This window comes from Hemiscyllium ocellatum, chromosome 16, assembly GCF_020745735.1.
Source record: "Hemiscyllium ocellatum isolate sHemOce1 chromosome 16, sHemOce1.pat.X.cur, whole genome shotgun sequence".
Lineage (NCBI taxonomy): Eukaryota > Metazoa > Chordata > Chondrichthyes > Orectolobiformes > Hemiscylliidae > Hemiscyllium > Hemiscyllium ocellatum.
This window is the reverse complement of record NC_083416.1, coordinates 45,182,464-45,439,539: the sequence shown is the minus strand read 5'-3', so window position 1 is coordinate 45,439,539 and position 257,076 is coordinate 45,182,464. Positions and strand designations below refer to the sequence as shown.

Genomic DNA, 257,076 nt, shown 5'->3' with positions numbered 1-257,076 from the left:
AAACTCCACACAGACTGTTGCCCAAGGCTGGAATCGAACCTGAGTCCCTGGCGCTATGAAGAAGCCATGCTAATCACTGAGTCACCATACCCGCATGTCTTTCCTTAGACAAGTGGACAAAACTATTCACTGTTTACTCTTATCTTTTATAGTTTTAGAAATACCTCCCTAATTTTATAATCCATTTCCTTTGAAATAAAGGCCAACTTTTCATTCACCTTCCCTATTACCCATTGAACCTGTAGGCTAGTTTTTTGATTCATGCACATCAACCAACAAGTCTCTCTGTGCTACAGCTTTCTACAGTCTGTCTCCATTTAAATAAAGTTCAGCTCTTCTATTCACCCTGCAAAAATATATAAATTCACACACTGCTCAATTATCTTCCACTCACCAAATTTTTACCCACTCCGTCAACTGTCTATATCTCTGTGTAGACTCCTTGTGTCATCCTCGCTACTTGTCTTCCATCTATTATTGTGGTGTCATCTGTGAATTTGGTAATAATTTCGCTTCTCTCATCCAAAGCATTAATGTATATTGTAAAAGATTGTGAACCCAACACTAATTCCTGTGGCACTCCAAGAGTTACAGGCTGCCATCTTAGGAATGCCCCCACTTCTCTTAACTCTCTGTCTACAATTAGTTATTCTGATGAAGGGCTTATGCCTGAAATGTTGGCTGTCCTGTTCCTTGGATGCTGCCTGACCTGCTGTGCTTTTCCAGTGCCACACTTTTCAACTCCCACATCTTTAGTTAGTCAGCTAGTCTTTTATCCATGGTAATATATTACTCCCAACACCATGCTCTGTTATCTTATTACATAGCCTTGTATATGGTACCTTAAAAAACAACTTCTAGAAATCCAAAAGAATTACAATCACAGATTCCTCTTGATTTAACCTGCTGGTTACTCTTCAAAGAACTCTGATAACATTATCTGTCATGATTTCCCCTTCTTGAAGCCATGCTGACTGTGCAGGGATATATTATAAGAAAATAAAACAGAAGTAAACCATTCAGCCTGTCAAGTATATTCTGCCATTCAGCTACGCCATGACTGATTCATGACCTAACTTCATATATCTGCCTTTGGCCCTATCCCTTAATAGCCTTGCTTAACAAAAATGTATCTAGTTCAGATTTAAAACTAACAACTGATCCAGCATTCAATTCCGATTGCGAGTGCATCTACCATTCTTTGTGTAGAGATGTTCTTCCTAATACCTTAGAAGGAGAGGCTGGATAGGCTGGAACAGTTTTCACTGGAATGTAGAAGGTTGAGTGATGACCTTATTGAGGTTTACAAAACCTGGAGAATTATGGATAAGGAAAATGGCAGATGTCTTTTCCCTAGGGTGGAGGATTTCAAGTCTTGGAAGATTATGATCAGCACATCCACTATCGACAGAGCTCCTTTCAAATTTGTGTTTGTAACGCCAGGGGACTTATCAGCCTTTACCTCCATTAGTTCCCCTAGGAACCTAGAACAGAAGCGAGTCAAACAGTCAGGACAGGCAGGGACAAGGTAGGACTAATAAATTAAACTGCATTTATTTCAATGCAAGAGGCCTAACAGGGAAGGCAGATGAACTCAGGGCATGGTTAGGAACATGGGACTGGGATATCCTGGCAATTACAGAAACATGGTGCAGTGATGATCACCTTATTGGGATTGTATTATAGACCCCTAATAGTCAGAGGGAAATTGAGAAACAAATTTGTAAGGAGATCTCAGCTAACTGTAAGAATAATAGGGTGGTTATGGTAGGGGATTTTAACTTTCCAAACATAGACTGGGACGGCCATAGTGTTCAGGGTTTAGATGGAGAGGAATTTGTTAAGTGTGTACCAGGCAATTTTCTGATTCAGTATGTGGATGTACCTACTAGTGAAGGTGCAAAACCTGACCTACTCTTGGGACATAAGGCAGGGCATGTGACTGAGGTGTCAGTGGGGGAGTATGGTGCCAGCAATCATAATTCTATTAGTTTTAAAATAGTGATGGAAAAGGATGGACCAGATCTAAAAGCTGAAGTTCTAAATTGGAGAAAGGCCAATTTTGACGGTATTAGGCAAGAACTTACAAAAGCTGATTGGGGGCAGATGTTTGCAGGTAAAGGGACGGCTGGAAAATGGGAAGTCTTCAGAAATGAGATAACAAGAATCCAGAGAAAGTTTATTCCTGTTAGGATGAAAGGAAAGGCTGATAGGTATAGGGAATGCTGGATGACGAAAGAAATTGAGGATTTGGTTAAGAAAAAAGAAGAAAGCATATGTCAGGTATAGACAGGATAGATCGGGTGAATCCTTAGAAGAGTATAAAGGCAGTAGGAGTATACTTAAGAGAGAAATCAGGAGGGCAAAAAGGGGACATGAGATAGCTTTGGCAAATAGAATTAAGGAGAATCCAAAGGGTTTTTACAAATACATTAAGGGGAAAAGGCTAACTAGGGAATGACAGCAAGGCAGTCTTTGTGTGGAGCCACAGAAAATGGGGGAGATACTAAACGGGTATTTTGCATCAGTATTTACTATGAAAAAGGAGATGGAGGATATAGAATGTAGGGAAATAGATGGTGACATCTTGAAAAATGTCCAGATTACAGAGGAGGAAGGGCTGGATGTCTTGAAAACACATAAAAGTCGATAAATCCCCAGGACCTGATTAGGTGTACCCTAGAACTCTGTGAGAAACTAGAGAAGTGATTGCTGGGCCTCTTGCTGAGATATTTGTATCATCAATAGTCACAGGTGAGGTGCGGGAAGACTGGAGCTTGGCTAACATGGTGCCGCTCTTTAAGAAGGATGGTAAGGACAAGCCAGGGAACTATAGAGCAGTGAGCCTGACGTCGGGTGTGGCCAAGACTTATACACTTAATGGTATGGTCCTCGGGAGTGTTGCTGAACAAAGAGACCTTGGAGTGCAGGTTCATAGCTCCTTGAAAGTGGAGTCACAGGTTATAGGGTAGTGAAGAAGATGTTTGGAATGCTTTTCTTTATTGGTCAGAGTATTGAGTACAGGAGTTAGGAGGTCATGTTGTGGCTGTACAGGACATTGGTTAGGCCACTGCTGGAATATCGCATGCAATTCTGTTCTTCCTATCGGAAAGATGTTGTGAAACTTGAAAGAGTTCAGAAAAGATTTACAAGGAAGTTGCCAGGGTTGGAGGATTTGAGTTATAGGGAAAGGCTGGACAGGCTGGGGCTGTTTTCCCTGAAGCGTCGGAGGCTGTGAGGTGACCTTATAGAGGTTTATAAAATTATGAGGGGCATGGATAGGGTAAATAGACAAAGTCTTTTCCCTTGGGGTGGGGGAGTCCAGAACTAGAGGGCATAGGTTTAGGGTGAGAAGGGAAAGATATAAAAGAGACCTATTTTCATGCAGAGGGTGGTACATGCATGGAATAAGCTGCCAAAGGAAGTGGTGGAGGCGACTACAATTGCAACATTTAAAAGGCATTTGGATGGGTATATAAATAGGAAGGGTTTGGAGGGATATGGGCTGGGTGCTGGCAGGTGGGACTACATTGGGTTAGGATATCTGGTCGTTACAGACGGGTTGGACCACAGGGTCTGTTTCCGTGCTGTACATCTCTATGACTCTATGACTGTCTGATAGTTATTATATGTATTTCCTCCACCTCTTTAACCTTTCATTTATTTAATTTTCTTTGAAATGCTATGTATACAGAACACATACACAAAAAAAAGATTTTTTTTCATAAAACAATTTACTTATTTCAGCCTCAGAATAATTTAGATGAGTAAAATTTCTTACTTAGGGCTTGTGATTCTTTGGTCGTCTTGAACCTGGAGAGCCTTGCATTCTCAGCTCTTGAAGATTTTTAATACAGAGATTGACTGATGTTTGGATACTCAAGGGAATCAAGAGATGTGGGGACAATGCAGAAAAGTGGAGTAGGTGTAGAATATTAGTCATGATCTGATTGAATGGCAGAGTCAGATTCAAAGAGCCAAATGGTCTACCTCTTGTTTTGAACACTTATGTTCCTATGTAGCAATACTACCACTTGTCTGCAGAGGGCATTGACTTCACAGGGAATCCAGCAACTTCAAATATTGCTGCAGTTTATAATTTACTTACAACACAGTCATTTGCCAAATGTTGTAAACGTTGAGCCACTGTGTAGGGAGAAACCCAGTTGGGCACTTTTAGGAAAGTAAACTACTGCTTGTTGATTCACTGCATTCTGGGCTTGAAACCACATCGCAAGATGTGTACAACCTTCATTTAACTTTGCAGCCAGGGAGTAAACATTGATATTTTCATTTCAACATGTTAAATATTCTAAGCTTTCCCTCCCTGTTTTGTCCTTCTCCAATGTCCAGATGATTTACTGGTTTCCTTCAATACTGTTGCTGCAATTGTCTATTATATGGGACGGTCCATATGATTGATGTAATCTTGAATATTTGAATCAGCAATCAGGGGAACAGTGTTACCTCGAGCAGTGTGCTGGTAAATCTTTCTTTTATGAGACGATGGAACAGAATTGTTCATCGTCAGTGGCAGTGAAACTGGCCTCCAGAGTGCCAGCATCAGCATTATTACAGAGCCATTGCTGAAATAAAGTGAGCTGGAACATTTCCAGGCATTTCTGGAGTAGCCTGCATGCTGCATACTACACCCATCTGTCAGGCTGTTACCATGGAGAGTGGGCAGCTCATGACATCAAATTAATGCTGATTTCATGCCTGGGCTATAATTTTGGACTATGCAGGTCCAGTTAACGCCCTCTCATAATCACTTCCAGCTCCACCATGTCCCCTCCAATATGGCTAATTAAAAGGCTAATCTTCCAACATTCAGCTGAGTTACTTTTGAGTTGCTTCTGCAATTGCAAAGTCAGTAGAAATGTGCATAATATATTGCAAATGTTTTGCTGACTTTTTTGCCAACTTATCAAGAGAGCAATGCTGGATTGTGATGAGAGGTCAGGAGGTGTGAAAGATTTTGGAAGAGATAGTGCACTTCACCAAGGGATCCTATTTAGATGCAGTGCCTCTTGGACTGCAACAGGCAATGGAAATGTAGCACAGGCAGGAATGACAGGGGGCGCTGTGAGCTGAGGAAGGAGCATGGCCCCAATGGAAGGTCTCAACCCTATGACTTTCTTTGGATGTAAATTGTACTGCTATACTTCCCGCTTTGCGTAGGGCAGTCACTGCAAGCAGCCATCTTACAAACAGATCCACTAAAGACAGGAGAAGATATTTTGTATGCTCTGAGGTCGGGGTGGAGTTAGGATTGAAAGTTGAAGAGCTGTAACAGAAGCACAGCTACTTGAAGAGGAATGCAGAAACATTCAGAACTGCTAAAAGCCATTAACAGGTCAAATAACCAAACAATGAGACTCTGGCTGCATTATAGGGCGAGTCGTACAATGGTTATAAACTTTTCTCTCTGACTCCAGTCATAATGAAAGGCAATATGAAACAGAAACGGTAGATTTTCCAATTGTAACAGCAAAACTATATGATTCAATTAACAAGCCACATGAGCTATCAATGCCTACATTTACATCAATAATGGGAAGAGACTGTTACAAAAGTGCATTACATGACAATTCTCTCCAGAGAACTGAAAACAAAACAAAGTGCAGATATTTTGAAAGCATGCTTTGAATCCCGGAATGAAACTTCTGAATGGTGCATATTGATTATTAGGATTCAGGATGAAATAAAAGAATCCATTGATCAACCTATAACGACATTAACATCGCTCACAGAATTCTGTGAATTCAGGCACCTGAAGGATAATCTTATCAACGTTAGTAAGATCTCTTATATCTAAACTAATCTTTAGATATGATCATGCAACTCCTTTATGGGACAAATCTGACAGTCAGACAACTCATAATCATTGGCCAAAGCTCTGAACTTATAAATCAACCACTTACAGCACATAGAACTTAGAATTTATTTATTGTCATATCTATTTTTTACAAAACAATACAATGAAAAGTTGCCTAACCACGGTGCCTATATTTATGACAGAAGTCAAAATACAATCATAAGCTACAAAAAGTTAATATAAAATAAAGTTCATCAAGATCCATTTAAAGGCTCCTGGTCTTGAAGAAATCTGACCAAGAGATGATTGAACAACATCCACAACGAGAATGACACAACATGACAAAAACCGAAATGCTGGGACACCACTCCATTGGACCAAAAGCCTCTGAAGAAAAGTCGTTGTCAGGGACGCCATCTTAAGAAACACTGGGCTGTCGAATCACTGGACGGGCCAAAACCATCACCCATGATGAAATCGACACACTAAGATGGCAGAACACCGAGCCAAAGATTAAAATTGAGCCAGACCATTTTAATCCCCCACCATCGAGATCACAAACTGGGAGAAGCTGCTCCATTAGAGACCAGTCCGCAGGCCGAGACCAACACACTGGTAAACATTGCCACTTGGGGCCACCAGAAGCAATTGCAACTTAGGAGAAGCTCATAGCTGAAGCTTTAAAATGAGGTACAATGAATTGAATGTTGTCTATACTAATTATACTAATTAAAAATGTTAAAAACAGAAAAAGAAAAATAGCAAAGGCATACAGAGTAGATAAACAACAACCTTTTGGGCCGAGGAGCCCACATGACATGCTATGCTGCTCCACTGCCCTCACCTTGGAGAACAGGCAAGGCTATTGACGATGTTGAGAAACAGCCTGGACCCGTGCATGATTTTGGTAGACAGCTCAGTCCTATCCACTGTCAAAAACCAGTTGAGACCTTTCATATGTAACAATGAAATGAAAAACAACAAGTATCCACTGATAGGCCAACAGAAAGATCAATGCCAAAGGGCAAGTTATAAAACAAAAGAAAGCATGACCAACATGGGAAATACAGGGTTTTAATTCCAAGGAGGTAAAGCACTTTGAATGCAAATGTTTATCTAGGAAGAAGACAACATGTTTATAAAATGGATAGAAATGATTGTTGCTATAGAGATATTGGACTATAATCCTGGCAAATCAAGTGTCAGTAGTAGAAATATGTGGGATATTTCAATCTATACCTTAGACATTGACAATGTCTAAAGAAGGAAAATGGTTTGTAACTATTGCAGAGTAATGGGATCAAATGAAGTGTCAGATTACATTGGTGCTTCCTGCAACATCATGAGGTTGACATACCTGTGCAAAGTTATACCAGACAGTGATCCAATAGTGCAACTCTTGAAGGTAAACAGGACAAGTTACTCTGGGAGCAAAATGCAAAAGCAAGATCGAACATCTGGAAATTCTAGACATTAAATACAATGCTAAAGCCATTCAGTTCTGCAGTAAAATTTCAAAAGCTTAGACTAGTAATCCTATACATGCTGGAATAGATTTATAGCGCTCAATCTTATGGTTGTCTTATGGTTAAAAAAACATAAAGAACTGTGGATGCTGGAAACCAAAACAAAACAGAAATTGCTGGAAAAACTCAGCAAGTCTGGCAATGTCTATGGATAGATTAGATTAGATTACTTACAGTGTGGAAACAGGCCCTTCGACCCAACAAGTCCACACCGACCCGCCGAAGCGCAACCCACCCATACACCTACATTTACCCCTTACCTAACACTACGGGCAATTTAGCTTGGCCAATTCACCTGACCCGCACGTCTTTGGACTGTGGGAGGAAACCGGAGCACCCGGAGGAAACCCACGCAGACACGGGGAGAACATGCAAACTCCACACAGTCAGTCGCCTGAGTCGGGAATTGAACCCAGGTCTCAGGCGCTGTGAGACAGCAGTGCCACCGTGCCGCCCACTAGAAAACAGAGTCAAAGCTTCAGGTCTGCAGAATGGAAGGTAGCTAGGAAAATGGAGTATATATCCTGAAGACAGGGTGTATACATACTGAAGGAGGTTATATATGTTGAAGACAGAGTGTACACATGCTGAAAGATATATATATATATGCTCAAGGTAGAGCGTATGCGTGCTGACGGGGGTATATATGCTGAAGCGGGTTATACATGCTGAAGACAGACATATCTTTCAGGTGAAGCAGTGATTTACCTGCTCTTCACTCTATCTAGTCTCACAATATGGTCTCCTCTACATTAGGGAGATGAAGCACAGATTGGGAGACTGCTTTATGGAACACCTAAGTTCTGTCCTCAGTGATGACGCTAAGCCTCCAGTTGCCTGCTGCTTCAACACATATCGACATCTCTATCTCAGACTTGCTGCAGTTCTCCAACGAGGCTCAGCTCAACGAGAAGAAAAACAGGGCGAAAGTGAGAACTGCAGATGCTGGAGATCAGAGTCAAGATTAGAGTGGTTCTAGAAAAGCACAGTAGGTCAGGCAGCATCCGAGGAGCAGGAAAATTGGTGTTTCAGGCAAAAGCCCTTCATCAGGAATGCCCAAATAATCAATTTTCCTGCTCCTCGGATGCTGCTTGACCGGCTGTGCTTTTCCAGCACCACTCTAATCTTGACTTTGGAAGAAAAATACCTCATTTTCCACTTGGGAACCCTGAAGCCTTCAGGACTCAATATTGAGTACAATAATATCATGATCTAAACACTTTCTTCCATGCCACTTACCCATCCCCACACCCCTGGCTCTGTCTTCACATAGGCTGCTTTCATCACAGCCAACCCATTTTCACCTACTCACGGTCCCTATTACCAGCTTTTCTTTCTCCCCAGCTCACCATTATCCATCCCTTTGTCTGCCCCACTGCTGTTCTCTCGTTCTGGGCTCCATCTCCACCTCCCACAAACTCCTTTCTGCCACCCGCACCAAACCCTTCCCACCTTCAGCATACATACCACCTTTCATCAGTTCTGAAGAAGGGTCACCACATCTGAGACCTTAACTCTACTTTCTCTCAGCAGATGCTGCCAGACTTTCTGAGTTTCTCTAGCCATTTCTGTTTTTGAATCTCATGGGGTTTTTGGCTAACTCTGAGTGGTACTGAGTTTTTTGAAGAGTTTTTCAATGTGAGTCCTAGTGCATTTTCTCACCCTGCTTTACTAAACACACCTCATTTATTATCTTGCCCCATGGAGTCTCAGATGTCTGATTTCCACCCAGCTTACCACACGCTATTCCCACAACTGACCAGTGTGGTTCTGCTTTAACAACTCTTTGATGAGCGTGTACTGCAGCTCCGTCCCCGACAGGTCAGGTCAGGTCATTTCACCAACCCACTTTTGAGCTCAAGCCTGATGAAAGGAGACAGTGAAATTGAATTTGCCATTTAAATGGGAGACTTTAGACAGTTCCAATCAAATGAGGTAAAATATTTACTCACAAAGAGTTCAATGATTAAATATATAATTAACCTCTGAGTAGCTATTAACCAGACTCCACAGTTACAATTAGGAATTTCTTGTAAACTGTATGGACAACAATAACGTGAGCAGGAGTGGATGATCAAACTGACAGCAGCACGTTTGTACAGGGAGCCATTCAAGTCGGGACAGAAAATAAGAATATAGTCGGAGTGGAGGACAGTATAATTAAGGACACAATTAAAGGCTGTTCTCTGCAACCAAAAATGAGTCAGGCCCAGAAGTTGTATTGTTCACCCAGTGCCAGGGTTAAGGACGTCTCCTTGGGACTGAAGAAGAACTTGGAGAAGTAGGGGAGGGATCCAGTAGTTGTCATCCAGGTTGAGACCAATGACATTGGTAGGAATAGCAAAGAGACCCTGCTGAAACATTTTGAACAGTTAGGAGCGAAACTGAAAAGCAGAACCTCCAAGATTCCCAGAATCTCAGGATCATTACCTGAGCTACTGGCAAACTGGCAAAGCTAAATAAAGGCAAGGAATTATACGGCTCAAAGAACAGTGTGGGTGGAATGGGTTTCAGTTCAGGGAGCACTGACACTGGCCTACAAGGTAGCTGTTGAGAATGGCTTCACCTGATGTGGTGGGGCCAGTGTCCTAAGTAGACAAGCAGGAGGCTGGAAGAACACAGCAAGCCAAGCAGCATCAGGAGGCATAGAAGTTGACATATTGGGTGTAACCCTTCCTCAGCACTGGGGCGGCTGTAGTGAAAGCTGTAGATAAAGGGGGTGGTGGGGGCAGGGTGGTGAAGTGGGGATGGGTGAAGATAGGTAGAGGGTACGACCTGTTTGGTCAATGGGAGGAAAGAATCCGGTAGATGGCTGGGAGGGGTGGAAGAGAGGCGGAGGGGCTGGGAAGGGAGTTGGGGGAAGAGAAGGGAGGTTATTTGAAATTGGAGAAATGAATGTTGAGTCCTCTGGGCTATAGGCTGACCAGGTGGAAGATGAGGTGTTGTTCCTCCAATTTGTGGTTTGATTCATTGTGGAAATGGAGGAGGCCAAGGATGGCCATGTCCGAAAGGGAGTGGGAAGGGCAATTGAAATAGGCAGTGACTGGGAGGTCTAGTTGGCCCCTGTAGGCCTGGCTGAGATGTTTAGCAAACCATTCCATAAGTTTACGTTCAGTTTTCCCAATGCAGAGAAGACCACGTCGGGAGCACCTGATGCAGCAAACTAGGTTGGAGGAGATGCAGGTGAATCTCTGTCTCACCTGGAAGGACAGTTTGGGACCCTGGATGGAGGTGAAAGGGGTAGTATACCGGCAGGTTTTGCATCTTTTCCAGTTGCAGGGGAAGGTACCTTGGTTTCAGGGGCGTTGATGAGGGGAGTGGCACAAACTAAGGACTGTCGATGGGAATGGTCCTTGTGGATGGCAGCAAAGGCTGGGGAGGGGAAGATGTTCTTGGTGGTGGGGTCTAGTTGGAGTAGGCAGAAGTGTGTAAGGATGATGCTTTGGATGTGGAGGCTGGTGGGGTAGTAGGTGAGGACAAAGGGGACTCTGTCTTTATTGTACTTGGAGGGATGGGGTTTAGAGCAGTGGAACAGGAAATGGAGGTATTGAGGTGGAAGGCTGGCTGGATGACAGAAGGGGGAAAAGCACTTTGTTCAAAATAGGTGGACATCTAGGAAGCTTGGGAGTGGAATGTCTCCTCATCTAAGCAGATGCAGTGGAGGCTGGAATTGGGAGAACAGGATGGTGTTCTTACAGGATACTGGGTGGGAGGAGGTATGGTCCAGGTAGTTATGGGAGTCTGCAGGTTTGTGGTAAATGTCCATCTGGAGACTGTCACTGAAGGTGGAAATAGAAAGGTCAAGAAAAGGGATGGTGGTGTCCAAGATGGACCAAGTGAATTTGAGGGCAGGGTGGAAGTTGCAAGTGAAGTCAATGAACTGCTCCAGTTCAACCTGGGTTCAGGATGCTGCACCGATGCAGTCATTGATGTAATAGCGGAAGAATTGGGGCACAGTGTCTGCTTAGATACTGTTCGATGTAGCCGACAAAGAGGCAGGGGTAGCTGGGACCCATCCAGGTGCCCAGGGCCACCCACTGGATTTGGAGGAAATGGAAGAAGTTAAAGGAGAAGCTATTCAGGGTGATGACCAGTTCAGCGAGGCAGAGGAGGGTATTGGGGGAGGGGAAATGGATGGGTCTGTTGGACAGGAAGAAATTGAGGACCTGGAGGCCATCCTTTATAAGGACTGCATTTCCATAGTGAAGATAAAGCGCTGAGGGCTAGGGAACTGGAAGTTACTGAAGAGATGGAGAGTGTGGTTGGTGTCATGGATGTAGGTGGAAAGTGCCTGAACTGAGGGAGAGAGAATAAAGTCGCGATAGAACAAGATGAGTTCAGTGGGTCAGAAGCATGTCGAGACAATGGGTCGGCCGGGGTAGCTGAGCTTGAGGATCTTGGGTGACAAACAGGAGGCTGGAAAAACACAGCAAGCCAGGCAGCATCAGGATGTTGGGGAAGTTGACATTTCGGGTGTAACCCTTCTTCAGGATGCCCTGGACCAGTGTCCTGGCAAAACCAAATAACCAGGGCTGCAGAACAGACTTTAAACTAAGTAAGTGAGTGGAAATCTCTGGGGAGTGCATGTGTAGGCTTATAAAACAAAAGAATCAGGCAGTATTACAGAGTAGTTATTTAGATCATAATACCAAAAGTTCCTCCTATGCTCCTTGCAGATCTTGAGGACCTCCTGGTTTCCTACAGAAATCTCCCCCCCCCTCCCTGAACCCCTGCATCACATCAGAAAGCTCTGGCTTATTGCTCAAATTTTTGTTTTCCCTTTCAACCAGCACACAATCAGGCAGCTTCTGTAACAAAACTACTGTTCCTTGCTTAGGGCTGCGAGCTTACTCTATGTTGTGCAAGCTTTTAAAAGTAAACAGTTACGTATAATAATCTGTCACTGTATGTGAAGGGTCAGCCTTCCTCAAGTTCTTTCATGTGAAACCAGGAGGTACAATGAAATCTCACTCTATGGGTTTGGATTGTAGAATCCCAATTTGAATTATCTCAAGATCTCATCAAATCTGATAAATACAATATTACCGTAAGCAGGCCTGAGATTGCCTAAAGAGAAAAGCAACTATATATATAAATCCAATCACAATCATACACGCTATGCACAGGCTGACTGAAATTCCCAAAACAATCTGTAGCATGAGAGGACAACTGAAAGAACATAAACCCAACAAAAGCCGTAATTTATATTTAGCTGTTAATTAAAATGTACAATATTTAGTATTACCAAAGAAACACACATTTCAGGAAGAGTATGGATTCATCTTCAATTACTATTTGTTTCAGGTGGAGATTTCCCATCAGAATCACTCTAAGCTGAACAAAAGAAGTTTCTCTTTCTTCAAGTTGCCAGGAGAAAGTCGAATGCTGAATAACAATCAAGACAGGAGCCAATCTGTTACAATAACAGACTGGAAAGAAAAGAAAGCTGTAATTACGACCTTACTCAAGCATGTCATTATCGAGCAACTGAATTATACACACAAATTAACAGTCAGGTGACATTCATGTCAGGCACTGCAGAAAAACGCCAAGTCTGTCAAAAATTTATTGTAACAGAAGCTCTATTGAACAGTGAACAAATGTTCAATGCTATTCAACCAGAAGGAAAATAAACAGCTTTTTGAAATATATTTTCTTTTGTATAAAGAGAATGCATGTTAGCTTTCACCACCATTCTGACCTCCAGGGTCTACTCAAGAAATGCCTTGTTCATGAGAGCTTCGAAAATCAGGCTCCAGGCTGGCTGGTACCTTTCAGTTCCAGCTGGAGTCTGTACCATTATCACTTCCAACTGGCATATGTCTCACAGGGAGTGCTGTATTCTTCTGAATGACAGTAAGCCACATGTTACTCCCTAATAGGTACACCTATGCAAGTACAAAAGTGCATTTAACTTATGATCTTTATGGTCTCAGATGGTTGAACGCAATATTGGGATGAGAATGTATTCAGAGTCAAGTTTAGAGTGGTGCTGGAAAAGCGCAGCAGGTCAGACAGCATCTGAAGAGTAGGAAAATCCCGAAACGTCAATTTACCTGCTCCTCGGATACTGCCTGCCCTGCTGTGCTTTTCCAGCACCACACTAATCTTGACTCTGATCTCCAGCATCTGTAGTCCTCACTTTCCCAAGAATGTATTCAGTCTACTTTCTAATCATACAAGATTTTCCCAAATTTCTTTGTGAGATTGTTTGAGAAGAGCAGGGTTAGTGGGATGCTTGATTTTGTTAAATGCTGGTAGCGTTAAGGGGTACAAAATATATCAGGATGTCCAGTACTGCATACATGATACCAGTTACATCTCCTTTGGTTATCCGTCTGAAGGCAAGTCCAACCTCTAGAGCCACCGGATCTACCATAGGTAGGACAAGGAGTCAGGCCGCAATTCCACAGCAACGGGAATGGGAACAGAATCCTGTGCTGTTAGCATCAATCTGAGCCATAAGAGCCAATCAACCAACTGAGCCAACTGTCTGTCCAAGGGTCTGTGTTGTTGTGACAACATGTTGTAGCCTGGAGCTGTGAGTGGCAATGTTCAATACTCGTGTTGTATACAAGATCACTAGTGAGATCCTTGTTTCACCGTTAAAACCTTTCATCCTGACATCAAGAATCTAATTTTTCCAATCTCGCCATATTTTCCCAATTCGCTCACCATTACCCATATTGTTCAGGAGCTGGGAAAATTCAGTCCAAAATGTTTACATTTCTGTTACTTTCTCATTCTTCACTTTATAATGAAGAGACACAAGTGCAAATGTCACCACAGCAGCTGGGGGATTTAAAATGAGTCATTTTAATAGATATGAAATAAAAAGTTAGTACAACCCTCCTAAGTCACTGTTCTCCAGAGGAAATGATCTTGTCATCCTCACCTGGTTAGTATGGGAGACAATCCAGTTCTACAGCATTGTGGTTGACTCTTAAATGCCTTTGAAATGGCTTAGCATGTTACTCATTTGTCAAGAAGGCAGCTCACCATCATCTACTCAAGATCAGTGATGCCTATATCTTGTGAATTAATAGAAAATGCATATCTTCTGCTTCTCAATTATGAGTTCCATCTGTGTTAGAAGTCAGTGGTATGTTTGCCTGTGTATGTATTGTACTGCATCAGTGGTCAGTCATTACAAATAGTAATTGTTTTGAGAGCAATTGATTTCTGATCCTGAATACGTTCTCATACATGTCTACTTATTCTACTGCGACAGTTAATGCTTGTGGCTGATACTACACCCTGAAGGATATCTTCATCGCTAACATCCCCAGCTACTTCTGTATTGAAGGGCGTTATTTCACTGTGGCTAGAGATGTGTGTTGAAGCAAATTATTGGGAGCAATGAGATTATTTGAGCCCTGCATTAGCTGGCTCCCTAACAAAGACTGGTATGTCTTGGTGCTCAACATTTCTGGAACGTGACCAAATCAATACAATAGGCTAATTTTGAGCTTTGGAGTTTGGCCAGGATCCTGCAATGACCCAACTCTTTATAGTCACGAGTAGCTTGGTCTGATGACCAAGTAACACCACTCAGGAACAAATTGTAGATTCCAGAGAGACTGGAGACTGGGACTGGATCCTTTAGGACTATATTCACTGGAGTTTAGAAAAATGGGAGGCTTATAGGTCTCATAAAACCTTTAAATTTCTAACTGGACTAGTCATGATATATGCAAAAAGGGCATTCCCAATGATTGGAGGATCACAACTCGGGGCCGCAGTGTAAGGATATGGAGTAAGCCATGTAGGACAGATACATGGGGGCATTTCTTCATCCAGAGAGCCTTGGAATTCTTTGCCATAGAAAGCAGTTGAGATCAAGTGATTGCATGTTTTCATAAAGGACTTAGATAATAATTCTTAGAGCCAAAGGGATCAGAGAGTATGCAGAGAAAGCAGGAGCACAGGACTGAGTTGGATGATCAGCCGTGATCATATTCAGTGTCAGAACAGGCTCAAAGGGCCAAATGGTCTACTCCTGCTCCTATTTTCCATGTCTACTTTAAATTTCTACTCTCAGGCCAAATCTACTTGGGCTTGATCGGAGTTTGGCTTGAAAATGTCCCTAATTTGTGGTAAACTGACAGCATCATTCAAGGCCTGAGAATCAGTGGAGATCAATCCTCTGGCCTTATCTGCTTACTTGCCAAAAACTGCCACTCCTGGTTCCCTCTCTATAGGCAGCTTGTGCTGGTGGCAATGTCAATGCCTTGGCATCAACAAAGTCCTCGAGGCTTGGGGTTAGAGTTGGTTACAGAGAAGGAGGTCAAGAGGAGACAGTCAGCTCCACAGGTCCAGCTTAATAACAACTGATTGATTACCTTTCATTGATGGTAGTTGAAGCCACAGGCAATTCTGCAAGTCCCAGTGCAGTCTTAGCGCACCCTGTGTCAGCAGAGAATTATTAAACATGGTGCCAATTTATTTACGTTAATCTCCATCAGCTCTGTCCATTGCAAACACAACAAAAGAAAAACTGTCAGTACAACAAATTTATACATATTGTCCACATTAATAAATTTCCATCATGAACTATAGAGTAACTATCAATTTGGTGGTGAAATGTTCTTGCATTTGTCTTGTTATTCTAAATCTAACCAGCAGAGGGCAAAAGCATTCAAGTTTGAAATAATTTAAAAACCAAGAATTTCTGCCAAGTCGACAATAATCCACTGACTCGTCATTGAGATGAAGAGCATGGAAACAGACCAGTTGATCCAACTCATCCATGCTGACCAGATATCCTAAATTAATTTAGTCCCATTTGCCAACATTTGCCCAAATCCTTTTAAATCCTTCCTATTCATATACCCATCCAAATGCCCTTTGAATGTTGTAATTGTACCATCCTCCACAAGTTCCCCAGAAGCTCATTCCATACACACACCACATTCTGCATGAACACGTTATCCTTTAGGTCCCTTTTAAATCTTGCCTTTCCTTAAACTTGTGTCCTCTAATTTTAGACTCCCCCATCCTGGGAAAAAGACCATGGCTATTCACCTTATCCATGCCCCTCATGATTTTACAAACCTCTACAAGGTCACCCCTCGGCCTTTGACACTTTAGGGAAAATAGCTCCAGCCTATTTAGCCTCTTCCTATAGCTCAAACCCTCCAACTCTGGCATTATCCCTGCAAATCTTTTCTGAATCCTTTCAAGGAACGATGAATTTGCACTCCAAGGTCTTTGTTCAGCAACACTACCCAGGACCTTACCGTTACATGTATTGGTCCTGCCCTGATTTGCTTTACCAAAATGCAACATTCCACATTTATCTAAATTAAACTCCATTGGCCACTCCTTGGCCCATCAGCCCACCTGATCAAGATCCCGTTGTACTCTTCACTATCCGTCCCCTTAAAGATCAACATGGCTGTGCATGTGGGGAACCACAGGAGATGGATGAGACACTGATTGAGTATCTTGCATCAATATTTACTGTAGAGAGGATATGAAGAACTTGGAGAAATAAATAGTGATATATTTTAAATTGTCCACATTACAGAGGAGGAGGTACTGGACTTCTTAAAATGCATAAAGTGGATAAATCGCTGAGACCTGATCATGTGATTCCTGAACTTTGTGGGAAGCTGGGGGAATGATTCATGGGCCCCTTGCTGAGATATTGTGTCATTGATGGCCACAGCTGAGGTGCTGGAAGACTGGATGGTGGCTAATATGGCGCCATTATTTAAGAAATGTGGTAAAGAAAGGCCAGGTGAGCCTGACATCAGTGGTGGGCAAGTTGTTAGAGGGAATCCTGAAGGGACAGGATTTATATGTATTTGGAAAGGCAAGGTTTGATTGGGGATAGTCAACATGGCTCTGTGTGTGAGAAATTGTGTCTCACTAACTTGATTAAATTTTTTGATGTGTCAAAGAGGATTGATGAGGCCAGAATGGTGGATGTGATCTACATGGACTTCAGTAAGGCATTCTCCAAGGTTCCACACTAAAGACTGATTAGCAAGGTTAGATCACATGGAATACAGGGAGAGCTATCCTTTTGGATACAAAATTGGCTTGAAGGTAGGAGACAGAGGGTAGTGGTCGAGGATTGTTTTTGGACTGAAGGCCTATGACCAGCAGTGTGCCGCAAGGATCGGTCATGGGTCCACTGCTTTTTGTGATTGATATAAATATTCAGATGTGAGCATAGAAGATATGGTTAATGGGTTTGCTGATGACACCAAGATAACTTTAAAAGGTTTCAGCCCACCATTTCTGCCACACCCATAATACCCTGCACTTCTTCTGAGACCATCCACTCTCCGCAGGAGCTGTCTGCTCTCTCATACAGAACCTCACAGAGTCATTACTCCTAATATCTGAATTACATGTGAGCTATTCAACCCTGAATGATATCACAGCCCAGCCTGATCATGTTCTTACTGGGTTTTAATTTTATTAGCTTATGTAGCTAAGATAGGATGTAGCTAAGATAGCTCACGATGCCTGGGCCCATTACAATATTGTCAACCACGGAACTAGCTGAAGATAGCATAGCCCAATAATTAAACATATTAAAAATGTATTTTTTCACAGTTCGTGGTGTTGCTAGCTAGACCCAGTATTGTTTGACCATCTCAAATTGACCTTAAGAAAGTAGTAGTGTTTTACCTTACAGATCACACTTCCATAGTGCTGTTTGTGTTGCATAAGGAATGGTTCTGAAAGGGTTAATCTGGCAGGCTGCATTAAGTTCCACACGATCTGAAGTTGCCATACAGGCTTGGGTGAAGAATCAGGAATGTAGTGTGGAACCTGATGGAGTTTGATATGTCATTGCTGGTTCCTGATAATCTTAGCTATTATTTTTAATTCACCAGTGTCACTTGTACCTATTGCTTTCTTGCAACCAACTACCTCATGAATATTTCTGGAAATAAAGATCCATTTTGTCAAAGTTTTGCATCTTGTGCTCATCGGGTTAATTCACAAAAATAATCAAAGACGAAAAGCAAGGAAACAGGAGAATAGCTGACACCAGTTTTGGCTCATGCAGGAGGAAGAGGAAATCTCGTGTCTGCACCAACTTGTCCAGTAGGAACTCCAGGTCACAGCAAATGTCTGGGACAGTGCAGGGCAGCTGCAGACTGACACATCACGTCCAGGGACACAGTGGGCTTTATAAAACGAAATGAGGAGTGCAAGTGATGTTGGTCTTCCAGCAGACAGTGCAACAGTGTCAAGTCAGTCTGGGCACGGTACACGGTACGCTGAGGTTTGTATCAAAGGAAATGGACATCAGTGGGCCGGTTAGGAAATTGGAGTCTGGCAAGATAAAGCAAAAAATCATATTAGGTCTCATAGCAAGAACCTCCATTAGAACTCACTTAGCCAAAAATATAAGATTTAGCCAATTGTTACAATACCTTTAATATTGATGCATTTAATTTTAATAACAAATCTAATATGTTACTTTGTCAAATACCTTTTCAAAATACAGATACATAACATCAACTACATCAGCCTCGTCAATTTCACCTCAAAAAACTTGGATTGAATCAAACAAAATTGGGCTTTCTTAAGCTGTTGATGGCTTTCAATTTTTAGCTCATCAATATCAAAATACCAATATATTTTGTACTTAATTTGCAGAAAATTCCCAACTTCCAAGATTAGGTCTCTCTTTGGTAGCAGGTAAGAGAAAGTGAGGACTGCAGATGCTGGAGATCAGTCAAGAATGTGGTGCTGGAAAAACACAGCAAGTCAAGCAGCATCTGAGAAGCAGGAGAATCAGCGTTTCAGGCAAACGTCCTTCAGCAGGAATCAGGTAGCAGATAATGCTGTCAGCCAATGTTGGCCAAATTTAACTCAAGCTGTTCTACACGGTCCAGTGTTTGAGAGCCATGAATCAGTTCAGTGTCAGATCTTAAGGTTAGAACAAAATCCTGGTATGCCTGAGAGTTTGGCCATTGTTTCAGTCCCTAATGTCTGAAAGCCGAAAAACAGTTTTTTTTAATATAACTTATCCTTCAGCCATAAATATTTTTACACTTCTAAATATCTGAGGAGGAAGAATGTGCAAGAATGTGAGGAGAGGGCTGGGGGGAGGGGGCAGTATGTGAATTGCTCTTTACAAGGGCTAACAGGACCACATTGGGTTGAATGGCCTTTTTCTATGCTGTAATCACAGGATTCTATTCTGTGACCTGAGTAAATGTGTGCATATATCATTGAAGGTGGAAAGCCAGGTTAAGAGAACAATTAACAAGAGAATAATTAATAGCATCCTAGACTTTATCAACAGGGTCATACAGCACAATAGCAAAAAGGTTAGATTGAGTTTGTATAAAACTCTATTTGACATCAGCTGGAGTCTGGTGTCCAATTCTGAACATAATGCTTTCAGAAAGAGGCAAAGGTTTTAGTGCAGAAAAGATTTGTGAGAATTAATCCAGGGATGAGCAACTTTAGTGACATGGAATGTTGAGAGAAATTAATGATGCTTGCCCTTCAGAAGGGAAGGCTGAGAGGAGATTTATTAAAGGTGTTCAAAACTATAAGAAATTTGAAAAGAATGGGTAGGGAGAAGCTATGGAAGGATTGAGAATATGACCCGCACAGATTTAAAGTAAGCGGTAAAAGATGCATTGGAGACATGAGGAGAAATATTTTCATGCTCTGAGTCATTGGGAATCTGAAATATACAACTTGGACTCAGGTTCAATCCAGACATTGAAAAGGAAATTGGATTATTATCTAAAATGGAAAAAACATTGATTATTTGCAGAGCTCATGTAGACATGAGGGGCTGAATATTCATCTTCTGTACTCTAACCATTCCACGATCCCTGGGATTTCAAAACATTGTGCAGAAAGCATCTTAACCATTTCAGAGTTCAGGGATTCCATGGTTTTCCAGTGAGAAATGAAAAATACTGCGGATGCTGGAATCCAAGTTAGACAAGCAGCAAGCCAGGCAGCATCGAGAGGTGGAGGAGTCAATGGTTCACGTGTAATCCTTCTTCAGGACAGGAGAGTGGGTGTAAGAGGAGCTGCAGATAAAGGGGGTGGCAGGGTGGGGTGGTGAGGTGGGGATAGGTGAAGACAGGTAGAGGGTACAAAACTTGGTTGGTCAATGGGAGGGATGAATCCAGTTTGTAGCTAGAATGAAGGGTTGATGAGAGGTATGGAAGACAGGGGGAGGGGCTGGGGAGGGAGTCAGGGGTTGGGAAGGACGTTATTTGAAATTGGAGAACTCAATTCGCGTTTACAGAGAGAAAAGCAGGAATATTTATGCTTAAAACTTACCAATAGCTAACAATAACTATCATTAGAGGTTAGTCATCCATTAGACTGGTACATTGAACTATGATCTGTATTAATATATCAGAGGTTTATCATATTGACCTTCCAAAACCTGGTACCACATACATCATCTCATAGTCTTGCCCTTGTTGGGGACTCAAATGATTTTGTGGAATGTCTTTGTTTGGACTTAGTATCCCCGAATTTATGTGGAACCAGCTTGATCAAGCTCTGCCAAGGTCTACCAAGATTAAAGACTTTATGTGGACTCAGCCTACATCAAATCCTGCTGAAGTCAGCAATGCTTTGACCTTTGTTATAGTCTTTTTCTTATGATGTGTCAGACAGCTCTGGCGTCATACAAGGACAGTCAAAGTGTATGTTACAACCAAGCCCATCATGCAACTATCCGTTTCACACAATTCCACAGCCTAGCTTGCTGTGTTACTCCAACTTCCTGTTTGTCTCCCGTGGTTTTCCACTGAAGCAGTAAGACAGTCCATTGATATCTGGAGTGAGGAGAAATCTTATAATGGAATTGCAAATGAGCACTGTCACAACAGTTGGTTGACACCTCGTTTAGATTCTTCTCACATCTGACATTTATCTGTGTTGTTTGTCAAGCAGTCCGATTCTCAAGCAGCAACATGTACGGGGAAGAGTTAGAGCACTTGTGAATCATAGTGGTGTGTGACTAAACCCCTACCTACAAATGGCAGTCTTTTATTTTCATTAAAATCCTTAATTTTATTTCAACTACGTGAAGAGTCACAAAGTAGTGTTCCACTGAAATTTCTGCCCTCTTTGGCTACTTTTGGCTACTCTTTGACTGCTTTTGAAGTTTAAACCATTTGGGAACTGTGTCAGCTGCTGCAAGATCTGCAGCTTAAGGCACTTGCTTTCTGAATGCTCGAAAACTGAGCAATGTTTGAGCCACCAAATGCAACTAATTCTGTGCAGATTCAGACCTGGATTTAGTAATCTCAAGTTGTCATCCAGTCTAGGGAAAGGACTTCTAACATATTTCTGATCCTCCTGTAAATAAGTCTGGGATGTATGGTCATAGTTTATTGTAATAAGTTTAGATCAGTGAAGAATTAATCAGGCTACATCTTCTATTCCATTATGGGTATGTTTTTGCAGCATGGTTCTAGCTTTTACTGCAAAACCTTTGCAAATTCTCAAGTCTTCTGTTGTTAGTAGCAGCTTAGCTATTATAAGTACTTCTGTACAATTTTTTCATATTGAACTTCTGTTAACTGTTAGACAATTATAAGCACTTTACACATTTTAACAATATGTATATTTCATGTATGGGATATAGTCACAAGACTTCATCTGTGCTGACATTGTTGAGTGTACTATCTTAAGCATTCTCGTGAAATTTTTGAAGCCAGAATCAATGTGCTTATCATGGTCCCTTGTGCTAGCTGCATTAAAACTGTAAATAATGTTCCCATCATTAATTTACTACATTGCAAATTTTAAGGATGATCATACGCCATACCAACATTAATGTCAACACAGCAGCAGCTTGCATTTTCAGTGTCTTTAATGTAGAAAAGATTAGCTGCAAAGCTAATAGGTGTAATCAGGCATCAATGTTTGGGTTTACTTAGCAAAATAGAACCTCAGTTCTTAAATCCAGTGATGCTATTTAGCTCAACAAATTAGTTACCAAACTGTTTTTGCAGCATGCACATAAGGATAATGTTTTCAAGGCTTGAAGCACAAATGCAGATATTTTCTTTACTCTATAATGGCATGTAATTTGGAGCCCTGTCAGTCCTTGCTCTGACCATCTTCGGGAGAATTCCTCAAACATGTTCATATATAATTAGAAGAGAATGATGTAATTATAACAGGTAACAATTGTACAAGTCTGCAACTCTATTAAAGCTTTGCCATCTATTTCTATCTCTCCACAGAAAGGTCTAGGGTTCATCTTTTTAAACTAAAGTTTCCCTTCTCTTCAGCTGAAACTCTACTTTCACCATTACCTTTCTTTTCTGCTTACTGGTGTCTTGTGGTTTCAGAATTTGAAATGACTACACTTTCAGATGAAAATACTGGAGCTTCATCTACTACACATCTTGCAGCTGATCGATTAATTTAAGTGGTACCCTGAGTGTATCTGTGAGTGACATCCTCGATTTGTTTGTGTATATGCATGTCCACAACAATATTGTTCTTAATTCTATTCCAATGATGTAACAATATAACATCCCTACTTCTGGAAAAATAAAATAATGCCTTTATATATCAATATAACCCAATATGCCTCAACCATTTCTATGTTTGTATTATGCCTGAATCAAAGATTAACAAACATTTTTTTTATAATTGAACTGAATACCTTATTGCATGTTTTCTTTTCTCAATACATTATTATGGCAATGCTGAGGTGGTAGGATGTTGCACTTTCAGGTTGTGGATTTGGTAATCATCACTCCCAATGATGAGCTGGCCATCTGCACTAGTGCTGTGGTACACGCTGCTCCTGGTGCTGTCAGAGTTGTGTTTGCTATTGCTGCTTATTGTTGTTGTATCACTTGCTAGTGATTCCATTGATGTTGTCTCACTTAATAATGATGCCGATGACCTATCTGCTTTTCCAGGTCAGGTGCAGGTTAAATATGGATTCTGCTCCTTTTCTTCTGCTTATCCATTCCAGTCTCAGTGATGTTTGAGCTTGGAGTATCAGTTTCACCAACATTGTTTGCTGGATTCTTGACTTTCAAAGTTAGGTTTAGTAGACAGACAGTTTGCCCTTTCAACCACTCAGCCAAGATTTTGGAATGTTTGATGGAGCATAGACTTCCTTCTACCTGTGCATATGGGTTGCAAGTTTTACTTCCTTCAAGAATCTTGGGCTGTTATTGTAAAGTAAACTAACTTTGGAGAGTGTATCTAGCTTGTCAGAGTTGATTTTTACCTTCTTCTATTGATAACCATGTCAGGATCAAGATGTGTAGCCCAGAGGGACAAACAGGTAAGATCCTTCCATTGCCTCTTCATATTTCTCTGGACAATTCTTTCTAGAATAGATGATATGATGATGATGTTTCACTGTCATGATGATAGATCAGAATCCCAAAATATTTATGCAGAATTTTTAATTACAACAAGTGTATTTTCTTTCACAAAAAGAGATAACAATCAAATGATGACTACCATCAGTGGCTTGCTGGAGAGGAATCCTGAGAAGATTGCTGTAGCTTTCAAATCTCTTAATTTCCTCATAAAATAGAACATTGAGTAGTAGTCAGCCCTCTGAAACACTAATCTTAATTTTGTGTGAATAAAAGTCTGGGCGGATTTCACTAGTTAGCATCACATTTGGCTGTGTGCTTATATGCTTCTAGCATATACTGAATAAATATACCATTATTTTGATATCTTTGGTCCAGCTGTTACACTTCTCCATTGCAATGTGGCCTTTATGTATCTTCTGAAGATGTTCTCTCTGCATTGTTTTGGCTTCAATTATTCTGGATCCAGCCAGTGAAATACAATCTTCTATAAGACCTTAACACACAGGAGCAGAAATTAGGCCATTCAGCCCATCAAGTCTACTCCACCATTCAATCATGGCTGATAAGTTTCTCAACCCCATTCTCCCATCAGCTCCCTGTAACGCTTGATATCCTTGACAATCAAGAACCTATCTATTTCGGTCTTAAATATACTCAATGACCTGGCCTCCAAGCCTTCTGTGGCAGTGAATTCCGTAGATTCACCACTCTCTGGATGAAGAAGTTTCTCCTTATCTTCATTCTAAAAGATCTTTCCTTTACTCTAAGGCTGTGCCCTTGAGTCCTAGTCTCTCCTACCAATGGAAACATCTTCCCAAGTCTACTCTGTCCAGGCCACTCAGTATTCTGTAAGTTTCAATTAGATCCCCTCTCATCTTTCTAAACTCCACTGAGCATAATCCCAGAGTCCTCAAACATTCTTCATAAGTTAAGCTTTTCATTCCTGGGACCATTCTTATGAACCTCCTCTGAACATCGTCCAGGGCCAGTAAATCCTTCCTGAGATATGGGGTTAAAACTGCACACAGTACTCCAAATGTGATCTGACCAGGCCCATATAGAGTCTCAGAGGTACATCCCTGCTTTTATATTCAAATCCTCACAAAATAAATGCCACTATTGCATTTGTCTTCCTAACTACTGACTAAACCTGCAGGTTTACCTTGAGAGGATCCTGGACTAGAACTTCCAAGAAAATAGTGTAACCTCTGCAGTCTTGTTGGACATCATCACAAATTTCTCTTGGCGATCTGCATGAATACTCAATATTGCTCTCTCTCCACTATTAACTTTCTGTCATAACGATATGTATGTGTGATATAAACCATGTGATTTATGTATCCACATATACTTTAATGTCATTTATTTTAAGTTTGGAATTTAGATTTTGAATTAGTTAATTTGGGTTTTCTGCATATCTGAATTAACGTGCGAATATTTCTATAGCCATGGTAATTTCTTTTACAAACATTCGTGAAAATTTCTTTGATATTATCAATAGGCTTTTGCTTGTCCTAGAATGCTTTATGACTTAGCAAGATAAACCATTGTGCTTTAATGTCAGTTAAAAATTTTGAAAATGAGATTTTATTTAGTCATAGGGCAAACAGCATTACCTTAGAGACAGAAATGGTTTTCAGTTGTACTTTGTTTTAGGTAGTTCAGTGAAGTCCTTGGATGGAAATGGTTGTATGAAGCAGTTTTCCTGAGAAGGAGAGAATATTACTTAGAGTAACGAATTAATGGTCCCTAACTAGAAGTTTGCGATAAAACCCTGAAGAGATTACTTGATGCTGAGTATATTTAAGATTAGATACATGAAAGCTCCAGGAAGATGCTATCAGTGTTTCTAGTCGAGGAATTAATGTCACAGTTGTCTTAAATCTATTGAGGTATTAGGAAAAGAATTTTTTTTTCTCTTGTATGAATGTTGTACAAGGAGATATGTAGTTAAATGCAGTTTTTGAATTTGTAAGGGAGCGCTGTGGGATTAATGTGATTATACTTTTACTGTGCTTTAAAAATGGAATTTGTGCTATAAGTAAATAATTTGGTTTATTCCATTTTATTTTCATTTTCTTTAATTAATATTTGCATTACTGTTAAACAAAACCTGCAACATTGTGTACACATGTTTCTGTGGGAGACCACCTATTATACTAATACAAGACAAGATAATGATTTATCAAGCCAGATTTTAGTCTGAGACCTAAAGTGCCTAGTAGTAACATCAGCTGGAATAATAACACATGGATCTGCTCACATCCATATATGACTGCTAAAGTTCTTTCTATCTTGGCATACCTAGTCTCAGCTGATGTTTGAACCTTGATTCTGAATGATATTGGTTTTTCCATTTTGTACTAGAGATCATCCTATGCCTTTCGTAAAATCATCTAACTGCAGAGTGACAAATTTCTCTCTGTCATAGAATAATAGCTTTATCGCCTTGCATTCACTTCCTTGAATTTGTAGAAACTCTTCTCACGTGACTTTGAGCATGGATAGTCAACATCTTCTTGCATTAGTTCTCACAATTCTGAAGAAGGTTAATGGACCCAAAACATTGACTTTGCTTTCTTTCCACAGATGCTGCCAGACTTGCTGAGTTTCTCCAGCTATTTCTATTTTTGTTCCAGGCTTCCAGTCCTTTATTTTTTGATGAGCTCTCATAGGTTTGCTGGATAATCTGAGATTAGGTGTGGACAGCTAATAAGGTCAAGAAGACTTCTCCACACATTTGTATCTGTTTGAGCTTCCATCCTGGAGATGGTAGTGTCTATTTCAGCCCTCAGCTTGACTGATTGTGTACAACTTTCTAAAAACACAGCAATCAATCACCCTTGCAATGCATTTGTTAGTGGTTAATTTCATAGTCATAGAGCCACAGCGTTGTGCAGCACGGAAACAGCCTTTGGTCCAACCAGTCCATGCTGAACATAATCCCAAATTAAACTACTTCCACTTGCCTGCTCATCTCAGCTTTCATGAGTTTACTTTTAACTTCATTATAGTTTTGGATGTTATAATTATGTTCGCTGATCTTTGCATCCCTTGTGTGACATGTCTAACTTCTGCTGGAATATATCTTGGCTCACTTTCAGGTCAGAGGATGAACACAGGAATTTGTACAGTCAAAGACCATGTGGAAAAGTGAAGATTACTCATCAAGCTACACATCACAGTACTCATTTCGGTCCTTGAGTTTGCTGTAAACATTGCATCTGCCTATGCCAGTGTGATCTCTTCCAAAGTGGAATAGGACAGTAATTCCACTTTATTGCTTGACTAAGATCTTTAGGATCCAGGCAAATTCATAACCAGCCATTTTCTTCTCCCCTACAATGTTGGAATTTACCCAATCTGTTAGCTCAGTGACTCCTGCAATCAATTCAACACTTGAAGCTCATTTTAAAGTTTTCCCTTTCTACAAATACTTTAAATGAAGGTAAATCACTTTTATTTTCTGGATCAGTGTTGAGTTACTCAACTTCTCAAAGCATCTATTTAATCAAAACAATTTGGTGATACTTGGACTGGATTGGAAGGTACTTTTCAATGAATATATACCTTTGAACCCTCAGTACTGCCTCCTTTATCACGTGATTGACTGAGATTAGCTGCAGCTCTTTGCAATTGTTCAAGTTCAGGACAGGAGGCCCACGTACTTGTTGCTCAGGTTTGGATCATCCTTCGCTGCCAAATGTCAGACCCATTGTAACTCAACATTGTGATGTTTCTTGGTTTTAAAGCATCTTTCTTTGAGTAATCATTTTCTTTCAACTTTTCAAGGCAGATTTCCTTACACAATCTGATCAGGACCATGTTGCTCTGTATTTTGATATTAAGTTTCTGGTTTAAATTTATGTGTTATAGACCTATCTCTCACCTTCTTTCTAATCTGAATGCTTGTGTGAATTTCCTTTCTTTGGGAATTGTTGCATTCAGCCTCTTCATGTAGTTGGAGACTTTCTACATCTTTTCTGTCCATTATGACTCTTCCAGAATTGTTATTGGCCATTTGGAGCAGACATGCTGACCTTTCATTTAAAATATTGAGTTTTTTTCTCACATGCTGCCACAATGTTTTCACTTGTGGTTGCCAGAAGTTTAAAATTATCACACGTTGCCAAAACGACTGGGTTTCATCAACTGTATTTCTTACAATGCTTTATGTCTTTGGTAAACTGATACATTATTGTTTGGTACCCGGTCTGTAGTGTAGTTAACTGTAGTGGCTCCTCCATTCATAAACATCCAACTTAGGATCACTTTTAAAAGTACAGGTGTTCATATGTAGAGATGCAATGTTAAAAATATGGCATATGAATGTTTACTGTACTTATGAATGACTATTTTATATTGCCGTGATTGTGTTCTAACTTGCGTTCAAATCATTTTGTAAATCAACTCAAGAATAGAACTCATTCACAACCCGGGGACTGCCTGTTCTGCTTAACGTGGTTCACTGGATATGTACATATACATGAGCATAACGTTTCTAACTTTTCGTGAACAATATAACAATTATTTACTCAACATGGGCCTACTTGAAAAACTTATTTTTCACAAATTTTTACTCAAACTACATTAAAATTGTTTAAATCAATTTTATTTCGTAGGGACAAAAGACCATAGAATCCATAGGCTTGACAATCCCAACCGTTCTTTCAGATTCAGTCATTTTATTTGATAGCTTCTGTGTTAAGCTTGCACTGTATAGACAGTGACATTGGAGCTGAAAATAATGAAGTTATGATACTTGATGAGCACAATCAAAATCCAGAGTTATCTGAGAACTTTCGGCTCCTACTTTAGCCAACTATTAATGAACCTTCTCCCCCATGACTGAGTGAAAGCATGGGGTCACATTTTCCAGGGAGTGGCAATCTTACACAATTCTTTTTTATAAAAACAAAGGGAACTTCATATTTCCGAGTGGAGGTTCTGCTCAGGGCTCATTCAGAAATGTGGAACTGTACTTTCATTCTGACTGTCCTTCCATAGTGCAAAAGGGTCAGTGGATGACAAGGCACACACACATTTAACAGCAGTCAGCTGCCTTATTCTGATATTAAAAGGTCCCTATAGCCATTTGACAGAACAAGTGTGATGTTAACATGCTAGGAAGTTTGGGCCAGCTGGTAGGCAGGATTGGACAGGGAGTTGGGGGGAATGTGTGGGGGATCTAATCCGATGCCAGTGGTTGGTCCAGCAGTGGAAGCCCTGTTATATCTAAGGGCGAGGGGTGTCAGGTCCCAGGAGGGTGGAGCTGTTTCCCATGGCAGGGATATCAGATCCTAGGGGCAGTCAGCTTAGGATCAGGGACTCAAGGTGTCAGGGGATGGTCTAGCTGTAGTGGTGCAAGGAAAGTAAGGGATCAGTTTAATAGTTACTCAGGTATGTATTTCTGAATAACTATTTTATTTAGTTTCATCAGAACCCATCAAAGTCTGATTTTTATGGAGACTTTCAGAAGGTTCCAAGTGTAAAGGAATTGTTCAGCACAATGTTTAGGTTTCTGGACAATCCCTTCAGAGACTGCCAGAATGGAGTTTCTGTGGGGTTCATCCCCCACGCACAACTCCAATCTATGTCGAAATAACAATTGCCTGGCCAATAGAAAAATCTACTCCGTGGAGTGGAAGATAGCAGATCCTTCAGAAACTGGAAGGATAAAACAATGAATGAAAGGATACAATTTGTGTAAAATAATTTTGCAAGTTTCCTCAATGAACTTGATGGGTGGCACAGTGGTCAGCACTACAGCCTCACAGCACCAGGGACCTGGGTTCGATCCCTAGCCTCAAGTGACTGTCTGAGTGAAGTTTGCAAATTCTTTCAATTCCTGCTTGGTGCTCTGGTTTCCTCCCACTGTCCATGCATTGGCCATGGTAAATTATGCCTTAGTGTTTGGGATGTGCAGGGTGCGTGAGATACCGAATGGAAATGAGGGGTTACGGGGCAGTGGGGTCTAGATGAGATACTCTTCGGAGGTTAGTGCAGACTTGATCATCTGAAAGGCTCTAACTGCATGGTAAGGATTCCAGCATCGTCATAATGAAGCCTCTGAGAATTCGTAATACTTAATGAATCTGTAGTGACTGAAGGTAATGTTCTAAACTGTGCTACTTTGGAATTTGCAGAGTTTCTAGCACGTCCTATTTCCCCTTGGCAAAACACAGTGGTATCAGTTATACAAATAATATGGGTTCTGGAAAATTATCCATATATCACATTTCCCACCCTTTCCTTACATTAATCCGACTCAGGCATTCACTTTTACAAAGAACTCCATCAGTATTAAACTTACTAAACTTAAATTGCAAAAATTATTTATAGCTAGGGGTATGTATATGAGGTTGATACCAGTAAATATGCCAAATTTGTGGCTCTCAGACATTGCCTTCTGAACATCTGGTTTAGTTGTGCCTCCTGGTGCTGATGCTATATATTTACATATTCTGCTTCTGGTTTGGAATTGTGTTACAAACCTCTCCCAAACACCTTACAACAGGATTTCCATTCTCTTCTCGTCAAACTAATAACCATTTTACAGAAAATGCACAAATGAAATATCTACACCAGATCTCACTTTACATAACGATAAAATTAAAAATTAGGTTTTGATTTTCTCTTTGCTGCAACATTGAGATCAGTCTCTCAATATCAACTGAAATTTACAAACTAGTGAGTGAAAGTCCAAGTAATCAGTAAATAGGGTTTATTTATTACATTATCCCCAACCTGAGGTGGCTTTAACAAACCACATCAATGTTTTGTATGTTCCATATTTTTGGTGCTGCAATGTCAATAACAATATGGATACCAAACATTTTTCCCCTAAAGGTCTTTTTGTATTGATTATGATCCATGTTTCATTACCTGAGAATTTTCTTTATCTGTTTTCCGTGGCTCTATCAGCTAGATGGCTGGTTTTCAATGCAGAGTGATGCCATCAGCGTGGGTATAATTCCTGCACGGGCTGAGGTTAATACAAAGGACCCTCCTTCTCAACCTCTCACATCCCCTCAGACATGGTGGCCCTCAGCTTAGACCAGCACCAGTCATTTCTATCTAACGAGAGAGTAGCCCTATGCTTAGTGGGACTATTGCAACTTTACTTTTGCCAATATGCTGATTGTTAATCAAATATCCTTGAATTTCCGGTCTCTGTATGGGTGTTTGTATTCACACTGGTTGACAGTGCAGATCTTTCCAAATTTCCCTTTCCATCATTTGCTGTGTTATCTTCTTTTTAAAATCATTCATTCTCAGGAATGTGAACATTTCTGGCAAAGTTAGCAATCATTGTCCATTCCAGTTGCAATGTTGGTGAAGTTCCAATATATTTCCAAACAATAATGCTGAAGGGCTTGAAGGGAACTCGAAGGTATCTGTTGTCCTCATTCTGCTCGGTATTGGAAATACTGCCAAAGAAACTGTGCGCTGTGGATGTTACACACACAAACTACAATACAGTAGTGATGTAGTGAATGGATGTGTAGTCTAGTAGATGAGGCATCCATCTTTTAGACACGTTTCCTACATGGTGTCAAACTTAGAGCATTGTTGTAAATGCATTCATCCAGGTTAAGTGAAAGGCATTTCATGAAACACTCCTGTTTAGCACTGTAATGTGACAAACATTTGGAGTCAGGCAGTTATTATCTACAGATTACCTAATATCTGAACTGTTTTTAAAGGGTCTAATCCAATTTAAGGTTAATAGTGACCCCAGCATATTAATTTCTTCATTCTCCCAGCATTGAAGCTGAATTTGTCCCTCTGTAACAGAGGAAACTGTCTGGAGGCACATAGAGATTAACCAAGAAAAATAAGGAGATATTAGGATAGATGGCCAAATCCTTAGTCAGAGAGTTGGATTTTAGGAAGGGACTTAAAGCAGGTGAGAAAGGCAGAGTTATTGAGGGAGGGAATTTAGAGCTTTTGGTCTTGGCAGCTGGAGGGATGCCACACCCTCCAATCAAATCTGGGATGCAAATCAGGCCAAAATTGAGGAATGCAGGAATGTCTTGCATAAGTCTCAATGATGAGGTTACAGAGATAGGCTAAATGCCTCCAAATGTCTAGTGGAAATGATTACATTTTCTCTGTTGGAGTTAGTCATCTAGTTCCTCAGAATATTAGTATTCGTATATACAAATCTGTATCCCATTCCATCACACCAAAATAATTTAGCATCCAATCCTCACTGATGTTGGATGAATCATAGAATCGCTACAGTGCAGAAGAGGCCTTTCAGCCCATCGAGTCTGCACTAACCCTCTGAAGAGCGTCCCACGCAGATCCCATTATCCCACATTTCCCATGGTTAATTCACCTAACCTACACATCCCCTGGACACTATGAACAATTTAGCATGGCTCATCTACCTAACCTGCATATCTCTGGACTATGGGAGGAAGCTGGACCACGTGGAGGAAACCCATGCAGACACCGAAGAATGTGCAAACTCCACATATACAGTTGACCAAGGTTGAGATTGAAACTGGGTCCATGGTGCTGTGAGACAGCAGCGCTAACTACTGAGCCACCATGCTGCCCTTATGATGATTCAAGATGTAATAAACGTGTCAGGCATTTTATATAAAAGTTCAGGGAAACGTCTTCAGGGACAAACAATTACATTTACTGGATATCCAGATCAAAGCAACAGCTCAAAAAATCTACCTCTGACCACTCAAAAGCAAGTGAAATACAATGGATGACATCATCTGAGCGTAGTACTGGTTAGAGTGCTTGGTTACATTTCATTAGAAGATGGATTTTAAAAACGTCAATTATCAGTAACTGCCATGAAATTATAAATAACTGGTATTTATAAATCTGTTTACCGCATGATGAGAAACTCCCAGCTGTGCAAGTCTCAGCTGATTTGTTTCTAATATTGAAGAGTATACACATTACTGTCTGGTATGCAAACTGTGGCTTTGAAAGCAGATGGTCACTATAGTCTGGACAGATGACATAATTGCAGAGTTCTCATAGCTGACAGACTTACTTTACACTGTAAACTTGAAGGAGATAGAGCCTCCTAAGTTGCAGACTGTAATCACATCAGCAGACTATGACATTGAGTTTGGTTTTATCCTGGAAGTTAATGACCGATATCAGACAGGTTTCTGAGGAGACGGGCAGTGCTGTAACAATCAGCTGATGGATGGCTCTGCCACTGGGAATTGCTAATTCTATGAAGAAATGCCACTGACCTCCTCTGGTTCTTCCATTCCATTCATGCCACCATCGGCAGCTCATATGAAACTGGATTCAGAGAAACTCTGTGGTGATTAGATGTAACCTCATGCTCAATTAATAGATAGAATTGGTGTCAGTCTGGACGTAACATAATTGTAAAGTTAATGAGGACTTGCAATTCTCACTATTTCTGTAAACAGAAAAGTGACGTCATACATTTCATGATCAAGTGAAATCTGTTGCATTGATTTTTCTGCTGTTGCCTACTCTATGAATCTGACTTGTAGCTTACAGTTTAAATTTCAGCATCTGATACTACCCTGTGCTTATTTATACCTGAAGACCAGGAAAGCATTAGAAAAATCAGTGAACCATTTACAATGACAGGTATTTCTCCGCAGGTTTCACACCTCAGTGATGCATATTTACTAATACCATGCATATCACATCATGCTCCAATTCATGGGGATTGAGGGATCACTGACAGAACAACTAGACAGCATAATCTTTCAAATACACCAATATAATAGGACATTTATTTTTAAATGTTGTGTGACTGCACTTCAAATGTACCCTATCCTCTATGTTCCAAGATTAAGACATGCAAGCAGTGTACAGACAGCCACATGTCCTTTTAAATCAGAGGTGTTCAGCTTAATCCTTCACTATTTTATCTTACAGTGTACACTGCTCATTTTCCAAGGTAGGTGTTAGTTATTTAATTAGCTGTATATCAACCACAATTCCATTAATGAGTCTCACTACTGTCATTTGCCTCCTAAAAACCATGTTTCTTTGTTTAATTTTTGTTTAATCACAAAGAAATATTTGCTATTATATAATGCATTTGGAACTGATATCGAAGTAGCCAGGCCAGAATTTTGATAAGTCAGTTTGATTCTGTCCCGGCCCGGGAAAGGGAAAGAGGGAAGGAAAGGAGCATGAATCCAGAATTCAGCAGGGCGGTTGAACCTTAGAACATCTGTTATGTCAAGAATAGCTTAGATAATAAGACGTCTCTGGACTCAGAAGTCTTGACATAAATGGGTAGGACTGATATCAGCATTATCAATAAAAAAAACTTTATCATTGTGTCAAAAATGCTTTCAAGTTATGCTTCGTTGGTTTCCTGCAGATATAGTAATTACAAAAGCCCAAACACACTACTTTCATTGTCACACCCTGCTGCCATTTGATAGCCTGGCTAAGAATTCTTTGATTACAAAACTCAATACACCTATTTCATTGAGGCTACAACTGCTATTTTATTTTCAGTGACAGCATGTGCACATACATCTGGTTTGGGACATGCCAGATGCCAATTTGGTGAGGGCATGAGTGCACATACAGGGTGCATTCATAGGTATGAATGGTCAATTGTGACAACCACCATTGCCAGTTTGAAGCTCAATGCTCCAGCGAACACCATCTATGAAGGCTACATTTTCTGCCACTGAAACTGCAGCAGGGGGGTGCTTAGTGAATATGCCAGTGCCTATAAACTAGATGTCAATATTGCAATAAATAACAAATGACACCGTTTTGGAAGCTTACTGCTTCTGGCTGCAGCCCCTACAGCCCCGTTCACCAACACCCCCATCCCCACACTTGCTGCTTTTTTTAGGTTGATCCACTTGCTGCCCCACTCCTCATCATTAAACCCCTGCTGCCTCATTTGCCCCGGGTTCCACGTGTAAGGCAACAAAGGGGCAGGGAGCGAAGCAATGAGCGAGTGGCCACAGAGCTGGGGAAATGGAGCACCAAGGGAGTTAGTGAGTGAGAGGTACCTTGGATGGGGGGGGAAGGGGGAGGGGGTGCTGAGTGAAATGGTAAACACGACAGTCAGTGAGAGGCAGCAAGAAAGGTAGGATGTCAGCAAAACCTGTTCCACAACCATGGCACACAGCAACAATGCCAGTAGCACTGGGCTCCCACTCCTGTGCAGTGACAGAGGCTATGGTCTTTTTAACAGCTGGTCAAGCATTCAACTGCTGGAAAGCTACTTTCTAGTAACTTTCAAAGGTATCACCAATTACTTGCAGTTTAGTTGCTGACTGATTCCTTTGATTATTGTAATGAACGTAGCAGCATTTCATGGTTTATACTCAAATGTTGCTGAAGGGTACAGCAAGTGCTGGAGGGTTTTCTCCAGATACCAAGGACTGCATGAAGCTGGATGAACTAAAGTAGCAAGGGGAGAATCAGCAGAGGTGACACAAGCTGCTGAAACTGTGAGGAGAACTCTTAAAGGAAATAGAGTCCTCCACTGATGTTTAGTAATTCTCTCATCTGAACATCAGTGTTAAAACTGCCCAATGCTGCAAGCCACAACTGAAACCTCAGAGCATTACCAATGCCAACTGCCAGTGACTGTGAACAATGATTGCATTTGGCTTAAGACTGAAGCACACAGTATTTCCAGTATCTCTCAGTTTTTTACTCACTGAGACTCCATACTCTAAGACACCTCAATACATTTAGCTCCCTTTTGTCAGAGAGAAAAAGTTAAAAGCCAATCCACAGCTTTGAGAGGCCTGCAGGCTTCCCCATGTGCCACTGACCACATGCATGGTATTTTTCAGGCACTGCACACAGACTCTGAAATCTGGTTGAAGATTTGTAGATCGGGTGTCCGTTGTTGTGGTTCTGTTCGCCGAGCTGGAAGTTTTTGCTGCAAACGTTTCGCTCCCTGGCTAGGGAACATCCTCAGTGCTATTGGAGCCTCCTGTGAAGCGCTGCTTTGATGTTTCTTCCGGTATTATAGTGGTTTGTTCTTGCCGCTTCCGGGTGTCAGTTTCAGCTGTAGTAGTTTGTATGTGGGGTCCAGGTCGATGTGTCTGTTGATGGATGTTCTTGCCGCTTCTGGGTGTCAGTTTCAGCTGTAGTGGTTTGTATATGGGGTCCAGGTCCATGTATCTGTTAATGGAGTTTGTGGATGAATGCCATGCCTCTAGGAATTCCCTGGCTGTTCTCTGTCTGGCTTGTCCTATGATGGTAGTGTTTTCCCAGTCAAATTCATGTTCCTGGTTGTCTGAGTGTATGGCTACTAGGGATAGCTGGTCGTGTCGTTTTGTGGCTAGCTGATGTTCATGGATGCGGATTGTTAGCTGTCTTCCTGTTTGTCCTATATGGATCTGGATCAGATACGTCGATGACACCTTTGTAATCATCAAAAACACAGAAATAGAAAAAACACACCGAATCATCAACGCCACACTCACAGGAATACGATTCACGAGAGAAGAGGAAAAGGATAGCCAACTCCCATTCCTAGACGTGTTAGTAGAGAGAACACCCAATGGAGAATTCACCACAAGGGTACACAGGAAACCAACACACAGAGACCAAGTCCTTAACTATGAAAGTAACCACCCCAACACACACAAACGAAGCTGCATCAGGACACTATTCAAAAGAGCCACAACACACTGTAGTACACCAGAACTGTGAAAAGAGGAAGAGGAACACCTATACAAGGTATTCGCCAAAAACGGATACCCGCGCAATTTTATCACCAGATGCCTAAGAGATAGACCACGGAACGAGAACATGCCACAACCAAAAGGACTAGCCACACTACCATACGTCAGGAGCATCTCAGAACTGACAGCCAGACTACTGCGACCCTTAGGACTCATAACAGCACACAAGCCAACTTCCACACTCAGACAACAACTCACTAGAACAAAGGACCCAATAGCCAGCACGAGCCAAACTAACGTAGTTTACAAAATACCATGCAAGGACTGCACTAAACACAATATAGGACAAACAGGAAGACAGCTAACAATCCGCATCCATGAACATCAGCTAGCCACAAAACGACACGACCAGCTATCCCTAGTAGCCATACACTCAGACAACCAGGAACATGAATTTGACTGGGAAAACACTACCATCATAGGACAAGCCAGACAGAGAACAGCCAGGGAATTCCTAGAGGCATGGCATTCATCCACAAACTCCATTAACAGATACATGGACCTGGACCCCATATACAAACCACTACAGCTGAAACTGACACCCAGAAGCGGCAAGAACATCCATCAACAGACACATCGACCTGGACCCCACATACAAACTACTACAGCTGAAACTGACACCCGGAAGCGGCAAGAACAAACCACTATAAATACCGGAAGAAACATCAAAGCAGCGCTTCACAGGAGGCTCCAATAGCACTGAGGATGTTCCCTAGCCAGGGAACGAAACGTTTGCAGCAAAAACTTCCAGCTTGGCGAACAGAACCACAACAGACTCTGAAATGTATCACATCCAAAGGCATCTCAATCCCCCTCATATGCTGCTCATCAGTGACCACAATGTTCAATATCCTAACAACAGTCATGCTTTCACTCTGTGGTAACCCACTGCCCCATACGCATCTGAGCCACCTCAACTAATCATACGGTAACTACTTGTTGATGAAGGACTATCTAATAATGACAACATTCCTGACTCTGCAAACCATGCTGCCTTGTGCCTTAGGTCTGCCACATTCTGCCCTCACAAGAATACAGCCTTCACCGGGAAGCAGTGGGAGGAGTAGGGATCGTATTTTTTTGACTGATCTGTTTGTGACCAATTCATCGGACTGCAATGGCACGACATCAAGTACAACTCCAATTCCCCATTAACCCACTGATCTCTCCTCTTAACGGCTATTTCGTTCTGACAATCACAGAATCCAATTAAAAATAAAAGCCACCACAAAATAAACATGTTGAAACAAATTGCATGCAAAAGTCAAGTATCACTCTTCTACATTCCCCTAATGCCTGTCCTATGTGTGACTGTGCTGCCCTTGAGCTCATAACACAACAGCTGCAACATGGCTGATACAATGCCCCTGACCAGTGGGAGAGTCTATAAATAGCTTTGGGAGACATCCATGAGCAGCAATGGTCCAGGAGGAACAACCTCAGAATAACCAGTCTTGGCATGGATGGTGGCAATCCGGGACGGCAAGGACACTTACAGAGCGAGAGAGATGGGAGCATGAAGGCTGTCATGCAGACAGGGTACAGTAGCTACATCCTCGACAGCATCAGTTCCACTCTCCCAGTGAGGCACCTCTACAGTTCTAGTAGTGCGTTGGTGGGCAGATTACTGTCCGACTAAAAAACTCCAACAAGCCCCACTGAACACTGGTATCTGCCACTGCAGCAATAGCAGGGTGAGCTTGTAGGAGAGCAATCTGATCTCGTGTGGCTTCAGTTTATCTTGCAATGAAAGCTGAGACATCAGTCATCAGATGCTGCATCATGGTTGCGTGCAATGCACCAATGGTGTTAGCTACCACTTCCACACAAGGCAGAATGAGTTGTGTTCTGAACTTCAGTATGCTCCTTAGCATTGACTACAGGTTTTCTAGTAGGCCTGCTAATGCAGCAAATATTTCACAGTGCATTTTGTTAGCCCACTTCTCTATTCTGAATCATTGAAGACCTCGTCTCAGTTCTCTGCAGCAACACCACCATACAGCACATGGGCAACCCTGCTTCAAGATACTCATGCCCAGGTCTGACCACATAACAGATTCGCCACTAAAATAACAGTACAGTCTAAGCTAGTGGCTGCAAGTGTGAGAATAAATAATAGTGAGGTGTTTTCATTTCCATCTCTCTGATACTGTTTTGCCAGGAAAGGGTGGGGTAGGGGATGTGCATGGAGAGTGAGCAAGAGATGGATGTTTACACCATCTGTAACTGGTAAATTGAAATTGTGGAGCAAGAGGGACATGAGTGGTGAACAGGAGGGATTAATATGTGCAAGTTGTCACCTTCTACAGTTTCAGCCCCATCGCTGTCCACGGTCTCCATCAGGCCTGCACTAATGATGCTAAGAACAAAATGCTCCATTGGAGGGAGGGCATGCAGCTAGTTCAGTGCTGCTCCCTTCCTTCTGCAACATCTGCTCTTCCAAGAGTAGGTGATGTGACTGTTGTGATTGAATTGTTGTGACTGATGAGAGATGTGGGCATGACGCTTCAACACTTATAACAGTGTGAGGTGACATGATGAACATTAGATATATTACATGATAGCTAGAGATTGCAATATAGTGATAAGACTGTCATGATTCGAACAGGGGTCTGCAGTGATTTAAACAGGGGACTGTGGTGATAGGGGTAGGGACTGTGTTAAATTGAACAGTAGCTGTGGTGATTTGATGAGGAATTTGTTCAGTCGATGGGATATGGCAATTGTCCATACATTAACCATGCCTACTCACCTGGCACTGTTAAACCTCACTGCATTACATCATGACCTTGGGCTGGTCTCCTAGAACTGCCAGAGTTATATGATCCTGCTGCCAACATATGCTTGTCAGCCGGGCATTCTGTTGATAGGTCTCCCGGTCTCTCCACATCCTGCACCAAGCCCTCACCATACAGTATTAGAAAACACCCAACCCCACTCTGTAAAGTTGTCCCATTCTTGCATCTTTCCCAGGTCAACTCACTTTTACAAAATTTCAAGCACTTCTTCCAGTCAAAATGCTCCTACCTTTAGAGGTGCAGGAATGTTTGAACTCATGTCAGCCTCTCAGAATTTTACATGCCTGCCCAGGCAAGCAGCCAGTTAATCCTGTGGTTGGCATCAGCTGCGCGCTGCAATGTATTCCATTAGCAGCCTGAACAAAGTTTACCTGCTTCCTGTTTCAGAAAGAACTTGCTCTTGTTCATTACATATTATGATCCCAGGCTCAATTTCAGGGTTAATCAGATTTCACATTTTCTAGTTGTACTCGAGTCCAGATGAGTTTGAAACTTGAAGGCTTGGATTCAAATGGTCAATTCTTTCATCTGAGCTTCCTGGAACAAATTGTAAAAACAACAGATGGAGTTCGACAGACGAGTTTGTAAAGATGAAAGCTTTGGATCTTGGAAGTGCTTATATAACAGGAGCACTTTTATAACCTGTACGTAGTTCAGATTGCAACCATAAGATGAGTAAACAAACTGTGAAAAAGAACCAAAAGAAGCAATACCACTTACGGAAGCTTACTCAAAATACCTCAGAATAACTTGACGTTTTATGTTGTCAAATAGAAAGCAAATTATTTTCTCCAGTGCAGGAACACAAATTTGTCACATTGAGATGTGAAAGTAGATTTGATTAGATTCCCTACAGCGTGGAAACAGGCCCTTCGGCCCAACAAGTCCACATCGACCCGCCAAAGTGTAACCCACCCAGACCCATTCCCCTACATTTACCCCTTCACCTAACACTACGGGCAATTTAGCATATTCAATTCATCTAACCTGCACATTTTTTGGGTTGTGGGAGGAAACCCACGCAGACATGGGGAGAATGTGCAAACTCCACACAGTCAGTCGCCTAAGGCGGGAATTGAACCTGGGTCGCTGGCACTGAGAGGACGTGTAGGTGAGTATGTTTACCCCTGACTAATGCACGAGTAATAGGGTAAGGTAAGAGGTCTGGGTGAGTTACTCTTCAGAGGGTCGGTATGGACTTGTTGGGCCAAATGGCCTGTTTCCGCACATAGGGATTCTATGATTCTAAGTGCATTAGTCAATTTTAGCATTCCTGCAGTTAACTCTCTAGTCATGCCAATAGGCAAACTTTAAACTGAATGAAAGAATTTAATTGACAAAAAAGAGGATCTTGTTTGATGTAATCCAGAGGTTTACAGTATCTCCCAGAAATATCAGCAACTGTTACACAAGTTTTTTTTTGGAAACAGCTGAACATTCAAGCTAAAACATGCCTAGCTTCTTATGCAGTGCATTGCAATCCATGCCGCAAACATCCCGTGGACTTAGTGAATATCTTTCTCAGATAAATCTAAAATAGATGGAATGCCATTTTCTGGTATTGATAAAGGTTTAGTGTATTGTGAAAACACCTCAATTTTCAAATTCTGTCAGGGCCACATGTAATCACAGTTTGAAGATTACATTGATTTAAATAGGAGACAAATACAGTAATCTTTGTTTTTTGACAGGCTTATTTCCTTGTCTAACTAGCCACTACCAGCATTGAACCTGACCCATTAACTGGGCAATGTTGCTCACTAGAGGCATTGGCATGGCATATACCAATGCATGGATGCTGCAGAATCACAAAACAAAGAGCAACTTATGGAGTGATTAATACGATTCATTATGTTGCTGTACAGTTTTCTAGAACTTGGGGTTTCCTTGCTAAACATACTTGGATCATAATTAGCCTTTCCCCCACTAAATCAATGACGACTGCAATTCTCCTGCATACTCTACTCTCAAATAGACTGAAAGGTGATGACGCCAGTGGCCTGGCTGTGGCATTATTTATTGATTTTCATTGCTTGCTTATAAATGATGTACTAAATACATTTCTTGATTGGGTTATATTACTACTGGCCAGTTACTTAACATACTTACAAATCCTATTCAACTTAACATCTGCCTTCCTTAAACATCCAAAGCTTTGATAGCTCAGTTGATTGGACAGCTGGTTTGCAATGCAGAGACACCCCAACAGGGCTGCCTCAATTCCACCCAAGGTCAGCCCACAGGTCCTATCTTGGCAACCTTGCCCCTTCCTGAGATGTGGTGACCCTCAAGTAAATCCACTGCTCGTTGTTTCTCTAATGAGAGTAGCAGCCCTCTCGGACTATGATGACTTTCACCTAGTTCATAGTTGTTTATTTGTGATTAGAATTGTAATAAATCATAATCCTTGTTAAGAGAAAACAACTACCGTTTTCTGTTACCTTGGCTCCATCAGAGGGCAAATTTGTATACTTTGTTTTAAATCATCGATTCTTTTCTTGACCGGAGTAGTGGGACGTAAGGGTCAGGTTTATGAAGAGTCCAGGAAGAGGCTTGTAGATTCTTCAGACAGGGAATGAAAGTTAAATTACACTGATGGAGAGTAATTTAACTTGGAACATTAACGGTGTTTCTATCTCCATTGATGCTATGAAACCTGATCACTAGCATTTTATGTTTGCATCACAAAAACACAGTATCACATTGTGTGTAAATTGGCTGCCATGTTCTCTGCAGCACTAAAATGAATATGCTTCAAACCCTCTTCAATGGACTGAAAAATGGCTGATGAAGTTCATGCCTGGATAAATGCGAGGTATTTTGGTACAACAAACAAGGGTAGCGCTTACACCATTAATAGTAGAGCCTTGGGTAGTTTCGTAGAAGAGGGACTGAGGGGAGTAGTTACATAATTCTTTGAAATTTGTATCACATGTAGACAAGGTGGCTAAAAAAGTATTTGGCATGCTTGCATTCATTGTTCAGTCTCTTGACTAAAGGAGTTAGGAAGTCATGTTGAGGTTATACAGAACACTGGTGAGACCTCTTCTGGAATACTATGTCCAGTTGTGGTCACCCAGTTATAGGAAGATTATCATCAAGCTGGAAAGAGTTCAGGTTTACCAGGATGTTGCCACGTATGGAAGGTTTGAGTTATAAAGACAGGCTGGTTGGCTGGGACTTTTTTTCATTGGAACATAGGAGATTGAGAGGCAATCTGATAGAAGATTATAAAATAATGAGAGGCATAGATTGAGTTAATGGTAGTGACTTTTCCTAAAATGGGAGATTCCAAGATAGGGGGCATACTTTTAAAAGGTGAGAAGAGAGAGATTTAAAGACATGAAGCAAATTTTTGACAAAGCGGGTGGACTTCCCATGTGGAACTCCCGAGAAAGTGGTGGATGTGGGTACAATTACAACATTTCAAGGACATTTAGATAAACACATGAATAGGAAAGTTTTGGAGGGATATGAGCCAGGAGTAGGCAAGTAGGACTAGTTTGGGATTATGTTCAACATGGACCTGTTGGACCGAAGGTTCTGTTTCCGTGTTGTATGACTATGACTATGACCTATAAAAATGCAAGTTTTTCTTTTGCTTTCAAACATTAGTTTTGCAATATGAAAAAAAATAGAAGTGCGTGTGCTTTCCAATGCTGCTACTTAATACTGAGATTCAATTTTAATTCTTTGAGTGGCATTAGGTCAGGCTGACAAATTTTTTTTTTTAAAAAAACTTTACCAATCCAATTTAACAGGATGCAGATAATAGGATTAAAATCTGAATTCTATGTGTTGGCGTCAAGCACATCTGTGTGTTTGATCAAGGAACCCCATCAATGAGACGGAATGAGCAACTGAACCATTAACTGTCAAGAATCGATTTTCCAAGCCATGAAGATGATAGCATCAAAAGAAACAGCAGTGAGTTTATGACAAACAACTTGTCTTTGTAATAATAGTGACCATTTTCCCAAAGGAACTTCACTGATTGTAAAGCACTCTAGTATATTCTATAGTTATTAAAGATGTTAAGTAAATGTAAGTTTGTTTTTCTTTATTTACAGTTTGTGCATAAATGTAGTTTACATAATATCAGTTACAAGGAGATAATAATGTAGCATCCTTATTGAGGTCAGCACTCCAATTACTATCATAAAGAAACTTCCAGAATTAACAGGAGAATCAATACATCACCCATTGCCCCTGCTGTTGCTGATTCACAGCAAAGCCCACTGCAGCATATTATAGATAGAACTGCTAGAGAAGATAGGGTGGTTTTCAAGTGATTAAATCAACACACCAGATACAGCTATTCATCAATCTTATTGCTGCATGATGATAACGGGCTCCTGGATTCTTTACAGTCAGATAAAAACTTATAAAGTCAGTAAAACGGAATTAAAGACCAAGTCAACCACTTTATCTGGAAACCATTAATTCAAACTTTTAACCAAAGACAAATTTACAAGATCTCCTGCAGAAAAGCAGCATGAAATAACAAGCACCAATTCAGTCATCCCTTCCCCAACTGTAAATCAGTGAATGTACAAAGTATTACACTTTCATTGCTGAAGACATCAGCTTCACAAATTTTCACAATAATTTCTCCTCAATAAACGAAAATGTTTCTGTCAAGAGAACAGTCCTCTTCATCCAGGAGAGAGCTTAAATGTCCATTTCAAATTGAGCATCATCAGCTAGAAATTGAAAACAAGAGAAGATTAGTCCTTTGCTCTCGGTCTGAAGTCAGCCCTCAAGTCTTTAGCATCATCTGAATGGTTCAAAGACTTAACAATGACAATTTCAAATGACAAAATAGGGGGCTGAATGAAATTGCTCAACTAAATGTTTTTTTTCCCCAAAGGAAAGCTTCATTCACTTTGCTTAATCTTCCAAACATCATATTTGGGGAGCACAGACTTCCCAAACTCCATTTTCAGCTCAAAATTTTCACTGGTTCAGGTCAGATCATGTCTCCATCTCTGTAAATGGATAAATTTAACCTCAGAAATTCAAATACTGAATCTTGATTTTATTTTTATAGAATATCTTGTTTGACCAAAACCCTAAATGCTGGACATTGGATAGCACATTCTATTCCAAGCTATGCTCAAGCAAATGATTTCAGCTCTGCTTAAATGAAACCTCTACAGCACATGAAACAACATGTTTTCTTTGGTCGATAAAGATAAGTAGTAGCATCATGTCCTCAGTTAAAATAGCAACTGTCAACAGCTTATATTTCATCAGCAGATTATTGGAAACCAAAATGAAAAACACTCAGCACATGCAAAAGCTTTGGGAACATCTGAAAGTGTACAAAGAGAAAACAACTGCTTAGCACATAATGCAATTAAGATAAACCTAACATAAGCAAATGAAAATCACTGGCTGCAAATGATCAGCTTTTGATTAGTTGGCAGGTTAAGAATTAAATGCATCACAGCAGCATTTAAGCCTGCATTGGTTGTGGTCACCCCTGTTCCAAGTCCCAATACATTAGCGGTGTTTTCTTTAGAAAACAATGTTTTACATGCATGTGCATCAATTCTCTTTCATCCCCTCCCTTCCCCATTCTGTTGGGTTTAAGTGCACTGGAATTAATCATCCTCTGGTATCTCCTCCCACAAGTTGTTCTTCATACTGAAACTTAACATTAAAGGCAGGAGATTTTCAAGGCCCTTGCACCTCTTATGGATGATCACTACATCACCATTAGTAAACCAGCCTAATTTCCGACCTACCTTTCTGATCATCATTCCAACCACACTGCAGTTTTTTTGAACCCGAGTGTTTTCCTCTATGACTAATTAGGAAACTATCCTGGAAGCGTTCTAGCTTCACTGAATACCGTTCTGGGTTGCAGGTATTTTTCACTAATCTGTTCAGGTAGGACTTGAATCTGAAACTTACTACTCTGGGTAGGGGGCAATCCAAGAGACTTTCATTCCAGATTGCACACTTGTCTTTTGAACCAGAGCACAAATTACAGCAATGATAAAATAATTACATTGGTACTTTTACTTTTATAATGACTTGGACACATTTAGTATGAGTAGATTTAAAAAAAAGTTCTTTTGCATCACAAATTGTTGAGACCTGTACTTTCTAGAAAGAAATTCCTGTCATACAGTCATAGAGATGTATAGCAAGGAAACAGACCTTTCAGTCCAACCCGTCCATGCCAACCAGATATCCCAAACCAACCTAGTCCCACCTGCCAGCACCCGACCCATATCCCTCCAAACCCTTCCTATTCATATACCCATTCAAATGCCTTTTAAAATGTTGCAATTGTACCAGCCTCCACCACATCCTCTGGCAGCCTATTTCACCAACCTCTGCCTGAAAAAATTGCTCCTTGGGTCCCTTTTACATCTTTCCCCCTCACCCTAAACCTACGCCCCCTAGTTCTGAACTCCCCCACCCCAGGGAAATGACTTTGCCTATTTATCCTATCCATGCCCCTCATAATTTTGTAAACCTCTATAAGGTCAGCCCTCAGCCTCCGACGCTCCAGGTAAAACAGCCCCAGCCTGTTCAGCCTCTCTCTATAGCACAAATCCTCCAACTCTGGCAACATCCTTGTAAATCTTTTCTGAATCCTTTCAAGTTTCACATCTTTCCGATAGGAGACCAGAATTGCACGCAAAATTCCAACAATGGCCTAACCAATGTCCTGCACAGCCGCAACATGACCTCCCAATGCCTGTACTCAATACTTTGACCGATAAAGGAAAGCATACCAAATGCCTTCTTTACTAGCCTATATATCTGTGACTCCACTTTCAAGGAGCTATGAATCTGTAATCCAAAGTCTCTTTTTCTAGCAACACTCCCGAGGACCTTACCATTAAGTGTATAACTCCTGCTCAGATTTGCTAAATGGGAGAAAGTGTAATAAAGGACATAAATTTAATTTCTAGAGACATATGATGCTTACAAAAATCTGAACATATTCTGTAATTTACTGAACAAAACAGCAACCGTTTTAGATGATGACTAGGAACACTATAGTCAGATACCAACAGGTGCTGATTAAAGCAATTCTGTTGTCTTCCTGACCATGCTCATCCTTCTTGGAACTTTATGTCTGAATCCTTCATTTAGGCTTTTGCTCATCACAACACTGAGAATGTTCTGAACAAAGCCACATAAACTTGAGTAAAAGAGTACCTCTTCAACCTTCTGGACTGTCTGCAGCTTTTAATAGTGCTGACCACTCCATTCCATTCGAATGCCTGTCCACTGACTTCCAACTATGTGGGATAGCACTTATCTATTCTATTCTTATCTGTCTTGTAACAGGGAACTGGCTGCAAAGGCTTCTCTTCCCATGTCTGCAGCATTACCTCTGGTGACCCTGAGGATGTGTCTTTGGAAACTCCCTATTTTTGATCCACATAATGCCCCTCAGTAATATCATTCTAAAACATAGCAGCAGTTTCCACATGACCACTGACAACACCATGTTTCACCTTAAATCCACCTCTCTGGACCCTTTCACTGTCTTTAAACTGTCACGCTGACGGTCCAACATCCAGTACTGGATAAATTGAAACTTCTGCAAAGGCACTCCTGGCTGCTTTTCCAAGATCTGTCTCCATAAACTCAAGGTCATCCAAAACTGCAGTCATCCTGCAGGACTTTTTACCCATAACCCCCAAGTTTGCTGACCTACATTGATTAAGTAACATGTCAATTTTTAAATTTACTTATAAATCCTTGCATGGTTTTGTCACTCCCTATTGCTGGAGTGTCCATCAGCCTGACAACCTGTCAAGATATTTCTGCAAAACCAAAAGTACTGTGGTTGCCGAAAATCAGAAACAAAAGCAGAAGTTGCTGGATAAGCTCAGCAGGTCTGGCAGCATCTGTGAAAAGAAATCAGAGTTAAAGTTTCGGATGCAGTGACCGTTCCTTAGAACAGATATTTCTGCAATTCTGGTTTCTTAAGTGTTACTGATTTTCATCATTCCATCAGTGGCTGTATCTTCAGCTACCAAGGGCCAAAAATGCTGTAAGTTCCTCCAGTCCAAACCCTACGAATTTGCTGCACTCCTCGACTTCGGACTTCTTGGGCATCCTGATTTTAATCAGATCATCATTTGTGGCTTGTCTTCAGTTGCAAAAGACTTGTGCTTATCAATCTTCTCCATCTCTCTTTCCTTATTTAAGATGCTACTTTAAACCTAATTCTTTGACCAAATCTTTGGCCAACTGCACCAATATTTTCCTTAATAGAATCGCATCAAACTTTATTTTATAATGCTCCTGTGAAGTGCTTTGGGACATTTTACAATGCTAAGGTGATATACAAATACAAGTTGTTGTTGCTGTTCTTCTTGCATCAACATCCCATTTGAAGCAAAATGACCAGCTATAGAGTCAAAGTAGCAATATTAAAACCTTGATTGACTGTAATAAACCTGTTAAATTTTAACTGTAGTTGAGGTACAACGATCAGTTCTGAAATGTTTACTGCACAAGCCACAGCTCACACGCCCACTATAAATATCAACTTGCAGACTTTAACCTTTCCCCATGACTCTGTTAATCAAGCACTTCAAAACAAGGTTCCAGGTCATATGAAATCATTTGATACATGTGACTATCATGAGTGTAAAAACTACAAACAACCAAAGATATGAATGAAATATGCCAGAGAGTATTAAAAAATTATCAATCTTACAAACATACTTTAAGTTTTAAGAACTTTCTGCACAAAACAGAATAGTGCAAAGGAAAACTTTTCTTGTACAGCATTTCACTATCACTGGACTGAATTACTCCAAGTCAGGCTGATCTCATAGCTCTGAACTCTCATTATTTTTTAAGTTTGTCTCCCACAGCCCACACCCCATACCAAGTCTTCATGAAGTTAATTTTTTCTATTAAATTGTGTTTCCTCAACCATTTTCCCACTAATCTGCTGGTCACATAGTTTTTTGTTATGCATGTTAGCTGATATTGTTAATGATTCTCTCCCCTCAGGTACTGTAGTCATCTCCTATAAACCTTCTATCAGCTCTCCATTCTTCAAAAACGCAAACCCTCAACTCCTTCGTTTTTGTACATTACTGCTCTATCCCAGCCTCCCTCTCTTTTCTAAAGTCCACGATAGATGGATTATGGGGATAGAGTGAGGGATGTGGCTCTGGGTGGGATACTCTTTGGAGGGTTCGTGCAGACTTCATGGGCCAAATGGCCTCTACCTACATGTTGTAGCCTCATAAATCCTTTGCCATCTTTCCTGGGTCTTATCTAAATTCCTTCATTCAGATTTCCATCCTGTCACAGAGGAAAATGCAGGTCTTGACAAAGCACTAACGACAGCCCCAACAGGATTCAGACAAAGATGAAGTCTCTCTCTCCTTACTGTTCACAATGGCCTTTGACCATGCTTCACCAATACCCCTTGACTTGCTGTCTTGCTGGCTGAGACTCCTCTAACCAGCATTACGAATAATATCCACCATTACCTCAGAGGACCCCCAAGGATTTGGTGGCACAGTAGCACAGAGTTTAGCACCGCTATCTCACAGCGCCAGGGACCCAGGTTCAAAGGCTGAATCTGACTATAACCATATTTGATTCAGAGATGAGCTTCTGACCACGATCCATACCAAAATAATTGTTTTCTCATTCCTCAATTGCCTCCCCCCTCCCGAAGTCGTATTCTCTGCAAGCCCCTGAACCGTCTCACGTATCTGCCCTCTAATTTTGGCCTTTCAACATTCCAATTTTAATCACTGCACCATATCAAGTGCTTAAGGTTTGGAATTCCCTCCCTAAATCTCTCCACTTCTCTTCCTCTACAACAGTCCTTCAAATTTACTTCCCTTTCAAATTATGATCAGTGTTAAATTTAGTTTTACAATGCTCCTGTGAAGCACCTTCGAATATTTTATTACACTTAAGGTGCTGCATAAATCAGTTTGGTTATTATTGAATGGATTGAAATCTATTTGGGATCAGAGGCTTAGTTTACATTTACATTCCCCACATCCTTAAGATTCTAAATCTGCATCATAGTGCAGCCAAATTCTCAACATGTGACAACTTTAAACCATGCAGAGGTTTGTTTGTTCTGGCAAAAGTCCATCCCACTAATATTTTTTTATGTACTCCCATTCAGATTTTAAGTGGGCTGGGGGTGTGGGGTCAGCTATGCCAAGACTAGTTGGAGCTATGCTCAGAGCAAGTTTTGGTATGGATTTTTTTTTTTCAGATATATATTTTCATCCTCAAACCGTTCCTCTTCTCACCATCCTCTGGCTCTTCACAGAACAATCAAGCAAGCAACAGGATCTTTGGAGCAATTGGAGAATCAAGGATCACTACACTGCGAATCTTTTTGGAGAGGTATGGCTGTAATTGTAAACTATATTTCCATCTTTATGTCTCAGGTATAACTTTATGCACATAAATCATTCAAAACTAAATCACTGTCTTGCTTAGGTGATTCAGTTATTTACATGCAGACCCCTCAGATATTAATCATATGATGTAAGATTACAAGGAGGTATTGATTTTAGCTCTTATTAATAGAGGGATCAAGTTCCGGAACCATGAAGTTATGCTGGAGCTGTACAAAACTCTAGTGCGGCCGCACTTGGAGTATTGTGTACAGTTCTGGTCACTGCATTATAAGGAGGATGTGGAAGCTTTGGAAAGGGTGCAGAGGAGATTTACTAGGATGTTGCCTGGTATGGAGGGAAGGTCTTACGAGGAAAGGCTGAGGGACTTGAGGTGGTTTTCGTTAGAGAGTAGGAGGTTGAGAGGTGACTTAATAGAGACATATAAGATAATCAGAGGGTTACATAGGGTGTACACGGAGAGCCTTTTTCCAAGATTGGTGATGGCGAGCACGAGGGGGCATAGCTTTAAATTGAAGGGTGATAGATATTGGACAGATGTCGGAGGTAGTTTCTTTACTCAGAGTAGTAAGGATATGGAATGCTTTCCCTGCAACGGTAGTAGATTCGCCAACTTTAAAGTACATTTAAGTTGTCATTGGACAAGCATATGGACGTACATGGAATAGTGTATGTTAGATGGGCTTCAAATTGGTATGACAGTTTGGTGCAACATCGAGGGCCGAAGGGCCTGTACTGTGCTGTACTGTTCTTTGTTCTATGATTGAGTGGGCCAATAGGCTGAGGAGTGGCGGATGGAGTTTAATTTGGATAAATGTGAGCAAGTATTACATTTTGGTAAAACAAACGGGGAAAGGACTCATACAATTAAAATATGGACTTGGGTATGTTGTAGAACAGAGAGACTTTGGAGTTCAGGTACATAATACTTTGAAGTTTGCGTCACATATAGACAAGCTGAATAAGGTGGTGTTTGGCATGCTTGCTTTCATTGCTCACACCTTATCAAGCTGGAGAGGGGTCAGAAAAGCTTTAACAGGATGTTGCTGGGAATGGAAGGTTTGAGTTATAGGGAGAGGCTCTAATGCTGGGACTTTTTCACTGGTAGGTAGGAGTGTGAAAGGTGACCTTATAGAGGCTTTTAAAGTCATGAGGGGTATAGATAAGGTGAATGACGGGAGTCTTTTCCCTATGGTCGGGGAATTCAAGACTAGGGGGCATATTTTTAAGGTGAGGGCAGAAAGATTTAAAAAAGGAAGGAAGGGCAACTTTTTAAATACAGAAAGTGGTTCATGGTAGAATGAACTTTCAGAGGAAGTGGTAGATGCAGGTACAATTACAACTTTTAAAAGGTATTTGCATAAGTACATGAATGAGAGATTTGGAAGGGTATGGGACAAGTTTAGTTTGGGATTATGGTCAGCATGGACTGGTTTGACCAAAGAGTCTGTTTCCATGTCATATGACTAGTATTAAAGGTTTAGAGGGAAAGGAAACCTTTCTGATTCAGTATGTGGATATAGCTATGAGAGAAGGTGAGAAACTTGACCTACTCTTGGGAAATAAGGCAGGGCAAGTGGTTGAAGTGTCAGCTGGGAAGCACTTTGGGACCAGTGACCATAATTCTATTAGTTTTAAAATAGTGATGAAAAAGGATAGACAGGATCTGAAAGTTAAAGTTCTACATTGGAGGGAGGCCAATTTTGATGGTATTAGGCAAGAATTTTGAAAAGTTGATTGGGTGCAGATGTTTATGGGTAAAAGGACGCTTGGAAAAAGGGAAGTCTTCAAAAATGAGATAATGAGAGTCCAGAGACAGTATGTTCCTGTTGGGGCGAAAGGCAAGGCTGGTAGGGAATGCTGGATGACTAGAGAAATTGAGGTTTTGGTCAAGAAAAAGGAGGAAGCATATGTCAGGTATAAACAGCAGAGATCAAGGGGATCCTTAGGAGAATGTAAAGGCAGTAAGAGTATACTTCAGAGGGATATCAGGAGGGCAAAAGGGGACATGATACAGCTTTGATAAATAGGGTTAGAGTGAATCCAAAGGGACTTTATTAATACATTAAGGACAAAAGGATAACTAGAGAGGTAATTAGATCCCTCAAGGATCAGCAATACAGCTTACGTGTGGAACCACAGGAGATGGGAGAGATACTAAACGAGTATTTTTCAGCAGTGTTTACTGTGGAGAAGGACATGGAAGATATAGAATGCGGGGAAATACAATGCAACATTGGTTATCCGAACACCAATTATCCAAATTTTGGATTATCCAAAAAAGATCTCAATGTCCCGATGTTTGGGTAAACTAAGCAAGGGAACTACAGACCGGTGAGCCTGACACCACTGATGGACAAGTTGCTGAAGGGAATCCTGAGGGACAGGATTTACATGTATCTGGATAGGCAAGGCAAGACTGATTAGGGATAGTCAACATGGCTTTCATGCATGGGAAATTATGTCTCACAAACTTGATTGAGTTTTTGAAGAAATAACCAAGAGGATTGATGAGGCAGAGCAGTGGATGTGATCTATATGAACTTCAGTAAGGCATTCAACAAGGTTCCTCATGGAATACTGATTAGCAAGGTTAGATCATGTCAAATACAAGGAGAACTAGCTATTCAAATAGAGAACTGACTCGAAGATAGAAGACAGAGAGTAGTAGTGGAGGGCGGGTTTTCAGACTAGAGGCCTGTGACCAGTGGTGTGGCCACAAGGTGCTGGGTCCACAGTATTTCATCATTTATATACAATGACATGGATGTGAACATAGGAGGTTATAGTTAGTAAGTCTGCAGATGACACCAAAATTGGAGGTGTAGTGGACAGTAAAGAAGGTTACCTCAGTACAATGGGATCTTGATCAGTTGGGTCAATGGGCTGAGATGTGGCAAGTTAGAAAAGATGCGAGGTGCTGCATTTTGGAAAAGCAAATCAGAGCAGGACTTATACACTTAATGCTAAAGGTCCTGGGTAGTGTTGCTGAACAGAGACCTTGGAGTGCAGATTCACAGTTCTTTCAAAGTATCATGTAGACAGGACAGTGAAGAAGGCATTTAGTATGCTTTCCTTTATTAGTCAGAGCATTGAGTATAGGAATTGGGAGGTCATGTTTCAGCTGTACAGGACATTGGTTAGGGCATTTTTAGAATAGTGCGCGCAATACCTGTCTATCTTCTCTAGGAAGGATATTGTGAAACTTGAAAGCATCCAGAAAAGATTTACAAGGATGTTGCCAGGGATGGAGGGTTTGAGTTTATCGGGAGAGGTTAAAAGTGTCAGAGGCTGAGGGATGACCTTATAGAGGTTTATAAAATCATGAGTGGCATGGACAGGGTAAATAGACACTGTCTTCTCCCTGGGTTGGAGGGAGTCCAGAACTTGACAGCATAGGTTTAGGGTGAGGGGACAAAGATTTAAAAAGCTCCGAGGGGGCAACTTTTTCACATAAGGCAGTATATGTATGGAATTAGTAGTAACAACAGGCTCTGAAATGTGATTAATTTGGAGCTATTTTTGGATGATAGTCAGTGGCTTACTCTTCTAAAGGAATTGGAATGCAATTTGAAGTTTAGAGTCACATCTACTGAGTGGGCAGCCCAGTAAAAATACCATCCAACTTCTTAGAATACCAATTTAATTGATAACTCATACATGTTTAGTATTTGTCTGACAATTCACATTTAGGTTAAACTGGTTTTTAAAAGTTTGATTTTGTTTTCTCCACAGGGATCCTAAGAGTGGAGAAAACAGCAAGGAGACAGGTCACAAAAATGAACTTCAGGGAAACATAAGCTGGGATATTTCATACTCACGAAGAAAAGACTCAGAAAGAATCTTAAGGTAGATACTTAACAGGATCAAAACAGAAACTCAGCATAGACTTCCAAATTTGCTGAGATGTCAAGACATGACGACGTAAATTCTTGGTTGTGAAGTGCACAATTAAGACAAATCACAGGAAGCATTTGTTACAGACTAATTAGTAGCCACGAAGATTGCCAGGAAGACCTTCTCGAGATGATAACATTAGATTTAAATCAAAACTTAGCTAGATACTACGTAGATAATAAGGCTGATGTCCAACTAGACTGAAGTCAAATTGAGTGAAGAATGGTCATTTATCTTGTAAAGGAAGAATCCAGTTATAGATTGCCTGGATGTGTAGATGACATTAGATTTTACCATTTGTTGTTTTGTACCATTCATCACTTCGTTTTTCTTTTGATAACCTTCAATAAGATTTATGATTTATTCAATTATAATGAAAAAGGTTAAATATTCTGTCAAGTTAATTGTGGCAGGAGTTTCAAAAAATATTCTCCTGTTTACCTCTAAACTCAAAGTTGATTTTAAGTTTTCTAAAGCCTTTTAAGAGATTCATTCTCACCTGGAGTTTCTTTCTCTGTCTCTGTTTCAAGTTCTTGGAGTTCTTCAACTTTGGCTAGAGTTGAGTGTTGTGGCATAGTTACACCTGGGATCTGAGGAAGATAGGATGGTGGTGTCCGAGCAAGTGGAGAATTTCTGCATTCCATCAAGAATTTGCGACCATAGATAATCCGTGTACCTGGCATTAAACAGTGAAAATACTTAGCTTATTTTTTCTTTCATATTTGCTCACTTATTGAGATATTCTTCATGACATGGACAATGATACACTTTGAGAGATATACTTATTACCACAACTTTCCTGACTATGTATTCAATGGCAAAGGAGTCATTTCTTGAAAATCTGTAAACCTTGATTATGTGAAGCAACTCCTACAGATTATTTCATTCTTGCATCATTCAAAGACACTGACACTAATAGCAAAGAGATGACTTTCAATGATGTCACAGCTTTCACAATGTCAAATTGGCCTAATGCCATTAAATTACTTCTTTAATTGCAGTATGTTATAGTAGCCTGCAAAATAGGAGGGGAGAAATAAACAACTACTTAGTCTGTTTCTGGTGTTGGCTGAGGGATGGATGTTCACTGGACAGGGGAAAGACTCGACTCTCCTGAACAATGATGCCAAAAATCTGGGGTCTTTGTTTAGTAGCTCAATAAAAAAAAGCAACAAATCCAAAAATATAGCCGTTCCTATGTACCGTACTGAAAAATCAATTTAGATTATTGGTTTCAGCGCCAGAGACACGTAGACCCACATCTTTCTGATTCTGAGACTAATACCGAGCCGTATTGATTCAAATAACGAAATAGTAGTCTCGATTTAGGTTTGAAATACAGAACAAGTATTGACCCTGAAACTTTCCAAGTCTACACATTCATGTCATAACTATTTATTAAATTGAGAGACTGACTGGGATTGCAAATATTGCAAGAAGAAATCTTACAGGATATAGTAGCTGTACATAACGTATCAAGTTTTCTGTGTTCTTATTCAGAATTGAGAAGAAAGGTTTAATTCTGTCGTTTTTGGCTGACATGCTGAAAGATAGTCCTTTTTCTTATTGCATACAATCGCAGTAGTTGTAGCTGAAAGACATGACAATGCACTGTATGCAAAAGCAATTATCCATAACTATATAGAATTGAAAAATATATCAAAAGGACCAGCAGTTGGGTGATTATATCTAACAAAATGAAATGCCAATTAGCTCAAGTATTGAGTATGGGTTCTAGCATATTTAGATAGTCCTGACCCTGCACATGGTTGAACTTATACAATAGTTATAGCACAGAAGAGGGGTATTTGATCTATTGAGCCATGTCAGTTCTCTGGAGAGACAGCATAGCTGCCCCATTTCTGGTAGCTCTGAATTTGTTTTCCTTATCCAATTTCCTTTTGAAAGGCTAGGACTGAATCTACCTTCAACATCCTCAAGTATTCCAACTCAACATGATTTGGTGCTTTTCAATCTTGTAAAATCACCTCAATTATGTCCTTTGGTTTTCAACACTTCTAATGGCAATAAACTGCCTTTCTGCTCCGTCTAAATCCCTAATGGTTATAAACACCTTTATCAAATCTCTTCTCAAACATCTTGTTTCCAAATGAAACAAACCCAGTTCATCCAGTCAATTTACATAAATTATTAAACAATCACAAGCTGTACAAATGTGCATTAAAAACTAAAGTTAGTGTTCCTTTTCTGTCTTCACTTTTAAGTTGTAATCAATATTAAAAGCTGCATATTAGAAAATGGGAGCATTGAACTGGAATACTTACATAGCACTACAAAATGACATAAGTTCAGCATACTGTCTGAAAGTGATGCAGAATAGAATATCAAAACTTTATCTCGTGACATTTAAAAAGATTCCTTTAGGTGGTTCTGAGTGACATTTTAATTTAAATTACTTTTTAAAATAATTGGACTTATTGTATTATAATGCATGGTTATGGTGGGAGCAAAATGGGAGAGAAGTAATAAGAGACTACTTAGCGTGGTTCTGGTGTTGGTTGAGGGATGAACAGGAGGAAGATTTGAATTTCCTTAAAAAGGACGCCAAGGATTTGCAGTTTTGTTTTGTAGGTCAATCAATAAAACAGCATATCCAAAAATGTACAACTGCACAAAAAGGAATTTTATCAGAATTTCTTTCCCATTTCAGAACCAAAGGAACTGTACACAACTTTGTCAATCACAAGTCACAATTATACTTTGATGCTGGTCTAAAACATTGGACCTTATACTTGGGAAAACTGTACATTTTATATAGAGGTTACCAGAAAATAATGCTGTTTAAATTTCACTGAGAAGCTTTTGTTTCTTGAAGATCACAAAATCTAAAATGCAATTGTGGGCCAACATCTGAAATGACTGAACTATCAAAAGGCATGAAAACATTTATTGCTCTGTATTATTTCCTACCACATGACAACTTGCTTTTAAAGAAAGCTACTTTAGGTTACTAACTATTAAGTGAATGCATGCATATTCACTCACAAAAAGATGGAAAGAACAATCTCTTTCGTAAAAGTTTTTAAAAGATCCAATTTAATTTGATTAACTTCAAAGAATATTATGACATAAAACATGTTACAAATGCCTTGCTTGACGATGAGCCACCCTGTTAACTGTCAGAAACAAGTAATGCAATTTATTTTCACTACATTTAATAGGAAGGAAAAGCAACGAAAAATGCTTGCATCATCCACATAGCTCATGAGATAAGCCTTATCAGCGCACATAAGAAAGACAAAGCCATGCATTTTAAATAGGGTGTTCCTACAGTCACATATATAATTCATGCCCTGAGTAAAAGAATGAACAACAAAGGAGGATTAACAACCCAACATGGAACTGAACATTGCTCAAAACTGTCTGGCATTGTATGTTAAGTAGTCTGACCTCTCATATCACCATCTATCTTATCATATACTGTACAGTTTTTGCACAGAGTAATTATGCAATGCCAGTGAGAGAACAAAGTAAAAGTTCTTGTTATTTTCACAGGCACTGCAGTGCCCTGACAGTCATGAACAGCAGAGTACACTGTAACCACAAGCTTGCAATTCCCAATAGCTGATAAATAAGTTGTTACACTTGCACATGAACAATTGTTTCAGTTAACCCCAATTAATAAACTGAAAGTTAGGGAATATTAAATTCTAGGAGTTAGAGCCATAAAACTTTAGCAGGTAACATGCCTTACATCAGAATACAATAATTGTCCTGACTTAATAGCATCAGTCACTACGAGACAAGAAAAAGAGAAAACTGCTTAATAACACCTAACACTTACAATTATAGCCACTTGATAATTTTACACTATCAATCTTTACAATAGACTTCCAAATACCACTGACAACTGACAATTTTCAAATATTTCAAAAGTAAAATAAACCATTTGTGCTGTCATAAAACCAGCAACCAGTAAGTACATTGAGCAGAACATCTGTTATTTAGTCTACCAAGAAAACTTAAAAAAACTGCATTGGAAAATCAGATGTGAACAACTTCCAAGAAACTGGGCACGGATACTTCTTATAAAAACTTAAAGTTTTAAAAACGAGTGATCAAAAAAAAGTAACCTTTACATTGTACGTTTTATATAAATTTGATATTGGCGTAGTTTCAGAACCCTCTTTGCACATGTATTTAGAAAACTAAATAACCTTGTCATAATTTCAATGTTTAGCAGGCTTGTGCTTTGTGCATTATTGATTAAAACATGGCACACATTGGAAAAAACATTGAACTAGCTACCGAACTACTCCAATACAGACAACATTTTTTTAAAAAAATCAATTCTTTATCCTGCTGTAAGATGGGGTGGTAGTTGAAATAATGCTCAATTTGAGGTTTGATCTATATTCACTTAATGATAATTACAAGTTACAATTTTCTGAGGTTATGAATTTCTATCTTTAATTGTGGTTTGTGTCTGTTTTCTGTTTTTTTTTGCTTTAGGTTGAAGCAGTTAATCTTGTATTTCAATAATACTTAAAAGTCTGAGAAAGTTAGTTTCTTCCTGCTTCACCTACCTAAAAGTCAGAACAATTCCTATTTCTTACTGCTGTGAAATAATAGGTCTCAAACTCAGACCAAGCAGAAATGTGGCCTGTAACTACAAACAGAATGCAATCCAAATTTTTATGTACAACAAAGATTGCATGGAGACAAAGTTACAGGGTACCGCACTGTAAAGAATTGTGGGTAACTTAAAATGTTTTGAAGTCAACTGCAAAATTGTACATTAAAATGCATTACCTGCTATAGCATATTATTCAGGCTCAATTACCATCAAGCAAATTCACATTGTGAAGAGAAAAATATTAACATCAACCTGAAACAACTATGTTGTGTCCACTGTCATTTTTCCTATGTTACACCATAGACTAGAATTCAAGAGCAATTCATCGTAGTTAATGAGCCTTTGGGGCATCCTAAAGACGTGCATGGTGCTAAATACACGCAAGGTTTTTTGTGCTATTATTCCTCACCTACATGTAACAGTTGTAAAAAAAGAGAAGTTGCAACTTACATTATATTAACACAGAAACAAATAGAAACAGCTGAAAGTTATGACATCGAATAAGATCATTTGCCAATCAGGTGGGCTGCTTTGTTCTGGATGGTGTCAAGCTTCTCGAGTGTTGTTGGAGCTGCATTCATCCAGGCAACTGGGGAGTATTCCATCACACTCCTGACTTGTGCCTGGTGGTTGGCTGTCAGGTTTTGGGGAACCAGGAGGCGAGTTACTGCAGAATTCCTACCCTCTGACTTGCTCTTGTAGCCACAGTATTTGTTTTGTCTCGTCCAGTTCAGGTTCTGGTCAATGGTATTCCCCAGGACATTGATTTTTTTTTGGGTGGGTGGGGAGGGAGGGGGGTTAGCTTCAGTGATAGTAATACAGATTTTCTCTTGTTGGAGATGAAGATTTGTACATGTAAATATTTATCCCCTTAATCTGTAATCTATCTTGATCAAATGAAAATAGTTGAACAATTTTGTATTTTATGTATGTAAATCTGCATCTGAGCCTCTCAAAACCTCAATAGCCTTCTTATAGTATATTAACATAACATATTTTGCCCCAGTATGTGTGTGCACTAACTTCAAACCCAATAAACAGGAACACATCATGTTATTTCCTGTTCATTTCACTTTCCTTTGGTTCCTATTTGGACAAGTGGGTTGTTCACAAGAATCTAACAAATCCAAAAATAATATAAACCTGAATGGCCTGTTTCAAATTATTCAAAATTCAATAGTTAAATTACGAGTGACATTTAATATTGTAACCTAATTCTCATTATCTATGTTCCCAGGGGACATGAAGATGATATTGTGCTTTGTCCCAGACATTTTCCTGCATGACTTTAACTTGCACCATCAAGCAGTTTTTACAACGTATCGATCCAAAACAACTCCATTTGTAAAGTTTGCACAAGTTACAAGGTTTTCAAATACTCCTGAATTCACTCTGAATAAGACAGTATAAACAAACTAGGAATAGCAGTACAGTGATATCACTATACTGTAATTCTACTTATCGTGCATGAGAGATCCAGTAACATAAATTTTGTCCGGGATCTTGCCAAGCTTCTTGAGTATTGGTGGAGCTGCACTCATCCAGGGAAGTGGGGAATATTCCATCATATTGGTGACTTGCGCCTTATGGATGGGGAGCCAGGTGAGTTACTCACTGCAGCGTTCCTAGTTTTTGGCCTGCTCTTGTAGCCACAGTACATGTATGTATAGTCCAGGTCAGCTTCTGGTCAATGATAAACTCCAGATGTTGATAGTGGGGACTCAGTGAAGTGGTAATGCCATTGAAAATCAAGGGGTAATGGTTAGATTCCCTCGGAAAAAATACATGTAAAAATGCAACCATTTGTATCACCTTAATCTGCCTTCATTAAGTTCAACGGTAATTGTTTTGAAATAATGCCCACATTAAAATTGTCCTCTGCGCTTCCAGCCTGTTTAGCATAAAGCCTGTTGATCAAAGTTCGATCCGATCTCCTGAACTAACTTCACGCCAGCACTGAACATAATAATTACTATTCTAATTTTATTTAGATGCTTACACACGACCACCAGAATATCACTCGTTCTAATACTGCAGCTCCAAAAACTAGCTGATTGGAAGTGTACAAAAAGTGAATCGACTTCCCTTCCAATGTTCACTAATTTTTTCCAGAATTTTTCCTAGCTTCGAATAATTCAGTATTCAGGTCCGGGATAGTAGCACTGAAAGAAAAAGACATTTATTTTCATCTTTACCGAAGAAGATGCTCCTTATCGTGTTTGAATGCAATGAGAAGAGGCTTTTCAGTTAGAGTTACAGACCTACTCTCAAATAAACAAAGTTTGCATCATGCTTGAAAATGTTTACGCGCTGACTGATCTGACATGTGATACGGCGCGACGCATGGCAAAGGGCGAGGAGAGCTCGAACTTACCAACACTGCACAAGTCACACAAATCCTGAATTTAACTAATTAAATTTAGCTAAACTGCACAGATTTAAGCTACACCAGAAACGCGGCGAGTGCAAAATCGATTGAACTTTTATTTCGTCCTTTCATCGCACCAGATTAGAGTAAGGATGGCAAGATTAAATAGAAACTCACGTCTTAAACACTAGTGAACATTTACTCAATCGGCAACAACAGATAATAAATGCTCGTCCAGCAGCAGACTGTCCGTGCCACTGCCGTATCACTTTGCTACATTACCTCCGGGGGTGGTGGAGAACAAGGTGCCGCCCGGTGTAGTGCTGTACAAGTCAGGCAGCTGGGACAAATCCTTAACCAGAACTTTGGTGGGGATCGGGCAGCTTTTGCTTGCACGGCAATTTGTAGACATGGCAACCTTTTTTTGGGTTCTTTTCCCCTGGGGAAAATAAAAGTCACAAAAAATAAAAATAACACTGCCAAAAGTTAGGAGAGACGCACAGCTAAAGACGTGCACTACAGCATAACCTACACAATTCTAGTTCCGTCTGCTGCGATCAAACCACGTGTGGCTCGGTTCAGTGTCGATAAACGACGGACATGACGCCAATTGACAGACAGCAGCTTACAGCGTGTACAAAAACAGTTCTGAGAAAGGCCTTCGACTGCTCACATGATGTGCCGAGCTTCTCCCATATTAAATGCATAAATATTTACCAAAACACTTCTGTGCGAACTTGCGATTCAACACCAATGGCACATTACAGCAAGGTGTCCTTTAAAAGCGCTTATATTAAATCAGTATTAGTATAATTTGCAAATTGAAGGAATGCAGACGTGCACTCATTTGGGATCGCAGGGTTATTTGAAATTCTATTCCTGTCCTGAGTTGTCACAGCAAAGGATGCCACGCTCAGTTTTACAAGCCGTGGATAAAGTCGACAAACAAACAAGAAAAAAAAATCTTTTGGCCAGAGTACTGGTGCTTGCTTCTATCAAATGAGGAAGGCAGAAAGGAAACAATCACATATACTCTTAATTATATTGTTTTTCCTCTTGAAAACTGAAATTGAGCGGTTTCTTAGGAACAAAAGACGACCTCCTTCACGCTCAGACTGCCTCCAACTTCAAACTACTGTCACCTGCGTTATGAAGGGGAGTTTTATAAAGATTTGAATCTCTAAAATAACATTCTCATCATGTGTTGGAGGGATTGGCAAAATCAGCATTGGTTGCTCATCTCTAGTTAATCTAGAAAAGATTGATGTCCTGCCACCTTAAATTATTGCATTCGATGCGGCAGGATATAGCGTGTGGTTTGAAGCGGATTTGCAAACAGTGGCACTTCGATGCATCTGCTGTGCTGCTCTTCCACGTGGTACAGGTTGTTGGAGCTGCATTTATACAGGGAGCTGGAGATACTTCATCACATGCCTGCTCTTGAAGAGTCAGGTTGCAAGTTACGGCAGAATACCCAGCCTCCGACCTGCTCGTGCAGCCACGATATTTACAGAACGGTTCCAATTCAGTTTCTGGTGAAGGGTACACCGGAGGTCGTTAATAGCTGGAGATTTGGTAATGAACAAATCAAGAGGTAGCCACTGCCTGGCACGAGTAGCAAGAAAGGTTCATGCTATACATTAGAATGGACATGGACTGCTTCAGCATTTAAAGGATCAGTAATGGCACTGAACATCCTGAGCGCTGACTGTATGAGGTTTCATTGATGAAACGACCTTACAACTTTGGATCAAGGATACTACGCTGAAGAACTGGAAATCATAGTAGTGACACTGCCCCTACTTCGGAGCCAGAAAGCCTGGGCTAAAGTCGCACCTGCTTCATGTGTACATTAATCAACCTGTTCAGATAAGTTAAAATATTCATCCTGAAGAATGCAAGTGTTCAAATGACTGACCTTCAGAACCAGGGGCAGCATGGTGGCTCAGTGGTTAGCACTGCTGCCTCACAGCACCTGGGTCCCAGGTTCGATTCCAACCTTGGGTGACTGTGGAGTTTGCACGTTCTCCCAGTATCTGCGTGGGTTTCCTCTAGGTGCTCTGGTTTCCTCCCACAGTCCAAAGATGTGCAGGCCAGGTGAACTGTCCATGTTAAATTTCACATAGTGATAGGTATATTAGTCAGAGGGAAGTGAGTCTGGACTTGTTACTCTTCAGAGGGCTGGTGGGCTGAAGGGCCTGTTTCCACGCTATAGGGAATCTAATCTAACCAGAAACCATTTTCCCTCGCACAAGGTATGATTTCAATCACTTCACCAGCTGCATCGACTGCTTCTGGATGCTCCGTTTGGGCAAATATTGCCTTTATATGAAGGGCAGCTACACCCTCCTAGTGCTTGGAGGGCATCACTTAGTACACTTGAACTAAAATTGCAACATCAAGAACTAAGTAATCCTTGTAGAACCCAGATTCAGTAGATAGATCAGTCAAAAATATTTTCCATTTTACTGATATCTGTGTTTTGACTCAATGTTAATGAACCAGACAGGACTTGACCTGCCTTTGGGAGATCTTACATACGCTGGAAGTTTTACATATGAGGTGGACGCTAGTATAGCTGTACTGTGACAGCTTGTTCAGAATGCGGTGATTCTGGAGCACAAGTCTTTCATACACCTGTCGATGTGTTATCCGTTCTATGGATTTTGCAGTCTCATTGATTGCCTTCAGCTATTTTTCTGACTTACTTTAATCCATTTTTAAAATACGGTGTGGGTATTACCTGGTCAGCATTTATTGTCGGATGCTAGTTGCCCTTGAGGTGATAAGCTGCCTTCTTGAACTGCTGCAGTACACCTATGGGTTGACCCACAATGCTAATAGGGAGAGAATTCCAGGATTTTGTTCCAATGAGTGAAGGAACAGTGATACATTTTCAAGTCAGGCTGGTGAGTGGCTTGGAGGGGAACTTGAAGGTGATGATGCTCCCATATATCTGCTGCCCTTGTCCTTCTAGATGGAAGCAGGCATGGGTTTGGAAAGTGCTGCTTGAGGATCTTTGGTGAACTGCTGCAGTGCATCTTGTAAATACTACACCATGTTGCTACCGAGCATTGCTGGTGGAGAGAGTAGATGCTTGTGATGTAGTGCCAATCAAGCAGGCTACTTTGACCTAGATGGTGTCAAGCTTCTTCAGTGTTGTTGCAACCATCCAAGCAAGTAAGAAATATTTCATCACATGCCTGACTTGTACCTTGCAGAGTTTAAAAACGTATTGCTGGAAAAGCACAGCAGGTCAGGCAGCATCAAAGGAGCAGGAGAATCGGCATTTCGGGGATAAGCCCTTCTTCAGGAATGTACCTTGCAGATAATGGATTGGCTTTTGGGAGTCGGGTGGTGAGCTACTTGCCACAATATTCATAGCCTCTGACCTGCTCTTGTAGCCAGTCTATGTGGTGAGTCCAGTTAAATTTCTGATCAATGGTAACTCCCAGCATGTTAATAGTGGCAGATTCAGTGATGGTAATAGCATTGAATGTCACATGGCAGTGGTTAGATTGCCTCTTGGTGGTGGTCATAGCAAGTGTTACTTGCCACTTGTCAGCCCAGTGTCCAAGTCATCACGAATGTTGCTGAACATTGTACAATCATTGGCAAACACCCCACTCTGACTTTATGATGGAGGGAAGATTATTGATGAAACAGCAAAAGATGGTTGGACTAGGACACTACCCGGAGGAATTCCTGCAGAGATGTCCTGGAGCTGAAATGACTGACCAACAACCATGACCATCTTTCTATGTGCCAGGTATGACTAACTACTGGAGAGTTTGCCAATACGGATTCCAGTTTTGCCTGGGCTCCTTAATGCCACAGTCAAATGCAGTCTTGATGTCGAGTGCTGTCAGCCTCATCTCACCTCTGAAATTCAGCTCTTTTGTCCATTTTTGAACCAAGGCTGTAAGGAGGTCAAGAGTTGAGTGGCCCTGGCAGAAGTCAAACTGGGCATCACTGACTAGGTTATTCTTAATAGCACTGATGATGATACCTTACATTATTTTGGATTGGATTTGTTCTGCTTTTTAATGTTTAGGACATATTTGGGTGATTTTCCACATTGTTGGGTAGATGCCAGTTTTGGAATTCCACTGGAACCATTTGGCTAGGGGAGTGGCAAATTCTGGAGCACAAGTCTTCAGTACTATTGCTGGAATGTTGTCAGGGTCTGTAGCATTTGTAGTAGCCAGTGCCTCCAACTGTTTCTTGATATTACATGGAGTGAATCGAATTGGATGAAAACTTGTATCTGTAATGTTAGGGACTACTAGAGTAGGCAGAGATGTATCATTCACTCAGCACTACTAGCTGAAGATTGCTGCAAAAGCTTCAGCCTTATTTTTTGCACTGGTGTGCTGGGGTCTTCCAAGTTTGGGGATGGGGATACTTGTGGAGGTACCCCCTTCGGTAAGTTGTTTAATCATCCATCACCATTCATGACTGTAGTAGGACTGCAGAGCAGAGATGTTTTCCATTTGTTGTGGAATTGCTTAGCTGTCTTTCATTTGCTACTTATGCTGTTTGGCACGCAAGTAGTCCCCCCATTTGGGACTACTTCAAGGGTGACACCTCATCTTCAGGTATGCCTGGTGCTGCTCCTGGCATGCCCTCCTGCACTCTGCATTGAACCAGGGTTGACCTCCTGGCTTGGTGGTAATGGTTGAGTAGCAGATAAGCTGGGCCAGATTGTGCTGGAGTACAATTCTGCTGTTGATGGCCTACAGTGACTCATAGATATCCAGTCAGGAGTTGGATAGAATTGAATCAACTATAGACTAGAATCGAAGGTCAAAGAGGTTGAAATAGATCAATTTTTCATCGCTGGCTGAAGGTATAGGTACATAACTTCAGTCTCGTATTTTGCACAGATGTACTGAGATTCTTTAGCTTTTTTTTCCGGCAGGGGAGTGGAGGAGGAGACGGAGACGGAGACGGAGGAGAGACAGACCAGAAACAGTTTCTGTGGGGAGAAGAGGTGAGCTGCTGTTATCAGCATTTTTCACGCACTTCTGGCAGATTTGGAGCTAGGTGAGCACTTGGGTGATCACAATTTGATTATGTTGACTCTAGCGATGGAAAAGGATAGGTATATACCACAGGGCAAAAGTTATAGCTGGGGGAAAGGCAATTACGATGCAATTAGGCAAGATTTAGAATGCAAAAGGATGGGAAAGAAACTGCAGGGAATGGGCACAATTGAAATGTGGAGCTTATTCAAGGAACAGCTACTGTGGGTCTTTGATAAGTACGTAAAATGTCAGGCAGGCAGGAAGTTGTCGAGCATGGAAGCTGTGGTTTACTAAGGAGGTTGAATCTTTTGTCAAGACGAAGGCAGCGGCTTATGTTAGGATGAGATGTGAAGGCTCAATTAGGGCACTTGAGTGTTACAGGTTCGCCAGGAAAGAGCTAAAGAAAGAGTTAAGTGCAGCGAGGAGGGGACATGAGAAGTCATTGGCAGAAAGGAAAACCCTAAAGCTTTCCATAGATATATTAGGAATAAAAAGAATGACTAGAGTAAGAATAGGGCCAATCAAAGATAGTAGTGGGAAGTTGTGTGTTGAGTCAGAAGAGATAGGGGAAGTGCTAAGTGAATATTGTGTCAGTATTCACATTAGAAAAACACAATGTTGCTGAGGAGAATACTGAGATACAGGCTACTAGATTAGATCAGACTGAGGTTCACAAGGTGGCAGTGTTAGGAATTCTGGAAAGTGTAAAATAGGTAAGTCCCCTGGGCTGGATGGGATTTATCCTCAGATGCTCTGGGATACCAGGGAGGAGATTGCTGAGCCTTTGGCTTTGATCTTTATGTTGTCATTGACTACATTACAGTGCCAAAAAACTGGAGGATAGCAAACGTTGTTCCTTTGTGCAAGAAGGGGAGTAGACCCTGGTAATTATAGACCAGTGAGCCTTACTTCAATTGTAGGTAAAGTGTTGGAAAAGGTTATAAGAGATAGGATTTATCATCACCTAGAAAGGAATAAGTTGATTAGGGATAGTCAACATGGTTGCGTGAAAGGTATGTAATGCCTCACAAACCTTACTGAATTCTTTGAGAAAGTGACCAAACAGATGCGTGAGGGTAAAGTAGTTGCCACTCAGTAGGCTACTACAGAAAATATGGAGATATGGAATTGAGGGTGATATAGCAGTTTGGATCAGAAATTGGCTAGCTGAAAGACAGGGCTGTGGTTGATGGGAAATATTCATCCTGGAGTTCAATTACCAGTAGTGTACTGCAAGGATCTGTTTTGTGTCCACTGCTGTTTGTAAATGACCTGGAATGAGGACATAGAAGGATGGTTAAAATTTGCAGATCACACGAAGGTTGGTAAAAGTTGTGGGTAGTGCAGAAGGATGTTGTACGTTACAGAGGGACATGGATAAGCTGCAGAGCTGGTTCTGAGAGGGGGCAAATGGAGTTTAATGCGGAAGTGTGAGGTAGTTCACTTTGGAAGGAGCAACAGGAATGCAGAGTACTGTGCTAATGGTAAGGTTCTTGGTAGTAAAGATGAGCAGGGGGATCTCTGTGTCCATGTTCATAGATCCCCGAAAGCTGCCATCTAGGTTGATAGGATTGTTAAGGCGGCATATGGTGTGTGAGCTTTTATTAGTAGAAGGATTGAAACCACGAGGTTATGCTGCAGCTGTACAAAACTCTGGTGCGGCCACATTTGGATTATTGTATACAGATCTGGTCACCGCATTATAGGAAGGATGTGGAAGCTTTGGAGATTTACTAGGATGTTGCCTGGTATGGAGGGAAGGTCTTACTAGGAAAGACTGAGGTACTTGAGGCTGTTTTCAGAAGGCAGGAGGTTGAGAGGTAACTTAATTGATACATAAGATAATCACAGGGTCAGATAGGGTGGACAGTGAGAGCCTTTTTTCTTTTGATGGCGATGGCTAGCACGAGGGGGCATAACTTTAAATCGAGGGGTGACGCATGGAACACATTGCCTGCAACAGTAGACTCACCAACTTTAAGGACAGTTTAAATGGTCATTGGATAGACATACGGAAGAAAATGGAATACTGTAGGATAGATGAGCTTCAGATTGGTTTCACAGGTCGGCATAACATCAAGGGCCGAAGGGCCTGTATTGCGCTGTAATGTTGTATGTACTGTTGGGAAATTGCCCTGAGTGGAGAAGCAAGCTCCAGTGTGGGAGATGTCAGAAAGGAAAACCTCCTATAAAAGGTTGAAAACATGACTTTAGGGAACACGCATTATGCAAAAATAGTGAGCTGAGTTTGCTGCATATTTTAAGGGTCTTCGGAAACAACATGTACAGACATGCACAATCTCCACAGGATTGCAGCCTTCATAGTAAATTGTCACAGCCACTCCTGCCTTCCAATTCATCCACATCTCCTGCTTGAGAGCTGTAACATCAACTGAGTGCTGAAAGGTGAATCCCTTCAGTTTTTGGAGGATTTCAAAACCGATTATACCAGCATTAAGGCCGACTCCAGCAATTTCTTTTAGTTCCAACAGGGTAAGTCATTCAGAAGCTTTTGACTGTCACAGAATGTCTCTTTGATCTGGGACTGCCCCTCTCTATTAGCCGACTTACAACTTTCCCCACTCCTCTGACCAAAGCAGCTGTACCCTTTTGTCTCAGACTCATTTCTTTCATTCAGTCCAAACAAAATCAAACGACTGTCCCTGTTTCTGCTGGTTTCCAGGTGCAAACACCTTCCATGTTCCCCCCGAGTTAGGCTCAACCCGTGCCATTCTCCAGCAGTAAACAAGCACACTCCCACCAGGCCTGCTATCTGGCAGAATTTAAAAATCACATTAACTCCTTAATTCTTCCATTCATCCATTCAAACTTGAATTCAAGGTGCCAAAATAATCATCTTGGAAAGCCTTGCATTCACAATGCTGCATTTTCAATATGCTCCAGCAGTCAGCTTTGATTTAGTAACAGGGGTTCAAGAGCTACTTGAGATTTCAACACAACTCAATAATAAGGGAATGCTGCATTGTCAATGGCGCCATGAAGTGTTTAATCACTTAAGTTGAGGCAAAAGATCCCAAGTTACTATTTGATATATAAAGGAAGGTTTTTAGTATCCTTGCGAAAATTTATCTCAAATTATCTGTAAAAACAAACAGTTGGCTATTTATTTCATTACTGCTTGTGGGATGTTAATGCATGCAAACTCTATACCTCCTTTCCTATAAGTAACCCTGCATCTGAAAAATATTTCTTTGGCTTCAAAATATTTTTGTATATCCTGAGGTCTTGGAAGGAACGCCATCAATGACAGCTTTTTTTCTTTTACATGATAAACGTAGTTCCTTGAAAGTGGAGTTGCAGGTAGATCGGATAGTGAAGGCAGTGTTTGGTATGCTTTTCTTTATTGGACAGAGTATTGAGTACAGGAATTGGGAGGTCATGTGTTGCAGAACATTGGGTTAGGCCACTTTTGGAATATTGCATACAATTCTGGTCTTTCTCCTATTGGAAGGATGTTGCAAAATTTGAAAGGGTTCAGAAAAGATTTAAGGATGTTACCAGAGTTGGAGGATTTGAGCTACAGGGAGAGGCTGTTTTCCCTGCAGCATCGGAGGCTGAGGGGTGACCTTATAGAGGTTTATAAAATCATGAGGGGCATGGATAGGGTAAATAGACAAGGTTTTTTTTCCCCTGGGATCGGGAGAGTCTAGAGCTAGAGGGCACAGGTTTAGGATGAGAAGGGAAGTTTTTAAAAGAGACCGAAGGAGCAAAATTTTCTCGCAGACAGTGATGTATGTATGGAATGAGCTGCTTGAGGAAGTGGTGGAGGCTGGTACCATTACAATATTTAAAAGGCATCCAGATGGGTATATAAATAGAAAGGGTTGAGGGGGATATGGGCCAATTGCTGGCACATGGGACTGGACTAATTTAGGATATCTGGTTGGCATGGATGAGTTGCACTGAAGGGTCTGTTTCCATGCTATACATCTTTATGACTCTATATGTTTTGAAAATCTAAAAACAGCCTGATTCTAGAGTCAGAATTTGGTTTAATATTTCAGGGAAGTGAGCACCCTGAAAGATTTCATAAGGAATTGAGAAACTTAAGTTTTAGTTAGACCGAAAAACTGACCTACACATTATCAATAAAGCATTGGTGCTAAATTTGGAATGGAAATTTACCTTTCAGAAGTTTACAAAGGCTACAAAAACATTCAAAATTCAATATTTCAAAAAGCAGAAAATAAGCTCAGCATTTTCCTGTACCTATATCGACAGCGATATAGAATCCCTACAGAGTGGAAACAGGCCCGTTGGTCCAACAGGCCCATAGCAACCCTCTGGAGGGTATCCACCCACACACATTCCCCTATCCTACTACTCAACATTTATCCCTTACCCCTAATGCACCTAACGTACACACCTCTGAACACTATGGGCAATTTAGTATTGTCAATTCACATGTAAATACACATCTTTGGACTGTGGGGGGAACCGGAGCACCCGGAGGAAACCCATGCAGACATGGGGAGAATGTGCACACTCCACACACAGAGTTGCCAGAGGTTGGAATCGAACCTGGATCCCTGGCACTGAGTCACCGTGCTGCCTTCTTAATAAATTGTGGACCACCCCTCCACCCCATATATGGCCTACTCCTTTTCCTACATATTACAAATACCTTCTACCCAAGTTTCTGAACTTAATGAATTTAATCGCTTCCAGATCTTCCCAAACGTTATGAAGGATTGAAAGCTATATTTTGCAAGTTTTAGAGATTCAAACAATAAAGAATGTAGTCTGAACAAAGTTATTTTACATACCTTCTAAAATTGGACTGGAAGACGTGCAAATTCTTCAGATGGAGTCGGTACATCATACTGTTCACTCTACTACTGAGGATCTAGGAAACTATGGTAAGAAATATAAATCATGGTCTACTTCAATGATCAACTCCATTAATGATTATCTCAATCTCAAAATTATCTTGTGATTTTTTAATTTAAAATTCCAGTTTCACTCTGAGATTGCATACTCCAGTCACCAAGGAGGCAACAGGTATGTTAAAATTGCTAAACGTTTTTTTAAAAAAGTCTCCCACCCCATTTAAAAGTATCCATAAACATGATGTCTGGTGTAATCCTGCTCAAGCCTAAAGATGATAACCAAGAAATTGAAGAACATTTCCCACTTTTTACTTGAACTGGGTGTGCATATTTAGTCAAAGTCTACGTGGGTGTCAATTCAAACAGATAAAAACAGAAACATTTTCCTGATTTCTTTCCCCTTGCTACAAATAACCAATTGTAACAATTATATGTTCACAGAAGACCAAATCTGCCATTCTGAACTTGCTTTCTTTTAAGCTTTTATGAATCTTGGAAGCACAAATAGTGGACATGGTTCTAACTGTTACAGAAAGTGAATTGTTAAAGAACATAAACATTCCTCAGGTCTTAAGCACAGGGTTTTTAAAATCCAGTAATCCAATCACAAGGGCACTCTAAAAATCAAGCTTACTGGATGAAAAACTGACTTCCGACATTAAGAGAACACTGATGCTAGTTTCCAAAATCTGGCTACTTAAAGAAATGCAAGTGGATGAAAGACTGCAGCATTGTTCCACAATAACTTTTTTTAAAAAAGTGAGCAAAGTCTAGATGTCACATATTTATCCAGCTCAGCATACTGTATCATGAAGTAGAACACCACAGTATTTCTTGCTTCTACTGTGTAAAGATGTGAAAGGAAAATTAGCTACTTGCTCTCATGATCTATACTGGTCTTATCCTCACTGAAATCTGGCATGGAACTGTTAGACAAGTCGGGTTTCAACTGTAGCCATGGCTACAATCATTAACTAATGCTTTAACTTTACCATTTTAATGCAAGTCAGACAGTCAATGGTGTTTTCAGAAATACTGCTGATTACTAGTAATTCTTTATGGAATATGAAAATAGTTGAAACAAAATCTCATGCCCACAAGCCATAATCTAAAAAACTAATTTGAAATTATTTTCTGAACCGTCAAGTCATAGCTTATACCAGAAGGAAAACACCTAAGAATTGAAGTACTACCTAAACATACTTAATCAGAATGTTTTGTATATTTCTACCATAAGTAAAACGTTAGAAACATGCAATCAAAAACATCAAGTTGCATTTATAATTTTAATCCCAAATATATTGCAAGCAATAATTTGAAGAGCCCAAATAATTAATCACCAGCAATAATGACAAAAAATGAGGTACTGTTCATTTTTATTGAATATTAAGGTAAATATTTCACATTAATACAGGCTACATAAAGTAGAGCCACTATACGACATGAAATTTACTCTCGTTTTAACCCTTTTTAGTATGTAAACAATTATACATGTATTTACCACTCTAAAACATCTGGATTAATTCACATAATTATCTAGTCCTCGGCTGCATACAAGCAGTTTACAGTACTGTTTAGCCAGCAGCACAAGAATAGTTTGTCCCAAGTCTTAAGTCAAAATGGCTAAACTAACCAGAGAACCAAACCTGCTATGCAGGTGATCACTTTGTTCATAGACAGTGGTAAATCAATTAAGTTCATGCGTAACAGCCCACACAGAATTTCAGTTAGGCACATCAGAAAAGTTTTGTCCTGTTAATTTCTTCCCAGATCAATCTTGTTTCAATCTCAGAAAGACATGTCAGGAATTTGTGGGCATGCTTGCATCCTCTAGTTGACATGGTTCAGGTGCACGTTACCAATATGTGGCGCCCAGGTTCCAGGCCACACCTGCAGAAGTTCATTAAAATGACATGTTTATTTATGACATATGTATCCTTATTGGGGAAATGTACAAATAAATGCTATATAACACAAATATTAAAGCATATTACTGCAAAGTTTGAAATGTGCAATCCCCACAAGCTTCTGGAAATATTCATGCTGGTTTTGGATGTTGTTGCCACACATGGACCTCTACGTTCCACGCACTGAGAAAATAAATTAGAGGGAGCACTGCCTGTCAGGATTTGCAGAGAAAAATACACCTAACGTTTCAGGTTGATGACTTGAACTAGAAAACATGAGACATTTTGAAGCAAATACAGAGACAGAAATCTTAGTCGAGTAGAGGGAAAAGAAAAAGTCTGCAATTGAGGGGAATTCAGCAGAAACTGAAATAGAAAGTTGCAATGGGACATGTAATTAGACAAGAAAACAAAAAGATATGCATGATGATGGTGCAAGTGGGAAATTGCAAGCCTGCTAACAGCTGCCATTCAAAAACAAAAAGGGTCAGAGACATTTATCTGGAAGTATTGGACTTATGTTGAGTCCAGAAGGCTATAAAGTACCAAATCAAAACATGAGATGCTCTTCCATGAGCTTCTGTTGAATTTCACTAGCAAGTCTAGGTTGCAGAGGTCAGAGTGTGGGGTGGATAATTTAAATGGCAGAACTTGAAATTCAGGGTCACATTTGTAAACTGAAGTGGAAACAGCCTGAGGAGTAGTCACCCACACTGCGTTTAGTCCCCCTTATTTAGCAATCATCTACTTGCAACATCCAACTTGCTAAAGATGTTGCCACATATACAAAACATTTCAGGCATTTTCCTTTGTATTCTATTAATCCATATAAGCACATTCCAATATTAAGATTTGAAGGCTCTAACTTAGGAAAGAGGAATTAAAGAAATCATACTGATCATATACAAAGACGTTTGTGTGCTTAATTTATAATCTGAAGCTTTTGTCAAGTCAGTTAAACATTGGTGTTCTTTGTTCCTTTTTGAATTTTTGTTCTAACTTTCAAAGCAAACCAATATAACAACTACATAAATATTCTCTGCTGCATACATTATTCAGAGCAATGGCTAAATGATGTAATCAAATGGTAACGTTGCAATAAAGTTTATAAAGACAAAAATAATCTTAACCTCATCTCATAATTACCAACAAATGTAAGATATCCAAGGTGTAAAGATATTCCATCACATACATGGTGCAAACAAGGCTTTTGATGAAAGTGTGCTATTTCAATACAGGTCATTCTGCTAGAATGAGCATTCTGTTAATGCAAATTCATTATAACACGATTGACAAATTGGGGATACTTTCTAAAGCGTGTATAGGTTATAATGCAATTCTGACCCATTAGTTTAAATGCTATTACGCGATTTTCTTATAACACAAGAACAGAACTACCATATTATAGTAGATCTGACTGCAGTTGCTAAGGAAAATGTTAATTCACCCATGACGAGATATTTATCAGGTAAACAATTTTTAAAATATTGGTGGAACATAAAAAATATAATAGTGTCATCAACGTGTGTGTGAAAGTTGATTCCGTGATGGCAGCTGTCGAGGTACTGTATGTAGAACATATCAGTGAGATTGTAGGATGGAATTTAGGAAAAGGTATCTGTGAGCCATAGGAAGGAAAACATTTGGGATGCAGAAACCAATTGGAGCTACAAGTGTGCAGTGAAACTATCAAGAAAAATGTAAATTGAGTGGTGCTCAAAGTGGACAAGAGCAAATTCCAGCCTGTCAAAGCTGGATTCTAAAATCTGGTGAAAATTCAGACTGGAGGATAGGACACGTGGGAGACAAGTAGTAACAATTTGACATGACTCAGAACAGAAATGTGTTGCACAATGTCTTTTTTTTAAAAGACAGACTTCATTTTACTTGCAAAGCTCTGATTCTATCAACATATCACTCCCACCCCATGTTAAAAGAGCTCACCAAGTTCTTGTTAATTTCTCACCTGTTGGGGGTCAGCATTCTCAGACGAATTTGTGACAACCTTGATCATAGGATTCCAGGCAGGATCTGTAGCATGAAGTCCATTAAAAAGAGGAGCACCTGGACCATCAGCCAACTGTGGATGTGGAGGAATCATAGCATTCCCATACATGGAAAGTGGCAAGCCCTGCTAAGAGGAAAATAGTTCCAGGTTTCATGAAACATCAAGTTTATTTTCTGATTTTGACAACAGACATTAGGGTTACTCATTTCTGGGAAGCATTCCAATAATTGTTTTCCTAGTTGGTAACAGTTTACTTCTTCATGCATAGAAGTTGGATAAACAGAATAGATCATTGGTGCATCACAACTAAACCATTGTGCTGTAAGCCAACTGATATGTTCTTTAGTATGCCTAAAGCTGGTAATTACCCATCAGTTTATGTTAAATATTGTAATTTTTTTTCCTAACTGGAAGGTCAGCATTTAATATCAAGAGTATAAATGTGGAGCCTGCTTTGCTTTTGTCAACATGGAATGCAATCAAAGCAAATAAATGAACAGACTTTAAACAATATACTCGACTGTGGTGCCTCAAAGTTAGTAAATGTGAACATTAGTTACAAGCAAAAGCAGACTATTTGCCCCTTGAGCTTGTTCTGCCAGTAGATGGTCACCTTGGGAAGTTAATCACCCAAGTAAAAATTAACCGTTTCTAAGCATAAGTACACAATGATTTTGAAAGAAGAAAAAACTTTACTGAGTCCTTATTATTTTCCAATGGAAACAAGGCTAAACTTGCTATTTAAAAGCTCATGTTAATCAATACACTGAAAGGAACAAAACACATTTACAGCAATAGATTCAGATATCCCATCTACTGCATTAAATAGAAGTAATCCAGATTAAACAATAGTCTATGAAAGGTTTTATATTGTGTGGTTAAAAATTGATCATGCAAACATGTTTAGAACCAACAATGCAAGAAAGGTAGACTTTGTTCAAACAATTATTCTAACTGAATTAAAAATCACAGTTTTGTTGCGATGCTTAAAACCTGCCAATTTGGAACAGAGTCATTCTTGCAGTGCTAAGGTGTTAGTTTTTTTCTTTGCCAGCACAAACTTCAGTCCTAGAGTTGAAAGATGGCTATCAACGTACTGAAAATATTTCAGAAATTTTAAAACTTGCATTTTTGTGCTGAAATTTTCACTGAACTATGGATAGCAATTCATGAAGTTTGGAAAAAATACAAATTGCAAATACCAAGATTAAAACCAAAAATGAAATGTTAAAACATAGGGTAGTCAGCATCAGCAGAGAAAGAGCCCTGATGAAAGGTTGCATGATTATATCATGAATTCTCCAGTGGTCAGTATTGAAATCCTTGTTTTTCCAGATATACAAACACCTGGATATTGATGTGCATGGGGCAATTTCAAAGTTTACAGATGACACAAAATTTGAAAGCATTACAAACTGTGACAACAGTGTAAAACCTCTCAAGGATATCGGTAAGTTGGGAGAGTGGGCAGGTAGGTAACTGATAAGGTCTAATGTAGAAAAATAGAAGGTGGTGATGCACTTTGGTGGGAAGAACCTTTAAAGACAGTATAAAATAGGGAGTACAATTCTAAAAAGGGGATGCAAGACCAGAGTGATCTTAGTGTTTGTGCATGGATCACTCAAGATGTCAGAACAAGTGGAGACTTCAATTAATAAAGCTTAGTGTGTGTGGCTTTATTAATAGAGTACAAGAGCAAGGAGGTGACATTGAACTTGTATAAGACACATGTTAGAACTTAGCAGAGTATTATGCAGTCAAAGGCATCACATTATAGGAAAGATGTGAATACACTGGAGAGACAATGGTTCTAGGGAGGAGAAACTCCAGTTATAAGAACAGATTGAATGTGTTGGGACCATTGTTCATCGTACAGACTGCAGCTAGGATTGAGGTTTTCAAAATCGTGTGTAGGCTGGACAAGAGTAGTTGAGAACAAGAGGGCACAAAATTGATATACAAAAGAAACAAGGGTGATGTGAGAAAACACACATTCACACAGTGAATGGTTAGGGCATGGAATGCACTGTCTGGAAGTGTGGTGGAGACAGGTCCAATTGAGGCATTTAAGTAGATATTGGATAAGTAGTTGGATAGCAATAGTGAGCAAGGGTATGGGGCAAAAAAAAGCAGGAGACTGGTACAAGGTTATGATTCTTCTTTGAACGCCATGTGCACCATATGAGAAATAAGGTGATATGGTTGGAAATATGAACAAACAAAAAGAATCACATTGCTGTGAGAATATTGTAAACACTTATAACAATGCAACAACAATAGAAGAGCAATGGGAATGCATAGGAGATCCACAATGTTGTCAGAAAAGGAGAATGTTAGCCACAAAAGAAAACTTTGATAGGTTGGATTTATTTTATTTGGGACAGAGGCGGCCAAGAGGTTTGCAGATGGTGGACAACGCTGACCTAATTCCAAAGATGTCAATAACAATAGAACACAAATCCAAATTAATTGGTGTATGTTGGTGGGGATGTAGAGTGACGTCTTCACCCCAAGTATGCCCACATCCCATGAATAAAAACTTTCAACTCCTAGCTGAATTCATCTATGCTCTCACCAATATTCAAAAGACCCCAAAGTTTTCAAACTCTTCAAATCTACCTCTTAAAACCCCACCAGGAGGTACAGCAGGTGTTAATCCCTTTAAATTTTCCTACACACCAATTAAGTCATTCTGAATCATCCAAACTCTAACTTGGAGTTGGGAACTTTCTCAGAGGGTTTCAGATGCTAGGTAACTGTGCATCCAAAGTTGCAATTTCCAAGGCAATTCCCAGAGTCAACCACACTGTGACTTCTGCATGGTTCCAACATGCAACATCTGTCTATACTGTGATGACGACCATCTTTCTTTTGGACAACCTGGGTCAACGTTTTACATCAGTGACCTTTCATCTTATCAACAGGAAATGTTTCTCTCGCCAGAGAAACTGTCTGACTTGCCGAATATTCCCAGCTATTTGGTTTCCTTTTTCACTAATTGTATGCCATTGTTTCAGCTTTTAAATTATAATACAGCTTCATCAAAAAGCATACATAGGTGCATTATAGCAACATGCCCTACCAAAACTGGCCAAAGATTAATTCAGCCTCCAAAAGAAACATTCATTCACTGTTGCAGATTTGACTACTTTATAAACTACTGTTATCAGATATCAGTTGCTCTGTTGAAATAAAAGCAAAATAATCTTCGCTAACCTTGTTATAATCCATGAAGTTGCTTGGCACTGGCTGATGGAACGTGTTTGAAGGTGCCACTATTCCAGTATCATCTCTTTCTAATGTCTGGTGTTGTGAAAATGAAGCTGGGTCTGACATTGATTGATGCATTAAGTGGCCACCCATCACACCTTGGGACCAGCCAGATATGCCATCTGAAATAAAAATGGCAACAATTTGCAGCTTTGACACATAACTCTGACAAATACACTCCTTATAAAGCTGATCAACACTACATTTTTAACACCTCACCTGAATTATTGCTGACACCAAAAGACCAGATTCCTCCTTGTCCGACAGGAGTTGTCAGATTACTACCCACCATGGTGGAAAGTGGAGTCATTGACCCAGTCTGCCGAATGCGAGCTGATCTCTCTGTTCCAATAGGTGGTGGTACCTTACGATCCTGGTTTGCATTGCTTGATTTTGATTGGCCCAAAGATGGAGGGGCAGAAGCAGCAGATAAAGGTGAAGAAGCTCCGGAAGAGACTGATGGAGGGGATTCACCTGCAGGGAAATTAAAATTCACATTACATCCAGTAGTTTGTAGAAACAGATTATGTGTCCACAATATATTCTGAACCACAAAAAAGTCTCACACGAAGTGCAAGTTAAACTCAAATGTCGATGAGGCTTCCTTTTCAAATATTACACTGAAGGTCAGCAGCATATGCAAACTACTGATTTTGATTCTTATTCTCCAATTTAAAAATCAGAGAAAGTTCAGCTCTTTAGGCAATTAACATGTCAACCAATGAAGTCCTTCTGCCAAACTTCTCTTGCAAGTGTCATTTAGACATTCTGCAATTCATTTAAGCAGCAGATAAAATGTGAAAAAAAAATTTGCTATGCAGAACCAATGTTAAATGAATGAAATGCTGAAAATATGTTCGTGCAAGTATCGTCTAGCTTTATTTCGTGATTCAATGCTGCTTGCTTCAACACTGCCTCAGTGTGTCATGCAGTAAAAAAAAACTTAGTTTTTAATAACGTGTTGAACTTGTTCAACACCAACTTAACTATCACAAAGCACTCTGCAATTCTTTGAAACACATTTATGCATTTGGTTAAGAATGGAAGTGAATGCTTATGGATACAAAGACAGGACAGGAAATCTTTTAATTTGCTTAATATCCATGGGAATCAAACAGCTGAGGAATGATCAAATCAACTTGAGCAAGGGATGGTGTTCAAGCATCATTTTTTTCATACTTCTTAGTATAAACATTTTTTTTGAAAAAGGATCCCAGAAAAAACATCAGCAACCCCCAAGATCAAAAACTCTGCTTTGAGCTTTACCAAATACATTGCTTCTGACATTTGTATGCATCAGGCACAGGAGCAGCAAAGTTCCAAAATACAACACTTAAAAATGTGTTTCACTTCCATCTTCATCATCAAATTTATCAAAGTTTCGCTCAAAGTTCCTGCAAAGCAGGACCTGCTTACTACATTAGCAGCACTATATATAATTGCAAGTTATTGCTTAATAGCTCACTGCTTTGAGGCTGGCACACTAGTGCTCCTATTGGCTAGAATGAATGTTAAGCACAGCATGTCATTCATCTCCGCATCTTAAATTCATTTTTAACTTTTGTCAGAGGTTAAGTACATAACTGCACAAGAATAGCTACCACTTAATATTTTCCTCCAAGATGATGATGCACAAACGGTGCACAAAGACAGCATCACCTGTGTGCAATGCGACATACACTTACGATAGTCTAGAAAATAACCCATGGCATTATACATTTGCATAAAGTGTAATACAATGTAATCTGCAGGATAAGTATTCGGCATTCGTACAAGAAATTATTGAAGATTGCAAAAATTTAATTTCCACATAAATAAGATGTAAAGTCAGAATCAAGATTAATTTTCCCTGACTGACATTTATTCATACCATAAAAGTGGCATCAGAACATTTAAAATTATTCATTTATTTTGCCATTTTCAGAAGAGATTAATCTGGATTTAACTGGCCTTGCATTCAAACAAAACAATTTTAAAGCTATACTGCTTCAGGGACCATGGACTCAGGGCTAATAATATTTTCTGGTTAAGCATTTATTCAACATTTTGTTTTTCAATCTTTGCACCATAATTTTCTACCTAAATTTGGAAGATTAGACCTACTGGAAGTTGTAAAAATGGTACTTTTAATGCATGAAATGAGTGCTGGATCCTACATTAAGGAGCATAACTTCCCACCCCCAAAATCGCAACTAAAATATAGAAAGGATTGGCTTGTACATACATGTAGCTGGAGCAGTTGTTGAACTCCAAGGGTGTGGGGAAAAATGTTGTCTGCTGAAGCTAGGAGCAGGCATTCCTACAGGGGCTGGTCCTTGTACATACACCTGAGTTCCAGCCATACTTGGAGCAAAACTCGTCAATGGGGTGGAAGAGGAAGAAATGGCATTGCCTGATGGGTCCATAGCAGACATTCCTTCAAAAACATTTTTAAAAAAAATCACATGAAATGGAATATTTGAGAAATGCACATTGTAAAAAGTGACTTATCTATAACTTGTACATTTCTCTTTAATAAAGGGGTAATAATCTAAACTGGGAGTAGTGCTCACCAAGGTGTCTCTATTTTAAAAAAAGGTAGAGCAAAGTATTTGTACTCTTCCAAAAAAACTGAAATGCAAGCACAGACATGCACATCATTTCAAACTAAAAAGGAACTAATTTAAAAAAGTAACTTTATCCTAATCTCTTGTGCTATTACTGGCATGCCATAAACATACCATGTTAGCAAGCTTCTGTTACTCCAAGAAAAATGTCTTAGACACTGCCTAAGAAACAGGAGTAGACGATTCAGCCCCTCTGGCATATTGTATTATTTCATTAGATCATTGCTGATCTGTACTTATGCTATATTTGCCTCCATAATAATTTGCTAGTTTTCCCATACAAGCAATTTTTAGATCTTAATCTTCAAACTTTCAATTGACTTGATGTTCACAGCACCACATCTCCAACACACCGAGGAAGTGCTTCCCAATTGCTCTCCTTGCTGATTTAACTTTAGGATGATGCCCACTTGTTCTTGGAAACGGAGCAGAAGAAACACAAATCATTCTTCTGTACCTCATGCATTTTAAAGATTTTAATTAGATCACCCCATGACTGTCTAAAATCAAGGTTGCTCAATCTGTCTCCAATTTAACACCCTTGGAAACTATGAGGTCTTAAGATTTTACTCCTTCAATACCTGCTTGAATGTCTGAAGTCCAACTTATTGAAGTCACAAGCCATTTTTAAAAAAAGTGCATTATTGTGTGTGTTAGTTTAGCTTTAAGAATCAGAGGCCTTTTTAGATCCTTGCACCTAATTTATGAAGTCACCTATTTATTCTTTTAAACACAAGCTATAAATCATGGATAATGTTAAGAGTGCCCATTTTCAAAAAAAAAACTTGAGCATGACGAACAAACAACTTGAAACTATTTTAAGATCTATCAATTACTGAAGTGATATCAAGTTTAGATAACAATTGTACGGTTCCCACCATCCCCAAACCCAATATCTTTGTCCAGTAGAATGAAAAGAAAAACAGTTGAATAAACAATTCTATATTTCTACAGATCTTGCAATTTAATGGTCTAATTTTGTTAGTTAATAAAAAGGCCACAAAACTACAAATAACTTACCAATTGTTACCTAAACATTATAAACATCATGAATAATCTCACAGATTAAATTTAGCAATTATAGCAATCAGGTTTTAAGCAGTACATTAACTTGAGGTTGAGGGTGATGGGTGATTAGATGAAGGGGAGAAACAAATTTGTTCCTCCAGTCTCAAAGTCCCGCCTTGATGGTTTAACAAGTAAAGAGAGAATCCATTAAAACAAAGGTAGTGAAAGACAAAGAAAAAATAAATAAGAACATGGATAAAAGTGAGAAATACTTAGCAAGCAATTTGAAGTTTGGAATTTTTATTTGGTGCTACTACACAATACTATGAATAATGGTTTAAATTAGAATCTTTAAAAATTAACCAAATATATTCATAAAATCCAGTCAATCTCACCTGTGGGGCTTGATGTCACTCTCTGCGAAGGTGGCCTGAAACCAGGAGCCTTGGAATTATCGTGAGGAAGTACTGCGTCCAATTGTCCAAGTACAGAATTGCCCATATAGTTAGAATGTCCACTAAACGTTGGATCTTGCGTTGGGCGTGAAGGCAGTGGGCAGCTTCCCCACACGTGATTTGCGGACACTTGGGTATTGTCGAAGAAACTGTTGAAAGGACTGAAGAGGGCTGCAGAGCCAAAATTTGGAGGCAAGGATTTACTTCCTTGGTTTGCGTGAATCTGTGAAACATTCAGCATGCCGAGTGCAGATGAAAGCTGCATCGGAGAAGGTACACCATGCTGCTTCATAGGATCTTGGGTAGATACCATTGGAACTGGGTTTGGGACAAAAACTGATTGTGGTTCTTGCTGAACTAGGGGATAGAAAGGAGCACCAGGCTGTATTCTGTGAGATACTTGAGGAGAGGCAGCAGCTAACTGAGGTAAAGTGTTGTTGGTCTGAACATTAGGGCAAGCTGACATGGTGACGGGGCGAGTAGAAGCTAGACTGCTTGGGGCCACTAATCCATGATCTGGATTTGAAATATAAGGCTTCGGCAAAGTAGGTCGAATATCAGAGGAACTACGGCATGGAATTTGTGGTAGAATGCTGGGCAGTGACGAGGTTGGTTGTATTCCTATAGCCCCAGAGCTACTGTTGACTGAAGAGTTGCTGCAGACATTTGAATGTGCACACTGGCTTCCTGCTGGCTGTTCTGTGGTGGCCACTTCTTCCTTCACAATTGAGGTGGTGAATGGTTCATTCTTACTCAGTGACATGGATTGTTGAGAAGGCTGTGCAACAAGTGGAGGAGGGGGTGGAGGTGTAGGTGGCTGCCCATTGCTCACTGATACAGTTGAACTTGTAGGCAATGAGCAAGAATTGCTAGTCACAGCTGAAGTCACTGATATCATGGTATTAGGTTTATTGACCGAGGTGAAGAGTTGCTTTCTAACTGATGAAGGAGTTGGGCTGCTTGTGACACATAGAGACTGTGTAGTGAAAGTTGGAGAACTCACAGCCACAGAAGGTGAATTGATAGCTGAGCTACCACTGTTGGGATGAATAATAGTACTACCCTGGTTATTGAGACGCGTTGTGTTATGTTTCGGTGAACTGTTGGCACTTCCAGGACTTACAGGTCTTACTGGGAAAGGACCCCAAGTGTTTGGTGATGGAGAGAAGGTTCCTCCAAAGTGTGCCATGGGTAACCGAGGGTGTCGAATCTGCTGGATAGTTTGAGCAGCCAGTAGAGCATGTGCTAACTGTGGATGTGAATAAGCCAAAGGAAGCGAGACTGAAAATGTAGGACGCATATTGCTTGACACAACGTTTTTACCAGATTTGTTAATGGATTGTAATGATGTGGATGATGTTGACAGGGAAGCTGTTGCAGAGGAAGACATCATTGAAACAGTTATTCGGTGACCTGCAGTTGTGGTGCTAGCTGTAGTCGTGGCAGCTGTGGACCCCATTCGCGTGTTGGCTATTACACTTTTAATATGATTCCGAGGAATCAAATCCTCCAGTTCTTTTGCAGGATCCTGAATCAGTGCATTAATGAGCTGCACTGCATGTCTCGTTGATTCCGTGCCTCCTCTGAAATGAGTACAAAGTTTCACTGAGACATTTTTTTAAAAAAAGTCTTATTGATTTATGCTTGCAACTAAATGAAAAGATTCTGAATATTTATTCAATCCTAAAGTACAATTAACTTGCCACCAAATTACAGTACAGACCATTTTGAATGCTATTCCACAGCAGGAAAGATCAAACTCTCAAGCAAGTTTTGAGGTAGATTAATAGTTCCAGCACTTAGATTGACCCAGTAATCCTCAGCAAGTTTTAGGCAGCGTTACTAAGAAATCCACACATCATTACTGATACTTTAGTAATTAATACATTTTGAACATTATTAATGTAAATTTTAATTTGGATTGAATAAATATTCAAGTTAGAGATTGAACTAATTCAAGTTTTTGATTAAATACTGCAAAATATTAACATATTTTAGTCTGCACAGGATAATTTTTTTTACCGGTTTGCCAACACAAGCATTTTAGGAAGCAAATGATATAATAATATTAAAAATAATCAAATGATAACAATCTTTCAAAAGTGTAAGTTTGTAATTTTAAGGCTCTGATTAAATTACAAAACTTCTGTCAGAATCTTTTTTAAAAAAAATTCCTAAGAATAAAAGGCATATCAAGCAAATATTTAAGTCTAAATCAAATTTCATGGCGTTAACCCAATAAAATTAAGTACCTGTCAGAAAGATGAAATGCACGTGGAACAATTGCGCACTGAAAACAATCATTCGATCCTAGAGAACACTTAGAGCTAATGAATTATATACTAAATTATCTTAAAACCTGCACCTAATCAGATGTGAACATCATTGACGATACATTTGTACTTACTATTAGTTCTATCTTTGTGCTGAATTTTTGTTTTACTCCTTGGAAATTGGAAAGAACAGTTACTCTGTTGGGAATAACTGGTATTCAGATAATTATTTTTCAGGAGAGACTGAGAAAAATCAGTGCTTGCTTATAATTGTAGTGCACACCTGATAAGTCAAGATGTGCTTGAATAAGGTTCCAAATGACACACAAGACAAGGAATAACCAGTCCAAAAACTGAAAATTTGCCAGATTTTTAAAAAATCTATTTTGTGAAGAGAATGAAGATAATTGTGATCAGTGCATTAATGTAGTATTTCCAGCCACAGTTTCTTCATCTTTTTTCAGGACAAGGAAACAGTTAGGTGGTGTAGCACACAAGAAAATATTAATTCCCAAACAAAATAGAAAAGATATTGGAAATAATAACAAAACAGCTAAAACACCAAGAACAAATCAATTGGGATCTCAAAAAAATAGGCTTCTTAAAGAAGAGGAAAAAATTCAAACAACTAAGTAGCACACAATTGATTAATTAAGTGACTCACCAAGAATAAATCTGAAATCTATCCTTCTCACATTTATTGTAAGTACTCAACATTTTTGGAGGTAATGAATACGAAGTTCACTTAATTTTGAAGTCAGTTCTTTTATTTTGGCAAGATTTTTCTTTGTCCCCATCGGTAGAGGAATATCTACCGAATACCACCAAGCTGTGGGATAACCTTTGGTTTAACAAAGAGGCATGCCAAGAGCAGTACAAGGCACATACCTGAAAATGTCACTCTTGTTCAGCTAAAAAACATGACCACCTACATGCCAAACAGCATTAGCAGCAATTGAGAAAGCTAAGCGACCCCACAAGTAAAGTATCAAATCCAAGCTTTGATGTTCTGCCACACCATGTCATGAATGGTATTAGACAATTAAAACAACTCACTGAAGGAGGTGGAAGCCCACAAACATCCCCATCCTCAATTATGGTGGAGGCCACCACATCAGTGCAAAAGACAAGGCTGTAGCATTTGCAACTGTCTTCTGCCAGAAATATCACATTGATTCAACTTGGCTTCCTCCAAAGCTTTCCAGCTTCACAGATGCCAGTCTTCAGTCAATTCAATTCTTGTAATATCAAGAAACAAGTGAAGGCACTAGATAAGGCTATGGCGTTGACAACATTCTGGCAATAATAGTGAAGCCTTGCTCTCTACAGCCCTTCACCAAGCTGTTCCAGTACAGTTACCATACTGGCATCCATCTGACAATGTGCAAATTTTCCCAAGTAAGCCAAAAGTTGGACAAGTCCAACACAACTAATAACCACCTTAGCAGTCTAGACTTGATCAGTCAAGTTACAGAAAAGGTCATGAACACTTGCTTACTGACATTCAGTTAGGTTGCTCTGGGGTCAGTTAGTTCCCCATTTCATTACAGTCTTTGTTCAAACATGGACAAGAGAGCTGAGTTCGAGCAGTGAGGTGAGATTGATCAATCTTAACATCAAAGGCCACATTTGACAGAATGCAGTAGCAAGAAGTCAGAATAAAACAAAGAATCATTGGGAATGTGGTGGGGGCTCTCTGCTCATTGAAGTCATACCTGGCACAGGCGAAGATGGTCACAGATTTTTGGAGGACAGTCATCTCACCTGCAGGGTATCTCTGCAGCAGCTCCTCAGGATCGAATCCAACCTCTTCAGTCGCTACATCATGCAGCAGGTAACTCCTGATAGCCCAGAAAAACTGCCCACTATCCACAAGGCACAAGTGGGGTATGGGATGAAAAACTCCCTGCTTGCTTGAATGAACGCAGTTCCAACACAAAGCTTGACATCATCCAGGATAAAGCAATCCGCTTCATTAGTGCCACATTCACATACATTCATTCACCCTACTATCAACAGAGTACACACTACTTCTGCTATCTACAAGATCCTGTGTAGCAGGTCACCAAGACTCCTCAAACCACAATTTGCAAATCCATTACCACTACCATCTAGAAGGACAAGGTCAGCAGATTCATGGGAACACCATCTGCCAATTCCCAATGCATGTCTATTTCCAAGTCTTTCTCACAGATGTATAGGAAATAAGAGCAGGATTAGGCCATTCAACACTAGTAGAACGGCCTACTCTGCCATTCAAAATGACCATGACTAATCATTATGCTCAAACCTTAATACCACGCTCCCCCCATATCCCTAGATTCCTTTAGTCACAAGAGTATATCTATTTACTTCTTGGAAACACAATATTTTACACTCAACCATTTTTTGTGGAAGTGATTACCAGAGGCTCACCACTCTCTGGGTGAAGAAATTTCTCCTCAGTCCTACAAGGTTTATCCCACATCCTTAAACTATGACCCGGTTTCTGGACTTCCCATCAGGAACATCCTTCCTGCATCTAACCTGTCTAGTCCTGTTGGAATTTTACAGGTTTCCATGACATTCCCCCTCATTTTCTAGACTCCAGTAACTACAATCCGAACCAATTCAATCTCTCCTCACACGTCAGTCCTGTCATTCCAAGAATCAATTTGTGTAAACCTCTGCTGTGCTCAAAATCCTGGAACTTCCTCCCTAAAGGCAGTATGCATATACCAAATGGACTGCAGTAATTCAAGGTGGTGGCTTACCACATCCTTCTCAAGAGAAAATAGTTAAAGGCAATGAATTCCAGTCCAAACAAGCAAAGCCTACTTCTCGTTAACAAAATAAAAATTACTAGTTGCCCTGAGAAAGTGACGATGAGGTCAGAACTGCTTTAACAAAGCCTTTCTGGGCTACTTTGGAGCATTAAGAGACAAGTATGTATGACTGGAATTGTCTGTGAGCTATGGCATTTTCGGACACAGGTTGCATTCCCTGAAACATTAAGGTTTGTCCAACAATCCCACGACCTTCACATTCCATTTTCCAGTGTCAGACAGCAAAACAATCACAGTTATTGTGTTTAGTTGCACAACTTGCTTTTTTTTAAAAAAACTCACACCTGGGCTGCTCAGCCAATACCGTAACAAATATGCTCACACTCATCCGTTTTTTGTCAATTGTGCATTAAGACTCCCAGCTAAAAATGAGCTGTAATCACTTGAATGAGAACAAGAATAAGTATAATCAAAATATAATAAAAATGAATTAGTTATACCATATAAGATCTCCTTCAGTTCGAAGATTTGAATTTGAAGTTGCTCAAGTAAACAGCTTAACAGCTGGAACAACTTGAATGATTTGTCCTTTTACTACTGTTAACTGAAAGTCACATTACCTTATAGTGATCATTCTTTCTCCATTCTTGTCTTTTTGCTTGTCAACATCAATATGTGCACCAGTAACATCTTGGATTGCAGTTATATTGCATCCCCCTCTTCCCATTATTCTTGATACAACCGACGCTGGTACAGATAATTTCTTTGACCTGGTTAAAGCAACTCTATATAAAAATCATAAAATTCTCAATATATATTATTTCAATTTTTGCATTTTCCACATACAAATCATTTCTATCCCCCCTCCCCCACCTCCACCACCACCACCACCACCACCACCCCCCAACAAAAAATATCAAAGATAGCAACAATTATTGGGAGTGATTTGGGAAAACATGCTTCACATGTAATCCTAAATCACAAACACCAACTTATTCAAATCTAGAGCATATTATAAATACTATACTATAACTTTCACAATGAGCACACAAATATTTTTCAGTCAGGACACTAAATAATGACCGAGTGGAAATTCTGGGCACTTAATTTCAAATCAGGGAAATTCAAGTCAATTTATGACACCTTTACTGCTGCCAAGATGCAAAAGTTCAATGAGTGGAGCTGAACCATATTAGTTTCCATGTCAATGTAATTCATAATTGTGTTTAAGAGAAGATAAAACAAACATCCATAGCACAGCTTTCTAAATATACAATCTTGAAATTTTAACTCAAGATAACAGTTTATCCCCTGTTGAGATCATCTTTTTACTATTTCTAGTTTGGAGCTGTGAACAATGCGCGGAGAGCTGAAAGTGACCATTGAGCTGTGAGCAGCAACTTGTTTAAAAAAACTAAAACTGATATTTGTTTGAGGCTAGACCTGGAAATTCACTGCAAGTTGATTCTTGGTCAAAGTACTCTGACAGACCATTTCAACTCGTGAAAGGCAGTATATGCTCAAACAGATGGCAGATGTTTGCATGTTAACAGGGTCCTCATGAGAAGATTTGTGCCAAGAGAAAGTTGTAAAAAAGAGAAACCAAAGTTGGCATTGGTTTTGACTTGTCTGTATTTGTCAGAAGATCTGTAGCTGCCAAAGATACAGGAAGGAGGTCTAACTGAATAAATTGAGAACAAGGTAAACTAGAAAGCAAACTTCAGAGAACAGAATCTCAGAATATTCCTCAGAGCCTACTGGAAATTATTGGCATCGACTGGCACCTTCAGAAACCAAGCAAGATACAATTCCATGTGTCTGTGATATCACAGATCATAGAGACTATTTCAGTGAACTGGCCAGTTACATTTTTTTGTTGTGATTTATCCTTAATGTCTGGTTAAGAACTATTAGGGCAATTTTGAGGATCACTGAGTATTTTAATTTTACTATATTGTAAATATAGGGGATGGGAAGCTGATTTTACTTAGCAGTCTGTATCTTGTGTAGAAACACAACTGACCTATCAATCAATCTGTCTTAAATGAAAGCAATGTCTATTTCAATAACATGGCATTGATCATTCATATACTAGATAAAACTATTTTTCTACCAAGTATGCAAGCCAAAATAAGCTAAAAGCTTTCCTTGTTTGAATAAGAGTTTTTTTTTAAACATGCTACAAAATTCTAGTCAATTATTTTATTACTAAATTTTAGCTCCTTTGATACTGAAGATTGGGTTAGCAACAAACTGATCTTTTAAGCAAGTCAAAGTATCTTGTAGCAAGATTTTGGGGTTGAGCCATCTTAGACTGGGACAAAAAGGGTTTTTACAAATAGCAATTTAACTGAGTGAATACCTTGTACAAGTTCTTTGCAATACTACTACATTTTATCTGGTATCATGAATATCAAAATTTCAATAGCTTTTTGCTAATGTAAAATCAACTTAATGATCATAATCTTGGAAACAACAGCTTGTAGACCCAACCAACTCCTCAGGGGCTTAAAAAAAACTTGCATCCCTGGATCCTGCAAAGTAAACAGTTCCTCAAAGACAGGGAAAATTAAAAAGTTCAGTGAGATTTCTCAGGCCAAAATATGTGAAAGTGTCTATTACACCAAATCAGTAGAGCAACAACTATTGTATACTAAGGGCCTAGAATCAATGCTGATGCAGTCACTTCACAGCTTCTAAAACTGATCGACACCAAAAAACAGACAAGTTCACAGATAGTGAAAAACAACCCTGTCTTTCAAGTCAGACTTCTAAAGCCTGAACAAATTAAATTGGACTGCACCCTGACTACTGCAACTAAGTCAGGCAAAACAGCGAGAGCCGACAGAGGTTACTGAGAATTGAAGAACATTACATTATCAGTAAAGTAGTAAATAGCAAAATAGTTCATCAATATCCACAATATGGATATCATTCAAATATCCAACACCAATCTGAGTGCGCGACCACTGCTCCTCTCCACCCCTCCAAAAGCCTGGGGAAGCAACTGTTGGCCCACACCATTATCACCCTATCAGTACGTGCTCAATAGGTACTCGACATGTAATATCCTGAAAATTCTCCTACTAAAATGGAGTTCCAAACTTAAACTGCTGCTTAAAAACATTCCATTTGAAAAATCTGGGGAAGAACATATCTAGTTCTGCGCTGACCAAGGCACTTTGACTGAACATTCATAAGGACAACTAGGAATCTCGTACAGAAACTGGTTGGTACTGATTTGGGTAGCAGAGCCAATACATGACAACCTGCTTCATTTGTACTTAGCTGCTGCTCAATCTGGCTCAGGAACTACCATGAAAATATGGCAGTAATTAGATTATATCTGGAACATTGAGACCAATTCCGTTCAAATTGCTTCCTGTTTTAAACATACACTTAGCCCCTGCACGGAAAAACACAATGCACGAAGAACAGCTGACAGCAAACAAAACATACCCATTGACGCACGATCTCAAAAAGAACATAAACATACAATCACCTGAAATTCTATAAGCCCCCAATGAAACATATTCAATAGCCAGCAACTCTAGCTCTTATAGTGTATCCCCTGTTAGCTGCAAGTATTACCAACTTCAACAAAGTAACTGACTTAAATAATTAAATTCCAGGTTTCCAATTTCCATAGAAAATGTAGAGAATGCTCAAACTGCTTGAGGACAGTCAGGGAAGATGTAGTCATTTTGGAAGATAAGGAACACCTCAAATTTGATTTTTGCCATGCAAATCAGACCATAGACTAAATTCCTACCCTGAAAGATGCATCCTTGGTAACATCACAACTTCACACCATCAGATTAAGCCACTGGATGAACTGTTAACTTTAAGACTTAACATTCAATATTCCCCTAGCCATATGAGTGTTTCCCCACTACCTACCTAGCCAGCACATTTTGACCTGTATATTAGATGAAAGGGGAATATTTAGCATGCCCAAAGGAATAGACATAAAACAACGTAAGCATTGAAATTTTGATATAAATATTGAACAGAATTATCTGCATCCTAAAACCAATGTTGTTTTACCAGGTGATCTCTGGATTGGAATTTTCCATTGCACAGCATATTGCTGAAAAGCTTTATAGATTCTAGTAAGACTGCATAAAATTTACATTTCAATAGAAATGCTTTTTTAAAAAAAAAGTAGTGGTCTTTCAGATAGCTTGGCAGCACTGTAACAGGATGACAATGGAGGCTCAGCAGTTAGCACTGCTGCCTCACAGGACAGAGACCGGGGTTCAATTCCACCTTCTCAACTATCTATGTGGAGTTTGCATATTCTCCCTGTGTCTGCATGGGTTTCCTCAGACTCCAGTTTCCTCCCGCAGTCAAAAGATGAGCAGATTCGGTGGATTGGCCATGCTAAATTGTCCATTGTGTTCAGGGATGTTCAGGCTAAGTGGGTTAGAGATGGGATGAGATTGGGAGCTGGGTCTGAGTGGAATGCTCCTCGGATGGGTAGTGTAGACTTGATGTGCCAAATGGTCTGCTTCCAAATAGTAGGGATTCTATAATATCCCATTTATAAATGCAAGCATTTTGTTCAAATTAATGAAGGAGAATCGTTACTGTATTTAATAAATTAAAATCAACATCCCTGGAGTTTAAAATAAATACTTCCTTACTCAGTATATAGCATAGCAATTCACCAGAGTGTAGTAAAAATTAAGTACATTAAATACTCAAATAAGATTGATTTCTGACTTGAAGCTCAGGCCATTCATTCTCAGTTGCACAAAGGTATACCAAAGTCTTCAAGAACCATTACCTATCTCCAACCCCAATATTACCAAAGAGGTTGCTTAGTCATTGAGAACGGTGAAATAATAAACTTCTAGGCAGGTTTTAAACCCTTCCAAAGCTCTCATCAAAAGAATGTTATGGATGAAAATATATATTTATACAGAAAACTAGCAGAAGGAGTTATGTAGCATAAAGCTAGATAAATGCAGGGCCTAAGATTGGAAAAACATTCCCCACAAGATCAGATTTCTATTCACTTTGGGCCAAAAATAATTTAATCATAGCCTAGTCCAAAATTCACTGCACATTGAAAACCTTCTTCCCCATGGCTTGACAATTTCAATTGTTCTTTTAATTTTTTGCTTTGGTTGACTTCCACAACGTTGCTGTCCACAAAAATAATGAATGCCAAAGTTAATCTGTTTCCCTTTGGGAAATTAGGGCAGTGCATCCAAGTGGAAAAAACTGGAATATTATCACATCCTCATCAAATAGACTGTTATATTCGTTCCATGGAACAAAATTCTTTTGAAATTTATCATTAAGATCTTGCACTTGGAGGAAGAACCAAAAATAATTCAATGGCTTTGAAGGGGCATGAGTTTTTTTTTGCACATGTAATGATTCAATTACACTTCTATCAAAAACACAAAAATTTTTTAATTACCTTCGCACAACTTCTTTCCAACCATCTTCCCTCTTCTGACCCCGTTTAGGACTAGTTAGATTCATCTTTCCATTTGGGGATGACAACGGCAGTGAAGTAGTCTTATGAGTTGTAGATAGTGAGCTTGAATTTGTTTCATTAATGCCATCATGTAGCCTACGACAGAAGCACGTATCATAAATAAGAAAGAATGCCAACAGAAACAAAATTACTACTGAATGACAATTAATGCCAGCACATGATTAATATTACCTTGGGTGATTTGGAGTCTCTGATATGGAAGTATTAGATTTTTCATTTCTTGGAGGGTACAATTTCTGGTCACCAAAGTTGTGGAAGTCAGCAATTGCATTGAGATCCTGGCTTTTACCGCCACTGCTGCACTCACTATTGCAATCTGTACTGTCAACATTATCAGAATCACTGTTCCCTCCTACTCCACCACCTCGCGGTTCCCCATTTATTTTATTTTTATCTGCCTTCTGTTGCGCTATACACATATGCTGATCTTCTAGAATTATTTGAACACTCTGAGAAGAATCCTTAGTTTTGTTTTTCTTGTTTTTCCTGTTCGTACTTGGTGTGGTTACAACATTGGCTCTCTTTTTCCCATAAGCATTAGTAAAAGTGGCTGAAGTTGCAGAAATACCAATAGTGGTAGTCGTCGTTGCACTGGGAGGTTCTATAGGTACAACTTCCTCATCTGTGGTAGAACAGAAAATATGAACTCAATTCTTTAAAAAAGAAACAATTTATGCTTTATTTACAGTAGACAATTTAAATTCAAAACAACTTGCCTTCAAACCTATCCTTTTCGGGAGTTTGCAGTTTCTCTGAATTCTCTTTAACTCTGGCTTCTTCCTCCTCCTGTTTCCGTTTCTGTTCTTCCTTTTTCTTCTTCCTTTTTTCCTTCCTTTTCTCTCTCTTTGCTGCAAGTGCTAGTTTTCGGCTTTCTTCCCTTGACTACAACAAATAATCAATTTATGCAAAGAACAAATCTTTCAAATTTAAACAAAACTGTTAATATAACATAGTACCAATATTTCAGGATACTCACATTAAAGTCAAACTTCTATTTATAACAATAAATATAACTAACTTTCATAATTACATTAAGTAGAAATGAAATAAGCATAACAATTCACATTTGGAAAAAGGAGAACAAATTGCACAAATGACAGAGCAATCCAAAAGATGGATTCTGATTAGCGCAAGGTAGTAATTTGAAATACCAATCACTGAACATTCAGAATGAACTCTCACCTTCTCCAAGTCTAGTTCTTTGAGAAGGATGCTTGCATTCTTGTTTGCTTCAGCAGCTTGCTGGTCCTTCGCTTTAACTATCGTTTCCATGCACTGGTGACATTTCTTAAGCAGCTCCTAGAACAACAGAAAGTTAAAAAAAAATGTTTTTAAAGTCATTTAAGGATGGTGGAATACAGAACCATGAAGTGGGTGAAAAGGATACATCTTGGAATAAAAAAAGTCTGTTGTTATCAGTTGACAATGTTGCAAACTAATCATGTCTTAAATTAGGAAAAACAAATGCTGATGTAAAACTATTAGTTTTTACAGAAACAAAACTGTTAACTAAGTTTCACTTGGTCAAATCAGCCCAAGTTGAGTTCAACCTCAAAAGTTTGGGAGAAGATTTGTAGCTCGGGTGCTCATTGTTGTGGTTCTGTTCGCCGAGCTTGACATTTGTGTTGCAGACGTTTCGTCCCCTGTCTACATGACATCCTCAGTGCTTGGGAGCCTCCAATGAAGCGCTTCTATGATCTTTCCTCCGGCATTTATAGTGATTTGTATCTGCCGCTTCCGGTTGTCAGTTACCCAGCTGTCCGCTGCAGTGGCCGGTATATTGGGTTCAGGTCGATGTGCTTATTGATTGAATCTGTGGATGAGTGCCATGTCTCTAGGAATTCCTTGGCTGTTCTGTTTGGCTTGTCCTATAGTAGTAGTGTTGTCCCAGTCGAACTTATGTTGCTTGTCATCTGCGTGTGTGGCAACTAAGGACACTGTAGCAGAAAGCTGGGGAACTGACAACCGGAAGCGGCAGATACAAACCACTACAAATGCCAGAGGAAAGATCACAGAAGCACTTCACAGGAGGCTCCCAAGCACTGAGGATGTCATCTAGACAGGGGACGAAACATCTGTAACACAAATCCCAACTCGGCGAACAGAACCACACCGAGTTCAACTTCCACATAAAAAGAGTTCAATATATCCACATATCTATATTATCCACTCTCAGGGTTTCTACAGCAAGTAGAATGAAGTAGACACGTTACATGACTGAGTGGAATTTCGACTTTTTCATGGAAGACATTGGCTCAGAAGCTCAGTTTAGGATTACATAGTACACCAAGGTTGAAAACAGTATAGTTCATTCTGGCTAAGAGGAGATGGTCCTCACAATGCTCCTTTGAAGCACCTGGGGATGTTTTGTTACAAGGGACTAAATAGACAGTCATGGTTTGTAGCTCAGGTCGAGGTTCTAGATCTAGGTTTGCTCGCTGAGCTGGAAGGTTCATTTTCAGACATTTCACCACCATACTAGGTAACATTTTCTGTGAACCTCCAAACGAAGCACTGCTGGGTGTTTCCTGCTTTCTACGTATGGGTTTCCTTGAGTTGGTCACGTCATTTCCTGTGGTGACACTATTTCCCGTTTTGTTTCCTCAGGGGGTGGTAAATGACATCCAAGTCAATGTGTTTGTTGACAGAGTTGGAGTGCAATGTTTCTAGGAATTCTCATGTTTCTCTGTTTGGCTTGTCCTAGGATGGATAGGCTGTCCCAGTCGAAGTGGTGTCCTTCCTTGTCTGTAAGTAAGGATACTAGTGAGAGAGGGGCATGTCATTTTGTGGCTAGTTGATGTTCATGTATCCTGGTAGCTAGTTTGTTTTGACTTGGACCCCACTTACCACCCCTTCAGAAAAAGAACAGGAAATGAAGTCACCATACAAAATAACATCACCAACCCAAGGAAACTCAAACATACAAATACCAGCAGTGCTTCGTCCAGAGGCTCATAGAAGAGGTTACCCGATATGGTGTTGCAACGTCTGAAAATGAACCTTTCAGCTCAGTGAGCAAACCTATATCCAGAACACGCAACAAGAATGGACCAAGGATAATTTCTTGGGAGACTGGAGAGATATTTGTGCAGGAACTAGAAGACAATTCTGATGACATTGTTAAAAAAAAATTGAACCAAGAAAACAGTCCCCACTGAGCTCAGCAGCAGACAGGCATTGCAGAACAATAATGTTGTTGACCATATTAAAAGACTGCAAGGAGGGTAGAGGGCTAAAAGGTACCAGGACCATAGAAAATTTCATCTTCAACCTCACATTTGACCATCTGGATTGTACAAAGTAACACAGACCCCATTTCACGGGCAACGTTGTAACCCAGTCACAGTTTAGTAATTTCTTTACCATACATAAAATGTTCCCTATTTCAGAATTCTACTTTTGTCAGATGGCTATCCAATGCAAGCAATAAGACATAAACAAACAATTATGCCGCATCATGTATCAGCATTTGGAAATTTATCCTGCAAATTCCTGGCTAAACACTACGTTTTCATAGAAACTCCATGAGGCAGTGAAAAAAAACCCAGTAGATCTGAAAAATAACAAACCTACCTGGAGATAATGGCTGATTCTATACTGTGTCCTGTTTAGCCAGACATTATTTAAAAACTCTTAAAAGTGCACTAACCCTCAAGAATACTATAATAATTTGCCATTAAGAGATCGGATATTATTCTGTGCTGAAGATTTGAATTTTCTGAACACATGTATTAGATACAGAAAACAAAGCTGTCACTTACACAGCTTTACATAAGTGTAAAGCTAATTACACATGCATAAATTCAAGATTTGCTACAACATTGATAAACTATTGTTTGCACTCAGGTCACATCTATTTGCAATTCATAAAGGTTGCTGCTGTTTGCCTCCCACTTTATTTTCTCTTTTGCTTCTCACTCATTCCATACCTGCTCTAAATTGCATCGATGAATATCCACTAGTTCCTGCTTTCAGAAAATCTCCAACTTCTTCAAAACCCTAAACTCACCGGTTCATGCTACAACTCACTGGAATTGATTAAGCTCCTTTCTTCTTTTCAAGAAGTGCAACTCTAAATAACCACAAATTCCATTATTGAAAACTTTGCTTAAAAACATGTTGGAAGTACAGAACAAAGCCAAATGACTATACACAAAAGAGGTGAAAACTAATGGTTGAGAACAAATGGATCTCACATAATATATTAATGTACTCACTTTGTCAGTAATGGTTGCTATGTACCTCATACATTCAATATCAGATGGAAACTGGTTCACTTCCTTGACCAAGTACTGTACAACTTTCACATGACCCTGAAAAAGTACAATTCAACATTAAATTTGCAAACGGTTATATAAAATTTCTTTTAAACTGAGTCTTTCAAGTATCCTGTTGTTATGAAACAGCTCAACAACTCTGTTTTAAAAGTATAACTTCAATATTGATGTAGCTAGATATTAATTTCAATGAGTTCTTATTTGAACTCACGGGTGCTACTTAACACTTATATTAAGGTTAGATTTGAATGTTTGAGGAGAAAAATAAATGAGCAAGCAAAGCAACCAGGAGATAACAAAAACATCTCCCCCTAAAACACAAAGTTATTTCTACTTCAAGACCCAAATGACTGCCATTCATTCTTAATGCACAAGAGCTTTATTATACTGGTGATCTTGAGAGAGATGGGCTGCCGTGAAAACTACCACAACATTAAAATATTAAGCATGTGTAATGGGTTCAATTCCTGTACTGGTTTGAGGTTACATGAAGGTCCTACCTTCTCAAACTCTCTCTTCAGAGGTGTGGTGATCCTGATGTTAAACCACCAGCAGCCATCACTGTCTAATGAGACAGCAGGCCCTTGGTCTGGTAGAACTATGGCGACTTTATCATTATCTAGTCAATGATATCCTTGAGAGCAGCCAGAAACAAAACAAAACCCAACATGATGGGTTGTGAAGTAGCAAAGAAAATGACCAGCTACACTCATTCCTGCCATTGCAAATACAGCAACCTGACTGGCTGTTCAAAATTGAAGAGGCATTCTGAACAACTTAAGGTGCTCTTAGTGGACATATTTCTTGTTTAGCAAAACAGCAAAAAAAAGGATATTGAACATACTAAGAATTTACCTTGCGGAAAGCTGCCATAAGAGGTGTGATTTTCCTGTTGTCTGCTGCATCCACATCAGCACCAGCCTGCACCAATAACTGGACCACATCAAAATGCCCACCATTTGCTGCCAGCCACAGAGGCGTGTTACCTTTCTTGTTGCGAACATCAATATGAGCTCCTCTGTAGAATTCATAAAAATCAAAATTTAAAATTGCAATGATTCTGATTATACTTTGAGGATCTTCACTAAATCCAACTTTTTGGGTTAATTTTGTGCATATTATATTCAAATTATTAAATACCTGTTTATCAGCAGTTCGCAAAATTTATAGTGACCTTTATCAGCTGCAATGGTTAAAGCTGTATCACGTGAAGAAGGCACTGGTGGTGCATTGACATCAGCACCTTTGTCAAGCAATACTCTTCCCACCTCAGCATATCCTCCAGAGGCAGCTTCCATTAAGGGAGTTAGACCAGTCTAAATAGAAACAGATCAACTCACTCATTTACAAATTACATTAAATTTTATTATTAAGGTTTTGGAATCCTAAAATATTTAGTATGCATTTTCTTTAGTGAAGCAACGGATCAACGTATTACCCTAGAATTCTTAAAAACATCCATTTATAGACATGAAAAACAACTTGAAAATGCTCCAACATTTGACATTTGCACTGAAACTTTAGCAGGCATTGTGCAATAGCAACAATCCACATACTGTGAGATGAATGACCTATTTAGTTATGTAGTATGATTTGAGAAAGGAATTTTAGACCAAAGTATTGGAACATCTTAATCATCTAATCAAAAGGTGAGCATTCACTGCAAAAGGGAGGCAGAAGTCTGTTTACCATCGCAGGTAAAGATTAGTATTTAAAAAGGAGCAAATTAAAATCAGATGCTGGAATCTGTACTGAAAAACAACAAATCCCAGAAGTCACAGCACGTCAGGTGGCATCCATAGAGAGACAGCAAGATAATGTTCAAATGTAGATGACTTCATCAGAGCTGAAGCGTGCAGGAGACAGCATTTATGCTACAACTTTTTGAGTGAGAGTGGGGGGGGTGGTGGTAATGGGTATATTGTGCTGGCACCTTCTCTACACCAGCACCCTAAACCCACTACCCCCACAACTGTACCAGTGCATAATATCAATTATAAGCGAATTCAACTGTCAGGGAAGTAATGTGATCAAATAGTTTAAAATTAATGTTACAGGAATGGTCACACTGACAGGGAAGTCATGATTTGGAGGTGCCGGTTTTGGACTAGGGTGTACAACATTGAAAATCACAACTTCTGGTTATAGTCCAAAAGGTTTATTTGGAAGCACTAGCCTTCCGGAAGTGCACACTTATCCAAAATTAATAGTAACCTAAAAAGTGCTAATACAACCAAATTAATAGGTTTATCTACAAGGGGATGACCGCTTGGGGGGTCCTGAACTAGTTATCCATAGACCCTGGATGTAGGTTTGCTTGCTGAGCTGGAAGATTCGTTTTCAGAAGTTTCCTAACCATACTAGATAACATCTTCAGTGAGCCTCCGGATGAAGTACTGGTGGTGTAGCCCACTTTCTATTTATGTGTTTGGGTTGGTGGTGTCATTTCCTGTTCTTTTTCTCAGGGGGTGGTAAATGGGATCCAAGTCAAACGTGTCTGTTGGTAGAGTTCTGGTTGGAATGCCATACTTCTAGGAATTCTCATGCATGTCTCTGTTTGACTTGTCCTGGGATGCATGTATTGCCCCAGTCGAAGTAGTGCCCTTTCTCATCCGTATGCGATGATACTAATGAGAATGGGTCATGTCGCTTTGTGGCTAGTTTTCTGCCGGTTTGTCCGATGTAGTATTTATTACAGTTCTTGCAAGTCTTTTTCCTAGCAAGAACTGTAATAAACACTACATTGGACAAACACGCAGAAAACTAGCCACCAGGATACATGAACATCAACTAGTTGCAAAAAGACATGATCCACTCTCACTCGTATCCTTACATACGGATGAGGAAGGACACCACTTTGACTGGGACAACACCTGCATCCTAAGACAAGCTAAAGAGATACATGCACGAGAATTCCTCAAAGCATGGCATTCCAACCAGAACTCTATCAGCAAACAGAGTTAGACTCCATCTACCAGCACTTGAGAAAAAGAGCAGGGAATGCTGTCACCGCATGAAATGACATCACCAGCCCAAGGAAATTCAAACTAATAGAAATTGGGCTACACACCAGTGCTTCATCTGGAGGCTCACTGAAGATGCTACCTAGTATGGTGATGAAACGTCTGAAAACTAACCTTCCTGCTCAGCAGGCAGACCAACAACCAGAACCTCAACCAGAGCTACAAATCTTCTCAGAGCTCGCTAATCCATAGACCCAAATGAATATTCAGTGAACATCAGCTCAAATTCTCCTACTGCAAGTGGTGGAATTTAAGTGCAATCAATAAATCTGCATAAGACAACTGCTGTCTTAGTAATTCTCATGGTCGCCATTACTATCATTATTAAACATCTACTAGGCTATTAATGGCCTAAAAAGGAGGAAATTGCCCCATCCATCACTGATCTGGTCTAAATGTGATTCCAGACCCACAGCAAAATGGTTGACCCAACTTCCTTCCGAAATAACAAGCTACACACTGGGAAACAAATTATGGCCTTGTTCACAGCCAATGAATTTTTTTCTGGGTTAAAGCTCAAGCTACACATAGTTCACATAAAACTAGTGAGGGCAGTACTGAAGTCAAATATTCTTGAGAAAAGATTGATCTTTTGGTAAAAAGCATTAAGCCCGAGGAGCTGCTCTTTATAAATGTGTGTTTTAATAGTCAATTAAACAGAATTACCTTTGCTCTGTGCTCAACATTGGCCTTTCTATCCAACAGTAGACTCACTACTTCTGCTCGACCTTGGAAACAGGCCAGAGTAAGGGCAGTGTTTCTATTGGTCTCAATCTGAGCATTAATGTCAGAGCCCATATCAAGCAACAGTTTCACTGATGCCACATGGCCATTCATTGCAGCTAACATCAAAGGGGAAATTCCCAGCTTGCTTCCTGTCCTGCAAGACAATAAATATGATCAAACTTGTATTACAATAATTCAACATTTTATTGAAATTTGCCATGTGATAAGTACAATGTAGCAAAATTAGCACATGGAAACAACCTTCAGACATGCCGAAATGGTGAGAAAATCTCCAGTCAACAGTTTCTGTGGTGTAGAGGCTATTAGGTTTACCTCACACGCAAAAGGCACCTAACCCTTTCCCTACCACCTCCCCAACCCCCCAACATTGTGGTACGAGCAAAGACTCCATACAGGCAGATAGTAATTTTAGTTCATTCCTCCTGGTCATCAATTGCTATTAGTTCTATTTCTAGTTTTGTTTTCCATTTTAACTCTTTTTGCATTTGATTTGATATGCATTCACACACCCCAAACAGTACTCTTCTTTCATCCTTTCATTTTTTATTTCCCAATCTTTATATCTCATTGGTTAGAAACATTAAATAGGAGTAGGCCTTAGGGCCCTTCGAAACTGGTCTTCCATTCAGTAAGCATAATTATGCCTGATCATCCAACTCTGGATTTCCCTTTCCCTGCTTTGTCCTATAACTTTCAATGATTTTGGCCCCAGTGCTATATTTAATTCCTTCTTGACACCATAGTGCCTTGGCTTTGCCTACTTTCTGTGGTGGCAAATCCAACAGGGTCACCACACTGGTTAAGAAATTGCTCCTCACCTTGTGCCAAAAATTGTTTACCCGGTTTTGTGACCCCCATTTTGGACTTGCCCACCGTGAGGAGCATCCTTCCTGCATCTGTCTGACCTAGTCCTCGTGTCAGTCCTGCTAACCCAGGAATCAGTCTGACAAACTTTCGCTGCACTCCATCTACAGGAACAGCATCCTTCCTCAGAAAAGGAGACCAAGCTTACATACAACACTCCCTTACAAAGTCCCATATAATTGCAGCAAGATTGCCCCGCTCCGATATTCAAGTGTTCGATGAATGCCAACATACCATTTGCCTTCCTTATTGCCGGCTGCACCTGCGACTATCTTCAGCAACTGGTGTACAAGGGCACACATGATTCATTGCACATTCCCATTTATAGCCAGATAAATTTGGTTCTATTTTTGCGACCAAAATGGATAACCTCACATTTATTCACTGCTGCTGTATCTGGCAAAAACGGGCATACTCACTCAGCTTGTCCAAATCACACTGAAGCATTTACATGTTCCTCATAGCTCACTCTCCCACCCAGTCTTGTCACATCAGCAGATTTGGAGATAAAACATTTAATTCCCTCATCTAAATCATGAAAATGTTGTGAGTAGCAAGGAGCCGAGCACTGGTCTCTGTAATGCCCCAGTGGTGACACTACCTACGTTTTGGAAAAAGACACTTCTTGTCTGTCCACCAAATTTTCTACCCATCTCAAAGTACTACCTCTAAACTCATACAGGTGAATTTTACACACTTATCTTCTGTGAGACTTTGTCTAAAGCCTTCTGAAAGACCAAACTGACCACATCCACTGGCTCCCTTCATCAATCTACTAGTCAAATGCGTGATAAATTCCAGTAGATTTGGCAAACATGATTTCCCTTTCATAAATCCATGCTGACGTTGTCCAATTCAACCACTGCTTTCCAAATACTATGCTGTTAAATGTCTTATAATGGACTCTAGCAGTTTCCCCATTACTAACCTCAGACTGAGTGATCTGTAATTCCCAGTTATCTCTGCCTCCTTTTTAAATAGAGGCGTTATATTAGTTAACTCTCAAATGTTAGGAACTGTTCCAGAGTCTACATAATCTCGTAAGATGACCACTGATGCTTCCACTGTTTAAAAGGGCATTTTATTAACACAATTGCCGAAGTGGGGACACTGTTTCTAAAGCGTGAACTTTTAAAATGTCTTGGCTATAATGTGACTACATCGCCAACAATTTAAGTGCCGTTTCCAAAGCAGTTTTTTTTACAATGCAGGGTTGCACATGAACACACCCATCATGTTACAGAAGAACTACCTGTACGTCACTCTCCATCTTGATAAGGAATTCTATCAAAATTATGGTTGATCATTCCCAAATGGCCTCTCAAAAATGATGCTTTTCTCATTATATAATAGCCAGTCTAGGATGGCCTTTTTCTCTCTTCATTTTTGGTTGCATCAGTCACCAAGATCCCAGGAACATCCCTGTACCATAACCAGCTTGCACTTGCAGTATAAAATAATTTTTGAGTTGAAGCGCTTAGCAAAGAGTCAAACTAACCATGTACATTCGAGTAAAATCAGATCCATCATGAGAATAGATGGAGTTAGGCCAATACCATTAACACCTCAGCTTTAGATAAGACACCAACATTGAAATATGGTCTAATAACAGAGACAGGAATGATTTCAGTTGACAACCAGATATTCTTACAGGAGGACAACATGGACTATTTCTGGGTATGCTCCCTATATCTTTAGCAAGTTATTTATTTGGCTGTAATACCTGGAATTAATTTCTGCTCCAGCATTCAGAAGGATCTTTATGATGTTAACATAGCCCCCAGAAGCAGCGAGACTGAGGGGTGTATAGTCTGAAACATTGCGATGTTCTTTGTTTGCACCACGAGCCAACAGCAGCTCCACCACCTTAATCAAGAAAATGTTAAAAGATTCAGGTGAGAATTTGAAGAAGTGAGAAATCAAACTCTTATCTTTCATCAATTAGGATGCCATGTTTGATAGAATGTTAATTATAAACTGAAATGCCAAATTTAAGTAATCCTATGGCTTTACTCGGAAATTTAAAGTATCAACATTTTGTAATCAATGCCATGACACACATTAATTTCAATGACTGATTTTATCATGGACCATTATTACAACTGTTTGATGAAACTATATAGAGTGTACTCAAGTCAAAGAAAACAAGGAACATTTAAGCCTGTCAAGCCTATTCAGCCCCTTGATGAGATTATGGTTGATGGGAGTTAACTCCACCTGCAATTTTATTATTCAAAGATTTAAAGAGATATCAAATTAAAAATTTATAATTAATATAGCATCAATAGCCACCTCTGAAAATAATCAAAACTGGCAATGTCATGTGTATGCAGAAGTGCTTTCTAATTTCACGATTGCAAGAGCTGGTTCTAATTCTGAGATTATGCTTAATCTTCGATATCCCAATCGGGGAAATAGATTTTAAACATCAACTCAACCTGTTACACTTAATATCCTGAAAGCTTAAATCACATGATCTCAACATTGCTTTAATTTCACTCGCAGGATGTGTTGCTGGCTATTTACTGCTTGTCCCCAGTTGCCCTTGAGGGACTACTGGTGAGCTGCCTCATTGAACTGTGGCAATCTAATTTCCAAAAGAAAATACCAACTCTAGTTTCTATAACTTCTCCCAGAGGTTTAATCCTTGGAGTGCAGGTATCCTTCTTGGAAACAAACTAAATTCCATCAATAGTTCATATTAGCCTTCAAACAGTACGGTGTCTAAAACTCCTTCGACAACTTTAGGTATGGTCCAACCTAGACTTTGTACAACTGAAGCATGACTTTTATCTCCTTGCTATCTAGTCCTAGGGATATAAAAGCCAGCATTCTATTAGCCTTTTGTCATCTATGTTAGACAACATCATTCTTTTTCATTTTTCACCATTCAGATATGGAAGGGATGGGAATGAGAGTACTGATTGAGGTGAAGATAGAAGTTAAGTAAGGCTAATAGGAAGAACAGAAAGGGTCAGATTAATGAACAGAAATTAATGGCAGAAATGGTGGTCTGAAACATTATGCATGGAGTGTAGATAGCAGTTAAGGTAGATGAGCTTAGAGAGCATGGAATCATGGCATTCTCGACAAAGTAGAAACTTGATTGAGAGAAAGGCAGGTCTGGTAGCTTAATGTTCCAGGTTTAAATATTTCGGGCATGATAGAGGGATATAAAATGGGGAGGGGATTTGCATTACTGATGAAGGAAAATGTCAGAGCTGCACTAACGACATCAAGCATGATCATATGGTAGAATTCAGGAATAAGAAAGGTGCAATCACTATGATGGGTTTACACTGCAGGCCTCCCAGTAGCCAGCAGGAGATAGTGGAACAGATATGCAAGCAAACCATAGAAAGAAGCAAAGCCAACAGGCAACTTTCACTTCCCCAATATTGACTCGGATTCCTTTACTGCCAGAGAGTTTGTTGGGGCTGAATTTGTTAGGTGCATCAGGAGGGTTTCTCATAATATGCAGATAGTCAACTAGGGAAGAGAATGTACAGCAAACTTTTTATTAACATGCACCTACGGAACCAGGACTGTCCTGAGGAATTAGCTTGGCCAGATGATTGACAATTAGGTAAGGGGGCATTTTGAGGCACAGATCACCAATTCTATAAAATGTTGGAAGGATAAGATTAGTCCTCAGGTAAAAATGCTAAAATTTGAGGAAGGCTAATTACACCACCATCAGATAGGAAATGGAAAAATTAGATTGGGGCAGCTGTTTCAGGGTAAATCCACACCTGATATGATGGACTCTTTTAAAGGTCAGCTGATCAGAATTCAGGACCAACATGTTCTTGCGAGGGTGAAAGATCAGGATGGCAAGATTCAGGAAACCTGGGTGGCAGGAGATACTGAACATTTAGTCTAAAAATGCCAAAAGCATATACAAGGTTTAGGAAACTGAAATCAGGCAAGGCACTTGAAGAATATAAAAGCAGAAAAGAACATATGAACAATACAGTGCAGAACAGGCCCTTCGGCTCTTTATGTTGCGCCGATCTGTGAACTAATCTAAGCCCATCCCCTACACTATCCCATCATCATCCATATGCTTATCCATGGACTGTTTAAACGCCCCTAAAGTGGCTGAGTTAACTACATTGGCAGGCAGGGCATTCCATGCCCTTACCATGCTGAAGAAAGAACCTGCCTCTGACATCTGTCTTAAATCGATCACCCCTCAATTTGCAGCTATGCCCCCCCCCCCCCCGTACAGGCCGATGTCATCATCCAAGGAAAAAGACTCCCAATATCCACCCTATAATCCTCTTATCATCTTGTATGTATCTATTAAATCCCCTCTTAACCTACTTCTCTCCAACCAGAATAGACCCAAATCCCTCAGCCTTTCCTCCTAAGACAGTCACTCCAGACCAGGCAACATCCTGGTAAATCTCCTCTGCACCTTTTCCAATGCTTCTACATCCTTCCTGTCATGGAGCGACAAGAACCCTACACAATATTCCAAGTGAGGCCGCACTAGCTTTTTGTACAGTTACAGCATGACATCACGGCTCCAGAACTTAATCCCCCTACCAATAAAACCTAACACATCGTATGCTTTCTTAACACTATCAACCTGGGTGGCAACTTTCAGGAATTTATGTACACTGTCACCAAGATCCCTCGGCACATCCACACCACCAAGAATTTTTCCATTGACCCAGTATTCTGCCTTCCTGTTATTCTTCCTAAAGGTATCACCTCACATTTAGCTGCATTGAACTCTACTTGCCACTTCTCAGTCCAATCCTGCAGTTTATCAAGTCCCCCTACAACATTCTTCCATACTGTCCACCACTCTAATGACTTCAGTGTCATTTGCAAACTTGCTAACCCATCCACCTATGCCTGCGTCCAAGTCATTTATAAAAATGACAAACATCAGCGGTCCCAAAACAGATCCTTGCGGCACACCACTAATAACCAGGCTGAATATTTTCCATCAACCACCACTTGCTGCCTTGTTCCAGAAAGCCAGTTTCTAATCCAAACTGCTAAATCACCCTCAAACCCATGCCTCCACATTTTCTCCAAAAGCCTACCATGTGGAACCTTCTCAAAAGACTTCACTGCGCTTTACACCAACCGCCCTACTCTCATCCACATGCTTGGTCACGTTCTCAAAAAACTCGATGAGGTTTGAGAGACATGACCTCCCCTTGACAAAACCATGTTGACTATCTCCAATCAAATTGTTGCTTGCCAGACAATTCTAAATCCTATCTCTTATAATCTTTCCCAAAAACTTTTCCTACAACAGACGTAAGGCTCACTGGTCTATAATTACCTGGATCACCTCTACTGACCTTCTTGAACAAGGGCACAACATTTGCAATCCTCCTGTCCTAAACCTATAGACAATAACAATTCAAATATCATAGCCAAAGGCTCTACCATCTCCTCCCTAGCTTCCGAGATATTGGGAAAATCCCATCCAGCTCCAGGGACTTATCTACTTTCACACCTTCTAGAACTGATAACACTACCTCCTTACTAACCTCAATCCTTTCCAGTCTAATATCTCTTAGCCGATTCTTCTCCTCTCCAATATTCTCCTTTTCCAGAGTGAAAGACCAATGAGAAATATTCGTTTAGCTCCTCTCTGATCTCCACAGGGTCCACATACAACTTCCCAATTACGTCTTTGACTCGCCCTATTCCTACCCTAGTCTTCCTTGTATTCCTCACATACCAATAGAAAGCTTGAGGGTTCTGCTTTATTCTACCTGCTAAAGACTGCTCATGTCCCCTCCTTGCTCTTCTTAATTCTGTCTCTAAATCCTTCCTAGCTAATCTGTAACTCTCCATCTCCTCATCTGAACTATCTTTTCTCGGCATCGCATAAGCCTCCCTCTTCCGCTTAACAAGAGATACAATTGCTTTAGCAAACCACGGTTCCCTTACCTGATCACTTCCTCCCTCCCTGACAGGGACATAACTTTCAAGGACATGCAATATCTGTTCCTTAAACCAGCTCTACATCCCCATTCCCTGCATTTTGCTACCCTATTCTATGTCTCTTAAAACATTATAATTGCTCTTGCCCTGTAGCACGTACTTATCCCTTTACATTGCTAAACTAAACGTAACCGAATTATGGTTACTCTCTCCAAAGTGCTCACCCCAATAAAATCAAACTTAAACAAGAAATTTGGAAGGCTAAAAAGGGGCCATGAAATTCCTATGGCAAATAGGATTAAGGAGAATCCCATGGCATTTCAGACACACATTAGGAGCAAAAGGTTAACGAGAGAAAGAGTAGAGAAGGGCTGATGAAGGGCTTTTGCCCGAAACATTGATTTTCCTGCTTCTCGGATGCTTCCTGACCTGTTGCGCTTTTCCAGCGCCACTCTAATCTATACTCTAGTTTCCAGCATCTGCAGTCCTTGTTTTTACTGAGACAGTAGGTCCACTCAAGGATCATGAAGAGAATTTATGCCTTGAACGACAGGAAGTCAGTGAAGCCCTTAATACATTTTAAAAGTCAGTATTCACCAAGAGGGACATGGGTGATGCTAAGATTTTTAGGTGGTCTCTGTGCATGAGTGTGTGCGTTAAAGTTTGCTTTTCACGCCATAATTGATATTAAAGTCATATTATTGGTTGTCTTGAAAACAATTATGGCTGATAAGTACCCAGGTCCCGATGGGACCTACCTTAAGATGCTGACGGAGACAAGGTAAGAGATTGCTTCGACCTTGACAGAGATCTTTGTATCCTCTTTCACCACAAGCAAGGTCCGAGAAGACTGGAGAATAGCCAATGTTGTTCCTTCATTTATGAAGGGCAACAGGGATAAGCTGGGAAATTATAGACTCATCAGCCTTACATCAGGGATGGGGAAATTGGAGAAATAGGCTGGTCCAGAAGATTAAGTCATATGGAATCCAAAATGAGTTGGAAAACGGAATAAAAAACTGGCTTGATCAAAGAACTCAGAGGGGAGTTGTGCATGGTGTTTTTTTCTGATGGAGATGTGATACCCAACATTCTGCAAGGATCAGTGCTAGGACCTCTTGTTTGTAATATACATAAATAATTTAGATAAAAACATAAGTGGTCTGGTTAGTACTTTTGCAGATGATATTCAAATTGGAGTTGCGAATAATGCAGAAGGTTGTCAAAGGATGCAGCAAGATATAGGTAAGTTGGACAGAGAAATTGTAAATGGAGTTTAATCCATTAAAGAGAGCGAGGGGATGTATTTTATGGTGTCAAATGCAAAAGGAAAGTATCTAGTAAATGGTAAGCCCCTTAAGAGCATGGACGTACAGAGGGATCTTGGGGTACACATCCATAGTTCCCTGAAAGCAGCAACACAAGTAGTTAAGGTGGTAAAGGCAGCATACCGCATGCTTGCAACTGCACAAAGACTTTAGTTCGGCCACATTTGGAGTACTAGTGAGACATTCTGGTCATCATACTATAGGATTATGGAGGCTTTGGAAAGGCACAAAAGAGATGTTGCCTGGATTGGAACGTATTAGTTAAGGAGAGATTGAACTAACACTACAGCATCAGAGGCTGAGGGACAACTTATGGAAGCATATAAAATTATGAGTGGCATGGCTAGAGTCCCTTTCCAGGGTGTGGATTGGGGGTGGTGAAGAATTTAAAAAGAGATGCTCAAGGCAAACTTTGTTTTTTTTTTAAAAAACAGAGGGTGGTAGCTGGCCTGTAACATGCTGTAGGTGGTAGAAGTAGATCCAATAGCAACATTTGAAGCATTGAGACAGACATGAATTGGCAGGAAACACAATGATATGAACCATGCCCAGGCAGATAGTATTAGCTTTCAATGGCATTATGGTTGACACAGACAGTGGGCCAAAAGACCTGTTCCTGTGCTGTACTGTATATCCTCTACTTTCCTTTGCAGATCCAAAATTCATTTGCCTACACTGAAATTCACTCATCAGATTTAGCCATTTAATCTAGGAGTCTTCCCAGTTTTAAGCTTCCAACCATACTTCTTAAAATGCTGCCTATTTGCGTAAATTTGGATACAAGGCTCTCCATACCATCATTCAAATGCCCAAATCAAGCGAGGAGTGAGGGTAAAAAAGATCCTTGTATATCTCTAATCCCTTCTTACAAATACATAGAATATGTTCCCATAATCTTCACCCTCGGTCTCCTGCTACTCAACCAATTTTTTAAAATCCGATCAGTAATCCTCCAACATTCCAAGGGGTTTCAAGCTTACTCAAGTATATCAAGAACATTATTTAATTCTGAAATTCCATAAATAAAACTTGTATTTCCCAGTCAACTATTTAGTGGCTTACCAAATCAGATTTAAGCATAACCTGCCATTCACAAATCTATGCTGTAAATGTTTTTCACTAAAAACTTTCAAAATCTTAGCGAACACCTTAAAAAAAAAATTATACACTGATAAAAGATAATAAAAGACTGTCATGTTACTCTAGTATTTAGCCATTCAAGATCATTCAAGAACTATCAACCACAAGGCGGCCTCTCACCTCTTGCCTGCCTCCGGAACAAGCCAGTGACAATGGTGTATCCTTGGTGCGTTCAGATTGCGCTTCAATATCTGCTCCTTTGTCCAACAGAATTTCTACAACGCCAACGTGACCAGCAGTAGCAGCCAAAATAAGTGGAGTAAAACCTAACCAGATGAAAAAGAGAGAACCATTTTAACTGACAAAATAGTTAACTGTTTTTACGTGACTAGTCTAGTTAATAAAATAGGATTTCCACTCTGCATTCTCGAGTTCAACCATTCTGTGGTGGAAGACATCAAATGACTCTAAATAGGGAGTTTTTGTTGGGTTACTGTACAGCACATAATTACACTGATGAGCCCCCTGTGACTTTTCCAATAGTGAAACACTTCTGGATGTCATTAGATGATTTCTGTCACTAAGAGTACTGCAAAACCCAATATCATATTTTGCTAACTATTATGAGCTAAGGGCAGGGTAACAAACAACAATCTTCCAAACAAAATTTCAAAAATATTCCCGTATTTGGATGAATACATGAAACTTCGGGTATTTTAAATTCCAATCTGAATTTGAAAACATCCCACAATCCATTGTATCAATCAAACAGCAGCGAGGTTTATGCTCACTCATTTCGTAAGGTTCCATATATAGCTAGGAGGTGAAATTTCAACTCCTTGCTAAATAGTTATATTAAACTTTAGACTTCTCAAAACAGAATGTCAAGATTTGCTTACCAATTCAATAATCAAAATGACTTTCTAACTCCAAAAGATCAGGTGGGGTGCAAAGTAAATATCAATATAACAGTTTAATCAAAGAACAATCTCTATATGGATGAGTCACCAATACGGTTTTAAAAAATGGTGGAATCTGCACACCCTTCTAGAGACAATGGCCACTGACAACACATGCCAAACATCTGAACTGGTCATGTTTACTAGCCCTGGTTGGAGAGTTAAGAGCTTTGCACAGTCCAGTAAAGCAGCTCTGCTTGGAGAAAGGAGTTGGAGTGTCTGTTAAAATAATGAGATGAAATAATGTGGAATGAAAATCTGGCGGAAGCTGAACACTAGTATGAACGCATTTGGTCAGTGGCCTGCTTCCATGCTTTAAAGCACACAAAGATATTGTACATAAGTAGCCTAACTGCTTTCTAATCCTCCCTGTGTCCTAACACAAAAGGTACAAAGGTCAGATTTACAGCTGTAAAAAAAAGAGTCTTCATATTTCAACCACCAATAAACACCCCGATTACTCAAAAGCAGTTTCAAGTCACAAAGAGTAGCATAATGGTAATATTACTGGACAAGTGTTCCAGATGCCACAACTAATGTTCAGGGGAAAGTACAAATCCCACCAAGACAGCGGAGAGAAATTAAATCCAAATAATTAATATAAGTGGAATAAAACAGTCTTATTTTTTAAAAAATCATCTGTTGTACATGTCACTGGCTGGACATTTATTGCCCAAACCTACTTGTCTTTGACAAGGGGTGGTGAGCTGCCTTCTTGAACCACTTCACTTTATTTTTGTTGGTAGACTCATCGTGCTGTAAAGGGGAATTTTCAGGATTTTGACACAAATACTGAAGGAGCAAGGATGTTTTCCAAGTCAGTCCTGGAGGGGAAATTACAGGTGGTGTTGCTCCAGGTATCTGCTGTCCTTATCCTTCTACAGTTGTAGTGTGGGTTTTGAAGATGCTGTTTAAGTAGCCTTGTTGAATTTCTGCAGTGCATCTTGTAGTACACAGGACGATCACTAAACATCAACCACAGAGGCACAGAATGTTTATGGCTATAATGCTAATCAAGCAAACTGTTTTGTTCTGGTTGGGTTTTTATAACAACCGGCAATAGTTTCAGTCATTGTTGAACTTTTAAATCCAGATTTTTGCTGAAGTTAAATTCCACTATTTGCCAAGGCGGGACTTGAACTGGTATCCATAAAACCACAAGATGGAGGAACAGAAGTAGAATATTCAGCCCATTGTGTCTCAGTGAGGTCATGGCTGGACTAATAATCCACAACTCTGCTCTGCTGCCTTTCTTCCAAACCACTGATTCAATATCTTCCATCTCAGCCTTTAATATACTTAATGACTGAACCTCAACAGCCTGAAGGTAAAGAATTCCACAGATCTACGACCGTCAGAAGAAATTGCTCCTCATCCCTGTAGTAAGTGTGAGACCCCTTATAAGGTTATGCCCTCTGTTCTACCAACTCCTCCAAGAATTCTGCATCTTTCATTAAGGCTGGCTTTCATTTTTCTATATTCCAACAAGTACAGACAAGTACAATTTACTCAATCTCTTCTCACACTACAATCACTATACCTAGTATCTGCCATTCAAACCTTCCATGCCCCAAGAATACTATCTGGCTTCCTAGATAACTAAAATCAGGTGATAATACAACAATGCCACTACCATGATGATTAAATTAATGAATAGTCAAAACTTCTGCTTTATTTAATGACCCTGAAAGACATCTACCTCCTTACCCAATCTGCCTTACATGCATATTCCTTCCAAAAAGTCAAGCAGATTTATGCTTATAAAAGTAATAAATAATTCTCTCTCAAACTATGAATATGATTTTTCACTAAAGTGGACTGCATGCAAACTCTCACCTGAACTCAGTAGCTTCAAAATCTTGTTTTATGAATTTCATTAAACAAAAGATTATCCAAGTGTGAAACTAGTCCATACCTTTTTTATCTCTATGTTCGATATTAGCACCACGAGCTATTAAAACTGAAACAAGTTCTTCATGTCCCCCAGCACAAGCCAACGTTAATGCTGTATCGTGGTTACTCTCCGTCTAAGTAGAAAGACAGCACATTCAACAATGTAGGTACAATTAAGTGCATAATACAGATTCAATTATTCAAAGCAAGGAATAATATTTATACCTGTCATGAAGACATAAGAACACAGGAAAAACAAATAAAAAGCCTTTGCATCCTGCAAGACTGCTGTGTTTATTAAGAGCTTGGTTCTTCATCTACTTAAGTAACACATTGCAGCATTTCCCCAATATCCCCAGATTCCTTTAGTACCCAAGTACTTGTTGATGTTTTAACATCTTATGCATCATTGCACTAGTTATGTTCACTAACACAGTCCAATCTCGAAGTCTTTTTCGGTTTCTGCTGGAAGCATGAATTGACAAATTCCCAAGACCTGCTGGATTTCAGCCAGCAAAATAGTTAATGCATTAGTTTTAATTCACCAAACCTGACTGGAAATTATCTAATCCAATCATTTATTCAAACAGGGAGGTGGGCAGTTTCCTGTTTAACAGCTGTCAGAGAGAAAATGTTAAAAGCTTAATATCTATTAAAAAAGTATTGCAAAGCACTTGGATAAGTTCAAGAAATTGGACAGGGCCAACATGGTTTTGTTAAAGGAAAATCATTTAGCTTCGTTATTGGAATTCTTTGATGTAGTAACTTGTGCTGGAGGTAAGGAGGAACCAGTGCATGTATAGTATTTTAATTTCCAGAAGGCATTTGATAAAAGTGCCACAGTAGAAGGTGATTGCAGAAAATAAATGCTTATGTCATATGCTCACAATAAGTCTCAAGTGGTATGGCACCAGCATCAGTGCTGGGGTCTCAATTCTTTGTATTTTATATAAACGACTTGGATGAAGGAGCTGATTTTATCATGAGTAAATCTAGCTGAGATATGAAGGGGACATAAGGTGTCTATAAAAGGAATACAGAAGTTTACAAGAATAGGCAAACACCTGGCAAATGGAGTACAATGTGGAAATGTGTGAACTTATCTATTTTGGCAGAAAGAACAAAAGATGCAGAGATTGGGTGTCCTAGTGCATGAATCACAGAAACTTAAAAATGTGTTACTGAAAAAGCGCAGCAGGTCAGGCAGCATCAAAGGAACAGGAGATTCGACGATTCGGGTGTAAGCCCTTCTTCAGGAATCTGGTTTATGCCCAAAACGTAGATTCTCCTGTTCCTTCTGATGCTGCCTGACCTGCTGCGTTTTTCCAACAACACTTTTAAACTCTGACCTCCAGCATCTGCAGTCCTCACTTTCTCCATAAATCACAGAAAGTTAGGAAGCAAGTATAACAAGTAACCAGGAAAGCTAATAGAATATTATGGTTTATGGAGAGGGGAATTGACTGCAAGAGTAGGGAGGTGATGGTTTAGTTTGATACTAGCGACACAGCATCTGGAGTACAGCACTGATCACCATACTCCAGGAAGGATTTAATTCCTTGGAAGCACTCAAAGTTTACTAGACTAATAAGTTGAATGAATGGACTGCCTTCTGAGAAAAGGCTTGGCCTATATACACTGGAAATTATGAAGTTAAAGGTGTGATATTCAAAACTTTGCAAGATCTTGAGGGGATTTGTTAGGTGGACGTCGAAAAGATACTTCCTCTTGTGAAAGAATGTAGAATGAATGGTCATAAAGAGGGAGTTTTTAAATTAAAATTTCACTGTTGAATTCCTTTGAAATTCCCTTCCTCAAAAGGAAGCAAATGCAGAATCTTTAAACAATTTTAAGGCAGAGGTTAGATTAGACTCTTGATTATCAAGGGGATGAAAGATTATCAAAGATATGCAGCAATGTACATGTTAAAATCAGATCAGCCATGATGTTATTAAATAGTGGAGCAGGTTCAAAGTGGACTTCTCATTCCTGAAGGGCTTATGCCCGAAACATCGATTCTCCTGCTCCTCAGATGCTGCCCGGCCTGCTGTGTTTTTCCAACACCACATTCTTCAACTCTGGTATTCCAGCATCTGCAGTCCTCACTTTCTCCTACTCTTCTTCCTCGTTTGTTTGCTCATTTGTCGAAAATGCCTTTCTATTTGCATGGCATGCATAAGCTTTGTGATTCATATATAAGGATACCCAGACCCCTTTGAAAGCCAACATTCATTACTAAGTTTCATTATTTCAAAAAAGTCTGCCTTTGTAATATCACTATGAGAAAATTTGGATGCATTATGTTCAGTCCCCCATCAGGATACTTTTAAACAATCTGTATAGATATGTTATTACATCTCAAGTAGGCAGGACTTCAACCCAAACCTCCTGGCTCAATTGTAGGGATAATATCATTGCAACACAAGAGCCCTCCAGTCCCCTCATCTAAATCACTGAGATATAGATTTTAAGTAGCTAAGACTCCAGCACTGATCCCTGCAGTGCTAAGAATTACTGATTCCTAATCCAAAAAAGACACACTCTCATTCAGGTATGCTGTTAACTAGTCTACTATTCATTCTAACATCTTAGCTCTAGCTCTGTGCACAAACTTTACTATGACAGCTTACTGAATTGTAAACCAAAATACACTATATGCACTGCTTCCCCTTACCCACTGTACTAGTTACTTCCCTGAACAAACCAGGTCTTGTCAAGCAATATTGCCCTACAAGAAATTCACAGAGCATATAACATGAATAGGCAGACTCCAAGTGTTTGATATCAAAACCTGAACAGTCTACAGTACTTCCCCAATGCCACCAGGCTAATTAGCCACAAATCACGAAACATGAAGACAAACCATTTAAATTGTTATATCACAAGCTTCAACCGTTTATCTTGAACTGTATAAATTTATAAAAATGTTCCGTAATTTGCTATTTGACAAACCATTTCCTGCTCAATTACACGCTTTTAGAATATTTACCTGTGCATCAATTTCAACTGAAGGATAGAGAGGCAGCATTGATGAAGGAGAAACAACTGGACTGGGTGTTTGAGTCCGAGGCTGAGGAGTAGGGGGTGTTGTAGTGTGGGAAGAAGCATTCGGTCCAGAAGGCATTCTACTACTCACTGCTGCAAAACAAAATCAGTTGTCATTTCTTCAAAATGAGAAAGAACTACAGAGTTTGTTAGGTTGGTACAAGCCTCCATATAGATCAAGCACATTTTACAAAGGGAGATTATGTAACAGTACCACTTGCAATATTCTGGAAATGTAACCTAGATGAAAATAATTAAATAAAACGCAAATATCATTTTGTTTAAGATGTAATAAAGACAAATTTAACATCGCCAACAGTACCTCAAAGCTGTTCCATTATTATGCCAGTATTTTACAGAGATATTACATCATGCCTAAATAAGAAAGTGAAATATTTGGCAAAGAAAATTGAAAAATGCTCACTTAAGTCGTTAATAATTTTGAACTGCAGTCCAAGTTGTTTCAAAGATGCCAACCTGTTAGCTTTGGCCCTCAAAAAACCCCACTGAGTTTATCAAATGAAAAACTGTTTCAAGATTCAAGTTATGAAAATAAAAATGTTGACCATATAAACAGTACAAAACAGAATGATATTCTACGAGTGAAGATTTAAGTTGTAGAATTGTTCAGTTCCAGACTCTTTCTTCGCTTTAATGAGGTTTCAATTCGTCTGGATAAGCAAAATCAAATTAAAACAAAAAATTAACTACTTCAAAGATTGGAAGGCTAAAAGGCCTTGAATATTTCATAGACATTCTAATCAGGTACTAGAAGTGATTTTTGGTGGTTTAACGTGGAGTATTCCCAAACAAATCCATATTAGGCAATTTATCTAATTATCCATCCCTGTCAAATGCCGATATGTAGCTAAGTCACTGTTAGTTAAACATAGTTTTAACAAGGCTCTACAAGAATTTTCAGTAAATTGGTTCCATGAAACTCCTATCTCCTTCAAATGAACTTAATTTCTTCTTGACTGAGTAGGAGCAATTAGTGCCCAACTCCAAATGTTCGAGGAAATAGGATGAAAACTAGATAAAATCTGATAGAATGGGAGTCTCTACTCCACATAAGGGAACGGTGTTGAATATTTAAGATTGTGACTGAGTCCAGGTTTGCTATGTAATTCTACTTCAATTTCACTTCAGTTTGCATTTCAAATTCCGATGACATCAGAGTAAAGGGCTCTTTCACTTCATGACTGAATAAACTCGATCTTGGGAAAAAACATGCTCACAAATCTGGACGAGTGGAAGGACAAAAAGGTGCTCAGAAATAGTGCTTAATTCTGCCTGTTAATCAAACTTTGTTCATAGAGGGTGATCTACAGGATGGTGAGCTTATATATTGTAGGTTTCCAGTTTAGTTTTATTTATACTATTTTGCAACAATATATTTGCTTTTATAATTACAGCAATGAAAAATTTCCCAAGGAAGTTCTTCCATGTAAAGGTTTTCTTCTCAGGTGGAAATATTGTTTGGATGAAATAGTTTCTCTCAATTCCCCCACCTATGTAGATGGAAATAGTCCAACTAAAGTAGTTGGCCAGGAGTAACCCAATGAGAAACACTTGCTGACATTTCCAGTTGCTATCCTGGCGTTATGCATTATTCCTGAAGGTCATGTGGTTAAGCCAATGCAAAACCCTTGAAACCATTTCTATAATTATGCAAAGGTTAAGTGCAAAACTATTGTGACTCAGTCATTATTTGTATAGAAACAGACCTCCCACAAATCATTCAACAACATTTAGCTGTACAATTTACAAATGGAAAAAATGGGATCCCAATGATTCAGTAGACTGATGTACAATTTCGTGGACTATAAAGACCAAAATGGCACTAATTTTCACTGTAGTCTTTACAAAGTTCAGATACATATTTGCTGGCAGCACTACAATTATACCTTAATGCTTCAACATATTGGGGCAGGGCAATAGATAATAAACAGCTTAACTTCAAGTAAAGCTAAAACAACTATCATTTCTATTTTTGATTATCTGGCAATAAAATATACATTATAGATAGTGGATTCAGGATTTTGTTGCTGCCTGTGGTCAAACATCATGCCAATATTCATCACCAGACAAGAAGAATGGTCACTTAAGGCATCAAGATTTCAGCAACTTGGAGCAATATTGCCCCAGGAAAATATGTTTCCAGAAACAATAAGCCTGGACTTTTTGTTTTGGGAGGGGAGAGCATTTAAATTATGGAAATGAACTTGGCTTTTTCCTTTTATTTCCCTAATTTTCTCCCCTTAATTTTTAAGGCAGTCACACAAAATCGTATATGGGTAGTTTCAATTCAGCTCAGTTAATAATACACTTGATGCAAGGTAATGGGTTTATATACTCCAGGATTTAAGCAGATAATCTAGGTACCAAGTCACCCAGGCACTAAAGAGCTAGAGGAGTTAGAAATGCAACCTTTTAAATGAGATGCTAAACTTACCCAACTTCCTGTCCACATAGGAAACAGCATTACTTGCTTGCAAAATTGCCTTTAAACTAAAAGCAACTGGCATTTCACTTTTATTTATGGTAGGAGAGTTTTTTTGTTCTGTAAATTGGCTGCTGTTTTTGAATTAGTGTATTAACATGTAGAAAATGTCCATCAAGGCTCTCCCCCCCCAAAAGTGTTCCACACTTTGAAGTCCTTTGCTTCAACAGGACATTGCCAAGTCTTTTTGTCATGTTATCCAGAATAACATGCTCCATCATGACTAGTTGATCATGCAGAGCTTTACAGGTGAGTCCCAACATATCTAATTCTACATGGTCAAGTGTGCATTTCCACAACAAAAGGTACCAAGAGCTAAGAATTAGTATTCTTGTGGATTCATGCCTCATTATGCAAATTATTCACAGTTGCTAATCTCAGCAAATTTAGCATAAAGCAAGAGGTTTTTCAGGATACAAACTTGCCCAGCCAACTATGAGGAAGGTGAAATGAAAAAACATAAAGTTTCTGGACTTCAAAAGGTCTCCAATAAAGGACCACGTAAGAGACACTTGTACAAATTAAGCCACTGAATAGATTACAAGTTATGAGCGAGCTGAAGTGCTCATAAAAGGGAACTAGATCACAAGATTGAGTAGGGAAATACAGTACACCACAGCTGGGAGCAGGATCCCTCCTGTTTCCTGTACTGGTGACTAATTACAACAGTAGTTAAACATGCAGATTACACCAAGCAAGAAAGCAGCAGAGATGTTAGAAAGAATTCAACGCCACAGAGAATCAAGACCAGAGAAGCTCAATAGAGACGAGTGCAAGGTAATGTATAACTGAAGGGAAGATGGGGCAGAATATACTATTCGAGGAGGTCAATGAGTTGAAAGAAATGTAGAGATGATTGTTAATTCAACACTTGTTCAAGTAATGCCAACGCTAATAATGCAGACTGACAGTGGGATAATGCTGCTGTATCAGGTGAATTCAAATCTCCAGAAATTCAAGCTGAAATTGTATAATTCTCCCATTTATACTACACATGTGCTCATTGTCATGCAAGGCTAGTAATCCATAACCCTTGGAGAATGTGTAATGTGTTGAGGTTGATTCCAATCAATGATGGTGGAGGGGAAAATACTATAAGAAATGGCTTCCTAAACTCAGCTTCCTTGGCCAAAAAAATCTTGTAAATGAAAATTTTAATATGCTCTTTGCCCTGCTGGCCTGGTGCAAACATCTTCACACTAGGTGATTAACAAGTGGTCACAAAAGTGGTCAAAAAACCAAGATTTATTTATTTAAAAAAAATATGGTGCAATTGGAAATAATTGAGCTGGGCATTCACAGACCCAGGACAAAGTACAGTTACAATAAAGGCTCCAAAAACATTTTGCAATGCTTTTCAGAATTAAATGCTTCAAATCTCACATACGTACATGTTGTTCTGTTGTGTTCTCAGCATAAGTAGTCTGTGAAAATATTTGTTTTAACAGTTGCTGCTGATAGCAGATTTGTGTGTCAAGTGCATATTACTACAAACTGAAAAAATCTTAATCACCTTTTTCCAAAAAGTCTGTTGATGGCAAGAATCTCATTAATAAAATATTAGACATGTGAAGCTTAAAAGTTAAAAAGAAAGCTCATTTGCAAGTTAAGAGAACTACATGACCGTCTCAGCTTTCCATGAAAGATCATAAACATTAGATATAAATGTTGAAAGCACACTTATTTTTGAAGCTTAGTTACTGTTATAAAATGCTACACAACAGCCAATTTACACAAATTCTCCTACAAACAAGTAACGACAGATTGTTTTGGTGTCATTGGAGATAAATGCAAAGGAACCTCAATTATCCAGCTTTACATTATCTGAATATCCAATTATCTGGCAAGATCGCAAGGTTCTGATGCTTGGTTAACTGGCATTTGATTAGCCAGACAAAATACTCCCTGCCTGTGCCCTTTGGATAATCTAAGCTCCTTTGTATTGACCAGGACAGAAAAAAAAATAGCAACTGAACAAAAAAGCTTAATACTCCAGCTAGGTGACAGGAAGATGGTGTTCAAGTTGGGACCCACAGGCCCTAGGCCTTCTGGAACTGCAGGGTTAGAAACTGATTTAGAGCCTGTTTGCCTGGTCCCTTTCAAACATCATTTCATTAGCATTCTATTTCCATCAGAGTGCACTAAAATTATTTAAGATAATTTCCTTTGGAGGACCGATATTACCTTTTCTGATTTAGGAGAGTACATGACTGCCAAAGTTACCACCTTGCACAACAAAAAGTCTATTGACCTAAAAGGGTCCACACTCAATTGCTGCATATTAAAACAGTTAAATTTTATTTTTGTTCTTTTGCAACAAAAGAACAAAAATAATACTTAACTGTTTTAATATGCAGCAATTAAATGGGGACCCTTTTAGATCAACAGACTTTTTGGATGTCATCTACCAGTTCATTTACTTTAAATATTCTGAATTTTCAGTCAAGTGACCATTCTTCATACACAAGACCAAATGGATTACACAAATGACATGGGGATAATCAAACCAGGACATCAAGTTCTCAGATAATACTCAAACATGCATTTTCTAGCAAAACACACAACAGCAACCAAGTGACAGAATACTGGCAAATTTAATTTCAGTTTCCACGCAAAAACTGCTGCAAAAACAACAGTTCATTTTAGAAGAACGTGCAACTTGAGAGATTCAGAGACAGACAAAAAAAAGGGGTGTTAAAATGCATCACAAAGATTTGAAAACCATAAGTAATAGTTCAGCATAGCACCAGGTTCTTGTAATATTTGCACAATTGGGCCCCAGTTTTACTCCTTGAATAGTAATGATATGGACAAATACGAGAACAGCAGAGTTATTAAAATCTTAACTTTCAACTTTTAGAATGGGACCAGCTGAAGACTGATAGGTGGAAAAGCTCTTTTGACAGTTCACATTAATAGTGCTGAGTGAAATTAACCTGACTCTATTCTGCTCAAACTGAGTCAGCATGAAGCACAGCATAAAACTATACCTAAATTCAGCAATCTCATTGCAAAATGTATGAATGAGTAGCACTGGAAGTATCACTGGCCAAGTAGTGAGAGCTCTTCCAATGTCAAGGCTAAGGAACAGAACTATTGGAGAATGGAGAGTGGCTTTGCAGAAACTTTTCAATGCAAACTGCTGATTTCTAGGAGGAGATAAGTTCAGCTAAGTAATCAAAACAATTAAAAAGAAAAACACATTTGTACAACATTCTACCTTAACACAAGGCAGAGTCCTTAAGGTAACTTTTCACTGCTGGTTTCAATTCTGTTAGCTATATGAGGTAATCAAGAGGACAAATACTTTCAAGTGAGAATCCCTCCACCTACAGGGGCAAGAAGTTAATTGTTAAAATTCAACTGCTATTCATTCCAAGATTTGTATACAGCATAATTCAGTTTTAAGTCAAAAAATTTGAATATTTAAAAACTGATAACCCACTAAGTGACAACTTCAAAGTCCAAATTAATGGATTCACAATGTATTTAGCACACAAAACAAGTTACTTAAAATTACAACAGAAAAAAAGCCAAAGTGTTGCTCTCAAGGTGTCAGGCTGTTTTAAGATTTAATTACGAAAGGGATTTTGCTTGCAGCAGATTTCCAATATAACACTAAAGTATCATAACACCACCACTAGATGCCACTATTGCAGTATACCACTGCAGCAACAGCGTAGTTTTAAAATGCAAACATCTACCAACATCTAGTTAACAGCTAAGAAATTCAATAAGATCAAATCTCAATTATACACTCTATGAAGTGAAAATCCAACTGAATATGAAAATCAAATCAGTTATGAAAACTATACTAGTTTTTTAAAAATGTCAATTGATCATATTTGAAATTGCAAGTCAAATTTTACACCTCAGGCTAATTTAAATAGATCACTAAATATCAAATAAAATCAGAGAACCACAATTTTGAAATTGCAAAATAAAGTGCACCACTGTGACTACCCATTTCCATTATATTTGTTGAACCACTTCAAATTAACAAAATACTTGAAAGATGGGATCTATGATTGTAATTAATATCACCTTTAACTTGGTTCATTTCAATCCTCTTTTTGGTGCAAAATTTCATAAATAAGATTTATCATGATATATACAAACCATCACTAAGACCATACGCTAGCCTTTGACACCTCCAATAAATAAATTCAACACCTTAAATACTGCAATTATTCACCACAGTCAACAAAATAGCTGTATTATCATTTTCAAAAAAGATATTCTATCAGATGACAAATTTAAATTCCCAAGTCTAAAGATGAGGCTGATTCACGATTAAACATTTAAAGTGATGCCCATTTTAGAAAAGTAAACAGTTTTCTATCATACACAGAGATACTTGTGAAGTAGAGTTCAAATCACTTTGGTTCATATTCTAAAGGATAAAGTATTTTGATTGGAGAATGGCAACATGTTACAAAAACCTTTGAAACACAGCTAGAATGTGAAATAGGAAGGTCAGTACTGGTTTGTTAATGTCTATCATGTTTGATTTTGAACTCTTACTGGAAGCACTGCAATTATGCTAAACTGCTGTCTTATGGCAGTGTCCACACAAAGTAAAAGAACTTCACTGTTCGCTTTTGGTAAAGGAAAGGACAACTATTTGTAACAGCTACTTCATGTAAATGTAAACAAGATTGGTAGGCTGAAATTGTTTGGAAGTTATTACTTTTATTATCTATTATTGTTATTTTTTGTACTGTGGCAATCAGATTGCAAGTGGAGCAAAGCCACAGGTATAAAATAATCATTTAGAAGTAGTTGCTTAACTATAGGTGGATCTGGACTTCAGATTTTTCACATCAAAGTGGTACTGGCTTTGCAGTGATAAAACCAAGATAAAACTACCCAAGTTATTTGTTTTAGCTTGATGGGATTTAAACTACCGTATGATAAAGGTCAATAACATTTGACAGACTAGCTATTAATCATTTACAAAAAGAGGTTAAGGGCAGAACAAATGTCAAAATTGAGATTCTGACCCATGCATCAACACATCTGATTGACAAAACAGGCCAACTTTGAACAATAAAAGTTCTGATTATGTCTTAAAGCTAATGTATAATGTTTGAACTTAATTTCAAATGTGTTTATCCCTTATCTGCAAGCCCATTTTATTTTCATTTGAAGAGGCGAAGCATTAATAAAATTACAGCTTATGAAAACTGGAAATCTGAAGTTAAAAAATCTGCTAAAAATGCATAGCCATGTAAACAAGCATCTGACAGAAAAATAAGCCAACTGGGGAAGATTGACCTTCATTAGGGCTATTCAATTGTGAACAAGAATTACTCAAAACATGAGTCTTACTTTCTCTTTCAGATGATTATTTCCTCTGCACTTTCAGCATATATATTTCAAATATCAAGAACTAATTTGAAAGGTATTAGTTAGTTGGTTTATGCAGCCTTACTATTACAGTAGTTTCATTAAAGCATTAGTGTGCTGTTAAACTATAATTGTGTATCAATGGATCTAACAACAAGTCCATTTGTACCTAAAAGCTAGTAGGTATGAGCAAAGGTAAAAGGTAAAGTTGACCAATTCTGAACCCACCTGCCATGATGTCATCAAGAGTGTCAGTTAGCGTCTGCGCTGGAGTTGCAACCATTAATCCATCAGGTGCTTGAGCTAAGAGTCCCTGTCCAAGTCCAGCAAGTTGTGCCTGTCCTAACAAAGGCTGGTTCACAATTACTCGCTGTAGATCAGGTACATTAGTGATAGGATAAACAGAACTAGTAAAGTTTGGAGACACTTGAGTTGCTAAAGGTTGGATAGGAACAAACCCCATTTGGGTTGCAGGTGGCTGCTGCTGGCCATCTCTGTGCAAGATGGTGTCCACCTGAGGCAACTTTGAAAAGTCTTCCTCCGGCAGACAGTCACCAGTCCCCACCTGAGGGAACAGTCCTCCATGTGGACATTGCTGCTGTTGTTGCTGGAGCTGAAGTGTCTGCTGTTGACCCTTGGCTTCCAAGTACTCTTTGGTAAACTGCTGCTGAGTTTTCAGCTGCAATTCCCTTTCAACTTTTTGCAGCTCTTTCAAAATCTTTTTCTTCTTCTGGACTTGCTCTTCTCTGCTTTTTTTAAGTTCTTCTATCTTGTCTTTGGTTAAAGTGTCTCCCTGAATCAACTCTAGTGACTTCAATTGTGCCTTCTCAATTGCGTTAATTCTTTGTCCCAGCTCTGTCAGCTTGCCTTCCGTCTCTTCCACAATGCATTCTAAAGGCTGGTATTCGTGGAAGGGCTGGACATCCTGTTCCGCTACCTGCAGGGGACTGGACTTCTGCTTGGATGTACCTAAGCACACGAAAAATGTTTGAAAAAAATGCCATGCAAAAATTACTTACCCATGTGAAACCAGTGTAAACTTTTCACCACTTTGTGGCTTTTATTCAGTCTAGCACTGAACATAAACTATTCTATATTTGCTTTGTTCAATCTAAAAGTACTTGCATTCCAGATATATCAGTTTTGCAAGGTATCTGAAATTATTTGCCATGATTTTTGTCTCAGTGCAAGAGGAAAAGGAAAAACATTACACAAACAGTCTCCCATCATGATATTTCTACAAAATGTTAAGCTTGGATATAGTGGGAAAATGCAAAAATAGTAAGTTGACTGCAATATTAAGACTTTTTAAAAATGTAGTATTATTAATATCACTAAATGATTATTCATTCTGATGTTTGAATGCTATGCCTATATAAATTTAGAATTTCCAGTAATAACTTAACAGAATCAAACTAATCTTGGCTCATAGGAAAAAGTAAAAAGCTGCCAAATATGGCATCAGTAGGAATTCAAATTTTCTGAAGGACATTTACAATATTTACACTTGGGACCATTTCTGTCCAATACGAGATAACCAATGCAACTAAAAGTTGTTACCTGAAGAAACCTGTGCCAATGACAAACTTGAAATTTCCCAGTTTCCATTTAATTTTGATCTATGAGTTGGTAAATCAAATTAGCCACTGGATAAATTATAATTATCCATCAGAATAAGATTTGTATTATGTAATGATCTGGAAAAAATATTCTTGCTTTTCTAGATTTCTTTAAAAGACTTGTACAATAGAAATCAAATATATTTTGGATATTATCAATTTTCAGTATTCTCCATATGTTGGTGCCACATGGAAAGAGAAGATAGTGATGTACAAATATGTAAATATTTGTGTCACTGAATTAAATCACATTATACTATTTCAAGACAAGTAAATTTCCTTTGAGGTTCCATAGTTTCATGCAATCATATCTGTGCTAATATCAAACAAAGTAGTGTGTCAAGCATAACCTCTATTGTTTTTTTAACAAAAAAAAGAGTGGGTGATCTTAGCTGGAGTAGCAGGAACATTATCCATTATCTCAGGACTTGGGATGGGGGGGGGAATATAGATGTAGTAGCTGTCCTCATCAGTGACCCTGGTTATCAAGTAAACATTAAACTTGGATAGGATGAAGCACATCTTTGGTCAAAAGGGAAAAGAGCACATTGATATTCCTACCTTCATCTTTATCCTAACTCACATCTGATTTTGTGCCCACATTAGTTTCCAACCCAAGATTCTTCCATGGCCTCATTAATTTTTTATCCCAGCAACCTATTCAGACCAACAATTTTCTAATTCCAGCCTCTTGGATTGTCTTGATTTTAGTTACTCCACTATTGGCAACCATTCCTTTAGATCTCTTCACTCTCAGCTCAAATTTCTTCCCCATCTCTGTCTCTCCAATCTTTAAGGCATTTGTTAAAACATATTGCTTTAAATCAACTGTCATAATATTTTCTTATGTGGCTGTCAAATTTTTGTTTCACAATGCTCCTGTGAAGCAGCTTGGGAAATTTAACTACACTAAGGTACAACTGAAATGCACGATGTCTTTTATGCTCACAAAAATTGTTACTTGAAAAAAAAGCACAGTAAACCTGAACCCTTGAAACTACTATCCAAAAAGTATCATCCTCTTCCAAAAAAGCATAAAATTGATTAAATATGGTAGAAACAAATTTTCAGATGAGAAACTTTAGTCAATAATAAAGGCTGAATATACTTTTAGCCTTCATCTCTGAAAAGTATCAATGCATATACTGTACAATTTTTTTAAAAAAGTGAAATAAGCCTGGCGAATGAGTCCACCAGTACTATGCAGGTATATCTTATATGACAGCAATCTCAAAAAAGCCAAATAGTACAGAAGGCAACCGAGAAAAAAATTATTGAAGCTTCAGTTTTCTGTTGGCATTAAATTTACAATTAATAGAAATGTAGGCAAGTTAGAAATTTAAAACAATCCATTAACTTATTGAACTTGGATGTTCAAGCAGACAGGAACCCTCAAACTTTTAAACCCAATTAGGAATTATTCTGTTAAGTTTCATTTTTTTTTGTTAATACAAAAAAAGAGAACTGACAAAATTCAGTTGCCTGAAAAAAAAGCGGTTTTAAAATATTTGCTTAGAGACAAAGACACTAACTGTCTGTTTATATGGGTTTAAGACTTAATGCCATCATTGGATGGCCCGACCCAAAGTGAATAAATTTCTAACTTTTTATTTTTAATCAAACATGGAAATGTTCTGGCTGATAAAAACATCAGTGTAAACTTTTAAGACAGACACGAAGGTCATGTAAAAGCATTTGACAGATCTTTTGTTTGAGTGTGCAAACAATAATGCATCATTTGCCACTACATTACATAAAAATGAGATGACATTTTTATGCAATATTCACACAAATGAAAAGATTGGCACAGTTTCATGCAGACGACGCTCCTCAAATTTGACACAGAATGAATCAAAACTTCAAGATGAACGGATTTCAATCATGTAGCAAAGCTGGTTTCCACAGTTAAACTATGTTAATGTTGCAGGAATTCTACATTTTACAATGAAAATGGGATTTTTGAAACAATTTTTTGTAACTAAACTACAATACTCAACATATTAAACGATCCATAAGTTGTCCACTGTAATGACTTAATATTTTCACTAACAGCTGTACCAATACAAATCCCCAATCAACATTTTCCCCCAGAATTAACTAGTTTTACATAAATGCAGTTAAAGAATGGGACATGGCTATAGAAATAATATTTGAGATGTGTTAATTAATTGATTTGAAAGCTAAAACATTGCTTGGAGTGTCAATCATACAATGTTTACTGTAAAGGAAGTAATAGTATAAGATGTAAAAAAAAGTCTTATAAACACAAAATGACATTAAAAATTAAGTGGCCAACTAACTCATTATGTCAACACTATATGAAAATTTAACATTAAATGCAAACGAGATGGTCAACAATTAATTTAAAACAGGAAATGAGCAGTTTTCTTTGGTCATCTTTTACTGAAAATGTTTAAAATTTAATATCTCACCTAATGCAATCACCAGTTTATTATACATCAAAATCAAACACAATTAAACTTTTATGTAACTAAATTAGTGGTGTTATAATGCCAAATGTGTGATCAGTATATTAGGTTGCTAAACATAACACTGAATTTATTATAGTAAATTTCATGTATTTTATAGCTAAATTTATTTAAACCTCGGTCACTTAATTTATCAATCAGGAAACAGTTTGGCTTTTTTTAAAAACAGGAAACTTCATTAACAAAAGGGAAAATTTGCTAATCATTGCTCATGATTTGAACAGTCAAAACTGCAATGTGAACAGTTACTTGTGAAGAACTGTATTAGATAGATAGCTCCATCAGTTTCAAATCACAGATCACATGAAGGAGACAAACCCTATCTCAACTCGTGTGTTTGTTTTTAACTGGATCACCAAATGGTTTTGTTTGGTATCGCTGCACCTAAGGAAATGGACCACTTAATGTGAGTATTACAAGAGGAAGGTAGCCCAAGAGTTTTAGGGACCCAAGTCTTAAACTGTAATTGATACGATTGGTTTGTAGTTAAAGCGTAGCCATTGTGGTTAGATCAGGGAGAGCAATTTTCACATTCCCATAGAAGATCCTAACAAAATATTTCAATTACTATTAAATATACTTTTTAAATAAGCACAGCAGTTAACCGTACTCACATCATTAATGAGTCTAAATCAAAATTAGGTGTTTTGCAGCTATATGGCTCATCCTTCCAACAGATGTTAAAACCACCAATTTGAAAAAGGAATTTCGGTTAATGTAGTCTCAGGGAACATTTGGAAACAAATTATGTACCAATAATAAAGAAAAAAGGTAGGCTACATTGAGCTGTGCACTACAGTGGGCCCTTAATTATCACTGCTCAAAATTATTTGAAAATGCATATGCAGCAATCTATTTTGCACTGCAAGAAAAGGTCAATTTCTAAGGTCATCAGGCACTGCAACAGAAGGTCTCTCAGACCATACATCAGCTTACAATTCCAGCTGATGCACTTGTGGAAGTGGTTTACACACTAAGCATCCTCAATTACAGAAGAAAGTGTTTAAATATAGTATGGAGTTATCTAGAACAGTTCCACCAAATGATCTGAGATCACTGTTCAGATCACCAATGAAATTGCTCAAGTGTCTTCAAGCCCTCACATCTCAGAGGAACTCCTGGTTGGTAAATATCTTCAAATACAAAAGGAGGATAGGAGAAGGTCACTGCAGAACGTAAAGAGTAGTCCTCAGTAAGGCATGTCAATTCAGCAGTAGCTAGCATTAAGATGACTCTAAATACTAACATCCACTTACTATTTTAAAAAATAACATTCTCTTTTACTTGAAAAAACTAAGCATATCTTCACCTGGTTTCATACACTAAAAACTATTGAGGAATGCTACATTGCTGCATTTGACAGCTTCTTATCATACAATTTTATTAAGACTGAGTTAACCACAAAAAATTGCCTTTTTAATCACTGGATACCTTGACAGACACACTCATCACCAGGATTATGGCTCTAAATCTTACTCATGAAATCTACACAGGTAACATACCTGATCACATCCCTGCGAGGAATAACCACAATTATCTAACAGTCCCGTGGGAGAAGTTTAGGATAGGCCAAGAGACCCTCTCCTCCTTTTGTCTAACCTTACCACTGAAGTTCAGCTGTACACTCTGCTAGTGCCATGTGACCGTTCTAGTTATATTCCAGCACATTATGTTTCTCTCCGATGTCATGCAAGAAACACTAAAATTAGGGCAACATTTGCAATGTGTCACATCAAACAGAATGCCTGCCTTCCCACAATTCTTCCCCCAATTTCCTGCCCACTTAGAGGTGTCTCAGAAATCAAGACACAGGTTTTGGCATAAAACTGAGTCTTGAAAGGTTGATTCTTTTCCATTTTTCCCTGATCATATTGGAGACAAAGATCTTACTTCTATTCCATAAAGCCTTCCAAAGGAGGATTGTCTTAATCACTAGCTGACAGGCACAGATTTGAGGACAGCCTTTACGACTCCCAATATCAGAAGCAGCATGAAGTAGTAAAACTGATATGTGCTACTGCTTCTTTTCAGATTGTGAAAAAATCACCATGTCTCAGACTGAAGTGTGGAGCTTCAGTGAAAACTGCTCGTTTCTCTGTAATATAAACCATACTGGGTATAAATCTTAGACTCAAGTGAAGTCTTATACTCTACTTTAGTGCAACACTTTCTATCAACTATCCTCAACAGGACCTTAAAAATGTACATCTTCAAATGTGATGAAATGTTCCAAAGCGCTTCACAGGTGATCATATGAAAATGAATGCCAAACCAAGATGATGAGGCAATTAAAATTTTCTTCAACACACGGATCAAGTTATTGAAAATGGGGAGGTTTCAGTTTCCACCTCAGCTGCAGCCACTGGGTTTCAGCATGTTGAAGGAACTATATCGGACAGCAGCAATATACATAGCATTTTGATATTGTAGACATCTAAACTGAATACGATAGATCAGACTTTCATCAGTTGCTCAATCTAGGCCTCAGTCAGGAGACCCTATCTGCAACAAGGATGTTCTCCACCCCACCCCCCCACCCACCCCCAAAAAATGCTGAAAGTAGGCCATAGCCTCCTTCCTTACAACTATGTTTCCTTTGTGTCACAAATCAATCCCAAACATTATTTCTAGATCTCTCAAGTAGATTAGAGGAAAGATTTTAGTAATCTCAGGACCTAAACACATGAAGGAAAACTTCCTGTTCACACCTCATAGAATCCATTTTTCCTTACTAACAACAGGAGTTTGAGGCCAAAACAAAATCCAATACTCAACACAATCCAGACGAAGGTGGTATCTAGTGCTCTGTATGCCGGTCAAAAAGTAAATAGGGCAGTCACCTCAAAAGTCCTAACACTGCTCTAAGACATCTAATGAAATTGCCCACTGGTTAACCCATGGTTTGACATAGGCAGCACTTTTTCTGGGGGTGGGGAGGAAGACGACGACGGAGGAAACAGATGTCATCGTCATAGGAGATCAACTTCTTAAAAAGCTTTCACAAGTGCCTGCAACACTCTCAGGTATCCCATTAATTTAAATGACATTGATAGCGAGACTGCATGTGATGGACAGTAGAATCATAGAATTTCTATGGAAACAGGCTATTCAGCCCAATAAGTCCACACCGCCTCTCCAAAGAGCATCCCCACCCTTTCTCTATCCCTGTAACTCTAATATACACATTTCTGGATACGATGGGCAATTTAGCATGGCCAATCCACCTGACCTGCACATCGTTGGACTACGGGAGGAAACCCACGCAGACACCCGGAGAACGTGAGAACGCCACACAGAATCGCTCAAAGCTGGAAGTGAATAGGGGTCCCTGACACTTTGAGGCAGCAGTGCTAACCACTGAGCCACTATGCTGCCTTAAGATATACTTGCCTCCTAATTGAATGAAGTTTAGTGAGTCTCTTAACTACCTTCATTAGGAATCTTGAATAAACTTAAAAAGACATAGGGACGTACTCCCATTGCTTCCCGCTTCATCATGGAAACTGAACAAGGTTCTACGTCAGAATTCTTCTGACAATCTATGAATACAATATTGGTGCACTCAGTTTTGGAATTCTAATTGCATATGAAGTAAACTACACTATATATTTCTCATAAGCCAACTACTTTGATTATTCCATGGACTTCCCAAGAACATTATGTAATGACCCAAAGAGCCTCATTACAGTGACATAAGCAACGTTAAGCTTGAGTATTTTTGATTTCATTTTGAACTCAAGTTATAACTACTATTTAACTATCAAGGGCATGTTATTCTCAAAATATTCAATTTCCTATCCCCTCAACACAAAGGCAAAACAAGCTGACATTCCTCACATTAAACTCCACTATCATTAAAACTTTTGCCCCTATATTCTACCTTTTGGAATTAGATATGAAATTGATGATCAGTTAAAAATCCAGGAAACCATTATCACAAGTAATTTTATTTTCAAGGGACACAAATAATATCTGAACTGTTAGTTACACATAGGGGCTTTAAACAAATCATGCAAAAAAAAAATGAAACTGAAAACTAAAAACTAAACTTGCCTCCTGAAACCATGTGCCTAAATTACAAAAGTAAATAGACTTGTTACAGGTATCACTTTTACTTCCTACATGTTCCTTCAGTGTGGTTTCTTTGAGGGTCAGGTTGCCTAAGAGACAGAAGTTGGCAGGAAACTATATACTTAATCCACTGGAAAGCACATCAACTTGCTCCTTTGACCAATAAAAAACAAAAAGAATCTCACCTTTATTAATGACAGAAAGCGTAGCTCCAACATTGGCTGGAGACTGGTCAGGCTCCTGGGGTGGAACTACCATGGCAAGTGCTTGTACTGGTACTCTGGGAACCTAAGAAAAACAATTCATTGAAGACCGAGAACACAGTTGTCAAAGTCTCACACTCATGCCCGTAAATGACACCTAGTTTCAGTTATAACTTTTACTCAAATTGAAATACTAAATTTTTATTAAAACCTACAGGCATAAAAACAAAGAATTTCTCCTACAGAACAGTTGTATGTGCTAGTCCCATTCCTGCGCACTCCAAAGCCCTGGAAATTTTTACCCATCAAGTACTTCTCTATTTCACTTTTAAATTAACATGAGTTTTCTTTTGCCACCTTTCAAGTACTGCATCCAGATCATAAAATTAACCTCTTCGGATTCTCATTAATTACCTTTACCCGTCACCTAATGCTTTTGAACTTTTTGATCAAAACTTCACTAACCTTCCCTGTTCCCAGGGAATAATCCCTCCTCTTCAGTTTCTCAATGTAATGGAACCAATCAAATAAATGCCCTCTGACTTTCTCTATTGACATCAATCCTAACATTTAGTGCTGAGAATTGAGTAGTGTACTTCAGCCAGAGATTTGGGACAAAAAAATTATATTTTACCCTTTGGCTTTCATATCCTATGCCACGATTTTTAAAACCAGACTTCCCAAGTATTTAAACAATCTTCTCAGCTTGTCCTGCATTTGACATGCGCTCCTGAGATTTGTTTCTTTTAAACTGTATCATTGAGCTTATATTGCTTTATTTTTCCCTAATAAATTACATCAATTGTCATCTACATTACCATTACTTCTGAACTCCATTGAGCTGCAAAATATTGAAATTTTCCTCTGCATAGTCAACTTTATTAATTGACGTCTAAAAGAGTAGTGGTCTTAATACTGACCCACGGGGAAACCTTTCTTTTCAGTTTGAAAACAAAATACAGACCATAACATTGTGTTTTATGTCGCTTAGTCAATTATGTGCCTGTAGAGTCTTTGCCCTCCTAATCCTGCAGGTTTGAGTTTTGCCAAGCTTCATCAATGTCCAATGTCTTTTTCAAAGTCCACAGCAGTCGTATTACATTCATCAATCTCCTCCATTATTTAACACCATTCAGTATGATTAGGGCTTAATTTTGGGCTTTAATTCCACTTTCCAGTACATGGCCCTTGATTCCACTGTACCAAAAGCTGCCTATCCCAAATTTAAGAGTATACAACGATGAAGGATCTAAATACATAGGGAGTTAGAAAATTCCAGTGATTCGTAAGAAAGGAAGAAATCTTCAGATGATTGGTCATTAAACTTGAGATTATGACCTTATGTTCTTGATTCCTCAACAGAAATAATCTGCTTCTATAATCAAGATAATAGTTCATAAACTCCTGTTTCAAAAAGGCTGCCTCTCAAGTCTTCTAAACTTCAGAATATATAGGCCCAATTTATTCAGCCCATTATAGGACATCACCTCAGACAGTCAGTGAAACTTTACCACTCTGCCTCCAAAACACATTTATAAAAATTCCTTAAAAAATGAAAAATAAAACTGCAACCATATTTTAGGTCTGCTCTCACCAATATCTTATACAATTGTAACAAAATATCTTTATTTCTGCACTTGCAAACTCAGAGTAATGCCACTATACTTTATAATTACTTGCTGTAGCTACATACCACTGTGCATTCCTTGTGCACATCCATATAATTCATATACATCCACATTTACAAGGTGCACAACTTTTTAAATATCTACTTTTCTTTTCACGCAACCAAAATAACTTGACACTTGACTATGTTATACTCTACCTGTCAATGCTCCCTTACTTAACTGGTCCACATTTCTTGGTAGCCGGTATTCTCCCCACTGCTTACCTCATGTCAAGATAGAGACAAATAACGTAAAAGATATAGCAGAAGTACATCACCGAGCAACATTCAGGTCTCAGGATTTTATGGTTATTATCACAGGAGGAATCCAGCTGATGACCATTACTCAGTGGAAGGGCAACTTTGCAATGCACAAGTGTTAGCTATTTCTAACCCATCCAGGAAGACAGCACATGCAAGAGGTAGGCCTTGTCATTTTAATAACATGGAAAGCAATGGCTAATGTCACAGACAAAAACAGCAGCTGGCTTTTGGCATGAAGTTGCAATGACTTAAGAGTTATCACAAGCCATGACCTTTCAGTCCAACATCAAGAGCACTTCATACTCCTGAAGATATTAAAATATAACAACAGAATATGTGGACAAAATTCTTGAGTCTGTATCAGTGCCAAGCCCTTAAAGAGTAGGGTGGTTCTCCAATGCCAAGTATATCTCCCTTTATTCCAAAGGAGTTGCTGTACATCTTATTGATGAATGAGGCAGTCACTTGTAACAAAGACAGCACTACCTGGCTCATCATATCCACGTCAATTCACTATGGAGCTACCCAGTTGATCACATTCCTGTGTTCTAACCCCTTAATACAAAGCTGATTCCCATCAAGTCCTTTTGAAATGAAGAATGGTATCTGTTATCAACACCCTGCGGGTAGAGTTCTGGTTAATTACTACTTAATGCTCAAGAAAGTTTATGTCCCCTGCATACCTTGCCCATAAAATATGAATTTGCATTCTGATGGTTGAATGATTAAGTTAATAAGAAAGTTATTCAAAGTTTGGGAGAAGATTTGTAGCTCGGGTGCTCGTTGTGGTTCTGTTCGCCGAGCTGGGAGTTTTTGTTGCAAACGTTTCGTCCCCTTTCTAGGTGACATCCTCAGTGCTTGGCAGCTTCCTGTGAAACGCTTCTGTCATGTTTCCTCCGGCATTTATAGTGGCTCGTCTCTGCCGCTTCCGGATGTCAGTTGCTGTCCGCTGCAGTGGCCAGTATATTGGGTCCAGGTTGATATGTTTGTTGATAGAATCAGTGGATGAGTGCCAGGCCTCTAGGAATTCCCTGGCTGTTCTGTTTGGCTTGCCCTATAATAGTGGTGTTGTCCCAGTCGAATTCATGTTGTTTGTCATCTGTATGTGTCGCTACTAAGGATAGCTGGTCGTGTCGTTTCGTGGCTAGTTGGTGTTGTTAGCTGTCTTCCTGTTTGTCCTATGTAGTGTTTTGTGCAGTCCTACATAGGACAAACAGGAAGACAGCTAACAATCCGCATCCACGAACACCAACTAGCCACGAAACAACATGACCAGCTATCCTTAGTAGCCACACACACAGATGACAAACATGAATTCGACTGGGACAACACCACTATTATAGGGCAAGCCAAACAGAGAACAGCCTGGGAATTCCTAGAGGCCTGGCACTCATCCACTGATTCTATCAACAAACATATCGACCTGGACCCAATATACTGGCCACTGCAACGGACAGCAACTGACATCTGGAAGCGGCAGAGACAAGCCACTATAAATGCTGGAGGAAACATGACAGAAGCGCTTCACAGGAAGCTCCCAAGCACTGAGGATGTCACCTAGAAAGGGGACGAAACGTTTGCAACAAAAACTCCCAGCTCGGCGAACAGAACCACAACAGGAAAGTTATTCCCAAAACAATTTTAATCACCTCTACAAATTTCCCCATAACTTCATTTGCTTTGAGAACAATCCCAGATTATTGTTCACTTCCTCTGTCGAATGTGAATTAAGATTGGCCATTTTCTGTGGTCATTCCATTAAAAAGGCTTCATCATGCTCTACAACAGTTCCACAAGAAACTTTATTGCAATTACCCCATACAGTTTAATATAAGTCACTATTTAAAGTTTTAAAGATGTATAATCTGCATTAGTGTTCAATGGACATCAATGCAGTTCAACAACATATGTTTAATTGAGCAATAATCATTGAGTTTAGCACTACAACTTTTCTTTCGTGTCACTGTTGCAGGTCTGTTTGTCCATTTCTTTATCAAAGTTTTGAGGCACAACAGTAAGTTTCACTAGTGAAGAAGTTGATTTACCAATGTACAGATGGACTTCAACTGTTTATATTGATCTACAAGGTGGTATTTATGGAGAAACGCCTAGAACATATTTATGTGCCTGGTTGAAAGTTTGTCTCTTTACTAGACTGAATCCAGTTTGTTTCCGTTATTCATCATTTAAGTTATATTTTCACTTTAATTCATAAAATCTTAGAACAGTATGGTACACAGGCGGTGGTCACAGTGTCAAACACATTTGTGCTAACTCTTTTTAAAAGTTGCCTATTTAGTTCCAACATTCTGCTCTCCTTGTTTCTTTTCTTGCCTTCAAGTATTTATCCAATTCTCTTTTAACTATTTTGAATAAATTTGCTTCCACTACTCTTTCGTAACTCATGGCACAAAAATTTTCGTCACATCACATCTGCTTTATTTGCCAGTTTAAATCTGTATACTGTAGCTACTAATACTTCTGCACTGCAAATAGGTTTCTTCTTATGCAACACTGTTCGAATTCCATCTTAATCTGTCCTGTCCAAGATGAATAATTCTGAATTTCCCAGATTTTGTATGTAATTAAAGTACCTCACCCCCAGTAATGTTCTAACGGCATGCTTGATTAGGAGGGTATTAGTTTTGGAAATGGAATAAATCAAAGTTAACACAGATGATAGTTAGAATGAATTGCAAACTTGCCTGTAGAAATATAACCAACTATTCAACTAAAATTTCTAGCCTCCCAAGTCTGCATGTGTGTTTGAAAAACAGATGACAGGCTTTCTGAATTGATCAGAATTAAAGTTGATGTCGAAAATTTTGGTGAGGTGCTGCAAATCAGAAATAACAAAAAAAACTCACCTGAGATTGGTCATGTGAAGGTGGTGTGAGCTGAGCCACATCTGGTCCTGGCACAGGCAGGATGTTGTTTGGGTAGTCCAACAAGTACGAAACCACATTTGTATGGCCTCCTTTAGCAGCTTCTATGAGCATGGTGGAACCATCCTAAGAAACACAAAATTAAGTTAGCTAACCTTTATCAGAAAAGGAATTTTCTAGAATGATATTTGATTTATCCAAGTGTTATATTGTTTAGTCTTACAAAAATGACTTGTGCAGCAACTTTTCAATACCTTTAATCGATGTGTTGGATCTGCTCCATGTGCCAAAAGGAGTTCAACAACTGCGAGGTGTCCTCCTGCACATGCTAATGAGACCACTGTATGGTCATTGTTAGCTGTAGCTCTGTTGACATTCGCTCCTGAAAAGACAAAGTTAAAGCCTAGTTGGTGTGAAACAACTGGGTCTTGACTGTATTGCAAACTACATATTTTGCATTACCATGAACACCCTTCAGTTAGGGTACAATAACTTCTAATATTTCAGATATTCAATTAAAAACTTATATTCTGATGCTATAGGAAGAATGAAGAAAGGGAAAACCACATCTACAGATCCTCCTTTTGGTCATGTACCTCTAGTAGATCCACTAAACTCAAAATGAATAATGCAAGGTGTCATCATTGCTTCAAAAGACTGAAGAGACTATGCAAAAATGTAGATTACAATTAGAAAATCATATTATGAGCAAGAGTCAAGAGGGTTTTGTTTTGAAGGGTAAATCATAATTAATAAATGTGCTTTTGAGGATGAAACGAGGTGAGTAAAGGAGAACCAGATATAGTGTGCTTGCATTGCAAAAGATATTTGTTGAAATGCTATAATACATTACTACACAAGATAGCAGCTCAATGGTGTTTGGAGGTGATACATGAGCACGGATAGAGGATTGGTTTACTGACAGGAAACAAAGGATCAGGATTCTATTTGGCAAACTCAATTAATGCCATGCAATAGGAATCATTGCTTAGGTCTCTATTTATAATTGATGTTTACATCTTAGGAAGGTGCTGTAGCCAAATTTGCTAATATAAAAGGTATCAGGAAACCAATTGAAAGGCAGATACAAAAAGTCAAACCTGGGGGGTGGCAGTGATGGTGGTGGATCGTGGTAATGTCACTTGACTAGTAATCCAGAAGCCTGGACTTAAAATCTCACATGACAAACAGTGAAATATGAACTCAAATGGAATTAAAAGTTAACCTAATATTGACCATGTTATCATTGACAGTGGTTAATCCTAAAAACCTACCTGGTTCACTAATATCCTCTAGGAAGGCAAAGCTGGCATTCCGACCTGGTCTAGCCATTGGAGACACTCCAGGCTCTCTAATGTGGATAGCTATTAGCTATCCTCAGAAATTGCCCATCATCATAACATGTTTGTCTCAAATTTTTACAAATTCTAACAAAAGGAATGAAATCACAGATCACCTTAAGTCAACCTAAGCAAGAGAAACAACAGCAAACAATCCTGTTGACCCTGCAAAGATTTCCTTTCCAACAATGGAAACTTGCGCCAAAATCAGGAGTGTTTGACCACATAATAGTCAAGAAACAATCTCATGGAATCATAGCGTACAGACAATGCCGGAGACATCATCTCCCCGGGTATGTCCAAGCAGTAAGACAGGCATACCAGAGGTGGCAGCAGAGAGAGAGATACATTTGGGAAACTTTCCCTGTTGAGTCCTCAACTCTGAACCCCATGGAATCTGTCCCACTCCAGTGTGGATGCATTGGTCCAGGACCGCATCAGTACAGTAGGTATAATCACTTCAGTTCTGCCAGAGACAAAGCCCCATCTTCACATTGAGGATACCATCCATAACCTCCATGTTGTGTGCCACTACAACTATGACAAATGGAACACACTGAACAGACACAGCAATTAAAAGCTGAGCATCTGAAGCACTGTGGGTGGTCAGTAGAACTGTATTCAACACTTGATGGCCCAGTAAATTTGACACTCTACTCCCAGCAAAGCCAGGGGATCAACTCTCATGCCATGAAGTGTGCAAAGTACATGCAGGAGCAGCAACAGGCATACCTAAAATTGAGGTGTCAACCTGGACTACCTGCACACCGAACAATGGAAGTAGCTTCCAACAGATAGGACTAAGTAATTGTACAACCAATCCGAAAACACCCAGCCAAGATTGGCAGTGGTCAATTAAACAGTAAGTGAAAGCCCCACAAATATTCCCATCCTCAATAACTGGGGGAGAGATTCAAATATTTGCATCCATCTTTAGGGCGGCACGGTGGCACAGTGGTTAGCACTGCTGCCTCACAGCGCCTGTAGACCTGGGTTCAATTCCCGACTCAGGTGACTGACTGTGTGGAGTTTGCACGTTCTCCCCGTGTCTGCGTGGGTTTCCTCCGGGTGCTCCGGTTTCCTCCCAGTGTCACAAAGATGTGCGGGTCAGGTGAATTGGCCAAGCTAAATTGCCCATAGTGTTAGGTAAGGGGTAAATGTAGGGGTATGGGTGGGTTGCGCTTCGGCGGGTCGGTGTGGACTTGTTGGGCCGAAGGGCCTGTTTCCACACTGTAAGTCTAATCTAACCAAAAAAAGTGCCGAGTGTATGGTCTATCTTGGCATTCTCCTGAGGTCTCAAGCATCACAAATGCCAGTCTTCAGTCAATTCAATTCATACAGTCAATGTCGTACAGCACCGAAGAGGCCTTTCTGCCCACAAGATGTCAAGAAAAAACTGAAGACACTGTACACCTCAAACGCTGTCAGTCCTGACAAGATTCTAAACACAGTACTGAAGATCTGCTCAAAAAGTTGCCATTCCACGAGCCAAGCTGCTCTGACTTAATTTGGAAGACTGCCCAGTAATATGCAGCCCACAAAAAGCCATATGAATCGACTCTGGCCAATTATCACAGAGGGAAGAAAGGGGCTGTCAATGGCACTATCAAGCATGCAAATATAAAGAAATAACTGACTCAATGTCACTCAGTTTGGGTTTAACTGGACTAATCAGTTGCTTATCATAGCTTTGCTCCAAATCTGAACAAAAGAGCTGAACTCCAGAGGTGAGAGTAACTGCGTCAACATCATGCTGCATTTAAACAAGAGTACGGCATAAAACAACCCTAGGAAAACTGGAGCCAATGGGAATCAGGAAAGAAATCTCCACTGGCTGGAGTCATACCAAGCAGAAAGGAAGATCTTTGTTGGAGGTCAATCATCTCAGTCACAGATCTATGTAACAGGAGCTTCTCAGGGTATTGTTTGAAGCATTTCTTCAAAGACCTTCTCTCCACCATAAGATCAGAATTCAGGATGTTCAATGACTGCATAATGCTCAAAGACATTCATAACTACTTAACTACTGAAACAGCACATGGCCATATTTATCAGATCCTGAACAACATTGACGTTTGGACTAAGTAGCAAGTAATGCTCATGCCACACAAGTGCCGACAATTGTCATTTCTAACAAGATAAACCATCTCCACTTGCCAACCAATGACATTTCGATCAACATCTTGGTCACCCTGCAGTGACCAAATCTCTTCCTGTCTTCCCAATGCCTGTGAATGATCAACAAGGCACAAGTTAGCAGTGTGGTGAAAAAAAATTCTTGCTTTGTTTGCATGAATGCAGCTCCAATTACACTCAAGTAGTTTGACATCATATAGAACAATTGGCTGGCACTCGATCCATCAGCTTCAACATTTAATTCTTTCACCATCAATCCTCAATGATAGCACTGTATGCTATCTACAAGATGCACTATAGTAACTCATCAGGCTTCTTGAACTGCATTTTCCAATGACATCTCCAGCTTAGAAAGACTAAGCCAACTGCTGCATGACCACATCACGACATGCAGGTTCCTCAAGTCACAAACCATCTGGACTTGGAAATGTATTCACATCTCTTCACTGTTGCCAGGTCAAACTCACTAGCTAGCAGCGCTGTGGTGTCCCTACATTATGAAGGTTGCAGTGATTCAAGTAGCCCGTCACCACCTTCTACACATTAGAGATAGTCAATAAATTCTTGCCTAGCAAGTGATACCCATCTTCTCTAAAATTTAATAAAAAGACATATTAAGAGTGCAAGCAAAAATTTCTGAGTGCATACTGTGGGAAAATGTGAACTTGTCCACTTTGGCAGGATCAACAGATAAACTTATTTACATCGAGAGACTACAGAATGCAGTAGCACAGGGTGGCCTTTCACATAAATCACTACAAGATTGTGTGCTGGTACAGCAATTATAAATACAAGCGAATGTTAGCTTTTATTGCAATGGCTTAGTAGGATAGTTTGAGCAGATCAATGCTATACTAATTGGAGCTTTAGAAAAAACATGAACTTGCTGAAACAGAAGAATTGAAGGGTGCTTGACAGTTGCAGATTCCAAATGACTAGCAACATTGAAGGCATAATGTGTTCAGAAATAAGAGGTCTCTGGTTTAAGATGGAGTGGCAAAATTTTGTTCCTTGGAGGGTTGTTCATCTTTGGACTTCTCTTCTCAGGCTTTGCCCAATAAATCAACCCAATGATCAATTTGTGGAATGCAAACATACACAATATGCATATCATGGATTGACAATTATAATCTCAGGTTTATACAGCTGTGAGCAGTGCAACATTTTAAAACACTTTACAGGACAAAAGATGAAGGCTCACCTTTGCTAATAAGGAATTGCACTGTACACAAATGGCCAGCTCTTGCAGCTTTCATCAAGGGTGTCCTCCCACCTTCAGATTCATGTTCCTTAAAAAGGAAGAAAACTTTTGCAACCTCAAAAGTGGTTTTGGGTTCTAATGAAAGGATTCAAAAACTAGAATTCTAATCAGATTGTATACAGTGAAGTTCAAAATCTTATTTAAAAATTACTAGCATGCTTCAATATAGAACCTAATAAATTTATTAGGTAACTAGGCAGAAAAGTACTTGAAATAAGTTGAAATCATAGTAATAAATACTTGCTTGAAAAGGTTTAAATGTATATCGAATGTGGTTATGGAAACCACCATATTTGCACATGTTAACTGGTGTAATATACTGCCACAAAATAGCGATTCTTACCAAATCAGCTCCTGCTTGTAAAAGAACATCAGCAACATCAGTGTGTCCATTTTCACAGGCATATGTTAAAGCTGTATCCCCTGTAGCTGTAGTGGCATGTACATTTGCTCCTAACAGAAACAACAACTCTTAACATTTCAAATACAATACACACATGAAAGTGAACACATTTTATATGTAAAAAGACATCTATGGCCTATCATTCCATTAAGATAACATTTTAATGAAAAATTAAAATGTATTAAATTCATTAAAGTAGAGAAGTAAAACATTTATAAATGTCGGGTGCAGTTTCTATTTCAAAATGAAAGACTTGGATCACTTAAGTATCAAATAGACCTTCATGGATCATTCTGAGCGCTCCACTTGAAATTGATGACTCTTCATCATTACCAATAGAATTTTTAAAGAGTTGGTTACCACCAACATTAAAATGAATTCTTTCAACATGTTAAATGTGCTTACCTTTGTAACTGAGGTAACTGAGCTTCCAAAGAAATGAAAACAATTTATTGCAAGGAATTCTTGTTATCTGTGAACCCACACTTGCAATTACCAAAATTAGTGCCCAAATTAAAGTCTGTTTGGATTTAACATTATATTCATCTCACCTGAACTGCAAAGTTAAAATCTGCTTTTTTGTTTAAAATCAAAGGAAAACTAATCCAAAACGCTTTTTAAAAAACAAAGTTAAAATAAGCACCAAAAAAAAATCAAGCAGGAAAAATTACAAAGCCTAATTATATTTTTTCTGCATTATTGGTGATCAGGTTAAGAAAAAAAAGTGTTTAACAAAGCACTGCATTTTTTGTGCTCTGCTTGCAGCATGGGTGGAGAGACTGAAGGTACTAGACTTATATTGCTTATATTACAATTACTTATATTGCAAGATTAAAATATGTTAAAAGAGATCAATATTATATAGTTTCAAAGCTTAAATTTGATTTAACAACTGGCATTACTCCACAAAACAACATTTTGCCACTTACTATGTATAGCTAGACCATGTGGAGAATTAGAAATACACACAACACTGCGAAAGGATATTAAAAGTTGCATACTGCATTTATTTATGGCAGTACTTTGATTATCTTCCAAACTGCCATGCATTTCTTTGATTGCAAACTAAAACAGCAAAACCTCATTTAGGATATTAGAATTAGGAACACACCTGCTGTAAGTAAATATTTGACCAATTCAAGATGACCTTCTTGAGCAGCCTCCATCAGTGGTGTCGAGCAACCCAATTCAATATCAGCTCCTGCCTTTATTAAAAAGTCTGCAACTTCCAAGAAGCCTCCACAGCAAGCTAGAGTCAGAGCTGTCTCTTGGGTTTCCTCGGTTTGTGCATTTATATTGGCTCCTAAAAAGTCCAAGCAGCAATTTATAATTAAAGAAGTGTTTGCTAAACTAAGCTCCAATGATTTTAGTTATCACTGGTTTGGCAATAGTGTTGTTTTGCACCTTAATTATGAAGCTCTTAGGTTTTGTTTGAAAGCATTAAGCTACCCAAATACTAAGTAAAAACAATAGCTGAGTTAAATACGAGTCTTTGATTTAGTCCAAGGGGACTTAGTATAATGCTTCATCATCGGCATTAACCCACTTGAAGTGCAACATAGCTGGTGACCATTTCAGAGAATAACTCAGTGGGGGAATAAAAGGGTAATAACAAAGCATTTCAACATTTCAATGCTGCAGGATTTTGCCTGTCATGCCACACAAAGAGCTAAGTCAGATTGTTTTTCTATCCACAACAGTAACTGCACAGTTGAGAAGTGTGTTCACTCAAAATGATTCAACTTATTTTAATAGATATGGGAACAAAGTACAGCATTTAGTGAGATAAAAGTAAAGCAATTCAAATATAACAATTGTGAATTCTCTGAAGATATGTTTGTTTTATTTGCAACTCTTGATTTTGAGACATAAGATGATTTGTTTTAAATGGTTTCAAGATGATCAACTGAGACTGAAGTCATGCAACACAAGCAGACAAAAAAAAAATCTCACGGTCAACCATTATTTGCAACAAAGGTCTCTGGCCAATCTATTCATATATTGGCACAACCACCTTTGCCAATTGTAATTTTCTATTTTCTGCTATGTATAAGTGGTTAATTAAGCCTGTGAAATTAAAAAGGACACCAGAAATTGAATTTATTTAACTGTAGTACTAAGCTCAAACACGCTAACCAAACAAAGAAATATGCATGCTCAGTAAAAAAAAAAGAGTCAACAGTTCCAAAGCTAAGTCAATGACTTCTCATTACGTTTAGAATTAAACACAGGACATTTCATACCCTGGGCAAGCAGCAATGCTACCATTTCCTCATGACCTTCTCGTGAAGCTTCCATTAATGGTGTATATCCTTCATCATTGACTTCTTCTAGGTTTGCACCTCTTTCTATGAGCAAAGCTGCTAACTCCACATGACCACCACAAGCAGCAAGAGTCAATGGAGACTCAAAAGAATCAGCTGGCATGTTTACTTGCGCACCACTATCCAAAAGGAGGCGAGCCACTTCAACATGGCCATCCTATTCAACAGAGTCAATTATCAGCACCTTGATGCATTAAAATAGTCAGGACATTCCTTTCTAATATAAAGCATAGATCAAATTCAAATCCAGTTATGAATCTGAACAGTCAAATAAAATAAGCATTTACTTTACATTAAAAGTGTAACATTGTTTTTCACATTTGGTTGATTGTACTAAGTTCATCTTTAATTTAAAAATCCTCAGGTTTCTATACAAATATTCATGAACATCCACCCATAATTGAAATAAGTTACCATGCAAGAAACAAAACCTTGAAAATCATAACTTACTCATTCCAATATTTTGGGAAAATCCGTGTATTACCCTCAGACAATGAGTAGTCACCGATATGCACTATGATTAAGTTTGCTCAATATCAAATTAACACTATTTGCTAGACTAAGAAAAATGGAACAAATCAAGATCTTAAAATACTGGGGCAACACTTTTGCAAGGAACAGGAAATAATGATGCAGAATAACACTTACCATACATGCTTCCATTAAAGCAGTATGCATCTCATCTGTTTTGTGCTCCTGATCAGCACCAGCTTCAAGAAGAAACCGTACCATTTCCAAATGTCCTGAGATAAAGATCAAGATATAAAAACATATTTTGACATGTAACCACCTAAATACATTTAGAACAGTTTTTAAAGTATAAAGTTGTATTAAGTTTTCAATTTCAGATGGAAATAAATCTATGAATGTTCTTTACAAAACTGAATGTAAAGTGGTGTTTTATTGAATTCTTAGAAGCTTTCCAACACAGAAATCAATATTTTATTCAGTTGTTGAATATATTGAGAGCAGATAGATTTTTGGACTTTCAGAAATTAAGAGAAGTGGGGCAGGAAAACTTAGTTCAGGCGGTAGAACAAATGTCATCTAAATGAACAGTGGAGAAAGAAATAGTATGGTGTACTCTTGTCCCTTTTTGGGTTCCTAAAGCCAAACAAATAGTGTATCCGCTATTCATTTGTCAGATTACAGCATTTTAAAGAGAGCGAGGTCTTGGAGAAAATCTAAATTAAATGAGCCGTTTTGCTCTTGTAGAAGCATCTTACCTTAGAATTGTATCTCAATATTCTTCTAGTGTACATATAGATTACCTTTATTTTTTCTTCCCTTATCTAAAATTAATGAATTCTGAAGACATCAACATAGCTCAAAGAAAATGAAATTATCCTTTGAAAGGCTGACTTTGAAAGCCTTTTTAGAGTAGCATTGGAGCACCTAGTTAATAGGGATGTAACAGAACCACAAGGTCTCAAAGAAACTTTAGTTACTATGGAACTATTTCAAAGCTACTTCTCAATATTCATGTTTTCAAATTTTATTAAGTATATCAGACAAAATTACACACTATACCAACTGCTCTGAAATGCTAATCAGGTAAACAAGTTCAGGTAATCTTTCAACTTCATTATGAAGAAAGATATCTCAATTAAGTCTTCAGGAATACCAACTACATCATTCATGTAAAAATCACAATACTAATTGCTGCTAGCTTGGGTATCTTTTCTAAGTGGCAAAACTTAAATTTAATGCATTAAATTACAAAGTAAATAGTCTCCAATATTTACAGCACAAGATGCCCATGCCAGTCGATAAAAATTGGTCACACTAGTTCAATTTTCCAGCCTTTGGCTCATAGCCTCCAGAGCTATGGCAAAATAAATAAATATATAAATACAGTCAGTCATTCTTCTGTATCCATGAAATTGCTTTTTGCAAATTTGCCTATCCGCACCAAAAAAAGTAACCAATTAATCAACTTCCCTGGGCAAAAATCACATATCCACAATCACTTTTGTGGCCAAGGTATTAGGGTACACTATATTGCATTAGTTACAGTCCGCCTCTTAGACTACTGGACTGTATAGGTACTAAACATTTTTTCATGCTAATTTTCATTTTCTTCCATTACAAAACCATATTCTACTTCAGTATTAACAATGTCGGTAACATTTGTTATTTTAACTCAAAAATAATAAGCAAAAAGTCATAATCTTGGGGTCTGGGAACCTAACCCTATTTTTATCATTAATATATTAAAGATTCACACTCTCAAAGTCATCATTCACTAAGTGTTCTTTTTGGAACAGAACTCTCAGAGATAGAGCAATGTCTGCATTGCTTAAACATTATAATTGTTTCTGACTCAAGTATTTTTCCCCAACAGACTTCCAGATTCCCACTAGCCTCAAGTGAAAAACATTCACTCCAACTCTCCTTAGTTTTAAACCTCTGGTTACTGACACCTCCACTGGGTGACTGTGTGTGGAGTTTGCACATTTTCAGTGTCTGCGTGGGTTTCCTTCAGGTGCTCTGGCTTCCTCCCACAGTCCAAAGATGTGCAGGTCAGGTGAACTAGCCATGCTAAATTGCCCCATAGGTCAACTAGTCAAAGGGAAGTGGGTCTGGGAGGGTTACTCTTCGGAGAGACAGTGTGAACTGGTTCGGCTGAACGGCCTGTTTCCACACTTTATGGAATCTAATCTAATCTAAATGGACAAAAGTGCCTTTCTATTTACCCTGTGACCCTCAATCTCATACACCTCTATAAGGTCCCATGTCAGTCTTCATTGTTCCAAGGAAAACAATCCCAGCTAATGTAATCTTTCCTCATCTCAAACTCCAACCCTGGCAGCATGTTAGTGAATCTACTTTGCAACCACTCCAATGTAAGCGTGTCCTTCCTATAATGCAGTGACCTGAAATACATGCTGTACTCTAAGTGTGGCCCAACCAGCCTTTCATAAAACTTCAGCAGGTCTCAGCTAATAAAGGTAAGTATTCTTTACCTTATTTAACTTCCCTGCTCCCTTCAAGGGTCTGTCAACATGCAAAATATTTTGTCACATGATATATTGCTCACAAAACATCATACCTTTGTAACATGCCAATGTAAGTGCACTTTCCTTGAACTCATTTGAGTGAGTATTGATTCCTGCGCCATATTCTAAAAGCACTCGAGCAACTTCCACATGGCCAGCACTTGCTGCTTCCATCAAAGGTGTGTGACCATTTTCATTGTGATCCTCAATATTGGCCCCTGCTTTCAGAAGTACTTTTACAACATCAACGAACCCACCAGCACAGGCATAAGTGAGTGCTGTATTTCCTAAAAGGAAAAGCAAATTTAAATTTTAAAGGTCTGAAGGGCCATCTCACTTTATGTCGGAACTGAAACTGGATAGCTAAATAACTTGATTACTTACCTGTTGAAGACTGAGCATTTACATCAGCGTCATGGGCCAGTAGCAATTTGACTATATCTACATAGCCTCCACTGGCAGCAGCCATCAATGGAGTTATGTCTCCCTTGATACCACGATCTTCAACATTAGCATGCACAGCAAGCAAAACCTAAATAAATAAGTTATTAAATTAACAGGGCTCAAAAGAATAGTTTTATTATTCAGAAGCTTCAATTTAAAACTAAGTGAGGAGCACAGCGCCCATGAGTCCTGAGTACACATGTCTTTTTTCTTTTAATTCACTCATAGGACATAAGCTTTGCTAGCTGGGCAAGCATTTGTTGCCCAGCCTTTGAGTGTGTGATGGTGAGCTACCTTCACGAACCTCTGCATTCAACATGCAACAATGACCATGTGCCACCTTCAATATTGTTAGAGGGGGAGTTCTGGAATTTTTGACCAAGTGAATGACTGGTAATCTATTTCCAAGTCAGGTTGGAAAAGGACTTGTAGGTAGTGGTGATCCCATTTATCTGCTTTCCTTGTTTTTCAAGAAGGAATTCGTTGTCAGTTTATAAGGGGCTGCCTTAGTATCGCAGATGTGTTTTTGCAGTGCATTTGTAGACTGCTGTTACTGAGTATTGGTGGTTGGAATGACCAAATGCTTGTGGATATGGTATCAATCATGCGGGCTCCTTTGTCCAAGCTTCTTGAGCAGAGTTGGAGGCAAATGGGGACTATTCCAGCAGATTCCTGACTGCATTTATGTAAAGCACAGTTCAGTTTCTAGACATCTATTTTGTTTCTCATCTTTTTTTCTTTTATTACTTGACATCCTTCTGCTTGTTCCCTGAAACATCCGCAGACATTTCCAGATTCTCATTTGATTTATCTTCTCACTACTGACGGTGCCAGAAATCATGGGTAATTTTTTAAAAATTTGTTCATGGATTTAGGATTCACTATAGCCATTTCAGACAGCAGTTAAGAATCAATTACATTGCTGTAACATGTGCATATGTCGGCCAGATCAGGTAAGGCCAACAGACTTCCTCCCTTGGAGGATCAGTCCTTCACTCAGGCCAATAACAGATTGTTTGCACAACAATCGGGAGTGATTGCATGGTGACCATTAGGCGAGATTTTAATTTAGTACAATTTTTAATACGAATTTCATAAACTCCCATGATGGATAGGATTCAAATCCATATCTCCAGCACATTAGCCAAGGATTCTGAGTTACCCATCCAGGTAATTTTACTACTATGTCATTACCTCCTCTGAACTGCCAGAATTGCTACTTATCTGATCTTTGTCATTTAAAGCTCAGCAAAAATTTTTAGATTTGCAGGAACAGCTTTTCTGAATTCTTCAATAATCTTTGTTTTCAAATTTTTCTAACTTTTTGACACTTGATCCATCCAGCTAACTTTTCAAATGAAGTGAATTATCTTTTGACTTCATCCTCAGTAAATCTAGACACTAAACATAGATTTTTAGTTAATTAAATTCTGTACTGTATCAGATTTATCCTTTTTTCTTTAAGGTACAATGAAATTTTGTCTAACTGCCTTATATATCTTTGACGTTCGAGCTTTTTCTTTAAATTCACTTAATATGTCTCTTTCCGCACTTTTCACTAGCTTCTGTTCTACTAACACATCTTTTCATTTCTCTCAATCAACCCTTTTCCTTTTCTATCCAAGCTGTGGCACCTCAGCTTCCCATTTCCTTTCTAATTCTAAATGCTTAATAATCATTTAATTAACTTCTTCCAAGATTTTGCTTTTACTTCTAGATTCAATTTATCCACTAATTCTCAGTGTAGCTTTAGTGGAAGGTTTCAAATAGTCCATTGCTGTCTCTTCCACTTCTCAAAAACTTAACATTTAAAGCTATCTTCAAAAATAAGTTTCAATGCAACAGTGCCATTTTACGTCCAGAACCTCCTTATGCCCATTTCTTTACATGAGACAGATCCTTCTTAAATGAAGCAAACTGAAAATGCAGCAAGAAACCCGATTGTGATGATTCCATCTGATGTTACTAATGGATAAGTCAGATCCCAAAATGAAATGCTGCACAGTAAGACATTGCCCCAGTAAATTAAAGAAAAACAATCTTTCACTGAAAAATAAGTAAAAAAGGTTGTAGATTTTGTTTTAATAATGAAATAGAAGCTCATTAGACAAAAAGAAAATAGAACAAACAAGTCTGAAAGTTTTCCAAATACATTGCAGGAACAAAATTTCATTTAATCTCCAATGCCATCACTTCATTGTTCCTCAAAAGCAAAAACACTTCATAATCCTCAACACTTCAAACAAGGAAAATCCACATCCATACATTTGACCTAATTGCTTTTTCTCAGTTCTGCTCCAGTGAGCTGCAAGGCTTTTTTTTTCCCTTGACCACCCTTAGAAGTTTTTAGACTCTGTCTCTTAATGATCTGCAGATATCTAACGAAACAATCCTTGTCTGGACATTTCTCAAACTATACTTTTTCACTGAGGTGACTTATTTCCTGCTCTGAATCATCTGCTCATTCTAGGAGAAACCATACTTCCTCTAGCCTCAGTCAAGTTTCCTTACAACTGCCCAAAAGCTTCTGCACTAAATTTTTTAAGACAACTTGTACATCCCGGACTCTAAATCTAATGGTTTGGTGCTTTCTTTCTCCAGTCAAAAATTCTCCTAGCATGAACTTTCATTAACTCTCCAAAATACATATGCTGGTTTAAAGGCATGGTTTTGCAAAGGTAAGCCAGTTTTAAACCCCTTCACAAAATTAGACTAACAGCCATATGCTAGTGATTTAAAATCCAAACTCAAAATATTAACACATCTCACATCAGTCATCACTGCAAAAACAAATCTTTCACTTGCCTATGTCTTGCATCTGTTAAACATGTGATCACAATACCCATTAAAAACTAAAGATTCAATTTTGTAGCAATAGACACTGGCTTCATTTGGAGAATTTGTTGGAATGAACTGATGGCTGCCATCTCCACAGCTAATTTAAACACAATTAGTAACATGCAGTGTTCATTATTTAAGTTTTCATTGGAATAATTGCTGGCTTATTTTACCAACTCTCAGCTGTTAGCCATTTTACATTTACATTTATTTGTGTACACCCCTGGATTAGTACACATTTGAAATAGCTAAAAAGATGACCAAACAAGGAACGTCAGGTCAGCTGTTCACCCCTTGTCTCTACGAACATAAATCAACAGAACAATGGGTAGAGGTGCTGTATATACAATCGAGATGGAAGACAGATCTGAAAACACAGCATTGTATGATATGTTAATAATGCTGCTCAGTCACCCTGAAAGACTATACACTCAACTGCACTGGACACAAATCAGACACCTATTGTCACTCCCCAAACCAATGAAGTAATAAGCAGAACATTCCTATACTAACATGTTTAAGCTGTTTATATTTCAGGCTGCCTTAAACTGACTGGACTACTGGAATTTCTTCCAAGTACCAAACTGAATTAGCAATAGCAGCAGGCTTATATTAACCTTAGGCCATGCAAAGTTTGGTGTGCAGGACTTCTCAAACAGATTTAGCCTGAGAGAAGACTTCAGCAACTACACACTGTACACAAACACGACAGACATAAAATTAAATTATTTTAATGTTAAATAATAGGAAGCTGACTTGCAGAAAACTAAGAATCAAAAGAAACTCAAATGAAAATCTTAAAATAGCTCAAATGCAGTACTGTTCAGCACACAGTTGAAATTTGTAGTATGTTAGTTTATTGTAAAATAAATGAGTCACTTAATACTTACTTGTGCAAGTTCATAATAGCCAGCTGAGCATGCCAAGCAAAGGAGACTTTCACCCTCTTCTGTATGCTCGTTTACGCTCCGACCTTCATCCAGCAGTTTTCGGACCGCATTCACATCTCCATCTGAACATGCTTCTGCTAAACTCCGGCTAAACCAAAAAACAATCTCAATTATTTACTTTGGCATGTCATCACATTAACAAAATATTTACACCACCAAGATTTAATTTTGAACTCTTTGTTGGAGACCTTAAATAAACACAAAGAAGGGAAAGTATGGTTTAAAAACTTGAAATGTGATAATTAATCCTAAAAACAATATCAACATTCACTTTTAGTCATGGCTACTGATGCTATGTGTTTTCTACACATTCTGAGTATGTGCTCCACAAACTACTCTTTTTATTACCTATGAGATTGGAGCTGGTTTAGCAATTTATTACTAGAGTTAATTTTTATACCTCTTTAAACTGTTAAGGTGGTGTAGATGTGCACTGTACCTTGAAGAGGAAGCTACCAAGGACTGACTGAAAGCACAAGTGTGCGCTGAACAACTTAAAAATTAACATTTGGTGGAAACAAATTGTTGGAGTTGCATTACCATGGAACAAAAACAAATTCAGATTCAGCCAATCCGTTTAAATTATGTCCCAGATACCAAAATCCAATTGAATTGGAATTTTAATGCTTGGGATGACACCAAACCAATGAAATGGTCCGACGCTTTAGGGTAGAAACCTGGACATTTTAAAGTGTTCACGGGAGAACGGCAAAGAGCACCAACAAGTATATACTGCTAGCCAAATAGTTCTCTGATAGAAATCTGTCCATAAGAAACGTTGTGCAGCTGAAGACCAAAGAAAAGGCAGCAGAGGAGGCTGGTTTCGAAACGTGATTTTGTTTCCTCTCTAAACCTTAAATCAGGGTTTTTGTTTTATCAGACCAGTACCGTAGAGTCGGAAGTAAAAGATAGGTTTGAGAGAAAGGAGTTGTATATAGTTGTTGTTTTAATGTTCTCTGTTGAACTTTAGAAATAAAATTGTTAATTCTTACTTGAAAATAGTGAACTCTGTGATAGTTCTTTGCCTCTCTAAATTTAACAAACTACGGCGCAAGGTGAGCTTCTGTGTGTCGGGTTTAAATTAGCAGAGTGATTTACCCCATGTCACAACAAAACATTTTTAAAGAGTTATATTTGGGGAGGAAATGGAATTGCAACAGAATGAAGCAAAGAATAGCACTGTGCAATGGTATGAAAAGGGAAATTGCCAATTAAAATTAGTTATGACACAAACAAACAATCTATAGTAGATTACAGCTTTTACTATATTAAAGAGCAACCACATCCTTTGGAAAGGCAAACAGTACAGAAATGACAATACTATGAAAATCAATTGCTGCATGAGTGCCATCTGGATTAGGGGATCGAATCAAAACAATTCTCAATGAGTATAATAGGTAGCAAATTTATAACAAATTGATACTTTTTGATGAAACTCAAATAAGCCCCTTCAGCAAAGTCAGATGGGAAAGGGGGGAAAGCAAACTAAGCTTTCTAGCTTATCCTACAAAATCTGACAGTACTACACAGTCAAGTGAAAATCTAACTTTTTGTGCATCATCTGAAAGACACACCCACCTGCATTGTGCACTTGTGTTTTTATATTAAAACTGCATTTACTCCCAAAATATAAAGCACAAGATTAAATTGAATCAACGGCCCAATAACCCCTTCTCAACATTTTCACTTAGAGTTACACAGAATGGAAACAAGCCCTTTGGATCCAACACGTCCGTATCAACCAGAAATCCCAACCTGACCTAGTCCCACTTGCTTGTATTTGGTCCATATCCCTCTAAACCTTTCCTTATCATAGACTCGCCAGATGCCTTTTAAATGTTGTACCAGCCTCCACCACTTCCAGAAACAACTCATTCCGTTTTTGCATCATACTCTGCGTGAAAATGTTATCCTTCAGGTCCTCCTTTAATCCTTCTTCGCGCCCCCCCCCCCCACCGCAAACCTATGCCCTCTAGTTTTGGGCATCCCCACCCAAAGAAAAAGACCTGAGCTATTCATCCTATCCATGCCTCTCATGAATTTACAACCTCTATAAAAGATCACCCCTCAGCCTCTGATGCCCCAGGGAAAGGAGCCCCAGCCTCTTCCTGGAATTTAAACCCTCCAGTCCCAGCAACATCCTCGTACACCTTTTCTATAACTTTTCAAGTTAAACAAAACCTTTCCTCGGGGAGGACGACCATAAGTGCATGCAGTAGAAGTCATTCTGCTATAATCCGCATTTTGTTAATGGGCATTCACTGTAGCACAATTAACGAACTGGGCACACAGATTCTAAAGAGTGAAATTTTTGAATGTGTGTCAGCTGTAACATGATTACAACACTAAGCACTGTTTCTAAAATGCAATTTTTCAATGAGGGGTTGAACAAGAACGCAACCATTGCGTTATCAAAGAACTACCTAGATGTCTTGAAACGGTTAATGGTGAAGTCCCCAGGACCTGAGAACTTTGTGGGAAGCTAGAGAAGTGACTGCTGGGCCTCTTGCGAAGATATTTGTATCATCGATAGTCACAGGTGAGGTGTTGGAAGTCTGGAGGTTGGCAAACATGGTGCCACTGTTTAAGAAGGGCGATAAAGACAAGCCAGGGAACTACAGACCAGTGAGCCTGACCACGGTGGTGGGCAAGTTGTTGGAGGGAATCCTGAGGGACAGAGTGTATATGTATTTGGAAAGGCAAGGACTGATTAGGAATAGTAAAAAGTGAGGTCTGCAGATGCTGGAGATCAGAGCTGAAAATGTGTTGCTGGTTAAAGCACAGCAGGTCAGGCAGCATCCAAGGAACAGGAAATTCGACGTTTCGGGCCAGAGCCCTTTGTACACACTGATTAGGAATACTCAACATGGCTGTGTGTGTGGGAAATCATGTCTCACAAACTTGATTGAGTTTTTTGAAGAAGTAACAAAGAGGATTGATAACGGCAGAGTGGTGGACATGATCTAGATGAACTTCAGTAAGGCAACCGACAAGGTTGCCCATGGGAGACTGATTAGCAAGGTTAGATCTCATGGAATACAGGGAGAACAAGCCATTTGGATACAGAACTGGCTCAAAAGGTAGAAGACAAAGGGTGGTGGTGGAGGGTTGTTTTTCAGACTGGAGGCCTGTGACCAGTGCAGTGCCACAAGGATCGGTGCTGGGCCCTCCACTTTTTGTCATTTACATAAATGATTTGGTTGCGAGCATAAGAAGTGCAGTTAGTAAGTCTGCAGATGACACCAAAATTGGAGGTGGAGTGGACAGCGAAGAGAGTTACCTCAGATTATAACAGGATCTTGATCAGATGGGCCAATGGGCTGAGAAGTGGCAGATGGAGTTTAATTCAGATAAATGCGAGGTGCTGCATTTTGGGAAAGCAAATCTTAGCAGGACTTATACACTTAAAGGTAAGGTCCTAGGGAGTGTTGCTGAACAAAGAGACCTTGGAGTGCAGGTTCATAGCTCCTTGAAAGTGGAGTCGCAGGTAGATAGGATAGTGAAGGTGGCGTTTTGTATGCTTTCATTTATTGGTCAGCGCATGGAGTCCAGGAGTTGGGAGCTTAAAACTGTGTTGCTGGAAAAGCACAACAGGTCAGGCAGCATCAAAGGAGCAGGAGAATCGACGTTTCGGCAGGAATTGGGAGGTCATGTTGCGGCTGTACAGGACATTGGTTAGGCCATTGTTGGAATATTGCATGCAATTCTGGTCTCCTTCCTATCAAGTAGATGTTGTGAAACTTGAAAGGGTTCAGAAAAGATTTACAAGGGTGTTGCCAGGGTTGGAAGATTTGAGGTATAGGGAGAGGCTGAACAGGCTGGGGCTGTTTTCCCTGGAGCATCAGAGGCTGAGGGGTGACGTTATAGAGGTTTACAAAATTATGAGGAGCATGGATAGGATAAATAGACAAAGTCTTTACCCTGGGGTCGGGGAGTCAAGAACTAGAGGGCATAGGTTTAAGGTGAGAGGGGAAAGATATAAAAGAGACAAAGGGCAACTTTTTCATGCAGAGAGTGGTATGTATATGGAATAAGCTGCCAGAGGATGTGGTGGAGGCTGGTAAAATTGCAACATTTAAGAAGCATTTGGATGGGTATATGAATAGGAAGGGTTTGGAGGGATATGGGCCAGGTGCTGGCAGGTGGGACTAGATTGGGTTGGGATATCTGGTCAGCATGGACGGTTGGATCGAAGGGTCTGTTTCCATGCTGTACATCTCTATGACTATTCCAAAGCTGGTCTGATCAATGTCCTGCATAGCTGCAACATGACATCCCAACTCCTATACTCAGGGCTCTGACTAATGAAGACAAGTGTACCAATCACCTCCTTTACCACCCTGCCTACCTGTGTCTCCACTTTCAAGGAACTATGCACCTGCACCCCTAGATCTCTGATCAGCAAGGCCCTACCTTTAACTGTACAATTCCTGCCCTGGTTTGCCTCACCAAAGTGCAAAACCTCACATTTGTTTAAATTAAACTCCATCTGATCAAGAAACCATTGTACTGTGAGGTAACCTTCTTTGCTGCCCACTACACCTCCATTTTGGTGTCATCTGCAAACCTATCAACCATACCTCCTCTCTTAACATCTAAATCATTTATATAAATTACAAGCAGCTGTGGACCCAGCACTGACCCTTGGGGCACACCACTCATCACAGGCTTCCAGTCCTTCGAAATCACAGATGCCTATTGTAAAGATGGACTTATGCTCACACTATTGGTATTCAATTCCTGTTGTGTATCCATATACATAAATGTACTAGTCAGGAAACAGAACTGTTTTGAATTCAGATTTATGTCTTGACAAACTGACAGAAACAGTGGCAATTGGAACACAGTATAACTTATGCTTCAGGATGTGTGACCAGTCTAAAATTTAACTAAAATGCATGGATTTAAATAATGAATGGATTAATCATAGATTAGCTATTCTTGAACTTTCAAGCCATGCAATGGCTACTCTACAAAGTAGGATGTAACTAGAAACACGTTAATACCACTGTCTTCACTAAAACACACCTGGCCAAATTTATATGCCACAGCAAATTCACAATTTGCATTATTGAAATATAATTCTACTTATTCTGTTACCATATAATCACAGAAAGAACCAGAAAATAACGATCGGAAAAAAATCCTAAATCCCATATAAGAATTAATTTTTATAAAGTCATGTTGCTGTAATATTTTGCTGAATAATCACCCAATCCATTTTCACTTATCTCCCTGCCCCAGCCCCATGAATACAGAAATAACAAGAAAAACATACTTGTCTGCTTGTCCTGCATTTAAAGTATTTTCTGCTCTCATTCGGGTCAAGGCAGCAGCAGCTTCATCCAGCGCACAGCTAACTGAAGAAGTCAGTCTTCGGAGTACCTCAGGATCTGCGAAGGCTTTACCATCAGCAGTGGATAATTTACCAATTCCTTTTGTTTTGATTCATCACATCAGTTAGTAGGAGTGTTGCAGGTGAAAATGCAAAGACACAAACACAACAGCCATACGTTAAATGCAGTTCATGCACAATATGGTTAGTCCACAAAAAATTAAAAGCTCCATCATAAGTTTCATATTAAACATGCAACTTTAAATAAGATACAAGTAAAATAATTTGACACTCCTAATTAAGGGTTTGGCAGCTACATTTTCTAAATGCATCTGAAGACTGCTTTGTTTTATTGTCTTCTCTCATGCACCTGTTAAACTTGAGGGGTGGGGGTGGCGATTGGAAAGTGCGCCAAAATTTTCAATTTTCTCCCTTCTCAGTGCAAATTGCAGATTCATCCAATTGTGATTGGAAGTGAGAAATTCTGGTTTTCTTCTGCAATACTATCATGCTCATCCCCATTCCTTTCAAATCAACATGAAGAAAGTGCATAAGTTTCAAATTCGACAAAAATGTAGCCAATCTAAAGAGTTTCATTAGGTGCTAAAGAATCACAATGATGAACTTTACATTAGAATTCCAAGTCACATCACATATATCATTTACAGAACAGGAGCACTGGAACTAAATTCAAATAAACATTCAGCAATATGGAACAAATTTTTAAAATGTTTAGAAGCCTGATGATCCTCCATATAGTACAAAAAAGTTAAAAGTTTAAAAAAAAGTGACAAGTACTTAAATATGTATTTTTGTGGAACTATGAAATAATTCAGTTAGACTCAAAACTAACATTCCCTAACATTACAAGTATGCAGAGCCTCATTCTTCCTTGAGCTTCTAGAGTTACTTCCAACATTATATTGAATGAAGGCCACTGCTAAGAAAGTTAAATGATTCCATTATACTTTAAAATGTAACGCTGCACTCAAGGCAAGGAATGTTAGTACTGGGGAACAGATACTTGTCATCTCAGACATTAAGCTGTCAACATCAAATATTTTCAGTACATAATAGGATGATGCCCATAGTCTGGATTTCTTACTATTGAAGACTTATTGCTGAAAGTGATTTTCACTTTACAGCATCACAAAACTGTGCTGCAAACCTCCAGTTTTTGACCTGAAGCCAGAAAGAAAAGCTTCAGTATGATAACTGAGTACAGCTCCTTACAGGTACTTAACCACATTTGGAAAATTTTGGGGTACATGCAACAGTGTACTTTTTTTAAAACCCACCAAGCTGCCAGCAAGGAGTACAAATAGGATAGTACCTGGCTGAAACCGATAATGCATTTACTTAGCAAAGATCATTGAACTTCAACAAATATACTAGTTCAGATTTTGTTAAAAGGAAAAGCATTCACCATTCTGGAGCAACTGTCAGCATCCAAGTGTGCACAGTTAAATATGGAAATCCTAAAGTTGCTGCTCAACTTGTTCTTTCATAATCTGCACAACTTCTTTGGCAATAAATTGCAGTTCTTTCCCACTAGTTACTCACCAGCATACAGAAAAACGTTAAAACTGATGTATCCCAATGCAAGTGAATTTTCAAGAGTGTGCCAGAGTTTTAATTATTGGCTTTGACCCTAAAAATGTAACTTTATAAGTGCTACCTCTCATTTTTCCACAAGCTATTGTTGAAACATGTTAAAAATCATTATACTTGTCTGCCTTGCTTGGAATCCCATCTCTCCTGAACTGCACATTTCACTTGTACATTATTTCACTTTGAATTAAATACTGTGCTTTTTTGCTTCCTTATTTAGATTCTATACCACAAGATAGATTTTAAATTTTGTACCAGTTTGGTATTAAACAATGACCAATGGATAACATGATTTGCTCACTTAAAATTTCCTTCACATTAAAAATGTCTACAGCTTTATCTTCAATCCTTTCTCAATTTAAATCAAACAACAATAAAATTAACGACAAAATAAACAGAAGATGTTAAGTTAATTATTTGGAATAGCATTTATTCTTTTTAGAGAAATAAGAAAACCAGAGTTCAGATGAAAGGCCATCACTGAAACTTGAACTGTTTCTCTCGAAAAATGCTGCCAAATACTCAGCAGCTGCTGTTCTTATATTTCAGATTTCCAGCTTTTCTAAACACTTAGAACATCTCAGTAACTGTTCAAAGAGTTTAACTAAACCCAAGTTAACATGTTACATAATTGAAAGTTAAGCTGGCAAATGAAAAGTCTATCTGAATTGTACTGGCAGTTCATTCAGTTTCATTTTAAATAAAACAAATCTTACATAAGGATATCAAAATTACAAAGCATGTTGATACAGCAAATAAGAAACAACATTTCGGCCAGAGTGTTGCTAAGTAGAGAACAAATTCCAATTAATTGTCAAAAAAATAGGTGATTTATTTTTAAATGAAACACCCATGATCTAGAATGCATGGTCTGGGAAAGGTGGGGATGAAGTTTTAATGCCACCTTTCAAAAAAAGGAAAACTAAATATATACTTAGATACACAAAATACATATGCACACATCAAAAGGTAGTCAGAATTTGGCTTTCAATAATTTAAAAAACATACAACTTTTGTTAAATTTGGTATTACATTTATATTGTGTGAAAATAACTCCATAAGCAGCATTCAAATATTACAATATAAAAATTGGTCCACAACTCCTTGAACCAGTCAATAAATAGCATCCACTATTAAACCGGGCCTGGTCTGTTACTGAAAGCACAAGGTTGAAATGACAAGGTACCCTCTCAATGACATCGAGAATTTGAATGACGAAGGCATACAAGTATATTTCTTTAACCAATGAGACTGAAGCATTGCCAAATGAACAGTTCATCTGAACCAAAGACGATAAGATGGAATGGAGAATTTAACATTAAGTAAAGAAAGTAGTAAAACAAATTAGATTAACAGATGAACTAAGGAGAGTGAAGGAAAGAGATTTTGATCTTAAACAAATGAAGGAAATGAGATTTTAGTAGCTCATTTTGAGGTCCAGCGAAGTTAACTGGAAGGAATTAGCTTTCTTTACAATATTAAGGGTACTTGGATTTGAAAGTGCTAAAACACCTTTGCTCATACATGTCTGTAATTCATGCCACTCACTATAATCTGAAGAGGAGTCAGACTGTAAACTACCAAGCTTGCAAAGCCAATTTTGAAACAGTACATCTTAGATAATGTTTCAATTCCTGTGTTACATCTTGCCCCTGAATTGCCTGGAGTTGCAAGTCACTTTCATTTGAATATGGTAAACAGAATTAATCTAAACATTGTTTTGACAGCAATTTATGGGCCAATAATGGAATGGAAAAAGGTCAGAACTCAAGGTAGAAATAATCTGGATATCTTCCATTGAGGATCTCAACCTCGAGGAACATATACAGCAACGTGAAGAATTAGAACCTTTTATCTTTGGAAGGTTCTCCTTTTGATCCCTTTCAATTCCATTAACCCAACCAGCCTATCAATAGTACTCTGGATCATCTGCAGTCCAATCTGGCACATGGCATCAGTAGTTTATGTATCCTTTGTGCTCATTCAGTCTGGCCGATATGCGACTCTAAGACCACACAGTAATGTGGTTGATTATCAAATTCCCTTGGAAACAACCCATCAAACAATTTATTTTTTTTAAATCTAAGAAATAAAAGCAGATGATCACTCAGGATCAACCTAGGTACAGAGTACAACCAAGGTACATTCAACCCAGTATTCCCTGCAAAGTCTTTTTAATATCAAGGTTTTGTGCCAAAGTTAGAAGAGACGGTTCATAGTTTAGTTAAGTAACAAACCAACACATCATATTAGTAGAAGTGTATCTCTCTGCCAACAGTCCTGATTTCCCTTATCAACTACTATAGGTTGACAGAGCTACCAGTAGTGATAACAGTGATTTATAGTCAGGAAAGAGGAACCTGGGATACGTCAGCATTAATTCGGAGTCTGATGAAGTCTAAAAATCTAGTCAAACAGACAAGTAAGCCTACTGCTCACTACCCGTAGCCCTCCTTTGGTGATGAATTAGTATTCTTTTACATCAAAAAATACTCACAATAAGGGCTAAACACATCAAAGGATCTCAATGTTCATCAAAAACTGTAGTTCAAAATCTCAACCTAATCACCAAACAGACTCAATCTTGAAAGACATTGCTAGGCCTTTGTCAGGTGGTAAAAATCAACACAAGAAATCTACTTGATTTCACCCACTCCAATCTGTAAGTTGCAAATGTACATACAAGAAACATTGGCAGGAGCAACTACTGCACTGTCCTTTTGAAGAGCAAGTCCCCCCTTCACACTGTAGAGGCTGTCCATCATGTCGTTTGTCTCCACTGTTGAGCTGATTGCAACTGACTCCAGAAAAGCAGCTCAAAGGATGGCATTCACAAGGCACTACGGACCAACAGCAGAACTATATTCCAACATAATCTCTCGCCTCATGGCCTGGGTGCTCCCTCAGTCTTTCCTAACCACCAAGCCAGGCAACCATTCTGGTTCAATGAGTGAAATGCATTCTGTCAATAGTCCCAGGCACATTTGAGTTGCTGATCTACTCAAACAATTAAAAAAAAATTATGGATCCAAGGATTGTTATGGACCCTGACAAAATTAGTCATGCTGGAAATTTATGTTCCAGAAACAGCTAGGTCCTGAGTCAATTTTCCAGCATAGCTACACTGCCATCTACAGGGTACCAGACAAAAAAAAACCCAGAAGGTTACTTGGTTCTGTCTTTTTCACTAAAGAGGGCAGACCTAATTTGGCCAGATATCATATCAGTCTATTCTTAAGCAACAATCACCTGACAAACATGTGAACTGTGCTATCAAGTAGCAGTTAGATTAACATAGTCTGCTTATTAAAATGCAGTTTTGGTTTCACCATGGGCATGCTGCTCCAGGCTTGGCCAAACATGGAAAAGAGGTGAATTCAGCCTTCAGCCAGAGTATTGTATTGTTTGTTGTAAACTTCAGGACATTTTTATATAAATGAGGTGGATGAGAATATAGGAGATATAATTAGTAAGTTTGCAGATGACACCAAAATTGGAGGCGTAATGGACAGCACAGGAGGTTACCTCAGAGTACAACGTGGCTGTGACCAGATGGGCCAATGGGCTGAGAAGTGGCAAATGGAATTTAATTCAGATAAATGCCATTTTGGGAAAGCAAATCTTAGCAGGATCACTATACACTTAATAGTAAGGTCCTAGGGAGTGTCGCTGAACAAAGAGACTTTGGAGTGCAGGTTCATAGCTCCTTGAAAGTAGTGTCGCAGGTAGATAGGATAGTGAAGAAGGCGTTTGAGATGCTTTCCTTTACTGGTCAAAGCATTGAGTATAGGAGTTGGGAGATCAGATTGCTGCTGTATACAAACACTTCTGGAATACTGTGTAATTCTGGTCTCCTTCCTAGTGGAAGGATGTTGTGAAACTTGAAAGGGTCAGAAAATATTTTAAAGAATGTTGCCAGGGTTGGAGGATTTGAGCTATAGGGAAAAGTTGAATAAGCTGGGGGATAACCTTATAGAGGTTTATAAAATCTGAGTGGCATGGATAGGGTAAATAGACAAGGTTTTTCCCGGGGTTTTTTTTTTGGGGGGGGGGGGGGGGGGGAAGGAGGAGGAGGGAGGAGTCCAGAACTAAAGGCCATAGGTTTAGGACGAGAGGGGAGACGATTTAAAAAGGGACCTAAGGGGCAACTTTTTCACAAAGGGTGAAGCATGTATGGAATGATCTGCCAGAGGAAGTCGTGGAGGCTGGTACAATTGCAACATTTAAAAGGCACTTGGATGAGTATATGAATAGGAAGGGTTTGGAGGGACGTGGGCCAAGTGCTGACTGGATTGGGGCCAGATTAAGTTTGGATATCTGGTCGGCGTGGACAAATTGGACTGAAGGGTCTGTTTCCATGCTGTACATCTCTGTGACTGTGATGTGCACTTTCAAAACATATGTACATGCAAAATATGAACAAGTCATTCAACCCCACAACCTCCATTCACCATTTGTTAAGATCATGACCCATCTGATTGTGATCTTATATCTATTTTCCTGTCTACCTCTATAACCTTGACTCCCCTGGTGCTCTCCTGGTGGGGAAGTGAATTCTACAGACAAATGACACTCAAAAATGTTCAGTTATCTCACATAAGAGACATCTCATTTTTAAAATCTTGCTACTAGTTCTAGCTTCTCTCATAAGGAGAAACATCCACCATTTAAGTCCCTTCCTTTCAGGATACTGTATGTTACAATATCATCTCTCATTCTTCTAAATGCCACTGGTTACAAGCCCAATGCATCTACAGTAAATATATTGTTTAATTTGGGATAGAGTAATTTGAAAAAAATAGCAAAATAATAATACTTCCATAAATTGATAATGTTGCTTTTGCTGCTGAGATTATCGATAAAATTGAACATGCAGTCCTACCTAATGCTTTAAATCTACTGTTAAATGACAAGAATGGCAATTCAGAAGAATAGAACAAGTTTGTGATTAACAATTTTATTCAACAAGGCAACATTTTAATTGATTTAATCACCATTTTTTAAAGCAGAACTATAACAACTGCTTTTCAACTTCTACAAAGATCAATTATTCAGCTTTCCTACTACAAACCAACATGCATCCCTCTTCAAATAAAATTTTTAGATTTACATTCCCTACAGTACGGAAACCAGCCCTTCGGCCCAACAAGTCCACACTGACTGTCCGAAGAGGAACTCACCCAGACCCATTGACGTACCCTATATTTACCCTCGACTAATGCACCTAACACTATGGGCAATTTAGCACTGCCAATTCATCTGACCTGCACATCTTTGGATTGTGAAAAATCGGAACACACAAAGGAAACTCATGCAAACACGAGTAGAATGCACACACACACACACACACACACACACACACACACACACGGTGGGAACTGAACCTAGGTCCCTGGCACTGTGAGGCAACAATGCTAACCACTGAGCCACCGTGCCGCCCAGTTAGAGGATCAAAAACTTCCGAAGATTGGCAACCTGCTGAATCCAAAATGGTAAGGTAGCTCCACCCAGCTTTATAATTTAGCTGCTGAGAGTCAGAAATCAAAAAGTTCTTAAAACACAAATCAAATAGTTTAGAAGGCAGGTAACAAGTTCTCGTATACCTAAAAGGGCACTCAGGATGATACACATCTCTGAAAAAGTGGACAATCCTGTCCTAAATTGCACAAGTGCAAAGAAAAACAAAATGCCTGATTTATACAAAACTACCTCGTACTGTTAGTCTAAAAAGAAAATACTTCAGGACAAACACTGAGTGTTTGCCTGCAGAGGAGCATAATACAAAAGAATTTCCATTCAGAAGAACCCAGTGAGTAGTTTTAAGCAGGTGTAAGCAAGAAAGGTTTCCAGCTAAAACAGCACAAAGCCTATGATTTGAATTTTTAAAATTTCAACAAGCAAACCTTGTAACCACAAGGCAAAAGAATTTCAGATCTAGTAAAGCTATGGGAACAGAAAAGATTCAGAGCTACATTTTTAGCTTTGGAACATACTGGAAAATTAAGATTTAAGCCTTTGTTTCTACTCTAATATTTACACCATTATCTGCAAACAATCCCAGAATAATAATAAAAATTCCTCCATTCTGCATAACCAGTCTCAGCTGCAAGCCTGGCAGGTAAATTAATATCCTCAGATGTCACGAGAACAGAGGAAAAAAACCTCTTCACCAAAAAGGAGTGGACCAATTCCAGATTGGACATATCTTCATTCTGACATTTTCAGCTACAAGATAAAATTAATCTAATTTCATAGAATGGAGGAGAAATATGCATTTGCTAACACAAATGTTATAAATGCAGTCTGTTAAGATGACCACATTAACTGAATCAAACATAATTGGTATCTATTCAAGGGCATTTCTAGAGGAGACCACCATGATGACACTGTAAATCTATCCCACAATTACCAGAAGCACAGTGGTCATTATTCCCAACTTTCACTACTACTATTCTAAATTATTCGTTAACAGCTAGGTTCGTGAGGTGGCATCAAAATTAAATGTAATATTGTTACAGAAGGGAAACAAAAATCAATAAGGGTTCTTAATAGTGATAACTGGACATATACTGCTTCAGGAATGTGTATAGGCTTTACTGACAAGTAACCTAACAGCAAGAAAGAGGGTCACTGAGCAAGGAACTATACCATTGTGTTGGCATATGGAGGGGAGATAAACAATATGTGCTTGCCAATTTCTAAAAGTTAACTGATTTTGAGGTTTAAAAGTGAGAAAATAATATTTTGGATCATATTTTTAAAACTGGATTACACAGATAACTAGGTTCAGTTAAATACCAGACAGTAGTTTCAAATTTACCAAATAAACATGGATTACAAAACTAATGTAAGTGGTGGTGATCATGTAAGTAGAAGATTGTATGGGGAAGTTGATGCATTTAGGGACAAAGAATAGGAAAGGAATGGGTTATTTAGCCCTTTGAATTGCTCCATTTAATATAACCAAGGTGGATCATCCAACTCAACGTGCTTTTCCCACTTTCTCCCAATGCCCTGATTCCTTTAGCTCCAAGAGCTTGATTAGGCTCCTTCTTAAAAACATTCAACCTTTGACCTCAAGCACAAATACTATGGCAGATAATCCCACAGGCTCACCACTCACTGGGTGAAGAAATTTCTCATCTTAGTCCTAAATGGCCTACCCCATATCCTCAAAGCAAAACCCTGGCTCTGGAACTGGTGGGTGTCCAGATCTACAAGTTAGTTAGTTATGTTTTAACTGCCCTCTGAAATGGCCTATCAAGATAGTGAGCTGTGCCAAACTACTAAGACTAACAGTAGTGAGAATAAAATCAGATAGAACACTGACTATCAACACAGGCATCAGATTTGGCATTCCAGAAACAAAGACCCCAAACAACCCCAACTAATATCTAGAGATTTGCGCAAGCCGCCTCAGACAGTCTCCACGTCTTTTCAAAGAAATCATCGTCATATTCACCAAATCATGCCTTTAGGTTAATGGCCCAGAAAAATCCTCATCATCTGTAGATACATCTTGTCCCATATTCTGGACAGAGTGACAGTCTCTCATATAGTTGTACACTCATGAGGGAGTGGTCCTAACATTAAAAAGGTCTCAACATTGATTCCAGATCCCATGAAGCATTATAGTAGAAGGTAAAAATATAGGTAAGTGTGCTTCTTGTTGATCATCAGCTAACTCCCTACCCAGACAATAAATCGGATTTCCATCTATCAGAAAAAATGGAAATTTCCCAGAAAATATTATTTCACCTAAAAAGGACAAATCCAATTCAATCTATAATCTGTCCACTCTTATTTTCATTCAGCACTGTAATAAAAAATGGCTTGAATAGCACTATTTACTGGCATTTACTCACCACTTCTCAGTTTAGAACATTTTGAGTTGATTATGATTCCTCTTGGAACTTCACATCTCCAGCATCCGCAGTACTTTGCTTTTAGATAACTACATGATGTTCAGGACTATTGATGACTCCTCGGATATGGAGGCAGTCCAGATTTATATGCAAAATCTGGACAACATTCAGCCTTGAACCCACGTGACAACTAATGTCTGCCCTACACAACTTAAAGAAGAATGCAGGAGGACATGATCAGTACCAAGACGAGGCTTACGCAAAAGTGAGATGTGAACCTGATGAAGCTACAAAACAGTTTCACGTGCATGCCAACCAAAGGATAGACAGTGATGAGTGAGTCCTAAACTGGACTAACTACAAAAGCAAGTCAAAAGGCCAGGAATTCTGCAGTAAATTCTGCAGTCACGTCCTAACCATCCCCATATCCCTCCCAAGATTATCCATCTACAAAAGCTCAAGTCAAATTTGAAACTAACCATGTCAGACGGTAAAATCAGAATTTCTTTTTTGAAAATCTGAAATTGCAAAGCCAGCCAAATGAGGACTACCTAACTACAACCAATTGTTGTGAAAACTCATCTGACTCCCTAATGTCCTTTAGGGATGCAACATTAACGTTCTGCAACAGTAGTGTGTACCATTTACTAGATGCACTGCAGTAATTCACTAAAGTTCTTCTGGCATCACCTTTCAAACCCGCGACTCTCTTCGTACGGTGGAGAACTCTTTGTCCAATGGTTGTGGCTCCAAGAACAGGTTCAACACCATTGAAAGTAAAACAGTTAATTTGTTTCAGTATGGATCCAGTGCATGACAACAAGAACCAGTGCTTTCCAAGGAAAGTCAACAAAGGGCAACAAATGCTAGCCTTTCCAGCAGCACCACGTGTCACATAATTCCATTCTCAAGTTCCCAATGACCTACAGAACTGTTCTAGTTTACAGAAAACTAGCAGCCTTATGGACTACTACTCTTGCTCTTTGCCAAAATTAGTAAATCATTCTTCCCCCCCCCCCCCCCCCCCCCCCCCCCAATCCTAACATTACTCCTCTGCTTCAAATATTTATCACATTTTACCTTGAAAGTAATAATTGTCTCAGTCTCAAAAACAGTGATTAAATCAAGGACACAGCTGCAAAACTGAGTCAGCATCAAGTGTCAAGGGAATTTCAAAAGTAATTTTTTGACCTAGTAGTCAACATTGAGACACCCCTTTGTTTGAACAAGCAAAATGATGAATGCACTGCCATTATGTAGACAGAAGTCTCAATGCCACAGAGGGTTAATTGTGTTGTGTTATGCAGTAAACAAACTTTTGTTTTAACTGGCACCTTATGAACCAGTGCATTCTCGATAACTGGCAAAAATTCTATACTTCAAACACTGATGTTTACTGTATTATTTGGTCTAATTCTTAAAGCTTTTAATTTATTTACCTCTACATAAATATGCATGTTGTTCAATTGAATGACCACACAAAAGATCAATGGTTAATTTAATTTTGATTGATTTTTCCTCAAATGTGAGATCTATCAAAATGTCCAAGAAGTTGGTTGAGGGTGCGAGTGAGGCTTTCTGCCAGTATGTTTTATTAAATGCAAAGTTGCATTATTATTTTCAGCACAAATCACTTAAATAAAGTTTAACAGTAATTAGCATAGCCCACATCACATTTCTGTTAGTTAATGTGTGTTTTTGCATGATTATGTGGACTTTGACAATTGCCACACTCCTGGTCCCATTGGTGCCAGATAATATGGAAGTTTACTGTGTTACCATCAGACTAAGTGCACAAAACTGGTTTTCCAGGAGACACAATAAGTCACCAGCAGCAGTGGAATTGCACATGACCACAATAACCATGCCGAGCACTTTTAAAAAAAACACTATCAAATCAGTTTATTATACAAAATTCAATGATCAATCACGAGCTCAAGTATCAAACAAAGTATTTTCCTATTCACCAAAACTTAGCATTTTTTAAAAAAAAACTATAACTCAGGGTGTCTCTGTGCTCTGATGGAAATAAACCCTCTAAGTAAAATCTTCTTCATAACTGGAGATGTCCCATGGCTAGTGTTATTTTGATATATCTACTTCACATTACTTATTATCTCCCTAAAAGGGTGGACTCAAAACTGCACCTATTACTGTGATCAGTCTTTTTCCACTTCAAATTTTGTGCTCTAAGCCTCTAAACTGAAATTCTGCAGTTGATTTCATGCTTTATATCAGCACACACAAAGTTAAGCATTTGAAACACAAAGATTTGAGATACAGTCTGTGTATGCAGGGACTGAAGGACTGCAGATTGCATGCATAATAATCTTTGAAGGTAGCAGGACATATTGGCAGGGTTGGACAAAGCATATAGGTATGTAAGCTCTTGAGATTCATAGATATACTGAAAATAAAAGCTACTGAGATTTATGTAGCAGCAGCAAAACTTTAGTTAAATCACACGTCAAGTCTTGCATCTAATTTTAGTCAATATACTTTAGGAAGAATGATGAGGGGGGGGCATGAAGAGGTGCAGAGGAGATTTACTAGCATGCATCTAAACTTTCCTGCTCCTGGTGAGAATGTGTATAGGGTATAAGCAGGCAGGGAAAGAGTTAAGTTTTGAGTTTTGTGAAACAAGTAGTTCAGCTGAGCAGGACTCAGATCAGATAAGAACTTACACAGTTAACAATGGGGTGCTGGAGGCAAGGGTAATGGGTTAACAAGGTGGAAAAGCAATCATTGTGTAGAGTCATTCAACAATATTGGAAGCATTCAGTATGCAAGGTCAGCTAACAAGAGGAAAAGTATCCGATGTATGAATCAGTTAACATGGTTAAGAACATTCATTGCATAACCATAAAGGGCTTGGTCTCTGCTATTGATACTCATTAATTGGGTGACCATTACAATCAACATGTATGTTGCCTTATCTGGATGTTCCTCCCTGTAAAATGACCATCATTGAGAAATTGCTGTTCCAGAGAAGATCGTAAATTCATGTCTCTGTGCACACAGGCGATCGTTCTCTTCCTCTCCAGGGCCCAGAATAAAGATGAAAGAGGTGAAACTAGACTGAGCGCTTTGCTTCAATCGAGGGAGGGCAACTGGACAACACTGGAACCAATACCGGCTTGGCAAAGTTGGGTTTATTCTTAGAGCTAAACAGATTGAGAGCATATTTGACAGAGGAAATGTAAGTTCAGATAGAGATGGAAGGACAAAACTGTTCTCATAACCACCACAGAGCAAAGATTCAAATGAGACGTTTTTTTGGAGGGGCAGCAAAAGAGAGGGGAACAAGAGGGAGAAATTTCTTTTCATTTTAGCGAATGACTATGACCTACATTTTGTAGATCATTACAAGGGCAATAAAAACAAAGAACAATGATTTCAACAGGAAATTAGAGAAGCACTTGAAAGATGTGCAATCTATAGGACTATGGGTGGACAGCAAGAAAGAAGCACTGATTGAACTGCTTCACAAAGAGCTGGATGCTGCCTTCTGTACCATAAATGACTTAATGATCATCTTCATATATCTATAGTCTTCCATTAGTTATGTTCCCAAACCCCATAATGGGGAAAGGAAGATTAAACAGTATGCACCTTTTCTGACTTCCCACAACTAAGAAAGGTACTATGTTTCAGTAATACTTATGACAATATATGGAAAGACTGCAGCCAACATATGCTGTCTACAGAACCAGGAAATGCAAAATAACAACCATTATTTAAGGGTTCTTTTTTCCTTTGGAAGACAGTGCAATTAGGTGCTAAATAATTAACTTGCACTACTGCCCATAAAATTGAAGGTTAAGCCAAACATAAATTTGGATCTACAGAAGACAGCTGATAAAAACCTAGCATATAACTACAGGTAAATTTGATTTCAGTTCACTAATCTCTTGAATTTCCATTTTCACCGGGTGTTTCCATTGAGCCCTTTTGTAGGTTCATTTAGTTCCACAAAAAGGAGGTATAACAGCAAGGAAGCAGGGCAACATGTCATGGCTGCAGGTTTTCATGAAACTGCCAATTTTGAAACAGACCAGTCTTCTTTAACTGTCACTGCAGAAAAAAGGACCAGGAACAAGGGAACAAAGTGATGGAATTAGTCCTAAAAAGGACCTCACTAATGATAACAAACAGACTACAACAAGATACTTCATCCAGCAACCCATTGCCTTCAAAACACTAACGTTTGATGGTTTCTGATAAAAATGTGAACCAAATCCCGGAATGTAGTTTCCCTTGTATCAATATTTAGCAACTACTGAATTAAGATTTAAGCAATGTACTTAGAACGTGGCATCAGAGCCATCTGGCCTCAAACTTGTATCCCTTGCCTAAATTAACATTCAATTCAAATTAGCCAAAAATCTCAAGTCAACTTGCTGAATTACGCAACTGATAGTGACAGAAGATGTGAAGCTTCCATTGTTTACAAACAAAAACCAATTAAGGTCAGTAACGTTAAACTGTAACTGACCAGTGGTGAGAGGAAAGAAAACTAATTTATCAATTGTATTAAATGGTGCACCTAGCCTTACTCATTGCACACAAGTGCGCGAAAAACTCGAGGGAAAACCCCTAACAACGCCAAACATTAAAAAGGTGAAAAAGATAAAAATGAAACCAAGTAGACGGGAGCAGACAAGGAGAAAGAGGAAATAAAGAAATTAAAGCATTTGCACTCAATGGGTGTTAAACAAACATGCTACACCAATCACGTAACTAATTTAAACAACTCTTCTATGAAGATATACTTCAGGCAGCTTAATTTATATCCACTCCACTATGTCACAGAAAATATTCAAAGACATTTTGAAATGCTATAGGTTTTATAATGCCCCTAACAAGCTAGAGATCAGAGCACAGTATCCGCATAAAAGTCATTGAAAAATAACTGCTTTAAAAGAAAAAGCCAAAACATGCGACACATGATATAACCTTGAATTCCAACATTGTGATTTCTTTCCTCCAAAGCATGGCCTTAAGATAATTGCATCAAGCGAACAGATTGTTGTCCAACTAAAAGGAACATGCATTTTATATCAAGTCAGATGCTTCGAAACATCATGGTACACCAAAACAGTGTGTATTATGTCACAGAACCTCCTTGAATATAATCTGAAATCATTCATCTAGGAAGTCAAAACAATTCTGCCACTGACCAGATATTTATTGTGAATAAAGTTGATATCTACAAGAGGAACTTAGATGAAGGAATTTATATTTATTTTAAAGGGATAGTGAAGAGATGTTACCTCAAACTTGAGAACAGTTTGGCTATAAAAGCACATGCTACTAGTGTCTCATTTTAAAATATTTCTTGAATTTAGAATTGTAATGTACTTCGCATACTGTTTTGAATGCCATAGAACATGCAACAGAAAATGAATGCACTAGGGGCAAAAAAAAAACTTTAAAACCACCTTCACACAAACAGCAAACACAAAAATCAAGGCAATGGGCAAACAGACCATAAATATACACATACCATATATCTCTTCCCATTCTGAATCTTCAGGAGGAGAGGAAAAAGAAAAAAAATAAGTAGAATGACTTCATATATTTGACCTAAACTCCTTACTTCAGAACATATGTAGTGCAAAAGAATGCGTTAATACTCAAAGGCCAAGGCAAGAATTGGATTCTGACCTTTCACAGAAACAAGTTACTGCACTTTCACTATTTGGACATCCACATTGGGGCTGGCTTGGAAGCAGCACAGGTGTATGAATTCTACTAGTTTTGAAGCATTCAACTCTACAATGCATTATTGCGTGATTATATTGAACAGACACCATAGCATGTAAGCTCCAATCTAGCACCACAATTCCAGACCGAAAACCTCCTCCATCTGAAAAGCAAGTTGCTCCAAGGCCAAGTCTTCCATTTTCAGTTAAACTACAGCACATTTGTTTTCGATTACTTAGCATTACTGGCTTAACAGAATTTAGAGAGAAAAAAAAATTTCAAAATGCTTCGCCAAATGAGAGAGAAATCCGATGCTCAAAGTAGCATGGATTTTTAAAAAACCCAAATAATTATAATTTAATTTAAACCAACTTATATCAGTCATATACTAGGACATAAAACAGATCGTTGTTCATAGCAAATTTGAGAAAATCAGGTTTTAAAAACAAAGTAGTAATTTCATTTGAGAACTGATTGACCATTTGCAAAGTTTAAAGTTGCTTTTACAATATTACAGAAGAAAAATGAAGTTCTGCCTCTTTCAACATTACAATAGAGAAAAACATAATAATGACCATCTGCACACCTTTAACACAAAAACTAATCACATCCAAGTTCTGAAGAAAGCACATTAAGTAAATGGACAAGAGTAATGTTTTACAGCTCAGAACATGAATAATAATTGTTATATATTGCACCTGTCCCATAAGCAAATTCAAATAACTGTAGGAATGGATAATAGTAAAAAATCTGCTTTCCCTTGATTCAGTTTAACCTGGACTAAAGAAAAACATAGGTCTCATAACATATCAGAAATGTGCATCAGTATTACTAATTTCCAGTGCATCTTTTTTCACTCCTTCCTCACAATTATCTAATAAACTTTTGAATAAATTTTCCAAAATGTAAATATACTAAACACTTGTGATTAGTAATTTCTTCACAATTAGAAACAATTAGAGAATTCAAGAGACAAAGATGACAGAACAGATGTTCTCAATTTTAAAATGTTGATTTCTTTTTACTTAAAGCAGAATGGTTTCTTCAGATGTCTTAAAACATTCCAAAGAGCAGTAATTGAATTTGGTAAAACTGAGTAAGCAAAACTGTAACTCAAGTTGCTACATGAAATGAGTGATATTACCCAATGGTTTCTTACTGAAAAGTTCAAATGTATTTTTAAATGCCTATTAATTTAAAATGCATTACTAATAGTCTGAGGAGAATGGAAACATATCCAAACCACGCAATTACATAAATTATAGCCTTACATGGTAATATCACCAAAATAAATTATGATGTGACATACATGTCTAATGTTATTCACTCATGACTGAAGTGTGTTAAATGAACTAATGAAGAAGTTCTTCGTTTCTCTCCATTTCCTTTAAAATACTAGATTACACATTTCCTCTCATTAGGTTAGCCTGAATTTTGAAATGGGATATTACTATCATTGCCTGCACAGACTCGACCACATAACCATTCTGGGCTAACGAGGCAAAACAAAAACCATTATGCCACAACCTAGAATCCATGTGTATTTTTTTTTGTAAATTGTTAACATTGAGAAGTCAACAACAGATTTAAAGTTTCAGCCAGGGTAAACACCTCAATTCATATTACAAGCCTCAACCCGGCAGAGAATTTGCCAAGAGCTGAAAATGTGTTGCTGGAAAAGCGCAGCAGGTCAGGGGGCATCCAAGGAACAGGAAATTTGACGTTTCGGGCATAAGCCCCTCACTTTCTCCTCAGAGAATTTGCCAAGTCAGTTATTACAGAATAAAATGCACGTTGACTCAAGTTACCAAACAACATGGTAAACAAATTTGGCTGAATCACTTCAGGATTTGGACTACAATCGCTGCCAACATCTCCCACTGTTTAATGATCAGCCCAGAGATTGAAGATTCCTACAGGAATCCCTGCTGCAATGTCCTCTGCACCCAATTCTTTCCATAAGTCATTTGCCATTGTAGTACCTTTCAAATCTCACCCATTGTATAATGGTATTGTCCACAAAACCCAAATCGTGCCTCCATTTAGTTCTGTAAGCTTTTGAAGTGGTTAGCACAACCATAATTTAAATAAAAGCTCAACTTCTCTTGGCAAGTATGATTTGAATCCTACTTATGACATTACAGCTCAATGACAATTTCTACTGTTTCTGTACTTGCCTACTGACAAACCCATACATAATACTTTTATTCCATGAATTCAACAGGGAGGAGGATGCGGGGGCAAGAGTAGGGAAAAGTAAGGAAAAGGAAATAGAAAAGAGAGATGAGAGAAGAGGACATGAAAGAGTAAGAGGAAAGAGAAGAGAAACTTTAGATTGCAACTCAGCAAAGGTAAATAATGGGGTCTCAAAATCTGTTTACACTTTGGGATGTAGGTGCCACTGATTAAATGTTGATCCAATGTCCAGCCCATTCTGCAGTTGAGAACATGGTGGTGAGCTACCAGGTTGAATTGCTGCAGCTCATATGGTTTAGAAACACGAACAGTGCTGTTGAGGAGAGTGTTCAATAATTGTGACACAGCAACAGAAGAAACAAATTTAGTTCCAAATCAGGATAATGAATGCGTTGAAAGGGAACTGACATGTGACAATATTTACATGTACCAGTTGCCCCAGTTCTTATCCAAATGGAAAAGGTCACAGTTTGGAACGTGCCATCTCAGAACCCTGGAGTGAGTTGCTGAACTGCGTCTGAGAAATGGTACACTGTTGTGAAGGGAGTGAATGTCGAAGGTGTTGGATGGGATACTAGTCATGCGGGCAACTTTATCCAGAATGCAGTTTAGCTTGTGTTGCTCCAGTTGCATCCATTTCGACAAAGTGAGATTATTCCATCACATTCCTGACATGTGTGCCTTGGAGACGGTGGGCAGGCTGCAAATGAGTCAAAGAATCATTTGTGATAAAATTTCCAAATCCTGAACTGTTTTTGTAACCACAGTCTTTATATGGTTCATCAGGATAAGTTTCTGATCATTGCCAACTCCCAGGTTAATAATGCCATTGAATGTCAAAGAAAAAATGGTAGATTCTCTCTTGGAAATTGCCATTCTTGCCATCTTACAAGTGCCATGAAAACTTATTTGCCATTTTTCAGCCCAAACTAGGAGATAGTGTCCACATATTTCTACAATTGGGGCAGAAGCACTTCAGTACCTGGAATCATGGATGGTGCTGAATATTGTGCATTGAAAGTGCACAATTTGAGTCTAATAATACAGGAAAAGTCATTGGTGAAGCAGCTGAAGATGGCTGGGCCTACAATCCTCCAAAGAATACCTACAGAGATATGCTGAAGCACAGATGACCGAGAAACAACCATAGTCATACTATACATGTAAGATGACTACGACCAGCTGGAAGGGATTCCCTCCAATTTCAATGCATTTGAACTTTGTGAGGGAACGTTGATGCGCAAATTGTTAAATGTCATTGATGTTAAGGGTACTCTCATTTCATCGAGTTTAGCTCTACAGTCCATATTTGAACAAACATTATAAAGAGATCAGAAGCTGAGTGACCCTGGTGGAACATTAACAAACAGGTTAATGCACAGTTTATGTTAAGCTAATGCTGCATGATACATAATGCCCTTACACCTAGTAGATTAAGTAATTCAAACGCAGTTAATGATCAGGGACAACAGGGTGCGACTGAAAGTAAGGCAGGTAGGGAGATTCTGAGTTCAGGAGTGGAGGAGCCTCAGCCATTGACCTTGTTCAATAGGTATGAGATTTTTGCTCCCTGTATGGATGAGGAAAAGGGCTGTTGTCAGCATGAGCTAGCTGACCACAGCACCATGGTGCAAAAGGCCATTCAAAAGGTGAGGAACAAAAAGATAAGTAGTTGTTATAAGGGATTGTATAATTAGGGAAATGGGTTTGGGTAGGTTACTCTTCAGAGGGTCGGTATGGACTGGTTGGGCCAAAGGGCCCGTTTCCACACCGTTGGTTGCTTTGTTAGTTAAGAATGAGATTAAATCTATGACACCAAATGACATGGGGTCAGATAATGTGGAGTCTGTGTGGGTGGAGTTGGGGAACCACAAAGGCAAAAAGACCATAATGGGAGTTATGAACAGACAGCCCCAGCAGCTATTCGCATTATATATAAATGATTTTGATGAGGGGACTGGGGGCATTCTAGCGAAGTTTGCAGATGATACGAAGTTAGGTGGACAGGCAGGTAGTACTGAGGAAGTGGGGAGGCTACAGAAGGATCTAGACAGTTTGGGAGAGTGGTCCAGGAAATGGCTGATGGAATTTAACGTGAGCAAATGCGAGGTCTTGCACTTTGGCAAAAATAATAAAAGCATAGACTACTTTCTAAACAGTGAGAAAATTCGTAAAGCCAAATCTGGGAGTGCTAGTCGAGGATTCTCTAAAGTTAAACATGCAGGTTGAGTCCGTGATTACGAAAGCGAATGCAATGTTGTCTCTCATCTCAAGAGGGTTGGAATATAAAAGCAGAGATGTGCTATTGAGACTTTATAAAGCTCTGGTTAGGCCCCATTTGGAGTACTGTGTCCAGTTTTGGTCCCCACACCTCAGGAAGGACATACTGGCACTGGAACGTGTCCAGCAGAGATTCACACGGATGATCCCTGGAATGGCAGGTCTAACATATGAGGAACGGCTGAGGATCCTGGGATTGTATTCATTGGGGTTTAGAAGATTAAGGGGAGACTTAATAGAGACGTTCAAGATAATACATGGCTTGGAAAGGGTGGACGCTAGGAAATTGTTTCCATTAGGCGAGGAGACTAGGACCCGTGGAGACAGCCTTAGAATTAGAGGGGGTAAATTCAGAACAAAAATGCGGAGACATTTCTTCAGCCAGAGTGTGGTAGGCTGTGGAATTCATTGCCACGGAGTGCAGTGGAGTCCGGCACACTAAATGACTTCAAGGCAGAGATTGATAGATTCTTGTTGTCTTGAGGAATTAAAGGCTACGGGGAGAACGCTGGTAAGTGGAGTTGAAATGCCCATCAGCCATGATTGAATGGCGGAGTGGACTCGATGGGCCGAATGGCCTTACTTCCACTCCTATGTCTTATGGTCTTATGATCAGGACCAGGGACGCATGATATAGCAGAAAATAGATAGGGCATGTCAGAAATGCAAGGTCACAGTGATCATGGGGGAGTTCAACATGCAATTGGACTAGATGAATAATGTTGCCAGTGGATTCAAAAAAAAAGGGACTTCATGAAATGCTTACAGGATGGATTTTTAGAGCCCACAAGGGAGCAGGTTATTCTAAACTTAGTTCTATGTAATGAGCCAGACTTTACAAAAGATCTTCAAGTAAGAGAACACTTTGAAAGAGAGAAGACAAAATCAAATATAATGGTGTTACAGTTAAATAAAAAGATAAATGCAGGAGCATGAGAGGAACTGGTGAAAATCAACCGGAAGCAGAGCCTTGTGGGGAAGACAATAGAGCAACAATGGCATGAGTTTCCGGGTGTATTGGAGGACATAGCACAGAGGTTCATCCCAAAGAAAAGAAAGATTATCCAGGGAGGGATAATTAGACAGCCATGCCTGACAAAGGAAGTCAGGAAATGTATCAAAGAAAACAAAAAGAGAGCCTATAAAGTGGCCATGAGCACTGGGAAATCAGAAGATTGTTATCCTCTAGGAAGACTACAAAAATAAACAAAGAACAATAAGGAAGGAGAGGATCAAATATGAGGGTAAGCTAGCCAGTAATAAGAGTCATAGTCGTAGAGATGTACAGCATGGAAACAGACCCTTCTGTCGAACCTGTCCATGCCGACCAGCTATCCCAACCCAATCTAGTCCCACCTATCTGCACCCAGCTCATATCCTTCCAAACCCTTCCTTTTCATATACCTATCCAGATGCCTTTTTAATGTTGCAATTGTACCAGTCTCCACCACTTCCTCTGGCACCTCATTCCATACACTCCCCACCTTCTGCGTGATAAAGTTGCCCCTTAGGTCTCTTTTATATCTTTCCCCTCTCACCCGAAACCTATGTCGTCTAGTTCTGGACTCCCCGACCCTAGGCAAGAGATTTTGTCTATTTATCTATCCTTGGTTTATTTTCTCAGCGCAGTCATAAAGACCCATGTTTCGGGAGGTCTGGGTTGGATGGGTTTTAGGGCCTGTCTGATTACAGCGAACAAATACTGCCTCAGGCAAGAGGCTTTCACATTCAAAAACCACTTGGATGATGAAAGGCCAGCTCAGCTTCTCTCTGGTACGATTTGGTTTGGTTTGTAGAAGGCAATTGTGAAGCAGCTGGACCTGCAGAAGCAGGTCCATATTAATTCTCTCTCTCTGAGATCTCTCCTGTCAGAGCCTGTATTGTAACTTTCGTTTAAAATAGAAATGATAGTAAAAGTTTCTTTCAATACATAAGCAAACAAGAGGCAAAAATAGACATTGGGCTCCTCCAAACTGATGCTGGGAGATAGGAAATAGTTGAACTTAATAAAGTACTTCGTGTCAGTCTTCACAGTGACATGAGTAATATCCCAACAATTAAGGAGAATCAGGGGACAGAGTTGAATATGGTAGCCATTACAAAACAAAGTGCTAGAAAATCAAAAAGGTCTAAAAATCGATAAATCGCCTGGCCCCAAAGGGCTACATCCTCTTGTAGAGAGAGAGATGGCTGAGGAAAAAATGCAGGCATTGACTGTGATCTTTCAAAAATTACTGGAGTTAGGGAAAGTCCCAGATGATCAGAAAATCGCTTTTGCAACCCCCTTTTTCAAGGATGGATCAAGACAAAAGATGGAAAACTACAGGCTGATTAGCCTAACCTTGGCTGTAGGTATAATTCTAGAATCAAGTTGTTAAGATTGAGATTTCTAAATTCTTGGAAGTGCAGGATCAGATTAGTCAGCATGGATTTAGTGAGGGGAAGTCAGGCCTGACAAACCTGTTAGAATTCTTTGAAGAGGCAACAAGGAGGTTAGACCAGGGAGACCCAGTGGATGTTATCTATATAGACTACCAAAAGGCCTTTGATAAAGTGCTTCAAGGGAGGCTGCATTGTAAGGTGAAGCCCATAATATTCGAGATGAACTACTAGCATGGATTGAGGATTGGCTGTCAGACAGAGGCAGAGAGTTGGGATAAAAAGGTTCTTTTTCGGAATGACAGCTGGTGACAAATGGGTTGTCACCAGCTGCAGGGTTTGGTGTTGGGGCTGCAGCTGTTCTCTTTATATATTAATGATCTGGATGAAGAGACTGGGGGTTCACCAACGATTTGAAGTTAGGCAGACAGACAGATACTCCTGAGGTGGTGGGGAGGCTGCAGAAAGATTTAGACAGTTTAGGAGAGTGGTCCAGGAAATGGCTGATAAAATTCAACATGAGCAAATGTGAGGTCTTGCATTTTGGAAAAAAAGAACATAGGCATGGACTATTTTTTAAACGGTAAGAAAATTCAAAATGCCAAAGTGCAAAGGGATCTGGGAGTGCTAGCCCAGAATTCTCTAAAGGTTGATTTGCAGGTTGAATCCACGATCAAGAAAACAAATTTAACTCAACAGGGCTGGAATAAAAAAAGCAGTGAGATGCTTCTGAGACTTAATAAAAAAACTCTAGTTAGACCCCATTTTAGAATACTGTGTCCAATTTTGGGCCCCACATCTCATGAAGGACACACTGACACTGGACTGTGTCCACCGAAGATTCACACGGACGATCTCTGGAATGGTAGACTTAACATATGATTGGCTGAGGATCCTGGGTTTGCATTCATTCGAGTTGAGAAGATTGAGGGGAAATCCAATAGAAACTTAAGATAATGCATGGCCGAGAAAGGGTGGATACTGGGAGGTTGTTTCCGTTAGGTGGGGAGACTAGGACCAGTGGGCACAGCCTTAAAATTAGAGGGGGTCAATTTAGAACAGAAATGTGGATTTCTTCAGCCAAAGAGAGTGGTGGGCCTGTGGAATTCATTGTCACTGACCACAGTGGAGGCAAGGACATTAGGTATCTTCAAGGCAGAGATCGATAAATTCTTGATCTCGCAAGAAATTCAGGGCTACATAGACAGTGCGTGCAAGTGGAATTGAAACGCCCATCAGCCATGATTAAATGACGGACTGGACTTGATGGGCCGAATGGCCTTGCTTCCGCTCCTATATCTTATGGTCTTAAATCACATTGATGACCAAGACTAGACTGATGGGGCAATGACTAGATTTAATTTTTCACACTTTTCTTGTGGACAGGACACCCTGCAGCTGTTTTCCATATTGTCAGGAATATGCCAGTACTGTATCTATATTGGAAAGCTTTGCTGGAAAGTACAAGAATGTTTGGAGCACATCTCTTCAGTACTTCAGCCAGAATGTTGGTATCACAAAGAATAAATAGAATTGTTGAAGACTGGCATCTGTGGTTTGGGCATCTCAAAAGGAGGCAGAAAGAGATCGTGAAATTTGTTGAAGCAATTCATCTTTCATTTTCTCTTAAGCAAAATGGCTATTAATACATTTTTGTTCAATGACCAAGAATATCTACAAGAGAAGAGCAAGTACATGATGGAGTAGATTGCAGATCATCCTATCCTCAGTGAATGGCAGGATAGACTCAAGGAACTAAATGGTCTGTTACTAATTCTATACCTATGAGAGTGGACCAAACCCTACATGATCGTAAAGGTGGGTATCAGAGATGAAATATATGGTTAACGTGGACTCAGTTAATACTGGAATCTATATTTAATAGCTTAGCTTTTCCTGATAAATCGTTCACGTGAACTTCTGATTTCAACTTGGAGGGTCCCAGGCACGGAAGATTCTGCTGGACAATTTGTCGAACACCTTCAAAAATTGCTTCAAATTCTGCTACAATAGAAAATCTGAACTATTTAATGATCTTAACCTAACTCACTTTATGGCTTTGCCAAATGAACAAACTCCAGATCTTTCTCCTACACTGTAATATGAAGCAAGTGCACTGAAGTAATCTATGAATATTTTGAATCATATTACCGATCTGGCCACATCATTCATCTTACCTCTCAAACTTAAGACCTGGATTCCAATCAGTTCATCCAAGTAACAGAGGAGGACAATTTGAACACAAAAGGAGCCAAGGGCCATCAGAGAAAGACAGGAAGGTGGTGATCTTACTGATGGAGCAGGTTTGATAGGCTGAATGCCTCCTACACCTTTGATTAATATAACCAAAGAACACTGGTTCTAAAATGAATTCTCATCTTTCTCTATTAACCCAAGAGTTCCTATTCATAACTAGAGTCTGTATTTGTATAAACAATCAATTTGTCTTCCAGTTTGAAATAAGATTTCTAGTTGACTGGGTACAACACCTCAAAAGGTCTTTTGCAAAATCTTACTGAAGGCAAGATCCCAGATATCCAAGTTCTGGTTTGCTCTACAAAATGCTAGTAAAGTTAATAGCAATATTGCCATCTTAATTTCAAACTGCAATCCAAATTAGTTTTGGAACATCTTGCTGTATGGACTATTGAGAGTTTAATTGTACATCACACTGGATTCCAAAGAACTGATATCTGATTTCCCGCAAACTCCTAAAATAAATTTAACAATATTGAGGGCAATTGATAAGTAGAAAGCAAAGAATTGTAGTTACTTCTATCTATTCCAAGGATATTGTTATCCTCCTATAAAGACTTCATCTTGAGAAAAAAAACAAAACATCAAGATGCAAAATTTAGAATACATTTCAAAGTTTAGCATTTCAGAGGAAAGACCACGTTATCTACACTTATTTTGAAAAACCAAGGATAATGTTTTGTGAAAAAGATGCAGAAATCAATGTTCTAAAATCAAGTCTGCAAAGATCCAAACAGAACCAGCTACTAGCCTCAATAAGCAGAAGCCATTGTAAAATGAAGTGGAATATAACATTCTTTTACCAAATCTTCTCGCATATTAAGCTTAACCTCCGCTCAGTTCCGATTTTTCCAAAGAGCTAGACAGCCCACTCACTGTCAGATTCAGAGTTTTAAAAAAACAGAGAAAAATGCTTAAGAAATATTCCAGTGCCTAAAATATTACAAAGCCCAATTCAACCATTTATAGCAAAGGCCCCATATGGCTTACCTGGTACAAGGATATGACAATTTTGTAGGAAATATACATGTTAATCAATAAGCTTCTGTGCAACTTTTTATTTTTGTAACTTGAATTTGATCCTGCCACCAAGGATTTACACAATGCTATACAAAAAGTCTCAAATATATACCAAGATTAAAAGCATTCAATCTTATTGTACTGCTAGGGTTCCTCCAGTTTCTAATGACAAAATACTTCAGGTGCTCAACATTATACATCAGTTAAACCTTGAAAATTAGCAAACTTGCCTTAGTAGAAATCAAACTATTATTCTCAATTAAAATCCTAACTAGAAAATTGTGCATCATTAACTTGGTTCACTTCAGTGTTCCTTAAAAAGCCACAAATGATTGGCATGGTTGTTTTTTTGCTGAAGCCCATTCATTTTAAACAATTGAAACTGGACTTAAAAACTGCACTTGACAAAGCAAAGCCTAAGTCTTGGTGAAATAGCATTATATACAAAAAGTTGTAGCAGAAATAATTCTCCTTTTCTCTTATTTTCTTATCAACTCTTGCAGAGACAGAGAAACAATAAGTATTAAAACATGGGATAATTGGATGTAGAAGTTCTGTTCCAGGATTGACATGCAAATTCAATGTATTATTTGCATGTTTATGTTCAAGCAAAATTGATGAAAGCTGCTAAAAATTGAGTTAAAGCTACATAGAACTACATTTGCACAGTTTCTTTAAACAATCAAACTGAAGCTAATTTCCATAAGTTTCCCGATTAGAAAATTGATTTTCAACAGGAAAAAAAAAGAGCGAGCATAGAATGTTGGGTGGGTTTGTATACATTAATAAAGGCACTGTAAACAGTTTAATGTAAAGAAAACAGGAACTGTAATTTATCATGAGAGAACTGTTGAATGTGGAAAAGTGTACATCAATATTGCAAGGCCAGGTTCTCTAGAATGTTATCATAGATTTTCTGCAGTGTGGAAACAGCCCATTTGGTTACAACATTCAGCCTAGTCTACAATAGGACTGGGATGATATCAAGACTTGAATTCACTAGTGCACATAAGTTTACACCAGATGATAATTGATGCTCCCCCTTAGCTACACAGGTGGACAGCTGTGGCAGGAGTCAAAATGACCGAACTTTGCTACTTAAGGGTAATTTGCTTGTGTTCGGTCATTTTGACTCCTGCCACAGCTGTCCACCTGTGTAGCTAATGGGGAGCATCGATTACCACCTGGTGCAAACTGATGTGAACTAGTGAATCCAAGTCTTGATATCGTCCCAGTTCTATCGTAGACTAGCGTAGGCTAAATATTGAAACCAAATGGCTGAGGAGCTGGTGTATGGAAGAAGGATTCGCATTTTTCGATCATTGGAATCTCTTCTGGGATAGAAGTGACCTGCACAAGAAGGACGGATTGCACCTAAATTGGAAGGGGAATAATATACTGGCAGGGAGATTTGTTAGGGTGGCTCAGGAGAATGGGACCCAGGGAGATAGTGAGGAAAGAGATCAATCTGAGACTAGTACAGCTGAGAATAGAAGCGAGTCAAACAGTCAGGGCAGGCAAGGACAATGTAGGACTAATAAATTAAACGGCATTTATTTCAATGCAAGGGACCTAACAGGGAAGGCATATGAACTCAGGGCATGGTTAGGAACATGGGACTGGGATATCATAGCAAATACAGAAACATGGCTCAGGGATGGGCAGGACTGGCAGCTGAATGTTCCAGAGTACAAATGCTACAGGAAGAATAGAAAGGAAGGCAAAAAAGGAGGTGGAGTGGCATTTTTGATAAGGGATAGCATTACCACTGTGCTGAGGGAGGATATTCCTGGAAATACATCCAGTTGTTAGTTGGGTGGAACTGAGAAATAAGAAAGAATGATCACCTTACTGGACTTGTATTATTGATTCCTAATAATCAGAGGGAAATTGAGAAACAAACTTGTAAGGAGATCTCAGCTATCTATAAGAATAGGAGGGTGGTTATGGTAGGGGATTTTAACTTTCCGAACATAGACTGGGACTGTGTTAAAAGGGTTTAGATGGAGAGGAATTTGTTAAGTGCATACCAGACAATTTTCTGATTCAGTATGTGGATGTACCTACTAGAAAAGGTGCAAAACTTGACCTACTCTTGGGAAATAAAGCAGGGCAGGTGACTGAGGTGTCAGTGGGGGAGCACTTTGGGGCCAGCGACCTTATTTCTATTAGATTTAAAATAGTGATGGAAAAGGATGGACCAGATCTAAAAGCTGAAGTTCTAAATTGGAGAAAGGCCAATTTTGACGGTATTAGGCAAGAACTTCCAAAAGCTGACTGGGGGCAGATGTTCACAGGTAAAGGGACAGCTGGAAAATGGGAAGCCTTCAAAAATGAGATAATAAGAATCCAGAGAAAGCATTTCCTGTTAAAGGTGAAAGGAAAGGCTGGTAGGTATAGGGAATGCTGGATGACTAAAGAAATTAAGGATTTGGTTAAGAAAAAGATGGAAGCATATGTCAGGTATAGACAGGATAGATCGAGTGAATCCTTAGAAGAGTATAAAGGCCATAGGAGCATACTTGAGAGGGAAATCAGGAGGGCAAAAAGGGGACATGAGATAGCTTTGGCAAATAGAATTAAGGAGAATCCAAAGAGTTTTTACAAATACATTAAGGACAAAAGAGTAACTAAGGAGAGAATAGGGCCCCTCAAAGATCAGCAAGGCGGCCTTTGTGTGGAGCCGCAGAAATTGGGAGAAGATACTAAACGAGTACTTTGCATCAGTATTTTCTGTGGAAAAGGACATGGAAGATACAGAATGTAGGAAAATAGATGATGATACCTTAAAAAATGTCCACATTACAGAGGAGGAAGTGCTGGATGTCTTGAAATGCATAAAGATGGTTAAATCCCCAGGACCTGATCAGATACACCCGAGAACTAGGTGGGAAGCGATTGCTGGGCCTCTTACTGAGATATTTGTATCATCGATAGTCACAGCTGAGGTGCCGGAAGACTGGAGGTTGGCTAATGTGGTGCCACTGTTTAAGAAGGGTAAGGAAAAGCCAGGGAACTATAGACCAGTGAGCCTGCTGTCAGTAGTGGGCAAATCTTTGGAGGCAATCCTGAGGGACAGGACGTACATGTATTTGGAAAAGCAAGCACTGATTAGGGATAGTCAACATGTCTTTGTGCGTGGGAAATCATGTCTCACAAACTTGATTGTTACTTTTTCAAAAAACTCAAAGAGGATTGATGACAGCAGAGCAGTAGAGGTGATCTATATGGACTTCAGTAAGGCGTTCGAAAGGGTTCCCCACAGGAGACTGATTAGCAAGGTGAGATCAAGGAATACAGGCAAAACTAGCCACTTGGATACAGAACTGGCTCAAAAATAGAAGACAGAAGTTGGTGGTGGAGGGCTGTTTTTCAGACTGGAGGCCTGTGACCAGTGGAGTGCCACAAGAATCCGTGCTGTGTCCACTACTTTTTGTCATTTACATAAATGATTTGGATGTGAGCATAAGAGGTACAGTTAGTAAGTTTGCAGAATACACCAAGACTGGCAGTGTAGTGGACAGCGAAGGTTACCTCAGATTACAAGAGGATCTTAATCAGATGGGCCAATGGGCTCAGAAGTGGCAGATGAAGTTTAATTCAGATAAATGCAAGGTGCTGCATTTTGGGAAAGCAAATCTTAGCAGGACTTATACACTTAATGGTAAGGTCCTAGGGAGTGTTGCTGAACAGAGACAACTTGGAGTGCAGGTTCATAGCTCGTTGAAAATGGAGTTGCAGATAGATAGGACAGTGAAAAATACTTATTGGTCAGAGTATTAAGTACAGGAGGTGGGAGGTCATGTTGCAGCTGTACAGGACATGGGCTAGGCTACTGTTGGAATTGTGCACGCAATTCTGGTCTCCTTCCCATTGGAAAGATGTTGTGAAACTTGAAAGGGTTCAGAAAAGATTTACAAGGATTTTGCCAGGGTTGGAGGATTTGAGTTATAGGGAAAGGCTGAACAGGATGGGGCTGTTTTCCCTGGAGCATTGGAGGTTGAGGGAGGACCTTATAGCGGTTTACGAAATTCTGAGGGGCATGGATAGGATAAAGAGACAAAGACATTTCCCTGGGGTCAGGGAGTCCACAACTAGAGGGCATAGGTTTAGGGTGAGAGGGGCAAGATATAAGAGAGACCCTAAGGGGCAACGTTTTCACAGAGGGTGGCACGTGCATGGAATGAGGTGCCATAGGAAATGGTGGAGGCTGGTACAATTGAAACATTTAAATGGCATTTGGATAGGTACATGAATAGAGGGGGTTCGGAGGGAGATGGGCCGGGTGCTGGCAGGTGGGACTGGATTGGGTTGAGATCTGGTCGGCGTGGACTGGTTGGAGCAAAGGGTCCGTTTCCATGCTGTACATCTATGACTCAATGACTAAGCACATATGATTCCAATGGGATCAGGCAGCGCAACAATCTAGCACCACAGAACAGAAGTTGGTGAACAATGATGATGACTACTTTGAACAAAATAATTCAAAAATTTCCCTTTGATTATCATTTTTAAAAGAATTCTGAAGGAACAGTGTTATTAAGACAGTCCGTATTCCTTGCTGAGAAGTGGTGGTGCATATTCTTGAACTGCTGCAGTTCATGCAATGAAGTATTAGCCCCAGAACAGTCAGGTAGTGACTTCCAGGTTTTACTCAAGCAAAATAAAAGATTGTGATAAATATCAAAGTAAGATTAATGTATGAAATGCAGTAGGAAATTTGAGGACACAAGCTCATGTCCTTGTTCTTCAAGATAGTCAAAGCTTCAGTCTTCAAGGATGCAGCTGAAGAAATCATGGCAAATTGCTGCAATACATCCTGTGGATTACCTCTATTCCTGCAAGGGGCACTTACATTGACAGCCCATACACAATCTGACTTTGACGTGTGTGGAGTTGAGGTTTCCTGAGCATTGCTGCTGTTGCACCAGAAAGACAAATATTGCATCATATTCCCAAAGCATGTTCTGGACATTGTGAAAGGGCTTTGGAAGGCATATGGTGAGCCAACTCACCCAAAATACAATTGTGTTCATTTATGCTTCACAAGATTCGTATCTAACAAAATTTGAATTTTGGACAGGAGAAAGTTACAATGTGGAAGGACAGACTGTGGAGGTATTCAAAAACAGCTTGAGAATTTTAAATTGAAGTATACAGAACCAAGATGTGGTGCCAATAAGCACAATGTTATTAGTGACTGGAAGTGTGTGCAAGTTGGATATCAGCCCATTTGAGACACTGCCTTTCAAGTTAATGGTGAAGATGAGGGGCAGCCAGGAAAGCACTGGATCATCACGTCCAGAAGCAGTAAAAGCACAAGTAAAGGTTGCAGCAGAGGAACTGGCGCATTGGCAAATTTCAGAATTCAGTGGTAATTTGGGGATAGGAGTTAGGAAGTTCGGTTCAGGATTTCAGTGTTTGCTTTGACTCTTATATGCCAAATCTTGCAGCTGCAGTCTTCACAGAAATAATTAGAATTCTTTACTTCCATTGTCATTACAATATTTGAACTTAGTAAATTATTTAAAAATACAGAACCAAGGGCGGGGCCAACTAGCTACAGAGAGAGTGAAAGGAGGGCATCATCATCACAAACTACAAAGTGATTGAGAAGCAGACAGAGAGATCATAGATCACAGCAACACATTATGCCATTTCTGACTATGCTAAGGATCAACTCAGAACAGTGGAGGAACCCTAAATGGAAAAATTCTAACATGAAACTGAACTGAGGGGAATATGGGCTAAACTTTAGGTGATAACAATTGCGAGGAAAGGGAAATTGGGGGGGCAGAACCATACCTGAACAATACAAATTATGAGTAATAGCCCACTTGGTCCATTGAGACGGTTTTCCATTCTGTAACATCATGGCTGATCTGATTACCCTACATTCACAACTATCTGATGAGCTTTTATCCCTTTACCTAAGTATTCAAAGATTTTGCATCGTCACTTTTCCTGACCTGCTGAGAGAAAAAAAAGACTTCACTTGGCTTAAACGGCAGACTCCTTATTTTGAAATGGTAACCTCAAATTCTAGTTTATTCAACAAGAGGATACACACGCTCCATACACATCTTGTCAAGATCTTTCAATCAAGTCACTCTAGCTCTTCTGAGCTCCAGCAGACACAAGCCGAGCCTATCCACTATGTGCCACTGCACTTTCTAAAGAACCAATATTCAGGTTGATAACTTTTTTGTAGGAACTATTACAATGTTTACATAGTCCTAGCTAGCTTTCCGTCATACTGACTTTTCACTCAAAAAAAACTAAAGAATTTTAAAAAGGTTTTGTTCCACCTTCTGACATACCACCCATCTTTGCATACAAAAAGCCTTTCCTTTTAAGATTGATACTGTCTTTTTTCGTTCACCACAGATGGGGAGTCCTCTCCTTTAGGAAGTTTATCTCATTGAAACTTGATTCTGTTAATACCTTTAATGTAAAAATATTACCCTTGCAACTTTTACCTCATTTGTTTGAACATATTATCTTAGGTTTTAAACTATTTGAGAAGAGGAGAAGACCAAAGTCACACATGACCTTTCAGTGGCTCTAGTCACTTCTTGAAGGTTTTGAGTTATTAGTATTCGCACCTCATGGAAATGATGCCCTAAAAGGATTTAATGCAATCTAAGTGGCCGTTGGATTAGTACTACCACCTCTAATATTTATGAGAAGTGAAGTCCACATTAGCTACAGTGTTTCCCTTCTCTGCTGTCAGTATTATATGTTAAAATAAGGATTTGAATACACTCATAACATGTTCCAGTGTCAGATCGGACATCAGCACAGGCCAAATCTAGCCCCGTGAGATAAACCAGCAAATCCCATTCCTTAATATCAGACGTGCAACTATATCCTACAACTAAGTGACCCAACACAAATGTCCCTCCGTGAAGAAATCCCTAAGGGATATCACTTCATATGTTACGCCATACAGAAGAATTGTCAATTTGATATCACCCTGGAGTTATTTTGAACGTCCTAAGCAACACCAAAAGAATAAATAAAAACAAGCCATAATGATTCAATTTCACAAAGAAATCTAGTGGGAAGGCAGCTTGCATTGGCTGAATGATGTATATTGAAGGGAGAAAAATCATTTTAAAAAAGCGGGGAAGATGCACATTTTGCCCCTTATAGATTATCCTGTTCAGTGATCACTCCTGCCAATTCTATCATAGACAGATGCATTTGTGACAATAGATTGGGGAAGACAAGGTGAAGTAGCTTTGCTCTCTTGGTTCCTTCACTATCTGTTACATACTTTGGGACTTGCATCATTCTGCCACACAGCAATACAATAAAGTCTCCTATATGGACTACATTCCGTGCCCCTGTAATGCTCAGTGCTTCTTCCAAGTCATGCTCAACACAAGTACATTAATTCATTAGCCAAAAGTACAAGACAATCACAAGAGAATATCATGAAACTTCATAGGGTCTCAAGTTAAGGTTGCAAATTCTCAAGACAAGTTCTGACTAGTTTATGGCACAAGCCTCTTAGCTGTGGCACAAATTCAGATGTTAATGGAGATGACTTTACAGGATTGTCATGGCTAGGTAGTCATTTCTGGTACCGTGTGTTCCATCCAGTTTTATTCCTTTCTTCAGATTTGAATAAGCAATTGTGATACAACTGAGTAGCTTGCTAGGCCAATTCAAACAAATGTCTGGAGCTGGAGGCCAGACGAAATAGAGTCTAACTAATTTCACTCCATAAAGGATTGCGAATGAGGTGGGTTTGATGACAATTAGGCTAGCTTTTTAATTCCAAACTTTTTTTAGGAATTCATATTTCGCAATCTGTTATGCGGATTTCAATCACAACTCCCCAGTATCAGGGTTTCTGGATTGCTTGTCTAGTGACAAGATCATTGCACCACCAACATCCCTCAAAATTTAAGAGTTTGGATGTTAATCAATTAATAAATTCAAAATGTCGAAAACCATAGTCTTAATGCTGAGAATTGACTTGAAGAACAATTTGGCAGAGGTAGATTTAGAAATCAGAATTTTCAAAAAGACGACACTGAATAAGCCATTGCAGGTAGTTATGCAATACACATTACAATAAAACTCCATGGACAAAAAATGGTTTTATACTCTTTGGAGCATTTCAAAGAGCATGTCATGAGACAAAAAATGAGAAACAAAAGTATAAGAGATATATTCTAGAGCTTGTGATTTAATCAACTGAAGGTTAGGCCCCCAATGGCAAACAATTAAAACATCAAGGGAGTGCAGATATCTGAGCACTTTGGGGCTGCAGGAGATTATAAAGATGGAGGAGAAAGACTATGAAAGGATTGGAAAAAAGGTTTAATTTTACAGGAAAGACTAATAGATAATGTATGTAAAGCAAGTAGTTTGATGAAATAATTGACCTTGCCGCTGGACATTTACAAAAGACTTTCAGATGATCAAGTTATGGAGGGTAACTCGTGGGAGATAAAAACAGGTGGTGCTAGTAATGGCAGAGGTTTGAAGCTTATCTCAATCAAATATGACATCAAGGTATTCCAAACAATGGCCAAATCTCAGATGCCAAGCAAAGATGTCACTGATAGCTAGGGAACGGAGCTTAAAACAATTAATCCAGACTTTGCAATATTTATGTGAGGAAATTTCTCACTACAGGAGATATCAGATTATTGAAAAAATAATTTAGCAACAGTCAAAAGAGATGGTGATTGTGGCTCTGAAATAAAACTGCAAGTTGTCACGATAAACAAATACTAACAGTATATCTTCAAATGATGGCACCAAGGGACAATATGTAGATGGGAAAAAAGAGGTGTTCAAAGAATTAAAATGTCAGTTTAGGAGTAGGAGGAGAACACTTTGCAAGTGATTCTTTGTCAACAATCAGCTAGGTAAGCATATAACAGTGAAAGCGATCCCACCTAGCTGGACAAAAGTGGAGTGGCGCTGAAAGAGCAATGCGGGAGCTACAGTATCAAAACCTGCAGACATGTCTAGAGGAAAAATTTCCATTGTCACAGTTCCATAGGCTAACACTGACCAGAATTGCAACTGGGACAAACCTAAAAAGGATTCAATTGTGGAGGTCCAGGAAAAGATGAGAATAGATTTATGAGGCAACAACACATTCATGGGCTTTGAAGGAGATTGGCGATACGATGGTAATTTGCAATGACAGTAGGATTAAAAAGGTTTTTTGTGAAAGTTGTAATGGAGACAAATTTTTTAAAAAAAGAAGGGGACAACAGTCAAGGAGAAAGAACGAATTACAATACCAGCTCTAGGTGCCATGGGTAATAAGGTGATCAGCAGTTAACAGATGAGTCTCATGGATAAGATGAGTTTGTAGAAACTAAAGGCAGAGGATGTTTAGGTCTAGGGCAAAAGGACTGATAATTAATCCCAGTGGGCTAATGGAAGCTGAATCACAAAGCCAATTGATTATCACCAAAACTAATCACACTCCAAAGTCTGGAGGCTGTTTTGGGAAAGGAAGGTGGACAGGATCAGGTAAACAAAGATTAAGGCACCGAAAACAAATGCTGGAGATCACAGCGTGTCAGGCAGCATCCATTGAGAGAGAACAAGCTAACATTTTCAGTCTAGATGACTCTTCCTTAGTACCCCCTCTCTCCATAGATGCTGCCTGACCCAATGATCTCCAGCATTTATTGTTTTCAGTAAAGATTCTATCATGTGCAATAATCTGTTCCTACTCGAAATTGAGGTACAGTCATTCTTTAAACTGGAGCTGGCTTGAAGGACCAAATCAACCACTCTCCCCCCGCTTTACTAACTTAATGTAGTGCTTTGAGGGGGACTTGAAAAAGTTTGTTCATTTACCATTACAGCAATGGATTAGTTTTCTGACCTTACTGATGGGTTCTTTATCCAATAAATAGTAGCATTTTTCTTGCACAGCTCTTCTTATTTGGTCAAAAAGTTAGTTCCAAAACAATAGCCAGAAGTTGTTTAACAAAAAGCAGATCAGCCACCAAATTAGTGGTTGTAACATGACTCAAACATATCTCATGATCTCTGTGACAATAAGGAACATAAATTAAGGGAAATGGCAATTACAATCTATAGATGCCATCAAGTAAAAATATACACTCCTAAATTCATACAGATCATCAAAAAGGGAATCACTGTAAAACCAAGACAATAATCTAAATGCTTGAAACTAAGCAAACATTTACACAAGGAAGACAGCTTGCTGGAGTAAAATACACCATTTTTACAGGATTGTTTTATTCTGATGTGCACATGAATGTATTGTTGCCCATGAGATAACATTCACAATGCCATATCAACATGTTGCAACATATGAAGTGGGCACATGTCACAGAAATATGTACTACCAAAAAGGATAGAAATTTAGCTATCCATCTTGGTTACTTAACCTACCCAAAAAAACATATGACTGGGGAAGTTATATGCATTATTGCATTTTGAAAATCTATAATGCAGAGAAATTTCTGTGAAAGGGTTATGATAAAATTACAAATCACACTGTATAAAAAAAAAATACCTGCTGCTTCAAGCAAGGCTTCTAATCTAGCTTGTGTTTCTGGGTCCACTGTTCGGAGGTCTGTACCATCTGCGGCACTTGATAACAGTAATTCAGAAGCTGTTTTGAGCATTGGGTTATCCAGATCTTCCTGGTCCAAAATGAATGATTCAACCTGAAAAAGAAATTACAATCCTAGGTTAAAGTTGCAAGGCAGCATTTCCTTCTTCTAAAAGTGAACTTGCTTGACTGAAGAACAGGACGTGCTCAGGAAATTAAGAATGAGAATGGCAAATAAAAACAAGGGCAGGCTACACAAACTATACAGAATTCTAAATGTCATGCATAAAAATTGCATGAACAGGAGATCACTTAACATATTGTACAAGTAGCATACAATTCATATACAGCATATATAATTATGGCACTTACAAAACACTTTAGTCAATATTGAGATAGAAGCTCAATTCAACACTCCAGAGCCTTAGCTTTAAATAAAAAAAGCTGCACCTTGCTGTTATATGCACTGACTCAAATATAATTTAAAGGGCCTGAAATACACACTGCATTTGTACACTGGCAAGAGTAGTTTGTGACAATTGTCCCTTTCAGCGCCATCACTTCTCTGAAGTGTAAGCTTCCACAGGAGAAGAGACAGAATGCCATACGGCAACCATCTGTGTTTAATGTTCACTTACCACTTATGAAGTATTATTTTATACAAAATTCAGTAAATGAACCATTTCATTCAGTCCCAAGGGAATATAGAATAGCTATGTATAGGGCTATACCAAATTACTAAAAAGCAAGATCAAAGGCTAGCAAATAAAACTATCAACCAATGAACTAAGTCATACGCAGGCTGTTGAAGGGAAGGGCAATGAGGCAGGAATAATTACAAAGATGCTTGCAAAGATTTACGTTAATTTATACTGTGACCAGGATAAAGAATTTGGGCCCATTCTCTTCAAACGGGAGCATAAAGATTGTTCTTTATCAACTTAATTTAAAAATTCCCCATTACATACAACATCCAACTCTTATTTCAGTCCGCTTATCACAGTTAACATATCTTGAACAATAATTTCAGACACTTGAAAATTGTTTCACCCTAATAACAAGTACAAATACCATACATACTCAAAAGTAAAATCAAGATAATATGACACTTATGTATTGCTCTCCACACTAACAATACCAAAATAAATATGACTACCACCCCACCACAACATCCCAAGTAAAAGCATTGCTTTTACAAACCTGAAGTCCATTCTCTGGATGTACCAAGTTCGCTGATCACAACTGAAGCTGCAGTAAGAATATTACATAGGGCAGGAAAGAAAAATCATCCAGGATTCCCATTCCTGATTGCTATCCAGTAATTCCAGCTGTAAAACGTGAATTTCAACATCTGTTGAGAACAGGACAAGGCTCAGCCATAAGAGCATCTACAATCAAAAAGCTTGCTGAAACTTATGCTCACAATACTGCTGAGGTACCCAAGGCTGGTGCTCATAATAAGAAAGCCAGTGCTTTCAGAGAAAGCAACCTAATTTGAATGTTCTTAAAAGGAGGGAAACAAAAGAATTATATTCATGTATTTCCTATGATGGTGCAGATGTTAAACCTAAAACTATGCTCTCGCGCTCAGCAGGCTTTGCTGTCACTGTTCCACTTATGGTTATTTCTGATTTTCTGCTCCTTTCTAACTCAAATGGCTTTTAAAAAAAATATGAAAAGAAGAATCTAGGTGGTTCCTCTATGTGCTGTTCTATAACAGCTACATATCATAAATGACTTGGTCTCCACAACCTTCTGCAGCAATGAATTCCAGATTAATCAACCGCTGGTTGAAGAAATTCCTCCTCATCTCACCCCTCAGGGTATAAATTAAACGCAGAACTTGCAAAATAATGACCTCTGGGGTGCTGCTTGAACTACACACCAATTATCATTCAGATAAACCAAACAGAAGGTTAAAACGATAGCTGAAGGACTCGTGTGGGATGAAGGGATCAATGCTATAGGACACTAGCACCATTAGCGGGGCAAAAAGATGCTGTTCTATTGGTACAGGCACTACATTAACTGGACTGGAACCAATATCTGAATAACAATTTTTATCATTAGGTACATCGGGGGGTGGTCCCTGCTCCAAACAAGGTATCCCATTTACTGTTATTGCTATCCTGTAATTTTCACTAAAAAATTGAGATTATAACATTTAATTTTCACAAATTAAATTTCAACCACATACATTAGTTATACATTGTTGTCCAGAGGAAAACACATTGTACCATCATTAAATATTGCACAATATTCTTGCCCAGAAGATAAAAGGAAAATTACTAAGTTATCTAAATGGAAAAGCTCAGCTCGGGAGGACTCCATATTAGTGGTAAAGGAACTGAATTGTGTTAAACCAGCCATTTTAATTCCTCAAAATGATTCTGAGAGTATATGCACCAAGTGTTTTGATTCTGAACCATAAATTTTAGAAGCTGCTTAAGATTCTCACGAGCAAAAAGAATAAGATTTATTAACATTGTTATAACAATCAATTAACTTACTCTCATTAAACAGAAATAAATTTTGCTTTACTGACGATACTATACACCATGTCCAAATTATTTCTTCTGCCAATACAAGCCTGACCATGGCAATTGATAGTGGGGCAATCCTACACATTAGGACAGGACTGCTAAATGATTACTAGCATTAACATCTGTGCATGAAGCTCTCTACCATTCATACGGTTGTTGGAATTTACCTTGCACAAAAATCATAGTTCATAGCTTAAAAACAGGTACAAAGTCAACTCAAGTGTATCATTCCATAATCCAGTCTAACCCAATTTTGTCACTGGCTGCCTATATTTGAAATATAGTTTCTTAAAAATATTTTGAAAAACAAATTACAGCAAATTTATGGCAGAAAATCTTTGTTTTCTAGTGAACTTCTTTTTCTCTAATCTGTCCTTTCCTCCTATGGAATAGTTTAAATTAATACATTCACTACTATCTCGAAAGCAAAAATCACTTATTTCACCATAATCCTCCCAGACTTCGAAGATCTCCCTCAGGTCATCCCTGAACCATCTCCATTCTTATAAAACTAAAGCTGGAATTTCTCATATCATTCCATATAACAGCAATACCTTGTCTCTCCCAAAAACCTGATGCACTAATCATGCTTATCACACTACTTAACCTCTTCCTGATAAATGGCACACACAAGCCCGCACATGAGATTTATCTTGTATGCTGTCAACCTATGCTTGTGTTTCAATTACTTTGGATACAGCACCAAGAATTTAAGGTTTCTTTCTTCAAAGAGAAACAAATTCAGCAACCACACTTATGCTGCTCTGACTGCCTTTCCAACAAACTTGTGGTCCCTAATTTCAAGTAAAGCGTGTGAAACTATGCATACATTTTTAGAATCACATTGGCAAAATCCCATTGAAATCAAACTTTATATTCATTTGGCAAACATCAAGGTCACATACAAATTATTCTTTAGTTTTGCAATCATGCAACTCAGTTACTGGATTGTTGTATCATAGGCATTGCAGAAAAAATTAGAATAGTTCATATCAAGTCCAATGGAGACAATGGCACTGAATCTTGGTTAATAAAAATGTTTGTATCTTTATTAATAAATAATTATAACTGTACAAAAGACATGCACAATTAAACAAGTGTTAATGTCCTGAAGCAGGAGACACTCAGGAATTATGATCAGCTTTAAGCAGAGTTTACCCAGCCAATAGACTTTCTACAAGTTTTACTTGCATCTGTCCTTGAGCTCAAAACTCTCACTTCAATCATTATTGAAAAGGGTCAAAATGGGAGTGGGGAGGGAGAGAAAAACTGAACAAAAGGAGTGATGGAGGGTGCACAGCATGAACAAAAAGGTGAAACAAGATGACGATATAATGTAATATACAAAGAATTGTATATTTATGGATTCGGAGGGCAGTGAAAACACGTGCTGAAAATGTGTTGCTTGTATGGGGGGGGGGGGGGCTCATGTCCGAAACGTCAATTCTCCTGCTCCTTGGATGCTGCTTGACCTGCTGCGCTTTTCCAGCAACACATTTTCAGCTCTGATCTCCAGCATCTGCAGTCCTCACTTTCCACTGAAAACATGTGTCAAGCAAACAGTGAACGTACCTAACATTTGGAGGTCTACAGTCAAAAAAGCCCATAGTTCCAAGGATCCAATATAGGAAGAATTTTAATAGCAACTTAAGTGCTGGTAAGTGTACTAACTTGGCCACATTTCTGTTTCCATGGTGCAGAAACAAGTAGTAGCATAATATGACAACAGTAATACTTTGCAATATCTCATAATATTGCAAAGAACAGCAGGGAAAAACAAAACTGTTGGAAACATACCGGCTGCTGCAAAAACATAACAGGATTAAATTAAAGACAGTTAAAGGTGCTATGGTGGGCCATACACGACAGATCATAGAGGAAGACAGTGATAAAAATCATTAAAACTGTCTCTACTGCAGGTTTATATTAAGGATTAAAAATGAAGAGTTTAGTTTCAGTTTAAGATGAATTAAGAGTCGGTTTACTCAGTTTGTTCACAAATGATGGGTCAACGTTTGACCCAGCTTTTTGAGGCAGGAAAACACCATGGTCATTACAGACATAACTGCTGAGAATGAATGTATGCTCTAAACAGAAACTGATGGGTTTCAGTTTTGAAAACATTAAAATGACAGACCTTCAGGCTGCAGACATCCAGACCAGCATGTTTAACCAAATAATTCAAGTCCTATATGTTTGAAGAGAGAAAGAGCAAATTATAGAGAATTGGAATGGGTCAAGTAGCTCTGAAAGGATAACAGCCCAATTATAGAAAGAGTTGTTAGTGCAATATCCAAGTGTGTCTGGTAAACCATGACAATTGTCTTATCAACAACCCCTATATTTGAACCAGGTGGTTATACAGGGAGGGAGATACCTATGTATTTATTGGAAGCTGGGACCTATGCACCTAAATCCAGGATAAAAAGCAACTGCTCTCCAGAGTATAAAAGTATGCTGGAAAAATTGCAGTGAAAAATGATAGTAAAAGAAGATTTAGTTGGTTTAAGTCTGCAAGCTTGGTTTAAGGTAAAAGCTCATCACTTAGAATCTTATTTTTCTCAGAGTACCCATTTCACAAGTGTTTGTAAAATAAAGATGCTTCTGGAGTCCTATTGAGCATTTTCCTATCTTTGGTCCTTCCACACACATTCTCCAAATGTGATCAGCTCCAAACAAACATCCAGTTGGACTAGTACTGTAAGTGGGATCATAGCAGATCATATTGAATACTTAGGAGAGATGAAAGGGGGTTGTGTGTGTGTACTCGACAGAGGAAACAGTATCTGGAGCAAAAGCATCAGAATAATGGAGAAGGGATGTTCGATTTCAAATTGAAATGTTAACAGACTGACTTGACCCGTCTGTCAAGTGTCACACATAAAATGCTTAAACTTACCTTGGGAACAGATGGAGGGAAACCTTAGAAAGCTTTACAATAAATATTATACTGCCGTGTAGATAGGTATTTCAAAATTAAAATATTTTGACATCAACATAAGCATGAATAGAGTGAACTGACACCAACACCACAATTCCAAAGTACTTGGGTTTCATAATTGAACTACAGCTCTCAAATTTTCAATCTGACCAAACCAGCAGGAAAAGGAACACTTCAGCAAGGAAAAAGTAGTGTCAATTTGGTACAATACAATACAGAGCTGACAATACTGTTTTACCAGACAGCTAAGTGTTTTTCATTACTGAAGGTAAACTCATTTATCTGTGCTAGAACAAATGAGAAATATTCTTACACTTGGGTCAACCACAGTTGAGTACATGACCAAATGAAAAGAGCTCAGATACAAAAGGGGCCAAGACTTAATGACAACACCACTGCGCTACATACAACTCAATGTCCTATTCTATCCACCCCAATCAATTAGCATTATCTCCAGCATTCAGTTCCATTATGGCTCTGTAGCTGGCCCTGTTGTTAAACTGCATCCAACTTTGTCATGCATATATGTGCTTAAAGATCGCAGAACAGAAATAGAACTTGACTCAAAACTAAAACATGCACAAATGAATGAGGTGATCTGTCCACACAATGAGAGTGAGACAGCTAGTGGGAACAAGAGCAATATAGACAAAGAGTCTGAATGACAAGGAGGGAAAATAAAGAACAGGTAAACACAATAGAAATAAAGAGGATAGATACATACAATAAAGAGCTGGCACACAAAGGGAAAGACAGTAACAAAACTGACACTATACAGTCTATATAGGAGAGACACAGATTCAAAAAGCCACCAGAAAAGGATTATATTTGTGAGAGAGAGCGTGAGCACAAGGGGAAGTGGGAGAGTGTGGAAGAGAAAGAGAGAGCGCGCGACCAAATGCTAAGGAAGCAAAAGAGAGAAAGCAAGCAGGGCAGTGAGGAGAGAGAGAAGTAGAATAACTTGCATTTAAATATCTATCATGACTTCAGTACATTTGAAAGCTTGGTTAAGTGTCACTGAGGGAGGGGGCGAATGCATTACAGAAAAAAAAAGGGTAAACAGGATGCAAAGGACAAGAAGGGCCTGTTCCCACACTAAGTAATCTAATCTAATCAATCAAAACAAAAAGAAATAATTTGTAGACATGCAAATTCATGACATACGGGAGTGAATCCTGCACATTCCAACTTAAGTTAACAAAATATTAGAGTTTTGGGACAACCTGAAGAACAAATTAGAACTTGATTAAATATTAACATATGGAGCCACAACCATCTGCAGACCACTTGCTTCATAAAAAAAAGGAAACAAATTAATAGAAGGCAGAGATTAACATACTTGTGTAGCAAATATTATACTTGTACCTATAATAATGAACTCCACTGTCAATAATTTCCAAAATGTACTTGTAATGGTTTGAAACCGACTGCAATATTACTGAATACTGTAGACATACAATGTCAGTTAAGATCTGAAAAAAGTTAATATTTTTGTTTGCATGGAACTATTCATCAGTTCCAAAGAAGAACTCCATCATGAATTTTGAATTAAGTCAACAGGTACAGAACATTAAACAAGAAATTCTCATTTCAGTTAGTCAAGAGCAGTCACAGATAAACAGCAAGAGTAGACTAACAGGAGATCAGTGAAGTGTATAGAACTGATCAGTTTCTTTAGATTGCTGATGGAAGGCATCAAAAATAAAATTTGCGGTTAAAAATTTCTGCACATCTTCAAAAAAAAAGGCCAAAGTATGGATCATTCAAAGAATTTATTTAAAACAGAACTAAGACTTGCACCAGCCCAGCTGGTAATATCTCAAATCAGAAAAGAAGAATTAAGGGGTTCAAATCCTTCTCCAGGACCAGCACACAAAACAAAAATCAAAAGAAAATCCCTAATGTAAGTGTGTTGCACTTTCAGAAGATGTTATGCTGACCCAAAGAACCCTAGATGTCAATAATCACATGACAACCTCTTGAACACTTGAGTCACAGAGGTGTCTAACATGTCAATGCTAACCAAATCCAAGTCACGTCTCATTTACCAGCATTTGACCCATATCCCTCTGAACCCTTCCTATTCATTAACCCATCCAGGTGCCTTTTAAATGTTGCAATTGTACCAGCCTCCACCTCCGTTGGCACCTCATTCCATACACACACCTACCCCCTCACCTTAAACTTATGCCCTCTAGATTTGGACTCTCCACCCTGGGGTAAAGACTTGGCTATTCACCCTATCCATACCCCTAAATGATTTAATAAACCTCTGTAAAGGTCACCCCTCAGCCTCCAATGCTCCAAGGAAAATAGCTCGAGCCTATTCAGCCTCTCCCTATAGCTCAAATCCTCCAAAAGTGGCCTAACCCAAGTCTACAACATGACCTCCTAACTCCTATATTTATTGCACTGACCAAACAAGGTAAACACCTTCTTAATTACCCTATTTATCTGCAACTCCATCTTCAAGGTACTATAAGCCTGCACTCCCAACGTCTCTTTGTTTGGCAACACTCCCCAAGTCCTTACCATTAAATGCAGCACCTCATTTGTCTAAACTGAATTCCATCTGCCACTCCTTGACCCATTCACTCATCGGATCAAGGTTCCGTTGTGTTCGGAGGTAACCTTGCTCACTGTCCACTACCCCATCAATTTTAATGCAATTTGCAAACTTATTAACCATGTCTCCTATAATTGCATCCAAATGATAGACTGGTTAGCAAGGTTAGATCACATGGAATCCAGGGAGAGCTGGCCATTTGACTATAAAATTGACTTGACAGCTTAGACAGAGCGTATTGGTGGAGGTGAGATTTTCAGACAGGAGGCTGACAAGCAATGTGCATGCACATAGTTCCTTAAAGTGAAATTGCAGGCAGACAGGGTGATGAAGGCAGCATTTGGTAACCTTGCTTCATTGGTCAGTGCATTGAGTATAGAAGTTGAAGGTCATGTTGGGGCTATACAGAACATTGGTTAGGCCACTTTTGGAATGTTGTGTTCAATTCTGGTCTCCCTGCGACAGGTAGGATGTTGTGTAACTTGGAACGGTTCAGAAAAGATTTAAGGTTGTTGCCTGGGTTGGAGAGTTTGAGCTATAGAGATTAGCTGAATCAGGTGGAGCTATTTTCACTGAAGCATCAGAGGCTGAGGGGTGTCATTATACAGATTGATAAAATCATGAGGGGCATGAAGAGGGTAAATAGACAAGGTCTTTTCCCTGGTGTGGGAGTTCAGAACTGGAGGACATAGGTTTACGGTGTAAAGAGACCCAAGAGGCAATGTTTTCATGCAGAGGGTGGTTCAGTGTATGGAAGGAGCTACAAGTAATAGTAGTGGAGGCTGGTACAACTACACCATTTAAAAGACATCTGGATGGGTATATGAATAGGAAGGGTTGAGGTGGACATGGGCCAAACACTGGCAAGGGGGACTAGATTAGTTTAGGATATCTGCTCACCATGGACAAGTTGGACGGAATGGTCGGTATTTGTGCTGTATTCATCTCTATGATTCCAAGTACTTAAAATCCAACATCATTCATAATGCATAATGGAAACTAGAGACAGAATCCTATTAATAGTCTGAGCAAGTTACATGACTTCCTTGTCTTTCCATCCAATTGTCACTCTCAAATCTATCTTATGTCTAAAATGGTTGTCTGAAATTTCCAAGTCCATATATGCCTTGCTACTTCCCATTTTCTATGCAGGTGGTTACAAAGTGAAACTTATTACCTCAGGGAATGGCTGAGGAAAAAATTGACTTGGGGGCACTTATCAAGGCTTCATAGTCTCAAGGGAAGACGGGATACACTGACAGATTTAGTTGAAGAAGAATGGAAAGTGGCTTGAACAAAGCTTGAAATGGGTGCAGTCTGGATACAATGAATTACATGTTTATGCATTTTATATCGTCATTTTACGTATCCATATTACTCTCCAAATCAGTGCTCCTCCAATTTAGAGCTTATGCAAGTCACCCATATCATTTCAACAGCAGCAACTCTATTCACTTGACTAGGTCCCCTGTTTTTGGAATTTCTGCCCCAAACTCCTTTGCAATCAACCTCTCTTTCACTCCTTTAACACCTGAAAACATCAACTAAATCAAGTTTTTGGACATCTTTCCCGGTCTTCTTGGTTTATTACCTTTCCAGTGAATGTTATACAACAGTTTTTTTTAATATTAAAAGCCAATATGCATATGGAAGATGCATGCACATAACCAGAATGTCTCAAACTTTGATCCACATTGGTATTTGGTTGAATGCAGCACAGAGGATTTGACCAATATTTCCCAATAATCAAACAAATTCCCAGCAATTTCCCTCATCTTGATAAGCGCAACATTCACAACAAGCACATTAGAAACAGTGTAATCAAAAAATAAAACCAAGGCGGCCCAAGATAAGGCTTAGAAAAGTAGTAAAAAGATAAATAAAACTTGAAAGGAAGATGAACATAAATGGAATTTATTGCCAAATCCAAGCAATGCCCAAAATTTGCTCTCTTGAAATATTAACTTCTATGTACTCATGTAGCATAGAAATACTGCATTCTGAAAACAAACATGAGCTTCTTTAAACATATGAAAGATGGAGAGGGATCAAAGTGAAAGTAGGCCTCTGAGAAAATGACACTGGGGAATTAAATATGGAGATCTAGAAAATGGAAAAGGAGTTAAACACAATTTGCATCAGTCTATACAGTGGAAGATACTTCAAACATTTCATTAATATTAACAAATATAGGGGAGGAATTAAGAGTCATCACTAGGGAGGAAGTATTAAACAAAGCAATGGGCCTAAACGCATACAAGTCCCATGGCTCTTATGGCTTGCATCCTATAACCCTAAAAGAAGAAGAGATGGTGCATGCATTTATTGTAATTTTCCAAAACTTGCTTGGATCCTGGAGAAGTACTGGAGGATTGGAATACTGGCAATGTGACATCCAAAAGAGGCAACAAGACACAGGTAACTATAGGATGTTTAGCCTAGCCATCAACGTTAGAAAATGTTGGAATCAATCAGTAAGGATGTAATAGCAACACACGTGGAAAATCATAATGTAATCAAGCAGAGTCAGCATGGCTTTAATGTCATAAAACTGGCCCCTTTTATCAAGGGTACTGTGTCCTTGTTTTTTTTTCAGAAGGGTAATAAAACACTCCCAGTTCCGGTTAGATTGGTTTTGTACAGAGATTAAAAGGTATTCAGAGGCCTTTTTGTTTATATGTAAACAGATGAGACTTCAGGCCAAAGTGGTCATGTTTTAAAAATGACCTGTGCAATGGAAGGGGAGCAGTCAGCTTCTAGCTGAGCATGTCAGTCCAGAACTAGTTGGGGCTTCAGCAATGGACTATGTGAACAGACTCACTCTCTCTGCCTTTCCGACTTCAACCTGTAAACATCTGTTCCTTTATTTAAAACTGTTTAAGGGGGTTTGCTTATTGGGACAGTTGTGTATATTCAGAACAGCATTATTAAGCCTAGTTTGGATAGACCGAGTTCTGTAGAGTTTCTTTATTCTATTCTTGGTGTTGCATTCTGTCATTCCATGAATACGTTTTTGTCTGTTTTAAAACCTAATAGTTAATCTTGGTAACTTACACCAGATAATCTTCACTGTACACTTAAATGAAATTTCAAAATAATGGTCTAGACTGCCTGCTTAAGAATGTTTTTAGTGTGGCCTAGTCCATAACATTATGAAAAGAAAAATAGCGTCTGACAAATTCATTAGAATCCTTCAAGGAAGTCTCAATTAAGAGTAGATACAGGGGAACCAATAGATGTGTTGTATGTGGACTTCCAGAAAGCGTTTGACAAGGTATCGCATAGAAGTTTGCATCATAAGAAAACAGCCCATGGTGTTACAGGTAGCATAATGGCATAGGCAGGTTATGACCTGTAACCAGTGCTGTGACCCATGTTAATGACTTGGTGGTAGGAAGCAAGAATGTTATAGCCAAATTTGCAAACAACACAAAGTATATGGAAAGAAAAGTTGCAAGAAGGAAACAGTTAAAGGAGAGATATTGATAGGTTAAGGGAGTGGTCAAAATGTTGGCAAATGTAGTATAGTGTGGGAAAAATGAAGCTGTTCAGATCAAAAGGTAGAACAAAGGAACAAAATTATTTAAAATGGAGAAAAGCTACAGAAAGCTGCAACACAAAGGGACGTGGGGCTACTTACACATAAAACAGAACTGCTGCAGGTTGTCAGGAAAGCTAATGGATTGTCAACCCTTATTTCAAGAGATTGGAGTAAAATAAGAGAGAAATCTTACCGCAATTATACAAGGTGTTGAAGAAACCACATCTGAAATGCGAAGTGAATTTTGGCTTCCCTTGAGGAAAGATATGATTTCAGTGGAGGCAGTTCAGAAAGGGTTCACTTGGATGATTTCTGGTAGGAGGGATCATCTTATGAAGAAATGCTAAGTACGTGAGAACTCTATTCATTGGATTTGTTAAAAGGTGAGAGATGATCTCATTAAAACATTTGGGATTCTTAAGGGACTTGACAGGGTAAGTGTAGTGAGGATGTTTCCCATCATAGAGTATAAAACGCCAAGTTAAGATTGATAAGGATTTTTTTTCCCTGAGGATTGAATGTCTTTGGAACTCCTTACCAGAAAGTCTGTTGTAGAGTCCTTGTATACATCCACGGCTGAGATAGACTGATTCTTGATCAGTAAGGCAATCCACAGCAAAGTGCACATGAGGAATGGTGAAACAGCCACAAGTCTGCTGAATGGTAGAGCAGGCTTGAGGGGCTGAACAACACTCTTAGTATTTCTTACGGTGTTATGGCATTTCCTTTACATATTGACCGAATAATATTTCGTATGATCTGAGCCTTCAATACAATCCATTTCCTGTCTCAGCATAACTTTGATCTCCACATTTAAGAATTCTTGAGCTTGGCTACAAATCCAAAATTTTCAGTCACTCTTTGTATGTTGGGTAATATTATGGTTAGTTTGTTGGTTGTAACTTTAAGTGAGATCCAAGCTTTCTCGAAAGAGCAATGTTCCCTCATTTCAGTGGATGTTGACAACAAGGCACAAGACAGAAACCAAGTTAACCCTTGTAGAATAGACAGCATCTGGTGTACTGTATACAGTATTGGTCACCATGGCATACAGATGTTAATGTATCTATATCAAGCCGATTGCCTAATCAAGAAAAGATATACAGGCTAGGAATGTATCTGCTGGAGTTTCCAAAAGCCAAAATTCACTTAATTCAAATCATAGAGTCCCTATAGTGCAGATAGAAGCCATTCAGCCTATCGAGGCTGCACCAGTCCTCTGAACAGCATCCCACCCACCTACCAGCATCCTCGTATTTACGATGGCTAATCCATCTAACCTGCATATCCTTGGACTGTGGGAGGAAATTGCAGTACCTGGTGGAAATCCACAAAGGCACTGTTGGGATCTGCCAGTAAGTCAGATACAGATTTGGTAATAGAAGACAGTAGCGATGGAAAGGCATTCTGCTGACTGGAGATCTGTGGTCAGTGGTATTCTGCAGGAATCAGTGCTAGGACCCTTGTTTGTAATACAGTCATTCCTCAGTGCCTGCAAGGGTTCCATTCCAAAGAATGCCCATAAATGATGAAATTTGCAAATGTGGAGCTCGTTTAAAAGTAGGTTAAATATCACAGATACAATCTTGGATACACAATTTTTACCAATGGATGTTAATATGTATTTTGTGGCTCAGATGGGTGAATTTGCGATTCGTGGTTTCGCTATAAATGATTGAGGAGAATGTAGATATAGACTGCACAGAAGAGACGCAGGCATGATGGGCCAAAAGGCCAGTTCTTGTGCTGTACCATTCACTGATTATAAAAACAAATTTGCAAGTGACATAAAAGACAAATGGAGATTTTACAGTTTTTTGCAGTAAAAGGGAAAGCAACCAGTTAAGAGTACTAACAATCCACTAAATCAGGATGGGGAAACTGTTGATGGCCATGGGTAAATGGCAGATATACTGATCAATTACCTTGCTTCAGTATTCACAGCAGTAAAGAAGGATAGCTTGCTGGTAGTCCCAAAGAAATTAACAGAGGAACAGGGACAGGGTCTAAATAAAGGTAGCTTAAATAGTTCCAATAATTTCCCCTAATGACTGAAGAGTGACAAATTCCTAGAACTTGATGGTTTTCATCCATGGATATTAAGGGTGATAGGAGAGCACACCGATAGTCCTAAGCATAATCTTTCACAATTATCCGAATTCAGAATTTGTACCTAGATTAGAAATTGATCATGTCATTCCAGCTCTAAGAAAGGCAAGAGAGAGAAGGCAGGGAATTACAGACTAGTTAGCCTAACATCTGTCTATAATCAAAGGATAGGATAACTGATCACTTCAAAAAAATTTCAGTGAATTGGGAAGAGTCAGCATAGACTCATGAAGGGGAGGGCATGCCCGACAAACCTTAGCGTAATTTTTTTGAAGAGATGACAAAGATGATGGATAGAGAAAGTCAATGGAGGCTATTTATACACATTTCTAGAAGGGGAAGTCCAGCACAGGTCTTTTAATTAAGGCGTATTCACCCACAGAATGGAAATTGGTTGACTGGCATTAAGGAGAATTGGAAAAACGGCTAAGTACTCAAATTGGAAGGATAGGAGTGGTATCCCGCAGGGATCTGCATTAGTGCCCTAATTATCTACAATGGTCATTAACAACTTGGACAATGGCACAAAGTCAAATATTCAAATTTGTTGATGACAAAATTGGGCAGCATAATGTTTGCATCCTTATACTCCAGCCTTTTAGATATGAAGGCCAGCATTCCCTCAGCTTTCTTCACTACTTCTGCTCATGTTTGTGACATTTTAAAAAGCTATACATCTGAGCTTCCAAGTCTAATTGCAGACAATGTTGATAACAACATAAATTACAACAAGATATTGATAGATTAGGCTAATGGTCAAAGCTATATCAGATTGATTTTAATATACACAAGTGTGAAGTTATCTATTTCAGATCAAGAAACTGCAGATCAGAATATTTTCTTTAAGGAACAAAGTTAAGTACAGTGAATGACCAATTAGATTTGGGGGCTCAGTGTATAGCTCTTTAAAATGTCACAAACAGGTGCAGAAATATAGTGAAGAAAGCTAAGGAATACTGGCCTTCATATCTAAAAGGCTGGAGTATAAGGATGCAAACATAATGCTGCAATTCTACAAAACCCGAGTTAAAGCCATAAGGAGTACTGTCAGCAGATCTGAGCACCACACCTTAGGATGCTTTGTGTCTGGAGGGAATTCAATGCAGGTTTACAAGAATGATTCCTGGATTTCAAAGCTTACATTAGGGAGGAGAGATGAGACAAATTCGGCCTTTATTCTGAAGGATTTACAAGGTTAAACAGGTAATCTAATAGAGGTCGTCAGGATATTAAACAGGGAAAGATAAAGTTAATCTATTTCCATTAGTTGAAGATTCTTGAACCAGGAGCACAGCCAGAATTAAGGGCCAGGCCATTCAAGAGAAATGTTAGAAAACGCTTCACGCCAAGAGTAGTGAAGGTTTAGAACTTTCTTCCTCAAATGGAGCTCAATGTGAATTCCATCATGAAAATTTAAAATGAATATTTTCTCTTAAACAAGGGTATCAAGAGATTTAGGGCCAGTGATCAGCTACAATCTTCAGTGCTTAAGTAGGCTTGAGGGGTCTGAATGGCTAATCCTGTTCCCGGGCCCTTCAAATTTTTTTTTCTTAACAATTTTTTGTCCTCCCCTAGAATACTAACAATTGGAGAGTTGAGGAAAGGAGCTATAGCAAGGAAGATGCTTTTCAGTCACAATTTTCAGCACTGAATTCATCACGTCCCAATTGCAGATTAATCTTTCCTAATTTGTATCACCAAATCCCACAAAATGATTCAAAAGATTCAAAGTCTCTTTCTTTCTCCAATAATTCAAAACACTTGTCCAAAATCTCACTTGAGTGTGGAAAACAGATTACCATAACTTTATGATTTAATCAATTTCACTTTGAATTTATTCAGGATCAAGAGGAGCTTGCAAAGTTCAGTTAATGGGTTACGCTACTGATTATGGAAGATGGCCGAGAAGACAAAACAAATCCAAGAACCAAAGTACCATATTTGCAGTTATTGTAGTTTTGAGCATTGAATTTCCAATATGTTGGATGCTTAACACAAATTAAAAGTGATGCAAAGATGGCATTTATTCAAACCTGCTTTCAAATAACATGCATCAGTACAGAACAACAGGACACTTACTGTTCAATATCTTTATTTTTATCAGGTAAATAAACACTCCACAATTTTAAACAAATAGGCAGATTCCATACTCATTCTAAAGCAATTATTTCAAGTGATGAGATCCATGAATACATTAATTACCTATTATATACAAAACATTAAATACACATATTTCAAGTTAGAAGCAAAGTAAATACGTGCATTGGAGCTTCCAGTTAGCATGGTTCAGCTGGTAAGCACTCACACTTTGGACTGGGTTTACAGAAACTCCACTTCAGGACTTCTTGTGCTTGAAGTTGATTTGCAGTGGCAACATCTTTTAAAAGATATAATAAACACAAGTCCAAAGTGTAGAATGTTTTGTTCCCATATCCATTCATTTCAGCCAAAACCAAAATTAAAATTTGCAGCACTTCTCTCCTTTAGGAAATATCCAGTCAAAATTATATCTTTGTATTTTTGCAAAAATACAGAGTCGGGCCTCACACAACCTGATCTACGTTCTGCACCCTACGAGCAACACACTCCCCAGCCAGTAGCACAATTCCCTCAAGTCTTCCGAACAAGTCTCAAGTCAAACCAAATTCAGTCCTCCCTGGTTTAGAATGGAGTACTCCTTGTAACTTCGCAAAGTAGTCTGGAAAGACATACATTTTGAAGTCACGGTCCTCAAAAATAAATTAGTTTTTCTCTATGACAGGGAGAAGTTTTAATCAGAAATAATTCAGATGATGTTTTCTTAAATGAAAAGGTTCCAACGAACAATAACAGCCAGTGGCATATAAAATTCAGCAATAACTTAAGGAATTAATGTCATAATCAGAATCTTGAAATTATACAAATTTGGTGGCCTCAATTTGCAATGCATCAAGTTGTTTTTTTGCTTAAAGTTCTGTCTCCAATTTGAGATACACTAACAGCCACTCCAGCTCAGATGGAAGTAATCATTACAGTTACTGTTTTGGTGAAGTGCTGGTTATTAAGGGTAAATAAATCACGTCATGTTTTCCTTCTGGTTAATGTCCAAACCTGTACAATTTCATCCTCAAGCCTCTTCATTTCTTCCCAATTTTAAGACACTTCCTAAAAGTATCTAATGATCAACCTTCTTGAGGCTTATATTGAATTTTATCAAGTATAAGACATTATGTTAAAAGCATACCAGAAATACAACTTGCAGTTATTGGTTATGTAAAAACAAGTATGCATATATTGGTGAGAACATCTCCCTAAATGTCAGGATTCAGAAGTCTGCTAACTTATCAATTACATAAATATATCCACTCGGTAAGTTAAGATAGCATCTTGTTTGTATCCACCAGAAGGTAATATTTTCATGAAAACATTGGTTTAAAAATAACTTAAGCATTCTCCTTTCAAGACTTTAGAGGATTCAGCTTGCTCAGAGATTAGTAGCACAATCCACAATCCTTTCAATCACAAGAAATTGAAGACATCAAAAGAAAAATAATAATGTACATTGTAGTAGTATCAACGTGCAGATTATATTTAGTACACAGCCAAAGACAGATTTGGCATGGTTACCATATTGTACATTTAATAGGCACAATTATCAAGAAGCTTCCAAAAGAATCATGATAGAAATTCTTTTTTAGAATGTACTGATGTTTTGAATCTTCTCAACTGTTCACCAGTTTACGTTTAGATTTGTCCTTTTTTAAAAATAAGCCCTGGGCCACAAACTTTTTACATATACATAACATTCCATGTACTAGTTAGTTACAAAAAAGATTGAAAGCAAGGTCCAAGAATCAACTAAAAAGTTTAGCATAGATACAGGAGGGAGCTCACATCTCTCAGTTTTCATATGTTAAACCAGACTGACAAAATTAAGTGACATTTTCATTTGTCCTTGTGACTAAAATGTGATACAAAATGAAGAAATGTGGATTTGCCACTTCAATTCTCAGTTTTTAAGACAAGTCTCTCATACATAAACAATAATTACTTCGTAAGGGAATCCTCAAAGGATAACACAGAAAAAGGCCATTTGGCCTGTCAGTTCTGCACCAAAGCACTTCAGCCACCATTACTTGCCAGGCTTAGCCTAATGGTCCAATTTTTCCAAACCTTCAGACTTTACCTAATCCCTTTTTGTAATCCACAACAATCTTCTGCCATAGTGTATAAAATTTCTTCTTTCATGATGCCTTTGGTCCTTTTGCCATTCACCTCAAATTTATGTTCTCTGATATACAACCCCTTCAACAAAGAATACATTTCTCTATTCACACTGTCCAGATCCTTTAGGACTTTGAACACCTATCAAACCTAATTTAAATCTTCTCTCTCCAAAGACAGCAGTCAAAGCTTTTCCAATCTATCCATGTAAGTGAAGTCTCTAGAACTAGTTTCCCAAATTCTTCTGAGCACACATTTTCACATCCTTCAAGTGCAGTGCAAAATTAAATACAATATTCCTGTTGAATTTTGTTACAGTGCACCATAATTTCTTGGCTTTTGTACTCTGTGGCTTCAATTGTAGCCACAGTGATAGCTATAGTATAGTGGTAGACCTTGAAGAGACAACCCTACTGCAATGGGAAGGCACATGACAAATTACATCTCTCAAAAGTAAAATTTCACACTTGAGTCTGCCAGACTCGGGATAGTCATTCATCATAAGTAAATGGACTACTTGATCAAAACGTTTTAACAGAATGTATCCCAATTCCAACTTACGGCATTTGTACTTTGAAGAACTGGGAATTATCCAGATAAAACTAACCCAAGAAAATTCCAGTTGCAGATTCCTGACAATTCCTGTTTACTGTGGTTATCAGCATACAGTTCTCACCAGGCAACTAGCTATGAAACTGAAATTAGACTGGGGTCCAGACAATTCAAAAGGAACAAAACAAAAAAAAAGAGTAGACTGTATGCCTCTTCATGCCTGCTCTTTCATTAAGGTCCCATCTGATCTTTCACCTCAATTCTAATTGCTTGCCTGTACTCCCTTAGTTCTCCTACTACTCAAATCCTTATTTGCCTTGAACATATTCAACCACTCAGTATTAACATTTCTCTTGAGAAAATTCTAGTGATTTACAACCCTCAGACAAGAAACAGCACTTCAACTTAGCTTAAATTTGATCAATTCTTACCCTGAGAGACTGAATCCATATCAGTGCCTCACCAAGGGAAAAAAACTTCTCAGCATCAGTCCTTTTCAGCTAAATCAGGATCTTCTGCATTTCAGCGAGATCAACTTATTGTTTTAAACTTACTATTGAGACAGTATTGCTCTATTACACACAATCCATCCTCACAGAACAGTCTTCTCACCCCAAGCATTAATCTATTCCACAGAACTATATTCTTCCTTTGTAGGTACACACTGCACATTGAATATAGCATGGTCTCACCCAAAGCTCCTGGACAACTGCAAGTCTCCGCTATTTGTGCTCCAAACCCTTTACGATGAAGACCAACAAATTGGCTGCCTTTGGTTTGGTGTACAAGACACCCAAATAGTTCTGAACATTTAATGACCCATCATACAGAAATTACTTTTTTTATTCTCTAAATCAAAATGTCACATTACCGCACATTTCACCACTGCCACTTTCTTGACTATCCTGTACATTTCACTTATCTAAAGCGCATTCACACACAAGATTTTTATTCATTGCGTTGCTAGTCGGAGACCAATAGTTTTCTTTTAAAATTGGAGGACCGAGGAAATCACTAAAAGAAAATGAAGCCACAGGAGTTTACAGTTCAAAAAAGGAATTTTATTGCACAAAAAAAAACAAACACATTATCTGCATTACCTTCAATGGTCAGTTACACTGACTGAAGTAAAATGAAAATTATACTCAATTTCCATAAAACGCATTCCTACAATATCCATGCAACTTGCACCCCCAAAAAATCTACTTGTGCAACAACTGGAAAGTTGACCACTTGATCAAAGCACTACTTTAAAGACCAGTATAAGGATGGTAATTTCTTGGTTTTCAGTTTACTTCCAACAAAGCTGCCCCTTCAAATCTACTCCAATCATCCTGTGGTCGTCAACTGCCCATTCAACACAGCATTTGGAAGACAGTACAATGAAGAGTATGATCTTAATGTAGGATAATAGGTTGGCACAACATGGAGGGTTTAGGGCCTGTACTGCGCTGTACTGTTCTATGTTCATATCAACAGCATTGCTACCCAAGGTCAAAACTCTCCTGGTTCTAAAGTTCTTGTATTGAATTTTACATCAAAAAGAAAATCCCTCTCTCAGCCTGAATCTTATGTAAATTCAACTCACTATTAGGAATTTTTCAGTCAACCAGACTAGAGTTTCTGAGCTAACACATGAAATTTGAAAGAAGCAATTTCTCTTTGCAGCTAGCTTGGTTGAAAACAAAAGTTGTTCAAACTGTTGGCCCCGCATACACAAACTACATACCCCAGTAATTCACATGTGAGTGGGGAAACATGTAGAAAATAGTAACAATATAATATAGTTCAATGTTAAATTGAAAAAGGAAAAATAAAATCAATGATTAAGATCCCAAATGGAAAAAGGGCAGATTTTAGGATCCAAAAGTTGAACTGGAGCATATGGTTTAGAAACATTTTGGTGGATAAAACAATGGATGCTAAATTGGAGAACTTCAAGAGATGAACAGGGTGCAAGATAGGTAGAAACCTGTGAGAAATAATACAGCTAAAGCTATAGTACCTTGGATGAGCAAAGATATTGATCAGAAAATAAGGAAAAGGAGGGACATGATGCATACGGGAATAATAATGATAGCAGATATCAAGAAGAGTCTCAAATGTAGGAGAAAGGTTAAGACTAGAATAAAAGAAAGGATAAAAAGGAAGCACAAGGCAAGGACGGCAAGTTGTGTTAAAACAAACAGCAGAATGTTCTTCAAACACATGAAAAGTAAAAGATGCACAAAGGATAGAGTTGTGACACATAAGGAACAGGGTGAGCTAACTAAAGCAAAAAGGATATGGCAGAGATGCTTTATGAATACTTTACTTCTGTCTTTACCAGATTAGAAGATGGTAACAATAGCCTAGTTGAAAGTGTGGGTGTTGAACACCTGAGCAGTATAACGATAGATAGAGGAGAGGTGCTAAACAGGCTGGCGATACTTAAGGTACAGACGTCACCAGACCTGGATGGGATTGCTGAGAAGGGTAAGGGAGCAATTTGCAGGCTTGTTGACAAATTTCCCATACCCTTCTAAACATGGGACTGGACAATTGAAAATGTGACACCATTGTTTAAGAAAAGGGGCAAAGATAACCCAGGAAAAACTGATGTCAATAGACAATAGGTGCAGGAAGAGGCCATTCAGCCCTTCGAGCCTGCACCGCCATTCAATATGATCATGGCTGATCATTCCTAATTAGTATCCCCTTCCTGCCTTATCTCCATAACTCTTGATTCCACTATCTTTGAGAGCTCTATCCAACTCTTTCTTAAATGAATCCAGAGACTGGGCCTCCACTGCCCTCTGGGGCAGAGCATTCCACACAGCCACCACTCTCTAGGTGAAGAAGTTTCTCCTCATCTATGTCGTAAATGGTCTACCCCGTATTTTTAAGCTGTATCCTCTGGTTCAGCACTCACCCATCAGCGGAAACATGTTTTCTGCTGCCAGAGTGTCCAATCCTTTCATAATCTTTTATGTCTCAATCAGATCCCCTCTCAGTCTGCTAAACTCAAGGGCATACAAGCCCAGTCACTCCAGTCTTTCAGTGTAAGGTAATCCTGCCATTCCAGGAATTGACCTCGTGGAACTTACACTGCACTCCCTCAATAGCCAAAATGTCTTTCCTTAAATTTGGAGACCAGAACTGCACACAGTATTCCAGGTGTGGTCTCACCAGGGCCCTGTACAGCTCAGAAGCACTTCTTTGCTTCTATATTCAATTCCTCTACTTATGAAGGCCAGCATGCTATTAGTCTTCTTCACTACCTGCTGTACCTGCATGCTTGCCTTCATTGACTGGTATACAAGAACACCCAGATCTCGCTGTACTGCCCCTTTACCTAAATTGATTCCATTGAAGCAGTAATCTACCTTCCTGTTCTTGCCACCAAAGTGGATAACCATACATTTATCCACATTAAACTGCATCTGCCATGCATCCGCCCGCTCACCTAACTTGTCCAAGTCACCCTGTAATCTCCTAACATCCTCATCACATTTCACCCTGCCACCCAGCTTTGTATCATCAGGTTGACATCAGTGGGAAAATTCATTATGGCCATAATATAAGATAAATATACACTTGAGAAAAATAAGTTAACACTAGACAGTCAACATGGCTTTAAATCAAGGGCAGGTTATGTCTCTCAAATTTAATTAAGTTATTGACAACATGACAGGTGGTCCATGACAGGGTTGTGGATATTGTGTATTTGGATTATCAGAAAGTCTTTGATATGATGCCAAATTAGATATGTTTGAGATTGATGAGTCTTTGGCAGAATGGGTCAGAAGTTGGCTAAAAGATAGGAAACAGAGAGTAGGTATAGATTAACATTTCTCAGGTCAGAGACAGGTTCTAAGTGGTGTTTCCCAGTGATCAGTTGGGATACTTGCTTTTTCTCATTTATATAAAAGATTTGGAGTTAAGATTTGGCAAAAATCTTAAAATTTGCATACAATACTTAAGCTAGGGAGAGTAGATTAGATTAGACTTACAGTGTGGAAACAGGCCCTTCGGCCCAACAAGTCCACACCGACCCGCCGAAGCGAAACCCACCCATACTCCTACATTACCCCTTACCTAACACTACGGGCAATTTAGCTTGGCCAATTCACCTGACCCGCACATCTTTGGACTGTGGGAGGAAACCGGAGCACCCGGAGGAAACCCACACAGACACGGGGAGAACGTGCAAACTCCACACAGTCAGTCGCCTGAGTCGGGAATTGAACCCGGGTCTTCAGGCGCTGTGAGGCAGCAGTGCTAACCACTGTGCCACCGTGCCGCCCACTAGTGAATGGAGAGAACAATACGGAGGGACTTCAAGAGATATTGACAAGTTGATCAAATGGGCAGACAGCTGGCAGAAAGGAGAGTTAATGCATTTTGAAAGAAGAGACACAGTCAATACAGGCTCACTCACACGACTTTGAAGGGAGTACAGAAGTAGATGGACTTCATGGTTCACATGGATAATTCTCTGGCAGCGACCAGGCAAGTTGAAACTAATGTTAGGAAAGCTAAAAGGATCCTTGGGTTTACAAATAAAGACACGGAGTGTGAAAACAAGGAAGCGATGCCACACTTCTACAAATCATTGGTCAGATCACAATTGGAGTCTTGTGTTCAGTTCTAGGTACCAAGATACCAGGAATGAGGAGATTTAGACAAAAGGAAAAATTGGAGCAGAGAAGCTTAAGAGGTGACCTTATTGAGGTGTTCAAAATTTATAAACAATTTTGACAGGATAAGGAAGATATTCTGTTTGCACTAATTGATAGGTCAGTAACCAGGAATCAATTTCAAAATTGTTAGCAAGAGACCAAAAAGTGACAAGAGGAAAATCTTCTTTATTCAGAGTGGTTGGGATTTGGAATGCACTATCTGGGAAGAGGTGAATTCCACAAGTGGTCTCAAAAGACAGCTGGATATATATTGGAGGCGAACAAGTTTACAGGGCTATAGTGTTCATGCTGGAGAAAGGCACCAGCTGGATAGCTGGCTCAGGAATCACTGTAGACAACAGGTTAAATGCCTCACGTATACTGTAAAATTCAAAGATTCTACAGTTACCTAATGACTGACTAAATTATTTTATTGTCCAGCTCCCAGGCAGCTTCGTCATAAGATTAGATCCTGAAAGCAAAAAAGTGTCAGAGTCATACTGCACAGAAACAAGCTCTTTCATCCAATCAATGCAAGTCAGACATAAGCCCAAACTAAGCTAGTCCCACCTGCATGCTCCTGGCCCCTATCTCTCCAAACCTTTCCTATTCATGTACTTATCAAAGTGAATTTTAAACATTGGAGCTTGCCTGCATACACTACATCTTCAGGAAGTGCATTTCACATGCAAACTGGCTTGTGCAAAAAAAATTGCTTTTTTTTTCAAATAACTCTCTCTCACCTTGAAATCCCCCATCCTAGGTCAAAAATACCTTACATTAGCTCTATCTACACCAGTCATGATTTTATAAACTTCTATAAAATGTCATCTCTCAACCTGCTATCCTCCAGTGAACGAAGTCCCAGCCTATACAGCCTTTCTTTATAACTCAAACCTTCCATACCCGGCAACATCCTGGTAAATCTATTATAAACCCTCTCCAGCTTAATAATGTCCTTCCTATTACTGGGCAGCCAGAACCGCCAGACACAATACTCCAGAAGAGGTCATACCAACATCCGGTACAACCTTAACATTGCTTGGTCCTTTTGGGTATAGAAGATGGGAAGCAATGAAGGCAAGCTTGCTAAATACCGTTTGCGTGCGACACAAACTTCAAAGAATTATATACCTGAACCCCTGGGTCCCTCTGTTCTACAACACTACCCAAGACCCTACCATTAACTGTATAAGCCCTACCCTTTTGTTATACCAAAATGCAGTCTGACATTTATTCAAATTGAACTCCAGCTACCATTTTTCAGCTCATTAACCCAATTGATGAAGATCTCTTTGTAATCTCAGAAAGCCTTCATCACTGTCTACAATGCCACTAACTTCTGGTGTCTTTACAAACTTATTAACCGTACTCTCTATATGCTCATCCAAATCATTTGCACAAGAGGACCCAGAACAGATCCCTGCAGAACTCCGCTGGTCAGAGGCCTCCAGTCTGAAAACCTTCTGCGACCACTCGACTCCTGTTGTTAAGCCAATGTTGTATCCAATTAGTGAGCTCACGCCGAATCCCATGTGACCTAACTTTACTAATTAGCCAACCTTGCGGAAACTGTCAAAGGCTTTACTAAAGCAAAAATAAATAATAACATCTAATGCTCGGCCCTCAATCCTTTTGTAACTTTGAGAAAAAAAAAACTTACCTCGCACAAAACCTTATGGACAATCCCTAATCAATTTTTGCCAATCTAAATGCTTGCACATCCTGCCAGAAATTACGTTCCAAACAAAAAGACTACTACCCAATATATAGAACACAAGGTATAGCTAACCTCCAGAAGCACATGGGTTCCTCAACATTCACAAACACATACAGAATTGATGTCACCATTTGTGACTAGAATCAGATGTACAGCATGGAAACAGACCCTGACGTCCAACTCCTCCATGCCAACCAGATATCCTAAATCTAGTCCCACTTGTCAGCACTTGGCCCAATTTCTCTAAACCCTTCCTATTCATATACCCATTTAGGTATCTTTTAAATGCTGTAATTTACCAGATCCACCAACTCCTCTGGCTGCTCATTCCATACATACACCGCCCTTTGTATGAAAATTTTGTCCCCAATTGCCTTTTAAATCTTTCCCCTGTCACCCTAAACCTAGGCCCTCTAGTTCTAGACTGCCCCACCCCAGGGAAAATATCTTGTCTATTTATCCTATCCATACCCCTCATAATTTTGTTAATCTCTGTACGGTCACCCCTCAGCCTCCGATGATCCAAGGAAAAACAGCCCCGGCCTATTCAGCCTTTCCCTATAGCTCAAATCCTCCAACCCTGGCAACATCCTTGTAAATCTTTCGTGAACCCTTTCACAACATCTTTCCAATAGGAAGGAGACCAGGGTTGCACACAATATTCCAAAAGTGGCCTAACCAAAGGTCCGTATAGCCTTAACATGACCTCCCAACACCTATATTCAATGTTCTGACCAATAAGGGAAAGCAAATCATTCTATCTGCTTTGCCACTTTCAATGAACCTGCACTCCAAAGTCTCTTTGTTTAGCAACACTCCCCAGGACCTTACCATTAAGGTGTATGGTCCTGCTCTGATTTACCTTTCCACAATGCTGCACCTCACATTTATCTAAGTTAAACTCCATCTGTCACTTCTCAGCCCACTGGTCCATCTGACCAAGATGCCATTTGTAATCCGGGGTAACCTTCTTCGCTGTCCATTTCATCTCCAATTTTGGTATCAGCTGCCAACTTACTAACTATACCTCCTATGTTCACATCCAAATCATTTATGTAAATGACAAAAAGGGGACCCAGCACCATTCCTTGTGGCACATTGATGGTCACAGGCATCTAGTCTGAAAGGCAACCCTCCACCGCCGCCCTCTCTTCTATCTTCGAGCTAGTTCTGTATCCAAATGGCTAGTTCTCCCTGCTTTTCCTGCAATCTAACTTTGCAAATCAGCCTACCATGAGGAAATTATTGAACATCTTATTGAAATCCATAGATATCACATCCACTACTTTGCCCTCATATACCATTTAGCATTATACAATCACAAAACGTTGATACCATGCCCATTATAAAGAGAATGCACATCAGTAACTTGCTCTCCCTTACTATCAGCATTAAGAAAACCATAATTATGGACCATGGTGTCAGAACTTTACCTTTCTGGAAGCATTAGCAAATTTTGCTCCCTCAGATCCACAATGGCAATGTTCCTTAAGTAGAACATGATACACACATGATATCACCTTTGGCAGATATAATAAGTGTGTGAAGTAAAATCAGATCAAGATTCTGGTTTGAGAGCTGTGCGCTCAACACCTTGTCACATACTGTGAAACATGGAATATTTCAATTATCAAAAAAGAAAACTTAACCTTCATTGCAATTGTCTGTGTCGTATTCTGGGCATCTCATGGAAGGACCAAATGTGAGCAGCAGTCACCTCAAAGACGAATTGCTCAAGCATTATGGCAATCATCCAGTGACAACTCCACCTGCAACATTTAGATGATAGAAGTTGAATGTTTACGCAATAAGTTTCTGTACAGCAAGGTAACCAGAAACAAAAGTTCAGTAAGACCATCACTGGTGCTTTTTGAAGATGCATCGAAGATGACATGAAAGTTTGAAACAGCAAGCAAGCACAGGCTGATGACAAGTAAGTGGCATCACTTATGTGCCTGCAGGCATTGCCATGAAAGTCAATAGCCTAAGGAGATTTACAACCAGCACCAATAAAAACACTCATGAAAATACCAATAATTACATCTCACACAACACTTGCACCAAAACACGCATCTCAAAAACATGCATCATAAGAAGCTATATTATGCTCAATGGATTTGATTCCTTGCAGATCCATGAGCATATGCAAGTGGAAGGATGCCAGTGACGTCAGATCATGAACACAGACTGTAAAAATCATATAGCCACATACTGATTGCTATAGCTCCCACCAACAGCTATAAAACCTGAAACTGACCAGTTTATTCTTGCAATTTTCTGTCCTTTAGTCAATCTTCTATTCATGCTATTGTATGCCTAATCCAGTGAACATTGGCTAGTGTATCATGTGGTACCTTATTGAATGCTTTCTGTAAATCCACGGCTTGCCTTTGTCTACCTTGCTAATTATATCCTTCAAAACACTAATGGAGCTAAGTTTCTCAAACTCATTGTTGTGGTTCTGTTCGCCGAGCTGGAAGTTTTTGTTGCAAGCGTTTCGTCCCCTGGCTAGGCGACATCATCAGTGCTCTGGAGCCTCCTGCGAAGCGCTTCTTTGATGTTTCTTCCGGTATTTATAGTGGTCTGTCCTTGCCGCTTCCGGGTGTCAGTTTCAGCTGTCCGCTGTAGTGGTTGGTATATTGGGTCCAGGTCGATGTGTTTGTTGATGGAGTTTGTGGATGAATGCCATGCTCCACAAACTCCATCAACAAACACATCGACCTGGACCCAATATACCAACCACTACAGCGGACAGCTGAAACTGACACCCGGAAGCGGCACGGACAGATCACTATAAATACCGGAAGAAACATCAAAGAAGCGCTTCGCAGGAGGCTCCAGAGCACTGATGTCGTCGCCTAGCCAGGGGACGAAATGTTTGCAACAAAAACTTCCAGCTCGGCGAACAGAACCACAACAACGAGCACCCGAGCTACAAATCTTCGCACAAACCTTCTCAAACTCAATTTCCCTTACATTAAACTATTTTGGATCTACCAAAGTGATTTTCTAACTGTTCTTAGCACTTTCATAAATTAAGTTCCAGAATTCTTCCTATGACTAACACCTGGCTAAATGGTCTGCTGTTACTTATTTATGCTCCTCCATCTTTCTTAAATAGTATTTTACTTGTTCCAATCCACGATAATATTCAAGAATCTAGGGAATTTGGAAGATCTCAAGCAGTGCAATCAGTCATCTCCACCAGACTCCTAAGGATCAAGTGCAGGTAATATCAGTTTTGTTTTTTTTTTAAGTCTTAGTTTCTTTTTTACCTTTTCTTTCCAAGATATGGAATAATTTCAAGTTTTTCACTCTCATTACAGTTGGTGCCCTCTTTTGATAGTTATTGCACCTATAAGACTTACAAAATATTTAGAAATGCCGGTATTGGACTGGCATTGCAATTAAACCTGCTGGACTGTAAGCTGGTGTTGTGCGATTTGTAACTTTGTACAAAATATTTATTCTATGTTATTTCCTTATTCACCCCTAAATTTATTCTTGCTCAAGTCTTTAAAGGATCCATATTTACTTTTGCCACTCTGAGGATGACTGTACAATCTTGTAGCACCTCTTAGAAGCTACTTCTTTTTGTTTACTACTTTACCCACTTTTTTTCCTGGCAACATTAAAGGTTCTTTTTCAATATATTTATATTTATAACCTCTTTAGCAAAAGGAGGATGGACTTTACCCAACTTTCTAGAAATATCATTAGTAAGCAATGCATATTCTTTGAGAAATATGTGTCATCATCAAATGCCATGCCTTCTCATTTAATGCCCAATTATATTAAACCAACTCTCATTGCAGTCCTATGCAATAGGCTCGAATCAAGTTTATGAATCAGACTAGAGTATTTCTCCGACTTCATCCTCCACTATTAGGATTTCCCATCCAACTTCTTTTCCAGTTTGCTTGAATTTTGAAGCATCAGATGACCTGTAATATTTAATTGCCAATCATTACAGTAAATAGGCTACCTATTGACCATCAAAACACATGCATTTTTCGTTGTGCCATTAATTCAAATTATAGACAACTCTCAAATCCAGATAAAAGTACTTTAAATTGCACAATTTTCGCACCAGTTTGATTTTATTCATTGAACAAAGGTTAAATAGTGCACATTCATGTTATATCTGTTTAAACAACCCAAATTGCAATCCTTCTATAGGATCCTTCTTTTTCTCTTCAAATTTATAAATCCCTCCTTTCTTGAACACAACCATCTTTTACTTTTTAGTTCATTGAACAGTGGAGTGCCAGTATTCCACTTGCTAACACGATGGTTTTAGTGCAGTTTAAGTAGAACGTATTTCAACACAACAATTCCCTCTTTGTCCTGTGCAGTGCCAGTACCCTAGGAATCAAAATCCTGATTTATTGTACCATTCAGATGCAGACATTCAGCATTCTGCTGTTTGACCCTGTGCAAATTCCCATTTGACTCAAAGTAATCATGACCACATTCCTTTTCACTCCTCCCACTTCCTAAGTTCCTCTGTCAGAGTGCTACGGCATTCGTTCATCCATCCTTTAAGTTTTGACATCATCCACAAAAGGCAGGTAGACGCTGCAACTATTAGATAAAAATAGGCTAAGCAACACTGGATCTACACCCAAATCCAAGTCACACACAGCCAACATAATCAAAGACTACTCCTCCCCTAGTTAGTCTTTTCTAACCTCTTCCATTGGACACAAGATACAAAAGCTTAAATCACACAAACCAACAGACTCAAAACAGTATCTTCCCCTCTTGTTACGCTTCTGAATGGACCTCTCTTTAAATTTCATATTGATCTTGCTCTTTGTACACCTTCTCTACAACCATAACATGGTCTTCTTTGCTCTGTCCTATTAAGCTTATGCACTTTGTATGGTATGATCTTCCTGTACTGCACACCAAAAATAACTCACTGTACCTAGGTAGATTTGACAATAATAAATCAAAACAAAAAAAAACACCCGGATCCATGTCACGTCTTAGCCGATCAGATGTGGCTGCATCCACCAAGATAGACAGGTCAAAGTTGACCATTCCCGATACCCTGCAAGATCTGCACGTTGGACTAGGAGCTGAACTTTTTCCAAGAGAAATAGTTATTGTAGATGCGATTGTCTGAAATTAACCTTCTCAAACTTCTACTTGCCGTGGCCACTTTATAAGCAGAATTGCTTCGTTGAACCGATTCGGCGCATCCTGATAAATGGTTGCTTGTTTTGGGTTTACTAACACTGCTATTGATATTGTACTGCTTGCATGAAAGTATGGAGTTAAGCAAAACCCTAGATAACATTCCAAACACCGGTGGATACCTCAACTGTAATAAGACACTACTGAAACCAGAGTTAGAATACAAATACAGAACATAGAAGTCACGTGTAATACTTTTTCTTAGAATTCCTACGATGCAAATCTCGTTTAGGTGGTCTAATTAAAGGGAAGGGATTTACTAATTTGTATTGCCTGCAGTTCAAGCTAACCTCAATTTAAATCCTAAATACATTTAGCTTAATTGCAATGGACGAGAAAATAAATCAAGACAGTCTCTACCTTTAATATTATTCTGGCAGCACTGATTATTATTGAGATCATTCAATAAATCAGCAGTAGAAAATCTTGATACTTTGCCCATCCTCCTTGTTGTGCAGTGAACTGGTCAATTAACACATTCACAACACTACTCCAAGCAAAGTCAGAAAACCCAGAGGTAAAAAAACTGAAGATCAAACCAGAAACCTCCAGAGTCAACCATGCATTTAACAGTCAAGCCCACACAGGTCCTCGGAAGAAGAAAAAAAGTAGTTAGTCCATCAGATACAGCGAGTATCATTCAGTCTCTGACTTCATGTAGTATAGCAGCAGAGAAAAGAAACAGCATATTCCAAAATTGTCAGAAGGAAAATAAGTTGCCTTAGCAACACTAATCAAGTTAAATTGTGTTACGCTTAAAATTTTGTCAAAGTGCCTATCTCACCTGAAAATACTCCTGTTCACAAACTACAGATAACTGTAGGTCATCCCTACCACTTCAATGGGTTGTGTCAACTCATACTAGGGTACTAATCACTAGCAACCCAAGAATAGCTTAACCAATCGTGCTTAATTTCCAGTCTAAAAGCAAACGATTAGGAAACTATTTCAAAAAGAGCACTTCTAATGCACTGCCAATTTTTAGTTGATGTTCACTATGCAACAGGACCGATTAGAATCCTGGCTATTTTTACCCATCATGAGAGAACAGTACACAACCAATTAATTCTCCCTGTCTGATAAGTTAAATTAGCACCAGACCAAAAAAAAAATCAAATCTTCCAGTCAAATGCATTAGTGTTACATTGTGCTACCAACATGAAACATTGTAGATTATACAACTCCTGAGACATCGTCCGTCCATTCAATGAGATAATCGTCAATCTGGATTCTAACTTCATTCACTTACGCAGACTCCAAAATGCCCATTTCCTCACAACATGCCTCAGAATATCCAATTTCAAATTAGTTGAACTCACAGATAATGTCACACTTGTACCATACTTTGTTAAACAAAGTGTTGCAAAGTGATTTAAAAACCATGAGTGAATAAACTTTGGCAGGGAAAATATGACCTTGTGCATTTTGGCAGGAAAGACAGGAGAGACACGTTATTTAAAACAGGAAGGAGATTGCAGAACAGGTGTTACGGGAATCCAGATTCCCCATTACAGAAGAACCCTGATTATCCAGCATTCGATTAACCAAACTTCACATCATCCGAACAAGATTGCAATGTCCCGATGCGGCAACGAATATCCAGCATTTGATTAACTGAATGTAATTCTCCTTGCCAGTGTCCTTCGGATAATTGAGGTTCCTCTGTACGTGAATCACAAAAGGTTAGGATCCAAATAAAGTAAAACACTGGTATTTTATGCAAGGGCAATAGAATATGAAGGGGAAGTTGGACTGTAGTTGCGCAGGACCTCATAAAAGCTATATCCGGAGCTTATGTACAATTCTGGACTCGTTACCTTTCAAAGGAGACAGCCATATTAGACATTAGACAATTCAGAGAACGTTCACTTATTCTGGAGGTGATGGGATGATCGAGAGCAAGCCTGTAAAACACTGGAGCTGAGAAGAATAAGATGCGATCTCAGTGAGACACACAAGATTGTGAGGAGACTTGACAGGATAAATCCAGGACGATACTTCCTCACATGAAGGAGACGAGAACTACAAAACACAATTTACGAATAAGAGAAAGAGGAGGATTTCTTCAGATGGTCATTAGTCTGGGTACACAGAAAGCACTGGATGCCAGGTCACCGAGTTTATTCAATTTTAGATTTGATACATTTTTGATTAACTAGGGAGTCAAGATTTCTGGATGACAGACAGGAAGTGGAATTAAGGCTACAACTATATTGGATATGATCTATTAAATACTTGAGCAGGTTCAAAGGGTTGAACAGCCTACTCCTGCTCCTAGTTCTTATTTCCTGAAGAGAGTCTGGTTCAAGTTTTGAGCTAACATTCCCTTTTCTAAAACTTCTCTTTCAAGAAGAAAAGATTCTGCTGACTTGATCAATTCCTTATTAAATACTAAATAATTCAAAACAAAATCATCCCTTAAAACCTTGTCTATCAAAAGGAATTTGATTTATACTTTGATTATCCTTTGCAGCCATGGTAGCATTCTGGTGAATCTGCAACACATTTTCCAAAACCAACATAGCATTCCTCAGGTGCCCAGAATTGCAGTAGTACAAATATGGTTGAACCAGAAGTTATCATTGTTTGGCAAACCTCCGTCTCTTTTCATCTTTTATAATGACTAGTATTCTATTAGCTCTCAGACTTTTTTTTTGAATTTGGGAATTATTTTAGTGATCTTCATTCATGTAGCCCTAAACATCTTTCAGTTGTTTAAAAAACTTGTTTTTAGTGCAATGGAATCCATCACCCATTGCTTTAGCTACTTATTAAATGAATTATGTTTATTTGCAATTTTAACCTAAGAGAATAAATCAGTGACACCATGACACTCTACCATATGACGAGGCTAAGGCTCAGTTAGGAAGCCACCATAAAAGAAACAACATTTCAAGGGTAGCACCGTGGCTCAAATGGTCAGTAGTCCCTACTTCAGTGCCAGGGACCCAGGTTCAATTCCACCCTCAGACTGTGTGGAATTTGCATATTCTCCCGACGTCTGTCTGGCTATCCACCAGGGGTACTCCAGTTTCTTCCCACAGCCCAAAATTATGCAAGTTAAGCAGATTGGCAATGCTAAATTATCCGACGTGTAGGTTAGGAGGGGTAGTCACAAGAAATAAGAGGATGAGGGATTGGTCTGAGTGGGATGCTGTTCAGTGTGGACCTTTTGGGCCAAATGATCTGATTGCAAAATTTGAATTAAAGAAGCCTTCTTCCTTTTCAAAAGAAAGTGTGACTCAAAACAAATAATGTAAGTAATTGTACTTACGCCAGCAGAGCTGCCTTAAGACTAATTTAAGGCTTCAATGGATTCTAACTACATGAGCAAGGTCCCTTAACATATTGATATTTTCCAAAATACTTTGCCACAAACAACTGCATGAATGCAGCACCCAGTTTAAATAAAAGCTCTTCAAATATGTAGAGAAACAAATTGGATACTGAGCCAAAGGTGAATATATCAGGATGGTCAATGAAAGTCTTCCAAGTAACTTAACAAAAATCCTGCAGGATGAGAGAAATAGTTAGGCAGAGTGCTATAGGGAAGGAACTTCAACTTTAGGTCCAATACTAGGCTGAAGGCACTGCCATCAATCACAGGGCACAAGAAAACATCTGAATGAAGGAAGTATGCTTGGAACTACAAAAGTTTATTTTAAAAAAGGTAGAAATGGACATTAGGTGCAAATTAAAAACATAATCGAGGCAAAGCATATTAAGGTTTTTACATAAAAATGGATTCCAAACTCCAGAACAGTAGCTGAAACGTTTGTTACCAATGATGGCTAACACACAATGTGATCCAAAATTGCAAAGTCGAGCTCAGTTTGGAACATGGAATGGAATAGATCTCTGATGAAGCAACACCTAGTCACAAAAATTCAAAAGCAAGTAGTGAATTCAACATGCTGCGAATCACAGATCCAGTGGAGAAAACAGATCTAATGAGACCAAGACGATAGATCCAGATGTATTCAAGTTACAGTTGGTAATCATATCTCAGGCAACAGTATGTCAACAGATCCACCGCTGAGTCCTATCCAATTCTTCTGCTGGAAAGAATACGTATGAAAATTACCTGAACTTATATTTCATGTTTAACACAAAGTCTTATGATGCTTCAGAGATAGAGACACTAAACAGAAAAGTGGGCACTTGACAAAGGGAAATATGAATCGAGAAGATCAATGTCTTAGTCAAAGTAGTACATCAAGGCATTCATCTAGGTGAATTCAGTGGGTACTGCCAAAAAAAAATCATTGTGTCAATACAAGCAAAAACCTTAAACCAAAAAAAGAGAATGCAAAAGAGTCCAATGGCAGAGGAATGGTAAATTTTCTAGAAACTTTATTGCCTCTGGGATCGAAGATACTTAAAATATATCAAATTCTCATTTTAATGCTCAAGACAGTAGAAACCAACAGACTCAGCAAGCAGAGATCAAGGACAATTACAACATATATAAGATAAAACTTGAGAGCCTGGATGGTGGGACAGAAGTTCACACAGCATTGAAACAATTGACAAATGTTAGGAGGATTCAACAGCAGAACGAAAGAAATGGATGGTCATGCTGATGCAGGCAAGAAGTTTTTAAAATGGAAAAGAGTCAATGGGTAGGAAACCCAACTCAATATCAAGCAGGATTCCAACGATGCAAACATACTGGTTGAGAAGTGGTGGGGTTGCAACAGTATCATGGTGAGCAGTGATGGCAACAAGATAATGCTTTGTGTCTTCCCAACATTTGTCCAAAGAACAGCACAGATCACCAAAACCTATATTATGGAGAATTCTTGCAACAAAGAAACAATGCGAGGAAGAATAGAGGTATAGAATGAAAGACACATTAAGCCAGCAGCTGACTTTGAAATATTTATCAAGGAAGAGTACATAAATTGAGGAGGAAAGACTATTAGATCCTTAGGTATTTAAAAGTTAGCTGCTTGTGCTATAGCAATTTCTAGACCTACTCCAAGTACAATTCGGTTAACGTGGATCAAATTTAGGGTCAACACAGGAGGAATGGTTTGGGGCAAGATAGCACAACTATTTTAAAGACTTAAAGTTGAAACGAAAGCTTATTCCGTGCAACTATTAAGTTATTTTTTGAGTTTTAGAGCTGTCCAAATGCTGTTCCACAACAAAAACATTAATAGCAGATTCAAACATATACGCAGCTGTTGTCATGAATTCTGATTGCCACAATACATTCACAACAGACAGGTAGGAAGCTGGAAGAAAATTGAGCCAGGCAGCATCAGGGGGTGGAGAAGTCAACATTTCAGATGTAACCCTTCCACAAGTTCTGGAAAGGAATTTAGACAGGTTGCATGGGTAGATATATGCAAGTTTTTTAACAAGCTGAGAGAGGCCATTTTAAAAGTTCTTAAATTAAGAAGCACAACACTAGGTTATAGTTCAACTGATTTATTTGGAAGTACAAGCTTTCAGAACACTGCTCCTTCATTGGGGGGTTGGGGGGGGCGCAGGTAGCCATTTCCTGATCTTAAAAGAACAAAAGCTAATTCAAGGAAAAGACAAAAATAAATTCAGGGTGATTCGCTTTGGTGCACATTGGGGAGAATGATAAAGCAAGAGAATCACCAAACAGCATTAATTTTAGGATCAATGAAGTCTATCTGCTACTTTCACATTATAATGGGGCAGGAAAGAGGACTGAGATCTTGGTAGAGAAAAGTGAAATCTGATTGCATATGTGGCACAGCCACATCTCATGACACATTTGTAACTGTATAACAGGTCAATTCAGTTCAGCAAACTTTAGAATTGAGGGAGTAAAGATGGACAAAACCAGAAGAGAACAAACAGAACAACATCATGCCAGAGTCTTACATGAGAAAGAATCAAGTGGTGAAAGTGAAGGAATGCCAGAACTAATTAACAGTCATAGATCCACTGGGGCACTGAGAATTTTGGAGTCAGGCGCTGCAGTTAACAGAATAATTACCTGTCGTGTGACAGGACAGGGTTCAACTATACACCAACATGCATGGTGTGAAGTTCTCAAATAATAAACCACCATGTGCAGTTATCAGACACTCAGGACATAGAACTTGTTTGTACCTTCAAATACAAACAACATTCCAATATACATATAAACATTTATTTGAATAAAACAGAATGACAAAAGTGTTTATTGGCAAAATTCAAATCAAATTTTGACAAAACTGATCCATAGTAATAATTTTATCAAGGTGCACCATTTGGTTATCTAATTACATTTGATGTTAATCTAGGAAAAATAATTCCATGACTCTGTATTCCCTCAATGCAGCTTGAGCATAATTTAGCCAATATCAGATAAAAAGTTAGATTAATCAGCTCAATGTTGTACCTGTGCGAATATTTTAAACCAAAATTCTGTTCTCAGCATCCAAATCTTTTTAAAATTAGTTTTAACTTGTCCGTTGTCCCTAGACTGTCAAATCGTAAAAAACCAAATGTTGTCAAGTTGAAGTTAAAGAAATCTGTAACATTTGCTTCTAGCTCTTACTTTCATGTGCTCGCTGTAAATTGTAATATTTTGTCTATTTCTGTAGCCAAACCCAATTGTGTACGCTTGCAGACTAAAAACGCTGCATTGTACTATTTTAAGATGCAACTGTAAAATGCCCCAAACAAAAGTTGAAATTGTAAAACAGTACTGACATTATCGGCTCCCTCAAATGAATGATCTACTGATTCTGCAACACATACATAATCACTTCTACAGTGAAACTAGGCACGTCACGTTCCTTTGGTAGCAGATCAAAATCAAATGTAGAACTATAATTGAGATGTAAACCAGAAACACAGCCTTTTTCAGACCTTAAATCATGTGACAAGGCCCGAAACACGGTATTTGTGCGAACGGGGACAACATAGAACCAGGGGCCTACTCGCTCATTTTCGTTACGTTAGGCGCTTCCTGGCGTAAATGGGAATAATATGGTATCTTCGAACTCCGTTTACAGTCAAATGTACGTAAGCGAAATATATTTACAGAAAATGGAGCTGAAAAAAAATCTCAGTTGACACCTTATGCAGTTTGTCCAATCTAATCGATGCGTTCATACTGTGGGAAATACATAATATACCAGCCCTTAATGGTTCAACTTACATTAATCGTAATTCGAAAAGGGTTAGTGGCTTCAGGACAATTCAGGCCAGAACTAGTTTTTAGGTTCCAAAAAAAACCAAGCAGTGAGTCGGTAGCTCAATGGGAGTTGTAGTCCCAGCTTCCCGACGCTCCGATTCCAATCAAACTCCGAGTCGAACGTACGAACTACACTTCCCAGGATGCACAACAGCCCCGCGCACGCGCACACGGCACTCCGGCTCCTCTTTCTCTTGTTTCCCCCCCACCCCTCCCCCATCCCCTTTCTCCTCTCACCACCACCGCCGCCACCCACCCCCCCCCCACCCCGACACACAATCTCCGGCCTACCGTTTCGGCCAGCCCAGCGCCGAGCCTCGGCTTCGTCTTACAAATTTAGACCCGGATCTGTGCGCACTGCCGCCACCATTACAGGTCTCGGGCCTACTATTCAAAGGAGGTGAGATTATTGCCGGGGAGAAAGCATCAGAAGGGGAGGGGGTCGCGTACTAGCACCTCAAAATGATTGACTAAAAGAGCGGTTCCGTGAGTGGCAATGGTGAAGTAAGGGTCACTTTACCTCAGAAACCTCATCCTCTTCGCTACCGGAGAGCACAGCCAGCTTGAAATCCAGGCGATCCCCGGGTGTCGGCTCTAAAATGCGAACTTTAGTGCTGACGGCAGCGGTCACAGAATCTATTTCGTCTTCAAAGCCGTCTGTCATCGTGTCCAGCGCTCGGTTCTCCGCTATTACTTCATTCTGCATATTCTTGGCCCTCTATCCTTACCGTGTCGGGCGCCTACGAGTCTGACTAGAAGCTGTGCTGATTTCGGCGTCTTTTGATCGTCCCGATGTAAAGTTTGACTTGGGCGACGAACAGCGAAAGCCCCCGCACCTCAGAGACAGACTAGGCCCCGCCAATATTAGTCCACCCGAACCATTAACTTCTGTGCGCCTGCTCCGACTAACTTGATAGGTGCACATCCGGCCCCCGCCCCTGCCCAACCGCTCGATGCTGAATGGTCAGAAGACCCATCTGACATTGTGGCACGCGGCGTAACGGCACGCAAAGCGGCCAGCGACTGGCTGGTATGGGTGTCAATCAAGTGGCTAGCGGGCTCGGATCAGGTTAGGTTGGTCAGCGATGTCTCCGAGAGAGAGAGAAAGACCCGGATGGGGATTGGGGGGGGTGTGGAGAGAGTGCTGCACTTGCTTTCTGTGTGGGACAAAGATTCATTTACACAGCTGGGTGTTTACCTGTCCCCTTCCATAGTTTCAGAAAGGTAGTCTTTCTGAGCTTTAGGGTTTTAGTATTTGTTGTTTTGTAGTTTTACCAGTTTTTGTGAATATTTTTATCTCTTTGAGAGTCTATGTGCTGCTAGCTCCTGAAGTTGAGTCCACACACCAGGCTCAGAGTTGAAGGAAACCACGCTTATGTTTTTCCCTTAAAGCTATTCCATGATTGCGCAATAGCGCAACCCGCCCAGAGGGGAAGTATAGGTGATTTTACGTTCTTCAAAATACGCCACAGGAAGTCATGGCTGAAGTGTATCTTTATTTTTATCTATATATCCTTTTTAAGGACATCTATCACATGCAGCCAGTGACAAATTCTGTTAAAACGCATTTCTAGGTGACGAGCCCCATTATTGAAAAGTCACTGCAAGTTTGCAAACATCTAGCACATAAGTACTGTTATCAAATGCAAACACTGAAAGTTACGCTGTTGTCACGTTGCTAGGGCCTTCGGCTTGTTCAAATAGAAGTAAGTACTGTGGAAGAGTAGAAGAATTTGAGTTTAGAAGTTGAGAGGGCATTTGGCAACACTTGACAACAATTTGTATCAAGATAGTGTTTTCAACGTAGTAAAATTTCAGAGGTATACAGGTGCCTTATGAGACAAACGAATAACCAAATGCAGGTATTAGAATAAGTGATCAGAAACTTGATGGAAGAGGTTGGTGTTAGGGAGGAGAAAGACATAAACTAAGTAGAACTTCTTGGAAAGAGAATTTAAGAGTTCGGGGCATAGACAGTTGAGGACAAAGCTTATATCAGAAGGGCAAAGCAAATTTGGGATGTATAAGAAGTCAGAATTGGAGCAATGGTGAGTTTTTGGAGAGTTGTAAGAGTTGGAGCAGGTTACAGCTATAAGGTGGCTCATAGTAGGATTTAAATAAGCCAATCAGACGCAAACAAAATTTCTGGCTTTTATTGCATTGTATAGTATACAAAAGCAAATCTATGTGAATCCATAAGAATACATCAGATTACTGTATGTAGTATCGGGCTGCATACCTGTATTATAGGAACGATTTTGTGGATTTGGAGTGGACAATGAGTTCAGATCTCACTTGCTGTTCAGCAGGATGAAAAACAAATGTGATGGAAGATTTGAAAATCCAGATTGTTTTTCATTAGACTAATGCAAATTATCGGGCACCATGATAAATATGTTTAAATTTAAGAAAAAAAACCTTATGGTACAAAGAAGTAAGCTTTCCAGTTTTAGGGTTAAATCATGAAAAGGAGAGATTCAAGGTAAAATGTGAAATATTTAAATTGGTGTGCAAGTGAAATTTACTTGTACTCAGCGCTGTGAGGATGTGGAGTTCACATTCATAGAATGATTACAATGTACAGTAGATGGACTTTGTTGATCCATTTTGTCTGTGTCTGCTCTCTGCAAAAGGAACTCTGGTCATTCCGTTCCTGTGCATTTCTCTGTAGCCTGGCAAATGCTTTCCATTCTAATAATTATCCAATTCTATCTTGAAAGCCATGATTGAATCTATCGCCACACTCTGACATCCTAAGTACTCTCTCGTGTAAATTAAGTTTTATCTTGTGTTATCTTTGGTCCTTTTGCCATTTGCCTTAACTGTGCTCAAAGGTTCTCGATCTTTTCACCAATATGAACAATTCCTTTTCATCATCTTGATCCACATCTCTCATGATTTGAGACAGCTTTATCATATATCTTCTCTTTACTAAGGATGACAGTTGCAGTTTTCTAACCTGATAAAGTAACTCATGCCCCTCATTCTTGGTATCATTCTTGTTTCTGTACAAGGTCTACTGCCTTCTCAGCCTTTCTAAACTGCAATAACTAGCATCGAATACAATATTCCAGTTGAGGATAAAACAGTATTTATGAAGGTTCACAATGACTTGTTTACTTTTGCGTTGTCTGCCTCTATTAAAGCTCAGGGCCTAAGTGCTTACATTACTAATATTAACCTGCTCTACCAACTTCTCAATTTGTGCACATACCAATGTAACGTTTATGTCATAGTATTCTTCCTTGATCCTTCTACCAAAATGTATCATTCAGACTTCTCTCTATTAAATTTCACTTGCTATCTGCCTACTGTGTTATTGAAGTCTATCACTAACCTCATAGTTTGCAATACTTGTAAGTTTTGTATACACTGCAGATTTTTAATTGTTCAAGTCAAGCTCATTAATATCAATCAAGGAAAGCAGTGATCCTAATATTGACACCGGAGGAAATCCTACTCTACCTGTTCCCAAATCAGAGTGACAGCAGTTTATTATTACTCTATTTCCCATCCATGTTGTCATTGTCCCTTTTTATTCCATGGACGTTAAACTTGCTAGCAAGCCTGTTATGGAGCATGTTATCAAATACCTTTTGGAAGTCACTATATTTATCACAAAATTCTCATCATTCTTATCTTGCTAACCTCATCAAAAGCTCAAGCAAGTTAGATAAATATAGCTTTCAATTTTTTTTGACAAATTTGGATTTGCGTTCCTTTATTAATCAATATTTGTCCAAGTAATTGTTAATTTTGTCTCCAATTATCATTATATTGGTTTTCAACAAGTAAGATTAACCTAATTGCCTGTAGTTAATGACCTTATCCTTACACCTTTTTTTGAAAGAAAATTTTGCAATTTGCTAGTCCTTTGGCATCACCTTAGCATTGGGTAAAAGATTGAAAAATATGACTAGTGCCTCTGAAATTTACACACTTCCCTCAGTATCTTGGACAGCATCTAATCTGGTCTTTATTTTAAGTTTTTCCATTGGGTGTTAGAGTCACGAGCAAGGCCAGCTGTTGTCGATCTCTATTTCAACTCTAACAGCCAGACCTAGTATGTTTCTTTCTCGGTAGTATTTGCTAGATTATTATTCCAGGGACAAATCTTGCTATGACAGATGGTGTAATTTGAATTCACTAAAATGAAATTTGGAATTAAGAGTCTCATGATGACATCAAACATTGTTAATTGTTGGAAAACCCATCTGGTTCTCTAATGTCCTTTAGGAAAGGAAATCTGCCCTGAGCTGGTCTGGCTGACATGTGATTCCAGATCGACAGCAATATGGTTGTCTCTTAGGGAATTACAGGTTGGCAATTAGTGGGCAGTTATGGATGGGCAATAAATGCTGGTAAAATTAAGGCAATTATCTGATTGTGGATCTGGAATTATATGTAGACCAGACTAGGTATGAATGGTGGAATTTCCTCCCTAGTAGAAATCAGATTTTTATAATAATTGGTAATGCTCACCATTAGTGAAATCATCTTTCATATTACATATTTCTGAATTGAATTTTAAATTTCACTAGCTGCTATCATTCACTTTGAAACCACATCATCAGAGCATTAACCTGTCTCTTGTCGAATAATAATTCAGTAACCTAGCACTGCAGCACCATCTTCAATATTTCAGCCACCTCCTCTTTCAACGTGGCTTTGACAGTACGTAGACCTTAGTAATGATAAATGCAAGATAGTTGTTTAATAACTCAGTCATAACCTCTACTTCTATACAAAAAATAAATTCCCTTCTAAGGTCCCAAACCAGCCCATACCATCTTTTACTATACTTTTGCTATTTATGTACCTAAGAAGACTTTTGGATTCCATTTTACATCAGCTGCTAGTCTCTTTTCACATTCTGTGATTCTCTCATTATTAATCCCTTACAAATTTTATATTTTCAACTGGTCTTCACTTGTATTATCAACATGATATTAGTCATGCGCATCCTTTTTGTGAACCATGACCCCTTTTAAGGCAGCCAATTGCTTGTTACAATATTACCTACCAATATTTGATTCCAATTTACCTGACCAATGATTTTTTTTTTCACCCCACTGAAGTTGGACCAGCCACAATTATTTCCAACTGTATTGCTCCTTCTTCTTTTCCGCAGCTAACTTAAGTCTTATGATACCATGGGTGAAATATAATGCCCTTCCCTGTGATGAGTTGACTGGTGGGGAGGGTATTTAATCAGGCGAAGAGATGATAGGTTTAGCGGAGCTATAAGCCTCTCATTGGTCATGTCTTCTGCTCCTGAGATCCTTAGTCTTGGGTAGGACCACCATTGGTCTTGCAGGTACCTAAATGACACTTAATTTGGTGAACCTTCCCTAAATAAGGTAAAATGCACTTTTTGCTGACTCTTCAGCAATGTGTGAAACTTCTATCTTCTCCATTAAATACACCCTACAATCCACTTCCAGGTTTGCTGGTTGATGCACAGATTGAATTATAGAATAGATTCCCTATAGTGCAGATCGAGGTCATTTGGCCCATTGAGTCTGTTTTGACCCTCCAAAAAACATCCCAACCTGTCTTAATAACCATAGCTACTCCACCCGAACCTCCACATCCCTGAACACAATGGGGTAATTTATCATGCCAAAACCAACGAACCTGCAGATCTTTAGACTGTGTGAGGAAACCAGAGCACCCAGAGGAAATCCATACAGACACAGGAAAAATGTGCAAACTCCACAAAGACAGTCGCCCGAGGCTGGAATTGAATCCATGTGCCTGGTGCTGTGCGGCAGCAGCACTAACCACTTTGCCACCCAAAACAATTCCAACTGTGGAGATGCTGGTGATTGAACCCAGGACCTCATGCATGCACTGCTGTACCACTGAGCTGCAACCATTCAAGATTAGATTTAATAGATAGATGAATGGAATGTGTGAAGGGATATGGGAATATATGAGTAAGTATGATTAAAAGCTCATGTCACCAAATCAGATCTTTTGTTTAGGTTTTGAAATTCATCTGAGAGTGGTCCTAGGATGGTATATCTTTCTCACATTATAATGTGGTAACATAAATGGTTGATTCATGGTTGGTGCAAAAATAACTAAAATGTGGCTCATATTACAAACACACAGCCTGTGTGTTTGGCAAATTACACTATCAAAGTGGAAGAGAGCAGTATAACAAAGCATCTTTACTCCTAGCACAAGAGTGATATAGAGCATTGTGTAACATTTGGGTTTGGGCATAAAGAAAGGAAGAGAGAAGATAAAGAAGGAATGACTCAATAGCATTTGTGCATCTGGCTGTAGCTGTCAGAGAATAGCATCCTGGAGAGATCGGAGAGGAGAATTGTGAAGAAAATAAAGATTTATTTTTTAAAAGATGTCATTTCTAGTACTAAGGATTTCCTTAGTCTGGGTTTCTGGTTTTATATGATCAGAACAGACATGGATGGATATTGTGAGACCTAGGAAAAAATCCTTTCCAATTTTTATTGATGTAACCATCACTAGATTATTTTATAGGAAAGGTCAAGCAAGAAAATAGAATTAGACTGTGCTTTCTAATGTTTCATATCCTTAAACCAAAACCATGTTTTATTGGCATGCTATTTAAGACTGTTCTTGTCTTTTAGCCAGTTAAACTAATCCTGAGAGTAAGCTTAATAAAACACAATTGAAATATTGACATTTCTAATAATGTGTTTCAGCCAATAACACATGCACCAATTGCATAAGCCCTGAAAGAATTGCCTTCTGCTGTTGCTGCAGAGTCACATTTAATAAAAGTCCAAGTTAAAGAATCTGCTGGGGTAGTAAGCACACCCACTTTGCAACACCTCATATTTCCTAGCCATTAAACAACTGTGAATCTTATTGTATGCAAAATGTAAGAATAGTCACTGGACTTCAAAGTAATTTGTTTCTTTGAAGCACTTAAAAGTGATTCTTAGAGGTCTGAGAATGTCTCTTACATACGTTATTTGATTTAGCATAAGGAGAAAAGTTTTGCACATATAGGCCCTTTGTACAGTACGTCTTTACAGAAATAAAATTCTGTCTTGTACTTCAAAATGTGTCACCTTACTGTCATAGGGTTGCAATTTTGTGCACTCTAAGATTATTACACAATTTCTGAAGGACGTAGATTTTCAGCATTTTTCTGTCTTCAGTGTATTCTAGTAAGAGCTAAATGCTAGTGCAAAAGTTTGAAACAAATTCTAATTCAATTAAATATAAAAGTGATTTCTATTTTTCATGTATAGTCCTTAATTGATTACAATAATATGATTCCTCTGGAGGGCTGATCATAAATCTTGCAGTTTATCCAAGAAATAAGACACTAAACAATTCCAGCGTGATTGGTGACCATTTCATTCTTAAACAGCTTCAACTCTATTGCTCTGAAATTCGTGGATTGTCAAGAAGATGTTTAAATTGATGTCTTCTAGATATGAAATATCATAGGATCAGATATTTTCATCCTGAAGTTTTTATCTTCTGAAACCACTGATTGTTGCTGGCACTCAGTTTCATCAATGCCTCTCAAGTATTTGGAAGAAGTATCTGTAGTCTATCCTTTAGTTCCTCAATATCCGCCCATGGAATTCTCAACAGGTATAAACAAGCAATAATAATATTGCAAACTCTGACTTTACTTTGAATCTTTCAAAATCACGGAAACAATTCTGACAACCTGACTGCAAGGTTAGAGGTCAACAGACTGTGGTATTTTCTGGTTTTTAATAGCTTAATATGACACAAGACATACATTTGAATTTTAACTCAGAGAATACAGGACTGACCTTTATAATGTCAGTGATGATCCTAACCTGCTTACAGACCTGGGATTAACATTAAATTCTGATTGCTGTTGCAATTGAATTTCCTACTGTACTCTCATTGTTAGTATCACCATTCATATTGATTCTGCTTTGTTCTGTAATGTACCTACATTAGCTATATTGTTTTTCTGTGGTGTGTTAGCTCTATGTAGCTCTTTTTTGCAATCGTATTGAGAAAACTCAATAAACATTTTGAAAAAGTTGTAAATAATCCTTGTCATTTAACATTTTTAAGCAGTTTGTACATAGTATATCAGCAATTTGTCCAATCTGATGGTCTTTCACTCTTAGACAAGTTATAAATACAGCAAATTCTGAAAGAAAAAAGTTAGATAATTTGACAATGCCTACAATAATGTGCTGGGACTGAGATTACTATTATCCAACAACCATAGCCATCTTCATTTGTACAAAGTTTTACACCAGGTAGTTTCAAGCTTCCTTGCTGAATCCTATTAACTTCATTGTTACAATAGTTCCCAGATGTCATGCTTAGTCAAATTCTGCCTCAATGTCAAGGGCAGTCAATCTCACCTTGCCTTTTTTTAAATTCATTCATGAGATGTGAGTTTTGCTGGCTGAGCCAGCGTTTATTATCATCCTTAACTGCCCTTGACAAGGCAATGATGCCTTGATCTACTGCAGTCTGTTTGACCGTAAGTCATAATGCAGATCAGGAGGAAGTTCCAGGATTTTCACCCAGCGACAGTGTAGAAACAGTGATATGGTTCCAAGTCTTGATGATTAGTAGCCTGGAGTGGATCTTAATGGTGGTGTTCCCGTGTATCTACTGCCCCTGTCGTAATAGATGATAATGGTTGTGGGTTTGGAAGGTAGTGACTAAGAAGAATTTGTGAATCTCTGCAGTGCATCTTGTACATGGTATAAATTAGCATTGTTACAGAAAGAATGAGTGTTTGAGGAGGTGAACCGATTAAGCAGGATCCTGTGCCCTGGATGGTGCCAAGCTTTTTGAGTGTTTTTGGAGCTGCACTCATTCAGGCAAATAGAGAGTACTCTATCACACTGTTGACTTGTATCATGAAAATAGTTGAATGGCTCTGGGGAGTCTATAGGTGAATTAATTGCTGCAAGATTTCTTACTTCTGCCCTGCACTTGTATTCACATTATATAGTTAGCCAGTTATGTTTCTGGTAGTTAATGAAGGGGAATTGGTAATGATAATGCCATTGAATGTCAAGAAGCCATAATTCAATTCTCTCATTGGAGATGGTCATTGCCTGGTATGAATGTTACTTGCTACTTGTCAACCAAGTCTGGATACTATCCAGCTCTTGCTGCATTTGGATACGGACTGCTTTAGTATCTGAGGAGGCACAAATGTTTGTTCATTGTGTAATCATCTATGAATATGACCCCTTATGATCTTATAATGAAGGGAAGGTCATTGATGAAACAGATGAAGATACTCTCCTGAGGAAGTCCTGCTGAGATGTCTTGGAGCTGAGATGACTGACCTTCAACAGTCATCCCCACCTTCGTTTGTGACTCCAGCCAGCAGAACATTTTCCCAAATTTTCTTTGACTCTAGTTTTGCAGGGTGCTCAATGTCGCATTTGGTCAAATGTAGCATTGTTGACTAGGGTGGTGTCTCTCATCTCCTCTCTAATTGTGTTTGGACCAAAATCGTGTAAAGGTCAGGAGCCATTCTGGAACCCAAACTGAGAGTTATCGAGCGGGTTATTACAAAGCAAGTGCTGCTTGACAGCACTGTTGATGACCCTTTCCACCACTTTACTGATGATCCAGAGTAAACTGAAGGGGTAGTGTTTCACCTGTGGAAATAAAGCTTGTTTGTCCATATTTGGACCAAAACTATGTTGAACTCTACAACAGAGTAATCCTGATAGCGTCCAAACTAAATATTGAAATTATGTAGGAGAAAGTGAGGACTGCAGATGCTGGAGATCTGAGTCAAAAAGTGTGGCACTGGAAAAGCACAGCAGGTCAGGCAGCATCTAAGGAGCAGGAGAGTCAACATTTTGAGCATAAGCTCTTCATCACGAATGTTCCCATTGAAAGCATGTACTTGAGGATAAAGAATTTTCTGTTGTATTATCTCAAGACTGTGTAAAACATACTATTAAGAGATATACTCATGGAGAGACTCAGGATGGCGGCGAGCTACGAAGATTGCACTGCAGAGCTCCGCAGCGCAGCACAAGCGGGACAAACCTTTAACACACCCAACCCAGACCATCGTGATGTCTTGGGACTCTGGAAAGATCATGGAGTCCCAAGAAACTTGTAAAACTTAACTTGTCTGCATCTCCAGCTGTCCAGAGATGCTAAAAAATGGAGGAGGAGCATCCGAGGTCAGGTCTGCAATTCAGCCTGCAAGATCCTTGGAACTGATTACTTTCCAGGCCCTGGTGAATGAGCTCATGAAATCTTGTGAGATGCTGGGGAAACAGATTGAAGAGAAGCTGGTTCCAATCTCTCTCATGCTGCAGAAGCATGAGCAGCAGCTGGGAGACTTGGAGAAGGGGACAGATGAGATGGAGCACAGGATCACACTGGTGGAAGCTGATGCCAGTTCATTCAAGGATAAGATCCAAGCCCTGGAGACGCATGTCTATAACTTGCGCGACCAAGTGGATAATCTTGAGGGGCAGGAGAAAAGAACATTCAGGTCATCGGTCTGCCTGAAGGTAAGGAAGGTGAGCGGCCTGCAGAATTTGTTGAGGACTGGCTGCCGAAATTCCTTGACTTGGAGGCTGGCATAAGAGGATTGAAGATAGAGGGGGCTTACCAGATCGCAATGCGGAGATCGGGTCTGGGTCAACGTCATCGTCCTCTCCTGGTGCAGTTCCATCATTACCGGGATAAGGAGAAAGCCATAGAGGCTTCCGGAGTCCAGGGGAAGGATCTGAAGGTCCTAATTTATGAGGGCGGTAAGATCATGTTCTTTCAGAACTTCTCAGTGGCGGTGATGCAGAAAAGAAATTCTTATAGCGGTGTCAAGAGAAGACTGAGGGAGCTTGGGATTCAGTACTCCCTGAGATATCCAGCAGTGCTTTGGTTCACCTTAGATGGATCCATGCATCTCTTTGACACATCGGATAAGGCAAGAGGCTGTGGACAAACTAACCTAATTTGAACAATTTTAATATGTATAAATAGTGTTGTTTGGGTATGTGTTTATTATTCTGTAAAAGAAACCGAGGAAGTCCAGTTGGAGCTTGAGCTTTCTTTTTTTCTCTCTATTGATAATAATTTGGTTTAAACTATGTTTACTGACAGTTGAGATATATATTTCTAGTTTCTAATATCAAAGGATGGGTGGGGCATTCCCCTTTTTTTAAGTTTTTTAAATTCATATTGATATTCTATGGGATGTTTATTCTTTTCTGCTTGTGTTTGTGGTGCAGCTGTAGCTGGGAGAAGTGAAGGTGGCTGGGATGGTTAGATGCCTACTTATGGGAAGTTTGGGATGGGTAGTTGCCCCCTCTGGGCAGGAGGTGAGTTCCCCTACTCATCGCTATTGGCGCTTTATATGTTGGTTTGTTTTTTGGTTTTTGTTTATAATTTTCAATAATTCTGCAGATTTGTTAAATATAGTGGTTTTAGTTTATGTAGTTTTTATATTTGGATCATGTGACACCAAGGCTGAGCGGTTTGTGGTTCGGGTTCCTCCTCTCTGGAATTTAAATGTTATTTATTAAATGGTGTACCTGGAATATCAAGGGAAGTCACTGAACAGTTAAGAGGAAGAAGGTACTCTTGAGTCTTAGAAAGGAGAAGGTAGATACTGCTTTGTTACAGGAGACACACTTGGATGACAAGGAGCATCTAAAGTTACAGCAGAATAGTTTTGACCGAGTTTATTTTTCATAATTTGATATCAGAAGTAGGGGAGTGGCTATATTGATTAGGAAGAATCTCCCATTTAAGTTGTTAGAGTGTGTTAAAGACACACATGGGAGGTCTGTAATTCTTAAAGCCTTGATAAATAGAGAAAAATATGGTGTTTTAAATGTTTATTGCCCTCCAGCTCCTCCCCTTAAATTTTTGGTAGACGCTTTTTCTAAACTGATATGTCTCAAGTCCCAGCACATCATTATAGGGGGAGATTTTAACTGTCTCATGGATTCCACAGTAGACAGGTTGCCCAAAGGTCCCTCGATATCCTCTGTATAAACTAAACAGTGAATCTGTGTGGGGAATTAGGACTGGTGGATGTCTGGAGGCGCCTTCACCCTAAAGATAAGGATTTTATGTTTTTATCCAATCCGCACAGATGTCACACTTGGATTGATTTTTTTCTGACCCCTGCGGTAACCCTGGATTTGGTGGCATCTTGTACAATTGATAATATTACCATCTCCGATCGTGCTCCAGTGTACCTTATGTTTAAGATTAAGGATGTTACAATGGGTTCGAGGCACTAGTGAATGGATCCCTTTATCCTCAAGGATAATAAGTTTGTGGAATATTTCTCTAGGGAATTTCGGATGTTCTTAGACATCAACTTAGGCTTGGTTGGTAGCTCATCCGTCCTCTGGGAAACTGCCAAAGCCTATGCTAGGGGGTTAGTTATTTCATATCCCACAAGTAGGAAGCAGCAGAAGAATGAGCAGCAACGTCTCCTGGAAGCACAGTCAAAGGCAGCGAAGAAGGCCTACTTTGACAGAAACTTGTTGGTCAAACTACAGAGGATTACGGCGCTGTGGTCTGCATTGAATTTCGTGCTCACACAGACAGCAATGAAGGAACTGGTTTTTGCAAAGTAAAGGTTATATGAGCATGATGTCAAGCCAGGCAAATACTTAGTGCACCTTGCCAGAAAAAGGAGTGCCCCACAAGCCATTACAGCGATTAGGGAAGAGTCTGGAAACCTAATACGTGATTCTAAAAAGATTAATGTGGCGTTCCAGAGATTTTCCCAAGGATTGTGAGGAGGGGCAGGCAAAAATGGAATTTTCTTTAGGAATCTGAAGCTCCCAAGTGTGACTCCCAAACAAGAGCAAGAAGTGCAGGAAGTTGTGAAGTAGCTTCAGAGTGGAAAGGCGCCTGGTCCTGACAGACCTCCCAGTGGTTTCTATAAGGAATTTATAAGTATACTATCCGACCCACTGCTCAATGTACTTAATGATTCATACAGTCATGATTGTCTTCCATCATCTCTGCGAGAGGCCAACATTTCAGTTATCCTTAAAAAAGCTAAGGACCCAGAAGACTGTGCTTCATACAGGTTCACCTCTCTCTTTAAAATCCTCTCTAAGACTCGCGCATTAAGGCTGGAGACTGTGTTACCCCCGATTAATAAAGAGGATCAGACGGGCTTCATAAAGGGTTGCAGATCCTTCAATAATAATGTTAGGAGGCTGCTTAATGTAATTCAAGCATGACAAAAACAGTCAATACAGGGATTGGTGATTTCTCTAGATGCAGAGAAGACATTTGACCGAGTTGAGTGGCCGTGTCTTTTCTTTACTCTGGAGCAGTTTGGTTTGGGCAAATTCTTTATAAGATGGGTAAAGGTTCTCCACGGTGGTCCTCTCATGGCGGTCATCACCAACGGAGTACGATCAAGCAATTTTAATATTTTTAGGAGCAGCCAGCAAGGCTGTCCCCTTTCACCATTGCTTTTTTTGTTGGTGATTGAACCATTGGCAGAGGCCATTCATGGGGATCCCAATATATCAGCTCCAGAAGTGGGGTCAAAGTTACATAAGATTTTATTGTATGCAGACAATATCCTAATTTTTTTGACAAATCCAGCAGTTTCAGTGCCTCGCCTAATACAATGCATTCGTGTGTTTGGTACTTTTTCGGGGTAAAAGATTAACTTTGCAAAATCAGAGGCTATGCCTATGGGTGGTCTTATGAAGGAGCTAGGTCTTGAGGGTTACTGTGGATTCCCATTGAGATGGTCACAGGGAGGTTTTGTGTATTTGGGCATATTCATGACTCCAGTTCTGGATTAGCTGTTCAAAGCCAATTTTATTCAATTATTTGAAAAATTAAACAAGATCTTCAAAGATGGGAGGCACTTCCTGTCTCATGGTTGGGTTGAATAGCGCTTATTAAGATGAGTATTCTCCCCCGTTTGCGAGCCCCTAAACGGATGCTGCCCCTGATTTTCAAAAAGCAAATACTCAGGAGACTGAATGGCTGGTTCAGCTCCTTTATTTGGCATCGTAAGCGACCCCTCATTAAATTAGCTAAACTGCAACTGCCTCACAGATTGGTGGAGTGGACCTTCTGGACATTAAAATTGACTAACTAACATGAGTGATTGGGTTTGTGGAGACCGTCTTTCAATGTGGCTAGATATCGAAGCCTCCCAGGCAAGGTGCCTCCTTACCAGTTTGCTGTTTTTGGAAAGAATGAGGACAATTAGGGAATATTGCCACAACCCAACAGCTATAAATATGTTAAAGCATGGAGGGCAATTTGGCAGAGGGAGGGCAATACATCTTTGCTTACCTTTAATGGTATGCCAAATTTTCAACTGGGGATGATAGATTCAGGATTTAAACATTGGGCAGCTATTGGTGTGTCTTGCATGGGCGATTTATTTGAGGGAGATGTAATGATGTCCTTCGATCAGTTGGTACGGAAGTACAAGTTATCTAATAGAGACCTCTCTTGTTTGTTTCATGTTAGGGATTTTATATATAAAAAAACACTTTTGACTGATCCCGACAAATCTGACATAGAGAGGGGGGTGCTAAGTGCTAAGAGTACACTTTCTGTCAGTACTTTATATCATCAATTGGGGGGTGCCCCCTCAGATGAGTTTGATCAACTCTGCAAGATGTGGGAGAGAAAGCTGGGTGTTGAAGTCTCAGACACATGGGAGGATATTTGCGAGAATGCAAGGAAGATATCAATTTGCAATAAGACCCCATTCTTTACAGTTGAAGATTCTGCGCAGAGTTCACTTGGCTCCAGTTTATTTGTCAAAATTTAAACCAGGGGTATCTTCAGCGTGCCCCAAGTGCAAGGTCTGTATGGGCACTCTTACCCATTGTCTCTAGTCTAGTAATAGGCTTCAAACATATTGGAGCGCTGTGGCGGGCGCGATGGAGAGAATTTTGGATGTAATGGTGGAGAAGGACCCAATCTCCCTCCTTTTGGGTCTGCCCTCTGTATTTCCTGCAAACGCGCATAAGAAATAAACTTTTCAATATTCTCACGTCGCGTGCAAGAAAGAATATCTTGCTAGGTTGGATATCTGAAAATCCCCCAGGCCTGTCGGGTTGGCGGAAGATTGTTATGGAGCATATTCCCTTGAATTTTCTTTCAAATATGGTACACCACAAAATTGAGAATTTTGATAAGACATGACAGCCCTTTTTGGAATACTTTGATACAGATTTATCTGCCAGACTAATAAGGGCTTTTATATAGCCGTAATGATTGTGTTTTACGAGTCCAATATCTAGGGAGGAAGAACTGTGAATGTATAAGTTGGGCTGAGTTATTGCCATTTATTAGTTTGTTGTTATTTATTTATTTAGTAAAATAGTCTGCGATAGGGTTAGAGTTAGACCAGTTTGGTTTTTTTTATTCTATACTTTTCTGTATATATTTATACATATGTACATGAGAGTGGGTTGGTTTTTTTAAATTTTTTTTGTACTGTTTGAATTGTATTGACTTGTGCTTGTTGTAATATTAAAAAATCAATTATTTTTCAATAAAAATATATTTAAAAGAAAAGAGATATACTCATGATATTATTATCTTAACATTGCATGTGCCTTGATGGAATAAAGTTCTCAGATTCAACTTAGCAGGGGCCACTTGATGGAAAGTTTAGTAATTGCTCAGACACTGACATGTCTGTGACTGTATGTATGTATGTACCAGGATAAACTTCTTTTCTAACCTTAAGTACCAAATTATTCAGACCTATTTTAGTGTTACAGGCACTAACATAAGGATTACTTAATCAGATACAGCCACCCTGCTGAAGTCAAAAGGCCACAAAACATTGGCAGATCATCACATTATAGACAAAAAGGGGAATGTGGGATAAAGCACAACCAATATTTCAACGTGTCACCTTATGCACAAGTCAAACTGCTTCCTATCCTGTAAATTTCTATCATTCCATGATTCAAACTGAGCACAGGGATTAATTTTGACTGATTCAGGCACTTTATAATGTCAACAATAAAGATGAAAAAATGAAGCACATCAAATGTTGGAATTCTGATCTTAAAAGTAGAAAATGCTGAAATCACAGATTTGCCAAAAGTTACGCTCTAAACAGTTGGAAATGTTGATGTATGTCTCGCATTAATTCACATTGTGAATATATACATAAAGGAGAAATTACAACCAAGAGATTAAAAATCCTCATTGTAGCTTTGCACTTGGACTCTTGCCTCTGGGTTAGACAGGCATTGCTTCAAGACAATATCTTTCAAATATTGGAGTACATAATTCAGTCTCATGCCTTGAGGTTCAATTCTATCTAGTGCAGTTAAAACATAAGGACTAGGAGCAGGAGTAGGCCATCTGGCCCCTTCGAGCCTGCTCCACCATTCAATAAGATCATGGCTGATCTTTTCATGGACTCAGATCCACTTACCTGCACTCTCACCCTATCCCATAATTCCTTTATTGTTCAAAAATGTATCTACCTTAGCGTTAAAAACATTAACTGAAGTAATGTCAAATACTTCACTGGGCAAAGAATTCATAGATTAACAACCCTCTTGGTGAAGGAGTTCCTCAGTACAATCCTAAATCTGCTCCCTATCATGTTGAGGCTATGACCTCTTCTCCTAGCTTCACCTTCCAGTGGAAGAATCCTCTCTACTTCAATCTTATCTATTCTCTTCATGATTTTATATGTTTCTATAAGATCCTCCATCAATCTTCTGAATTCCAATGAATATAATCCCAATCTACTCAGTCTCTTCTTATAAATCAACCCCTTCAACTCTGGAATCAACCAAGTGAACCTCCTCTGCAGCTCATCCTTTCTCAAGTAAGGAGACCAAAACTACATGCAATACTCCAGGTGTGACCTCACCAGCACCTTGTACAGCTGCAACATAACCTCTGTGCTTTTAAACTCAATTCCTTTAGCAATGATGGAAAAAAATTCCATTTGCCTTCCAAATTACTTGTTGCAGACCAAACTTCTGTGATTCATGCACAAGGACACCCAGGTCCCTCTGTATAACAGCATGTTGCAACTTTTTACCATTCAAGGAATAGTCCTTTTTACTGTTAATCCAACCAAAATATATGACTTCACATTTATTAACATTAGATTCCATCTGCCAGAACTTTGCCCATTCACTCAATGTATCTATGTTCCTCTGCAAAGTTCTACAGTCCTCTGCACACTTTGCTCTTCCATTCATCTGAGTGTCATCTGCAAACTATGACACCCTACACGTGATCCCCCAACTCCAAATCATCTATATAATTGCGGCCCGAACACCAATCCCTGAGGCACACCGCTAGTCACTGTTTGCCAACCAGAATAGCACTCATTTATCCCCACTCTATGCTTCCTGTTAGTTAACCAATCCTCTATCCATGCTAATACTTCACCCCTAACACCATGCATCATTATCTAATGCAGCAGCCTCTTGTGCAGCACCTTGTCGAAATCTAGGTACACCTCATCCACTGGCTCTCCATTGTCCACCTTGCTCGTAATGTCTTCATAGAATTCCAAACAATTTGCCAAGCATGACCTGCCCTTCATGAACCCATGCTGTGTTGGGACAATTTCTGTCAAGATGCCTTGCTATCTCTTCCTTGATTATAGATTCAAGCAGCTTCCCCACTACAGAGATTAACTAACCGGTCTATAATTCACCATCTTTGGTCTACATCCCTTTTTAAACTAAGCATCACGTTTGCTGTTTTCCAATCTGCTGGGACTGCCTCAGAGTCCAGTGAGTTTTGGAAAATTACCGCCGGTGCACCTGCTATTACTCCTGCTATTTTTTTAGTACCCTGGGATGCAGTCCATCACGGCCAGGAGACATATCAATCCTCAGCTCCATTAGCTTGCCCAACACTACTCCCTCTTCCGTAATAATGATTGTTTCCAGGTCCTCACCTACCTTCGTCTCTTTGTCAATCACTGGCATGTTATTAGATGTTCTCCACCGTGAAGACAGATACAAAATATCAATTCAATGCCTCAGCCATTTCATCATATCCCATAACTAAATTCTCCTTCTCATCCTCTAAAGGGCCAATGTTTATTTTAGCACTCTTTTTTGTTTTATATATTTATAGAAACTTTTGCTAACTGTCTTTACATTCTGTGCCAGTTTCTTCTCATGTTCTATCTGACTTTTCTTTCCAGCTCTTTTTGTGGCTTTCTGTTGACCTTTAAAGTTTTCGCAATCTTCTAGTTTGATGCCATTTTTGGCCACTCAGTATGCCTACTCTTTCAATTTGATTGCCTCCCTTATTCCCTCAGACACCCATGAAAGATTACTCCTTTTTTTTAGCAGTCCTACCTTTTCACTGGAATATACTTTTGCTGACCATTTTGAAAAATTGCTTTGAAAGTCCTCCACTGTTAATTGTCAATTGTCCCACCATAAAATTTTTGTTTCCAGTCTACTTTAGCCAAGTCATAGTCATAGAGTCAGAGATGTACAGCATGGAAACAGACCCTTCGGTCCAACATTTCCATGCCAACCAGATATCCCAACACACTCTAGTCCCACCTGCCAGCACCCGGCTCATATCCCTCCAAACCCTTCCTATTCACATACCCATCTAAATGCCTCTAAAATGTTGCAATTGTACCAGCCTACACTACTTCCTCTGGCAGTTCATTCCATACACATACCACCCTCTGTGTGAAAAAGTTGCCCCTTAGGTCTCTTTTATATCTTTCTCCTCTCACCCTAAACCTATGTCCTCCAGTTCTGGACTCCCCAACCCCAGGGAAAAGACTTTGCCTATTTATCCTATCCATGCCCCTCATAATTTTGTAAACTTCTATAAAGGTCATCCCTCAGCCTCCGACGCTCCACGGAAAACAGCCCCAGCCTGTTCAGTCTCTCTTTACAACTCTAATCCTCCAACCTTGGCAACATCCTTGTAAATCTTTTCTGAACCCTTTCAAGTTCCACAACATCTTTCTGATAGGAAGGAGACCAGAATTGCACGCAATATTCCAACAGTGGCCTAACCAATGTCCTGTACAGCCGCAACATGACCTCCCAATTCCTTAACTCAATACTCTGACCAATAAAAGAAAGCATACCAAACACCTTCTTCACTGTCCTATCTACCTGCAACTCCACTTTCAAGGAGCTATGAACCTGCACTCCAAGTCTCTTTGTTCAGCAACACTCCCTAGGACCTTACCATTAAGTGTATAAGTCCTGCTAAGATTTGCTTTCCCAAAATGCAGCACTGCGCATTTATCTAAATTAAACTCCATCTGCCACTTCTCAGCCCATTGGCCCGTCTGGTCCAGATCCTGTTGTAATCTGAGGTAACCCTCTTTACTGTCCACTACACCTCTGCAAACTTACTCACTGTACCTCTTTTGCTTGCATCCAAATCATTTATGGAAATGACAAAAAGTAGAGGACCCAGCACTGATCTTTGTGGCACTCCACTGGTCACAGGCCTCCAGTCTCAAAAACAACCCTCTACGACCACCCTCTGTCTTCTACCTTTCAGGCAGTTCTGTATCCAAATGGCTAGTTCTCCCTGTATTCCTTGAGATCTAACCTTGCTGACCAGTCTCTTATGGGGAACATTGTCAAACGCCTTACTGAAGTCCATATAGATCACATCTACCGCTCTACCCTCATCAATCCTCTTTGTGAGACATGATTTCCCAATGCACAAAGCCATGTTGACTATCCCTAACCAGTCCTTGCCTTTTCAAATACATGCACATCCTGTCCCTCAGAATTCTCTCCAACAACTTGCCCACAACTGACATCAGGCTCACTGGTCTGTAGTTCCCTGGCTTGTCCTTACCACCCTTCTTAAACAGTGGCACCATGTTAGCCAACATCCAGTCTTCCAGCACCTCACCTGTCACTATCGATGATGCAAGTATCTCAGCAAGAGGCCCAGCAATAACATCTCTAGCTTCCAACAGAGTTCTAGAATACACCTGATCAGGTCCTGGGGATTTACCCACCTTTACCAGTTTCAAAACATCCAGCACATCCTCCTCTGTAATATGGACATTTTGCAAGATGTCACCATCTATTTCCCTACAGTCTATATCTTCCTTATGCTTTTCCACAGTAAATACTTAGACAAAACACTCATTTAGTATCTCCCCCATTTTCTGAGACTCCACACAAAGGCCGCCTTGCTGATTGTTTAGGGGTCCTATTCTCTCCCTAGTTACCCTTTTGTCCTTAATGTATTTGGAAAAACCCTTTGGATTCTCCTTAGTTCTATTTGCCAAACCTCTCTCATGTCCCCGTTTTGCCCTCCTGATTTTCCTCTTAAGTATACTTCTACTTCCTTTACACTCTTCTAAGGATTCACTTGATCTTCCGGTCTATACCTTATGCTTCCTTCTTTTTCTTAAACAAACCCTCAATTTCTTTAGTCATCCAGCATTCCCTATCCCTACCAGCCTTTCCTTTCACCCTAACAGGAATATACTTTCTCTGGATTCTTGTTATCTCATTTCTGAAGGCTTCCCATTTTCCAGCCGTCCCTTTACCTGCGAATATCTGTCCCCAATCAGCTTTCAAAAGTTCTTGCCTAACACTATCAAAATTAACCTTTCTCCAATTTAGAACTTCAACTTTTAGATCTGGTCTATCCTTTTCCATCACTATTTTAAATCTTATAGAATTAAGGTCGCGGTCCAAAAGTGCTCCCCTACTGACACCTCAGTCACCTGCCCTGCCTTACTTCCCAAGAGTTGGTCAAGTTTTGCACTTTCTCTAATAGGTACATCCACATACTGACTCAGAAAATGTTCTTGTACACACTAAACAACTCCTCTCCATCTAAACCTTTAATACTATGGCAGTCCGAGTCTATGTTCGGAAAGTTCAAATCCCATACCATGACCACCCCAATATTCTTACAGATAGCTGAGATCTCCTTACAAATTTGTTTCTCAATTTCCTGACTAGTACAGGGTCTATAATACAATCCCAATAAGGTGATCATCCCTTTCTCATTTCTCAGTTCCACCCAAATAACTTCCCTGGATGTATTTCCAGGAATATCCTCCCTCAGCACAGCTGTAATGCTATCCCTTATCGAAAATGCCACTCGCCCTATTCTCTTGCCTCCCTTTCTATCCTTCCTGTAGCATTGGTATCCTGGAACATTAAGCTGCCAGTCTTGCCCATCCCTGAGCCATGTTTCTGTAATTGCTATGATATCCCAGTCCCATCTTCCTAACCATGCCCTGAATTAATCTGCCTTCCCTGTTAGGCCCCCTGCATTGAAATAAATGCAGTTTAATTTATTAGTCCTACCATGTCCCTGCCCACCCTGACTGTTTGACTCGCTTCTGTTCTCAACTGTCCCAGTCTCAGATTGACTCCTTCCCTCACTGTCTCCCTGGATCCCAGCACCCCCCACCTCAATAGTTTAACTCCTCCTGAACAGCTCTAGCAAATTTCCCTGCCAGTATATTAGTCCCCTTCAAATTTATGTGCAATCCGTCCTTCTTGTACAGGTCACTTCTACCCCAGAAGAGATTCCAATGATTTAAAAAATGTGAATCCTTCTCCCATACACCAGTTCCTCAACCATGCATTCATGGAACCATGGTTCCAATGCGGACAATGACCTCTTGCCTGGCCCCTCTCCCCAGTGAGAACTTTCTGCACCCTCTCTGAGACATCCTTGACCCTATCACCAGGGAAGCAACACACCATTCTGATTTTTCGCTGCTGGCCACAGAAATGTCTGTCTGTATCTTGGACTAGAGAATCCCCTAACACAATTGATCTCTTGGAACCTGACATACCCCTCGTTGCATTAGAGCCAGTCTCCATATCAGAAACATGGCTGTTCGTGCTATGTTCCCCTGAGAATCCATCACCCCCTACATTTTCCAAAACAGCATACCTGTTTGCAATGGGTAAATCCACAAAAGGCTCCTGCACTAGCTGCCTACCTCTCTTACCTTTCCTGGAGTTAACCCATCTATGTGACTGTATCTGAGATTTCCCCCCTCCCTATAACTACCATCCTTCACATACTGTTGCTGTTGCAAATTCCTTATTCCTTCTAACTGTCTCTCCAATCGATCTAGTCGATCTCATAAGATTCGCAGCCAACAGCATTTATTACAGATATAATCCGCAGTAACCCTTAAACTCTCTCTAAACTCCCACATCTGAAAAGAAGCACATATCACTCTACTAAAGGCCATTTGTGCTCCTTTACAATTTATAGACCCAGAAAATAATACTGTCTTATTCCTCTGCAAACACTGCCCCTGGTTAAATTAATAGTTCTGACTTAAATTTTAATTTTAAATTTAATCAAGAGACATATCTCCAAAAACACATAATCAAGAAAGAACCTACTGTACTCACTATTGTAGACTTTCTGTAAGCCACTTAAATCAATACACTTATCTGATTCTGTGCTGTGAATTTCGCCCAATCAGTTCCTCCAAGATCAGTTGTGAATTTCACCGTTTGTTAATTTTCCCAGACACACTCCAATGTCCAGTGATACATGAATACAAACAGCAAAGGCAGTGTCAGTTTCTTTCTCCCTCTCTCTCCTGCACTGACCTCACCATGTGCTTCCTTTGTCTGTTTTCACCCTTTTAAAACTGCTGTTATTTTGATTTTTTTTCCCAAAAGTTCCAAAACAATGCAACAGCATATGAAACATTAATTGCTGCTCCTGGAATTCGAGCAAATCACTTCCAGCACCTAAAATACCTCAAAAAAAGGAGCAACTGTTACAGCCAGAAATTTTTCCCATCCTCCATCTTGGATTACCCACAACCTCCCTCATTCTATTATAGTCCCCCTTACTCAAGCACAGGATTCTGGTATTGGATTTTATCTTCACACTCTCTATCTGTATTCTAAATTGAACCATACTGTGATCACGCCTTTCAAGAGGCTCCCTAACTATGACGTCATTAATTATTCCTGTCTCATCACACAGAGCCAAATCTAGGATAGCTTCTCCCTCGTTGGTTCCATTACATACTGTTAAAAAAAACTATCACGGATACACTCAATGAACTCCTCCTCAAGGCTACCCTGACTGAGCTGGTTCGACCAATCTACAAGTAGGTTAAAATCCCTCATGATAATTGCCATACCATTTTTACAGGCATTAGTTATTTCTTTGTTTATTGCCAGCCCCAATGTGATGTTATCATTTGTTATTCAAGTAAATAAGCTTATTATGTGTTACATAATGCCAAAATCATGTGTTAAGAAATGGATGAAGTTGTGCAGAGAACAATTTTATGCAAATATGTTTGTGCTACACAATGTATCACTCATAATTAAAGTTCTTCACAGAAATTATCTTATGCATTATTATTGCCTTTTTAAATAATCTGATTAGTATAACTGTATTGGGAAAAATTGAGTCACATAAATTTATTGGCAATAACTTACATGCTCTTCCCACCTTGTTTTCACTTTAAAAATAATGAAGTAGTGGAACTAAATTAACATCTATGTTTGAAGTTCAGGTTTACTGCTTGGTTTCTGCTCACTCTGGTTTTCAGGTGCACTTTGATCTAGGTCAAATCTCCTGCTGGAAACAGATGGGAGCCTCATTAATAAATGCAAATTGGAATCAAATGATGTATTTATGACCCATGATCTTGTTTTCATCTCAGTCTGTTGCTATCATCAGTTCCTGCTCTCATCCGCAAACCTTGGATACTGAAATTCATGAAGTGGCCACTTTCAGCATTATTTGAAGGTATGCTCTGCTACTGTCAGATAAAACTTGTGAAAATCTTATGAGACACTTTTATTTGGAATACATGATAATATTTTGCTATTTAGATGATTTTAAAGTAATTGTAGCTACTGTCTAAAATTCTGAACTTGAAAGGGGCTTTTCCATCACACTCTACTTCAGGAAGATCCTTCTCAGAATTCCACTTTAGAGGAGGAAGACCGGCATTTGAAGCTGGAGGAAAGAGCAAACATAAAGAGTTGTACTTGCAACTTTTTTTTTACTATCCCAAAGGAGTTAAGAAGTTTAAAACCAAATACCCACAATTCTGTAAGTGCATTTGAACACTCTGAAAAGGGTGTCAAATAATTGTGTCACCTCCTTCAATAAGATGTCTCACAAATTTGATTGAGTTTTTTGAAGAAGTAACAAAGAGGATTGATGAGGGCAGAGCGATGGATATGATCTATATTGACTCCACTAAGGCATTCGACACGACTCATCATGGTTAGCAAGGTTAAATCACATGGAATAGAGTGAGAACTCGCTATTTGGATACAGAACTGGCTTGAAGGTAGAAGACAGAGGGTCGTGTTGGAGGGTTGTGTTTCAGACTGGAGGCCTGTGACCAGTGGTGTGTCACAAGGACCTGTGCTGCTTTTTGTTATTTATATAAATGATTTGGATGTGAACATAGGAGGAATAGTTCATAAGTTTGCAGATGACACCAAAATTGGAGATGTAGTGGACAAAGAAGAAGGTTATCTCAGATTACAAAGGGATCTTAATCAAATGGGCCAATGGGCCCAAGAAGCAGCAGACGGTAAATGTGAGGTGCTGTATTTTCGAAAGGCAAATCAGGACAGGACTTATACACTTAATGGTAAGGTCCTGGGAAGTGTTGCTGAACAAAGAGACCTTAGAGTACAGGTTTATCGTTCCTTGAAAGTGGTGTTACAGATAGAGTAGGATTGTGAAGAAGGCATTTAGTATGCTTGCCTTTATTGGTCAGTACATTGAGTATGGTGCAAGAGTTGGAAGGTCATGTTGCTGCTGTACAGGACATTGGTTAGGCCAGTTTTGAAATACTGCATGCAATTCTGGTTTCCCTCCTATAGAAAGGATGTTGTAAAACTTGAAAGGGTTCAGAAAAGATTTACAAGGATGTTGCCAGTGTTGAAGGGTTTGAGCTATAGGGAGAGGCAGAATAGGCTGGGGCTGCTTTTCCTGGAGCATCAGAAGCTGAGGGGTGACCTTATAGAAGTTTATAAAATCATGAGCATGGATGGCGTAAATAGACAAGGTCTTTTCCCCAGGATAACGAAGTCTAAAAGTAGAGGGCATAGGTCTATAGTGAGAGGGGAAAGATTTAAAAGGGACCTATGGAGCAACCTTTTTATGCAGAGGGTGGTGCGTGTGTGGAAGGAGTTGCCAGAGGAAATGGTAGAGGCTGGCACATATTACGACATTGAAAAGGCATTTGAATGGGTATATGAATAGAAAAGATTTAGAGGGATAGAGGCCAAATGCTGGCAAATGGGACTAGATTTATTTAGGATATCAGTCAGCATGGAGGAGTTGGACCAAAGTGTCTGTTTCTGTACTGTATGTATTTATGACTCTAACTGAACCAAATGCCACAGTAAGCCAACCAGGATTCCATAGAAGAGATCGATAGATCAGATAGATCTGTTAATTTTGTATTAAGCAGCTGACTAATGTCATGGTCACTATAATAAACATTTTATCACTCTCCCCATGGACAACAGAAGTTATGCTCAATTAATGCATTACCAAGATATCAACAACACATAATGGAGGTCTGTGTCCAAATTTTTAGCAGCCATGATGACACTTTATATTGCAGCAGTACTCCATTCCTTTCAATCTTTGCTTCTGCTAAGCAAGCGAGAGGCTAGATTCTCGGAGGTAAAGAATATTCACTGACTTCTCTCAGGAAGAGTCAGATTTGCTAAAATCTGAAAATCCCACCTTTGAGTCAAATAGATCTCTCAATGAGTGAATTAACACAGTCCCCAAGCCATGATCTGGTTGCATGGGGAATGAAGTGCACAAAATAAAACAAACCTGTCTTGACACCATGGTTTGAGAATTCCACTTGTATGCTCATGAAATTAAACTCTTATTGATATTCAGGTCAACCAACATTGCAACTATCTTTGGAATATGCAACAATGAAAAGAGTTTTAAAGGTTATAACTTTACTATTTACAAAAATGATACCACATTATTAACTGCCAAGTCTGGACCTTAAGCATTGATTTACCTGCTGTAGATATCCATTTAGATTTCCAATAAAGTGCTCCCGAATGGCTGGTAGCATGAGAGGTAGAAAGCCCAGTCAGGTGCCCATGAGATATTTCCAGCTGATATCCTTCAGAAGCTTCAGCCTGACAGTGCCCACTACTAGCCTCCATCAATTCATCTGGTGTCTGACCAATTTTGTCAATCTCACTTCTGGCACCATGGAATCAGTCACCCAACTGAAGCTCTCACCCATTTGTTCTCCCAGCCTGTGCAAGATTGTTTAACCAAATAGCCACAACTTGAAAATTGAAAACAAGGGATAAAAGCTCCACCTATCTTGCAGTAGGCATGTATGTTACTCAAGCATTCATAGACAAATTTAAACCTTTCCTTTGACAAAATAAGATTATTTACTATAACTAAAACAGAGTGTTACAAAAAAAAAGAGAAAGTCAGCAGGTCTGGCAGCTTCTTCTCAGAGAGAATATTTTGAATTCAATTACTTCTTTGGAATTTTGAATAAGGTTACCTTCTCTTTCTCAAGATGAAATTATACATAAAACATTTTAACAAGTAAATCAATTAGGTTCCACATGTATAATTCCAAGATTTTCTTTTTAAACAGAGGATGAAATGCCTAAGTTTGCAGTGTTTGCAGTGGTTGATGTTATTCAAGCAAAAATAACAGTCATTCAACAGTAAAAATGGTGCAAATTATAAAAATAAGATTAAGATCATCCGCATTCATCTGAAGATTTTGAATAAGCATATTAGGTTTGAATAATCAATTAATACATGAGATATCAGATTCGCCATTTGTGCTGCAACTATCACAATTTTCAATTCAAATGAGAAGTCTTCCTGTTTCATCCATTTTACACTGTCACCCAAAGTCAAAGCTTTCTCTCTTCTTGTGGCTTCCTTATTATCCATGCATTGCTAGTCATGGCTTAATGGTGTCACGATATTGAGCAAGGAGAAGAGGCAAACATCAAGAGCTATTTCAGCCATTATGGGGACAGTGCATTGTTGTCAAGAACCATTCTATAAATAATTAAACTAACTGATCCTACAATATCAAAACTAATCCCCCATTATGTATGTCAAGACCAACTGGTGACTTTTTTTCTTCTGTAAGTTGATTCTAAATGATTAAGAATTGGAACCAATTTTGACTGAAAGGTCAAGTGTAAAAATGACCAGATATTAGGTGGTAAAGATAACTCATAAGGATTGTGGTATCTGCTTACAGGAGGGATTATTTATTGTGAGCCTTGAAAGAAAAATAGAATCTTACAAAAATCTTTGACAAAAAAATTTAATATGATTCTGATCCTGCTACATTATTTCTGGTGCAACTCGAAATGGCAGTCACATTTTCAAGAAGAAGAATTACATGGAATACACAGAAGACCACAAAATAGACATAGGAAACACATATTTCAATTGTGAATCAATATTGCCATTGTTGTGTCACTATAACTGAGATACTGTATTGGAGCAACAATGAGAAGTGCTGTTGACATGACAACAAATGGAGTAATGCATGTTCAGCTATGGCTAACGATTCATTTTATCATGATGATAGTTTATGAAATGATGCAACATTTCATATCGCTGTTAGGTTGTTTTGAAGAATGAGTGTGAGAGACTGACATCAGATATACCAGTTCTTAGTAGCATGGAAGACTGATTTAATTTAAATTGGTGGTGACCAGATTTCCATCCCTTTTATCTAAAAAGAA

The 257,076-nt window shown here is 39.1% G+C and overlaps 2 protein-coding genes across 17 annotated transcripts; both read right to left on the bottom strand.

The window, feature by feature from the left end:
- Positions 1-43,201: 43,201 nt before the first annotated feature.
- LOC132823398 (eukaryotic translation initiation factor 4E-binding protein 3-like) lies at positions 43,202-62,357 on the bottom strand. 2 transcript variants are annotated; one of them, XM_060837192.1, is made up of 4 exons: positions 62,322-62,357; positions 60,686-60,842; positions 53,938-54,114; positions 43,202-43,859 (listed from the first exon to the last, which is right to left on the bottom strand). In XM_060837192.1, the coding sequence occupies exons 1-4, from the start codon at positions 62,340-62,342 to the stop codon at positions 43,828-43,830; spliced, it is 387 nt and encodes a 128-aa protein (XP_060693175.1). In that variant the 5' UTR covers positions 62,343-62,357; the 3' UTR covers positions 43,202-43,827. The 2 variants fall into 2 exon arrangements, with proteins under 2 accessions (XP_060693175.1, XP_060693176.1); XM_060837193.1 differs by lacking the exon at positions 62,322-62,357 and adding an exon at positions 60,936-60,992.
- A 9,292-nt stretch (positions 62,358-71,649) lies between these two features.
- Positions 71,650-230,269, bottom strand: ankhd1 (ankyrin repeat and KH domain containing 1). Of its 15 annotated transcripts, none has more exons than XM_060837176.1 (34): positions 229,899-230,269; positions 192,137-192,290; positions 156,239-156,395; positions 150,901-151,048; positions 147,113-147,260; positions 146,782-147,015; positions 144,378-144,472; positions 143,649-143,886; positions 142,517-142,708; positions 141,346-141,455; positions 140,943-141,030; positions 136,520-136,668; positions 136,248-136,391; positions 131,433-131,535; positions 123,297-124,037; positions 115,161-115,309; positions 112,194-112,305; positions 109,500-109,645; positions 102,719-102,861; positions 100,051-100,264; positions 97,502-97,677; positions 97,217-97,379; positions 96,302-96,397; positions 93,267-93,383; positions 92,801-92,966; positions 92,256-92,706; positions 92,004-92,159; positions 87,193-87,357; positions 81,475-83,117; positions 79,690-79,881; positions 77,685-77,939; positions 77,412-77,587; positions 74,154-74,321; positions 71,650-72,170 (listed from the first exon to the last, which is right to left on the bottom strand). In XM_060837176.1, exons 1-34 carry the CDS (start codon positions 230,082-230,084, stop codon positions 72,111-72,113), a joined length of 7,635 nt encoding a protein of 2,544 aa, XP_060693159.1. In that variant the 5' UTR covers positions 230,085-230,269; the 3' UTR covers positions 71,650-72,110. The 15 variants fall into 15 exon arrangements, with proteins under 15 accessions (XP_060693159.1, XP_060693160.1, XP_060693162.1 ...); XM_060837177.1 differs by having other exon boundaries at positions 74,154-74,318; XM_060837179.1 differs by having other exon boundaries at positions 87,193-87,342.
- Between the last annotated feature and the right edge of the window lie 26,807 nt (positions 230,270-257,076).

Bases quoted from the DNA above. Each gene is read 5' to 3' on its own strand.
- ankhd1 (XM_060837176.1), bottom strand. From the start codon at position 230,084: ATGCAGAATGAAGTAATAGCGGAGAACCGAGCGCTGGACACGATGACA. The intron at 147,261-150,900 runs GTAAGTATTAAG...TTATTTATTTAG, and splicing joins GCTATTATGAACTTGCACAA to GTTTTGCTTGCTGTGCATGC. The intron at 77,588-77,684 runs GTGAGGTGTTAA...TTTTTATTTCAG, and splicing joins TGGTGTCAGCAATAATTCAG to ATGGCATATCTGGCTGGTCC.
- LOC132823398 (XM_060837192.1), bottom strand. From the start codon at position 62,342: ATGCTGCCCCTGGTTCTGAAG. The intron at 54,115-60,685 runs GTAATGTAGCAA...GTTTAATGCCAG, and splicing joins GTTCTCCACCACCCCCGGAG to GTACACGGATTATCTATGGT. The intron at 43,860-53,937 runs GTGAGAATGAAT...TTCAATTTCTAG, and splicing joins GACAGAGAAAGAAACTCCAG to CTGATGATGCTCAATTTGAA.